This window comes from Parasteatoda tepidariorum, chromosome 3 (genome assembly GCF_982258835.1).
Source record: "Parasteatoda tepidariorum strain Cologne lab strain chromosome 3, Ptep-v5.0, whole genome shotgun sequence".
Classification (NCBI taxonomy): Eukaryota; Metazoa; Arthropoda; class Arachnida; order Araneae; family Theridiidae; genus Parasteatoda; species Parasteatoda tepidariorum.
In genome coordinates this window covers 28,359,686-28,648,043 of record NC_141757.1, presented here as the reverse complement: position 1 = coordinate 28,648,043, position 288,358 = coordinate 28,359,686, and the positions used below count along the sequence as shown (strand labels likewise).

At 28.8% G+C, this 288,358-nt stretch overlaps 1 protein-coding gene across 2 annotated transcripts; it reads left to right on the top strand.

Moving 5' to 3' along the window:
- Nucleotides 1–73,935: 73,935 nt before the first annotated feature.
- LOC107449454 (cell adhesion molecule Dscam1) lies at nucleotides 73,936–242,152 on the top strand. 2 transcript variants are annotated; one of them, XM_087159004.1, is made up of 26 exons: nucleotides 73,936–75,055; nucleotides 145,944–146,270; nucleotides 172,838–172,999; nucleotides 179,258–179,407; nucleotides 183,524–183,641; nucleotides 190,864–191,039; nucleotides 193,935–194,204; nucleotides 197,512–197,919; nucleotides 203,650–203,811; nucleotides 205,468–205,755; nucleotides 207,909–208,034; nucleotides 208,914–209,087; nucleotides 210,876–211,023; nucleotides 212,998–213,146; nucleotides 214,417–214,548; nucleotides 216,061–216,231; nucleotides 217,450–217,520; nucleotides 218,021–218,258; nucleotides 219,285–219,383; nucleotides 228,945–229,130; nucleotides 232,319–232,615; nucleotides 234,295–234,462; nucleotides 236,448–236,549; nucleotides 237,335–237,387; nucleotides 238,328–238,400; nucleotides 239,800–242,152. In XM_087159004.1, the coding sequence occupies exons 1-26, from the start codon at nucleotides 75,007–75,009 to the stop codon at nucleotides 239,913–239,915; spliced, it is 4,413 nt and encodes a 1,470-aa protein (XP_087015130.1). In that variant the 5' UTR covers nucleotides 73,936–75,006; the 3' UTR covers nucleotides 239,916–242,152. The 2 variants fall into 2 exon arrangements, with proteins under 2 accessions (XP_087015130.1, XP_087015131.1); XM_087159005.1 differs by lacking the exons at nucleotides 219,285–219,383; nucleotides 228,945–229,130; nucleotides 232,319–232,615.
- Nucleotides 242,153–288,358: the final 46,206 nt, after the last annotated feature.

Here is a 288,358-nt window from a genome sequence, read left to right as displayed (position 1 = left end):
CTCTTTTATAAATTTTATTCTAACGTTTCAAATCAAAAAAAAATATATATATTGGTATTTTTCAAGAATAAAAATCAGTCTAATAGTTATTAAAGAAAATCTGATAAATTATGGGAATTATATATTCGTACTAAAATATAAAATCAAAAGAAAATTGCAAGAATTTTTTGTCATGCATATTCGAAAATGTATCAAATTAAAGAAACTTCAACGATGAATAACTGTTTCCTTTAGATCTAAATAACTGCAAATAAGTGCTTATTAATTAAAATTGTTAAATTATGAATAAAAATTTTACCTTTAAGACGCCGCTGTTTCATGCTGCTTTTCTTAACTGTAAATTGTTGAAATACTAATTATAATATTTTCGACTTACTTTGACATAAACTAATACAAAATAGGAGGAAAAAGTATGAAAAATATATTTAATAAAAATTCTGCAGTCATAGTTTTAAGATGCCAAATGTGTCAGAAAGCAGTTTAGTAAAGAAAAAAATCTAGCGTGATTTAGTGACAGAATTAGTATGAAACGTTAGAAAAAAATACCTAAATCAACAAAAATGAAAGATTTATTATTTGGCAATGTTCTTCATAGTGGTTACATCTTTTATTACTTTAATGTTTGATATGATACTAGAAACCCATAGATACCTTTAAAGAACAACAAAAAAAATCTTCCAAAAAGTGTTCATCTGAATGAAAAATGCAATCATGGTCTAAAAATCACTTTCCACTTTTTAAAGAATTTTAATACACTTTTAATTTATTTATTTTCTTTAATATTTTCACGCAAAGGAACAAATTGCTTTATCAACCTTTTTTTTATTTTTAATATTAACAAAACGCGACACAGAAAGCGAAGATTTACTGTTAGCGGTTTGATTAATGTTAGAAAATTGAAAAGTAAAACTTTGAGTTTTTTTAGAAGGAGAAAAAAAAATATTTAAAACCACATTTTTCTTCCCATCTTTTCATAAAAAGGGAAATTTATGTTCACCACAAACAGTTTTTCTTTTTAAATTAATAGCAATGCTTGGAGGCGTTAAGAACAAAATTTATCAAATAAATTAGAATATATGCGGCGCATGCGACGAGCCATCTCTCATACAAAACACGCAAAATGTGGCAGGAAATTGAATTTTAGAACAAAGTTTGCAGATATAATTTATGCTTTACAATTGATTATAATGCAACGCTAAGCTTTTGAAATTTCGGTAATATTTCTTCTTTCTGAAAAGAAATATGACAGCGGGCGTGATACAAAATAGGTTAAAGCTACCTAAATCAAATTTGCAAACAAAATTCAACTTATTTCTCTTTAAGTTTCCAAACAATTTTCAAATCTGTTTTTTTAAAAGAATATAGAAAAAAATATAGCGCTCCTTTATAAGTTGTAATTCAGATTTATTCAAACAAAAACTTCAAATTGTTTTAAAATAAACGCTAAAGTTAGTTGTAGTACTTTATTAAAATTGTATATTATTCTTCGACGCTGCAAGAACTTAAGTTTTAACAATTTAATCCTTTGATCATAGCAAAGTAATGGAAAGTATTAACTCTGCGTATCTATAAAAATAAAATATATTTTCTCCCGTTTATTCAGTTAAGAATATATTTAAATCTATTTAACTCACACGGAGAAATTAAATCTAGTAAAAATACCGTAGAAAAAAATAATTCTGGTAAATAAAATCTATATATACGGTATTTAAACTATTCGATTGATAAAATTTCGGTTCTTATGGTAACTGTTCACTGAAAATTCTGATTTTCAAAATTATAGTTCTTATTACCACACGTTTGATAAAAAATACAAAAATAAATTTAACCGAATAAACAGTGTTTTAAGCCATGCTCTAAGGTATCATGCTTAAATTACCAAAATTTTCAGAATTATAAAAACCTATTTTATTGCTAATTTTACCAAAATAATTGCCTTAGCACTTCGACAGAAGTTACCGAGAATTTTGGTGCTCCCAGGAGTTAGAAGCACCGTACAATTTACCATATTCTGGTAGTTTTGACCATACTTTTTTTTCAATGCAATTAGAAGAATATCTCCAAAATGAATGAAATCACAATTCAATAATAAAGAGTGACCATTAAGAAATTTGAATAAGCTCAGATGACTAAAAATACAAATATATTGATATAAGAATGACAGAGATATTTTTCCTGGCATTTTGAAAGTTTCACGTATAAAGTATAGTATATATAGTATAATTCTATGCTGCACGATTACTTCAAAACATTCTCCAAAGAGCTCCAGTACAATCTACTGAAGTGAAAATGAAAAGTATCTCTATTAAAATAAATTGTTAGTTTTCAAATACAAAATAATGAACGCTGCCGTTATTTCTCGATCTGGGTCAATTAAATTCAAATATTACAAATATTTAAAAATAAATAACTTTAAATGCCCTCTACCACTTGCTTAGAAGCTGCCTCAGTGTTGTTTCACGTATAAAGTATAGTATATATAGTTTAATTCTATGCTGCTCGATTACATCAAAATAATCACCATAGAGCTCCAGTACAACATACTGAAGTGAAAATGAAAAGTATCTCTATTAAAAAAAAATTGTTAGTCACCAAATACAAAATAATGAACGTTACCGTTATTTCTCGATCTGGGTCAATTAACTTCAAATATTACAATTATTTAAAATAAATAACTTTAAATGCCCCCTACCACTTGCTTAGAAACTGCTGCGGAGACTTACAATCCCGCAAGGACTATAGTTTATATATGGAAAGAACTCCCCTCACCACGAAATCTAAACAAAGACTATAGAAAGAAGAAGTCCAGTTCTTAGAATACGAAACTAAAACGGGGAATTGCCCAGTTCGGTAGGCTATATCAGAAAAACAACATACAGGGTGAGCAACATATTCAGATTTAACAGAACATTATATGAACTAAACATTAAAGTTTAACTTATTTTTTTGCAAACAATGTTGTTTTTTAAATAATAATAATAAAAAATTGAATTATAGCATATTGAAATCATTTAAAATTTTGTGAAAAATTGCAACAACAACAAAAATTGAGTAAGGGAAAAAAAATTTCATAATACTTATTAAGATTAGAAGAAAATAATGAATATGCCAAAAACCAAGTACAACATTAGATGTCTAAAACTTTCAATCAGATTTAGAATCATATTTGAATTCGGAACCATTAATTTTCCCGGTTGCAGACACGCCACATTTTCTTTGTATGTATGTGTGTGATTAGAAATCTGGATTTGTCAAAATTAATTTTGTTAAATTAATTTTTTATTTTATTTTTTTTTAAACAGAAATTTTTATTACCATGCAGTTGGCTAATTTTACCAGAATTTTTTTCTCCGTTCAATATGAATACTGTGTCGACTTCACTTGCGACAAGGATTCTGTATTAAGATTAGTAAGTATGGAACACTATGCATATGTCTACTGAACGAAAAAGAAGAGTTAAAAAGTGCATATAAATTTTATTTATCAGTGATAGGAAACTGCATATACAAGTACTTGTAATTAGAAAGTATAGTTGAAATATTAATCTGTCAATTTATATTTTATCATATTAATTTTACAAAAATTTATTTTCCATTCACACAGATAATGGATATAAATTAACTTTTCAGAGTTTCATATAATACTTGGTTTATAAAAGGAATTCTCCATTTTAAATATCAATTAGATAACATTAGTGTGGAATTAATAACAGGTGCAAGTTTATACTTGTTTCTAATTTATTGAAGCAGTTATTCGACGCAAAACTATCCAATAGTTCCTCGAAGCAGTTTGTGTACGTTTCATTTTTAATATTTAAAGTACATCCCTTAAAATGTCTCTAATGTTTCAGCTCTAATGGTTCCTTAATTTCAAGAGTGCCATAATTCAGTTTTATTAGTGTAATTAATTATCTTCTGTGATGCATATGAAATGTTCTTTGCTTTTGGAATCTCAGTTATGCATCAGAAGATCATTTAATAACCTATTGGGTTAAAATGTGCTCAAGCAGTTTGTTTTCCTATTAGGCTTTCAAGCTATGGATATATTTTATTTTATTACTGGAGTCGGACAGCCGATTCCTTTCTGGATTTATTACTTTTTTATTTTCTATTACCAGGCTCTTTAAGGAACTAACCTGTATTTGCGTTAAGTGGCAAGGAAAATCACAGCATTTTTAATTTAGCCTGGTGGCAAAGCTCGGAAAGTCTATACCATGATCTCTCTACAACTGAAAATATTATTCGTTACCACTGTTATCAGTGGAACCAGAAGCAGATTTTTTTTCGATCAGTCATCTCTGGAATTCAAACTTAGGTCACCTCATTGCGAGGTGAGGGTTTTATGTCCTGAGCCACCAGGACTCAAACTGTAAATATAGTGCCAGAGCTGTAGAGTTGGTAGCTTAAATGTTCCAAGGGTATATTAGAGTTTCTTCGACTCCAACTCTGGAATTTCTACTGAGAACAACTCCGTCTCTAATTCATGCTCAATTAAAATTTCCTCGAAATCGCATGAATCGCCAGCTTTTAAATTGTGTTTGTATAACGTTAATCTTAAAATTAACTTCATTTTCTATTCTTAGGGACATTGCGATGTCTAGAAATTTTTTTGCACCTGCACATGAAAGCTTAAATAGCTTTAACGTTCAAGTTGGTTAGAGGAAGCAGTAAAATTATGCAAAATCTCTTTAATTTTAAGAAATAATCGGTTTTAAATAATACATTTCTATTTTTAATGTACATTTAAAATTTTTATTGAAAAATTACGGTAAAATAACTGGCAGCAGACTGACCATCCAAAGTTTACGATTAAGTGAAAAAGAAATGCAGAACATTGCAAAATCTTCATGTTTTAAAGGAACTGAAGGAATATTATTCTGCCAACTCAGGTATTCGAACCCCCGTTTGGTTCGTCGCAAAATTAACAAATTATCTCTCTCGGATAAAGTATGTACCCAGATACATGGAACTAAGTGGTTTCTTAAGGTTAGTTTGGTTGACACGGAAAAAATTCCGGTTGTTTAACCGTATTCAGATGTAAAGTGCAAATAAACGATTTTCCTCAAAAACCGCAGTTTAAATACCTTCTTTTTAAGGTTATTTTATTGGTTTGGTTGGTTTCTGCTCCATTAAACGGGCCATTTCCATTTCTTCTGAAAATTTTCTAAGAGTATGTGCATAATAAAGACGAAAATGACTATATTTAAATTTACATTTTGAATAATAACATAACAGTTAAATAAATAAATTTTAAAAAATAAAGTTTTGAGTGCTTCAAGTTTTTAAATTTAAGTAATTTTACGAATCAATCATTGAATAAAATAGAAATAAAATAGAAATGAATAAAATAAAATAGAAATGCTTTTATGTTTTATATAATACTAGGGGGCTGCGCACCCTGCTCGCTAACGCTCGCCAACCCCCGAAAATTGCTAAGCAATCTTAGATGGTTTGCTTCGCAAAACAGACTCACTTCGCTCGCTACTAGCTTAGGTACATTGCAAATGCACAAAATTCTAAGAATTCAAAACAATCATTCAAGTCCATATAACAACTTTTTTTTAAAAACAAATTACATCTTTTTAGTAAATACTAAGTCATTAAAATAAATTTGAATTCAAATAAATGACATGTAAATCTATTAGAAATGTGCTATAGTATAATTCGTGATATAAATCAAAAATCGTCAAATAAATTCGCAATATATAAATTCGTGAAAAAAAGCGCTTTCGACAAAATACTAAAATATAGATCGATCGACAAAGACTACTCACTTCTGTCCAGCTTAATAGTATGAGATTGCCGCAGCTGATACTCTCTGGTTATATCAGTTTCTGTTTTTAAAAGCGCTATATGTTGAGCCACCTCAACTAGATTTGGCATGTGACATTTTTAGCGGCAATCATTGGTCGATTCACCGTGTAAGAGAAATAGTAACGTAAACAAAACAAAGGAAACGTTGCCACTGGCGGAAAAGAAATACAGCCAAAATTTGGAAGCGAGAATTATATATATTAGATAATGTCTGATATACTATAACTATTTAATTTTCTATTATATTTCTAGAGTAGTATTTCTTAATACTACAACTTTTTAACCATACAAAATTTAGGAATTGTTTCATTTATAATAAATTAATAATCTTATTTATTCCGTAGTCACTAATGATGTAGATAAAGTAGAAAAGATATTTTATTCTCGTTGATGCTCTATTAAAAGAATTTCACTCGACGGTAAATTCATTAGTTATACTAAAATGACGCGGGATGAAAAAGTGCTTTAAGCCTCTTGGGGGTTAAAGAAAATGAGAAAGTAATACAGGTTTCCAGACACTGGAATAAAGAAGCAAGTTGGATAACTTGGATTTATATAAATTCTGATAGAATAGCTATTTTCCAGAAAGATAATAGGAAATGCGTCGCAAAAAATCCAAAAGTTTCTACAAAGAAGACCAAAATAAATGGGAATAGTTAAGTAATGCTTTTTTTCTTAAATTCGTCAGTATTCCGCCTATTCAGATTGAAATTTAATTCCAGCTCAGATTTTTAGATGATGGCGAAGAAAGAAAATATTTGTCAATCGCATTCTTAAACTTAATCACATTTAAGCTTTACTATTTTTTTACTGTGTTACATTTTAGAATCATATAATTAATTTGGGAATTCTATTTTTAGCTTTCCTGTGTTAAATCCAATTTGTATAATGCTTGAGTTTCTTGAATAATAATATAAAAATTTAAAGTATTATGAAGTTTAATTATTTTTGCATTTATGCAATTTTAAGTCACGTGAGAGAAAGAGTTAGGATTTTAATTGGTTATACACCTTACGGTTTTTTCTTATAAGTGAATAATTTTGCTTTCATTTATAAAAAACTAATTCAACAATATTTCAGAGATTGTAACGTCTTCATATGACATAAAAGATAACTTAAATAAAAAAATTTAATTTTTCTTGAGAGAATATTTTTGAAAATTTACGGTATGTTCATACAGTGCACTGATAATATTAAATATTACAGTAATACAATAAATATATAATATAAATCATACTACGATAATATATGGTGGTTCTTGGATTTGACATAATCTATTTTTTTTTAAAATTAGCTCACTTGATTACTTGCCTTAAACATTTTCTAAAAAAAATAAAATATGTTCCTTCTAATAAACAAGCTTTTATAGAAGATACTTATTATTTTCGTTTAGTTTTGTTTTTTATTGTTGCAATTTTTTTAATTTTTCTTCAAAAAAGAACGAAAAAGAAAATAAAAATAATTTTTATTAATCAATTTTGGCTGCAGACTCAGTGATAAAATTAATCCACTGAATAACTATCAGCAAGTTAAGTAAACTTCTACCTTTCAAACATAGATCCGTAAGAGGTATAAATAAATGAAAGATAAATAAGTAAAATGAATGCAAAAATAAATATTAACTGAAATACGATATCTAATAAATTAATAAATTTAACCAAAATAAGATGTTATTGGAAAATATAACTATATGTGTAAGTTAAATACTCAGCTATCAACGAAAAAGATAAATCGAAATTATGGAAGTAAGATTTATTGGTAAATAAAAGAAATTAAGTAAAAATAAATGAGTAAAATAAAAGTTAAAAAAATATTAACTAAAATAAGAGTTTTAAAAAAATATCTAAAATAAAGAGTAATTAGCAAAATGTAATTATATGGGTAAGTTTAATAAGCAACTATCAACTAAAGAGATAAATTATAGACATAATAGTAAGATATAAATGTAAAAAATTGATAAATATGTAAATTAAAATTAAACACAAATTAAATAATTGAAAAAAAGTAAAAAAATATAACTAAACCAAGAGTTCTAAAAAATTAACAAAAGCAAAAAGGAATTAGCAAAATATATTTAAACTAAGTAGGTAACTATCAACTAAAGAGATGAATCAAAGATATAAAGATGAGATATAAAGGTAAATAAAAAAATAAGTAAAAAAAATTAAGAAAGTAAAATTAAAACAAAAAGTAACTAAAATATAAGAGTTCTAATATGCTAACTAAATAGGAAAACAATGAGAAAAATACAACTACATGTGTAAGTTAAGTTTGTAACCATAAACTAGAGAAATAAATCGAAGATATAAAAGTAAGATATAAAGGTTAATAAAAAAACGAATAAGTAAAAAAAAATTAAATATGTGAGATGAAAGTTTAAAAAAAATATTAACTAAAAAGAGAGTTCTAAAAAAATTAACAAAAATAAAATAATGATTTGAGTAGGTTAAATATATATAACGATCTGAGAGATAAATGAAATTATTTTATCCTTTAAAATATTCTTCTCTGAGGATGAATTACGAAGGACAAATAAATCGAAAAATGGATGGAAAAAGGAATGATCAGATTAAAAAAAGAAACAACTCTAATTGGACTTCATACAAATACAATGAACATAAATGGATGTATACCACCAGAGTAAGCATAATGATTGGAAGAGTTCATTCAGCTGGAAATCATTTATGTCTTTTCATTCGAATAGATATCTATATCTTTCTTCCGACAATGACATTTATTTATTTCTTCCTAACAATGATATGTGAATGATACAGAAAGCAGAAAAACTTTTTTTATACATCTATATACTAGGAGACTTTTGCTACCTGATCGCTCCACTCTTCAACTCCCAAAAATGCTACCCCTTTGCCATTGCATTTTTCTTAAAAGTCCATTTTTTTCAAATATAAAAATCTTTTTTTTTTTAAAATTGAATCTGTAATTGTTTTAAGTTTATGCAAAAATAATTTTCAAATATGTTAATCGCAATGAAATGAAAATTTCATGGATTTGAAAAATAATCAAATGTGGTTGAAAATTAATTAAAGATAGAAATACATAATATAAGGCACAGCAAGAACAAATAAATAAAAGTACTTTTACTCGTTAAAAGTACACGTATACTATTATAACAACTCAAACTTTCAGAATTTTTATTCTAAAATTACTATAAAATAACTGGAAGAAGTCTATCCATCTATTTAAACCATTTATTACTAGCATATTTTCAAGTATTGGGAGAAATTTGTATTCGTGGAGGACTTTTTTGACGGAAATAACTCGTACTTGCGTTACATCTGAAGGAAAGCCGTGAAAACCTCCCACGTTTAGCCTGACTGCAAGGGGATTCTAACCCATGCTCTGTCTACCACTGAGGATATCTTATGTCATCATTGTGGTCGGTACGAACCAGGAAGAAAATTCATATCAACCAGCCATTTCTGGGATTCGAACTTGGGACACCTCATTGGAAAGCGAATGCCCTTATTGGAAGGCTTTGAGCCACCACGACTCTACTTATGCTATTTGCCAATACCAGCAAGCCTGCTTGAAATGAAGCGAATTAAGGCAGGGGGTGAGTTTCGCGGTTTTTTAATGGCGCCATCTATGGCCAGGAATACGACTTCATCCGCCACTCATATGTCATGGCCCATTTTACAGGGAGGACAAAAACATACTTCATACATTCATAGATAAATCTTAATTTTGACCTGAATCAGAGAATGATCAATAACCAATTCAATGCCCCTAGAGGTACTGATTTGTTATGAGAATTTGGAGAACTTTGTGACCTTAACAGATTTAACGTTCACGTGTCACCATTTTTAATACACGCAGATGTATTGAAAATGGTGTATATATATATATATATATATATATATATATATATATATATATATATATATATATATATATATATATATATATATATATATATATATATATATATATATATATATATATATATATATATATATATATATATATATATACAGTTGGTCACGTGTTTACGTGACCAACATCCTGCTATCAGGCTATCCTGGTTCAAGAATAAGTTTCAATATCCATAGAAGGAAAAAAAAATACGCGTTGCACGTTTCTTATTCTGCTAATTATCAAACTGAATAGCTGATTAATAGAAGGATTAAGTTTATTATCAAAGTTAATTACGTGACTAATTGATAGCCTTTTGTCTGAAACCAAAAATTGTACTTAAATTTTTTATAATTATAATTTTATATACCTACATATGTTTAAAAATTTTACTTTTTACAAATATAAAAATAAATTTTGGACTCAATTAATAGATGATGCCAATGACATTTCCATTTTATATACATTTTTTGCTTAAAAATTTTAGAAAATTATTCGGTTGGACAACTTGAAGTCTGATCAGAACTAAATCGGAAAAACATTTTCTTTCCCGACAAATGACTTTAGTTTTCGAAGTAATTTCTGTCCAAATCATTTGATGGTGACAAATCGATTCCGAAACGATTGGTGTTCCCAATCAATTTAACTGTAGGCTACCGGTCGGTAATTTGTCAAGTAAATGCTCAGAAATTCCTTCCTCTCGTTCTTAAATGAGAGAAACTGAAGATATTTAGTCTCGCTGTGATAGTTTCCACGCTATAGAACTCATCGAAGAAAATAATGTCCATGTCGAAAAGTAATTCGATGCGGTATTTTCGATGTCAGTCGTAAATACGAAAGATTAGATTGAATTGAAGGTGAACGACTGGTATTTCATCACATTCAAAACCCAATTTTCTCATCTTGATTAACAAATTTTATCACTGTGTTCATTAATATCGTGAATTTTTCTTTCTTGCTAACTTTTTTTTTAATTCAGTGCTGTCGTGTACACTTACTAGTCAGTGAGATTGTTTCAATAATGTTCCAAAGCGAGATTACAAGCTTTAAACGCGTCAGTAGAAAATTAGTGTCTTGTAATGATGATTTCGTAAACGTTTTTTGGAGCAGGGAAATTCTTTATAGATCATCATTATTACATAATTATAGTATCACATAATTATAGTATTCCATATTAAGTACCCGTGTGTGTGTTTGTGTGTATCTCTTATAATATTTCCATAATTTATTATAGAACATTTTATGCTGTCCTCTTGAAATTCGAAACGCGGATGCAAGAGAGAATTTTAGCCATCGATCCCAAAATTGCTTCAAAATTTCATTGAATTTGTTAGCGACCGATTTCCAATTTTCATCATCAAAATGTAAATATCGATTGACTAAATAATGATTCATCAATGCTCGAAATACTGCTAAATAAAACTTGATTAATGCCTCCTCATGAAATTATGCCTATGTGGACAAAAAAATCATCATCGCATCAGGGGGCCACCAGCTTTTAAGAACCAAACAATGTGGATCCTAAGACACAAGACCTCGAGTCACGCTAGAGTTAGATGTCAGACTCAAACTCTACTGACAAAGAAATGCCTGTGAATAAACAAAAATGGAGGAGTCAGGGCTTACAGAGCAGAGGCGTGTCATAGCTGAAACCGAAATCATTTTGCTGAGCCCACAAATGTATTCTAATGGAATGAAAATATTGTTAAATAATGACTATACAGTACTCTCTTTTTTTTGCAATCTTAAACATTAAGTTGTTTTGCTGATTTCGCCTTTTCGTTTATGAAATTTTATTGCACACACGAGGCAAAACTTAAATTTTGTGAGACTTTTTGAAACATTCTTTCAAATTTCATACCATAATCTAGTAAATGAAATACTGTTCAGTGTAAACAAAATTATTTACTTTTAATTTTTTATGACCCATTACTTGAAATTTGTCGCTATAGATTAAAAGAAAATTACATTCTACATGGAATATGGATGTTTCTCAATATTCCCAACTGTTCCTTTTGAATAGTTCGAAACACATTGAACATTAATAACCAGTTGGCTGCAGCACGAGATATTTGTTTATAGCACTCAAGAGTAATCTTCGAAATTGGTAACTGAATCGAAAACATAATTTATTCTAAGAATAAATTAAACAAGTTTAACACATCCTCTGAATTTTGTTTCAAGAAATTCAAAAATTAATGGAATATACAGAATCGTGTATATGATCAAATCATCAGGTATGCTTTTAAATGTACAGAAGCAATTTAGCCACATATTTTAAACTCTATTTTCAGAGACAAATTATCGCGTGGAGAATTTCAAACCATGCAGCATGAATTGGATTTTAATTTAAATATATTTTCCAATTACATAAATAGGTGTAAAGGGAGTTTTGAAATGCAATAGATATCTGCATATAATATCAGTTGTAGCTCATTAAACTTACAGATTTATTAGAAAAGCTAATGCAAACAACGTTATGTGCGCTAGGGAAGTAGTCGGCAAACTGTGGTTTGTGAAGCAACTCTCTTTGGCTTCTTGAGTTTGGTTGTACTTCAAAATAACAAATTCATTCAAATTAGAAAATTCTAAGAAGTGGAAGCTCCAATATTTTGACGCATGCATCATATATGGCATATGTTCAGATTTGTGCTCTTGACATCATCAAGACAATAATTCTAATATTTTCATTTTTGTTATAAACAAACAACCGTTTAAAGTAGGAGAATAGAACAACAAAGGATGGGAGAAACGACAAAGTGATGTTAGCCTTTACTTAGAAAAAATAAATAAAGATTTAAAAAAAACTTCACAACACTACTCCATACACATCTTTTTCTGTATTTCTCTATTTTTTTCAGGAAAGCAAACATATATTGAAAGTTTCACCCTTACTTCTACTTTGTAAAGATTCATTATTAAAATTTTTCGTTTTTTTTTACCTTGATTGAAAATAATTCCTCTATATGCTTTGTTTACTTCATTTGCACAGATTTTCTAAAAATCTGTATGAAGGATGGAATTATATAAAAATCTTAGATTAAGAACAGTATCTGATATATGTGAATTATTTTTTGGTACGCCTTTTGAGTTAATTCTTAAAATTGCTCAGTTAATACCTCAAAGTATGCTAAAAACATCTGTTAGATTTCTTTACTGTTAAGAATGATTATCCTTAGGTTATCACACACTGGAAAAAAAGTATGGCCAAAACTATCAGAATATGGTAAAGTTTACCATGTTTCTGCCTCCATGAGAACATCAAAAGGCTTAGTAATTTTTACCGAAGAGCTATGTTAAAATGGTAAAATTACCAACTGAATATTATTATGTAATGTGTGATAGAATTCGGCAAAATAAGAATTTGGTAATTTTAAAATGATACGTTACAGAATGGTATTTAAAGCATTCATTCGGTTAAATTTAATTTTCAGTTTTGAATTCTTAACTAAATGTGAGATATTAAGAATTATAATTTTGAATACCGGAATTTCCGAGAAACCGTTTCTATTAAAACGGAAAAAAATTTCAAATGAATGATTGAAATACCGTATATTTTGGTTTTATTAACCAAATTTACGTCTTTCATTTACCATGTCATTACCATAGAGTACGGTATTTTCACCAGAATTTTTTTCCCGAGTAGTTTAAACTGAAATTTACATTATTCCATTAATGTACGTTGTTGTTTCTATTATAGAAAATGTAAAATCTGATTTAGATGGTATTTTGCGTAATGAAGCTAGGCTTTATCACTTTCAGAGAATAATAACTATTTTGAAGGCTGTTTGTACAGAGTGGGCGAGAGGTTGGCTCAAAATTTTCTATATAAATAGTTGATAAAGTTACCTTGCAAAGTCTGTCATGAGTCACAGGAAATATATCAATATATATATGTATGTATGTATCTATATATACATACATACACACATACAAAAAAATCTATCCAAGAAACAAATTTCGAAAAAAATTTAATGCATTTTAAAATCTGTTATTTGCCCGTTCTAAGGCCCTGCTAAATTTTTAAGACAAAATTTACATAATAAAAAGTTTCTTTAATTTACTTTCGCATTATTTGAATGCATAAAAAATTAAGAAATATTAAGTAATATTATTTTATTCAATATACGAAAGTTTTTTCTTATTTTTACTTGAGTTTGTGTAATTAAAAGACAAATTGTTAATGAAAGACTGAATTGTAATTCAGTTGCTTAATGCTTCACATACTGAAACGAATGTAAAGGTAATTGTTGTTCCTGCACAATTTTACATTTAAAAAATAGTTTTTCTTTAGTTTAAAATAATAGCTTTTCTATAAATGTAAGGCACTTAAATTGTGTGTGTATGTTTATTTTAATGGGGCTTTTTTTTTCATAAAATTTTCGGTAATCGGTAATTTCTACAAAAATGTAATAACTTTTAAAATCTATCAATTGTTTGCCCCTTCTCCACAATTAGTAACCAAGCCATTGATAGCTTGGCAAGAAGGCTGATTTACAATCCAGCTGCTTTTAACGATTAGTTTTCTCTCTGTCAATCTCTCTCTCTCTCTCTCTCTCTTTTTTTTTTTTTTTTTTTTTTTTGAGAATTTTTTTTTATATTTTTTACTTGGTTGTAGTTGGTAACAGTTACAACGCAAGCATTTATTTTTTTCAAATTTTTTTTTAACTGAACTAAAAATTTATAATATCCCTTTTTATTTAAGAAAATGCCAAACATGAGAAAGGGTCGTTAAACGCCGCTGAATTAGAAAATCACGAAGAAAGTGATCCCGTAAGTATAGAAATGGTTTTTTACCCTTGTACCAGGGATGAGACAAGGAGTAGGGAGAACGAATCGTTTTTATTTTGGAATTTTCCCGAAGAAATAGTTCGAAGTAAAGAAGGAATGAAGAAGGGATTGGATGACTGACTGCATCCAAACTTTTAAAGATTGTTTGCAAATTCGCTCAAAGATCTGCATGAGATAGAATAAATTGAAGATGAATTCATTAATACCTTGAATGATTACTGTACTTTTATATTGTATCATTAATGCTCTCCAAAAAAATTAAACAGTAATGAAGAAATTATTTTCTGAGATCACCATGACAAAATATTTAAAAGTAAAGGCAACAAAGTGGATTTCTAAAAAAAATTAAAACATACAGACAAATTTGAGATACTTAGCAATTTATGGCAATTTTTTTTAAATAATTTAAGCAAAAGTATTGCATTCAAATAAATTTAAAATTATCCTATTTCAATCGGTAAAACGAAATTTAAAACTGCCTCTTTTAATAAATTCAAAATAGACCATGATTATATGCATTTTCAAAGCAATAAAATATAAATAGACAATAATTATCTTATTTTAGATTTAATTCGACGTCATTCATAAAAGCCTACAAACACCAAACAGTTTTAATTAAGTAATTGATTAATAGGAATAGTTAAATAACTATTATTATTACTTTTTATTACTATTATTAATATCCATTTCTTATGCATTTACTTATTTATTTAAATGTATTCAATATGTAAATACAAAGCAAAAATAACAATTTATATGATCTCAATTTAAACTTACTTTTAAATTGTGTTTCATGAAGTTTTCATGTACATCATTCTCGTGTATTTGTTAACATTCAATATAACTTTCAATGAATATATAGATCTTTATTTAAAAGGAGAACTATCAGAATATGTAATGACAAATGTATTTCAAAATTTATGCCTCTCTCAATTCATACAAGTGTTTCAATATTTAAGGATAGCATACAAAATTCAGAATAAATCTACGAGCAATCCGAACGTGCAGAAAAGAAAAAGAAAATGCAATTCAGCAGAATTTGATTATTTTGAAGAACTTTCGCTTTTCTCAGAAGTTTCAATTTTTTAAAGTAAACAGTAGGAATATACATTTTTAATGTATCCAACGTGCTTTTAAGACATTATTTTCAGAATTTGAATGGTAACAAAATTAAGTCACTGTATTAAGAAATTATTTTCTTACATCATAGCACAAAAATTTATTTTTTCTTTAATATGTGTATACTGTACTGGCCAAAGTATTATGATAATTTGATATTTTTCTCTAATTTCAAGTATGCAATTAAGTTTTAAGAAAATAAGATGGGTTTTTTTGCTGATGTTTTCTGAATATTATTAAAGGGTCCTCTAATATAAAGAATATCTGTATTTTAAATACAGTATCGGAATATTTGTACAGGAATTTAATAATATGTAGTGACAATATGAATCTAAAACAAAATTTCCAGTTGTGTAATTAATGTACTGGATGCTTTGTTAAAAATGAATATTATCTTGAACTAATTTTCTGCTTATATAAGAAATAAAGACAGAAAAAATAAAAAATATATTGATTCCTTAACGCGTCGAATCATATCTAGGCAAGATTCTTATTATTCTGATTCCTTTCATTAGTGAGATAAGAGAAAAAAAATTAAGTAAATTTCCGCAACATTATATATTTTTATTTTATTTCCCTATGAAATTATACGAATATGCATTCAATAAAAAATGATGCATTTAGTTTGTGTTATTACATATTTATAATATAACCACTCAATAAATAAAAATATAGTGAATCGATGTTGCCTCGAATCAAAGTCATAAAATCATTAACATACTCTTTAGGGAGTTGAGAAAAGAGCACTGCTGTAAAGAATTTTAGTGTGTTTGTGGGGCTTATTCCTTAAAGTCTTATTGCAAGCTACACCATGCCCAGCTGGCCATGAATCCTCACAAAGTCATATACAATAAGAAGTGTAGTTATGAGGTCCTTATGGAAAAAGCCCCACGCAATGGAGGAGACGCTCTGGGGAGGCCAGTGTTGACGTACGCTTGGTACACACACGATAAGATTTCTGTCCAGCAATATATGCAAGGCTCCCTATATGTCCACTCATAAGCCTGCTGATGGCACTCTGAACAGCTCTATCACACCCAATGGCATTACCAGGAGTTTTTCAGAATATCAGAAGTGGGTCGGAGGAGTCTGCCATAGGTTTTTAGTAACCCTCCACGACTTGGTATAGTTCTATTTCTTCGCTTTATTAAATTATACGAAAAGACAATAAATGAAAAGATAAAATTATTAATTGAAGAACTTAAGTTTTTAAGAGATATACAGATTAGGCTTACATTAAATTTGTGTTAGAGTAATATGGACAATCTATAAATAAAAATTCAGAGAATCATTGCCATGTCGAACCAAATTCTCAATCCTTTACAAACTCTTACTTACTATGTTGCTAGCTGAGAAATGAGCATTGAGGCAAAGGTTTTAAGTAAACATCTGCGTCGTCTTATAGTTCTCTTTCTTCGTCTTATTAAATTAAACGAAAAAGCGTTCAATGGAAAACTAATGTTATTAAAGGGTAAATGTTTCAGGCATGCATCTAATTTGTCTTATGGCATAATAATTATAAGAAACTTGATTAATAAAAATATAAAGAATCAAAGGCTTGTGCTGTTGCTGTCGTTGCTGGTGCTGGCGCTATGACGACTAAACATCCATCAGCATGGGCTTTATGAGCTTGATTCAAAAACATAACAATTCTTAAGCCCAGCTATGAAGTTGATAATTGAAAAATTTGACTCCAATACAGGCTTTCCAGAGAACTTGACCCAGTCTTATACTAAATTAAAATGTATTCCAAATAACCGGAAAGTATTAATATTATCATTAAATAATACTTAATTTCATATTTAATACCTCTACTTCATAGAGCACTCGATTTCCAATGAGAAGACCAGGATTCGAATCCCAGAAATGGCTATTTGATACGAAATTCGCTCACGGCTCGTATTAACCACAATGCTGACTAATATATAATCGAAAACGTGGAAGTTTTCACAGTGGTCCTCTCCGTGTAACACAACTGCAGATTAGATCCATCAAAAAGTCCTTTAAGAAGACAGATTTCACCCAATATTTGATCCAGGAGTCATCTCGCTTTCTGGATTGGATTCAAAATTACAAATAATTTGAGGCTAGGTGGCTCAGGAGATACAGTGCTCGTCTACCAATAAACTGATCCACGTTCAAGTCCTAGCGTTGTCTTGTCGATATGAAAACTGCTATAGGCTTGCACCAACCACAGTGCTGATAAAAAATATCTTCTGTGGTAGATGGATCATGGGTTAAAATCCTCGAGCCGTACTACGGAACGTTTACGATTCTATTACATACAACACAAATGCAGGTTTTTTCCATCAAATAAAGTCATCCACAAAGGTGGTTTGTCTCAGTGCTTCATCCAAGAGTGCCCTTGTCTTCTGGTTTGGGTTAAAAATTACAAGGCTTTGAAATTCAACATTGATTGTCATAAATTGAGAATTGTGTTGGCTATTCACAGCTCCGGTTATACAGTAAAATAAAATATACAAACTATTTAAAATGCATTAGGCCACTATATAAAAAAAGAACCGGTTATCAATATCTCAATTGCACATTTGTGACGAAAAAAGAAAAGAAAAATCACTCATAAGCTGGAAAACACTTACATATGATACATTCAATTCGTTCGTGTATCGTTTTAATTATTTTAGTAACTTATATAAATTTGGCTTTTTAATTAATAAATTAAATTTAGCCACAATGTATTTGTTATTTTAGCTTTTTTAGTAGTTTCAATAATTTTCTGCGCTCTTTTTCAATAATTTGGTTAAATATTTACTCTATGACGTCCAAACTTTATTTATTAAGCCTTAGACATGCAACTATTATAAATAATTGTCACTATATTGATTAAATAGTTATTTGTTTTCATAATTATTGAAATATTTTGTTTACATAATCATATTTGTCTAAATAATTTTCGTAATGTTAAGATCTGTTTTTCTGTTTTAACTAACCTGAGTCGGAGTCACGCAATTTTTTCGTCTTTAACTTCGACTCCTGCAAAATTTTCATTGACTCCGATTCCACTGCTTTTTTTGAGCAAAAGGAGAGGAATCCGATTATTTGATAGACATTATTCTTATTAAGTATTAATTATTCGTTTTCTTTCATAATCATATTTGTTCCTTATCATTTACTACTGTATTATATTTTTCAAGTATTAAATAACTTTGTTTGGATACAAAAATAGCAGATTCATAAAATAAGTTGTTTGTTTTGGGTTGTTCAAACTTTCTAATACAGTAAAAGTCAAGCATGAAATTTTTTGATCGTTTATTCTCCGCAGAAAAATTAGAATAAATAAGTACTAATCAAGGTTATTCAGCTCCCTGGAGGGATACATTTTCTCCTAAAAAAAGCAAGGAATTAATAAGTAAGTGAACGTAAATCCCGATATGATTTGATGATGATATAGAATATTTAACTAGTACATCTAACTTTTATTTTCTTCTTTACACTCTAATAAATTTATCGGAAAATCGGATTAGTTTCAAATATAGTACTACATTAGCTGTATTAACTATTCTGAAGAAATAAATATTTTAATGGTTATTAATTAATTGTATTATAATAGTTTAATTGTTATAATGAGTTTTTAAATAATATATTTTTATAAGTACTTATAAGCTTTTATAATACTTTTTCTTAAAGATAAATTTTTAATATAATTTCTCTATATATTGCATTCTACCTTTGTGATTTAAACAATCCTACTATTTAATGCTGAAATTTTATATTCAATATGGAATAGGATATTATAAATCAAAGTTTTCCAATACATTTTCATTTGAAGGTACAAAGTTGTATACTTCCGCATTGGGATATAGTCATTGATTTAGAGTAAACAGGTTCCCCTCATAGGAATAATGGATATTTCTTAACTCTCCACAGAGTAATAAGTTCAGGACTTTCTACTAAATACTAAAACGGTCATATAACATATAGATAATAATCCCCTCAAACATATTCTATTTATAGAGCACATCAATGTAAGGTTTACAGCAGTTAATTCTGAAATCTTATAATATTTATGTTATATGTACTAAATATTCACTTTTTATGCAATATACTGTTCTATTTAAATTGAATTAACACTATAATGTTTTTTTAATCAAATTATGAAAAATCAAATTATCTTAAAACAATTAATTTATTCGAAAAACTATCGGCTTTGCCGGCGTTACATGATTTGGACAATCCTATATAACACGTGTCAGCAAATGGAATTTTGTTGCATAAATATTTTATAAAAACATAAGAAAATATTTAAATTCTTGAAAAGTTTTTCGAGGATGGATAAATAAGCTTAAAATGATTCCTTTAACATATTTTCTGTTAAAATACTATCGTGGTATCCTGCTTTACTTTTTTGGAAAAGCACTAAATTGCTTTTTCTAAAAATGTTTCACACAGAAATATAACGCATCTATTGTTGTCATTTTTTATGGTAATTTTCAAGTAACCATCTTATTAAAACTTTATATTCTATTATTTTTATTTGTAAACATCTGATCACTATTTTTAAAAAAAATATTGGTGTTGCAGTGGCCCAGTTAGCATGATTAATGTCCAAAAAGATTCTAATTTTATTCTTTTAGTTTTTTTTTATAAACGTCTAGTCACTATTACAAAAAAAAACGGTTTTGGTGTTACATTGACTCAGTTAACATAATAAATGTCTAAAAGTATTTTAATGGGATACTTTAGCTTTCATTTATAAACGTCTAGTCACTGATACAAAAAAAATAAACACTGATTTGTTGTTACATTGAATCAGTTAACGTATTAAATGTCTAAAAATATTTTAATTTAATACTTTTGTTCTTATTTATAAACGTTTAGTAACTACTGTAAAATAAGAGAAAAAAATGTATTTGTGTTACATTAACTCAGTTAATATTACGAACGTCCAAAATGATTTTAACTTAATTTTCTAGTTTTTATTTACAAAAGTCTAGACACTATTACAAAACAAATACTTTGGTGTTACAGTGACTCATTTAACATCATGAATCTTTATAATTGACCATTTGGCTTAAAAAAATACTTTACTGAGGTATTCCACAGTAGTGTCTTAAGGGATAGAGAGTTCCAATTACAATATGGTGAACTGAGCGATAAGTTCAGTGCTGGCCATTAAAAAATTTGAATCAACCAATGGTTTCGTTATTTTTCTGTTAAGGTCAATTTGTGCTCCTTGAGCAGTGAAGGATTAGGGGATAGAGCGTCTGCATTCCAATGAGGTGGACCGGGTTCCAATCTCCGAGTTGACTGGTCGATACGAATTTCGCACCCGGCTCGCACTGACCACAGTGCTGACGTAAAATACCTTTAGTGGCAGACGGATAATGAGTAAGAGTCCTTTAGTCGTCCTGCTAATCGTGAAAGGTTGTCTTGGTTTTCCCGTCCATGGTAAGCAAATGTGAATTTGCTTCCTCAAAATCACCTCTGAGGAAGAACATTTCTCCCAATACTTGATTCAAGCGTTTCCAAGCCTTCTGGATTGGATTCAAAAATACATGGCTACTGAGCTGAAAACTGGCAGACATAAATTCAAAAATCTGGCTCGGCTGTTCAACGACGGTGATAAAATAAAAGTAAAATACTTTACTTATTCCATGTTAGCTCAAGGGATAGAACACTCGCCTCCCAATAAGGTGGCCCACGATCGAATGCCTGTAATAGCTGCTTAATACAAATTCTGTTACAGACTCGAACCGATTATAATGTCATTACTGGTAGATGGATGGATCATGTGTTGGAATCCTAATGCTCTCGGTTAGCAATGGAAGGTTTTCGATTTTTTTTCTCTATATTTAACGCAAAGTGAACTTCCTTAGTAAGTTCCTTAGAACAAGGCTAGTTTATCGCTATGCTATCAAGAGTTCCCTTGCCTTCTGCTTTGGGTTTAAAATTACAAGGCTACGGAGTTAAGCAGTATATAGTAGTATATCCAAAGCGTAAAAACAATAGCTGTTCAATACTGGTTATAAATTAATTAAGGTATCAGGTTACCTGAAATCAATCTAAAATTTTACATTTGAAAATAGCGTTTTTCTGTAAAAAAAATTTTTACATGTTGTTTTCAAAAACGGCCTATTTCAATAAATGCGATTTCCCACATGTAGTAAATAGGATATGCTTTGGGAAGATTAAAACTGTTTTTCAAACAGTGGAGCATTTCATGCGATATGGATGTGCTTATATTTTTTTCTGAGTAGAAAGAAAACGGAACTGATGCGAATACATTTTAAGTAGAAGACAATTCTGGAAACTTTTCATTCTTGATTTCCAAAAAAAGATATCCTTTCCGGACCGATTCCAAACAAAATGATTACTCGGCCTGGAAACTGGTTGTATAGAGGGAAGAAAATCCCTTCTTTTCCTAAAAATCTTCAAGAGAGACCAAGGAGTACAAAAGGATATTCCTTTCAATTTTTCTGCTGCATATATTTTGTACGTTGATTTCGAAAAATTTTACCCAGCCCATTGGTTTTTCACTACCATCAAAAGCCCTTGAGACGTTTGTTTTATAAAATTGATCCCTTGAATTGCATGACTTCTTTCTGAATCGTTATTATAACTTATACTAACAAGGAAGGGGATTCTAAGCATCAACTGTTCAATCGTAGCGTGAAAAATAAATTTAGGAAACAATATTTGAAATGGTTTCTTTTTTTATATGTAGAAGCATTTCTTATTGAAATTCGCTTCCTTTGAAATGAAAAAAAGTCGCCAGCTTTGCATTCTACTATAATATTTAGGTATGCTTGTTGTCTCTAAGTCTTTTGAACGAAAATGAAAATCTTAGATGAAGAAAGATTTGTTTTTCAAATCCCTAAAACAGTGGCATTTTTGTGAAATTTTGAAGTGAATAAGGAATTTAATGTTAGATACAAAGCTATCATTTTTGAAATATATTTTCTTACATATTTTTACTCATGGAACTCCGTTGCAAATGTAAAATAATTCCATTGTATTAAGTGGATATGATGTACTCTGTATTCAAATGGCCTAGGCATTTGATCGATTTATATGCCATTTGCTTGCATTATTAACAATCATAAAATGCGTTGATGTGTATTGCAGCTTCACTTCTGGGAATTTTCTTTTATAACCAGCGTTGAACACCCAAACCCAATTTTGAGTTTAAGACTATCAATGTTCAACTCCGTAGCCTTGTAGTTTTGTACCCAACCCAGCAACAAGGGATCATCTGGATTAATCACAGGGGCAAACTAGCCTTCGTGAAAAATTTTTCCAGACATTAACTTGCATTTGCGTTACATGGAGAGGGAAATCACCCACAATTAGTCCGACGGTAAGGGAATTCTATCCCATAATCCGTCTACTATTTAGGATATTTTACGTCAGCGCTATGTTCGGTGCCAGTCAGAAGCAAAATTCGTATCAACCTACCACTCCTACGATTCGAACCTGATTTATCTCATTAAGTGGTGGACGCTCTAAAGTTTTATGTTCAAAAGTATATTTTTCTATATTTTTATGGGTCCCGTAGTGGACTGATTAACAAGACACGGTTCCCAGAAGAACAAAGAAGTCAAGCATCATTGGCTGCGGTCAGTAAGCCGGTGCGTGGCCATTTTGATCAGTCAGCGTTGGGAACGAGGGTGTGCGGTATCAGTCCCCGTTAAATTGTATTACCTTAAACTGCTCGACTTTGCCTGCAGGTCGTCCGGGAGCCACCCCTTCTGTGGAGGATCAAAATTGTGATGGCATGTCTTCTGATCATCCTCAGGGATGCCTCCCAGACCGTCGCCAATAGCCCATTGTGCAGCTCTAGTGTAACGTAAATGAAGTACCTACCTACCTATATTTTTCGTATAAGTGGGCATAAGTATAAATGTCGTATAAGTACATTGGGGACTAATGTCTCGACGTGTCCTACGCGTACTGAGAAATGTAAATAGTATTTTTCCTACATTATTTAACACTAGAACGGCCGACATTTTCACCCACCTAGAACAACCATAGCGGTTTTATTTCGCCGTAACAGGAAAGCGAGAATAAACAATTGATTTTGAAATAAATTATCATTAAAGTTATACAAAAAATAATTTTTAATAATTTTAACATTCTGCTGTATTTTAATGGTATTATTTTTGTGACATAAAAAGGTTATTTTTATTTTCAGGGAAAAATAATATAATCATAAAGCAGTTATATAACATTGTAGATTAAAATAGCAGTTGTATAAAAATAATAGATAAAAATAATTAAAATAAAACAGTTATATAACATTGTAGATTAAAATAACTGTTTCATAATTGGATTTGAAATAATTTAAATAAAAGTTAGTAACGAAACTTCCTCACCATTTTTTCGGAAATAAGTTTTAGTTATGATGGAAAGTTTTCAGCTGTCCAGGCATAAGAAAATTGCAGTCTCTGAAAATTATCTGAAAAACAATCTGTAGTATCAATTATTTCTCAATGCTCAATGCACTTTCAAGAAATTTCTGAAGGGTTATATGCTTTAAAATATTAATGAATTTACAGCTGCAATATCTAAGTCGTTGGATAAATTATAACTGGCTATATTCTAGAAATCGCATAGGTCGTATACAATTGATTTATTTGACAGAACTCATCCACGCTACAATTGTCAAAATTGGAAACACTTTTTCTGAGATATTTTGAGTGTTAAAAACTATGTTAACACTTCCATAGCTTAAAAATGCACTCTAGATATGGACTTTTATTTATTTTTGTGTTCACATCGATTTACAATAAAAATATTTTGATCTTGTAATCCGCTAGTTTTTTAAGTGCAATTTAATTGTAACTTTTCAAAAAAAAAAAAAAGAGAAATAAATAAGAAAAAGAGTGCAATGCAAAAGTAATACATTCAAATTTCTATAGTTTTATAATCTGTGGTTTTTATTTGCAAAACTTCATTTTATGCCCTTATTGGGCATACTATAGCCTACGTCACAGGTCGTGTTATTCCTACTAAATTTGACTAGTAAACAGCATTTTCTGCGAACCTGATTTCTAGCAACAAGTAAACATTAAACGAAGTGTGTTGTTATAAGTCGTTACTCGTCAGGTTCGAAATGTATTAGTCTAGTTCCTTTTGAAATAACTTATTTTGTTGTTTTATCTAAGTTTATGAATTTAATAAACATATTTAAAACTCAGCTTATTAATTAAACTAAAAGGTAAATATTATTTCTAGTAAAATTTTCGGAGTGGAAGTAGTTGTGTTTTTTTCATATTATACCCAATTACGTAACCCAATAAAAAAATTTTATGCTTTTGAGGACCTCAAAAAGTTATATCTATCAAAGTTTATTTTTTTCAAAAACGACTGTTCCGGTTGACCTAGTGCTAATACTTATAAAATGTGTATATATGTATGGCAGAGTCATGTTTTGGAGAATGTTGATACCAATTATACTCTCGCTTTATTTCCTTTGTTTACTCTCCTTTTATCCTCTTTTCATTTATTCCACTAATTCTCTTTTCAGTTTTCTTCTGCGTATGTTTTGTATAGAAATTTCTAAAATTTTTGTTCAGTCCAAAGTTTTTCTTTTACTACAATATTTACACGCTTCTTTTACAAAACTGATCCATTCAATTTCATGAATTCTTCTCAAATTGTTACAAAAATTTTGCATCTAACCATACGATTTTACAAATAATAACTAAAAATTTGCAACAATTTGCCCCATGAATTCGCATTTAACCCTATTATTTATGTTTGTTGTCTCCTTCTCTCTTTAACAAAAATGAAAATCTTGGATAAAGCAAGATTTGTTTTTCTAAAAACTATTATTTTCTGTTTTAAAAACTCGTTCATTTCCCCGTACACTACTAAATTTATTTATTAAAAAATACTAGAAATAATGTTTTGAACAAATGTCTTAAAGATATCTCTACATTTGGTAAATATATCTTTGAAGAGTTCTGTTACCAGCCACTAATCATATAAGACTGGATTTTTTTTTCACTGAAAGAATCTTTGACAGTTGACCACGTAAGTAACGCAGAAAATATAAATAAAAAAAGTTTAAAAAAATCGGGTAGGAAATATTTTTAAGAAATGGGCTTTTTTTATGTAAAGTGACATGCTCTCAACAGGGGCAAACTGCGATGAAATCTCAAGAAAAATGTACGTGCCAAACTCACCCCAAAAACATCGTTTTTCATAAAAAAAGGGAAGGTAAAGTTTTGAAAGGTGCTTTTCTGGACTTTTAAATGCATAGACTAGTACTTTTATCTATTTATGTATTGTTTATTCATTTATTTGAAGACATGAAAAAGTAGAAGAAGGAGGAGAAAAACTAGAAAAAAGAGATGATACATAAAGCAAATATTTGAAGTTCGTAAATTAAAAACAGTAGTTCTTTATTCTAATTATGAGTTTACTGAATGTAAATTAAAAATTAGTTTTTCTTTTGATAAATAACAATTTTCATATTATATATCAATTTTAAGAATTGAAATAATTAAAATTAACACAAATTTAATTATAAAAACATGGTTTTTTAAAGTAAAAGTCAAGGCTGTTTTTTGTAAGCTCAGCCTTCACATGAATTTAAAAAATTTTTTTTTGCAAATAATATGTCCTTCCATAACTACTAGTATTTTGCAATAGTTATTAATGACTGTTGGCCGTTTTTAATAAGATTTGCAAGCAGTACAATCTATGCTAATTCTTGAAACGGACAAAATGTAGAGAATCGCAGTTTTGTCAAAATGAATTTTGATGTAATTTCTTAATGTTTAAATTTTATTTTTTAATATTTAAATTTTATTTTTAATTATTTAAATTTTATTTTTCAATATTGAAATTTTTTTTCTTAATATTTAAATTTTATTTTTTAATATTTAAATTTTATTTTTCAATATTTAAATTTTATTTTTTAATATTTAAATTTTATTTTTTAACATTTAAATTTTATTTTTTAATATTTAAATTTTTAACACTGAATTATTCGAGTAATTAAAAATTCGTGAAATGTGAGATTTATCAAATTAATTTGATAATTTTCATCTAAGTGGAAAAATTCTTTTCAAATTGGCAAGTTCTTCTCAATAGATTCTTTTCTGCAAAGTGTCCCGGAACGGATACATTTAATTCTTATTTTTAGAATCCCTACTAAACACTAACACTCAAAACTATACACATTAGGAGTAGCAAATTAATATTTAAGAGAAGAAAGAATCAAAACACCATTGAAATCAAATAAATCACTTGTTTGGATGACGTAACTGAAAACGTAAAAAGCAGTTGGAGTGTCGGAAGAAACGTAGAGGAATTAAGAGGCATAATTGTGAGATACACCTGCAAGTTTAATCTAAAAGGATTTGATGGTTTCAGTTCTAGTTTTTTCAGAAGTGGTTCGTTAGATTTCGATAACCTTGCATTTTTTTTTTGGTGCATATTTTTCACTTAACTTTTGTGAAGAATTCTAATCAATAATAACAAGAGAAATATATTGCGTCTGTTCTGATCCAGAATCTTATGTCGTAGAGTTCTATAATTCAGACCTTCAAAGGGAAATATTAATCCCTGAATTAATTAAAATTATCAACTAGCATGTTTGTAAGGGAGGTGTGAAAAACTTTCTCATAGGTTACTTTTTGTCACATATTTAAACGAACATTTTAGGGAGCAGAAATTTTGAGACGATATGTTTTCATTTTTTTTTATTTTCCCTTTTTCTATGAACAAACTTTATTAAAGATGCAAATTAGTAATTTGTAGCTTTAGTCATACTTCCTGGATCGTAAGCTTGAAAATTTTTAACAAGAACCAAACGAGTATGGGAAAAATTGAAGTCAAAAGTTTCGAGATAATTCAGTTTTTCTAAACTTTTACTGAAATAAATGATCTTTTAAGAAAATATGGCAGATTTTAAATACTTTGTTGCATTTAACTTTGGTTTGGAGACTAGACTTTCAAGAGTGGACTTATGGATTTTCGTTCTTTCCGACTGAAAATTCCGAAGGAATTCTGCCTATGAAGAATCATCCCATGTGTCAACTTTTCTACCCATGATGTTTTATCGAATTCACATTGGGTGATTGTTTAAAGTTTTTACTTTTTAAGCTGTGAACCAATTTGTCACAATTTGAGAGTTATGCTTAGGATCATTATTTTTCTGAAACATTCATCAACGAAACATCTTTTTACGAGCATATGGTTGTATGTGTGCTCTTAAAATGTTTTTATAAGCATATTGATCTATTGTTCCATCGATGAGGGCAGCATCATTATATTCAAAAGCTCCCCAAATTATTATTGATCCATTTACTTCTTTCTTTCACTCAACTCGAAACTTTTGATTTCTATTTTTTCAATTCTCGTTTAGTTTTTGTTAAATTAAAAAATTTCAAGTTTATTATTAATTTCTCCTTAGGCAGGATGACTAAAGCTTTAATATCCAGAGTTAAGAATGTTTCCTTACAGAAAATGTTAGAACGCAAACTCCCTATTTTAACTTTTGCTGCCTATTGTAAATATTGTAATCTTTTTTAGAAAGGAAAACAAAATTGCACGAACCTTTTTGACTTAACAAGTTATAGGATTAAAATAAACAAGCAAACGAAATGGAAAATATTGGTAGCCTGAAGTTTTATCCGAATTTACTATACTTATTTGGATTGCACTAAATAAATTTCTAACATATTTTAAACGGCAAGAGGTGTATATTTATTATTTGAGGTTTTCTTTCTGTAAAACGTTAATACGAATTTCTTTCAAACTTTTGCTATCACTTGAAGCGTAGGGTAAAATTATCGCTTCGATTTTCGAACTCATGCTGGTAAGCGAATTACCGTTCTGGGGTTGGCGAAAGGCGGACATCTTTATCGAAAAAACTCGCACAATACCAAGCTAATCAGGTGCGTGTGCCAATATAATATAAGTGACTAGTGGGTTGCGCCTCCTGCTCGCTAACGCTCTCCAACCCCCGAAAATTGCTACGCAATCTTATATGATTTGCTACGCAAACCAGGCTCGCTTCGCTCGCTACTAACTTAGGTATATTGCAAATGCACAAAATTCTAAGAATTCAAAACAATCATTCAAATTCATATAACAACTTTTTTTAAAAAAATTTTTTACATCTTTTTAGTAAATATTAAGTCATTAAAATAAATTTGAATTCAAATATATGACACGTAATTCATTAAACCTATTGGAAATGTGCTATATTATAAAATCTTATAGCTTAACAGCATGACTGAGACTCATTTTTCAATGAATAACTAATAAAAATAATAAAACAAATAAATTCGTGATATAAATCAAAAATCGTCAAATAAATTCGTAATATGTAAATTCGTGAAAAAAAGCGCTTTCGACAAAATACTAAAATAGAGATCTACCGACAAAGACTACTCACTTCTGCCTAGCTTAATATTATGAGATTGCCGCAGCTGATAGTGAGATAGCTGACATTTCGTGAGAATGCTCTCTCTGGTTATTTCAGTTTTTGTTTTTAAAAGCGCTATATGTTGAGCCACCTCAGCTAGATTTGGCATGTGACATTTTTTGTGGCAATCATTGGTCGATTTTCCAGCGTTGCCATTCGGGGAGTTGTAATGAGGCTTTTTTTTGTCGCCGTGTAAGAGAAATATATAGATAGTGGAGAAGGAATATAATGTTTTAAAGTAATGTACTCAAATCTATATTACCATGTATGGTCCATCTAGGTAAAACTTCATTTTATGTGTTTGTTACAAAAATGAATGAAAAATTTCTTCCTTGCTTTTGAAAGATATCAAAAAGTTGGAAAAGTCAAGTAATCTGACTTAATTATTTTAGTAATTAACTGTTTCCATAAAGAATTTGTTGTCAAAATGATCACCCCTGTCGTTTTACTGTTAAGGGAACATTTTCAACTTCATAGATCCTCGTCTACAAACCAATAGAACTCAGGACACAATTCAGTATGATCAAAAACAATAAATAAAAATTTAAATAAAGATTAATGAGATAAATATTAAAATTTGGGTCTTTAATAATTTGATTACGGAAATCATTCAGCATAAATTAAAAAATAATATTATTCGTTTGAAAAATACACCTGATTAAGTACTTTTCAAAATATATTTCATCCCATGATATGTTTGAAGAACACTTTTTATAAGATGCGTAGTATTTCAGAGAAGTAGTTGAATATTTTCCTGCAGAAACAACCAATTTAAAGGGATAAGAAAAAAAAACTCAATGAAAACATGACGAACTAATATTGTCTAAACTAACTTTCTACATATTTTTTTTACAAGTAGACGTTTCTTCAAGAATATTTTCCAATTTATTTCTTACTCCATACCGAAATTCGTTTTTTTTTATCCTGGCAAATAATATTACTTTATTGCATTTTTTAACATCGAAAAAACATCAGTATGGTGAAGGGAGTTTGTTTTTACTCTAAGGATCATAAAACAGGCTTTTAAGCAAATGATCATCTGAAGAAAAACATTTTCGCTTTCAATTTTTTCCCTCTGACACCGTGACTGATAGTTTTTTTATATTTTATTTATTTTTTTTAACAATCATCGCCTTCTTCTTCACTTATATAAAAAAAAATAATTAATTCCAATTTTTTTTCTGGAGCAGGAAATATGTTTTTTTTTTACGCATACTTCAATTTAAATTTAGAATGTTTTAGTTTGCATGTTTCTCAAACTTACACAATTAATTCAGTTTTTTAGCAATATTTTTACTTTGAAGTTTTTGTTTTCAACTACGCCTTCTAAATTTAGAACGCTTTTAAAAGCATAATGCTGAGAAGAAAAAAATTCACCGATTTCATCATTTAAAATAGGAAAAAAAAAAAATTAATTGGCTATTTAAGGTCCAGTTTTTGCTCATAATATATTTAAACTGAACATGCTTAGATGTTACATAATGTCCAATTCATTCATTTTTAATCCTAAAAAAAATTGGGTTCTTTTCTTTGTTTGTTACAGAATTTGATATATTTTCAAATTACTTAGTTTGTGGTTCAAGCAATTAGTCCCATGTTGTAAAAGTGTTTCGAATTTCCTTCCAAAGCATTTTAAAATTGTCAAAAAAATTTTTAAAACTAAAAAAAAGTTCTTTTGTTAAACTTAATTTTTATTTTGAGTTCCTTTGTTTATAGGGGCTTATCATAATAAAGGAACCTAATGACACGAAAACTCAATAAAAAAACATGCTGTACGTCATTTCATATTTAACAATTGATCTACTTATATTAATAAAAAAAGAAAAACACGTAATAAATGGCAATAAATGACTTTCTCAAAGAATTCAAAAGTTATTGTAGATTTAGAAAAGTTATTCTAGCTTTCAAGATTTTTTTTACTTTAAAATAAATTTTGAAAAAAAATGAAAGTTTCTTTAAATGAAATGAATTTTCTTTCTTGGCCAGCATTTCTCAACAATTTTTTTCACCGAGGACCGATACAATTTGTTGCATTTTTGCTATAGCGATTAGTGGTTTAAAATAACTGTAATTCAATTTAATAATTTTAAAAGATACGTTAAGTACTTAATAATAAATTTATTCTTAAAAACTTGTATAATATCATGTTTTTCATCATCTAAGTACACCAAGAAAAAAATTACAAACTTTGTATGACTAACTTGAAAAATATTCCTCTGAAATGAATAAGCTTACTCACTGGATCGCTTGCATACAAACCTTCATTTCTTTAAACGCTTAGAACAGTTTTTATATGCTAAAATAATAAAAATGAAGACAGTATGAAATACTTCATATCAGATATTATTAATTTTGAAGACAAGAACTTCTTGAAAACAGGCATCTATGCGATAAAATCTTATTAGGAAAAGTGCATTGAAGCAAATTGAGCATATTTAGGTTCAATAAACAGGTATTGAGAAAAAAAGATGTAAAGTTTTATATATTCTCTGAAACGTCCAATATTTCATATACAATCGAATATTATTCCATTTACCAAAGTTAACTTACTGTTTAAAAAATATATAAAATAAATTCATTACAGGATATTACAATTACGACAAAGCTAATCTTCTTCTTTCTATCAAGGCTAAGATAGTCTATTTACACCGTTTTACACAGGAAGGAAAAAGTTCTGGTGAAACTACAGTACTCTATGGCACTGATATTTTTGGTTTAAAAAAAACCATAGTGCTTGTAATAAATTAAAAATTTATGGTTTTTAAACTATTCATTTGATTATTTTTCCGTATACATGGTAGCAGTTTGCAGGAAATTCTTGTTTTCGAAATTATAGTTCTGTTACTGCAAATTTATTTTTAAAAAAAAAAATCAAAAAATAAATTAAACTGACTAAATGACTTTTATGCTATATCCTAAGACATCATGCTAAATTTTACCTCATTTGTCAATTTATAACACACATTATAAATCCATTCTTCATTATTAACATTACAAAAATCATTACCAAAGCACTTTGATAAAAATTACCGTGCCTTTTGCGGTTAACACTGAGGCAGAACACGGTAAATTTCATAACATTCCGGTTGTTTTGAACATATTTTTGTCTCAGAGTAATGGTTTGAACAAATTACGCTTTTTATCGCTAAATTTGGCGACTTTTTGAAATTAAAACTGATTTCTTTTGAATTTACTTAGACAATGTAACACCTTTACTAAGTAATAATCAAACATAAATTAATATACAATAGTAAAAGTCAAACATAAATCAATAGGAATAACCATTATTTATTCCTATTTACTAGAAGTTGATCTTTTCATAACATTTTTCCAGATGAAAGATAAGTATATTTATATAGTTAAGAAAAAGTTTAATTTTTTTGAAATTAATTTGCGAATAGGAGATATTAAACAGCTATGAAATCATTCTCAGATTTCAACGGGATATCTGCAAGCGAGGTGATGTGGGTATCTCGATCCTGATTGGATGTTGAAACGTGGCATTTGTATACGTTAGCAACAGTTCTTTCCATTCTATTTCGAATAAGCCAAGCCTGTTATGCATCGATTCTCTTAAATGATACATTTTACATTCTTACACAAAGATTCTTGTACAAAGATTTAAATTTATTCACGATATATTTCTCACTTAACAAAAAGACAAGCATGAATCCACGTGGAACATAAACACACTGATTAGGCATCGAAGTTGCCAGTTACACAAAACAAAAACCTATTACTGCTGTAATAAAATATAAAACAAAATAAAAATAAATGTTAAGCAAAAGAAGTAGAAGAAAAAAAATTATGCTTCAACATATTCGATGTGTTATAAGGCCCTGTATTTAATTAACTTCACGTTAATTAGCATCCTAAGTTACGTGGAGAAACTTAGCTCAACTCTGATATGCCATTTCCCTTATAAGCGATCAGCTGACACAGACGTCATTGACCACATGCGTGGGTATCTGTCACCTCCTTCTTCTTTTTGAAGAGCAAGTACCCAATTATACGTTTTTAAAATGCAGCAGTTTTGTTTTTATTTTCACAGCGTGCAGCTTTAATATTTTTTAATACAAATTTTAATAATTGGCATGTTCTTTGCGATTAAATTCATCATAACTACTACTATTCTTATAAATATAATCCGCCTTTGCTTACTGCTTCTGCTTTTTACAAGAGGCTAAACGTTATTATAATGACGGAACGTTACATATCAGACTAAAAGCAAAGCTTAAAGGTTTAATATTCCGCGAGAATAGTTTGACATTATTTAAAAGGCTTCAATAAGTACTTTTCGGATAATATTGTAACCTGTGTCGCTTCCGTTTCTATTAACTATTTTATTACGTCGCAAACTATTATACTAACTATTCTTCTTAAATGCCATTAACTACGCTGTAAACTATTCTTCTGAAATATTATGCTCTTTATGAAAGAAGACTTACAACTTAAAAATATATCAAACAAATCCATGACTGGATTTTACGTTCTTTAAGAGGTTTCTTCGAAAATCAAAGAAAGCTCTTTGATAATACCAGCGCTCTGTATTCTTAACGTTTTTCAGATTTAATTTACGGTTTCGAACCGTGAATCTTTATCTTTTATTGATTACTATTTACGTTTCACCTTCAATAAATCAGAAAACTACTGAGGCCTCTCGGCTTTATATATTTATTAATCACATACTAATTAATGCTCATTTTAGCCTATAATTATGTAATTAACAGTGGATAATTTTCGGGAAATAAATTTGCAGTTTACCTGTATATTTCTTCTTTATTTTTTGAAGCAATAACATTCTGAAGAAATTTCTTCGCAGACGTTTCGTTAAGATATTTGTTAAACCATTAGTTCTTTTGAAATTTTTAACTCAAAACAAATAATATTTTATTAATAACAGTGCCCATTGTAATTTAGACAATCTTTTAAATAAATAAATTATTCATATTAGCAGCAAAAGTCCGTTTGTGTTTAAAACAACGTTTGAAAACAGGAATAAATTGTTGACTAGAATTTTGATAACAATCTAAACAAACAAATTTATAGTGCAGTTTTCAAGTAAACATTCATAGTTCTTCTTCAACAATCTTCAAAGAGGTTGCTCATTTCAGAAAATTTGCTTATGATTAAATAATAATAATAATAATACTTTTGTCAATAAAAAAGCATAATTTAAATGCTGAATCGAATTTTATAATTCGTATTCTCAAAAGTAAAAGATTTGATACAAGATAAGGTTTAAACCCAAAATTTTTATTATGTTTCTTGCAAAAAAATATTAATTTTAATAAAAACGGTTATTTTATCATAGTTTTCTTTAATTTTATAATTTTCTTGAAGGAAAGCTTTTCGAATTCGCCGTACTTTCTGATTTGATACTTGTTAAATGTGACAGATAGTGGGGTTGATAAACGAGTAAAAAAATAAATAAATGAAAAAAACTATAAATAATTTGTTGAACTAATGTGCAAACATTGTTGCAAAAAATTATTAAGTTTAATAAAAACGGTTATTTTATTATAGTTTCCTTTAATTTTATAATTTTCTTGAAGGAAAGCTTTTCGAATCGTCGCATTTTTTGATCTGATACTTGTAAAAGGTATCACAAAGTGGGGTTGATAATCGAGTAAAAAAAAAGAAAGAAAGAAATAAAAACTTTAAATAAGTTGGACTAATTTGCAAACATTCTTGACACATTAATTGCTAATCAATGTTATAATAAACTAAATCACATTGGTTTTTTGAATTACATCACTAAACAGTGCAAAATATATAAATGTATACACGCTGCTTTATCGAATATATTAAAAATAATAGTTTTTCTACGTGCTACTCTCTTATAACGAATATGACCTTCGAAGATTAAAATGTCAGGGCTCATATGAAATGAAAAAAAAAATACTTTGTTGCTAAAATTACTTGGCCTTACTTACATAGATCAGCAACTTAGCTGCAAAATCAGTAAAATCTTGGCATATTTGATACAGTTTCCAACAATCAATAGAAAAAATTACATTAGCTTGACTTACTTCATTATACATTATACTTATACATTAGCTTGACTCACTTCATAAATAAATAAGTTCTGATCAAAAGGTTGAATCCCTTAATGTGAATTTTACTTTCTGCGTTTTTTGCCATATGTCTGATATTTTTCATATGAAACGAAAAATTCATTTCCAAAGATAATGCCATACAGAAAATAATTTTAATAATTTTTTTTAAGGGTTGAAAAAAATTAGACTTGTAAATTAAACACATTTTTACACCTCTTTGAACAAGACGATATTAACTTGTAAAATACAAAATTTGAGTTAAATCAGTCGAATAGTTTCTGAGTACTTGGAAAGCTGTATTTTTTGAGACATCAATTTTTACCTATTCAACCTATTTCGCTCAAAAACAGCATTCAAAAGGGCATGAACAAGCAGTTCATAAAGGAAAAGCGCTTCTGTCAGAGTACAATGGCATTTACGGCTGTGAGTTGATATGCAGTTTTTTTCATTACTCCAAGTTTCCACTATGCTGAACACCCTGCTAAACAATCAAGTTTTGCGAAACTTATTACATATACTATCGTTCATCCTTAACGGAAACATCAATATCAATTTAATAATTTAAACTTTCAATTTAATACCTAATTATGGTTGCAAGCAATTTGCTTCGTATTATGGTTCGACTTTTAACAAGTTTTATTGCACAGGCTACTAAATTGACATCGTTTCTTTTTGTAGTATTTAACAATTTATTTCTTGTGAACGATACATTTTCTCTGACAGCCCCTTAGTCGTTCGATAAGAATTTTAAGGCAAAAGTTGACTTAATCGCCCTACAACAAACTCAACTGGATGGCCAGAACGAGGTGCATTTTCGAAGTCGAAATTTCCATTTTTAAAACTTGACACACTAAAGATGAGCGCTTTTTTTCAGTTATAACACATCTTACACAGCACTTATGTCACTAACAGCATTTTAGCAGCCTTGGAAATCTGATTTAAAGGAAAAAGTAGAAGGTGTTGAAAAATGTGAGTTTTTCTCGACTTGACATTCCATTTTAATAATCAGAAAATTAACAAGAATTAACTCGAACAAAAACGAAATGCTTAAGTTTCGGAAGAACAAAAGAACCTCTTTGGATAGTTCTAAAACATTATCCCGAAAACTTTCATCCTGCAGAATATAAAAGTTTAAAATTACGGCTGCAACTTAGTTGCCCACTCAATACAATAATCTTTAGTATAATTAACGTTGTTGGAAAAAAAATGTGTTAATAGTACGAAATCTGTCAAAATTTATTCTTTTGTTATTCAATAAATAATTAATAGAAATAAATTTAAATTTAGAATTAGTTTTCTAGCTTTGAACTCTGAATTTCAGAAGCTTTGCTTACAATACTTCAATCAGAAATAATCCATCATTTTTGTAACTTTAAAATTACTAACAATTCTCACGTCACGTTTATCGTACGAATATCAAATTCAAAATTTTCAAATATTTAATATTAATGTTATTATTTTTATTCAAAATGGAAATTTCCGTTGTCTTACAAAATTATTCTAGAATAAATGTAAATGAGTTTATTAAAACCAGAATTCTAAACGTATTCCATTAAAGTTCCTCAATCGGAACTTGCTGGAGCATTTGAAGTCATCATGACAACTAATCTGAGAACTAATTTTAAATGTTTATTCTTTATTGATTGCTTGTGTCTCGCACTGAATAAATTTCGAACATGAATTCTTTCATTTAAAATGACTTAAAGAGAAATATCATTTCAACTGTTTTGAGAAATAATGCTTTAAACTTAAGGCTTTTTTTTGGTAGCTTTACCTTTATCTGAAATAAAGTTTTTAATGGATAACACAGAAGGACAATTTTTTAAAACTGATCTTACGTAATTTCATATAGCTGATTTTAAATTTTAAATCAGTTTTTTCTCTCCGAACTATCATTTTAGTTTATTTTTCGTAGAATTATATAAGTTTAAAACCGTAATAGATAACAGGAGTCGCATAAATGTTTGCGAAAAACCTCCAAGGGAGTTAAGATACATCATCAGAATTCAAATTGCATGTCCGGAAATATCGTCGTACGCCATTGAGGACGCGTCCATATCATGAACTCTTTCCGTGTAAACTGACTCCTGCAACGTACGAAGGCATCTTCGGGCAAGAGTTCTAATGCAATTTTAATTCTGATGATATGTCTCGACTCCCCTAAATGATTGACGCAACATTTACACGATCTCTACTTATTAATAATGTTTTCAATCTTGTCGTTTAAAAAAATCCGTAGCTTCAGGAGCAAAACTACTTTACATCAGCAGGAACTTTACATCATCAGAAATATATATATATATATATATATATATATATATATATATATATATATATATATATATATATATATATATATATATATATATATATATATATGTATATATATATATATATATATATATATATATACATCATCCATATAACTACTATTGTTCAGACATATTTCTCATAACGGGTAACAGTCTTTTTTATATCCCTTTCAAAGAACTGTGGGATGTTTTCGTGGTTTTTCTCACCATGTAGTGCAAATACGGTAGTTCATGTAGTTCAAAATTACAAGTCTACGGAGTTGAACATTAGTAGTTGTAAACCCAAAAATTGGGTCGGGTGTCCAACGACGGTTATAAAAAAAATATTAAAGTCAGAGTGCTTCCTTACAAAAATCACTCTTCAAGTTCAGGAACAAGGGGTAGTCTTAAGGTGTGATGTTGGTGTCATACGGCAGGTGTTCAAACTGCCTTCAATCAGATTGTTGACTGAAGTTGTGACTGTCACCAGTTGAATGAACGTGAGCCGTTATGAAGCAGTGTAATAACATGACTAAGCAATACACGAATTTTGTTTTGAACAGCGCGTTGCCATTTTTGTAATGTTTCACGGTATCGTACCACACTGTTAAACCGATTAAAGAAAGCACTTTATAGTCGGTGAGATCGGTAATTATCTAAACATGTCAAACATTCACAAGCACTAGTAAACGCAACACAACCCGGGTTTAAAGGCGTCAATGAACAGACTATCAATGATAAGGCACGCGTGTGCATGCAAGAAACTGCAATACTACCACTGCAAAAGTTTTTGTTTCTAATGCTACTTGATGAATATCAGACAGCTTGGTTGGAGAAACAAAGCGAATTTAAGGCTGATGATGCTTTTTTTTTGTTTTTCGGGGTTGCTATCTAAGACCAAGAGTACGACTTCGGCCACATCCACGTCACAGCTCACAGTCCATTTAAGAGGAGGACCTATTCATACTTCCATTTATTCATTCACATATCTTAATTTTGACCTGAGAAAGAGAATGACCAATTCAGTTCCCCCAGAGGTACTGATTTGTTATGGGAACATGGAGAAATTCATAGCTGCAGAAGTGATAGCACGAAATGATATTTAGTTCCCAGACACGCCTCGTGATATAGATAACAAGGTAAAATGTAGGAAATGAGTTTTCACTTGTGTTGCAATCCAATTAAAATATATTAAAAAATATATTTTAGTATATGATAAAATGTGTATGCTATTTTTAATTCCGCACCTCCCATGATGTGTTGCAGCAACATCCTTTAAGTCGCTTCCATTTTTTTAAGAAACAGTATCTCAACTTTAAAATTTGACGAAAAACCGTGTTAAATAATTGTAGCAGAAAACAAGTTTTTTCCTTATTTCATAGTATGAAAAAAAAATACTTGCACTTAACGAGTTTTGTAACTAGTTGACTGACTTATTGTAAAAATAGTTTTTTTAACAACGAACTTTAATTTTCGTGGCTTTTTCACGGATTTTGATATTGGCTCTAAACTTTTTAGGTAGCCCTTATATGCATCAAAACAGTATCAGTTTAAATATCACTCTGTAAAAAATGGATGCTCAAATCTCACGAAACTTCTCATGAATTTGACGAAACCGTTTCCTGGTATAGGCTCCGAGCGAACATTTTGTCAAGGTGATGACAATAACTATCACCACTTCATCGAGGAAAAGGATTTCGTCAAAAGAAAAGAAATCTTTCACCATTAGGTTTTATTTTTTAAATAATAATAATAACGTAAGGGTGGCATTGTTAATCACTTTTGTTGATGACTTTTTTATGGAATCCATATAGGCAAATCAACGTCACGTCAACAACAAAAGGATGACGGAATTACATCCATGCTCCAAGCGGAGTATGAGGCTAACATGGCCATCATGCAGACGGTCGGCTTATGCCATTACTATAGTTTTGATCGTCTAGTCTTGATTCTAGTTTGTCATTATAGTTAATAGTCTCGATCAATGCACTGCAATGAAGTTTCGAGTGATGGAAAAATTTTCACCATATATTTGAAAGTTCGCGTTTCAACACAAATCACGTGATTTCGTGACAAAATAATTTTTAAAGTTAACGACATACATTCTGAATGATTTCAGAATCGTCAAAAGTGTGAGTTTTATTTTTGTAAGTGCATACATACTTAATATAGTTTATTAAAAACCATCACATCTCTTTAGTTTTTAACTTTCAGTAATTTTATACACTGTTAAAAGTCCGGATCAAATTACGATATTAAGTATCAGCACTCGGGGTTCCCGGTATTAGGTACTTGATAACGTAGAATCTATTTTTATCCGCGCTTGCTAAGGAAAAAAAATCTGAAATACCTTAATGCTTACAGTTATAACTACCGGAAAATCACTAAATCAGTCTAATTAAATAAACGTTACTGCAAAATCACAGTATAATATTTCATGGTCAAAATAGATTAAACGGTAAAATGGATTTTACGAACTCAAAGTGACGGAACTTTATATCCTAATTTTTTACAGTTGAATGCGCTAATAGTATAGGACATATACGTTATATCAAGTTATTTATAAAAAAAAATGAACGAGTTCTAATTTCCCTAGGGAAATTTCTGCCTCCTTTTTTTTATTCTAAACTATTCATGAATAGTATTAACATTTTACGATTTTTCCCTTTATGATAAATCGGAAGTTGCATTTTTTGTGACAGCAAGAAATATTTTAAATAATAAAGCTTTTATTAAAACAGAAATTTTTTTAATTTAGTTTAAAATAAATTTCTGTTTATTTTAAATTAGCTTAAAAATAAAAAGAAACTTCCGTTACAACGGAAGTATTATTTATTTTAGCTTAGTTTAAACTAAACTGCATATTAATTTTTAAGCTAAATAAAACATTTCTGTTTTAATAAAAGTTTATTATATTAAAACTATTTCTGCTGTCACAAAATGCAACTTACGTTTATCATAATCGGGAAAAATGCGTTTTATGACAGGCATCCTGTCATATACTTATGGATTTAGGGAATAATAAAAATAGAAATTCTCCTGAATTTCTAAATATCGATAGTTAATTGAAAATTAAAGCATCAAGTTTGTAATAATTTTTTTTCTGTTTTATTATTTCAATATCGCCTTTGCAGATAATTCCTCTAAAACAAGGTAGTTTTGAATATTTTTAGCTAACAAGTAAACAAATTTAATTTAAAAGAAACTAAATTTTAAGATAAAGAAATAGGTAAACGATAACTGATAATATTTTAGACATATAACTTAAATTATTTTTTTTATCCTAAAAAAATTGATTTTATTACATACATTTTCAAAATAAAACAAATTAAAAAATGCTAACTTTTCTAATAATAATTTTGACGTTTGCACCATATAAGTGAAACAACACAAAAGAGACAGACACCCATGCCCGAAACGGGATTCGAACCCATATGGTTAAATCCTTAATCACCATATAAACAAATCGGCTTAATTGGCAACATTATTTTCGGTTGTATAGTATTTATGATAATTTCGTCATACTAGTTAACAATCTCCTATGCATTATGATGAGATTTCGAATTGAGGAAATATTTTCGTCATACGCTTGAAAGTTCGCTTTTCGTCACAAATCCCGTGAATTCGTGACGAAATGATTCACAAAATGAACGAAATACTGCTCAAGGATTGATGAAACGTCGAAATTGAGAGTTTTATTTCTGAGAAAAAATAATTGTCTAAAACAGACCATATTTTTAACGCTGATTTATTATAAGGGAACTGATTATTTAAGGGAACACGGATTTATTTAAAGGGAATTTAATTCATAAAGCAAGAGTATTATTTTTTTTAATCATGTGCTTTAGAATTAAATCGTATTAAATTAAGTGTAATTTTTATTTTCTTAATTATCTCTTTTTTTTTCAATGAAAAATACCAACATACTGTGCATTGAGAGGGATTTGCATTTATATTATAAATATTAACGCTTGATTAAAATTGCGAACTGGTGCTGAAGTTTTCAAGATGTGCGTGAAATTAATCAGGTATCGTTGACATCAAACGGCTTTGATGATAGTTGGTTAGAAGCGATAAAAATAAACACTCTTCAGAGAACTTTGATCTTTAGATTAGAAATCACTCCCATGCACTTCTTGTTAATGGAAACATCATTTATTTAGACGAGTATTACTTTAAGCATCGGACATATAGTATTTTAATTCAAAGTTTGCAGCACATTATAATTTATTTAAGCTTAGTATTTGAAAGGAAAACCCTTAAAATTTGTATAATTTTGAAGTTAAAAACTTCAAAAAGTTCTGCTGGTTGAAGTTATTTTGTGATATAAAATTATCATAAATAAATTTTATGAGTTTTATCTCTTACGTTTATTGAGTTGCAAAACAAATGATAAAATAAAGGAAATACAACGAAATAAAAGCAATACAATAAAATTAAGGCAATACAATAAAATAATAGTAATACAATTTTAATAATTTAACGCTTGTAGCACATTAAAAATTATTAAAACTTATTATTTTCAATGAAAACTCTTAAATATTGCAAAATTTTAAAGTTAAAAATTTCTAAAAGTTTTGTTGATAGGAGTTATTTTTTGGTATGGAAATATTATAAATTAGTTTTAAATGCTAGTTTCTTTTATATTTTATAAGTTCCAATACAAATAATTGATACAAATAACGCAATACAATACAATAAAGGCAATACAATTTTTATAACCCTAAGTTTGTTGAATATTATAATTTATTAGAACATTTTATTTGAAATTAAGACACTTAAAAGTGCAGTACTGATCAGATGTTTGATTAATAACTTCAGTTTTTTTTTTATTCTCAAGCCCTATACATAAGATATAAAATTATTTTACATTACTTTTCAAATCCATCTTCGTTTATGTTTTGTAAATTTCAGTAAAAATCCAGTGTTTAATTAATTATGTTAGCCTTTTTTTTTTCAAGTTTTGTCCGAAATGTGCATATTTTTAGTCGTCAAAGAGGGTTAAGATTATTTAATTATTATTATTTTTCCGTCAGTTTTAATATAATTAGTATTCAAGAAATTTATTTAGATGTGCATTAATTTAAATATCGGACATGTCATAGTATATTTCTATGCAATTTCAGAATTTCTGGCACATTATAATTTGTTTTGCAAAATATTCCATGAAAATGCACATCCTTAAAATTTGCATACTTTTGAAATTGAAAAATTAAAAAAAAATTCCTAACAGGAGTAATTCTCTCTTGTTTCCTATGAATACGATGCGAAATTATTATAAATTATTTTGAAGTACTATATTCTTTTATGTTTGATTAAAATCATTACAAGTCAAGTGTTTGCTTAATGATGTTAGCCTTTTTTTGTTTTATTTCTTCTTAACAAGATATAAGACGGTCATGAATTAATTTTAAAAGCTGTTTACTTTGACGTTTTATAAATTGTAGAATGATTAAAATGCTTGGTTAGTAAAGCTAGTTTTTTGTTTTCAGGTCCTATGAAAATAAGATTTAATGCTATCACACATTACTTAGAATGCTATAAATTATAAATTGCTGTACATATCAGTCTTATAAATTGCAGTACATATCTGGTGTTTGGTAAAAAAAGTCCTAAAATTAAGATTTAAAACTGTCACAAAATTTCTTTTAAATGTTATTATCTTTTACCTTTTTTTTGAATTTTAAGTCAAGTGTTTGGTTAATAATATTATCCTTTCTTTTTTCGAACTCTATCAAATGGTTGTGTTAATTATTTATTAATTAAATAATTTTTACTCAAATAATTTAATTAGTAAACAATGTTCCATGGCGTCATTACATGCGTTGCTATGACGACTGCAGTTGTTTAATAACTTTGAGAATTTCATTTATTTATTTATTTTTTTCTTTGCAATAAGTTCATTGTTCAAACAATTTGCATAAAATGAGGAATATTCCATGAAATTTTAACACTTTCAAAGCTGTTTTTTTACACTCTTAAAAATGTGCCTAAAATTTTTGAAACCAGGGCACACTGGACTTATTATTTCGCTGTAAAATATTTTCAAAAACTTTTTTTCTTTTTAATTTTATCTATAGCAACCCATAAAAGGCGCTCGATTAATAACGCTAATTATTAATAAGCTTCAAGTTACAACTTGTGAGAGTATTAATTAGTCTCCTAACGAAAATATGTTTTACTAACTATTTTCTTAGTAGTTAATTTGTATTCAGAAAATTAATTTAGATTAGCATTATTTCACGCATTGTATATAATGTTCTTTAATTAAAGTCAAAACTTCAAAACTGTTCCAAAAAAAAAAAATCATTTTCCTTGAAAATAACCTTAAAATTTGCGTTTTTTTAAATTAAAAATTTCAGAATTTTCACCGATATAAATTTGACAAAATAAGCTGCTATTTGTTAATGATGCCATTTTCTTAGTAAATTATTATATTTTTATTAAATTATCCGTTAATATTATAGAATTTTATTATAAACATCACTTTTCAAGCAATTAGCTAATAATGCTATGCTTTTTTGTATTCAAGTTTTACTTGAAAGTAAAGTATCCAAATTAGTTAAGTAAAAATGTTATTGAATACTGTTATACATATACTTTTATTTATGTACTTTTTTAAAAACAACGCTCGTGAAAGTAAAATTTTCTAATTTTTTTCTTAAGAAAATTCACTATTTTTACTCTTTTCAATATTCTATTTATGAAATTTGCAAGTTAATTCAAATATTTTAAATATTTAACAATTTAATTTTATTGATTTTCTTAATGAAATGCTTATTCATATTTATTTTCATATTTTGGTACACTCGAACACAATTCTATTTATTCAAAATTAGTGAAATTTTGTTTGTTGATATACATCGTTTTTTGTGATTTCATTAAAGTAGTGATGGTTTTTTATTATATATTTTTAGGCTGAAAGTTACTGTCAGAACAGCTCAATATTTTCAAGATTTTCATAAATATCTGAATTTTTTTAAAAACTTTATAATATTGAATATTATTTATAGATTATAAAGCAACCACTACATTTGAGTTTTCAAATGTAATTTCATAAGTTTATGTTGACTGCTTTTTTTTGTTTCACCACAAGAAATAGTGTACCGAAAATTAGATGTTTTCTAATAAACAATAAGTTTAAGAAAAATATAGCTAAATATTTAAAATAAAATCTGACTTTCATTGATTATCGTTAGTATGCTAATCAATGATCAGTTACTCATGGGTGCAATAATGAAATATATTCAAAAAAATATTTTTCGCTAGTATTAAAGCAATTTTTCTTCTTCATGGACGTTAAAATGAATTGCGCTTTTAGAGTAGAATGTTTAAGAATATAAAATGAATGTCGTGAAGAAAAGGAATCTAAACTTTTTACGGAAATGTTAAAAATCGTTTTTTATTTATTTGTATGTACTATTCACAAGTGAAATAATAAAATATATTATTTATTTGTATGTACTTTTTACATGTAAAATAATGAATTTTATTCATTTCTGAGAAACAAAATATTTTTTTTGCTGTCAAAGCAAATTTTCTTTTTATGAACGTTAAAATGAATTGCGTTTTTAGAGTAGAATGTTTAAGAATATAAAACGAATGTCGTGGGGAAAGAAATCTAAACTTATTACAGAAATATTAAAGAATCAATTTTTATTTATTTTTATGTACTATTTATAGTTACAATTATGAAATATATTCCTTACTGAACATAAATTGCGTTTTGCTCGTTATAAAGAAAATTTTCTTCTTTATAAACGTTAAAAGGAATTGCGTTTTTAGCTTAGAATGTTTAAGAATATAAAACGAATGTCGCGGGGAAAGGAATCTAAACTTATTACAGAAATGTTAAAGAATCGATTTTTATTTATTTGTCTAAAGCAGGAGAGCTCACTGTTTCTGACAACATACAATTATAAGAGACGTTACAGGAGAGTAGTCAAGCAAAGTTGAAATGTGAAGGAAAAAATAACTATCTGCCAAACTTCTCACAAACTTAGTTTTCGCTTTCAGTCTTTTTAAGATCTCTTTTCATTGATCTAACTAATGACTTCAAAGTTAAAAGCAATCTGACTTCTTCATGGTTGAACTCACAACACTGCGATTGGTTTTTAAAGTTTTTTTTCTGCTTCACATTTTTGAGCTTTTTATACACAAACATATTATACCATTTTCTTTGTTTACATCGCTTTTAAATATTCAGGAACTTTGCAAAAAATGGGAACTATAACATTAACAGCAATTATTTTGTAAGCAATGTCATAAATCTGACTTCGGCTGATATTAATGTTGTGCGCATTAAATATATTCTACTTTTTTTCCACTACTAAAGGGTTAAGTTAACGAGTCAAATATTGCTGATCATAATTTTTAACTAATATACCCTTTCTTCAGACGTATTTGAATATCTGACTTTCACAATGTGGTAGGGGGAGTACTCATTATATTTTGCAGCATGGTGAATATCCCTATGGTGAGTTATAAGTACATCCGGTCATTGGTCAGAGCATTGGTCCAAATCAGAAACGAGCTCTGATCTAGAGGGCAGGGGTTCGATCTTAAACTCAGTACGTGAGATACACGTGCTCGTAAAATTTGTGGAATTGAAAGTTCTGCGGTCGGTCCTGTACCATGGACCACCTGTACCATCTTTCTCCTTCAGATTTATATCTAAATTGAGGAAGTGGCCTCACGAATGAGGGGAGCTGCCATCTATCCATAGGCTTCTGAGTCGGAGCGTACTTTCACTTTTTCGGTGTTCTCTCGTGAAACGAAAGGCACACCTTCCTGACTTAATTTACGAAAATCTGATGCATGACCAGCTTGGCCTATACAAGTGTCATTGGAAACCAAAATGCAACAACATGAATACATCTTTCCCTCTAATGTATTTCGATCTTTGATCTTTCAAGATATTCTGAGGTACTCTCAAATGGAAGATACTTGAATTAACTAAAAAAATGATTAAAATTTTCTTCTGATTTACGAATAAAATATTTATAATTTATGAGTTTTTCGCTTTTTTCAAAAAATAATAGCAGAAATTTATGAGAAAAGTCGGTTATGAAACTAGTTTACCTTTGAATAAAATGATTTAATTGAAAAATAAGTTTTATTAGGGGAAATCAATATAACGTAAAAGGCAACGAAAAAGCTATAAAATAATTTAAAATTATTATTTTAACACTACATTTAATCTATCCCACTTCTATGCATTTCATTTATTTTCTGCCTGTCTAGTCAACGACAGATTTAATTAACATCTAAACGTTATGTAAATATTACCGAAGAATGTGTAATTTAAGAATACACATTTATAATAAGATGCAACAAATATATAAACAAAATGTACAATTATCAATTATCATTGTCTTAAAATTATTTTAACAGATCAAACCATCAGAAATACTCTTTATAATAAGCAATACTTAAAGTTTTAGCAAACAAAGGGATCGACAATTATCTCTTAAGAATGAATTTATTAAATAAAAAATGAAACACATAAAATTCTTTAAAGATGCCATTTATATTCTGGTAATGATGGTTGTTTATATAAGTTTGGTCGTTATCTTTTAAAAGAAATAATTAGGACCTTTCCCGGAATAAACTTATTCTTCAAAGTATGTCGTATGATTTACGCTTAATCCCGAAAGAATTGTTTTCCAGAAGAAGCAAACTGCTAATTTTGGAAATTTTTATTTGAAATGAAGTTATTTAAAACGCAGGATGTTCTAGAATTTAAATTTCTATGTCAAAATCCGCTTTTGTCTTTTGTCCCATTATTCTGCATTGTTGCTCTTTGTTATTCTTTCCCTAATAAGCTTGTTATTTGAAATGAAGTATTCTCTTTCTCGATACAGAAATGTATGTAAGTAAATCTTTTCTAAAGCTCTTTTAATATGCAGATTAACTTTTCCGACAGCTCTTATTCCAAAATGGAACGTAATTTTGACAGCGAATAGAATATGAACCGATAGTTAGGTTTCTTAACAAATGATTTTGGTGACTAGTTCCGAAAATATTGTCATTGAAATATTCATCATGCAGTTAAAGTAAATTAATTGCATCCTTATTCTTACATATAATCCGAGGATATTTATTGAGATTATTCGATTTTGTATTTTATTGTATTGACTACTTTGCATTTTAGGGCAGCAATTTTAATATATTTTTAAATGTTGTTCTATATATATATGTTACGGTGAAACACCGAAATCAGGAGAATATCGACATTCCCTGGTGAATGTCAACATTCACGTAGTCACTTGGTGTATGTCCGAAATATTTGCTAAATACCCTTATTTCTGACTCTCACCGGTGAATGTCAACAATCACATAGTCGCTTTGGTGAATGTCCGAAATATTTGTTATATCCAATTTTATATTAATTTATTCGCTAATATTATTATATTTATTTGATATATTTATATTTATTCCATATTTTAGTACTTACTGACGATAGATTTGAAGAAACATCAGTGTTTGGAGTATCGGCCAAATATATACCGGGCAATAGTACTTGAACTAAAAAAAACATCAGTGTAGGGTATACCGGTCAAATGTTTACCGGGCAGTGGCACTTAACCTTAAAAAAACATCAGTGTAGGGTATACCGGGCAAATGTATACCGGGCAGTGGCACTTAACCTTAAAAAACATCAGTGTAGGGTATACCGGGCAGTGGCACTTAACCTTAAAAAAACATCAGTGTAGGGTTAAAATATCGAATAAATGTAATTATATTCACGAATAAATTCATATCAAATCGAATGTGATAAATATTTCGGACATTCACCAAAGCATATCTGTCATTGTCGACATACACCGGCGAGGGTCTGAATGTACAAGAATGTAATGAAATATTCGATCTTTCATCGACGTATTTGGTGTTTTATAGGTCTGTGTCTTAAAAAAATTGCTTGTTTGCATCATTTTTAGATTCGTAAAGAGTTAGCAAAAAAATAAGAAAATTGGAGAACTTAATAGCTATGGAAGTAATGGATGGATTTTCACATTATCATTTGCAAATAGTTTGCAATGTGGAGGCGTTAGATCTAATAGTCAACCTACGGCATAGAACTATAAAAAAGAAAATTACTTGATTTTTATAATTGACTTTAAAAAAATGTAGATTGGTTTGTTGCTAAAAATATTGCGTTATTCAGAAACTAAGATTACATTATTCGATTTGGACGAAACGAAAATTAGATCACGCATGCATTAAATGCATACAATGACATGATGAAACATTTAAAATACACCGATCTTTGAGTTAGTTTATTGAGTCAGTTTTCTTTGAAAAATGGTGGCTTTGGAATGTATCAGACAGATAAATAATTTATGGTAAAATTATCGTATATTAATGTCACTTCTGGTAAAAAATAAAACATAATTTTAGCAGTATAAACCAAAATATACGGTATTTATACCATTCATTCAGTAATTTTTCCATTTATATGGTAATGGGTTACCAAAACATCTGGATTTCACATTTATTATTCTTATTAACATACATTTAGTAAAAAATACAGAACAGAAAATGTATATTTAAAATAAATGGTTTCTGTGCCATCCCCTAAGATATCATGACAAATTTACCGCATTTAACAAATTTTAAAACATACTATAAAAACATATTCTACGGTTCTTTTTACTAAAGCGCTTTAAGAAATACCAAACTTTTTGGCCTTCCCATGGAGCCAGAAAGATGGTAAATTTTACCAAAGCAATAAAATTAATTAAATAATTAATAAAATTAAATAAATTAAAATAAAATAAATAATAATACCAAATAATTACCAAACAATTTTAAATTGTACCAAATTCTAGTAGTTTTTCTCTGTGTGAAACCCATATTTCTCACATGCGATAGAGGGTTTAGGAAATTTCAATTTCTTATTTAAGCATTTAAATATGTGAAGCAGCTTAAAAAAATTTGAGTGATTGAAAATTATTACCAAACAATTTTGAATATGTATATTTATTTATTTGAAATACGAATGAATTAAATTTTTCTCATCTCTATTCATAAACAAAAAACGAAAGAAAAAAAAGAGACGAAAAGAAAGAAAAAAAAGACAACAAGAAGTTGAAGTTATATGGCCCAAAAGCTGCTTAGCCCCCATCATCGCTTTTTAGCTCTTTATCATTACTCATGATAGATCTGCCATGCAATTTTTAACCAGATTGGAGGACGTGTTCAAACTTTTGAGCCGCATCCAACGAGTGGACTTTCAGCTACAAGAGATTCAACATGCACCTTCGTAGATATACAGGTCGGTGGTTTAACCCTTTTTACAGCCATTTTTTACTAGTAATGCTGTGTCAATCAATTTTATTATAATTAAAATTGATTTACAATGGAGTGAATTGATACCTTTCGGGATTGCAATTGTTACTTATCATAGTCATTTTCTGATTCATATAGTATAACACATTTTTTTTTCATGTGTAGTATATATATATATATATATATATATAAATATATATATATATATATATATATATATATATATATATATATATATATATATATATATATATATATATATATATATATATATATATATATATATATATATATATATATATATATATATATATATATATATATATATAAGTTCAAAATGAAGAATAAAACAAAGAAAAATTATAGACACATGAAAAAAAGGGGGGTGGGAAATAATAAGTAAAAAAATAACAAACAACATTTTATTTAAAAAAAAATGAAATGTTAATTAAAAAACCGGAAAAAAAAGATATGATACTTATTGTTTTTCTTAACTTTCTTAGTGTTTTCTTGTATTTATTTATTTATATACATTTATATATATATATATATATATATATATATATATATATATATATATATATATATATATATATATATATATATATATATATATATATATATATATATATATATATATATATATATATATATATATATATATATATATATATATATATATATATATATATATATATATATTATATATATATATATATATATATATATGTGTGTGTGTGTGTGTGTGTGTGTGTACAGGGCTCGAAAAACAGCCTGTCCTAAGGCCTAAACGGCCATTTTCCACTCTTGAGACCTTTGTCATTTAAATTATTTCATAAAAGAAATGGATTATTTCATACAAGAAATACTAGGTTACTATTAGTAACCTAGTATTTCTTTTATTACTGTATAATGTAAACCTAGTATTTGTTATCCAATAACTACTAATTCATTGTGCAATTTATATAAAGGTTTGTAATAAATAAGATAAAATTATATTTTTTATTTATTTGGAAGCTACGGGTTAGTTTCAAAGGAGGACGGGTACATTGCTGGACAAGCTGTCCTCGGGGACGGTTAAAATTTCTGAGTTTTATCGACCCCTGTATATATATATATATATATATATATATATATATATATATATATATATATATATATATATATATCCGAACAGCATCCTCCGAATGCTATCGATCACTTTATTAATTCTTGATTTTTCTAACAAACTTTTCCAAACTAAATTATACATTTAGTCTTAATCTTTACTACTTAAGTCTTTTACCGATAATATAAAAAAATCGTTTCTATAAAAATCGTCTGTTTAAAAACCTAAATAAATGAAGTTAGTTATAATAGTAAATAGAGTCATTTAAAATAATGCTTATCTTTTATTTTCTCCAGTGGAACGAATAAAATTAATGCTTTGATTACAGAGTCCCAATTTATCAAATGGTGTATTCTTTGATGAGATAGAACATAGAAATATATTTCTTCCCAACAAAAGTCTGCAGAAGGTTCATTGCACTCATTTACTATTAATTGTATGAAATGTGAGGAATAAATCAAACAATGTTCATTACACAAATATAAATATATTCACGTTGAACACGGATAAAAAGTTCTTTTTGTATTACCCTATTGTACTGTACTGTATAGTACTGTATGTGCATACATAATTCCGTAATTCTGTTCAATAATGCCAAATTATATATATATATATATATATATATATATATATATATATATATATATATATATATATATATATATATATATATATATATATATATATATATATATATATATATATATATATATATATATATACTAGCTGACCCGGCAAACGTTGTTTTGCCATATGAATTATTTCTAGAGTATGAAAATATATCTTACTTATTGTAAGTGTACGCGTATGTGGTATATGAGTGGAAGAGGCATGGAGCTCTGTGAACGATGACGGAATGTGAAAATAACAACACACCAAATAAAATTTTTTTTAATTTATTGTAACTTTTTTAAAAAAATTATATATACAATGAATTCTGATAATATTAGTCAACAATATTAATCTCTTAGTGCAATGGAGTGTACAATATTTTTTGCCATTCCATCTTTAGCTAATACAAATAAACTGGATGGTTTGCCCACTCGAGAGCATGCCGTGTGAAAAACATGGTGTGCTCAAATCTAAGACTCAAACAGACTTTTTTTGGTCTTGTCATTGCAAATGCCTATCTAATGGGGAACTGAATGCGTTTAAATTGAATTGGCACATCTGTGGGTATAATAGAGATTCGTGGAAGTAATATACTTTCACCCCGGATTTTGCCATTTGAAATAATGACTTCGATAACGTTCATTAATTTTTTAACGACTAATGACGTGCCGTTGCACAGCCATGGTGGGTTCAAATTACGAAGCAAAATAACCGGAGATCCAACTTTGAGTACTAATTTATGCGGTGGTATGCCTGGTAAATCCAATGAGTTTAAAAACTCTGTTGGAAAATTTGCAGCTTCAATGGGATTGCAAACTGCATCAACGAATTTATATGCCACCAAGTTACCTGGCAATAACTGTTGTATCTTCAGATTCAATTCGTTGACGTCCACAATTTTTGCTGCTAAAATCGCAGATGGATCTTGAAGCATTTGGAAGCGCATATTTACTTTTTCAACATTACGCCACAGTGGAGATGATTTTAAGCAAGCATTGATCTCATCAGCGTAAGTTGAAAGCGGAATGACGAGAAGTGTTTGTCTGAAATCTCATGAAAGGAGTAACAGAGTGCCGCCAAATAATTTGTCATTGTTTTTTTTAATGTTTTTTTTTCAATATCCTGTTCAACGTCTCAAGCGAAGGTTTGTGTGCCATAGTGCATTCATCCCAGATGATACTTTTACAGTGTTTCAACACTGTGGCTATAGACGATTGCTTTTTTATGTTGCACACTGCATCTGGGTTGTTTTGAATATTTAGTGGCAGCTTAAATACTGAATGAGCTGTTCTGCCTCCATCCAATAAAGTTTCCGCAATGCCAGATTATGCAACGGCCAACTCGATGCCATTATTTGATCGTATTTCAGCGAGAATTAGCGAAATAATAAATGTTTTGCCAGTTCCACCTGGTGCACCCAAAAAAAAAATCCACCTTGTCCTGCCGAAACTGCGAGCATAATGTGGTCATAAATGTTCTTTTGTTCCTCATTCATTAGTGGAACATTGCGAGTAACAATCGATGCCATTTCTATCGTATTGTACTGAAGTTCACGATTCGAGTCAGTGTTTAATAAATCAGATGCACTTCGATTAGGCGAAGGCATACCGAAATGACTGAGTGGCAAGTTGGCAATAATAATGCAAAGATTCTCAATAGCAATCAGTGCTTCATTGTACATAGCATCGCTGAATGCTATCGTTAGATCGTTGCAACGTGTGCGATGTTTATACCGTAAATCATCAGTCATCGAATCTTTGTGATTATTCCATTACGTTTCTATACGGGCCGGGAAACATGTAGTTAATACTATACGAAATAGTAGACGAATTTGCTTTGCAGTACAGTTCAATGGTGCTTCAGCAAGCATACATTCCCACTGGTTGTCGTCTTCCAGCAAGTCGAGTGCAAGGCATGCATCTTTATACGTTTCATGCTGATGTCCATCGACTTTGCGTATAGCTTGAAATGACAATGAGCCGGTAACATTAACCAACAACAGTCGAAAATAAAAGCACTCAGTCTGCCTTGGATTGACTGTAAATAATCTCCCCAAGGCATTTGATTTGAATAAATTGGAACATGCATCAACCGGTGTGCCTTGCTTGCGAGGTGTCCATTTTTCTGTTTGAGCCCATGTGAAATAGTGTGGTACTGAGTTGAGTAATGTCCGTGCAAAGGCACAATTGCACAATTCAAAAAATTCGGTGAGTGTAGTTTTTGGGGGATTTATAGCTCGGTCAATTGCTGTCTCGTTCGTGATATATACCCTCTGACCGTTTTTAAGATGGACGGCTAAATGAAAAACGGTTGGATCCCGTTCATGAATTGGGAAACCAAAGATACACCAAACTGTACCGGCCAATTTGGGACTGCGTTATTTCATCGTTGTTATTCACTGAAAGAGCAGTCACATTGGTATTTTCAACTCGAAATACTGCCATATAACTGCCTTTATTCATATACTTGCAAATATAATTGATGCTCTTCTTTTAAGGGCGAGCATAAGTATTAGAGTTTAAAGTGAATTGTTGCAACGTGCGTGAATATTACTTTTTGATTTATCAGGTTTCTATGTCTAGTTTGGATTGGAATATGATTAAATAAAGATATATTTAAAATATACGTTAAATCTGTCCAAAAAATGAAAAAAAAATTAGTTATAAACCTATTCTCATACCTACTGAATATACATATAAAATTTCATCAAAATCGATCCAGCCGTTTAGGAGGAGTTTAACTACTAAAACTGTGACAAGAGATTTTTATATATATAGATATATATATATATATATATATATATATATATATATATATATATATATATATATATATATATATATATATATATATATATATATTGCATATGCTTTCAAAAATGTTTAAAGTTTCTTTGCAAACAATATGTACCTAATATGAATTGAAAAATGGCAAAATTTTTGGACATTCATATTTTATTTATTTTTTCTTTCTGAAAAATCGTTTAATGGGTTAAACAAGCCAAGAGCTAATAATATGCATGCACATGAAGAAAGGAAAGCATTATTTTTGTATTATATAACTATACTAAAGAAATATTAAGTATATATAGATATATATATGTTACCGGCAAAGTATGAAACGTCGGCATTGTATAGAATGACTAGGCATTGTATAGAATGCCTAGGCATTCTATACAATGCCGGATGCTATTTAGGCAAAGTATGAAATAAACGTCCTGATGAGGTCATTATGTAAATGATGTGCATGTTACTGTGAATAAGCGAAATCTCTGGTTGTTGGTTGTACAGTGCGCAAAAGGGACCATCCTGAATAACTTTTGGTCGTAATGATCGGATATTCATGTTCTAGGATCCAATCTTAATAGTTCAAGGGGATGACAGCAAATTGCCCAATTAATTAGTGCAGACAACATTTTAAGCTACAAAATCAATCACAAAAAGTGCTTTCTCGAAAGTAACACTAATTTTTTTTCCAGTCGGATTTTAATTTCTAACCCCTAAAATATTGGGAGTATCCACAGTTTGGGAAATATGGTCTTAATAGTTTGGGCAAGAGAGAGCTCCGAAGTTTAGATCCCTTAATATTATCTTACTTTTTGTGTATTTCGCTATATGTCAAGAAAGTTTTAATCAAATTTAAAAAAATTTTACCTATTTCGGTCATTCACAGTAACATACATTTCTCAAAAATAAAAATATTATTCTGAAAAAATACTGAGAGTGCCATTGAAAAACATTTATTCAAAATATGGAAGGAAAATTAAAAAGCAATGCAAAAAAAAATTTAAGATCTTTCTTATTAAGGAAAGCAAAATTTTCATATTAAAAATATGAAATTAACCTACTTGTTGCAACATGGCAGGCTTGAATGACATTTTGAATTACATTTCATTAAATTTTTCCATGTGAATTTCATTAAATTTCTTCATTTCCATGTAGCACAGTAAAAAAATAATTTTTGTTATTAGTCAAAAGTCACGAGTCACGCGTTAAAAGTCACGAGCCTCGCCAAGTGATATTTGAAAAGAATCGGAGATGTACTTTGCCGGTAACATATATATATATATATATATATATATATATATATATATATATATATATATATATATATATATATATATATATATATATATATATATATATATATATATATATATATATATATATATATATATATATATATATATATATATATATACAGTCAAACCCCGCTATAGTGAACTCCCGGATATAGTGAACGAAATGTTCGGTCCCGTGCCTTGCTATACGCGGATAATGTTATTCTTTGCGGATATAGTGAATCAAAAAAGTGAGGAAGTTGGATATAATGAACTTTTTTCTGTCTTCAACTGATTTTTTTTGTAATAAGTTTGAAATTTCTACTTTAAAAAAAAAATACATATACCAATTTTCAAAACCACCTATAGATGGGAATGTAGCGATAAGCATTTTTTCTTGTTTGCTTCTTTTATCACACTTTCCCATCCCTAAACAAACAAAGCAGATGCTTCCAACCCAGGCAGACGATGCCCCTGTAAGGTGTCAGATCAATATGCATTTTATGTTAGAGGGAATGAGCAATTCTTCATTATTGGTGAAAGGGTTGGACACTAATATGTGTTGATAAGGCCCTCATTTCAATTCCTTTTTACCCTCAGTTTAGTTTAAAAAATCCTGCAGACAAGTGTCTCAAATTTAACTATGGCGAGCAGTAAACGTAAAAAGTTCTCCATTGATGATAAAATGGGCATAATCAGAAAAAAAATTGAAAATGGATGCAATCAAGCTGATATTTGCACGGAATAAAAACTATCCATATCTGCAGTTTGTAACATATGAAAAAATAAGCAATTAATAATTTCTGCTCATGAAAAAAATTTAGATGGCAGAAAAAAGTTGAGAAAAGCAGATCACAAGGATGTTGAAGGGGCATTACTGAAGTGGTTCACTAATCGAAGTATCTGGACAACACAAATGTCGATGAATTTGCTAAGCGATTTTATGAGACTATTTTTATGTGCTCGAATGGAGGGTTTGACAGGTTTAAAAAGCGGAATAACAGAAATTCAGGAAAAAATATCTGAGAGTCGGGAAGTTTTTCCATATCTGATACTGAGGATTGCTCATCAGTTAAAGATTACTAATTTTTTTTGTACGCAAGACAAAGAGTAATGGAACATAACACATTTTTTGCTACTACATAATATTTGAACAATGTGTAATAAAAGGGAGGAGTTAGGGAACCATTAGTTAAATTGCCTGCGTAACGGATATAGTGAACTCCCGGTTACAGTGAACAGAAATTTGGTCCCTTGAAGGTTCACTATAGCGGGGTTTGACTATATATATATATATATATTATATATATATATATATATATATATATATATATATATATATATATATATATATATATATATATATATACATGTGGTCATCAAAATAATGGAAATACCTTAGATTGTGAAGGAATCCTTTATTAATATGGCGTAGGACCGCCTTTGGCATGTAAAACAGCTTGGATTCGCCTAGGAATCGAATCATACAAATTCTGAATAGTGTTCAGAGGAATATTGTACCATTCTTCATGGAGATATTGTGAAAGTTCCGTGAGAGATGCCGGTGGAGGATATCGATTCCGGATTAAAAGCTCTAAAATAGACCACAACGGCTCGATTATATTGAGTTTGGGGACTGTGCGGACCTAGGTAGATGTTCCACTTCATCCTCATGTTCATCAAACCATGATTGGACAACTCTGACTGCATGAATAGGGGCATTAACATCCTGGAAAATTCCATCTCTCGCAGGAAACAAAATTTGCACCATAGGATGGCCCTGGTCAGCCGAAACTTTTCTATAATTCTCCCCAGTGATCCTTCCTTTCAGGGTTACCATTGGACCAGCAGAAAACCATAACACGGCTGCCCATACCATGACCGATCCACCTCCATGCTTGACAGTTGGACGGAGGCAATCAGGATCATAAGCCTGTGCAGGTGTTCTCCAGACATGTACCCGTCCTGTTGTGGGGAAAAGTGTGAAAGATGATTCGTCTGACCATAAACAGTCTTCCACTTATCAATCGACCAGGTTTTGCGGTTGTGGCACCACTCTACACGACGTTTGGCATTAGCATCTGTGACAAGTGGCTTGGGAATTTGCTGTTCTGCCGTAAATGTTCTCTTTATGAAGGTATCTCCCAACTTAATTGTTGACACTGGAGAATCCAGATGCTGATAGAGCTCTGCGGTCACTTTGGCTGCAGTTGTTTTCTTTTTAGACATTACAATCCGCTTCAATACCTGTCGGTCTCTTTCACTCAGCTTCACTTTCCGTCCACTATTTTGCTTTGCTGAGCTTGTCTTTCCGCGCTGTGTGTATGCTATCATGACTTTAGACTCCGTACCTCTAGAAACGCCTAAAACACGACGGATAATTCGATTAAGTTTTGCGTAAACATTAGAGTGTAATAAGTACCGTATTGAACCTATTTTCCAGCACGTAGAAAACATTTCTTATAAAATATAAAGCAATGACATTTATCGTAAAAAAAATTTAAAGTACTTGTATTAACACCAATTTATACGGTATTTAAACCATTCTTTGGTAATTTTTCCGTTCATATGGTAATGTTTTTCCGGAAATTAGAGTATTCAAATTAGGGTATCGTTATACATTTAGTAAAAATACAATTCTGAAAAATAGAAAACTGAATTATTACCACACATTTCGCAAAAAAATACTGTACTGAAAAGTAAATTTAACCGAATAAATAGTTTTCATTCCATGCTCTATTTGTACCATAATAACTAAAGCGATTTGGTAAAAAATATAAAATATTTTGGTGTTCTGATAGAGCAAGAGCACGGTAAATTTTATCATATTCTGTTAATTTTGACCATACTTTTTTCACAGCGTTGCATGGAAACTTGTCTTTAATCTGACAGTACGTCTTTTTTGCTTTGCTGTCTCAAACATCGATTTAATGCATGTTAGTTATGAGTCACTGCACTTTTGGAAAAATAAATCATCAACCAGCAGCGACAACCACTAATTTCTTAAAAGATTCAATAGTTTCTGAGTGCCTAAATATTAATTATTTCCAAGCCCTTTTTGTGTGGAATTTAAAATTTTTCCTCAATGGCTACGAAAATTGGACGCTGAGTAGACATATCCGAAATGAACAGTCTACTGATTTTTGAAAGAAAAATACCACGCATTATTTTCGGTGCTGTCCAAGAAAATAACTTATGGAGAATTCTTACAATCATGAAATATATAACTGATAAAATCAACTAGACACAGTAAAAGTCATCTGATCAATCCGGATACGGTAAATAGCTCACTTATTTACATCAGATTCTTACAAACTCACGAAACTATTAACCTCCTGTGAATCGGAAAAACCTCCACTCAGATGGCTTGGTGACATTGCCAAGCAAAAGAAGATTTTAGTATCCTATTCTGCATATCATGAAGTTTCATAAAAGGAAAGTGTAAGAAAATTTACAAGAATGGATTATACACGAAAAAAATTATTGCTATAATGTGGTGATTATTTTAGAACATCCTGAATTTTGAGTATTATTTATTGTTTATACTATAGTTGACATATTGCGTAGGTTTAGCATACGTGCACTGTAATATTCAAGAAGTTTTTTCATGAATTAAGGTTATATTTCAGTACTGCCATACTTAGTTTTTTATTGATAATTTAACCGCTAACTGTGCACTCGTATTTTGTATATTGAAGGAGAAGACGGCAAATTCCTTTTCTCAAAATTTCCGCAAATTCTTGTCATTTTGCCTCGCACCTGCTACTCTCGTTCTTCTCCCTTTTTTCCTCTTCTCTTGAGTTCCTTTGTTTGAACACCTGTTGCCAACTTTCCTTTCCAATAAGCATACGTGTCTCCATTTTAAGCAATGCAAGAAAAAGCTTCCTAAACTTAACTAATTAAAGAAAAAAAACTAAATAAATTTGAAAAAGTAAATTGAAACTAAATCTGTACTATGTTGCATTATACAAAATACGAAAACCTAAGCATCAATTCAAAACAGAGATAAGTGAATGAGTGTCTTTTAATTATTGAAAAGCTTGAAAACAAAAATGCACTTAAGTATCATTTTAAAAAAATACACATGTTTTGTTCAAATTTTTGTACTCAAAAATTTTAAATATTTGTAAATTATTCTTTAAAGTTAAGCAGATAAATTTGCAAGCAACTTATAATCTACCTTTAAAAAATTAATAAATTAATATTAGGTTGTATCTGTATGATTGAATGTTTTTTCAATTTTTATTAAAAACGTGTGCTATCACTTATATAAGTGATTTAAATTTGTAAATGTTTATGTAATTCAACTCTTAAAAGTATTTTGTCTGCGTCAAAACATATAACTTAGAAGTCGAAAATCTCTATTTATTTAGTTTGCATAAGCTTATGAAATGTATTTTATAAATACTCATTTTTTTTAAAATTATTAAATAGCTTTTAAAATAGGAAAACTGATTGCAAGAAGTTCAATTAATTGAATTCTTTTTCAGAATGTGAAGTTATATAAAATTTATAAAACGTTAAAAAGGAAAAAAAATCTCATTATATTCTCTGATTTTTTTAAAGTTTATTTAAATTTCTTAGCTTTTTAAAGGCATATTAAATAGTAAAAATTTAATTAAAGAGAGACTTTATTATAAAGCATAGTTTTGCTAAAGAAACTATTTTTACTACATACAAAGACATTATAAACCAATATTTTATTTAAAAAAGGTCTTTTTATATTAATTACAATTTAAATAAAAGTTTTTTCAATAGCTAAACAGAGAATCTGAGTTAGCATAATAGTAATTTGTAAGCAATGCTTTGTGAAATATAAATGTCATTGTCTGCGAAACTAAAAGACAATATTTTCTTGACTTTCAAAAACTTATTTAAAGTATAACTATAGTTAGAAATTGAAAAAAAAAAATAGTGAAAGCTATTTTAAGAGTATATTGCAATATTTTAGGCAGATGTATATCGTTATTTCGACCAATTTTGCTAGAAATTATTATCTCAGATTAAATGTTTAAGTTTCAATTTTTTTATAGCATGAATGAAAATATTTAAAATAAGTTAATTTCATTTTACTTTCTGCAAAGAACATTTGAGAAAGATGATATTAATTTTTAAGATATTCATTAAATATTTCTAAGATTCATGATTGTTTTAGGCCACTAAACGGGCAATTTCTTTTATTATTTTCAAAAAGCTTTATTTTTTTACGTTTTTAATACTTTATGATATTTATTCTACTGTTTTGTTTTATTCCAATAAACTTTTAAATGATGAACACATGCTTTGAATGCGTATAAATTATATTTATTACGCATGTATCTTAAGCGACAGATATTTTATAATTGCTGCACAATGTGCATGTTGGTGATTTAAATTTGTTTCCGTACTCTTAACCAAAGAAGGGCTTCATTTAAATCAAATAGATGTTTAAGTATAGTAAACTGGCTATGCGGTTACTAAAGGATAGTGGTTTGGCATAAATTATAAAAATGAATTGCATAATAGAAGTGAACTATCAATTTATTATGAATAAACACTTAGTAAATTTTGAAAGAATTTTTTTCGTATCCAATCAAAACAATCAAAAATCCATAAAAGAGACGCTATTCAAACTGTTAACAGCGAGGCAATTATTTATTAACTGTTTTCTCCTATTATGATTGAACAAATAAGAATTTTATCCGAGCTAACTGGGCTCACCTTATGAAACCATTTAATTTAACTATTAAACGGGATGAAATTAAGCAGGCAAATCGGCCGATTTCACGCCCTATGGAATAGAAGTTCGAATCCCAGCGAAGACACCTCAATATTTCTTACATTCCTGCAACATATGTAGAGTCCCTAGCTTCCCTCACTCTCGATTTTATGTCCCTTATTATTATAATGAAAACAAAAAGCCTCTTCCCTTACAAACTTTTAAGGTATTTTTGAGGTTTACATGTGGTTGTTTTGAAGCATCAAGGTTGATTTGAGTTTTACTCGAAGTTAATTTAAAAAACAACCTTAAAAGATTAACCTCCCAAAGTGTATAATCAAGATATATGAAGTTGTTTTATTCACTCTTGAAGTTGTTTTGAGGATGATGGAAATCTACTTTAGAGTAGCCAACTGAGGCAGGTTATTTTTGAGGTGTACTGATTATTTTTTCTACACTTCAAGCAATTACGTATATTTGAGGTGTGAATAATTTAACGTGATCAAAACTAGAATTATTTCTGAATTATAAGTGAGGTTGATTTTGTGATGTTTAAATGGGGCAGAAAGTGAGGTTTATTAATGAGGTTATTTTCGGTGCAAAATATAACCCTATTTTCTACCTCTGGTGTATTTTTTAAATCTGTCAACCTCAAAACAACCTGAAAAGCACCTTATTTTTTTGTATGGGTTAAAACAGAAGGTCTATTATTTCCCATCGCTCACAATAGATAGCCCCACTATATAATACAATAGCTCTTCATATTTACTCTCATATTTCTTCATATTTTTTCATTTGTTTTATTTCTTCGTGCATGCAGTTTACAAACTGCAGTAATTTTGCAGTTTCAACCTCAAAACTTCTGTAGCGAATTGGCCGAATCTCCACAGTTTTCAAACTGCGTTTTTTAATTCATTTTGTGCTATTAAATTTTAGCTAAGACCCTCGTTTTTCTGTCCTTATGATATGAAGGAGGGATCTTAAAAGTAAAAATAATAATTAAATTAATACTCAATACAGAGAAGAAAAGTATGATCAAACTATCAGAATAAGTTTAAGCATATAAGTAATGGCATATAAGTAATTTATTCGGTTTTCAACCTTGTATTTTTTTACTAAATATGTGGCAATAATAATAACAATAATTTTTGAAACAAGAACTACTATACCGTTTTCATCTGAAAAGAAAAATGGTTCAATGATCAATGGTTGATGAATTAAATGAATGGTTTAAATATCGTATAGATTGGTTTCATTGACCAGAATTAATTTTTCTTTTCTTTTCACCAAAAATGTTTGTCTATTTCAAGATAATTCTTTTTTTAAATGCTTGTGTGATAACTCATTGTATTTTTTTCTACTATTATGTTTGTATCATATTGTAGGAATGATTGAAGAAATTAATTCGTTTTAAGCATTCTTTTTCTCTTATTAGCATTAATATTCACAATATACTTATTTGTTCTAAACTGTTGAAGTTTTACTACATTTGCTAAAGAGAAAAGAACATGAAAACTCTTGTTTTCTCCCAGGTGATGTAATAGGAAACTGGTTTTGTAGTCCCTAGCCAGTTTATCGCAACGATTAACCTCTTTTTTCAAATATAGCTGAAATCATTTTAAAATTAAAATTCAAGATATTGACTACATATAAAAAATATATTGGCTTAAATTTCTACTTTGAAAAATGCTGAGAAATTTTTTTACTAAGGACAAATGCTTACAGATATATAGTAGATTACTTTCATTTATCTAGCACATTTATTAATGACAAATATATTCCTTAAAATAAAACAGTTTTAACCATTATATTTGATTTCTATGAGCTGAACATAATATATAATCATAGTAATTAATAACACGGAGAGAAGTGGTTTAAGATAATGTTGATAGAATTTATCTCTTTTCTTTTTATTCATTTACAAATTAAATGGTAAAAAATTTACTTTTCGTTCGTCACATTACTACTACTTTTATCCCATTTTTAATATCTTAATCACTCATTTAATATATATATATATATATATATATATATATATATATATATATATATATATATATATATATATATATATATATATATATATATATATATATATATATATATATACACAAATTAACATGAAAAACATGAATAAAATAAAAATAAAAAACTAAATGGTAGAGAAACAAGAATGGTATAAGCAAATAGTCGTTGTCAAGACACATCTAATTGCCATAAATAATGCGATATTTCTGAATAAAGAATAATTATCCTAACATAAAAATTATTCTTTATATGTGTCGATATCGCAAAAAACCTTACTTTGAAAAAAATCATGAAATAAAAGCAAAATGTAAAAGGAAATCAAACTTACCGGCGTGAATTAAAACGCGGTTTAGGTTTAAAAGTACAATAATAAAACAGTTAACAAAAATCGCGAAGATGTAAAATATTGCTTATAGCTTGAATCGAATATAATAAAATTAAAAAAACATTTGATCGAAGAAGAAGAAAAAAAATTTTTAGGTAAAATATTAGTGCTGCCATCTATGAGAAACAATTAGTAAAAAGGTAATAAAATTGAAATAATAATAAAAATGTTTAACGGATTGAATAAATTAGCAGTCTTAAAAAAAAAAAAAAAAAAAAAAAAAAAAAAAAAAAAATTTATAAATAAATAAAAAAAAATAAAAAAATAAAAAAAAAATATAAAAAATAAAAAAAAAAATAAAAAAATCATTAATAGGGAAATTAATTTAAAAGTCAGTCTGTCAGGATAGAAAGTCGCTTATAGATTTATCCTTCATTCATAAAATCTAACATAATTTTACAGAATACACATATCCATCTTTCATAGGGTGACTTATTTAAAAATCAGAGCCTGCATACAGGAATAGAAAACCGTTTATAGGTTTTATTCTTCATTCATACAACCTTACATAATTTTAAAGTATACACGTATCACCTGCATTTATTTGGGGTGGTTCTTTACGAACCAGAGCCCATTCCACTTATACAAAAATAAAAATAATTAAATAAATAAATAAATAAATAAACTGTTTATTATACTGGACAATTAAAATTAAATTAATTTTAAGAGGCTACAAATATTAAAAAGTAACTAAAAAATATTTAACTAATCCAGTATAAAAGGTCATACATCCAAACTATTCCGTCCAGTGGCTTTAGGAATAGTTTATCATAGTTAGTTCCTACCTTGAAAAAATCAGAGCTTATTCTTAAAACAGAAAAATTAAATAAAAATTAAAAATTAATGTACCAAGTTTTTTAAGATTTTTTTAAAATAGAAATTAAGAAATGAACTAGGAAAATGGCTATTAATTAAATCGTTTTTATATATATCAGTATCTAATAAAAACTCGTTATAGTTAGAATTATTCCTGTAAAATCTATGAATTTGATTGGCAATAATATTAGAAAAAACCTTATTGGCTAAGTTAGAGTTGAAATCTATGCATTTTTTAACTGGAAATTTAAATTCATTTCTTTTGTCAAAAAGTTTAAATGTAATATTTTTATCTGCATTAATATTAAGAGTCAATCTAAAAAATTTTTGCTGAAGAATTACTATTATTTGTTTTATTAAGAATTAATTCATTTGGATAAATATGTTTTGCTAGAATATCGAAATCATTAAAATTAATAACTAATAGATCATCAATGAATCTGAGAAAGAGCAGTCCTGTTGGTGTATGAAGAGAAAGCTGGCAAAGGTGCTACTTACTCATTTTTAGCAAATTTTTTTAGTGTATTTTCTTCTTTCTTTGATAATAACACATTTCATAATTAAAGAAAATATTTAATATTAGCTAATTATTTCTTTTGAAAGCTTGAAATGTGTAGTTCCGTCATGTGTACTAAAATGAAAAAAATATTTATTGAAGGAATTTTAATGAAAAATTGATTTCCAGAGGGTACTCGATTTCCGCTATTTCACCTCCATTGGAAATTTATAACTTATTGCAAAGAAAAAAGTGCGTTGACAGAAGGTTAGAGTAAACTATGAATTTTCAAATGCTAAGAGAATTTTTTCAAAGTATCAAAATTTAAACAATTTAATGAGAGGAAAACTCTCTTATAGAAAAAGCATTAGCTTCTGTCATGGAGAGGAGAAGTATAGCGTTCTCTTAAAAAAATTTAATTAATTATTTAAATTTAAAATTTTTTTCCCCTTAAAATTTTTTAATTCATTAAGTTTTTGCTTGAAATATCATAACATACAACTATTCATATGAAGCAATGGATTCATATAAAACAAATTTCAAAACAGAAAGAAAACTTTGAAAATTGACTCTGTCGCTCCTTAGAAAATCTATGCAAGAGTTTTAGTACATGGTTGAGTAATATCTCATTTATTTTCGTCTATAATCTTTACTCGATTTTTACCGTTACTAAGTCAACAGCATAAAATAAATTCGTTATTCCCAAAACAAAATTTTGAATGATTAAACTTAATATTACACACTGTGAAGTAAAATAAATTCAATAAGTTTGACAAGTCAGGTGTTTTAATTAACTTTAGAAATGTTTATATCTATTTGTTAGGATCAAGCCATGAGTTTAATAACTTATTTTTAAAAATTGGTGTCAAAAATCATATTGGTTTCAAAACTGTACTTTATAACAGGACTATATATTTAAGCGGGGGACTTTAATAAATTTTCAATGTAAATTAATTAATTGTAAGAAATAGATTTAATGTACTCAATGCAAGAAAAAGAAGAAAAAAAGCAATAATAAATTCAGTATTACACTCTATCTAGATCAATAGCTAGATGTATTTAACAAATCAGAAGTCTCAACTAGCTTCAGGCTTCTTACGTCTTCTTTAAGATCAAGCTTTAAATTTCAATTATTTATTCATTAAAATTACTTTTAACATTGTTATTTTTCTCCTTTTATAATAATGTATTTAATTACTAAAACTGTAACCTAAACTTTAAATGCAATTAAGTCAACAGTACAAAATAGATTTAATGTATTCAATGTGAAATTTTTAATTGTTGAACCAGTTTTTTTAAGAGTTTGGCACAGTTGGATAAGTGAAATTTTTGGTTTCGTTAAAATTTTCTAGAAATTAGTGAACTACGACACTGACCACTATTTTGAGTTCTACTACGCATAAACTAACTATTAAGGTATCAATACTTCCAGTGGCTCTTTGCATCAAAGGCTATTTTCTTCAAAATCTAGCTGTGCTAACTGTGAAGCGGAAAATTTTTTGTTTTTGTGGACACATACTGTGGACACATACTGATGATGACACCTAAAAGAACAAGAATCTATGCCGTATATTTGACTTGACCTTTATATTGACCTTAACGTAGCAGGAAACTGACCTTATGCGCAAATTTCAAGGTCATTCGCTGCCTTAGCCAAAACTAGACACGTATGAAATTTGTTGGAAAAGAAGTCCTTGATATAATTGAAACAAAACCAAATCTCAGTTCTATGGCTATTGTTTCAACTTTTATAAAACGAGGCCCTGAACTTTGAGGATCGTACACATATAACCTACCTTTACATCTACAGTTTGTAAAGAGTAATTTTGAGCGCGATGATTGGATTTCTCAGCAACACCTTCTGTGACGTTTGGCTGTTTTATTCTACTATGCTACATTCTACCAGCTTTTCTTTTTCGTTCTTGAAATGTCAATTTGTTCATCTGAGAAACTGTTTTCTTCATTTAAAAATGAAATAGAAACTATTTAATATAACATTATTACCCCTAGAAGCATTGTTCTATAGTTAGAAGATTGCAAAAAATTGATAAAGCAATTAGAGGAACTGACAATTACGAAATGGAATTCATAAACTTCGAAACCTGAAGGACAAAGATTCTCACGTAATGAATCTCTAAATTGCATGGTTTTTAAATAAACATATTTGTTCCTAGCTTGCACGTATATTAAATTTAATTTTGAAATTCAAAAGCATGATGTGCTTCAAAAATCGATAATTCTTTGTAGTAACTTAATATTACTATTCCTTTAAAAACTCTTGGTTTAATTCTTAAATTTTCTTTTGGTTTGTTTTGAAATTTTTATTAGTTATTAATTATATTTATATAATAGCAAAAGTTTCATTTCTTTACTCAAAGAAAGAGTTTGTATAACTTTTTGTATCGGTCTTATTCATTTTAAGCAGATTTATTCAGAACATATCGCCCTCTTTTATTTCCGAATTAAATGAGAAATTCTGCATAAATAAAACATGCAAATCTTAGAACTTATAATTTATTTCAAATGTTTCCTCTTGTCAGTTAAATATTGTTTGTCATTTCAAAAACTATTTTAATGAAGCAATAGAAATAAAAATATGCTTTATCTCTTAAATCCATTTCTATACTTTCTTTTTAGATATTTATCTATTTTACTAAACGCTGATATTCAAACATCTAACTTCGATTTTTTGACAAAAGATAGAAATGCGCTGAGGAGTGAAAATAGAAATTCTATAAAATAATAATAATAATCTCTAACTTTAGTACATACTTTTATTTTCCTGTAACGTGTTATACTCATTGTAACATGTAAATTTTTTATATGCTGCTCCCTATAAAATACATTTTATTAATTATGAATGTTCTATAATTTTTTTGCTGAATTATAACATTTTGGAATATTTTCCTCTAAGATATTATAAAATCTTTTTTAAAATAATCAAAAATAATTTTACAATAATATGTATATACATTTTAAAATCTCATATAATGAACTTAATATGAACCTGCATAGTTTTTACTTGTATGGTTCTGCAATCATACTTTATAAATTTAAGATATAGATTTTAATTTCTATGGACATAATGAGATTCAGAATGCTATTTAATTTGAATATTTATTAATTCTCATATTTACTATATAAAATCTAGCAAAAAATACTTTTTAAAAATAAACTCACAATTTATGTTTAATAATTATTATTGCACTAATTTGATGTTTTACCAAACCATTGTTGCTAACTTTGGATTTACCTGAAATCTATAACAATAATATTAAAAAATATTATACTAAACGTAAAAAAATATTTTAAACAATAAAAAAATATATAAACATAAAATTTAAAGTAAACAAGATTTCAATAAATGTGTTATTATTAAAAGACCATGGATAACGCTAGTTTATTTTCGTTACAAAATTTTAACATTTGTATCAAAATTAGTATAAGAAATATACTAGAACAGATTAATTGATTATAATTTTGTGACCAAATTACGGGGAAATGATATTGAGGAGGAGCTACAAAAAAGCGTAACAGAAGGCTTTGCCGAAAAATTTAATCAGTGCGCTGAAATTCTCTCTTAGCAAACTGTAGATGTAAGGGTAGTTAACATGAGTAATTGAATAGTGAAATAAATTTGAAAAGCTGTAATATAATTTCAAAAATATGATTTAAGCTCAATAAGAATTTATTAAATTAATCATAGCCACCGAGGGTCAAGGCTTCTTAGTATCTTTATGACGTCATCTTCGAATCACCGTGATCAGATTTGTATTAAGAAAAAATGATAATAAATAATCTTTTATGAGTGAAGTAAAATGTTTTTGCTCCATCTAAATTACTGGCACTTAATTTTAAGCTTTTTTTCAAGCACTTATTTTTTTGCGGGGATTTTTTAGTTCTTATTAGAATAACTCAATATTATGTATCACGTTATAACTCAATAAAATGAATATTTAGAACTATTTGATGTTATGAAACAGTATTACTTGCATTTCATAATAGAAAAGATTTTATAAGAAAAATTTTTCTTTCCCTTTTAAATCATGATTCATCAAAACTATTTTTAGTATCAAAAGATTGAGCCTCGTTCAAAAATATCATTTATTACTTTCTAATATGTAATAAAATATTGGATTTAATCATATTTTAGAAAATAAAAAAATGATACATTTCAATGTGAAAACGATTATGAGACAAAGAAATATACATTATACGATGTTAGAAAGGAGACAAAGAATTTTCGGCACATATAAAATTGCTATTTTAAAATAAGCTCTAGGGAACACGAAAATTATTTGAATTCCAAGAAGATATAATGTAAACATAATTACAAAAATTATTTACAGATAAATTACCCATTTAATTTAAAAATTAGGCAAAATAATATAGCTAAGTATTGTAACGCTAAGATTGCAAAAGATTAAAGAAGCATAATTTTTTTTTTTTAGAAAAAGAAGCTTTTTTTATTTTTTTCAGTCCTCAACTGGTATGAAATGTAAGTTCGCAGCAAAACATGATTTTTTTAAAACTTTTTATTGAAAATTAAAACAAAAAAGTATACTTATTTGAAGCTGCAAAGAATTCTTAAGAGAGGAAAAAACAAAAATGTTTACTAAATCTGACAAATTACATTAAAAAAACGTGTGTACGTACATATAGATCAAAATCTGTTTGAAATATGAATGTGTTTCTAATAAACGTCTTTCATCCCCCTTTCCGTAATTATACAGGTTTAAGTGCTTCATTCAGTTGCTTTCCTCAACTGTGATTTGTTATAATACAATAGTTTTAGTACAATAGTTTATATACATCTGTTATAATACAATAGTTTATAATACAATAGTTTTTGTCTTTATTTGCTAAAGTATTAATTTGCAACCCATCATATATAAAATTTTTAATTTTCACATTTGGTAAGAAAAAAGAAGTAAAAAATATATGCTCGGTATTTATGGAATACACTGTATACAAAAATATGAGAAAAAATTCTTACAAATAAAATTCCAGAACTCATCCATATCTAAAAAACTAACTTCTCAATGAATAAGGGGTGAAAGTACCCTCAGAATAATTTTAATCTTTTTTTAAGTGAAATTAAAGCAAAACCTTTTCAGTTGCATGACGTGCACATTTTAATAAAAATCAATTAATTTTCAAAAATTAGTAATATGGCTCAAATTTCTTCAGCTTTAGGGTTACTGCGATAACTTGGTGTATTTATTTGCTTGTATTTCAATTGTAACATTTTCTTCGGTTCTCTATATGCAAAAGTAAAAAGAAAAAAAGAAAAAAAAATATCGAATGCAGATATCAATAACGTGCTGTAAAATTTTAATTTTCATGACACTTATTCAACGCATAATTTGATATTAGGCTGAATGTGAAAAAAAAAATTAGGTTTTAACTTTTGGTTAAAAGACTTAAGATTATATCTTCAGCAGAAAAAAAAATGCCTAGTTATACAGATAACATGTGAACATCAAAAAAGCATGAATATGAAAAAGTTTCGTTTGTGCTGGAAAAACCACTGTCTTTTTTTACAAAAAAAATGCTCAAAACTTTATAAATAATACAGATAAAAAAATGAATTTCTTTCAGTGTGTTTGAAATTATTTGAAAATTTAATGTAAGTAATAAATTATTTTCCAATACTTTCGCCTATATTTGACGGCGTAAATCTAAATTTTGAAATCTAATAAATAATCTCAATGTCATCAATCTTAATGTCCTCTTTTATTATCATCGTTGAATGCACAGGTATGTTTCTACATTCAAGTAAAATATTTTTTAAAGTTATGTCAGATAATATTAGTAAACTATCATTAAAAATAAATAAGCTTGAATTGCCAATAGACATTGTTATTGATTTTTTTCTTTCTCTTAGAAATAAAGCTTTACTGTTTGTTTTACTTGCTTCTTAAATAATAAAAGTATCAGTTCCTTAATGCCATCAGAAATTTATTTTCGAGAATAGGTTTATATTTGATTTAAATATTCGCACAACACAAATTAAGTTAAAATTAGTTTATTTCACTACCAAAAGTTTTGCAAAAATATAAATAATTTTCTAATCTCATATTATAATATCCACTAATAAACAATAAACAGAACTCAAATCATTGTAATTTTCTTCTCTTCTTTTATTATTTAATTAAGAAGCTTATTTTAAACTGCAATGAATATTATGCAAAAGTGAATATTAAAAAATAAAAGATAAATAACACTAACTCGATTTTAGCTGCTACTTGATAAATGTAGCGTATTAGTTAATTTATTTGTTTTTGTATAAATTCATTTTCGGGGAATTCGCGAATTAAAAACTTAGGTCCATTTTGTAATCACCTTTACATTTACATCTAACAACGGCAAGCGAAGCTGTTGTTCACTGTTCACTGATAAATGTTTGAAATTGGCTCCTAACTACTAAATTTGAAATTGGCTCCAAATTAAAAACTACTGTTTGTGACTTCACTAAAAGACCTTGGTGAACTCAACGACCTTACTTCTCTGTAGCTATGAGTTTACACGCTAACCCGAGCCGCAATGACTCAGGGGATAGAGCGTTCGCCTTCCTATGAGGTGTAGGGTTCGAATTCCGGTGATGGTTGGACGATACGAATCCGCATCCGGCTTACGCTGACCACAGTGGTGATTTGAAGTATCCTCAGTAGTAGACGGATCATGGGTTAGAGTCCCTTTGGCGTCAGGCTAATCATGGGAGGTTCTCGTGGTCCTCCTCTCCATGTAACGCAAATGAGGGTTAGTTCCATCAAATAATCCTCCACGAAGGCAAAATTTCTCCCAATACTTGATCCAGGAGTTCCCTTGTCTTCTGGATTGGGTTCAAAATTACAAGGCTATGGATTTAAACATTAGAAGTCGTAAACCCAAATAATTGGGTTTACTGTTCAATGACTGTTATAAAATAAAATAAAAATAACACGCTACCCCGAGGTGAACTTTTGTGTCTACCTAGAATTAACTCAGGAGAAGGGTCAAACGGGCGAAACATACTCGTTGCCATCTAGGTAAGTAATATAAATAAATAATATAATGATTTCAGTGTATTTTTTACACTGAATCAAATATTACCACAGCCAAGAAGATATCTCTTCTCTTCACTCTATGCACTATTAAAACAAAAATCTGAATCTTAGTTCGCTGATAAATTGAGAACGGGAGCATCTATTTGAACAGTGTTTTTTCCTCTTCTAGCAAATTTTGACGTTTGTAAACAACCATTTCTTCCCGGCGGCGTGTAGTTCGAACGCAATATCGAAAACACAAATTTTTCTGATGAAAACCATTGTTATGGTTTAAAACAGTCGCTGTTATGGAAATAACATTCTTCAAAATATTAAAAGAATAAAAGCAGGCGAAAGAACGAGAAAAAAATTAAATATTGTTAAAGCTGTCTAAGTTTATAGTCTAAGTGCAGAACTAAAATTTCGTCAAGCATAACTTATCGAAAATCAAAGAAATGCTAATATTTAAACGACATTGGTGATTTAAAAAATAAATATGCTTATTTCCATTTGACCAAATGGCATTTTTAATTTCAAGGCATTTAAATTTATGAAATATTTGTGATGCCGAACATTAATAAATATACTAGTTAATTATTCACATGAATTTCAAATTCTCAAACTTAATATTATTATTCTTTAAAGGAAAATATCACGAATTTTATTTTTTTTTAAAAAATCAGTACTCATGGGATATATGGTTCAGAAATACGTTACCACGAATATCATGTAAAATGTTTGTCATCGCGTAAAACAATGCCAGGTTCTGAATTACACAAGTCGCCAGCTAACGATATATAGATGCATCGAATGTAACAATATCGTGAATATTATACACAGCGAAGATTATTGAATAAGATATTATCTTGAATGCAACTAAATTTTATTCGAGTAATGAAATATTGTTCAATGTAAAAATAATATAAATTAGCTGAATCGGGGAAATATTACGTACATTTTTTTGTCAATGCATCGCAATATCATAATGATAGTTTTAAATAAAAGGCATATTCAGAAAGTTTCAACGAAATCAAAAATGTCAAGAATCCAACTTTGCATGATTTGCTCAATTTTTAAAAATGAAAAAAAAACTGACTCTTAAAAAAACTGACTCTCAACATTCACTACTGAACTTCATCATTCAGTAATAAATGTTGAAGTCATTCTCTTTCAGATGTCTATCTGAAAAAAATGACTTCAACATTCACTACACACTATCCAGTTAAATATTTCAACAAATTTGAAGAAGTAGACATTTTAATTAGCTTAAGGATCTTTTATAGCTTTATTTTAAAATAAAGCTTTAGGATTAAAAATTTCTTTTTGAAAATCGATGTCCTAACTTGTTTCGTTTCTAAAACTATATCACACAATTTTAACCATAATTTTTACTAAATACTAAATGCAGTTGAAGTTACATTACAAAATAGTTTTAATGTACTCAAATCGAAATTTTTAGTGATTAAAATAAGTATTGCAAATTATCTAGTCAATTAGTTTAATAAATTTAGCAAAGTAAAAATTGTATTTAGCTATAAAATTTCATAGGTGTTCTTTGGGATCAAGTCATAAATTTATTAATTTGCTTTCGAAAATGTATTGCTTAATCTTTTTTTCATTTTGCTTATTAAACTATATCTAATTACTAAAACAATAATGTTGACTAACTTTCAAAAGTTGGTAAATTAATATTGCGTAATAGATTTACTATTGCAAATGCAAATTTAAAAAGAAAAAGAATATTCAACATGACATAAAATCAACTGAAATAGTACTGACAAAGCAGAAATCTTAATTAACTCCAGGAATTTTTATATCTTCATTAAGATGAAGCCTTAAGGTTTAATTAATTATTTCTCAAAATTGATTTCTCTATTGAATATTTTTTTTATCTTGAAATTGCAATCGATTTCTTTTTGAAACAAATAAAGTCATTTTAAGTATTAGCTTAAATGTTACAGCAAAGATTCCCCACAGTATCCTTCGAATTAGCGAGCGCAACTGCTGCATGTCGGCGCTGAGACTGCGCGCAATCGAATGCGCTGCCATCGGCCTTTCAGCGAAAGAACTCAAGTTTGTGGAAGGGTTGCTTCCAGTCGTAGAACAGTTTTGCTCTTGTTCGCGGAATGTTCGCTCCTAAACGGATAACAGCCGGCTTCTGACTTTCCAACACGTGATTACCGAAATTTTAATATCGCTTTATTTTTTTTTAAACTTCTTTCTATATTCACATCAGCTTTATTTATCTTAAATAAAATACATTAGTGACAACAGTTATCAATCAAAAATATTTTATATGAATGTTTTTAATTAAAAACGAAGCAGTGTCATTTGAGGAACAACCTAAATTTATATGACAAATATAACTGTTTAGTACTATATATTTTTCACTTACTTGCAATTTAAGTATAATTCCATAAATATAAATAATGCATTTATCGTTGTTTTGAACTTATGAATAAGTAATTACTCATTTGCAATTCTATTACTATTTATAACAGTTCTATTACTATTCTATTACAATTTTTTAATGGAAGAGTTGACCATGTTTTTAGCAAATTATGTGCATTCATTAAGATATTACAACAAATTAGATATTACTAAATAATTACTACAAATATTTTAGAGGTAGGAAATTTTAAATCTATAAATTTTGCAGGTTTTGCACATAAATTACCTTTATATTTTCGAAATAAAACCAAGTTTTAATATTTTCTGTTTGCATATTCTGTAAATAAATATCCCTTCCTTTACCGCAAATACATACATTGGTAAAAGTTCATTAAAAATGATAGCGTGCATTAAAACTGTATTATCATACGAAGCTAACAGATAAACTTAGGAAGTTCAGAAGTAAAAGATAAAATTATTGAACTTAAAATAAAGAATAAACGGAATTGGGGATTATTAGAATATTAAGTATTCTACAAAAATAGAAAGTGAGTTGCAAGTGAAGTGCAACGAAATGAGTTTCGTGTGATCAACCCATCATTTTTGTGGTGCAAATCAACGGAAGGGAATGAACTGGTAAATATTTGAAATGGACAAGCAATTACCCAAGTACTGGGGATCGATATGCTTATCATAAGTGTTCCTGCTTCCAGTTCGATTTACTGACAGTTCTACAACTACAAATATGCTGACTGTACACTTGTTGCTATTCCTAGGTTTCTTCCTTTATAAGGGTAAGTCAAATTCACTAACTGAAATTCGCTTTCAATTTCATTACTGTATATAAATAAATAAACGAGGGCTTTTTTAATCATTCGTTTAAAGTTAGATTACTTTTAAATGAATGATAAAAAAATAGATTTTAGACAAAATAAAGATGTCCAGCAACTAGTTTTAAGGAAATATTTGAATTGTTTTAGCCTAGCACTGGCTATCATGACGGTTAAAATAATTTTAAAATGATAATAATGTTATAATAATATAAATATTATAAATTTTAAAATTAGTTATATTATTATTTATATACCATAATTATAATAAATAATATTAATATTAATATCAAATGATCGATGTATGCATGGTTTTTAGAATAAATGCTAAGTAAATAACTAAAAGGAGTATTTGAATAGTGAAATGATGTGTATCATTACAATGGCTAATAAAACGGCTTAAACAATAATGATATTATAATAGTATATAATAACAAAAGTATTTTTTGGAGCTTAAATAAAAGATATAAAATGGTTTTCAAAAGTAAGATAAATACGAAAGTAAGTAACTAACTTTAAGAAAATATATGAATCATAAAAAAGGAATTTTAAAGATTACATTGGCCATTAATTAAATTAAAAATTTTAATGTTTTAAGAATATTTAATAATAAACATATTTTATAGAGATTCAAATGGTTTTTAGAATAAGATTTCAAGTAACTTATTTTATAGAAATAATGTGAATCATAAAAGAATTTTTAACATTTCATTGACTTAAAAAAAACGGTTTTAAAATGTGAAGAATATTTAATAATAGGAATATTATGTATGGATTCGAATAAAAATTTTTTAAATAATTATTAGAATAAAATTGATGTTAAGCGACTAACTTTAAGGAGACATGTGAATCATAAAAATACTTTTGAAGGTTACATTGCTGACGGCTTAAAAAAATTTAATGTTTGAATAATATTTAATTATATGAATGCTATATAGAGATTCAAATAAAAGATATAAATTCAGTTTTTTTAATAAGATGTACCTTATTTACTTTAAGGAAATATTGGCATCAAAAAAAAATTAACAATTCAGTGGCTACGATGACACGGTTTAAATAATGTAAACGGAGCTACATTAAAATGTAAAACAATCTTTCGTTTTTATTTTTAGTGAGATGTTTTTATTGTAATACATTTAAAAGTTGCATTCGCATAAGAATATAAAGCAAAATAAAAAAAGTTGTCACTGTTTTTTATTTTTTTTAAAAAAGGAGAAAATATCAAGTTTCTTAATATTTATCGTTTGCCTAGGTACCCATCAAACATCACTATAGCATCTAATCTAATCATTTAAATCTAATAATGTAATCATCTATCAAATTTATAATATTATTATAAAAACTTTTTTTCATACTGATATTTTTATTATATTTGCGTTCTGTATTGTAATACTATCCGCCTTTAGCGAGCAACTCGGTCACTTTTCAAAATTATCTTGTACACCATATAAACTTTAAAGGTAATCAAGCCGAATGCACAGCACAATCATCTTTAAATATTCTAATTCCTCACCTTCACCTCTAACCTTAATTAGTTTCAAAAACAATATATTAACCAACTGTATTTACGGTCTTGCTCTTGCTCAAGCAGAAGATTTCAATTTTAAATATATTCAAGAGATGTCAGTGATATTGTCAAGGTTCTTTTTCTATTGAGTTTTAAAAATAAGTCCAGTAGCTATTAAATCGTACAAACCACCGCGTAAGCATGAGTTCGGTATATTTCAGCACAGTTGGCAGGAGAAATATTAAAATCACTCTCATCTCTGCCGTGGGATAAGGTAGAAAGCGCACCTCATTACCGAATTATTACATGCTGTGCTACTTCCTCTCTCACTTTTCGAATCATAACCTCTGTATCGTAATAAATATATGCTATTGCTCGAAAAAGACACGCTATGATAGGCTAAGGCACCATAGCACTGTTTATGTTTAAAATTTGAACAGTCTGTATCAAAAAGGGTAAAAAATAAATCTAAATAACTGCTATTAACGAATAACTAACTATTCAACACTACTTAAATTATTACTTTAGATAACCTAACAAAATGAATAATAAATAAAAGTTTGCTAATAGATAGAAAAATACCCGAGTTCATAGGTTCATAGTGCAGCATAAGGGATTATCTATATCAATATATATAAATATGTATATATATATATATATATATATATATATATATATATATATATATATATATATATATATATATATATATATATATATATATATATATAATTTTGCTTCAAAAATGCTTTCAACGATCAAATTTTTTATTGGTATACACTATTCATCTTTTAATATTAAGACTCAGTGAAGAATGTTAATGCGAAGATTTAAATTAAATAGATTAATTTACTTTTAAATCAAAAACACACATTTAGAATTAAATACGAATACTTAATTATTCAAAAAAGCAAATTTTCATTAAAGTGTTCATAATATTTTTAGATAGATATTATTTTAAATGCAGTAATAAATGTCCTTAAAAAATGTCCAATGCAGTATTAATGTAAAATTCCAGTCCTGAAGACCAAAAAATGGTGCTAAATAAAGTGCAAAACTCCTCTGAGCATATTGAATTAACAGAATTAAATTTCAGTCGTAAGATGGCAACAGGTATATTTTTGCTTACTGATAACGAAAATGACATCATTCTGTTTGAATATGATTACTGGATTTGTATAAAAGACACGCATTTTTGAAAGTAGTTGTCCCTTTAATGTCACTTCGCTAAGATACGTGACAATGTCGTTGTGTCCGGTTGATGTACGATGTTACTCGTATATGTTTATGCTGTATTGTAAGCAATTATTTTTTTCAGTTGCTTGATGTATCTTGATGGAACTGTATTTCAAAAAAAAATATTTAAATCTAAACATTTCATCCTATGAGTTGCCACATTCACTCACCATCAACAGTGCGTGCTCTGCCCACACATGTTTGCAGAGCACGCACTATAGTGTGTGCACTACAGTAATATATCAAATAGGTAGTTGTTAATGTGTATTTAGTATATAGTTTCATGTTCAGTAACATATATTTCAAAATATATACTACATATATTCTGTAAATTATGTTGCAATATTTTTGTTAATTAGGTTTAGTACATCATATATTTTAACATTCTCCTTTAAAAATAATTAGCTTTTTGTTTCAATTCCCATTAAAACAAACAGTTTCCATTTCACTGGTTGTAATAGGAAATGAATTGGTGTTAATTTTGCAGAATTCTCCCCAATTTTCCTCATCAACGGGATGTTACATAATGAAACAGCTACATAATCTCGAATATCAAACAGTTAGATTTATTTGTCTGAATGTCAAATATTTCTCTGAATGATCACAATTTGTATGCGAATAACATATTATATTAATCAACTAGTTATCAATTTTTTATTACGAATATATCAGTTGACATTATTGCTGCTGCATAATCAATTGAAATATTGTGATTTATGAAAGACAGATAAAACACGTTTAGAAGTTTATATATATATTCACATATAATAATTCACATGCAAATACTTCACATAGATCAAATTTATTCACTTGAATATCAACCATACACATTCAAAAACTTATTTGCAAAAGTTTTCTGAATCGATTTCTTAATTTCAAATTTATAATGTAGGTACACTTAATTCTAAGTAGGATTGCTCCATAGACTAACGAACACAATGTCCATCATAAACTATTTGTTAGTATTTTTAAGTGTGCATTTATTAGATAAATTTTAGTTTTATTTTTCAATAGACTTGAATTGTCATAGTTTCATTTTGGTAGTTAAAATTGTATAAATGTTTAATTGCAGATGTCAAAATAATTTAATACAAGCTTATAAAAGTCTTATAATTTAACTGTTTCAGTTATAATATGTTAGGTAAACATAATACAATTTAAGAAATTTTGAATAACAATATAGATAAAGTATATTACTTACCCGGTAATTTAAAAATCCAGTTAATTTTAACTGTATGCATTTACCAGGTAAAAAAAATAAATATGAATAAATAAAACAGGTTTTGTGTCTAAGCTTTGAGCTTCAGTGTCACGAATCTGGGATTCCATCCTCCGACAAGGCAAATTAGACTCACTCTTTTATCCTTTCACAGTGGATCGATAAAATGAGTACCTAGCATGCTTGGGAACCAAACACAGAGGGTTCCGTGTTATACCGACCAATTAAATCGGAGCATCTGCTCCTGTTACCTCAGGGTTAAAGTCAAGAAAACTGGGATGAGCGCAGTAGACCTTCCATGGGCTGTCGTGCCGCTGTGTTTAGTTTTCATAGTTAAAAAAGTTTCTTATATTTTAAGAATTAAGGTTAAAAAGTACTTCATTTTGAAGTTTAAATGATATTACATTTTAATCTAGTTTACGATTTTAGGTTAGACGATTTTAACACTAGAAGCAGATAATTGTTTACACAATTGCAAAATCTGTTATGTACTGCGAATTTCAAAATTAGATGACTATTTTAGCAAATGCAATTGTTGTCTGGAGCAAAACAAATATTTTAATTTTAATGAAATTAACTAACAAATAACTAACGAGTAACTAACAAACTACAAGTTCAGGTGGGTTTCAGACATATAAGCTTATGTAAAGTCATGACTCTTTGCTTAATACATTATCTTAGACGAGCATTCGTTTTGATTCAATGTTTATGTTATAAAATACATTAATATGCCCTAACCATGGCATTTTTCTACGTGTCTGTTAGCTATACATTTATTTCTCTTGATCGTTCTCTGATTCAGGTCAAAATTACGATCTGTGGATGAATGAATGGATGTATGAATGGGTCCGCCTTATAAACAGGTGTGACGTATGATGTGGCAGAAGTCGAATTCTTGGCCATAGATGGCGCCACTGGAAAACAAGAATCACACACTCTGCCTTAAATTTGCTTGGTTTCACCAAGCAGGCCTGCCCGTGTGGCAAGTGGCATTAGAACCAACCAAAAAATTTCTCTTATTTGGCACAGAAAATGCGGGTATCTCTATATCTAAATTGGAACAATATTTACCTAAAGTAATTCATTTTGTTTCGTTGTCTTTTGTAATAATTTAAGAGTGTTAAGTAATTATTTATACATAAAGCATTTGTTTAGATTCATTTATTTACTGTGTTAAGTGATAGTTTAAGTATTGTTGAATAGTTAGTGGCACGTTAAGTATTTGTTTAAATTCATTCTGTTAGGTTGTCTTAAATTATCTCTTAAGTGCAGATAGTTAATTATCCGTTAAGTATTTATTTAGGTTGATTTGAAATTTTATAGAAATAAAAATTTAGGAAGTAATTATTTATATTTATTTTTGGAACTTTTTAATTGGATGTAGTACTATCCTCGTTGCACCAATTTTTGGTGACGGGGCGGCCTTTTTCGAGAAATAGCATATATATTATACGATACTCAAGCTAATATTATTATATAAACACTTTTTCTATTATTATTCAGCTATTATTATTACAGAATAATACGGCTACTATTATTATACTACTAATATAATACAACTACTATTATTTTAGAAATATCAAGCTACTATCAGTACTACCATTTTTATCGAAATAAAATCTTAGCGACTGGAATTTTCAAACGCTGTTGAATTCCACTGTGGAACTATGACTGAGATGTGTAATTTTTATCACGTAAAATATTGTCAAGATTTCTATGACGATCAACAAAAGCCAAGAACAAATTTTTAAAAGACTGTTCTGGAATTGACAAAACCTATATTTAGTCATGATCAACTGCTAGCAGAACTTTCTAAAGTGACGTCTCTTGAAGTGGTGACCATTGTGTCATCCACTTCAGAAATAAGAAACTTGCACCTATGGAGAGATATTAGATTAGTAGAACATTTCGCAGTGAATTTAGTGGTGCTTATTTTACATATATTTTTTATCTAATGTATATATTTGAACCACCCTATTTGGAATTTAAATGTTATGTATATATTTTAAATATATAATTTTTGCTCTAATGTTAGAATATTTATATACAGTTGTGCCGTGCATTCGGCTTGGTTACTATTAAAGTTTTTATGCAGTACAAGATAAATACGAAACAATGACCAAGTTGGTCACCGTCATTCTAGTATAGTAAAATTAACGATAGAAGTCACGCGGGGACTAAACATATAAAAAAATGGTGATAAGAATTTGCTTGCTGCTCACCATCTGATCCCCAATTTTTTAGACAAAATGCCCATATGTTCCAAAGCACGTCCTTCCTACCTCTCAAATTGCTTATTACACCGGAAAATTACACATACGTGCTCATAAAATCTGTGCAATTGAACCTGTGCTTGGTCGTTGAGCAGTACCTTCGGTCCTGGGATCTGTAAAAAATCTTCTTCCCCTTCAGATCTATGTCTAAATCGAGAAAGTAACCACACAAAATTGTGATGACATATCTTCAGATCAACCTTATTCGCTAGATCGTCGACAATAATTAATTGTACAGCTCTAGTGCGACGTAAATAAAGTACCTTCCCTACCTACAGCGAGAAGCTGTAATCATCCAACTCCCAGCAAATTTATTACATATTTACTTGAAAAGCTGTAAAAATCCAATAGAGTTATTTTACTCAAGTTCAAAGTTTCGTTGGGCCTGTTTATGGGTATCAAAAATTTTATTCCAGTTTTAATTTATACATTTGATTAATTCTGTACAGTTCGTTGTTAAGTTGTGATTGAAATTAAAAATAACAGATATAATGAATTGATAGCCTATTGCCCAGATATTTATAGTTCTTAAACCCCTTTATGCATCATTTCTTGATATTGAAATCATGTTTGATTGCACTGTAAACAATTCTTCACAACGGAATGTTGACAGAGATGCCAACTGCTTCGGACACGTCAAATTAATTATTAAAAAAAGGGTAAATAACTACAAATTAAGTTTTGCAAACATTTGACTACTTTTACCTGCTTTTTAAAAGGTATAGCTTGACATAACTACTGTAAAGCGGTGAATTATATAAGCCTACAACTTATTTAGAAATAGTAGTTTATAAAAATCTACTAAATTGAATTTATTAAACCAAGAATGACAATTGATAAACTACCATTTTATAATATTTATTTGCTGTACGGAACAAGTTGGCATCTTTGTGTTGAAGACGTCTGAGACACGTCAAATATTGTTTTGACATATGAAACAAATGACGTCTCTCAGACGTCATCGTGTGTCAAGGGGTTAAAGATGACATTTATTTGAATGAAAGTTCAGAATTTCCTGAATGCTGAAGAAAAGAAAGATTTGATAACACCGTAATCCTTCGTCCCAAAAGGATTAACTCCAGGTTAAACGAGTCGATACTTTTGTTGTTTAAACAAGTAAGTGTATGCCAGAAAAGTTTCTCAATATTTTATTTCCATATTCACTTGAGATTCAGACACGGGAAAGAGCTCTCTGAGATCATAGTTTCTACAAAGTGATGTTTAACACATATTTCGTGGATAACGAATCGGCAAACTAATTTTGTAGCTAAATGAGACAGGTCATCAAAAGTTCAGTAATGCTGTTACAAGCCCTATACATGTTTCTTTGGCGAGAAAAGACTATCGCCAAGTGGAAAAAAAAGAACCTGCGCCTTTTAGACTGTTTGCCGAAATATGCAGCATTTTTCTAGCTTGGAAAAAAAAAGAATGAGAGAACTATCAGTTGATTCCTACATTACATTTTTAAACTTTTACGTGAAGGTTTTCCAAAAAATATTCAGATAAAATATGTGCACGCAGTGGAAAACAGAGACTAAAAATGAAAACTTTAACTGTAGAAAATCATTTTCACAGGTAAAGCGTATTCATCAAGAGACGCTGAGAGAGTACGCGGAGGATTGGGAACACCTTAACGGTTACAGTTAAATAAGAAGTTCACACTAAAAAATCAATCAATCAATTTAAAGGTAGAAATGCCATCTTGGTTAAGAGAACCAAAACTAAAATAACTGAACTCGCACGTTTAAAAATTTTCATTGTGAACGATAAATAACAAAACTGAGTTAAGGTAATTGAAATAAAAAGCGATTCGGTGTAAGTGTGATGCAACTACATCACCCCCCTTGCAAAAAAACTTACCTACAAATACTTTTTTTTAAAAAAACTCATCAATACGTGAAGCTACAAAATAGAGAGCAAGGGACACTATGCGGAAAGACAACTAGAAGAATCACCAACTTATCTCAAATTACAAAAATAAAAGTACAAAACAGACAGTACTGTCAAAAGAACCTTGCAAAAATTTTCAATGCGAACGATAAATAAGAAAACTGAGTTAAAGCAGTTAAAATAGAAATAAATAAATAAACGATTTGGCGAAAGTGGGCAGCCGCACACTCAGTTTAGCAAATGGCCAGTAATATTTATAAGTGAACTGATTAAAGTGATTCCATCATTACAATTGCAATTATCACAGACTAATTTTGCAATAAATACATTTTATATCTGTAAATAAACATTAATTTTATGTTGCATTAATGGTTTAAATACTCAAACCCTATTTTTACAAGTTCCAAACGTTATATACAATACTTGAATTCTACATAAACCTATGTGGGGAGGTCAGGATATTTTTTTTTAAATTTTAGAATGAACCATGTAGTTTTTACCATATTATTACATTTAAAAATTGCTTTACATTAATGATATCAGTAGTTTTTAAATGCCGTAGAATCTTCAATTTTTGAAAAAGCGATTGCATTGTTTCAAAAGTTGTTCCTCCTTTAGAAAACAATTTGGTGTCTTTGAGGTTATTTTGAAGTTGGCAGACGTAAAGAAATACAACTGAGGTAAAAAATTAGGTTAGATTTCGCACCAAAAATAACCTCCTTAATAAACCTCAATTTCAATCTCATTTACACCACACAGAATCAACCTCATGTATAACTCAGAAATAATTTTAGTTTAGATCATGTGAAATTATTCACACCTCATACGTATGTGCTTGAAGTATAGAAAAAATAATCAACACATCTCAAAATCAACCTCCCTAATCTGTAGTTGCTCACCTTAAAAACAACCTCAATTGCAAATAAAAACAACTTCATACTACACCTTTGTTATACACCTTGGGAAGTTGATCTTATTAAGTAGTTTTTTGAAATATTTTCGAATTAACCTTAAATTAATCTTGTCAACTCATATAAACTTCAAAAATATGTTGAATTTTCTGTAAGGGCAATTAAAAATTGTCACTGATCACTAACAAAAGTTCTTAATTTTTCCCTATTTTGTCTATCTAACATACAACAACCTTATCATTTTTTTAGTTGGAATTTGTTTAGTTTTTTAGTTAGACAAGAATAAATATATAGCCAGAAATACCTCTGCAGTATAATAAAGGTCTCAGAATCAAAATTATTTAGAAACTCCTATACAATGTATTTGTTTCATTTAATCCTGGAATTTCTGAAATCCGAAATAATCGGGACTGTCGCCAATGCCATTACCGAATATGCCATTAGGTGGATTTTCGCATCATAAAAAATTGCATTCAAATAAATACGATTAGTCTCCTTATTTTGTCACGTTTATCGAAAAATAGTGAGAAAATTCGGTTTAATCAAAGATGCGCTATAACTTAATAATGAAACGGATAAGGTTTAAACTGATTGCTATAACATCATTACCTCTCATGAACCTTAAGTCACTTTTTATGCACCTTAAACCATTACTTTCAGCAAATATATCACAATTATTTGCAGCAAGTATATTTGAGAAATATATTTGATATAAATAATTATACTGAGGTTCATTTCTGATATTCCATTTACCACCTTTATCTTTTTATATTGTATTTCTTAGCACTATTTTTTCGAAGCTCTGTCACCAAGGAAAATAAAAAAAGTCATAATTTAAGTGTCCTACACTTGAAGCAATGCGGTGACTTTAAACTATATATATAGTGAAGATTTATCTGGGATTTAGAAAAGACAAATCACTTAAATGTTTTAAAAAATTATTAGAACTTTTTAAAAATCTCAAATTCGGCGAAATTTTTCCTCCTAGATGAAAATTATCAAAACCACTGCGTATTCTCAATTTTCAGCAAATTTTTAGGAATCTAGGTCATGCAGCATTGCAGTAAGTTTCTAAATGTTAAAAAATTAGATCACAAACGCTTTTCACTTTCCTAAAATTGTGAGTTTTCTACATATTAAAGTTTTGTGCCATTTTCAAAATAAGCGTAGCTAGCTTTAGATAGGATCAACTTGACTTAACAGTCATGAGTAACATTTGCAAACTCACGTCAGTTATAAAAATCGTACATTATTAGCAAAAAAAGCATTATTTCATATTACGACAGAGCCTTCGAAAAATAGCCTGAAACAATTGTTATATATGTTGCATTAAATCTAAAGCTTCTTATCCTATAAAATACGACTATTTATATCAATTTGGCGAAATCTGAAGAAAAATTCGCAAAATTTAATGTATTTATCCCCTAAGCTACTTAAAAAACCCAGTTCTTTGCGAACCACCGACGTCACATTGCAAGAAGTCTACAAGGCTCAATGCAGTTAGATTAACAAATGACGTCAATTCTTTGCAAAGAGACAGGATTTTTCAATACGTCTACAATAAATCTATTTTTAGTAAAGTGTGAGTTTTTAAAAAATATAATGAGTAGTTCTTGGGATTGAAAAGAACGGTTACTCAAAATATTCTTTTCTAATAAAGTTACTCAAAATATTCTGTTTTCTTTAAATTTAAGTTACTCAAAACATTTAGTTTCCTTTGAGTAAAGAGGAACAGTTGCATCTAGATATTATTGATTCTAGATATCTAGATATTATTATAAAATATTTAGTTTCCTTAGTTTGTTTTAATATGGCCTCATTCTCACAGCTTTCTGTGAGCAGTTTTCAAGCCGGTTTTCATCGTTTACTCATAATCCAATGAGTGAAACTGGATTAGATTGCCAGAACTATTACAAGCCTCCTTTAACGCAAAATATAAAATTACAAGAAAAACAATTTTCTACGCTCTCTCACGTGGTCCCAACAATTTCTCAACAACGGCACGCTTGCTTTTCAAAATTTGATTGATAGTGCTCTTGTCTTTCTTTCAATTGGTTAAAAATTTCAAATATATATTTTTTAAAAAGAACAAGAGAAGAGGAAACTAAACAGTTTTAAGTATTCACTCTTTAGCGCGATTAAAGAAAACGAAATAATCATTCTCATTAGAAAGAAAAAAACTAATAACTTCACCGTTAACGAGTGTTTTGTTTTCAAACAATTTTGTTCAAACAATTTTGGTGTTTTTGGTTTTATGCCGATTAGCTAAAACAATCAAAAGAATTTAAATCACTAGAATATTAACAGAAAGCATTTAATTGTAAAAAATATGAAATATATATAACTAAAATTTTACCAGAGAAAACGCCAACAATTGAATGAAGTGAATTGATACAATGCTCTGCAATTGTCAGCCATTGGAATCATGGATAGAAAGGAGAGTTAAGAATCAAGTAGTGAAAATGGATATTTCATCAACGCTGTTAGAATCATTCAATATACCGGACTCTTCCGAAATCGCGCTGAAACAAGTTTTGTGTGTAGCTAGGTATATAGTATGGTATATAGTATGCATATGTGCTTACCTATTTTACATACAAAAATGGACGATGAGCATGGTGTGTATTGAAGACCAGCTAATTATTCACATAAGTGACAAACTCAAAACATGTGTAAAATTCCTCCTTTTAGGAAAGATGGCAAAAATTGTTTCAAATTGACACAATATCGTTTCATATTTTAACCAGTGCTTAATCGGATATTGCCTGCATATTTTAAACAGTGTATAGTAAACAAATAGTTAATTTTAGAAAAATTGAAATTGATGTTTTAAAATATACGACTGTTTGTTGCTACTTTGGTTGTGCAGCACGCAAAATAAAAAACAAATTACCACCCTGACTAACATTTAATCTAATGATCGGATTTTGACGTTCTAGAACTCAATCTCAATAGTTTGCGGGGGTGGCCTCAAATTTTTTCTACCTAATTAATGCAAACAATATATTAAATTACGAAACTAAACACAAAAATGTATTTACTCTGAATCAACATACCGTTTTACGCCGGATTTGTATTTCTGATACCTAAGATATAAGAGGTAGCCGCAATCTGGGAAATATGATCCCAATAATTTGGTCAGGAAAACGGGCCAGAGTTTTGACCCCTTAATGCTAATTTTACTTTTTGCATATTTCAGTATAATTCGAAAACTTTTGGAACGAATCAAAAAAATGCGCACATGTATAAAGTTCGTTTATCGAAAGAAAATTCTATGCAAAATACAACATTTTATAAATATTTTTTTTATTATTTTATTTAATAATAGTCAAATATTTAATTTAATAATAGTTAATATTTTTGAATCTCGAGGTATACACACGAGGTATAATTTTAAAGAATGTATACTTGAATGGCAAAATACAAAATTTGAGCGTAATCAGCAAAATTCGATTCCTCAGGAACTGTGCGTCTGATTTCTCTCAAATTCTTCATTTTACCATTTAAAAAAAAAACACTTTTTAAAATGATGTAAAAAATCGTATACCTTCCAATTCAACATTTTTTTCGACTTTTATTAAATATAATAAAAATTAATATATATTTTTTAAAACTTACATTTTCCATTGAATTATCTTCGGATAAACAAATTTCATAATTGTGATCGAAATCTTTCAATTCGCCTAAAATGCTCTCGATTTTTGATCAAAATTATACCGATTATTAGATCAAAAGTTATTTAGGGTTTTCCGTTTGTTTATTTGTTTCAAAGTTGTTTGATGCTGACAAGATTAGTACTATGATAAGCCGTCAATTGCAAAATTCGAAATCAAAATAATTTAGTGTTGTTGTCAAAATAAGTGTTTAGTGTCAAAATAATTTAGTCCATTGTTGGCGAAATGGCGTCTTATTAGGAAGTATTTTTTGGTTTAAGGAATAATAGTCGCCAAGATGTTACACGTGTAGAAGTATACAAACAAATGAAGTATGTAAATATATATGTAAATAAAGTTCATGTAACCTTGACCCTCAACAAAAAATTCGGAGAACAATTATTGCAGATTGGTTCTTTGTTCCGCTTTTCTTCCTGTAGTCATGTAGATAGAAAGAGTCGGATATAGAATTTTTTCGGGACAAAACATAAATATCACTCAACTTCCTTTTAAGCCGCATATAGGATGAAAGATAAGTCCACAAATTTTTTATCTGTCAAGGCTTGTTACAGAAGTTCAAAGCACAGTTCACTAGCAGCTGCTTATTCATTCCAAACATTATAACCCTTTTCGGAAATTTTCTTTTTTTACAAGTCGAAGAAGTGGCATAAGAAAAAGACAACGCTGTCGTCAACAACTATTTTTGGTATTCGTTGAATCTGTGCATGGCATTGTCCAAAATCTTGACGACAATTTTCACTCAGACTAAAAAATAGTCCAATTTGTATTTTATATTGTTAAAATAAAATGAATTTAGCTTATTTTTACGTTTAGTTATTTTTGCAAGTAAACTGTGCCATGTTTGATTTAGTATTTTCGAAAACATTAATTTCAAAATTTTATTTAAAATATTTTTTTTTAAACCTTACTTAATGTGAAATGGTTTGCTGTTGCTACTGTCACAAGATCATGACTTACATACGCAAAACGCAAGATTCTTAATTTTTATCTAAACAGACATTTCTAGACTTCTTAGTCAAAAACTTTCTTAAAACCACAAAACACTCCTGTTGGTCCAAGTTCTTTGTTTTATACTCAATTTATATGAAGAGGATTCGACCATTTGCATTACAGCAATGTAGTAATTTCTATGGGAGAGACAAGCACTGGTTTTCCTAATCCAACACATCTCGTTCCATATCAGCCCTTTTTGCATGTTGCATCATACAGGGAAATATTGAATGTCTTGAAATATTTAATGTCTTGAAATCGATATTTAATGTCTTGTGTCCCTGAATTATCAGCAAATATGCAGGAGGTAATGAACAAAAAATAATTTTACGAGTTAACAACGTCTAACTCATATTAACTTATAATAAACTCATATTAAATAACAGTTCAAATTTAAAAAATTTTTTTATCTATATCTATTGAGCCAATTATAATTCGATATAAGCTAGATATAAATTTTAAAATTTATATCTGTCAGCATTCTATCTCTCTCACTCTCTTACTTTTTTATTTTATTTATTTAATTTTCTTAGTTCTGACATCAAATCAAGAGCAAGCTTTTAAAATGAAGATCTCCAAAGAAATAAATTGTTCTAAAAGAATCGATAAATATGCATTATTTAAAGAAAAAAGCAACAAAAAAAATGTGAGAAATCACGAGAAGTACTTAAAGTTGCAATGACTTTTGAACGAATCAAAATTTCGAAAACAACTCATGTTAAATTCATAAATAAAAAATTATTCTTTCAGCGCGATATGTCTTAACACTGTAATTGCATTTCTACGGCCTGGAGAGTAGCCCGTACTTTATTTTTTTACTTCAAGTAGCATAGTTGACAATTCTTGAACTAATTACTGAATTTCTTTTTTTATTTCCTTTTACTATCTGTACATTTTTTTACACTTTCGTAAGTTCTATTTTTTTAAGCCTTGTTTTCTGCTCAGCAAAACAAAGAATTGCGTTAAGTTCAGCACCCGAGACTGTAGTGACGTCGTCGATTGCGATTATTTTTTAATATGGAGAGGTAGAACAGGGAGTAAGTACTTAAGTGCCGGAAAACTACGTATTTCTTGTGTATAAAACTGCTTTAAAAAAATCTCAAAACATGCATAGATTACAACATATTTTCGCACATATATCGCTTCAAAAGCACTTAAAGAAAATTTTTAAGTGAAATCGTTTTCTTGTTGAGAGAAGTGCCAGCATAACATGAAGTTAAAATCAAAATTTTGAATTTTTGATGGATTGCCCGCATAAAATGTAAGAATGCAAAATAAGTAACTATTCAAAGCAAAATATAATAATATTTTATACTTATAAAACCCATTATAAAAATCTTTCACGACTAATAAGAAATAAATGTCTGCAACTCTTTTAATATAAAAGAAAAATGAATAAAATCTATATTTTATTTATTTATTAACATAGGAAACACATATTGTTTTAATACTTCATTGAAAATTAAAGTTTGTTGCTTCACGCGTTTCTTAATCAGTCTCAAATCAAAATAACACGTGATTTCAAATCTGATCGTTAAAATTTTTTTTTCACTGTTTGCCGGTCAGCGGTAATCTAGTGGTGAAATTGTTTGCATTCTAAGACCAATTCAAGAACTATTTTGATAATATGAAATTCGTATTTGCAAATAATCGAAATTATTTCTAATAATTTAGTATACTAGTATATTGTTCAGAAAAGTTAATAATCACAGCTGTAAACTTTTCTTATCAATATTCAAATTTATTATTTAGAATAGTTTTTATACAATTAAACGAAGTTTATCAATTTAATTTATTGTTAAGCAGGAATTATTAGCTACCGATGAAACGATCTATTCCTTAAGTGTTATTAAGACAAATGTTTTGTATTTCGTCAATTTATGTATTTTACATTCATTTAAAAATTTATCTTAATTATATAATTTAAAATTTTTTTAAATGTATTATTTCTGTATATGGATATTTGAATACATGCAGATTTGAGATAATTGCGAAATTAATTTCTAAAAATAAAATTAATAAAAGCAATTAAATTATTACCGTCATTACTAATGGTAATTTAATAACTAAAAAATTAAAACACTTTTGGAAATAAGTTTTTCAAATCTTGATGATTTCCTTTAATTTGTTAAGTAATTAAAATTACAAATTAATTGAAGTTAAATCTTTACGAAATTAAAACATTTTTTTTTTAAAACTAACTGCAGATAGTTTTAAATTTTCGAAAAAAGAGTGCTGGGAATTTTGAAAAACGAGATTAAACACCAAGCATTGCAGAGTAAAAATCAAGCATTAATGTGGATGTCTAATAAATTGTGCATAAATTTCATTTTGTAATACTGATTCAAAATACAGAAAACAAAGTTAAAAATATTAAAGAGTATATTTCGATTGATTTTGAAATTTTGAATATTTTCTGATCTTTATTCATTACGAATTTAATTATTTGTTTCATTTTATAAGTGTGCCTAACTTAATATTTAAAGTAACGTTCTTTTTAAAACTATTTAATTTATTTAGTAGGAAAACACTTTAAAATTATAACAATATTGCAAACAAAGCTTTAACTTAAAAATACACATTGCTTAAAGGACTAACTGACTTAGACTTATAACCTTATTAAATTCTCTCTAAAGAGGAAGTAAAATTATGTGGTACAGCTTTATAATGAAATACCAATGTTTTCTATTTCTTTCGAATACAAAAATTTCCTTTTTTAGAATTACTTCAAGTGCTTAAAAAATGGACTACCCTGAATAACCTTTGATCTAATGATCGGATGTTTGTGTTCTAGGACTCAATTTTAATGGTTTAAGGGGTGACCTTAAATATGCTAATTAATTAGTGCAGACGATATTTTATGTCACGAAATCAAACAAAAAACGTACTTCTCTTAGAAGACATAATTTTTTTTTCGAAGGATTCAAGATTTTGAAATATAATCCTCAAAATATGGGAGTCGCTGTAATAAGCAAAATATGGTCCCAATAATTTGGTTAAAAGATTGGTCCGAAGTGAGGAACCCTTAATGTTAATTTTATTTTTGTGCGTACTTCGTTACATCTTGAGAGCGTTTAACCCTTTCACGCCGACTGTCACAAATACGTGCCAGCATAAAACCCTGTCAACCAGGGTAAAAAGATAAAACTGGTAATTAAAATAATTCCTTAGCAGTTTATTTGTGGGTGGAGCTATAATTGTTTGATTTATTTAATTCACCATTACTTTGTAATAAAACTATTTAGTTATTATTTTTATTATTTTTAATAAAACTCTTTAGTTATACTTTGAACTAACATTGATTATATATACGATTAAACTAGCAATAATTAAAGTAAAAGCTAAGTAAGTCTGTCAAATTAGAAACGACTACATTTAAGTTACCGTTTTTTATTTAATTACATCCTGATTCTGATTTTGTACGAATCCTTTTCTGAATCACCCGTCCCCAAGGGGTTAAAGCGAATTGAAAAATTTTTGAACACAATTGTGAAATTCGTTTTTAGTTAATATTTATTAATTCTTATTGTTTTATTTAATATTATACGAAAAAAATTGAATGGTAAGGTATTCAATTTTTAAATCATTTTAAAAAATTTAGTTTTACATAACAAAATACAAAATGTGAGTGGAATCGGTCGAACAGTTCCTGAGAAACTGCATTTTAAAAATAAATTTTTTAACATATTTATCAATTCAATTTCAATTCAATATTTTTCCAAATACCTGTTTTATGTAATGGTAGGAATATTTCAGTAAAATAGTTTTCTCAAATTAATAGGTTACGATAACGGATAAAAATGTTTACAGTAAAGCAAAGCAAAAAGATGGTAAGTGCAGAAATAAAAAAACGAATTATTTGAAAGTATTCATGAGTTAGTCTATCAGTAATTTTTAGTTTATATTCAAAGTCATTAGCATGTCCAATTGACTTTAATAATGAAATACATTTGTAGCACTTCAAAATTTTCAAAAACAATTCTCAAAATGCAATTTTATTAAATAGTAAACTAGCAAATTTGAATGCATTATATTAAAGAAAAATTTGTAATTAAACCTTAATTTTAGTAATTTTAGTTTGAAAAATAAAATTTTGAAATTGACTTTTCAATGCATGGAGAAATATAAATAAAAAGCTTAGTAGAGGAACCGGATAAGGACATTTTTAAAAAAATTGAGATTTCTCGGACAAAGTTCTTATTTTAGATTTATTTAAACATATAGCATTCACTTATATTGTTAAATCTATTCATTTTAAATATATTCAGTGGAATATATTCATTTCAAATAATTCATGTCAAATACATTCAGAATCGGCTAAGTGACATTATTTGAGTATTGTTTGGATGGAAGAATCGGCTAAGTGACTTGGTGACAAATGGACAAGAACCCTTAAGAATCTTTTGCTTGGCAACTAACAGTAAGGGGCGGAGGAAAAAAAATGGTGAAAATGTAAAACTTGAAAGAGTAGCTTTCAAACATTAAGGAAGAAATTACGAATGAATAATTAAAGACGACAAGAAACAATGGCCCTCAGATAGCTCTATTATATAATTTTTTTTGTTTTTGATCGCTTATACAATTAGTTTTTGATTGTTAAAAGATTTAAATTACTTTTGAAGCAAATACACGTTAAAAGCAATATTATTTATTGCTAGGCAACTTTTTCAGTTTATTATTATTGTTGCATTGCTGAATACTCACTTTTCTTTTTTGAAATAAAACTTAATAATCAATACTAATGAACATTACAAAATTAGGCACAAAATTGAAAGAGATACGTGGACACAATTGACTTAATAACTTAAAAAGCCAGTTTTTTTACTTATTGTTGTTTGTTGCTCTTCTTCATGGCTTTACGTCATTAGATTAAGCGAAACATGTTTTTGGCAGTTCGTTCTCTCAAACTATAGATTAACAATGTTCAGTATCATTCGGCATAATTCTATTGCTCGAGATCAATCCTGATAATCCTGATAATCAAAAATTTCCATAATCAACAATTTTCTTTTGTACTTATTCTATTAGTTGGACTGTAAGAAGCCAATTTCCCCAGTAATCATATTAGGTATCTTGATACGTATATTAGTATACGTAGTACATGTTAAAACAGCAACAGTAAACATATCAGTCATACCTATTACCAACCATTTTTATATTTTTTGGATTATTATTTTTAAATTGTAAATCGGACGGGGCTCATCAAAATTTTTTAAGATGTCTGCACACGCTTAAAATGTTAAATATTAAATCTACTAAGTGGATTGATGTTCAACAGTGGAAATACTTTTTGCTTACGCAACGAAATTAAAGGCCAATTTAAAAGAATACTTTTTCAATATTAAAAATTACTGAATTCTAGCCAATTAAAGCAAAAAAAAAAATCGGTAAAACATCTACTACTCCTCGAAAGTTGAGCTCATGCTGCCTCTGAATTGTTTTTGATCGGTAACAAGGATAGATAAAATTTGCTATCAATTTGCTTCAAATTAAGGATGCTAAAAGTTTATTTTATGAATATAGGCCTAAATACAAGTATATATATTTATTATCTATTCAAGCGCAATTCTATTCGCTGAAAAACATTGAAAATCCTCCATAAAAACAAAGAAATGCTTCGCACAAAAATCATTAACTAATCTTGTTTTATAGATTTAGAATAAAATAAATAGAAACCCAAATGTTTTGTGAGTGACGCTTTCGTCTTCACAAACATACTAAAAATATAAAAATTAAACGAAAAACAACTCATTTACTTAAATTCACGAAAAAGTCAGTTTGCCGATTTTTCCACTAAACTCTTCAAATATATAATTAAATACAATGCTTAATAAATGCAAATAATTTATTTTTATTGGCTGATTTCTGCAAAATAATAAGATAATTTTTAGAATGCTTATCATTTAATAACAATTATTATTTCCAATTTAAATTTATAGAGAAGATCTAAGAACTTTCAGTTTAAATGTGCGGCCCAAACTCTTTACTGTTCCGATACCCCAATAATGAGTTTTGCAAACCCCTTCTAAAATACCCCCTTTAGCAACTAGCATTGCTTATTCAATTACCAGTGATCGTTAACGAGTTATACTACAGCCAGAGCTCCCTTAATAGTTTTCTCTTTTAAGCAGTTTAACGCTCTCCATTAAGTCCGCATTTGCACTAACTTCACGTTTCGAAAGATAAACTTCGAAACTGCATCACAAACATGGTTTGTATCGATCTCTGTGAGGCTACTTTGGCGATAGGGTAACTTCGAGTCCAGAGAAAGGGAAAAGGTAGACGAAATAACAATGAATCAAATCAATCCTTCCAGAACAAAATACGGAACAAGTGCATCATCAGGAAAATAGTTACTGAGCAGGCGGCGTGCGGATGTTTGGTTTTCTGGTTCGCATGTGTCTTGGGTTAATTAGTACTTTTCTCGCCGCCTTTTGAATCTGAATTTCAAATTGCACTCGAAATATCTAGTTAGGAAGAGAGTTAATGATCTATGAACCAGCAATCGCCCCGTACTTAAATGAAGTATATTAAAGTTTGACAACTTGCGAGGGTTCAATGAATAATTCACGAATATATTTCGTTAATTCAATTCTTTGCTATTTTAAAATACATTCATTTTAAAATTAACGAAAAATTTAGAAAAAACAACTTTTAAATTTGCTACACCTTACATTAGTTATCTTAAATTTTGCATTACCTGTATTTTTTTCAAGGCTTGATTTTCTACAAAAATAATATTAATAATAATAATCATATAATAATAATATTAGATTTTAAATTTAATTTTTCATTGTATTCAAAATATATTGTTAGAAATTGAATTACTATCAGCCAGCAATCACCCCGTTCTGAAATAAAACATGATTAAGTTTTCAATGTATAACTCCAGAGAACTTTTTTACTGCTGCATGAGATTTTTAATAGATCTTAGATACTTTCGTTTCTCTCAAATCAAATGACATTTTTAGTCTATTTATTTTTGTCAAAATGTACAAGTTTAAAAACGATATTTATAACAGCTGGGAACACGTAAATATTGCTACAAACTTCCAGATGAGTTAGGGCACATCATCAGAATTAAAAGTGCATAGAAACTCACCCCCGGAAATATCATCTGACTCCGCTAGAGGCATTTCCTTTTTCGAACTGCTTCTTTGTGTACTTCTGAATAGGTCATAATATAAAAACCTTCCCCAAGCGCGTACAACGACATTTCCGAACAGGGGCTACTGTGCAATTTTATTCCTATTGATGTGCGCAACTCCCCTGAAAATTTGATGTAACATTTGCGCAACCCCTGTTATCCACAACATTTTTAAAATTAAACATTTCGACATAAAAGTAGACTAAAATTGCCTTTTAAAAAAATGCGCAGCTTTAGGAGCAGAACTAATTTCAAATTTGAAATCTCCACAACTGAAACTGGCAAGATCAAGTATTCCATGCAAGTACAACAAATTTCTTGTCCCAGTATAATTCACGAACATATTTCTTAAAGTATAATTCTTTAAATTAATAAGAAAATTGAAAATTAAGTTTAAAATTTGCTGTAGCTCGTAATAAAGTAACTTTTAAGTTTCGCAATACTTATGTACTATTCAAAATTTGATCATGTTAGCAAGAATTTAAAAAAACGTGATATTTTTTATTTCAATCTTAATTTTTCATTGTATTTAATGATTTAATGATCCATGATATAGTAATCGCTATATTTGAATGAAGTACGTTAAAATTTCATCAAACGAATATCACTCATTTCCTCAGTGGACGACTTAGAGCTTCGACTTACAATAAAAAACTTTTCCAGACATTTTCTTTGTGTTGGCTTGTCAGGCTTCTCTGCGTAATTACTTCATTGCCTTACAAAACAGTATCTTTATGAACACTCAATGATGGTTCCTGTATACGACATCATGAACTTAGTTCACCTCGGCTAGACAAGGGGTTTGGAAAGAACAACATTAAAGTTTCGCAATGTATGAGAATTTTTTAGTAATTTAGAGAAAACAATTTTTTTAATTCAGCTCATTCATATTATAATATATATATATATATATCAGATATATATATATATATATATATATATATATATATATATATATATATATATATATATATATATATATATATATATATATCAGATATATATATATATATATATATATATATATATATACAGGTATATATCAGATATATATATACCTAGTATCAGAAGATCCGATTATTACTTAAAAAGTTGTTTAAGGTGGTTCATTTTATTTATTTATGTATTTATTTATTTTTGTCTATTCTACATTAAAGTTTGGCAACTTGTGAGGATTTGTTAGATAATTGTTGTTTTTGTTGTCGCAGACCATTAAGGCAAGAGGGGCGATTGTTTTCCTTTTCCAGTGGTGCCATCTAGGGTCAAGAAATTGAATTCTGTCACACCTGTTTGTCACATCCGTTTATAGGGCGGACCCATTCATGCATCCAATCATTCAAAAGCAGATCGTAATTTTAACAAGAACCAGAGAATGGTGAATAATTAAGGAACATAATACGTTATTCAGTTTCTAAGAATATTAAAGAACTTCTTTTAAGACTACAGAAATAAATTAGAACTAACATTCAAATTTATCACAACTTTCAATAAATCATATTTAAAGTTTTGTACAATTTATGTTCTGTTTAATTTTTTCCTAAATTGACTAACATAAAATAAAGTGTTAGTGATATTTTAACTAATTTTGACTATAGTGCTGACTTCACATTCTAAATCAACTCTCCTGAATCAATTCTATTTTAGAGATTCATTCATAAATCTGCATGTTCCTAAAGAAAGCAATTGTGACAAAGCAAAATTTATTATAAGCGAATTTAAGATTATATTTGTAACCTAAAAGATATTTTGTATTATTTTTATTTCAAAAATCTTCGTTATATTTTGAATTTTCGAATAAAAACTTTTTCCTTTGGTTAGAAATACATGATCCCCAAAAAAAGCCTTTATTATTTTTATGAAAAGGGTGTATCATTTTTATTTCTATTCTTTAACAAGCTTTGGTAAATTAGAATGGATAGATACCGTTTGTGAGTGAAACAGATAAACCCTTATAAAGCTTGACCTGAGGCAGGAAGGAAAACTCTTCGAATAGGAACAAAAAAAAATATGTATAAGTATTCTGTACGTTTCCTGGAGAGATAGGTATAGTATTGGATGAAAGAGAGTAAATCATATATTTTTTCAGAGCGTTTTCTACTTAAGTAGAAGAAAGAGTTTTTCTGGATTCTTTATATTGCTATATGTTTTATTTTATTTTTATGAACTAAACATATTAAATTAAATAAATTTTTCTTCTTTATACATCGAAACAGAAAAATCAAAATGATCGCAACATTAACATAACATCCATCATTGCTAATTTTTGAAATTTGAAAATGTATATTGCATTTAATTAGGATTTAGTGCTTAATTAGACAAATCAAGAGCCAACAAGTAGAACTGTATTGAGTACAACTCTATGTCTTCCAGTTAATTGAGTATTTTAAAACCGGCTTAGAATAACCGATCCAATTCATAGCTTGCGGCTATTGATATTCAACTCCGTAGCCTAGTAATTTTGAACCCAATCCAGAAGACAAGGGAACTCCAAGATCAAGCATTAGGACAAACTAGTCTTTGTGGAGGATTTTTTGATGGAATTAACTCGTATGTACTTTACATGGAGAGGAAAACCACGAAAATGTTCCTCTGTTAGCCCGATGGCAAAGGGATACTAACCCATGATTCATCTACCACTGAGGATATTTTCTATGAGCACTGTGGTAGGGACTATAATTTGTATCAACCAGTTACAGCTGGGATCCGAACCTGGGTCATCTCATTTGGAGACGAGCACTCTATCATCTGAGCCTCTGCGTCTAAAATTTCCAGTAGTTGTAAAATACCTGTATGATACAAATACTGTTTTGTATTCAATAAAAGTCTACAAATAAATAGCTAAGTAAATATAAATTCAATTTAAGAAAATGCATATATTGCACCTAGCCTTTCATATACTGGGGACAGTGTTTTGCACCAACTTTATTTTTCTATTTGTTTTTCGAATGAAGGAAAATCATGGAAAAACGCAAAATAATGTAGTGTAGAAACCTATAGAAGTGAGTTGCATGCTCGTAGCCCGTATCATAATTGTAAGTAGAGTGTGCAATCAATGCTTTTTTGTCTTGGTTAGGATCGAACACGGGACCTTTCTGTCCACAGCCTGATATTGTAAACATCACGAAAAAGAGAAGCGTTTTATTGTAGCTTCCGAAATAGGAAGTTGTTTGAAACCCAACCAGCATCAAAAGTAATTTAGAAGTAATATATATATATATATATATATATATATATATATATATATATATATGTTATGGCCACTTAACGAATTGGACGGCCAAATCGCTAAGAACGCTGTAAATTGGTTGGTCAATGTCCGATCTTTTCTTGATTTCGGGAATTGACCGGCCAGATCGCGAAGTGGCATGGGAGTCGAAGTCGGAAAAAAATCATTGGCACGTATTATTGGCTCTGTATAACCATAACTTCATTCTTTAAAAATTAGTAGCTGCTGTACCCGCAGCTAACTGCGGTGGGATGTGGCCATTTGAGACAAGGTAAAAAATTAAATTTTTTAAATTTAAATTTAAAAACTTGTCTACTTTTTTATATTTTTAAATTAGAAGGTTTGCATTTTTAAATTAAAAAAGAAAACAAAAGGGGCAATACTAGCAAATTAACTTTTTAATAAAACAAATATTAAAAAATTTGAAATTTATATATCTTGAATGAACACATCGCGTTTCGGCCGGAACATCGTGGCCACTTCGCGAAATGACCGGATGAAGTAGAATATTCACTGATCCCTTCAATTACATTGCACTTTAGCCGAGAGGTATGGACAAAATGCGAAATGGCCGGTCAATACTTTTTTGAACACTGAAGTTCCGAAAACTTTTCACTGTAGAAAATTTTAAACCTGTGCATTTCAATATTAATTTAAAATTGCAAACAGTTCTCATATTTTTCTTAATCACACTATTCTAAATTTCAGTTGTTGAGAGAAGTAACTGTTGTAATTTTTGTTTTAAAGTCTTTCCCACCAGAGGGCTAAAACCATGTGTTGTAAAACAATATGAAATAGTAGGTACTGAACGCCGGATGTAAAGCATCGCCTTCGATGAAGATAATTTTGTGAGAATTTTTTTGATAGTTTGGTGAGAATTCACCCGATTAGACATATGATGCTCACTACGTGCTCTTGCGAGCCGAAACCTATCAGTTAAAACGTATTGGCGTTTTGCATAACATGGATTAGCCATATGATGCTCAATACGTGCGCTTGCGCGCCGAATCCTATCAATTAAAAATGAAAACTGTTGCCAACTTCGAGAAAAGAAATATCATCGGTTTTATTGATACATACGTACGTATTAGCGTTTTATATAATATAGATTCTTACAATTTTCTTCCATTTTTCGCTTTATAAATATATGGGAAAGTAATGTTTATTAAAGAAAAAGTAAAACATAATTATTAAAAGTTTATTTATTTGCTGGAAATGAAGCTGGCTGCATTAATTAACGGCCAGCTATACTTTTTCTAAAGTTAGTTACAATTATGGGTGTTAGACTTTTTTTCAGACAAAGGAACCATATAACCGTATACTAATATCCTTATCAACAGCCAACTCTCCAAATTTTACGGACATTTCTTAAAATGATATTTCAAATTATCAGAGAAAAGATTACGTATTGAATTTGTCTCTTTTTCGAAATGCTTTCAGTTATAGTCTTTGTAATTATAATAAGCGTTTCAAGGTTATATATAGTTCCATCTCTCCCTACTTTATTCATCTCCCTTACCATTGCATTTGCAAATCTCACGTTTTCTCTACGCCAGTACGTTTCACCAAGAAGTCGGAAAAAGAAAAAAGAAGTTGGCTCACTACAGCTTGAAAGCTTATACTGGTATTCTATGACATATACTTGCATCATGATGATATTTTATGATGTTAAATAAGAGCCTTATAACATCATAAAATAATAGCATAGTTATAAAATCACTTCATTTAAAATAGTATTCGGTTCTAGGACACCAACTCTTTTAAATTGAAGTAGGCATTGAAGATAGCCATCTTTGATTGTTTCCTGTTATAAGGGCTATTCTCGATAGCACAGTTTAGAATATAAACAATTTAGCCCTGTTTTGGGGGAGCAAATCAACATTTAAACCGCGATCAGAATGGTCTATAACATACGGAAGTAAGAAAACAAACTTTAATGATTAAAAGAAACTGCAATGAGCTATAGATGATGCTTAACTGCAGTGTGAATAAAAAATGTTGTTATTCCGTATATCATGTAGTCGCCAAGGGGATGAAGGTAGAAAATGTGACCTTGATAAGATAAGATTTTATTCACAAGGAGTATAATAGAGTCACAAATACCTCAAACTCATTTTTATTGTTAGCTTCTTAAAAATTACATCTTGAGAGCTATAATATATTGTGAAACCGGAGCTTTTCTGAGGTTGTCGTCGACTGTTTGCCAAATGCACTTTGATTCTTCCTCCACGCTAAAAACACTCAAAATGTCAAATAATACTTCTCTCAACTAAAACCGCAAAATTTTAATTCTTGGCAGAATAAAGGATAGTAGAGACTTTTAAATAAATCTAAAATAACATTTTTCACCGAAAAATCTTAATTGTTTTTTTCGAGAATTTTTTCAAGTTCTTCAATGGATACTGAAATGAATTTGAATAAATAACAGTTATTACTTACAAAAATCTGTCACTAATAAAAAAAAATTCATAAAAAGTTATTTGAAATACTTTTTTTAATATTTTGTAATGATTTTTTTGGAATTGACGAGAGTTTTTTTAACATCATTAAAAGAATTGAATTGCTTGAAATAAATATATATTTTACTGAAATGAAAGTATTATTCGCAATAAAATTTATCACTAGTTATTAAAAATGCAATTAATACTACTGGGAATTATTAAAAATTATTTGCTTGCAAAAATCCTTTCTCCAGTAATAAGAGAATGTCTAATTTATAATGTAATTGAAGAAAAGCGTGTTTAGGTACACGAGAGATTATAAATAACAAATTTGAAAATATTAGACTCATGTTTTGTTATATTCAAATTATTTAAATTTGCCGTTTATATTGTCAACTAAAATTAATATTTGAGTCGCAAAAATGAACAGAACACGCTTGCAAATCATTACTCATTTAATTTTATTCCAAAGAATATCAATTTAAAATAGATTACGAGCTAAAACGTAAAACTTTTCTAATAAACAATATATTCCCTAGAAAGATAAATTGAATATAATCACGAAAATATAACTTTCACCGAATACTTGATTAAAAATGAATCAAAAAATAAATTATTTTTTTATTAAAACGTGTTACTTGGAAATAGGATTTATATAGTCTTTAATAGTGTCACGTTGAAAATTATTCCTAAATATATTCAATGTATTAAGATTTTGAAATGTATTAAAGGTTGGAGAAGAAACTGAACGGATATTTGCGTGCAAAAAATAATAAATTTCATTTTATGGGTTAAATTCTATGCTTGCGTGAATTCAGAAATGAAATCTATTTTCGCTTTCGATAAAGTTTTTATTTTTTTTATAATACCTTATCTATTTTGCAGGCATTATTATTATTACTTTATTAAAAAAAATTTTGATGTTTGTTGTCTGCAATGCAGTCGTAATATTTCCGTGTAAATGCAATTTGTGAAAGTTAATACAAAATTATTAAAAACATGTTTAAGTGAAATTCTTAAATCAGTTTTTCTCGATATGGGAAAGTAATAGGTACAAAATATAATTTTCGCAAAAATTTTAAAAACTTTTGTTAAAATCGAAATAAATAATGCAACTGGAAGTTTCTTTAAACTACAATTGAATGTTTTCATAAATTTCATAAATTTTCAGAACGGTAGCATATTACTCACATTAAATTTAAAATACTTTTTTATATTGTTTTTATACTCTTAAGAACCCCAACCAAATTAAATAAGTAAAGAAATATGAACATTTTTAGCCTCTAATTTTTATTAAAATGTGGAAGAAATTTTTTTTTATCGTTATTGATAAAAATAAGAGCAATTGAGGTAATAAAATTGTTTAAAGCCTGAGGATTCATGCCTGATTTATGTTAGTATTAAAATCATTTCAGAATAAAACTTAAAGGTAGATTTCAGTAAAAAAGGAATGCGCTCTACTCCTTCTAGATAAATAAATTTGTTTTTTGAAGATTTAAACCCTTTTCGCAATTCTAAGTCTAAATACCGATTGGTCGCAAAGAGCATTTTTACACTAAGATATATGGCTTTGCGATCCTAATACGGAATGTACATTACAGCGATGAAATGAGAAACTCTAGAAGGTTACAAAAACGTTCAATCTTAACTAAACTTTACTGAAATGGGGAACAAAATGTGTAACACAATTTAAGAAGGCTTAATTGTCTTTCAACATTCTAAGACAACCATGGTGATGCGGAGGAGAGAGTGTTCGCCACTAACAGAGCCGTGGTGCATAGAGGATGAGGTGAATAGGGTTCGAATCCCAGCGATGACTGGTCGACTCGAATTTCGCACTCAGCTTGCTCTGACCACAGTGCTGACGTAAAATATCCTCAATGGTAGACGGATCATGGGTAAGAGGTTTAACTGAGGGAGGTTTTCGCTGTTTACCTCTCCATGTAACGCAAATGAGGGTTAGTTCCTTCAAAAAGTCCTCCACGAAGACAAATTTCTTCCAATACTTGACCCAGGAGTTCCTTTTTCTTCTGGGACTGGTTCAAATATACAAGGCTACAGAGTTAATCATTAGTAAACCCAATAATGGGTCGGCTGCTTAACGATTGTTATAATATGTCTTAACGGAGTAGAGCGTAAATAATTGTGAATATTAATCCAATAGCTCTTTTTAAGAGTGCACAAGTTTTAGTTAGAAGAAAATAATAATAACAATTATTTTATTAAGACATTATATGAATTCAACCCCGTTAAAAGTTCGTGAGTTGTTAATGCATGGAAAGACAGATGCAGGTTTTTGATCCTTTGTTAAAAGAATCGAATAAATAAATTTTTTGTTTTTTCTCCCTATGCAATCAATTTTGGTTTATTCGCACAGCTCTTTTATGGAGATCTACACTGTAAAAAAAGGATGCTCAATTATCCCAAAACTGTCTTCGTTTTTGAGAAACTGTTTTCTTTCATATGCTCCGAGCAAAAAATTCGTCTAAGTGACGAAAAAAATTTTTCTCATCTTCGCTGAAAAAATTTCGTCAAAATTAAAGAAATATTTCGTCATTCTAATAACTCTTTCAAAAAGAAAAAGAAAAAAAAAACTCGTCGAGCCTGATGTATCTAACCTCTTTAATAATCAGTTTAACATGGATACCTTAAAAATGGCACAACACAACAAGGACAGATAGATAAATTATACCCATTTCCAAAACTGGATACGAACTCCGGATCTTCTTAGACCAAGGCGAACTTCTGAGAGCGTAACTACAAGATATTCATTTTATTCTTGTATTCATTTCTATTATACGTTTATGTTTAGATTATTCATTTCGCTGTTTCCTGGAGAATATCTCCCATAAGCAAATTCTATTAAGGTCTAAGTTCGATAACTCAAGAAGAAACAATGCAACCGCAAATGCTATAAGGGCAAATACAAGATCATGGAAGTTAAAATGGCACATGTAGCACAAACCCACACATAACACACGCAAAATTAATAATTGCTTAAGTCAACCGAAACAGATTTTAGTAATGACTATTACCCGAAATAATTTTTTATTTATTGTGAAGGGAAAATAATAGTTTTATTCATATTTATAAAAAAAAAATCATTTACCAACTCTAGAGGAATTTAAAAAGTTTTGCTGCTCTTTACATCACAGTGGATTTGCCTACATAAATATTTTATGGTATTTAAATTTTGTGTTACATGGGTTATTTTGTTCCGTAATATTTTGCCTGTGTAAAATTCTCTCCCGCAATATTTTCTTATAACTCTTCCGTTATATTTTGGCCACAGAAGATTCTATCTCGCTATATTTGGTTCACATGGTATTCATTTGTGCTATATTTCAATAACAATTGATTATCTTAGGTTACATTTTGTTAAAGCTTGATTCTTTTTTTCTACATTTATATGTTGTTTTATAACTGTCGTTAAACAGCCGAACCAATTTTGGCTTGTAATTTTGAACCCAATCCAGAAGACAAGGGAACTCCTAGATCAGGCAATGGGAGAAATTTTGCCTTCATGGAGGACTTTTTAACGGAACTAACCCGAATTTGCGTTACAAGGAGAGGAAAACGACGAAAACCACCTTGCCGTCAGAATAACGTTCTGACGGCAAGGAAGCTCTAACTCATGATCCGTCTATTACTGAGGATATTTCACGTCAGCGCTGTGCTTGGTGCGAGCAGAGCGAGAAATTTGTATCGACAAACCCAATCCAGAAGACAGGGGAACTCCTATATCAAGTATTGGGAGAAATCTTGCCTTCGTGAAGGTCTTATTGATGCAACTACCCCACATTAGCGTTGCATAGAGAGGAAAATCATGAAAACCTTCCATGGTTAGCCGGACTGCAATGGAACTCTAACTCATAATCCGTCTACCACTGACACACAAATATCACAAATTTAACCTTTACCTCATTTGGATATCATTGTCTCTCTTTTATATTTTTTGCAAATCAATTTTTTAATGGCAAAATATTGTTGCAAAGGCTAATTTTATATAAAGAAGAGATGTTTAACATAAACAACGTAACCAGGTGGGTTTTTCCCGTAAAATTATCAGATTTGGTGCATGACTCACTTTTTTGTATTTTCTTATTAACCTCATTCTGTGGCGAGGCAAGACGCATTTTTTCCCTAATAATTGTTCAATTTCAAGAGTAATAAAGGTAAAATCATGCAATTCAAAGAAGAGAAAGAAAACTACTTGTACTTCATAATTATAAGGTTATAATTGAATTTTATAATTCGCAACTAAAATCATTAGCTCATGAAAAATATTCATTAATATTTTATTTAAATTTTCATTATTGTTGTAGTTATTGATTGAAAACAGTACTGTACGTAAATTTTAAACTTTGCAACGAATGCTAACAAAATCAGTTACTTTGAAACTTTGTATAAAAATTTCCCCTTTCGCTTATTTGAAATAAAAATACATGCAAATGAATGTTACTTTGTCTTTCAATTCCATTATTTAAGGTAATAAACAGCTTCCTTTTTTTTCCAATTCATTGTGCATCCGATAAACTTTTAAATAAGGTCGTGATGTATAGATTTTTAGAAACATCAATTTATAAAACTTCATTTTTGCACTACACTCTTTTACATAAACTTTAAATATTTGTGATGAAAAATACAACAAAGTCTGCTTCCGCCATTTTGATTTGTTTTGAAGAACCATCAAAAATATCTCCGAAGAGAAAAATTCGTTTTACGACGTCCATCAGAGAAGGTAAATTGTTCCATAAACCCTGCTTTTCTTACCAGACGTTCGAAAGGCTTGTCGACAAGGTTTGAAACATGGACCAAAAATGTGGTCATTATTCCTCCGCCGCGGAAAAGAAGTATAAAATGGAATATTTAATAGTTTACATCACGCGATGGTCAAAATCAATGATGAAGATTCACTTCAACCATTCTGATTTGAAAATGTCTGAAACATAAAATTCAAATGAGCAGATCATTTGTGAGTCAATTTGAGTAAGACAATCAGTTAGTCAATGATTCGTGAGTACGTTCTTTATTAACCCTTTGCGTCCATTTTAAGTTTAAACATTGTTTCAATAATATGACAAAATCAACGATCGCAAGCTGCCACAGGAGGACTAAATGCAAGAAATGGCGATTAAAAAATTTTTTACCAATCGTCTGCTTTAACGTCTGTCTTATTTCTATGTCTATCTAATTTTTATTTTTTTAATAATATGAGATTTTTATGAATATTTCATAATCCGAAAATTACTTTATTTCGCGTTGCTTCTGAACATTTTTCTTCATTATACAAATGAACTTTGCAATGTTTATCATGTTTTGGTAAATAATAAGATAAGTCAAATAAGATAATTCAAGTATGAAATTATTATGAGTAATTCGTAAACCCAAAATTACTTTTTTTCACGCTTTTTTTAATATTTTTCTTCATTATACAAATGAACTTTGGAATGTTTATCATGTTTTGAAAAATAATATGATAATTCAAGTATGAGATTATTATGTATATTTTGTAATCCAAAAATCCGCGTTGTTTCTTAATGTTTTTCTTCGTTATGTAAAGAATTTGTAATTTTTATCATTTTTGATAAATAATAAGATAATTCAAATAATTAGATAATTCAAGTATAAGATTATTATTTCACGCTGTTTCTTAATGTTTTTCTTAATTATTTAAATGAACTTCGAAATGTTTATCATGTTTTGATAAATAATAAGATAATTCAAAATAATTACATTATTAATATCTACAATTTTTATAACACTTCAAACTGTTTAAATTTTTAAAAATTGGCAACATGCTTCAAAAAGTGGCCACTTTTAAAAAGCAACTGGAACAGTAGAAAAATTTCTAAATTTTGTCCTATAACTGTAATTTCGGTATTTGTTGGACGAATATGGTATGCAGGATGACTGAAAATATGATTAATTCTTTAAACATAATTTGTGAAACATTTTTGGAAAAAATCTATCGACCAAGTGAACAAGGTTGCTCAAGTGGTGTAAAACCAAGGACAGTTTCCGGTGTAGTTAAATACCTAGAATGGCTTTCACACTACTCGATGTAAAACAGTTGCCATTATTTTAGGTATCCAGTAACACAAATGCATGCAATCAGAGTAACATAAGATACACGTATCAGTCAGTAAAGTTATTATAACGAGACAATGAAGTAAGAACCATTAACTTATGATAGCTGAATATTCGTTCTTCGCCTGATGTGAATAAAAAAGGGTGAAAAATCAATAAATCAGTACTGAGTAATACTACGAAATTATGTTCTAATCCTTATTAAGTTCTTACAAATTTTTTTTTATTTATTTATTTTTTTTAAAAAATTGCCCCGTTTAAACATCCGGGACAATTTCACAAAAAACTTAAACGTTGAAGGGTTACGTCATTACGTCATACGTACCAAATATAATAATATATGAATAATGTATTATATTGATAATTTTGCGTCTCGAAATGGATATGCATCGGAGAAAATTGATAGTGGTAAATCTTGACTATTATGAGTTGACCGCGAGCAATAACATCATGCCAAGTGATGCTAAATACAGTTGATGTCTATTCTGATGAGATGAGCTATAATAGACAAGTTTTTCTTAGTTTAATAATGTTAAGTCATCGGTAGGGCGAAAAATAATAATAAATAAATTATTATTTGAAGAACTTAGTGAAAGAACCAGGTAAGTGAGATTTTCAGAGAGGCTGTAATCAGAATGCGTTAAAAATTGGTATCCTAGCTATTTTATTACCACTTCATTAGAAAGTGGAACTAATAATTCGCTGCCTTATTATATTTACCACTTCCTAATTTGAAATAAAAACTATGGAATCATACTAAAAACTAATGTGGGAATGTGTTAAGATCAAAATGAGAGCAAAAATAAATTTGTTTCATTAAGCATACCCATATTGATGCTACCGATTTATGCTATTTTCTCTTTTTCATTAAATTTCCTAAAAAATATCACTTACCTAGTTCTTCCACTAAACTCTGCAGTTGTGCCGGTATATGTCTTTCAGTTTTGAACACGATTTTGCAACGTTTCTCAGTACTGACAAATTGATTATTTATTTTCTTCACATCGTGCGAAGAAGGGGTATCCAGCTAGTCTATATATACACCAATTCTTGCAATGAAAAATTAGTTTGCAAATTAAACATAAGCGTTACAAAGAGAATATAAAGACTAATTCAAGCTAGTCAGAAAAAATCCTATCTCAAAACCGAAGTGAATGGAAATTAAGCGTAATAAAATTATTTAACACTGAGAATAAGAATTTAAATTTTAAATATCTTTATTACATAATTAAAACTGCACATACATATATTTACAGCAAAATTTCGTTTTAGTAAATGTATACCACCAACTCTCATCATCTTGTATTGAAATGTGAAAAATTTAGAGACGATATCTAAATTGCGCCAACGTTGGTGTTTTCCGAAGCAAAAATGTTTTACGTATGATGTGAAAGCGCGTGATCTTGGTGTGAACTTTTTCCATTATAGCAGTTTTAAATTCATTTAAACAATTTTAATTGTATATCAAAGCTTAATTTGAAGTTAACTGGAAATAAAGTGTTTCTTCACGCAATTTTATTTATTGTTTAAACTTTAAATTCGGAGAAATAGTACACTATAATTTTTATAGAGCAGTTTCTCGCATCATGCTTTAGAATTTATATAATATTAGGTTTCAAAAAATTTCTCAAACGAACATGCTTAAAAAATAATCCTTGCAATTAAATATCAACAGGGGCAAAAATTTCAAATATTGTACTGTAGTTATTACCAAAGATATAAAATTTGTCAGATTTGTCAAAGATAATATTTGTCAAAATCTATGAGCAAATATTAGCCTCCTGTGCATTTTATAAATATGGTTTCAAAGTTCTATGAATGATACGATTTTTTGATATCGCACAAGTAAGAAATTGAACAACTAGTTAGAATTTTTAAAACGGATGTTTTAATTTCTAGTTAAGAGATGTAGCCATATGAAATATTTATGCGATGTAAAAATATCAGCTTGTGCATAAATAGAAGCTGATATTTAAAATATATATTCTCTTTTTCATTTGTCAGTTTTCGCTAAAATAAAATATTTCTCAAAAAACATTTCTATTTTGCGAAATTCAAAGCTCGCATTATAGTGAACATTTTAATAACGAACTAAATTATTGCACGTCTCAAAATCGAAACATCATTATTTTGTTCTAAAAGGTTAAAGAAAACCGTATTTTATTCTCTTATAATCCTATATTTATAGTGAATAAAATTCGATACACGGTTCGTATAAGATTTTAAATATTTACATGAAGCTTCTGTAATACCACCTACTCTTTTCATGAATAAAGAGACATTATTTAAGCATTTGTTCTGTCTTCACCGTTTTTCAGAAATGGCTAACAGTAATATACTTCTAGCTTCCTGTTAATAAATATTAAGCAGTGATTTTGTGCATAATAAAAAATAAAAGAATAAATAATAAAATATTAAATAATGAAAAATAAATAATAACAGAGCGTTTTGTAGGACGGTACTGAAGGCTCAGGATACAAAATATTTTTTTTATGAAAAATAAATGAAGGAAATTGTAAATTTTTTGATATTAAAAATTTGTTCAAAACGCAAGCATTTTTATAGGTTTATATAGAATAATAAGGGGAGGGACAGTTTTAATTTTATCTACTATCATATAATATTTTCTATAAGTATTAAAGCAGTTCATTTTCTTATATTTATTATTTTATTTTCCGTTTTTAAACGTATCTAGGTCTTCCTATGCTTAATTATTTCATTTTAAACTGATTACTTTTAAAAAAAATTGTCGCTTTTAACATTAAAAGTTAATTACGATTTCAATGCGTTGCTATGCCAACCGTGACTAAGAATCATTTTTAATATAGTAAGTGAATAACGGCTGATGAAAACTAGGTTTAAGAATGGAAGTGAATAAATAATTTATTAAATCACTGAATCTACGATTGCTTAAAAGGTGAAGGGTTAAGTCAATATAATATTGAGAATTAATTCATAGGTGAATAAGTTCTTAAAAAAAATTTGCAAATCAATACTTCGGGACAGAGGCGTTGGTAATTTTTTTAAAAATTGATCTAAATATTTTTTCCGATTAAAGTGTTACATTGAAGTTAAAAACACAAAGGAAAACAGAACTTTAATAATCATTATTAATTAATATTTATATAACAAAATGAATATTATTTAATATAATCTTTCACATTTCATTAAAAATGTGATTATTATTGTCGTCAGTAATCTTTCATTTAATGTGGTATTAAATACTTCTGGTATTGCCGTTATAAGTACTGTAGTAATGAGAACCTATTACACTTAGGTGCATAATATAAATACTGTGGTAATAGACTTTTTACCATCCTCCAAAAGGGATCAGTATCTTAATATCAACATTCATGGCAACTAATATACAACTTTTATATTTTATTACTTGCTATACAGCATACATTCTGGGACGGTTTCATGATATTGGATTTACTATAGACTGAATTGGAACTTCTCACTAATATATAAATTCACTAGACATATATAGTATTACTTTTGTTATGATATCCAGAATTTACTCTAATTTTTTAAGGGTAATAGATTATTGTTAATTTTATTTTGTTAGTTAATGTTACGTTTCCACTAATTAAATTTGTAAAAATATGCTTTAAGAGCGTAAGTATCAATATAAGAAATACGGGGATTCATGTATTTGTCAAAATACGAATTTGATGACATCATCGTCGAATTTGAATTAGAACTTCATTTAAGTAAAAAAATATTTTTAGACATTGTAGTATTACTTAAAATTTAATATTCAGAATTTGGTCTAATTTTTTCTTCATGGCGGACTAGATTATTGAAAATTTTATTTCGTTAGTTAATGCTATATTTCCACTAATTAAATTTATAAAAACATGCTTTAAAAGAGTGAGCATCAATATAAGAAACATGAGGATTCATATATTTGTTAAGATACGAATTTGGTGACGTCATCGCAATACTTCGTCTAATTATTAATGCTTATAGTAAACTAAAGGTAACTAAATCATTAAAACATGCATAAAACTAATTTTTAGTTGATTAGTACTGCAAGCTAGCTATTTGGTTGCATTATTAATTAAATCCTATGGAAAACTCTTTTCTTTAACATGTAGCGCGAGAATCCGTTATCGGAGTAAATTTTAAACCCACCAGCCAATTAAGATCTCCGTGATTCCAAAAGAATTCCATGGTGGTAATTGGTTAACTTATGACTCACTTTCTTTCTTTATTTTTCATTAATTTAGATAAAAATACTATATTAAGCATTTTAATAATTTATGGTATTAATTATTAAATTAAATAATAATATAGCATGTTTGTAATGATAAAAGACGAAACACCTGTGCCTTTTTCTGCATTAAGGAAAAAAAAAATTCAAGCATTGCTCTGAACGAAACAGTAAGTAATCATTAAAACGTTTTTGATAAGTTTTAAACCATTGAACCATTTATTGATAAGTTTTTTAATATGAATGGAGAAAAGTTCTATTTCTTTATGATTTTAAATTTTTAGTGCAAATATAATTCCGATAATGTAACAAATATTTTTAGTAACTATTAGACTGTCTTCATAATTAAAAATTACCAAAATATATTTTTGCTCGCAATTAGAGAGCCATAAAAAATATATAAACGGGACATCTGTATCCTGTCTGAGTCAAATGGTTAAGAACTGAGGAGTTTGTGCACATAGACGCATACATATAAACATTCTGCTTCATTTATATAGATGTTAAATATTATGTAAAAAATTTTTACATATTATACAAGATTTTAGATTCAATAAAAATTGGTCTAAACAATTTGTTAATAATAGCTATCTAAGTCAGTCGTGCATGCAAAATGAATAATTGTGTTATTATTGTTAAGTTAAATTATGTAAGTTAAGTACCAATCTCGACTGAATGATTGCCAACCAAGCTCTGTAGGGGTCGGGGAACTGGCCTTGTATCAGAAAGGTTCTGGGTTCCAATTCCGGAAGAGGCATGGACGTTCTTTCATTCTCTGTAGTATCTATCCTTATTGTGGGAGCAACGTTGGCCCACCTAATATGGTGCCCCTGAAAGAGTGCCCAACAAATATGACCTTATATACGATTGAATTGACGAATGTCAACCCAGGTGGGCATTGAAAAAGAATACCAATCCATAATATCAACTTAATAATTTAAAGACCAACTTTTAACTTATATTTTTGCTGTATCATTGAGCTTTAGAGAGCTTTAGGTTTACGTTACATAAACGTTAACGTTTACCTTATTTTCCACTCCTTAGCGGTACTGCGCATGCTCAGAATTAGCGTATTGTATCTCATGAATAGCAGAGGTGCCTTAATTTTAACGTAAGTATTTTAAAAATGGAGACCAAATATTCCGACGTTAGTACATAACTGACAAAATATTTCTTCTCTGAAAGGAATTAGCTTCGAATCCTTATGAAGATCAGAAGGATAAAAATTAGTCAATGCTACTGAAAAGAAATCTTCAATGTGGGAATATATATAGAGCTGCAGCAGAAGCATTTTAGGAGAAGAGCAAGTGGAATTTTAGAAAGTAATTTCCTAACTCTTTATTACTTCTCAATTTTATTGAAAAAGTAAATATAAATCTTAAATGAAGCTTTTTCTATTGGCAACATGCATGTATACTAATGTACCCATATTTTAAAAAGCATGATGTTAATAAAATCTACTTAAAATGAAGAAAAAAATGAAATAAGTAAAAATAAAGAAGAAGAAAAACTTTCAGAAAATCAAACAAGTGGCACACACCCACCAAAATTTGCAGATTTTGAAAGAAAAAAAAAGCGCTAACGTTAAGAATTTGCAAAACTTAATTCAAAAGCTTTTTTTAAAGGCAAACGTTAATGTTTTACTTTTATTTCAGCACATGCGTAGTAAAGCTTAATTAGCGTTTACATTAGTGTTAGCGGGGAACTGTAACGTAACGCAAAAGCTCTCTATTATCAACACCCATTACTATTACAAACTTAATCATTATATAACATATTATATTTTATAAAAACTGCATGAAGCACTTCCTCTATTTACCCCTCTTGAATACCATTGTACTTCGCAAATTCCAACAAATATATCATATTTTAAGAAAAATAGTTGAAAATAAAATTTAATGGAAATTAAGAAAATGTTATATAAATGAAAATTTAAAAAAAAAAGCTTTCTGAAAATCGAACAAGCGGCACACAGCGCAATCAAATTAACACCCATTAAAATTTGTGGGTTTTGATAAATATAACGTTAACGTTAAAGTTTTGCCAAACATAATGCAAAAGCTGTATTTATGGGCAAACATTATTTTTTCACGTTAATTTCCACTCAGGCGTTGTAAAGCGTAATTAGCATTTACGTTGTCGTTAGCGAAAAACCGTAATGTAACGCAAAGGCTCTCTATTATCTATTATATTTTTACACATTATATTAGATAGTATCTTTTATAAAAATTGCTCTAAGCATTTTTTTTCTCTGATGGAAACTGTTACAAGTCAGTCGCTTTTGAAGTTTAAAATGAGTAAGAAAGCCGATCACTTCAAAGAAATACAAACCTCTAAAAAACTTTTTTCTTCTTTTCGGTCCGAAAATTTAATTCCATTTGTAGGAAGCATTTTTGGATTCCGCAGTTTCTGTAGAGAGTGATAAAAGGAAAAAGCCAAAGAAGAGGAAGAAACGAAACAAAGCCACCGAAATGAGGTATTCCACCATTTCTTCCCAGAAATTTAATCTTCACTCTAACTATAAAAGAACTGGAATTTCCCCTGGAAAGAAAAGAAAAAAAATTATGGGAAGTGATTTTAAAAAGGATTTTCTAAAGTTAAACAGGCCTTTCGTTCCATTGGGAATGGAGAATGCCTTTCTTCACAGGCCTGTGCTAAAGGTATATGCCCTCTGTTCTTTTCCCCAAGAAGATATTATCTGTTGTGCAAAAAACAGAAAGATTAGATAGAATGAAAGAAATTTTAACTCTAATATTTAGCTTTGTTTTAAAGCAATTCAGGCAGAAAAGAAAGTAAAATTAAAATATTTTAATTCCCTTTGAGATTTTTAAATGGATAAGAGCATAGTTAAAGAATGGATTTAAAAATATAATTTTTTTGGAAGCATAGGAAATCAATTTTTAGTCTTTGAAATTGCTTTTTAATGAGAAAAAAGTTTCAATTATCAGTAAACTATGGAAATTTTATTCCTAAATTTGTAGAAAGCATTGCATGGTTTACCAATTTTAACGCACAGTTTTAATGTCCATTATCTTTTTTAAGTTCTATTTTTTTTCTTTTAAATATTCCTACATTTTAGTATACTCTGTTTAAATCTGAGAAAAATTGCATCGATATGTTTCTGTTACAATGAAAGTGGCACAGTGCTCTGTTAAAACAGAGCACCTCAATAACTTTTGATCTAGGAATCAGCTTCTTACGTACTAAAGAAATAGATTACGATCAGTGACTGGAATAAATTTTCTGGTACACAAATGCTAACGTGGCCTTAAAAATGAAACAGGTACACCTCGAACTTTTCCTAGTAAATTAAATGACCACTAACCGGAATTTAAGATTTTGTTCGTAAAAAATTTATCAGTTTATGCTAGGTTTGAGACCCAGGGGATTTATTTTTTGAATCAAAGCTAACCATGAAATCAGTTGAAATAGTATAGTGCTGACATCTGTCGAGGAATGAGAGAAATGTATGTCCCTTGACCGTGGTCACCAATGTAAAGAGAGTGCAAGAACAATGTTTATTGGCATCGGTTGGGTTCAAATCCGGATCTTTATGCCCGTAGCATCATGTCAGTGAAAAGGGTGTACATCCCAGATGTGACTAGGAATTTTCATATATTAAATATTAATTAAATTTATATATTAAGCATAAATTAACGGTTAACTCTATTAATTTTACTGAAATTCATTACAATTATAGGCACTGTGCTTTTTTTTCAATAAAGGGAGCTGGCTATGCAGATTAACTGTTAATATTACTGATTTTGCTTTTTTTAGTTTCAAATACGATTGTTGTTTTTTGCCAAGGAGCTGGTAGCATAAATTAGCTGCTAAATCTCTTCGAAATTTTTACGTTTGTTCAATTTTTATGCTTCGATGAGCTAATTAAAAATATGCATATAAATGTGTGCAGACGTATTATAAGTTACAAAATATGCATCAAAATTGCATTCTTTCAATAAACACGACTTTTTCTCAGATGATATATAATTTCTTCCCTCACAATTTGAGGGATTGCAACAATCTAAAATTCATGTCCCCAGTAGTATAGTCGGGAAAGAGGTTGTATGTATTAGCTTCCTAATTGATATTTGCACTTATTGCGCTTCTTGACATATTTCAGACAGTCAGTTCAGAAAGTTTAAATTAATCCAAACAAAAAAATATTTGAACATATTTATTAAATTGCTTATACAAAGATAGTTCAACATGAATACGAATGCAATGTTTAATTATTAGTTTATTAAAAGGAATAAAAAATTTTTTATATACAAGTGTATATATATATATATATATATATATATATATATATATATATATATATATATATATATATATATATATATATATATATATATATATATATATATATATATATATATATATATATATATATATATATATATATATATATATATATATATATATATATACATATATATATATATATATATATATATATATATATATATATATACATATATATATATATATATATATACATATATATATATATATATATATATATATATATATATATATATATATATATATATATATATATATATATATATATATATATATATATATATATATATATATATATATATATATATATATATATATATATATATATATATATATATATATATATATATATATATATATATTATATAAATTCAAAAAATGTGGTGTTATGAAGCATGCAGCACATGCGAAACTTTAAAGTTAAATTATAATTTTTAATACTTCCCTTCAATTTCTTAAGGAGTAGTTAGCCAATTCCCTTTTAATTACTGACCATAATCAAGTAAATTTCTTTCAATATAGAGTAAAATTCAATTATGTTTAGCAAAGATGTATTGGTAATCATACATAACGAAATTTTAAGCTTCTAAGAAATTGAAAGAAACAACGGTGTCAAAAAATCTACAATAAATCCCTGAAATTATCTATTATCTCATAACAAAGCACAAATAAGATGGAAAATAGTTATGAGTACTTTGAAAAATGTGTTTCATCGAGAAAAACTACTTCAGTTTGAAAGTTGATGAGCTGTGCACAGATTGTTGCTGCAACTCTGTAAAAGCTTCTAATGACAGAAAATATACATATACATAAACAAATTACTTCTTTCAGGTTACAAAAAATACAACAAAAGTTAAATTTTAGAGAAGTTTATGGAAGACTCGTTTTAAAAAAGGCAATTTTTTTAAATAATATGAAATAAAGAATATCATAGCAAAAATAAATAATCAAAACTTTAAAAATACCATCAAAGGACAAAAGAAAGATATTTCTCAATTTAGTTTTTAAGAAAAAAGGTAACTTTGCAATTAAACATTATGATTTTGATATTAAAAATCCGCATAATATTGAACAGCCTTAAATTTTATTCCCTTAAAAACTCTTTAATTCTTCAAATACCTTTAATAATTTACATATAAGATATACATATATTATGAGTATATATATGAGTATATATATATATATATATATATATATATATATATATATATATATATATATATATATATATATATATATATATATATATATATATATATATACTCATAATATATATATATATATATATATATATACTCATAATATATATATATATATATATATCCATTCCTTATATAGCCCTTTCCTTAAGGCGTATTTCGTATTTAAGGCGTACTCGAAATTTTTTACCTTACCTTTAGTAGCAGAGTGTTTTTGGAAATATAACTACGAAACGATATGTAATGCTTGGTATACAGGTGTTTGTAGTTTTATTCAACACCAGAGACACTAGGAAAGAAGGTGCTTAACAAAAATATAATTCTGAGAATTAAATAACAATTCTTTGTTTAAAAAAAAATAGTTTCATTATATCAAACAATACTTACGCATTAACTCTATTTTTTAATTCCAAAAAGTTATCAGTTGTTTAAAAAATTTTCATTTAAGCAAATCGCTGATTTACAGAAATATTTTTTAAACCATATGCTGAAAAAAAAATAACTATTTATTTTAAACTTTCTCAAATCCAATGGTGATGCGTTTTTACGGATGACAAACTACTCGTAAAAACAAACAAAACCCACAGAATTCGAAAATTTTAAAGCTCAACAGTAAAGAAAGGGTTTTGGTGTAAGACTTAAGAATCCATGTAAATAATATTTTATTCAGGAACTTCTACAAAGTCGTCTGCAAAGTCATGAATAACGCTTTCCTTTTTATGGTTAGGGGGGAGAACTTCAAAAGAAAGCAACACAAGGACTACAAAAACTTCTCTTTCGTAAAGAAAGGTCATCTCACTTCTTGCAAAGCTCTCCTACTTTTTATGACTGAATAAAGCTTTCAGCCACTCTGAAATCCTTTTGACCCTTTCTTTTACATACGCAGTCTTCGTAAAAACGTTGCTTTCTTTCTTTTTTTTTCTTCTTTTTTTTGATACCAATGGTTCATAAACCAGAAAACTTTTCATTTATATATCTTCCTTTGTTCAAACTATTTTAATAGCTTTAATTTTGAGTTTAGAGTAAAATATTTTCTTAAAGTTTTGCAATTATACTTTATGCACAGCTTAGGATTTCAAATTTTTTTTCTTTATTTAAAAACTATATGATTGTTTTAATTTAAAATTTACACGGTGATGTTAAACTAGTTCGGCTGCATCTATCCTTTTGAAATATAAGTCAGTTTTTAAGTTTTCCAATGGTGATGTAATCGGATTCTCCTTTCTTCCTTTCCTTTTCTTTTTTTTTTTGATACCAATGTTTCATAAACTAGGAAACTTTTTATTTATATATCTTCCTTTGTTCAAACTATTTTAATAGCTTTAATTTTAAATTTAGAGTAAAATATTTTCTTAAAGTTTTGCAATTATATTTTATGCACAGCTTTGGATTACAAGTTTTTTTTTCTTTACTTAAAAGCTACATGATTGTTTTAATTTAAAATTTACACGGTGATATTAAACTAGTTCGGCTTCAGCTATCCTTCTGAAATACAAGTCAGTTTTTAAGTTTTAAACAAAAATATGCTTAGATTTAAAGTATATATTTAAAAATAGATAGATACAACTTCTTTTATGAGAGAAATAATTTTATTTTAAATCAGAAATGTATCGTGAGGAGGATTAATTAAATCTAAACTATTTTTTAACTAAACTGATGAATATATTATTTATACTTACGTTAAGCATACCTTTATCAATTCAGTGCCCAACTCTGACTTTATTAATAGTTCTAGGTTGTTACTACAACACAGAGAAAAAAATTTAAAATTACCGTATGGTAATTATACTTTTTATTAGAAAAATCCATAATTAAGGTTAATAAAACAAAACAGTATTTAAGTCATTCATTTGGTAGGTTAATTATATGGTCATGGTTAACCAGAAATTACTGGTTTTCAAAATAATAGATTAATTGATAAAAAAGTTATCACGCATCTAGTAAGAAATACAAAACTGAATAAATAAATTTAACTGGATAAATGGCTATGTGCCGTGCTCAAAGAAATCATGATAAATTACCAAATTTTATCATGACATATTATAAAATCTTATTTTATTTTTAATTTTACCAATAACATTACCAAAGTACTTTATGCAGATTAAAAGCAGATTATGCACAAATCAGATTATGTAGGAATTAACTCAAGTCACATTATCCGGTAGCATTGATGATGTCTCCAAAGTGTTTCAAAAGAAAAATGCCATTTTTCTAATTATAAAGGAGAACAGAAGTTTCAGAAATCTCTAAGTTTTCTGGCAAAATCTCAATTTTTTTCTTTATTTTATAAGAAACATTTATTCCATTTTTTAGTTTGCACTATTTTTTTTAATAATAATTTAAAATTTATCATGCTGCTTTTTTTTCATTTTTCTTTCAAAATAGCCAATAAATGGTAGACTGTGGGGGTTTTCTAGTAATTATTAAATTAAAATAAATTGTTGTAATGCAGATATTGATGAGTAGGAATGAAATTGTAGTTTCAAGGCAGTATAAAATGTGAGCATTTCCTTTCGATTGTTATACTTTTCCTTTTAGTCACTGTTTTTTTTTTCTTTCATATTTCATATTTGATGCTTTATTGTTTCTTTAATACAGAATAACAAATATTAAGACTCCTAAAAAACGCAAAACGAATAACTTATTTGTATTCTGTACTTCAAAATAGAAGTTTTAATACACTTAAGATTATTTTTATGAAAACTAAACTGACAGCTTGTAGTTAAGTTTTTTGACTGCTAAGGGACTCAGCTCCTACTTGCTTCTTTCACCAAATCCCTTAATATCTTCTCAATCACCCTATGCTATACTCTTAAAAATGCTATTTTCAATAAGATCATTTGTGATCATTCAATCATTTTGTGAGTAAAATGTATAATTAAAATTTTATGTGCGAACATTTTGTTAATAAGTCAATCATAATGAAATTATGATTGGCTGGAATTAAAAAACAATCAACTGCCTTTGAAAAAAAATTTGTTAAAAGCTATACTGATTATACGACTCTACAAGAAGAAATAAATAAGATTTAATTTCACACATTAACAAAATATAGCAGTTAAAAGAGGAAATTGTTTATCATTTCTCATGAGGTAAGTTCTTTGCATTTTTAAAAACTTAAATTTAGCATTTTTAAATTCTAACTTAAATTTAAAATTTTTAAATTCAATATAGCCGCCTTGCCATCAAGCTATCCAAGGTAGGTTTTCTCGCCTTTTTCTCGCCTTGTAATTCAAATGAGGGTTAGTTCCCTCAATAAGACCTCCACGAAGACAAATTTCTCCTAATTCTAGGTCCAGGAGTTCCTTTGTCTTCTGGATTAGGTTCAAAATTACAAGGCTCCGGGAATGAACACTGGTAGCCGGAAACTCAAATTTGGGTTGGCTGTTTAGTGACAGTTATAAAATATAGAAATATAAGAATATAAAATAATTTTAATTTAATGATTAAGTTAATTAATTATTTTAATAATAAGAGAAACAAGAAATTTGCTTCATCATTTACATCTCTTTTTATTTTAAAGTAGTACTCTTGGGTTTTCGTGGAGTTTGTGTATTAAAGAAATCTCTATGTGAAATACACAAAATAATAAACGGACCACTCTGAATTAATTTGGATCTAATGATTTGATCTTCACGATATAGAACTCAATCTTAAAGACTCGCAGGGGTGACTTCATTTATGCTACGAAATAAATATATTAATTAGTACAGACGATATTCTAAGTTACGAAATCAGATAACAAAAATGTACTAATCTGAATGACCACGCATAAAATTACGGCATGAAATCAGTAAAAAAAAATTTTTTTTTTTCAAAACTCGATTTGTCAGGAGAAATCGACAGGTTCATTTGACAGATTTCTCTCAAATTTGTATATGCGATTTAAAATTAAATTCTTTAAAATTATGTAAAAAATCGTATACCTTACCATTCAAAAGTTTTTCAATTATTATTAAATAAAATAATAAATATTTACAAAAAGGCATTTTTTGAAGGTATATTACCTCTGGATAAACCATTTTCATAATTGTGCTCAAAAGTTTTTAATTTCGCTTAGAAATTTCTTGAAAAAAGGCAAAATACTCAAAAATAAAATTAAGGTGTCCATATTTTGGACCACTCTCCTGCTCAAAGTACTGGGATCCTATTTCCTGGATTGAGACTACCTCCTCGATTTTGGAGGATCAGAAATCCGAATCCGTCAAGAAAAAGGCAAGTTTAATTCAGATAATGTGCGTTTTTGTGTCCGGTTACGTAACTTATAATACACACTATCTACTTATAAGTATTTGGACACTTATGCAAATGACTATATCTGCGGTCCTGAGATCGTCACGCCCTCCTCCGGTATACATCGTGTAGGGAACAACATTTTCATTAGTCCCATGCAAGATGCCTACGGCACTATTTTTTATGACAATGTGCTTCTTACGTTGTGGCAGTTTTACGGGGTGGACACCCGTTACTTCCAGGACGACAACGCCAGCTGTCGTGTTGCGAAGGTCATCAAGGCTTCGTATGGTGCCAATGGGGTTCATCGAATGAACTGGCCTGCCCTGAGACCAGACCTGAACCCTATCGAGAACCACTGGGACGAGTTGAATCGCCGAATTAAGGGGTGTACTGCCCGTCCAAAATCGGTGAAGGAACTTACACGTCTTCTCCAAGCAGAGGGGACAAGCCGTCACACAAGGACTAGTGGAAAGTCCACGCGATAATTGCCTCTCGTGGAGGTTCTACCAAGTATTGATTATGAATAAAGTTTGTTTTTCTTTTCAATCACATATGTTCAAATAGTTATTGGTAGATAGTGTAATCTGTACTAATTAATTTGCATATTTGAGGTCCCCCCTTGAACCAATGAAATTGAGACCCAGTATGCGAAGATCCGATCATTAGATCAAAAGTTATTCATGTTGTTCCACTTATTTATTTGTTTATCTCTGAGCACGGTTCATTATTAAGCATATTTTAGGTATAATGTATGTGTAATGTACACTTGGCATTGTGTATAACCCAATGCTTCGAATAGGTTTAGGGCATTAAAAACCCTAGACAATAAAATTAACTATTATAATAACTGACATTTGTATACATTCTACTATTCTAAGCTTCTTAACATAGATTTTGAGGCTTTCACGCTATTTTGTCCAGGGTTTCAGTTAGAGCTGTTTATTTTAATGGAATGGCAGGCAACTCCCTCATCGTCAGATTATTACATTCGTAGGTCGTAAGTACTTGTTTAGAAACATGAATAAGCATTATCCGAAATTTTAAGGGAATTTGCATTTCATCACATAAACTTGATGCCCTCCATTGTAACATCCAATGCTCTTTTGTAATATTTTATCCCTTTCGTATTCATATAATCCTCTTCCTTTACAACTTGATTGTTTCAGCGGACATCTGCTTCAAAATGAAATAGAGTTTACCTTAGTTTAAGCGTGATTTAAATTAATTTACCCGTTATGTTAATAAGTTAAGGCAAAATATTTTCAATACAATCACTGCTATAGATTTAGAACAATCAGAGCGTGAAATTAAAGGGGTGTCTGTAAATGATGCCATTTTTATTTTTATAGTTTTGATCTCATAGTCTTTGTCACAAAATACTACACTTCATAATACATTTTACATCCCTTATAAAAAAAACTAGTTTAAATCACGTATTATCATTAGTTAATTATTATTATTAATATTCATAAATTTTCATTATTCATACATTATTATTATTCATATATTATTATCATTATCCATATATTATTATTATTATTCATATAATATTTTTCATATATTATTATTATTCGTAAATTAGCCATAGTAAGCCTGCATAGTAGCCTGTCTTTTTATTATTCATAAATAAGCCAGTTTATTTGCATATTAAATTTATTCATTTTGCCACAAAATGGCACACTTCACAATTTACTAGGGTCAATTTTAGAGTAAGAACCGATTGTGTATTGTGTCTGCGCGTCCTGTTAAGTTACGTCAGTTCAAGGTCGACAACTTTTGCCAAATCTCTCACTGCGCACTCATTACGTTTAACGTCTCTGCCGGTGTTGGTTGTATGGTTATACTGTTTCATTTGGCACCATGTCAATCAGTAATCTCGCAGACTGTAAAGTATGTTCAGTTATTAAGTTTTTAAATGCAAAAAAAAAATTTTCGCCCTGTTGAAATTCACCAGCAGCTTGCTTATAGTGAAGGTGTAAAGAATGATGGAAAAGTGCGAAAACGAAGGAAGGACAAATGTTCACGATGAAGAACGATCTTCACGGCCTACTTTCATGTATGGGAAGAACTGGATCATCCACCATACAGCCCTGATTAGCGTTTCTAAATTTTAACCACTTCCATTATAATTTTTTATTTGAAATAATACAAAAAATCAACATACTTTTTTAAAAATTTTATTAATAAATACAAGGAACTAAAACAAAGCATAATACAAAAGTTTTAAGTTGAAATTTTATTTTTTTTACACGCAAAAAATATTTATTTTACCATCAGTTTACTATCCCGAGTTGTCTCGGGCAAATAAAAAAAGTTAGATATTAGTCTTTGTATGAAAGTTTTTAAAACAAGGGACAACACAAAGTGAACGCCAGTGAATTGATACACCATTTATTTTATTTATTTTACTCTTTTTCTCTATGTAAATTCTTCAACCAACGTATACACAATCGCACCAAACACGTGTGCAGTGCCACAATCCACCACCAAAACCACCAATCAAAACTTGGCAAACTTCCAATCACAGCAGATTACTTGTTTATTTATTTATTTACTTTTCATTTTTGCTTCCAACCGAGTACAAATAACCGAGTACAAACGTGATAAAACGAAACATACTGACATATTCCGCTACGTCCGAATTTTCGCTGGATAATATATATTTGCAATACATACCCGAGTTAATTCGGGATAATTCGGGAAGCGGTTAAGGAACTTCTGGGTGGATAACATTTGGAAAACGATGGCATGTTGAAAGAAACTTACTAACTGGTTTAATGGTCAGCTGACAGCGTTCTTTAAGGATGGGATCCAAAAGCTGGTACCACTAATTGAAAAATGTTTCAATTCTTAAAAGTGACTACGCTGAAAAGTCAATAAATGTTCATATTTTAGTTTGATACAATTTACGTTCTTAAATAAAGTCTTTCTTATTCAATTACAAAACGGTTCTTACTTAAAAAATGATCCTCACACCTCTTTTCACATTTGATCATAAAGAGTACCTACTGTATTTTTGGTATTTCACATTTTTATTTTTCCAACATTATTGTCTAATTACGTATTTATAATCCCCCATTTTGTTTCACAGAGAAACTAAAAAAATGTGGTTTCAATCATAAAAAGCATATAAGAAACAATATGGTCTAGTTAAATTTTGTATTATTATTCATATTTTATTATTAACCATCCTACATTATTTATATTCGAATACTACTTTTATTATCTATTTTTTTATTATTATTCATTACCGTATATTCGTATTATTCCTATATCACTACTAATTATTATATTATATTATACTATTATTATTCCTAGATTATTATCATCCTAAATTATAATAACTTCAATATTTTTAATCATTGTCCTACATTTTTGTTACTCCTATATTATTATTTTTTTACATTAATATGTAATATCCTACATTTTCATTTTTCCTATATAATTATTAATTATCGTATATTTTTATTATTCCTGTATTACATTTACATTTCCCAATATCTTATACGATTATTATTTCTGGATTATTATCACTCTATATTGTTATAAATTCTATATTGTTATTATGTTGAAAAATATTAATGTGCAGGGCAATTCCACGGTAACTTACGTTACATTCACAGAAATTTTATTGCACTGAGAGCTTAGAAACAAACAAATAATACTAATACACATATTGAAATAAAGTGATTTCTTAAAATTACAATCAAAACCAAAGGGAACCTAATTAAAATAGTTAATATTTTTCATTTTAAACAGTGTTAAAACCTAAAATTAGTGTGGTAACTTACGTTACCAAAAAAGGAATTGCAAAAATTTGCAATATGCTTGAAGGCAAAATTCTGTTCTTATACAAATGTTAATTGATTAAGATTATATGTATCATTTTTCTGACATGTTTAAATATTTCTTATGCCTAGATTTAAAATTTTATTTCAAAAGTTAAATTAAATATGATTTTTTAAATGGGTAACTTACGTTACAGTAACTTACGTTACGAAATTCACTTTGTATCAAACTTTTATTCCAATAATGTACAAATGCAAATTAGGATATTTAAACAGTATAGTGCAAGGGAGAAAAAGTGTACATGAAGAAATTTTTGATTTACACACTTGATTCGCGCATTACTGTGCAAACTTATAATGTCCTCTGTTATTAACTAGTACAGGGAGCTCAATTCTTTTCACCATGTTTTCTTTCTGGCAGAATATTCCATCTCTTTTTTCTAGCTATTTCCAATAGATTCCCACTGCAGCCATTACATAGACTTCAAATTCTTGCTCTTCAACAGACATTACCACACCAGGATACAACATGTCCTCGTATCTAATCGTATACCAATCCCCAGATTTTATTTTGCATTCCTCATTTTTGTTTCTCAACATCTTTCACTAAGAAACCCTTCTGATATGCTTTCTTGTACTTTTAAGAGGTGGATCTGCTTAATGCTTTTAATCAGTGGAGCTTTTGAGAATAGACTGGAAAGATGTAACTTTTGCTGACGCTTCTTAATATCTTCTGGTGTGATTTCTACCACATTTATTTTTGTTAAATGCTCTTGTGTTGCTACCGCAAACTCAGAGGCATTGGTGACAATATGTTTTCTTCTCAATACGACATTTCTCACACTCCTTTCAATAGATCCACTTGTCCCATCAACAGGACCTTTGCCGTGTGACGTGGCAAAATAATTCCACATCAATTTTTTCCCATGATGAAGCTCTAGAACATGTAAGACCGAAACTTTATATCGATTCTTGAACGGGCTGCTTGGCCCATCTGGCCAGATGTAAGCATTTTTGATATCCAGTGGCAAATTTTCCGAAATGTAATCCATATATGGCACTACCGTTTCTTTAGTGTGATCTAAATCATTACTTATGAAGGCCATAGAATGATGCTTTCTGGAGTACCATGCTGATATGGTGAAAATACAGACTTGCTTCTTCGTCCAATGAGCGGTCCAGCGCCTTGGTATTCACACGAATAATTTTCTTCGAAATCTATTTGAATGATTGAAGTGTCCTTATCGAATGATGATAACGTTGCAGCTTGGACTTGCCATCTGTTAGCAAGCGATTGTTCACGCTTGGTTTTAACATGGTTTCGAAACTGTGGCTTCATGTTCTTTATGTGTTCAGACAAATATTCTGAATTTCCTTCTTCTAAAATTTCTTTCAGTTGGCCAGCATCATCTTCCTTCCATACATAACAATTCAAATCATTTAGGTTTTCTTCTTGGGTTATTTTGTTTAGCGAATCTTCAAGTTGATGAGAACAAGTTTCATATTCTCTGGACCAGCACTCATCTGTTTTTTTCTGAGCATAAAAATAAATATCTGAAGAATTTCGAAAGATGGAACATTATAGAATTTGCTGAAGGCTTCAGTAGCCAATCTGAAGTTTTCGTGATACTTACAAAGACTAACATTTCTTGGGAGTTTGATACTAAGCAAGACATGCTTTGGACGGAGATCAAAGAACTTAGTTTTTCCAATTTTGGATTCTGAATTTTTTCGATAAACATTTAGTGCATTTCTCGAACTGAATGAAGAAGATGCCGCGCTTGTACTTACTTTTCACCACCATTAGCATTTCGAATTATAATCACATCCTTAACTCCTGGTGCTTGTCGAGAGATTTCGTCCAATTTTGAAAACATATGAATGCCAATATCCAATTAAATAAGTTAATGCAAGTATTTTCAATAAAATTAATATCTTAAGGCAGTGTTTATTTATTTAAACTTTGGTATTGTAACTGGATACATCTTATTTAGTTTATATACCAATTTTCAAGAGAAATAGACTCATTTCAGATTGGTAACTTACATTACATGCATGTCAGTAACTTACGTTACACATATTGAATAGTGCACAAAACAATAAATAAGTAATATTTGAAAAGAAAACTATTGCTGCTTATTTAGTGTTAGCCTCTAAAAAAGAAAAAATATTATTCTTACTTTTGTATCACTTGATCTTTCTTACACATACAAACTTTTCCAAGTTTTTGGTAACTTACGTTACATGCAATAATGCTTATTTGAAATTTATATAAGTAAGTGAATTTAACAACAAAAGCTTATTTTTACACTGCACAATATTTCTATTAAGTGTAATAAACAATATTTATTCTTTGGAACATTTTGAAATGAAAATAATGTTAAATTACTGATTTTCAAAATCTGACCATGTTCTTCACCCAAATCAGAACAAGCAAATGCCAATGTTCAATGGGTTGCCAATACTAAAAAACTAAATTCTCAAAAAAAATTATGATAAATTATCAAACTTCAAACATTTCTAATTCATAAAACATCCAAAATAATAACATTATTCTTATTTGAATTTTAAAATGCTTTTCCCCCTTTTCATGGAATTGCCCTGCTGCGTGTATTGATATTTTTTCCTATATTACTGTTAATTGTGATACTATATTATACTATTATTATTCCAAGATTTATCCGACAATATTAATTAATACCCTACATTATAATAATTTGTAGATAATTGCATGGAAATAATATAAATGTTTTACAAATTTGAAAGTCTGTGAAAAAATCCAATCTATATTTTTTAAACCAAAGATTTCTTATTTACTTTTATCTCATGTTTTCCTGCAAAATAAGTATATAACTTTTTTGTGTTATGTTTTAATATTGCTTCGGGAAAACGTCCAATTCCTGTCGGAGACTTCAGATGGTGCCGTCATGATTCTCGATATATTAGTTCCATTTCAAAAAAACTATAAAGGAAAATTATAAGAAATTCAGGAAAAAAATGAGAACTCAAAACGAAAAGGAACGATCTGAAGAAATCGAAATAAAAAAGTAGAACGTGAGCGGGTTTCCTGAAATCGGAAATGGAAGATTAAGCAAAGAAATATATGCGAATAAAAAAAAGAACGATTCCATAGAAAGAACAGAACTTACTTTTATTATCTAAAATAGAAATATAATTTCTAGAACAATAGTAAAAGTACGAATCGATGTTTACATATTTTCGAAGATTTTTGAATATCAAAACTGATATTTAAATTTTTTTTAATTTCTGAAAAATGGTGGATTTATCGGCAAAACACTAATGTTAAAAAATGTTAGACTTTACGAAATTTCCGTAAAATTAGTGAAGTTCAATGCTAAATTATACAGCCAGTTTCTTCCTATGATAAAACAAAAATAAAATGTCCTTAATTGTCACAATTTTTTTTATAACCATTGTTTAACAGCCGATCCAATTTTAAGTTTACGACAACCAATGTTCAACTCCGGAGCATTGTAATTTTGAACGCAATCCAGAAGACTAGAGAACTCCTGGATCAAGTATTAGAAGAAATTTGCCTTCGTGGAGGACTTATTGATTAAACTAACCCATATTTGCGTTACATGGCAAAGAAAAACACGAAAATCTTCCATAGTTAGCCCGACGGCGACGGAACTCTTGCCCATGATCCGTCTACCGCTGATGATATTTTTACGTCATTAATGTGGTGGGTGTGAGATGGGTGCGAGATTCGTATTGACCAGCCATTGCAGGGAATCGAACCCGGTTCACATCATTTGAAGACGATCGCTCTATCCAATCAGCCATCACTGTCAGTTCCGTCTCGAAAAATTTCTGACGTTAGATGTTAATTTATATGATTAGCAAATAAATCTTCTTAACTCAATTTTGGAATCTATAGTGCGCAAAATGAGAAATTGAAAAGCGCAAAACCCTAAATATCTTTGTATCTACCTCAATTATGCTAATTAATTAGTGCGAATGATATTTTAAGTTACGTAATTAGACACAAAATGTACCTTCTCTGTATAAACATGCCTTTTTTTTAACGGATTAGAATTTCTCACCTCCGAATTATAGGGGTTGCAGCAATCTGGGAAATATGCCCCCGATAGTTTTGTCGGGTGAGTGGTCCAAAGTTTGAACCTCTTAATGTTAAGTTTACTTTTTGCACATTTCCCCATACCTCTGAAACAGTTTTATAGAATTTAAAATTCTTTGAACATAATAATAAAATTTGTTTATCCACAGGTAATTCAATTCAAAATATAACTTTTAATAATTGTTTATTATTTTAATTATTTCATTCAGTAATAGTCAAAAAATTTGAATGGTAAAGTTTGCAATTTCTATATAATTTGAATGAATATAATTTTGAATGACAAAATTCATAACGTGACCGAAATTCGTCAAATAGTCTGAAGAAATCAAATTTTTTAAGAAAATCATCATATTTTTAAAATTTAATTTCTCAACTTATCGACCGATAATGCTCGAATTTTATGTTATATGTAAAATTACATTCTCTATAATGATGTAAAAAATTTTATATCTTGCAATTCAAAATTTTTTCGACTATTATCAAATATAATATTAAAACTTAATACGTATTTACAAATTTCGTTTTAGTGTGATTATTTTTTGATAAATGAATTTTATTACTGTTTGTTAGAAATGTTCAATTCGCTTAAAAAAATGACGAGATAAAGCGAAATACGCGAAAAATAAATTTAACTTTATGAGGTGCAAACTTCGGACTGCTCTCCTAATCGAACTATTGGGGCCATATTTCTCAAATTGCTGCTATTACCTATACTATGGGTATCTGAATCTGTCGGGAAAAAGGTATGTTTATTCTGAGAAAATACGTTTTTTTGCTTTACTTTGTAACCTACACTAATTATAAAGCAATTTTAAGGCCACCCCTTGAGCCATTAAGATTGGGTACTATTTCTCCTGATCAAAATGGAGTAAGTCAGTGCTTTTATTTAATATATATTTTTTTACAAAAAAAATCAACTTTATATAAAAAAAAAACAATACATCAATAGAAAATACTCATTTTAAAAATAAGCCATGAGAGGGTGGTTGAAAGAACTACTACCGACTTGTAAGAAATTTACAAAGGATATTAGTAATTGGTTATTATAAACCATTCATGCGTTATGATTTGCTTGTAGTAACAATAAATTATCACCAAAGTAGATTCTTCAGATTTTTGGCAGTTTAAAGTTCGTAACAATTATTTCATAAAGTCAAAGTAGTACGGCAAACATTTAACGCTTTTGGATATTAACGTTAGTCACTAGGAAAAGGATATCCATTTGCAGAATTAAATTTCCTCTATACATGTTTCTCAAATCAAATATATAATAAATATTATATTTTTAAAAAAATTCTTAAAAAAAAATTTAAAACAATACGAAATATGTAATGCGTATTTTGGTACGGCAGGTTTAAGCTTTCCTTTCAATAATTTTTAGTCATTAACTATCTTTTGTTTTCGGTGAGTAGAATTTTCAGGGAAATATACAATAAGTTTCATTTATTGCGCATAAGCTGCAAGTAAATAGAACTCATAAGATAAGTTCAAAATGAAGATAAAACAAAGGAAAACTACAGACATATGAAAAAAGAGGGAAAAGGAAAAATAATCATGAAAAAAATAACAAACAACTGGAGAGAAAAAAAAAGGATAAAAAAATTTTAAAAATCCGGAAAATAAGAGATAAAATCTTTTCATCAACCCACACGATTATATCCGCAAAAAAGAGTGCTTTCTAAGCGACATATATAAATACAATAGTGTGAGGAGCACTCAAAACTTCATTTTGAACTTAGCCTATATATATATATATATATATATATATATATATATATATATATATATATATATATATATATATATATATATATATATATATATATATATATATATATATATATATATATATATATATATATATATATATATATATATATATATATATATATATATATATATATATATATATATATATATATATACATATATATATACATATATATATATATATATATATATATATATATATACATATATATATACATATATATATATATATATATATATATATATATATACATATATATATACATATATATATATATATATATATATATATATATATATATATATATATATATATACATATAAGTTCATAATAAAATTATTTACAAAGCAGGCAATTTATGTTTCTCTTTTCTATTTTATATTTTTTCTTAAATAAACATCTATCTTCTAAAACTATTTATGATCAATTTTTAAAATTATCCAGTATAATATTACCTTGTGCACATCCATTTCGGGCCCATCCTTGGTAACTAACAAATCAAAACTCAGAATAACAAATCACTTCAGCAGTGCAGTAAGAACGACACTTTAGAACCCTTTTGTTACACTCAATTTGCGCTTTTGTTTTCATCTTTTGTTTTTGTTGTCATTCCCTGGGAAGGATAGCTACGAAGTCTTTTTCTTTTAATACCGCCAGATGGCGTTCTTTTTAAATTTGTATGTGTTTGTTTGCTTTTTGTTAATAAACTTTTACTTTCTGTCTGAATCTCGATCCACGGACTACAGTTGGCAGCATGGCTGTGGTTTTGAAAATTATGACGCAGTAAAAAGTTTCACTTAGTTTCGCCGTGATTTACATCGTTTGGATTCCAAAATCAAAATGAACAGGGATCTGCCGAGTATCCCACTGCTGAACAGTGATAACTTCTATCAGTGGAGTATTAAAGTCAAGGCTTTACTGACACTTAAGAAAATAGCTAATGTGCTAACTGAAGAAGCCCCCGTTGATCCAAAGTTGCGGGAACAATGGACATTAAACAATGATGACGCAGTTGCATACATACAACTATCGCTTTCTGATGACCAAAGTCTTCAGTTCGCAAACGAAACTAACGCTAAAATTCTATGGGAAAAAATTCAAAGCACATTTACTGGTAAAACCGAAGATCGAAAAATCGATGCAAGTAACGAAATAAAAAATCTTGAAATGAAAGAAAATGAAAATGTGTCAGACTATATTGCAAGATCACGTGGACTTAAAACGAAATGTTCATCACTTGGACTGCAAATTTCTGAAAGGGAACTTGTTTATTATACTGTTAGAGGATTAAGAGGAAAATTTGCAAAAATAAGGGAAATCCTGAAAACCCAACGTGAAAAACAAATGGACGAAATTTTAGAAATACTGCGTGAAGAAGAAAACATCTTATCAAAATTAAAAAATGAAATTCCTAAACGAACCGAATCATTCGGAGTAAAATATAAATATGAAAATAGAAGCAGGAAGAAATGTTTCATCTGCCATAAAACGAATCACCTAGCTAAAGACTGCTATTTCCGAAACAAGAACGAGGGAAATCAAAACCAAACATCTCAAGAAAAAAGAACATTTTCGAACTATAAATCGGGCATGAACAAAATCAAAAACAATAACGCTCATTGTGCATTTGAAAATCAAGATAAACATTCTAGTGAAAATTTTGCACTTACCGCAGAACAAGAACAACACCAAATAAATTCAAGTGCTACCGGTAAAAACAAAACTGTTTTCATTTTGGATTCTGGTGCTACTTCACACATGGTAAAAGATTTAAACTTTTTTGAAAACTTAAATCATGTTAATGGGATAATACAATTAGCAGGTAAGAAGTCAAATTTAATTTCAAAAGGAATCGGTATTGTAAAAGCTACAACAACAGTTGATAATTGCAGTAAAAATCTAACAATATACGATGTAATATATGTACCAGATTTAAGAAACAATTTAATTTCAGTATCTAAATTAATTGATAAAGGTTATAAAATAGAATCTAAAGGTAATAATATTTTGATTTTAACTAATGATAATCGCAGTGTTTTAAAAGCTGTAAAAGTAGACAATCGTTTTGAAATTTTAATGGAACCGTGTAGTAACGTTTCACCTAAATTTTTTGATTATAAAGATGTAGATGATTCTGAGATAGAATGTAATGAAGTAAGTAATTTGGATACTTATAATATTTGGCATAAAAGACTATGTCATTTAAATCCACAATACATGGTTAAAATGCAAAATGTTCTAGGCATAAATTTTAAAGATTTTGAAAATTATCATTGTGAATCTTGTGATATAAGTAAAGTAACTCATAAGAGTCATCCATCAGTTAATATTGCACAAAGTAATTCTATATTAGAGTTAATTCATGCGGACCTAGCAGGCCCAATAAATTGTGATTCATTAGGGAATTCAAGATATTTTTTAGTACTAGTGGATGATTTTTCTGGGATGTACTTTTCTTATTTTTTGAAGCATAAAAATGATGTATTTGAAATGTTTTGTATGTTTAAAGAAAGGTATGAAAATTTAATGAATAAGAAAATCAAAAGATTCAGAACAGATAATGGTCTAGAATTTGTGAATAACGAGATAGATAGTTTTCTAGAAAAATACGGGATCATACATGAAAAAACAGTACCGTATAATCCTTCGTCAAATGGGCGTGCTGAACGAGCCATAAGAGTATTAGTAGAAAGGGCTAGAACATTATTATATGAAAGTGAATTACCATTAAAATTCTGGGCTGAAGCGATAAATTTTAGCACTCACATTTCTAATCTAACACCGCGTAAAAATAAACAAAATCTTCCGATTGAAATATGGTCAGGAAAAGAACCGAAACTTAACTACTTAAAAGTATTTGGATGCGTCGTTTATTTTCATATACCTAAACAATTCCGTAATAAATTTGATGTTCCGGGAAAACGTGGGATTTTCGTCGGTTATTCTAGAGAAAGGCGCGCTTATAGAATATATGATGTTGATAAAAATATTGTAATTGAAGAGCGATCTGTTAAATTTAACGAATCATTAAGTGGAAGTAAATTTCTAACAAACAAAAATGAATGTAGCATATGGAACATTGAGGATTTGACCCAGTTTAATATAACTCTACCACAGATCGAAACTGAAACCCAAAACTCCCCTCCAACTGAATCAAGCAGTGAACATTCTTTTTCTCATAAATCTTCTCAAGAAAGTGCTGATTCACAAAATGAAAATAATCAAAATACTCCGGCATTAAGACGTTCTGAAAGAATTAAAAATAAAATATCAGCTAACGCGAACTTAGCCTTGAAAGGATCATCTATTCCTCAAAATTATGACCAGGCGATAAAGAGTAATAAATATTCCGAGTGGAAAACCGCAATGGAAAATGAACTTATTTCGATGGAGAAACATAAGGTTTTTGAATTAATTGAGAGGCCTAAGAAGGAAAAAATAATAAAAAGTAAATGGGTGTACACAATTAAAAATGACGATAATAAACAAAATAATAACAAAATTTACAAAGCGCGACTGGTTGCAGCAGGGTTTAATCAAATAAAAAATGTTGATTATTCTGAATCATATTCACCTGTGGTAAATATTGAATCATTCAGGTTATTAATTGCTTTAGCAGCAAAATTGGATTTATTTGTTAAATTTTTTGACATTAAAACTGCATATTTATATGGTGATATTGATGAAACTCTGTATATGGAAATACCTCCAGGTTTTGAAGATAAATATGGTAAAAATAAAGTGTGTAAATTAAATAAAAGTATTTATGGTCTACCTCAATCTGGTAGAAATTGGCATATAAAGTTAAAAAATGAACTTAAAAAGATTGGTCTCTCTCAACTTGCATCTGACAATTGCGTATTTACTAAAATTAATGATAATGATTTTTTCGCAATTTGTGTATACGTAGATGATTTGGCAATATTTTCTAATAATTCGAAATTATACAAGGAAATTATGACAAAACTTAATCAAACATTTGAATTAAAAGAAACAACTAATGATTCAAAATTTTTAGGCATTGAGATTTCACAAAAAGAAAACGGAATTGGTTTATCTCAAACTCATTACATTGAAACTTTAATGAAAAAATATGGTTTAGAAAAATGTAAGAAAACAAATATTCCCATAACTAAAGGTGAAGATAGATGTTTTAATCCTACTGATGATTTAGTAGATCAAACTGATTATCAGGAAATCGTCGGTGAACTTTTATATTTAGCAAATAGAACCCGACCTGATATTGCTTTTGTAACTAGTTATTTATCACAATTTAATAAACGTCCTGAAAAAAGGCATTATGTTTTGGCTAAAAGAGTTTTGAAATATTTGAACGGTTCAAAAGATAGAGTCTTGTTTTATAGTAAAGAATTTGGTTTTTTAAGCTGTAGTGCAAGTTGGGGCAATGCAGAAGGAGGAAAATCTTTTTCAGGTTGTGTAATTATGATAGGTAATTCTCTTATAACATGGAAAAGTAGAAAGCAAAGATGTGTAGGACTTTCAACATGTGAAGCTGAATTATTTGCTGCAGCTGACACAGCTCGAGAACTTACGTGGATAATAAATATGTTAAATGAACTGAACTGTAAAAAATTTATTAATGCTCCTGTTACTATATTTTCTGACAGCCAAGCAGCTATTGACTGGTTGAATAATGGTAAATCTTCTAACAAAACCAGGCATGTAAACCTTAAATTTCATTTTGTGAGAGATATGATTGAAGATAAAATATTGAAAACTGTTTATAAGAATACTAATGATAATATTTCTGATTTTTCAACTAAAGCTGTAACTTCTGAGAAGTTAATTTTTTCTTTGGAAAAAAATAAGTTTAATTTGAAATTTATGTTAAGAGAATTAATATTTTTTATGTGTATATTGTTATATGTGTTAAAAAGTAAAATCCTTCTCGCAGGGGGAGATTGTTGTCATTCCCTGGGAAGGATAGCTACGAAGTCTTTTTCTTTTAATACCGCCAGATGGCGTTCTTTTTAAATTTGTATGTGTTTGTTTGCTTTTTGTTAATAAACTTTTACTTTCTGTCTGAATCTCGATCCACGGACTACAGTTTTCATATTTTGTAATCTGGCAATCTTTCTGCGAAAACATTTTTAAATCATTCTTGAAAAATAACTGTCCATGTAAGTTGTTATGATTTTGCTACTCGCTTTATAGTCCCCCCTTTTTAATGATTTTTATTTTTATTTTATTTTTTCTTTTTATTTTATTTTATTATCTGTTTTTACATGTTATATTTACTTTTTATGATCTATTTTTACGTAGTTATTTTATAAAAAAAAAAAAAAATTTTTTTTGAGTGCTCCTCACACTATTGTATTAATATATTTTGCTTTGGCTTTATTGATACAATATCAGAAAGCACTCTGTTTTGCGGATATAATCGTGTGGGCTGAAGAAAAGATTATATCTTTTTTTTTCCGGCTTTTTTTCCGGTTTTTTAATTAACATTTCACATTTTTTTTTTTTTTTTAAATAAAATATTGTTTGTTGTTTTTTTTTTTTTTTTGCTTATTATTTCCCACCCCCTTTTTTTCATATGTCTATAATTTTTCTTTGTTTTATTCTTCATTTTGAACTTATCTAATGAGTGCTGTTTACTTGCAGCTTAAGCGCAATAAATGTTACTTATTGTTTTTCTTAACTTTCTTAGTGTTTTCCTGTATTTATATATATATATATATATATATATATATATATATATATATATATATATATATATATATATATATATATATATATATACAGTCAAACCCCACGATAGTGAACCTTCATGGGACCGAAATTTCGGTTCACTATAACCGGGAGTTCATTATATCCGTTCCGCAAACAATTTTAACTAATGTTTCCGAGCTCCTTCTTTTCATTATACATTATTTAAATAAATGACTAATAAAATGAAATACAAAAACGACTGAAAAATAATACGTAGTAACAAAAAATGTGTTAACTTGCTTTCATTTTTTATTACTCTTCGTCTTGTGTACAAAACAAAAAAAAATTATTAATCTTTAGCTGATACGGGGAAAAATTTGTCCATATATCTGTCTGGATAGGCCTTTATTTAGGGATGGAAAAGTGTGATAAAAGGAGCAAAAAAAAATGCTTATTGCTACATTCCACTCTATAGATGGTTTTAAAAATCAGTATACGTGTTTATTCTGAAGTAGACATTTCAAAATTATTTTTTGAAAAAATCAGTCGAATACAGAAAAAGTTCATAATATCCAACTTCCTCTCTTTTTTAGTTCACTATATCCACGAAAAATATCATTATCCATCTATAGCAGGACACCGGACGGAACATTTCGTTCACTATATCCGGGAGTTCACTATAAACCGTGTTCACTATAGCAGGGCTTGAATGTATATATATTGCATTGTTTTTCTCAGTTCAATTTTATAATTAAAAATATCTTTTTTTAACCTCTTATTTCTCGAATTCCAAACTTTACAAAACATTTTCTCATTAAAAGACTCCTTTAGAATAGTTTATTGATTCATTTTTTTTATCTTTTCCAAAAGAAGTTGTTTTTAAAAATTTCCATGAGCCTGTCATGTATTATTTTTGACATTCTGAAAGCAAGCTGTGTATACGCAACATATTCCAAACCTTTTGTTCGTTTTCAATAGCTCGCGTTGGCAAACTCCACTCCGCTCTTTTCGGGAGCAATTACATATCACGCAACATCTATTATACCAATAATACTTTATACGCTCCTTTTCAAAAAAAATAAATAAATAAATTACCATGTTGATGTTTCATGTTCCTTTAAAACATTAATGACTATAATTTCTTTGAAGCAGAAAATAGTGAATTTGCTATTCAAAGAAAACACAAATTTTTGGGCTCCTAGAAAAGGGAAACAAGTTCCGTTGATTAATGACGAAACATTATCTTTAAAAAAAAACACAGCTGATATTTTTACATTGCCGAATAATTTTCCCACGAAAATTATAGTTTATTCCCTCACGTCTCATTTTTGAATTGCATGAAGAACCATTACTAGATGATATAATGATATTCGCTTCGATCATTGATTCAACGTTGTGTGTGACTTAAATTATCCCACGGAATGTTTTTTTTTAGATAACAAGTACGAAGAAACTCACTTTTTTGCGAAATGTTTCCTGGAAGGCTACTGAAATGCAAATTGCTCCGTTGTTGGTATTTGTAATTATTAGTATTGTTTATTTTCACGTCAATATTATTTTTTTTAGGACAAGTAAATAAATATTTAAGATAATTTGCAAGATAATGCCAAGGAAATGTATATTTTATTCTTTGTTCGTCCTTTTAAAGAAGACACTTTGCATGTAGAAAAAAGTAGAGAAAAAAATGAAAGAATATTCTGCAGAAAGTATACGAATGGTTAAATACCATTTGCTCAATGTCACAAAAATGATTAATGAGTTGAAAAATAATTTAAGTATCGGAACGACATAAAAATGCTTGATTTGTTGAATTCTGCTTAGGGAACCAGAAATTTTCCCTAATTAATTTTTAAAATTATTTACCAAATTAATCAATAGATGAAAGTGACCACCCTTTGCTGCAATAGCGTGAGTCACCCTGAGAATAAAATTAAAAGATTTATGTGCAACCATTTCACATCAAATGGTTAAAAAGGCAGCAGAGAACATTAATTTATTTCCAATAAGTAGGTAGCGCTATATATTTACAAACCTTGTAACTAATTTTTGAACCTAGAAATAACAGATAGCTAGTTTCCTAAACCGAATGAAGCAGACCTTAATATTTTTACGGAACACCAGGTATTATTTTAATTGCTTGATTAAATTTGATAACTTTGATTTTAACTGTCCTGCAGCAAATAATAGTATAATTTATTTTATAATTATTATAATTTATTTTCAGAGATGAGGAGAGTTTTCTTTTGTCATTACTCGTTTTTGTAGAGGTCATCTGACAAACAAAAGCAATGTTAAGGTTTTCCCTACATGTTCTAAAAGTACTACCTATCTGGTTACACTCGACAATATTCTCAACTACCTTGGTCTTTCTAAAGGAGATCTCTTCGTAAATCCGCTCTACGTGCTTGATATGCCCAGAGGTGCTTGTGCCATGGACTTAATTTACTTACTAACTTACTCTTCGGCCCTACAGTTCATGAAGGGCCTAGGCCTTGTTTACCATCAAGCCATCTTTTTTTAGGGAGTCTGACCTTTCTCTTTCCCTTTAGGTTCTCTTTATATATTTTCTTTGTTCTTTTTCCTCCCTTATTCAATCCAGATGTCCGAGCCATTGTATTCTTTTTTATTTTCATTAAATTTGCTATGTTTTTTTTCTTTATAACGTTTACTTCTCTCTAAATTACTCCTAATTTTCCAAAAATCTCTATCTTTGATTGGTCCATGTATTTTCCTGACAATCTTTCTCTCTAAAGTCATAAGTATATTTTCTTCATCCTGAGTGGTAGTTCCTGTACTTCATAGTATTTGATGTCGCTGTGCTAACAATTGAGTGCCAACAAAAACACAAATTCTTCGTAGTCAGCGTATACGATAAATTCACAAATTGAAAAATTTGCTATTGGTCTGATTACATACTCCAGCGCAAAAGTGGACTCAACATGACATTTCCTTAACTGTAAACCTGACCGAAAGCGTTACGAACGACCCTGTTTCGGTTAGAGTCAGCACTCAAAACGTTGATTTATTCTTTAGAAGATGAAGCACAGTTTGTCCAGTTTTTGAAACATTGAATCGGTTTATAAACTTACACAAGTCTTAACTATATTATTCTCTTGATAAAATCAATAATTTTTATAATTCTTTTGATAAAAAAAATTAAATTCAAGAATTGAACAACAACAAGGTCAGAGTACAGTTTTTTTTTTGTTATGACTTATATATTAGGTGGACTGGATCGGAAAGCAATGCCGTTTTGGTGCATTTGATATTTGTTATCGAAAACTTTTATTTTTAATCAATAATGTATTCACCCTCGCTAGCAACAACCTTTCAATGCCGGATTGAAAAAGAATCGAAATGAATTGAAAAAAATTAATTAGTTTCTAAGAGTAACAAATATTTAATGATGCGCCGAAGCAACATTACTTTCCGTTCCACCTGATATATATATATATATATATATCAGGTGGTATCAGGTGGTATATATATATATATATATATATATATATATATATATATATATATATATATATATATACATATATATATATATATATATATATATATATATATATATATATATATATACATATATATATATATATATATATATATATATATATATATATATATATATATATATATATATATATATATATATATATATATATATATATATATATATATATATATATATATATATATATATATATATTTTGGTGCATTTATATTTGTTATCGAAAACTTTTATTTTTAATCAATAATGTATTCACCCTCGCTAGCAACAACCTTTCAATGCCGGATTGAAAAAGAATCGAAATGAATTGAAAAAAATTAATTAGTTTCTAAGAGTAACAAATATTTAATGATGCGCCGAAGCAACATTACTTTCCGTTCCACCTGATATATATATATATATATATATCAGGTGGTATCAGGTGGTATATATATATATATATATATATATATATATATATATATATATATATATATATATATATATATATATATATATATATATATATATATATACATATATATATATATATATATATATATATATATATATATATATATATATATATATATATATATATATATATATATATATATATATATATATATATATATATATATATATATATATATATATATATATATATATATATATATATATATATATATATATATATATATATATATATATATAAAATTAACATGCACGGGTTCAGACTTTGAACCGCTCTTCTAATTAAATTATTGGGACCATCATACTGCTCAGATAACGCTTTTAACTATATTTTAGGGGATTGGGCTCAGAATCCAACGGGAAAAAATATGTTTATTCAGCGAAATTATGTTTTTTGTATCCGATTTTTCGGAACTTACAGCGCACTATTTAATTGGCATGTTTGAAATCATCTCCTTGAACCGTTAAGATTGAGTCGTAGAACATTAGATCGTGAGAGAATTAGATCATAATTTATTCAGGGTAATCCGCCTTTTTTTCTGAGCTTTGTATATAATATTTCTAAAGCCAGTATTGTAAAAATCAGTCCCAAATTAAATAAAAAAATAAATAAATGAGTTTTCAAAAGATGCTTTCAAAAGATGCTTTTCTATATGAATCTTGCAATAAATATGAAAATATCACTTCAAAAAAATACATTTGGTTTTTTTGTTATAATTTGATATTTAATATATATTAGCAATATGAGAAAACATTTGAGGAAAGCTAAATACATCAGATTTTTATAGTATATACGATAGATATTTGGAAATTTGTGGTTTGAAGACAATAGATTCTGAGCACGCATTGAAACGAATATCGAAAAAAGTTAATGCTGCTTCCTTATTAATATTATTTTATAAAAGGCTTTGGGCTATTGGATTTCTTTAGGTTATTAAATATCTTTCTTAGATTGTCTACTGACATATCCTATACAAATATTTACCCACATGCAAAGCGTTTCAATGAAGCGATGTGGAAGTGAAAACCGTTGCCATCCTCTACCTAAATATCAAAATCTCATTCATGATCTTCTTCCGTCATCTTAATTGCCTGAGGGGTGTATCCACAGAAAGTATTCTATAAGAATAGTTGAGTGCAAGCTAAGACAAGTCGAGACAAGTCTGTAAGCGACCTAAAAGATAACGTTAAATTTAAAAGCTATGTCTCAAGAATATTTCTGCAATTCTAAGTGCAGATAAGAGTTCAAGCATTATTTAAAGGCATCAAACAACACTCTGCAGCTGAAATTAAGAAAACTCTGGTTTTGTCTTCAGCTATCAGTCTCATTCAGTTTAGTCCATCACTTCAGACTTGTTTTCTCTAAATACAAACACTTGTGTTGCTAATATTTTGAAAAACTAAAATTTTTGAACTCTGTGAAATTGGTTCAAAGTTCACTCAGAATATAAGAATCTTGAACCAAAGTTGCATTCAAAGTTACTGCAATCTCAATAAGTTTTTAAGATGATATGTGTTTTCGTTCAAACTGAACCATAATATCATGTATTAAAATTCAAAAAGGATAAGCTTAAGGATTAGCAAAAAAAATCACGATCGTTAATATTTATCGTGATTATCTACCACTGAAGATTATTGATAATTGATAATTAATTGATTAATTGCTAATTAGTTAGTCAATTATTTGAAAAAATCGAATTGGTTCCCGCATTTAATTATTATTTAAAGATATGATTAATTATTTAGATAAAACATTAGCAATTAATTAAAGAAAAAATATTTATTAAATAAATAAAAATTTATTAAAGAAAAATAATTGCTTAAAGAAAATTTATCAATTAATTAAATTGAAGAATTAGTTTAAATTTACGAATTAGTTATCACAATGCGTTATTGTGGTTAAAAAACGTGATGCACAATAAGTGTACATAATAGTGATACACCAGAATGAAAATGCTGGAAAATATAATTATTGGCATCATCAATTTTTTAAGACGTATAAAGCTTCATCTATCGCTTAAATCTGGCACAGAATCAAATATAAAAATGAACTAAAATACTAATTATTAACTAAAGAAAAATCTATTAATTAAAGATTGATTAAAGAAAAATGTAATTAAAGAATTTGAATTAGATTAAAATTACAAATTAGTTCTCACGATATGTAATTAGGGTTAAATAACGTGATGAACAAGTGTACATAATAGTGGTGCTCAACTATAAAAACACTAGAAAATTTAATTATTCGCATTATCAATTAATTATTGGCACAATCAATATAAAACTAGATCTGGTACATAAAACTCTATTGAACACAAAAATTAAAGCTAACTGAAACATTAATAATAAATTTAAATAAATAAAAATGAATTACTTAAAAAATAATTGAGAAAAACGTAATTAATTAAAGATATTAAAGAACAAGTTAAAATTTCCGATTTAGTTATCACAATATGTTATTGCAATTAAGTAACATGATGCATAAGTGAAGATAATAGCGATGTACAGCTATGAAAATGCTCGAAAATATAATTATTGACATTATAACTTTTAAGACACATAAAACTAGATCTGGCACATAAAACTCTATCTTACTAAACCATACATTCTTTTTATTAGACGCTGTGTAGTTGTATCCGGTGATATGACAAAAAATGTCAGGTCATATCAGTTAGGTGATATGATAGCCTCCATCCTTACTCAGCAATCAGTGTCATAATTCTTTTTAAATATTTTCCAGCTTTCTTTTACGCCACCACTTTTATGAGGTTTATGGATGGATTGCAAGTTTGTGTCTTAGTTTTTTGTTCATAACGCATTACTCAAGAAGAAAAAGAATATAAACTTAACTAAGCACAGAGTATGCATCAAAAACTTAACTTATATTAAACATTTTTCTCTTATTGCATATATAATATGTTAATAAAGAAAAATTTCTATATTTAATCGTCCACACTTTAATAAATTCTTATGATAACTTTAAGTGGATGCAAAAATTAAAACTACTAGCATATATATATTTAAAATAAACTTTAAAAAACATATTTGTGAATTCTAAACTTATCATTGGAGAACGAGAGTGTATTTTTTTCACTTGCTATAAATAAAATATTTGTTTTACCAACATTTAAAATTAATAAACCTTTTACATTCTATAGAACTAGTTCAAAGTTGCAATTAGTTCCTTGAACAACAATACCATGCAAATTTATAACAGCTTTAATAAATTGCCCACTGAGAAAAAAAGTAAGGTCAAAATTACCAGAACAGGGTAAAATTTACCGTGTTTCTGGCTCTATGGGAATACCAAAAAGCACTGAAGTTTTTACCGTAACGATTTTGTAATGAATTTGGTAAAATTAAAAATAAAGCATTGTCTTATACTATGCGTTAAAAGTTGATAAATGTAGTAAAATTAGGTAATTTAATCATGATACTTTAAAGCATGACATAAAAATTATTTATTCTGTTAAATTTACTTTTCAGTTTTGCATTTTGATTAAATGTGAAGTAATAAAGATTATTATTTGGAAAAATCAGGATTTTCGGTAAACCGTTACTATATGAACGGGAACTGTTACAATATGAATCGTTCAAATTTTGCACATTTTGTTTTTATTACTTAAATGTCTTTAACATACAGTAAGGTAGTTTTCTCCGTGCTGCAATGAAATGCGTTTTCTTTCACACTAAATCTCAAAATCTGGCATCAAAAGCCAAGTAGTTTTAGTTTTTTTCAGAAAGAATAGTAGCTCTACCTTTCGTTTTCGTTCAATTAATTTTAATTATAGAGACTTTTTGTAAAAAAAAAATATTTAATCTTTTTATTTGCGCATCTTAAAAGCATTAAATTGGTTATACATTAAAAGTTATGACTTACAACTCAATTTGAATGTGTAAAATATCATTTTTGCCACCAGCACCTAACATTATAGCTGAATACAAAAGGTTAATTTTTAATGTAATTAAAAGCGTGTTAAATACGTAGTGCATATAAATGTTGCCAAATATGAAGGTAACTTGAATTACGAACTATATCTTGTCATTAATCTTTTCTTATTTTCACAATTTATCACAAAAATTAGTTTACTTGTCCCTAATAAACCCACACCAACTTCGTAAGCTACAATTAAGCCCTAGTAAACCCCCCCATACTATGAACGTTAATGAAATGACCAATGATTATCCACATATTGCTTAAAAAAATAGAATCTATAACTCCTTCCCCTTCATATACTAGTGAAATATATTAAGTATTAAGACTAATAACTTTAAAATAAAATAATTTTTGTGAGGAATGAAACAAACGGCATGGCTATTGTAAAAGCTATAAAATTTTTATGCTGAAATTTTGAAGTTTAGTTACAAAAAATGCTCAGAGATGTCACTGTACTCAATGCAGAATTCTGAACAAACATTTACTGTATTTGAAATAAACATATGGTTATTCTTTTCATTCCTCTATCACCCTTTACTAAGATTTTTAGTTTCGAAATAAGTCAATCTTCCACTGGACAATTGGAATGTCATGTGTACTATCAAAGTATGTTTAGTAGTTTGTGTAAATACTGTGAAGATTAATTTCATTAATATTACCCATTTAGTATTGTTTAAACTTGATTGCGCTTAAAAATTTCTGAAAAATGATTTATAATATAATTTTACTTGGTTCTACACTATAGTAGTAGTAGTAGTTCATTTACGTCGCACTAGAGCTGCACAAGCTGTTATTGGCGACGGTCTGGGAAGCATCCCTGAGGATGATCCGAAGACATGCCATCACAATTTTGATCCTCTGCAGAGGGGATCTGCACAATAGTTGAAGTAAATTAGAAAGTAGTATGTTTTGAAAGAGAAAACTGAAAAAAAGCTTTCTTCAAAAAATAAATGTTTCATTTATTTGTTCGCGTCAATGGTTGTTACTCTTAGTAAATATTGTTAACTTTTGAAAAAAATGATGTTCGAATGTATATCATTATTTTCAGGTGACTGCGAAACACACCGGAAAGAACAAAAAGGACCCGTCTTCAGAACGGAACCTCTATCAAGAGTAGAATTTTCAAACAGCAGCGGTACTGAGCTTCGATGCAGTGCCGATGGAGCACCCTTCCCTCGCCTTATCTGGCAAACTAAGAATGGTGAGAGTGCCCGAGATGTTACTGGTCTGAGATTCACAAGGTCTGATGGCACTCTGGTATTTCCGCCATTTTCGAGAAATGACTATCGTCAAGATGTTCACGATTCTGTTTACCAGTGTGTAGCAATGAACAACGTCGGTTCCATACTAAGCAGAGAGGTTCATGTCAAAGGAGGTGAGATTTTTAATATGTTATGTAGTTACCTAAAACACCTCTCTTTACGTAAAAAATTATGTGAAACGTATTCGCTTTTCCTTACAACAGCTTGATATAAATTTTAAAACCGAAACATTTACGAACGAGAAAGAAAAGGAAGAGTTACTGTAGTATGGTATTTAAAATTTAACTGAGGGTACTGAGAGGTTGGTAACTCCACACCTACAGAATGGATTCAAAAGAATTTTCAAATTTATATTTTGCGAAAAATATTTAGACTGTAAAATTATTTGACCCTTCTCCAATCAATAAAATAACAATACAAACTAGCGTAAATTAAATTTTCAAATCTGCACAATTCATAATAATTTTATAATTTTTTTATGATTAAAATTTTTTATACAGTCAGAATTTATTATAGTATTTCCAGAAATTCTCAAACAGCTAGTTATTTCAAAAGAATTTTTTAGTCAGCCTGCTTTGTGTATTTCAGCAAATATTCGCTATTTATATATTTTTATATTTTTTTCTAATATTTATATCTAATATTTTTTTTAAATATACATTTATATAAATCAGAATATTTAATTAGCATTTCTTGAGATAAAAAGATATTCAAAAATAAAATTAATTGAGCTTACACAGAGTAATCAATTGTAATAATTCACACAGAATAGTATGAGTAATTATTAAATCTGCGTATTTTTTATTCAGTCTGTATTTCAATATCGCGTTTCAGAGCAAAGATAATCATTTAAATAAGAAAAAATAATTTCACCTTTGCCTGTTTGGGTTATCGAATTCAGACACAAAAAGTAATCAAGTTTACAAGGTATAGATACTGACAATATTAATTTAAATAGAATATTACGAGCAATTATTAGATATGCATATTTTTATTTATTCTGTCAGAATTTCACTAATTCATTTCGAAGCATTCATTAAAAGGTAATTAATTTGAAAAAAATAATTCACTCATAATAATCCACTGATACAAATGCAAATCCAGACAAAAAAAATGACTCAGACAAAAATGACTATATTTACTGAGCTGACTTAGTAAATATACTGATACTAGTAATTCGTACAAAATAATTTGGGTAATTATCAACTGTGAATAGTTTTTATTCATTTAAAATTTCATGATCGCATTACAGAGCATTCATTAAAAAGCTAATACTAGAAAAAGTAATTAAGAAATAATCAATTAGAAAATAACTAATTTCTACTAAGGCTGTTTTGAGTGTCTTATTGAATTCCGAGAAAAAGTAGTTGAGTTTACCCAGCGAAGATACTGATAATAATAATTCACGGAGAATATTCTGAGTAATTATAAAATAGGAATATTTTTTACACATTTGGAATTTCACTGTCGCATTTCAGAGCATTCATTAAAAGCTAATACTAAAAAAAGTAATTAAAAGATAATCAATTAGAAAATAACTAATTTCTACTAAGGCTGCTTTGAGTGCCTTATTGAATTCCGAAAAAAGTAGTTGAGCTTACCCAGCGAAGATACTGATAATAATAATTCACGGAGAATATTCTGAGTAATTATAAAATGCGCATATTTTTTACACATTTGGAATTTCACTGTCGCATTTCACAGCATTCATTAAAAGCTAATATTAAAAAAAGTAATTAAAAGATAATCAATTAGAAAATAACTAATTTCTACTAAGGCTGCTTTGAGTGCCTTATTGAATTCCGAAAAAAGTAGTTGAGTTTACCCAGTGAAGATACTGATAATAATAATTCACGGAGAATATTCTGAGTAATTATAAAATGCGCATATTTTTTACACATTTGGAATTTCACTGTCGCATTTCAGAGCATTCATTAAAAGCTAATACTAAAAAAAGTAATTAAAAGATAATCATTTAGAAAATAACTAATTTCTACTAAGGCTGTTTTGAGTGCCTTATTGAATTCCGAAAAAAGTAGTTGAGTTTACCCAGCGAAGATACTGATAATAATAATTCACGGAGAATATTCTGAGTAATTATAAAATGCGCATATTTTTTACACATTTGAAATTTCACTGTCGCATTTCAGAGCATTCATTAAAAGCTAATACTAAAAAAAGTAATTAAAAGATAATCATTTAGAAAATAACTAATTTCTACTAAGGCTGTTTTGAGTGCCTTATTGAATTCCGAAAAAAGTAGTTGTGTTTACCCAGCGAAGATACTGATAATAATAATTCACGGAGAATATTCTGAGTAATTATAAAATGCGCATATTTTTTACACATTTGAAATTTCACTGTCGCATTTCAGAGCATTCATTAAAAGCTAATACTAAAAAAAGTAATTAAAAGATAATCATTTAGAAAATAACTAATTTCTACTAAGGCTGTTTTGAGTGCCTTATCGAATTTAAACAAAAGTTAATTGTTGAGTTTACCCAGTGCAAGTACTGATAATAATAATTCGCACAGAATATTCAGAGTTATTATCAAATGTGCATATTTTTTATAAATTTAGAATTTAGTTATAGCATTTCAGAACATTCACTAATAAGTAATTTAGATAAGAAAAAGTAATTATATTAACGATGAACGGAATTTAGAAAAAAATTGAGCTTACCTACCGCAAATACTAATAATAATAATTCGCACAAAATTTTATAAGCTATTACTAAAAGCTTGAATAGTTGCTTACACAGCCTGAAATTCATTATCATATAACTAATGACTCATTATTTGGTAATTATTTAGTTAAGAACAATTAATTAATAGTTGATATTCACATTCAGTTTAAAAATCCTTGTTAAATATTCACTATAAAATTCAAAATCCCTGTTAAATATTCACAATATTGATGTTTTTGGAATCAAAATTTAATCATAATGATAATATATTATTTGAATGTATTTAGCTTAAAAAAGGCAATAATTCTGACAACAACAACAAAAAAAACCCTCTCCAGTCAAATGATATTAATCTCGAATAACTGTTCAAATGTTCAAATGGAACTTAAAAATTGTTCAAATGTTCATATCTTTCATATAAATTTAAAATTCCATTAATAAATTTCAGTGTTTTCATTAAATAATAATTATATAGTTAAGGAAGTTATTAAAATTTAATTTCCAGTTAGATTGTTGTACACTTTAGCAAATATTTACATTTTCTGAAATATTAGAAGCAATATTTCATTGTCGTGTTTCTTAGATTAAGAGATAGAGAAAATGTTCAGAACTAGAAAGTTAATTAACTTTTTCCATTCAAGATATTAATAATAAAAGGAACCCACGTAGCTTAAGATTGTTAAGTCTTACATAAACTTATCACAAAAACAAATATAATAATAAGAAAATTCTCTCTCTAGAAATAATAATTAATTCTGCTTAAAAAAGTTCTTAAAATATTTAGTTCAAAGCCTGTATTTATCAGAACGTATTGGAATTTATCAGCTAATATTTCATTTATTGTAACGAATAAATACGATTAATGTCTTTTTCATATATCTTTTCGCTAGCGTAGCAGAATAAATCTCATTTTCATGATTTTAAAGAAATAACAATATCTTCCCATTAATATCTCCCACAATTCACAAAATTCAATCTCTATTTCTTAATATGCATGTAACAGAATTCTTTTATAATTCCAAATGATCTTTAAAATATTCATATACAGGAAAAACAAATTAAATTATTCTAAAGAAAATGTTTTAAAGAAAAAAAAATATCGAAGGTTATATTAATAAGATCTAGCAAACTTTCTTTTTAAAGCATGCAATACAACGATTCATCTTCCATCGCAAACAAAAGTACGGTTATTTCTAAGGGTTATTTCGAAAATGAGGTAAAGAAAATTGGAAATAATAAATCATTTTTAGAAAGAAAAATCCTTTTCTCCCAGCTCTGAAAGAAAATTGTGTTATATTTTCAATATTTAAGCAAGCGATTTACGCCCGAGAATCAATTATACAGTTAATTAAATATTTTCAAAAAGTAAAACAATCTCGTTTCAAATTTCCATGAGCATGAATTTCGAATCTGCTTTCTACTAATCTTCGTAAGAATTAATAGTAAAAATATAAATTACTTCTGATGAATATTATAATCATTTTCACTCATGCAAGTGTTATTAATATAGAATCTGATGTGAAATTAATTCGAGAGTTATAAAGATTCGATTTAAGAAATAGTTAGTATTCAGTATAACTAGAACTGCATTCAAAGTTTAATATTCAGTTCTGCTTGATTTTTATCGCTTTGGAATCAAACTCATTCTATTTTCACTAACTTTACTTCTAATTTTAATTTGATATAAACAATGCATTTTTAAATAAGTTTATGTCACGCTTATTATTTCTAATTTATATTAGTTAATGCGGTTATAAACTGTTTTTCGAACTTTAATTAGATGATCCTTGTATGTGATCAGCATTCAATTGAGATTCTATTGATTTTCATTATGGAATATCTGAGAATTATGTAGAATATAACAGAATAGAACTGCATATGAATGAATTTTAATTAGATTATTCTTGTATGTGATCAATATACAATTTAGATTCGATTACTTTTTATAGTGACATAAATTTTATTTCATTGTACAAGTGATGAAATATAGAATAATTACAACTTATCTAAAGTAGTCTTTAATACGATGAGACAAAGAAACTACTTGTTATAAACACAGGCCATTTTAAAAACACTTTTTAATGTATAGTTCAGAAATATTATTTCTAAAGAAGAAATTGTTTCCACTTTGGGTGCCGTAAATGAATATTTTAGTTAGGAAGAGATATCGATATCGATACTATTCCGATATCGAAGTATGACAAATCACATTACAGGAAATTCGGATGTAATAAAAAGCAAAACAAGTCTGATTGAAGATTAAAATTGTCTCGATGATCGTCTTGCAACTAATATTAGTTTCTTCTAGAAATCCAGCTGGTTCTCATGTTTCGTACTGCAACGTTCTTCAGTAGTAATTTTTGAAATATCGAGCACGTTTTTTTTCGTAGTTATTGATTTGTGACTCCTAATGTCTCACGTTGCTTCTTTTTCTCCCTTTTTTAACAAAAGAGATTAAAAAACATAGGTTTAAGACTGCTTTTACGAAACACTTTCTACACGGTTTAGTTACAGTTTTCATTTTATTCGTATGCAAAACTTCTATTTTAAATGTATTGTTTAAGTACGTATTTTATAAAGCCACTATGACAAAATTCGATTTCATTTAATTCTATCAAAATATCTGTCAGCGGATATCGAAAAAAAGATTTATTTCAACAATAATTGTATATTTTAATTGCATTAATATAAAATTTTAAAAGTGGATTTAAATTGCAAACCTTAAAAAAATTTATCTACAGAAACTCTTTTTTTAAACTTAAAAGCAGTCAAATTTCAAATATTTTTTTTTTATTTAAATTTAAATATGTCATAAAAATAGTTTTTTTGATCAATGAATTATTATTATATATTATTATTATTATTGCACAAATTATAATTATTATATTATATTATTATAGTATTGCGTTTTCATAATATTATTTTATTGTCATTACATAAATTATAATAATAATATTACATTTTTATAATATTATATTATTAGTATTATATTATTATTATTATTATTATTATGTTACATTTTCATATTATTATTGTTGTTGTTATTATTATTATCTCCAATAAGGTTCGAATTATAATTTCAACAAGTTTTTACTAACTCTAACTGATTAGATTTAAATGAAAAAAATATGTAATTTTAAGGGAATCAATTAAATGCTCTTGAGAAAATAAAATTTAAAAATACGAATACTAAAGGATGGCAAAATGCACAATAAGCTAAATTAATACTTAAAATTTAAAAATACAAACTCTAAAGGATGGCAAAATACACAATAAGCTAAATTTATGCTTAAAATTTAAAAATACGAATTCTAAAAGATGGCAAAATACACAATAAGCTAATTAACACCTTAATTTTGATCTGTCCTTCCTACATTATTGTTACCATATTTCCCTAATTTCGATTTTTTCTCATACATTGAGTGTTAAGAATACAATTCCATCGAAAGAAAGTATGTTTATTTAAAGAAAAAGTACGTTTTAGTGTGCAATTTAACTTAAAATAGCATATGCATAAACTATTTAAGCATATTTCAGGTTATTAGCCTCTCTAACGATTAAGATTGCGTGTCTTTGTGATTATTAGATCAAAATTCATTAAAGATTTCTTTATCTTGCTAGGGGCGTTGTGCCTTTAATAGTATTTTTCACTCATTTCATTTCTTCATTTTAAATTTAAGTCAGTCTTCTCGTAAATCAATATTGTAAAAATTCACTTTATTTTCATATTTACATTAAATATAAGACGTTTCTAGAAATAACAATCTAAAAATAGCACATTTCCTGAAAAATGGGAGCAATCCCGCATGCGCTGCCAATAACAACTCACAGTCTGAAATAACGATTCCGAGAAAATTTCGAGTAATATCAAAACATTTAAATCGAAACTGTATACCAATAAACTATATGCAAGCACATACTTTCAAGGAATAAAAATGGTGATTTTTTGAAATATTTTTCCCTTTTGTGTTTTTTTTTTCCTATAAGAAGTAGGTTCTATAAAATGACCCCAAACATTTCTCATGTTGTTTCGTTTTATTTGAAAAGATTTTCTTCAAACGTTTTCCCTGCAAAAGCTTTCACGTTCTTTTTTCCCTTTGACGGAATTATATTTTTCCACGAAAAGTTTTTAAAGTATGCTACTTTTTTTTTCCTATCGGTCAACATCATTTAGTTTGACATATGATCAAATTCCCAGTCGAAAACCCCTCTGCGACTAAAGGTTTTTTTTTTCCTTGTTTGAATTTCGGTTTTTTAAGTAATTCAATATTATTTTATTTTGATATTTGAGATAGCATGCAAGGGTGTTTTCTTTATTAAACATAGATGAGATTGCGAGTTTGTTGCAAAACAAATTCCCGCGAATTCTTCCTGAAATTTCTACCCTGAGAAAAAAATGTGGCAAAAATTACCAGAATATAGAAAAATCAATATTATTTCTGACTCTATCGGAACAACAAAACAGCTCGGTAAATTTTTACCGAAGCATTTTGGTAATGATTTTAGTAATATTAACAAAAAAATGATTTTATAATATATGATAAAATTTGCTAATTTTGTTATAATTTGGTAATTTTATCATGATTTCTTTTAGCATGGTATAAAAATCGTTTATTCGGTTAAACTTATTTTTCAGTTTTGTATTACTTACTGGATGAGGGGTAATAAGAACTACAAATTTGAAAGTCACAATTTACGGTTAACCGTTAACATACGAACAAAAAATTTACCAAATGAATTATTTAAATATCATATATATTTTAGTTTTATTAACCAGAATTTTGTTGATTGCTTATAAATGAAACATTTTAATTTTATGCAGAACAATAATTTTACCAGGTTTTGTTGCTCCTAGTACTATTGCATCAAATTAAAAAAAACAAATGCTTTTAACTCCTTTAAATGATTTTATTTTATTACCTGTACTTCGTCCATTTTTTTAGAACGTGCATTTTTTGTATTCATGGTCACGCAAGCCTTTTAAGATTTTTTGTGAAACTTCCGTGCATTTTGACCCTTTTTTTCACAATAAACTTGACTATTAACACTCTATAACTAATCTTTAAAATGTTTTAAAATATAGTTCATTACTCGACTTATATACCAACAGAACTGGCATTAAATATTTCATAAAATAAATACAAGTGATAAAATTTGACATCTACGAAAATGTCAAAGTGTTGAGGAATGTCTGGATTTCAAACAACTAGAAAAATTTTGTAGTCTATTAGACTATTGGAAGCTAGGAAACGCAGTACTCACAGGTGAAAACATTGCATTACACTTGAAACTGAATGAAAGAATAATGCTGTGCATGTTTAATATTCGAAAACAATTTATAAACTTTCACATTTCTGTCACTTTACATCAGATATTTAAAGTTTTTAAAAATTATTTTATACTCCATTTGTTATAATTTTGTGCAGAAAATTTCAATTCAAAATAACTGTCTATTATTATTAGAATATTGTGTAACATGCGGCTAATTTATGTACTTAATACTTAAGTTTAAAATTTTGTAGACTATTCAAAATGTTTTAGACTTTTTCTCCATTTTCTCAAAAAAACTAATATTTCTTTTTACAAAATTTTTATATTTACTTTTCCTGTTTTTAGGCATAAATTTTTGTTAGAAAAATCAATTTAATCAAATTATCAGATGATTTTTATATAGCAGAGATTAAGACAATGGGTAACTGATTACATTGATCTTTTACCCTTGTTGGTCAGAGTTTTTAACCACAATTTAAAAGAAAAATAAGGGATTCAATTCAAGTCACTTTATGGAATATTTTATGGCATATAAATATAATATTGTTAGAATCTAGTGGATTTCATTTCAAGACCAAACTATAAAGAAATGCTCTATAAAAACACCCTACAATATTTAAAAGAAGCTAAATGAATAAAATTTCTCCTTTATCATATAATTAATAAATATGACTAAAACATTTATATAAGCTTAGTAAACTAAATTTGGGTCAAAAGACATTTTATTTGCATTTTTTATTTACTTTATTCAAACTACATATTTCCAAATGAAAATCAAATTTCCTGTCATTATTTAATGCTCAGTTTTCAAAGGGGTAATACTTCTATTCCTAAAGTTTAAAAGTTTTTTCAGTTATGTAATATTGCTGTTTTCAATAAAAAATGGATTCGGAAGAATACTTCAGTTCTGATTTCTATTTCGTTTGTTTCACTTAAAGTTATATCTAAGTTAAGTTAAAAAGTTTACCTCAAATAATATTTTATTTTATAACCGTCGTTGAACAACTGACCCAATTTACGACCATTAACAAACAGCTCACCCATTTTACAACTCCGTAGCCTTGTAATTTTGAACCCAATCTAGAAGCCAGAGGAATTCCTAAATCAAGTATTGGAAAAATTTACCTTCATGGAGGACTTTTTGATGGAACTAACTTGTATTTGTGTTGCATGGAGAGGAAAACCCCGAAAACTTTTCACTGATAGCCTTACGACAAGATCACTCTAACCAATGATCCGTCTACCACTGAGGATATTTTACGCCGGCACTGAGATCGGTGCGAGCGGAATTCGTATCGACCAGATATCGGTGGGATTCGAACCCGGTTACCTCATTGGGAAGCAAGTTCTTTATCCCCTGAGCCACCACGCCATCTTAATAAAATTGTAGTATTTGTGTAAGATGTAAACTTAATTCCATTTACTAAATTCTGATCACTAAATTTGTGCAATGTCTTTTGGAATTTTGTCTAAATCCTAAGGATTGATAGGAATTGTATCGATCGAAACATAAAATATTATGTGTATAAAAAGAATTTTGATTTCACGTTCATGTTTAAATTAAGATGTTCCCAGTTGAAACGGTGGATGAAAGTTGTTTCATTGCAGATGTCTGAGTTGAAAGTAATTGAGGCGGTGATTTTGGAGCAGGCGATACAAGCTATTTTATCTTAAAAATAAATTTCAAATACACTTTTTACTCCAACAAAATATTTTATGTCATATTATTCCGATTTTTAAAATTGCGTCAACGTTTTTTTTCTTCTTTCTTTTTTTAAAAAAAAATATTCTGAGATGGTACGATAAAATTGTGATTTTTCAAACAGTATATGGTTAAAGCAGTTAAAAATGATAATTTACAAGGTTAACAGTTTAAATACCATCTTATTTATGCTTTTTTGACTGATTTGCTTGAATGTCTAAAAATAACAAGTAAATAAATTGTTATTTAGCATTTTTTTCTCGAGAAACAGTATGTACTTATTTGTGACGTAGTTATTATAATTAATCATAGTGTAGTATTAAGTATTAATAATAATTTGATTAATCGAGATTGCAATTTTCCCCTTATTATCGCGATATATCGTTCAATGAGATGTTTACTCCATTGCTTAGTTAAAATTCGCAAAGTATTCTTGATGTTATTTGCAACAAACCCTAATCGGGTATTGTTATATTAAAACTCATTAATAAAAAATAGTGCGTGGAGTCCCTCCGTGCGAAAGAAGTTAAACTTCGCAACCTGCGACATTAATTGTAGAAGAATCAGCAGTCGTAGAAGGATCACTACTTCTATTCAACGACTCTTTTTCCTGCTCCGTTCGCTTCCGTGCTCTGTAATCAAGGTAATATTGTGCATTTTTCCCTCGTGGACCTCTTGAACCAGTGGAAGTGCTTGTGGTTGCCTCATCGTCTCACTCTGGAAAATGTATTTGTATTAATAATGTATGTGAATGCGTCATAATGAAATTTCAGAAGAGAAAACCTAACAATCAATTGATATTCACAAGAGACGTACCTTGACATAACCTTAAATCCGTCGCATTGTTAGTGGGATTGTTTTCACTCATTTTTTACAATTGTTATCCACTAAATTTGAAAATAAAAAATACTACCCTATTAAATTATATGTGTATCAAAACAAACTAAAAAATATTCATAGAAAAACAATACTTTTATGACTTTTATTATTTCTATGCTAGTGAGAACCAAAACAATATGGAAATGAATGAGGGAAAACTGGATCCTACCACGTGATTTCCCGGCCAATAAAAATGTTGCGTTAAACGTTTAACGCAACCTTGTTGGAAGTCGCATAAGAAGTATAACTTCAATAACCAAATAAACTTGTAAAAAGGAAATTTTAATTTAACAAACAAAATTTTTTTTCTTTATAGATCATCAATTTCATAATTGTTTGAAGGAAATTATTGCGCATTAATAAGCCAAGTAAGAGGATCAAAAGACTAATTGCCGAAAACGGACAAATAAAAAACCATTTTATTCTCACTGCCAGAAATGGGACAGTTTTCCGTTATCCTTTTAAATGTTGCAAAATCATTATGAATAATAATTGTGCAATTAATGAAAATAGCCATGTGTTTGAAACAAGTCAGAATTATAAAGATATCAGTGGCAGCATTAGAAATTTTAAAGGATACGTTTTTTGAAAACTAAACGTATCAATCTTAGATGCGGGAAATGCAACAATTTTCCAAAATAGTTGATGTCAAGAATTTGAAATACTTCAGAAATATCTCATATTTCAAACCTCTCAGGAGAACCGAAAAAGAGTGAAAACCGATGTCGCGATATTTCTTCGCTTTTTTTTGGAATTATTTTTCTTGCTTCGAAAACTGTGTGACACAAAATATCTATCTGTATTTTTCTTCAAATACAGTTTCTCTACATTTCAATCTGAAAAAAAAGGCTTTTGATTTGTTGCAATTTAAATTTTTGATGAAAAGTAATTGAACTTTGAGTTACAGTTAAGTTTGAAAAATTACTATTATTCGTTAAAAATTCTTATTATTCAGGCAGATTGCAAATAAAAATAGTTACATCCCAAATCAGCTTTAATTCTTGTTCATGTTAATATAGATTTTTCAGAAAAGAATTTTTGTGATAGATTATCTTTAGTTTGAACTATACTTGAGCAAGTTTAAATGTTTTTTTAATTATATGAGTTTGTGAACATATTAAAAAATATTTCATTTAAAGTAGTATACTTTACAAAAAACATTACTTAGCAAAGTCAGAATTAGTTTTTACTAAAAAAGCAATTACAAATAAAACATATACGCTTACCAACAATTAAAAAGAAAATAGAATTTCATTCAAGATCAAAAACAAACACACAAAAAATTCTGCAGATTCAACTTAGTATCATATTGAGGTTAAAGAAAATTTTTGCGTCACAACATTTCAACATGATCCGAAACTTCTAACAGTGTGGACATTTTTTCTCGACCAACGGTTTAACAACTAATGCTTAAAGCACAGTAGATAAATATAATACTAATATGTGCTAATATGCACCTTTTGCAACCATCTGGTCTGCCTTCATAAACTCGAGGCTCCAAGCTTGTTTCTGTTGCCTTCGACAGCATCGCTCTAAATCCTCAGCATTACTATCTCCAATGCAAATCGGAGTGTGAGAAATCTTTCCTGTACTCTTTTGAGGTGGCCAGTTAGTCCGCTGAAACAAAATCACTGCTTCGCGGTACCACAAATTCGTCACATGAATTCACCTCTTCGTGGTTTAATGGTACAAAAGCTGAAATCAGATATACTGTACCAAGCACATGGTGGTACTTACTGGGCTAATATTACTTAGCTATCAATTAGTCTATATACAATAGTCACAAAATACCCGAAAGAAGCTGCCACCATATTACTTCTCCAAGCTACATTATCATGCAAATTAAACATTTCAAAAGCTTGATTAAACTTTCCAAAGCGATACGTATTTACTTAAACCTTATTGCTAAGCATTTCAAACTTATTATTGACAAATATTAAATCATCTTTTGACACTAAAAATAAAATATTTTAGGTATAAATATTTGAAAAGTGTTGATGATTAAGACATGAGACAGAAGCGCCTCCAAATGATCTCTACTGTTTTAATACTAACTTCAGACAAGTTAATCTCTTCACTATTAACTGTTGAATGTTTTCAAGCGGATCATGTCTCCGGTATCAATTTCCGATATCGGTGCGTGTTCTCAGCTCATTTATAGTTTCCTCACTTCTACTTCCCTTTCTATCGGGCAGTAATTCAAAATAGAGGTTGTTCTAGGGACTCTGGTTTTTGTGTCGGTTTTTTATCCTCACTAAAAAATTTTGGAGCAAGTTAATTTAAAATATCAGACGAATTCGCTGAACCACATTATCGTGAATATTAAACATTATAACACTTGATTACACTACTCAATGGATTACGTCTTTATTTTCTAATCTTATTTTCTTATAATCTTATTTATATATTCTTTATATTAAACAAATTATTGACAAATATTAAATCACTCAAAATAAAATATTTCATGTATAAATAAATAAGAAGTGTCATTGAAGATTAAGATACGAAACAGAAACGCCTATAAATGATCTCATTGTTTTCGCCCGAATATCTGAATCTCGGGCAAATTCGCTGAATCAAATCACTGTTCCAAGCTAAAGCACATTCAGGCAAATTAAACATTTTAAAACTTCATTACACTATTTAATGCAGTACGTATTTTTTTTTAAATCTTATTACCCTTCATATCAAAATTATTGATAAATATTAAATCCCTCTCCCACACTAAAAATAAATTATTTTAGGTATTGATAATTGAGAAATGTTGTTGAAGGTTAAGACATGAGACAGAAACGCCTCCAACTGATCTCTATTGTTTTCGTCCGAATATAACACAAGAATTCGTTGAATCCATACCGTTGCAAGCAGAACCATATTTTCGTAAAAATTAAACATTTTCAAACTTGACAGCGTCATCAATGCTTTAAGCACTTTTTTTTCAAATATGTTTGCCATTTATATCAAAGATAGTGTCAAATATTAAATCACCCTCTTACACTAAAATTATTTCTTTTGTATAAATAATTGAGAAGTCCTGTTGAAGGTTAAGATATAAGACGGAAACGCCTCTAATTGATACCTATTGTGTTTACCCGAATATCGGACTAATTCGCTGAACCATATTATCCGGAAAATTAAACATTTTAATTTTAATTACACTATTCAAGGTGATACGTATTTTTTTTCAAACTTATTACCACTTTTGCAAAAGAAAAAATTTGACAGATATTAAATCACCTTCTCACACTAAAAATAAATTATTTTGGGATAGACAATTGAGAAATGTTGTTGAAGGTTAAGACATGAAACAGAAACGCCTCCAACTGATCTCTATCGTTTTCGTCCGAATATATGAACAACGCACAAATTCGTTGAATCCATACCGTTCCAAGAAGAACCCATACTTTCGTAAAAATTAAACATTTTCAAACTTGATAGCGTCATCAATGCTTTAAGTACTTTTCAAATATTTTTGCTACTTATATCAAAGATATTGTTAAATATTAAATCACCCTCTTACACTAAAACTATTTAGTTTGTATAAATAATTAAGAAGTGTTGTTGAAGGTTAAGATATAAGACGGAAACGCCTCCAATTGATCTCTATTGTGTTTAACCGAATATCGGACGAATTCGCTGAACGATATTATCCGGAAAATTAAACTATTTTAATTTCAATTACACTATTAAATGCAATACGTATTTTATTTCAAACTTATTGCCATTTTCATTAAAAAAAATATTTTTGACAAATATTAAATCACCTTCACACACTAAAAATAAATTATTTTGAGATGGACAATTGAGAAATGTTGCTGAAGACATGAGACAGAAACGCCTCCAAATGATCTCTATTGTTTTAACATTGACTTCATTCAAGTTAATCTCCTTGCTATTAACTGTTGAATGTTTTCGAGTGGATCCTGTTTCCGGTATCAATTTCCGATATCGGTGCGTGTTCTAAGCTCATTTATAGTTCCCAGGAAGGAAACTTCTCTTTTGTTCGAGCAGTAATTCAAAATGGAGGTTGTTCCAGAGGTGGTTACAAAGTGAGGAAATTAATTTTCGCTTATGTGTTCGTAAGCTAGAGGGGCGTGAACGGAAGCATTTCCTCTCTAGAGAGAATTAACTAACGCTTCTGGAGCTTAATTAACACCCTTCGAAAACAACTCTTTTCAGATAAATGTTCGAAAATTAGCACTTCAGTTTCAAATTAAAATAAACGGAGGAACTAAACCTTTACTTTGACTAGGTTACTGGTGCATGCTGAAAAATAATCCTTATGATTACATGGGTGAATGAAAATACTGTTACTTAGTCAAAAGCGCAGGCATCTATATACTACCAGAATTATGCATAAAATTTAACTTGCAAATTCAGATTTCCACAATATAACAGAATTTGTTTTGACTTGAATTTCATAGATGGCGCTTCGATTGCATTACTAATGGTATTTATGCAAATATAAATTTGGCAATAATGAATTTAGATAGATTTTAAAATAAAAATATATGTTGCCGTCGTTTCAAATTGTATTATATTTCATTAACATTGTTGTTTCATTTTTCTAACGGTTGGTCTTCTTGTTTATGTACTTTGTTATGTAATGAGCTTATCAGCTAGAAACATTGAATAACACTAAGCGATTTTTTATATCTGGGGTTTTTTACGTTATAAAATCGATCTGACTTTTGGGCTTTTATGTCAAAATTGAGCTTATGCATGTTATGCCGTCCCGCAACGGACTGATCGTTAAAACACAATTCTCAGTAGTTCCTCGAAGTCAAGCATCATGGGCAATGGTCAGTGAGTGACTGGGTGAATTCCTTGATCTGTCTGATCGAGGGTGTGCGGTACTGTTCCTCTTTAAACTGTTCCACCGAAAAGGGCTCTAATTTGAGAGCATGTAGTTGGGGTACCAAAGTGAGGGAGTCATCCACTCCGCAGAGGATCAAAATTGTGATGGCATACCTTCGATCATCCTCAACGATATTTCCCAGACCGTTACCAACCACCGACCGTCACCACTGACCATTGGGTAGCTCTAGAGTGACGTGAATAAAGTACTACTAATAGTACTACATGTTATGCGCTACATCTACATACTACATCTTATTAAAATACAATGAGATAGCAAGAGTTCCTCAGAAGAAGAAAAAAAATTTTTTGCAACAAATTTAAAGCAATGAAGGTCCTAAGTAACCGAGGGGTAATAGCTTTCCCTTTAATGATCAGAGTAATTGCAATAGTGAGTTTGAATCCCGCCGTAAATCACAATTCCTCTTTGTGTTATACTGAGTTATCATTTATTCAATTTCTTAATATGTTAAATTTGCTTATAAGCTCAGTTTGTGAATATAAGGGTTTATTAACTACTTTTTACTGAGAAATTAAGTCTGCAATTTGCAAATTATTAAATTGTTAAAAATAATGATTCCAAAGCATCAGTTTAGCATTATATGGGTTCTTGTAATGGCAAATTCAAAATGAACTCTAAATCCCAATTGCTTCCGATTTTTTTTCCTAAATTCATTTAAAGAATTTATTAAAATGAGTTAAATGTTACTGCAAGATAAATTCAAAAATCAGAGGAAAATATTCCAAAATTTATTTCAGAGGGAAAAAAAATATTTTATAACAGTCGTTGAGCAGCCGACCCAATTTTGAGTTGTCGACTTCCAATATTCAACTCCGTAGCTCTGTAATTTTGAACCCAATCCTGAAGACAAGGGAATTCCTGGATCAAGCATTGGGGGTAAATTCGCCCTCAATAATACAAAATTCACTTTATTTTTATGAAATTAACTAAAAATAATTTTAATGGATCGAACTCTCATTACTTCTTCATAGAAAGGAAAGTTACGAAAACCTCCACGGTTAGCTTTACGATAAGGGGACTCAAACCCGTGATCCGTCTACCACTGAGGATATTTTACGTCAGCACTGCGGTCAGTACGAGCCGGGTGTGATATTCGATCTCGACCAGCCATCCCTGGAATTCGAACCCGAGACTGGGAGGCGAGTGCTGTATCCTCTGAGTCATCACTGTACTGAGAAAAATAAATTATAAGTGGGTCTGATTATGCTTTCATTGCTGTGTTATTGCATTTCTTAAAAAGCATCTTGACAACACATTATAGTACTTATAAGCATTGAGCTATACATATGAGCTATAAAATATTACGCAGTGTTAACAACTTAAACAACCCAATTCTTTATGGTACTTTTCACAAATTTAGGCACGTTTCAATATCATTCAATGAATTTTAAAACACTCTAAATTATAAAAACACATTCACAGTATGATTATCGACAATATACAAAATTGTGTAGGGACTTAGTACGTTATTTTATACTACAATACATTTATCTTGGTTTCATCTATCATAAGTGAAAGCTCAACTAGATCAAAAATAAAATCATTAAATCAAAATTTTATTATTGGTAATTCCATTTGCCAAACAGAGTTACTATTGCTGTTTTTACAAATTAAAATAAATCGTTTCGAAAGAACTTCTTTTTTATGATTTAAAGCAAAAATAATTTTCAAAAAAAAGTATTGACTCTTTCAAATATTTCACTAAAATTATGATAAGATTTAGAAACAAAGAGTATTAGAATGTAATTAAATGTATGTAAATATCAGTTTATCTATCCAAACAGTAAGAATATTCGACACAAAAAATGTCTTGCTAATCTCTATAAGTTTTGTTTAAACAATTTATTTCTTAATGTTGTCATGTAAAAATAATTTCTCGACGTACAAACAAATTGCTTAATTATCTAAAACATGTATTTACCACAAGAAACTTAAAACGATATTTAATTATTCAAACTCTACACAAATTTCAAGCTGAACCAAATATTCATTTTTTCTATAAAAAAAATGCAATATTTTTTTAGCGGGCTCAAATTTTCAAGCATTTAATTATAAATTATCGTTTTAAGCTTCTACAACAATATATTTTAAAATAAAGAAATCCCATTAAGAAATTCAAACTAATGTAAATTTCCCTCAGTATGTTTACTGAGTTCAAATATTCATGGAGTTGCTTTTCTTCATAGCTTTTTTATCCGAGCACACTTCAACTGCCTACTTTGAAATCATTGAAACCCTATAAAATATTTGTCATTCATATTTTGAATCGTATCTTTTGTTAATATTGAATCCAATATGGAATATTAAATGATAAAGATGAAGAAAAAAATACATCGCTTGCGGCAATCCATTTCTTCCATCATTCCTAAGTATGTTTCAAATCTGAATAAACAGTGTTTTAAGTGACTTTTGAAAGGGGGAATGTATCAGAAATTCAATTTCAAAGAATTATTATTTTTTTTTTTAAAATCGAAGAAAAGTCCCTCCGGAAAAATTTTCTCGAAAGATCCTCTTTTTTTTTCTTTACTAGCTAAATAAAAATATTTTTTGGAAAACTGTTTTTTAATGATAATTATTCTTTTTTACTCATTAACATGGAATGTTTGTTTATATGGAGTGTATGGTAAGATATTGGTGACCTACTGAAAGACATAATTTATATTTTTTCGTCAATTATATTTCATATACTAATTGAATACCCAAAATGTGTGCGGAATAATTAATAATTTAGTACTGATTAACTCTATGAAATCATTCACAGAACTAAAAGGAGTATACCGATGTATTATGCAGCAAATATATATAAATCCAAGCTTACACTGAGAATAAAGGGCTGGTCATAACTACCAGAATAGGGTAAAATTTACCGTGTTCTGGCTATAAGGAACACCATAAAATTCGTTAATTTTTATGGAAGCATTTTGGCAATGATTTTGATAAAATTGACATTAAAATATGGTTTTATAATTTGTGATGAAATTTGTTGAATGTGGTAAAATTCAGTAATTTTACCATGCCATAGAGAATGGTATAAACAACATTTGTTTGTTTAATTTATGTTTCAAATGCGTACTTCTTATTAAATGTGTGACAATAAGAACTGTAATTTTAAAAACCGGAATTTTTCCGGTAGACCGTTACCTTATGAACTACCAAAAAGAAAAAATGGTTTAAATACAGTATATTTTGGTTTTTATCTGTCAGAACTATGTTTGATTTTACCAAAAATGTTATTACCATGCATTACAGTAATTTTACTAGAATTTCTTTCCCCGTATGTTTTTATTTATTATAATTTTTTATTCTTCCCGCTAACTAAACGTTACAAGAATCGTTATCGTTGAACAGCAGACATATTTTTGAGTTTATGACTACTAATATTCAACTCCGTACCTTTGTAATTTTGAACCCAATAAAGAAGACAAGGGAACTCCTGTATCAAGTATTGGGAGAAATTTTCCCTCGTGGAGTACTTTTAGATTTAACTAACCAGCATTTGCATTACATGTAGTGGAAAGCCATGAAAACCTCCTTCGGTTAGCCTGATTTTAAAGGGACTCTAACCTATGATCCGTTTACAACTTTAGATACTTTGCGTCAGCACTGTGGACAGGGCTAGCCGGTTGCATAATTCGCTGCAACCAGTCATCGCTGAGATTGGTTCACCTCATTGGAAGGCGTACTTTAAAAGCTTCATCCCTTTAACGTTATTAGATTAAGCAAAACGCGTTTATGGAAGTTTATTGCATCGAGAAAAATTAACTTCAATCAGTTTCTTTTGGCATGACGCTATTGCTCAAGGGCAACTCATGATAATCAAAACTTACCATAAGCAAGCAATTTTTTTGGTACTCATCACTATTGGGGGAACGTCAAAAACTATAGTCACAATACCTTTGTTGAATACATATATTGGTATATTTTCAACCTATTAAAAACACTCTTATTAGAAAGAAATACCAAAAAAAAAATAATAATAATTGATTTCCTTCATACTTAGATATAAAAAGTGCATTTATGAAACAAATTAAAATACTCTACCAAGGACGAGCTTAAATCTGTAAGTGACCTCATATTACTAAAAAATTTTTTTTTATTACATATAGTTATAGTTATGTTGGAAAGAAGGAATTTTGTGAAAAAAACATTTCTCCATAAAATTTTTAATGGAAGTGATAACATTAAATATCGGTTCGTAGCTAAAAAATCTAGTTTTAAATTTTTTACTAATATAAATAAGATTAGCTAAAATTCATTAATTTTCACTTTATCATTAATAACTAAGTCATAATTCTATCAGGATATTCTTCTCTGATCTTTGATATCAGCAGCGTTCCCATATGGAATCATTGTCATCAATATTAGTATGGCGATACTTTACTGTCCCCCTATTCCTATCTTTTATTGATTTCATTTCCCTGTACAAATGCTATGTTTCTTTCAATTCAATTTCTGTTGATTTTACATTATTTAGCTTTATAGAAAATCGTTTCAAAATTAAATTTCCTACGAAATAAACACACGGTTCTAGCTAATTTTCGAAATAACAATTCAGTAGCCTATCCTTCATATGCCATCCACATTGATAAATTGTCTCACCTGGTATAACAGATAAAAGCAGTTAAAAATTAATTAACGTACAACAAATTCCTTTCTTGGTTACATAGAGCTATGATGGCGCAATTCAACTAAAAAAATAAGAGTTGGTACAAAGCAGAAAACTAATTTCTATTGATTGGATACTTGTTTTTATTACACAGTTTGTAGCAGAACAGCTGATAAAAGTTAGCGTCTAGATATTTCTTTGGAGACGCGGTGGCTTAGCGGATAGAGAATTCATTTTCCAATGAGGTAAATCAGGTTCGAATCCCAATGACGGCTGGTCAAAACGAATTCCGCACCTGGATCGCTCCACAATGCTGACGTAAATTATCCTCATCCTCAGTGAGAGACGGAAAATGTGATAGAGTCCCCTTTCTATCAGGTTAACCGTGAGAGGTTTTAGTGGCTTTTCTAACCATCAAAAAGTCTTCCATGAAATTTTCCCCAATGCTTGATCTAGGAGTTCCCTTGTCTTCTGGATTGAGTTCATAATTACAAAGCTACTGAGTTGAACATTAGTAGTCGCAAGCTATAAAAAATTGGGTCTGCTGTTCAACGACTGTAATAAAATAAATATTTCTTTGAAAAGTCATTTACCTCAGAAAAATAAATATTGAATTTAATTAAGTAGATTGTTTTATATAACTGAAATTGTACTTTTAAGAACCCCTATTTTTTTAATTATTTAACGGGGAAAAAAATAAACTGTATTCTCATTTGTCTATATTTTTCTTCAAAAAACGTCAAATCCATATACATAAATGGCGTACGCTTCTCTTGATATCATTTTTTTATATATATCTGCCTGTAAGAAGTATTCTTATGGCATTCGAAGTTTGTTCCGTAAGTCACAAATAAGTGGACCTATCCAGCTTTATCAAAGAGTCCCACCTGCAACGTTGCTTATTACTTTTCCTTATTAAGTCGCCTCTTTTATATTTATTCCGAAATGCTGAGTATCGTGTCTGCAGAATTCCTACGAGAGACAGAAAAGCTCTCGCAGATTTCTTTTCTTTCTTTCTAGATATAAAGGGGGATTGCTGAAAGGATATCATTCGGTACAGGCATTCGATAATATTGGCGAACCAACAATGAACTTCGTCTCTGATTAGCAAATTGTTTCTTTTTTTTCTCCTGCAAAATGTACCTTATAAAAGGGATTCCACATAATTCTATTATAATAATGCATAGAGATGGAATTGTCTAGATTTATTTTTAAGACACTTGCCCCATCAGTAAAAGTTATGATTCTGCATTTTTTTTCAAATTTGTTTGATTCACTATTCCTCTAACTCTGATTAATTATTTTTCGGTCCTTTAAGGTTCTTGCCGCATTAATAAAACTTATGACACTGTATTTTTGTTTTATCTGTTTTACTGCATTTTCTGATTTATTATAAATTGTCTGATTAAGTATTCCTCGAACTCTAACAATTTTTCTGTTTTTTAAGGTACTTGTCGCATTAATAAATCTTATGATACTGTATTTTTGTTTTATCTGTTTTACTGCATTTTCTGATTTATTATAATTTGTCAGATTGAGTACTCCTCGAACCTAATTATTTTTCTGTGTTTTAAGGTACTTGCCACATTATACTAATTTTTAATATCTTATGAAACTGTATTTTTGCTATTTCTGTGTTCCTGTATTTTCTGATTTATTATAATTTATCTGATTGATTATTTCTCAAACTCTAATTATTTTTTTCTGTCGTTTAAGACACTTGCCGAATTAGTAAAACTTAGGATAATGCATTTTTTTTTAATTTGTCTGACTAATTATTTTTCTATCTCTTAACTGGCATTTCCAGGACTCTAAATGATTGACGCGAATTTTTTATGACTAATTTATTATTTTCTATTCAACTTTCATATTTTTCATTATTAAATAATGTGAATAAGCTTCCTATTTTTGGCAAACTATAGACAATTTAATAATAATGGTTTCGAACTTAAAATATGACTTTTTATGTTACATTTTCTTTACGACAGTTATTTCTAAGTAGAGAATGCGAGACAATAAAAAAATGATTGACGCTAATTTTTTATGACTGATTTATTATTTTCTATTCAACTTTCATATTTTTCATTATTAAATAATCTGAATAAGCTTTCTATTTTAGGCAAACTATAGACAATTTAATATAATGGTTTGGAACTTAAAATATGACTTTACATGTTACATTTTCTTTACAACAATTATTTCTAAGTAGAGAATGCGAGACAATACAAAAAAAATGATTTCTAGACTTGAAAAAAGTAAACAACCTTCATTCGGCATTATTGTACATTAGAAAGAGGAGTAAATTTTAATTATGTACTGCGATATCTCTATGATCTTTATTTTCTTCTCATGATTAGGACGTTTCTGATCGGTTTCACTGTTTTTAACGGATATATCTGATCTCGTCACATAGCACACCTGTTTTACCAATTTATTTTGACTAAATGCAAATCAATTTTCGATTTAATTTTCGTTGTCCTTCTCAATCAGATATCCTGGATTAGTTTGATTTTTTACAAAAAAAGTGCTAGCTACATTATACCTATTAAGTTCAAGAATTTTTTTATTATATGTATAGGTGAAAAAATCAGTAGCATGTATTTTATTGTGCGTAAAAGATATTTCGGTTTTTGTAGTTTAAGAATTATAAATTATTTTTCCATACCAATTTAGTAATAAGCCCTTTAATAATATTTTAATGCGCTTCATTTTTATTAAGTATTAAATAAATAAGCAATTACTATTTGGATCTTACAAAAAACAAATAAAAATATCTATTTGCATCTTACTATTTATTTTCATGGTCTGGTTTGAAATTTGAAATAAAGTGTTATCGTGAATTTAAATAAAAAGCTTTGAATATATTTTTGAAACTATGTCACAATTTTTTGAAGATAATTTTGATTGACTACTTATCTATTGTATATGATTCTGAATTAACAATTAGCACTTTTACACTCCAATGCATAAGTATTTAAACGAAACAAAAGAAAAACATATTTATTTGTCAAATAACAGATTATGTCTTTTGAAAAGAAGCTAAATAGCTAACAAGCTAATAATAAACTTTTCAAAGAAAATTTGCTTAACTCGAAATTAGAACTATTGTGCTTTAATTATAGATTTTTTTTTAATGTTTATACTACTGTTTTTTTCTTACTAATTATTTTCTCTGTAATAAGCACATTTACTATTAAATACCATTTCATTGAATATAATTTTAAATTGCTATTTCTTAACTACTGTCATTTGGAAATAATTATAAATTAACAAATCGTACTTCTTTAATCTAATGCATAAGCAGTCAAAAAGATAAAACTGTTTATTTGCCAGTTAAAAGATTATATATTTGCAAAAAAGGAAAATACTTTTATTTAACTTAATTGTTAACTTATATTTTCAATGACTAAGAAATATATTAATACTCGAAAATGCCTCTGTAGAATATAATTCAAGTTTAGAATTATTATTCTTTTCACTTGAATTTTAAATCTTTTGTACGTTACGGTTAATTTTTATTCTGATACTTTGCGTGTAATAGGCACATTTTAGGGCTTTGTTGATTGAAATATATTCAAGTATGCTGAAAACCTTCTTAGGAAACTTTTGAAATAAATATCGGTTACTTTTAGTTCATTGTTTAAAAAAAAGTTCAAAATAGCGTAGCAATACGTCATTTTTAATCATAGAAAAATATTTTTTTAAATACAGAAACCTCACTCAAACGAAACATATAGAATGATAACCTATGCAACGTTCAAATTATTCAAATAAAAAAGTATAAGTTTTTTTTCATTTTAAGTAATTATATTGTTTAAAATATGAGCGTATAGTTTATTAGTCATAGCCAACAGAAAAAGAAAATCGTAATGAGATTTTCACTTTTTTATCCTTTTAAACCAGTGAAGAATCATAATTATCTAATATATCCAATCTTTCGTGAAATTTCTCAGCCCAGATATTTTAGTGAATAATATATTATCTTATTTCTGAAAGAAATTCAAACCATTAAGCTTCAAAGATAGAAGATACATGTGCGAACAAAGTTCAAGGGAGAATAAGAGAATATCTGTAATTCTACTAACTTTAATGGGAATTTTTCTTAGCTGTAATTACTTTGTTATTTATAAATCACCTTTTGGAATAAAGAGCAACGAAAGAATAACAGCAGCTGTGTAGAGATGGTTAGTATTTTATGTAATAAAAGCTTGTGCTACAAAATCATTACGGTTAAATATAATGTGTTACACAACTTTCAGGATCTTTAAGGTAATGTGTATGTAGAAGTGACTTAACTATTTTTATAATAAAAAGATATTTAAGTTTTCATGCAGATTTTTAAGCATTCTTTTTATACGATAAGCAAAATATGAATTCTCATGGCTACTCTATAAACATAAATTCCAACAGTACTCAGCAATAATTAGAATAATCAGTAGTGTTCAATAATTATAAATTTTAATAGTACTCAATAATAATTATTACTGTCAATAGAATTCAATATTCATTATAAATCTTAGAAGGTTTTAATATAAATTAGAAATTATCCAATAGATCTTAATAATAAATAGAAAATTATAATAGTATTCTATCCCGGTCAGCTATATATATAGAAATATATATATATATATATATATATATATATATATATATATATATATATATATATATATATATATATATATATATATATATATATATATATATATATATATATATATATATATATATATATATATATATATATATATATACCGAAGAGCCTTAACATTATGACCACCCTCCATCTGTAACAATGGGCTCGCCCAGGTTTTCATGGTTTCTCGCCCAGGAACATAGTTTCTGACTAGGTTCACCCATTCATGGCAATTTCCTGTTAGGGATGGTGTTTACTAACAGAATAATGCACCATGTCATAAGAATCGAATCGTCATGGATTGGTTCGCAGAACATTCCAGTGACTTTCAAGTCATGTCTTGGCCCCCAAATTCACCTGACCTAAATTCAATAGAGCATTTGTGGCCTTACTTGGCAAACCGAATTTGTGCTGCCACGCTACCCCCTCGCAATGTGAGGGAATTGCAGGAAAAGCTGGTGAGCGCTTGGTACCAGGTACCTCAGACTATCTATCAGCACCTTGTGGAATCAATGCCACGGTGGGTACTAGCAGTTTTGAAGGCTAAAGGTGGTCCTGTATGTTATTAGCAGGGTGGTCATAATGTAATGGCTCTTCGGTGTACATATATAAATTAAGGAATTGACCTCACAAATTGTGAAGGCATGCCTTCGGATCATTCTGAGGGGTGTTTTCCAGACAGCCGCCTATGGCCCATTGTGCATTGTGCTATGTAAATAAAGAACCTATCAACCTAATAGTACTCTATAATCATAATAATTTTCTACGTATTTAATAATCATTATAAATCCAAATAATACTAAAAAATAAAAGTATTTTTCAATAATTGCACAAGTAAACTTAAGGAACCATAAAATATGAACAAATCACTCCTTACATTGAATTCAAGTTGAAAGTTCTTGAAAATCAAAACTTAGTCATAGATATATTTTATAAGTCGTTCTATTGCGGTTAAGTCTATTAACGGTTAAGTAAATGTTGTTAAAGTATTTCTTGTACAGTTTATTTTTTAATGTGATTTAAAGTTTTTGATGAATAACACAAGAAAGAGAACATTTTTAGAGATATAGACTAAATAAAATTAATTTTAGGACATTTTGATACTTCTTCTGTATAATTTGCTAAATGCACGACAACAGTTTTTAAGCAGTTATGTCACTTAAAGAAGGAAATTATCAAAAATTACTGAGTACAAGCACTTCAGTTAAAATTTAAAATTAACTTTAGGTATTCAAATTTTGTTCACAATATTCTCTATGTATTTGCTATAATAAAAGACAATCTATATGATTTTGATGGGGGGTAAATGAATAGCAAAATAATTCTGTAAAACTCGTTCAAGATCAATGATCTCCTAATTTGCAGTTTATGTTTTGGTGATGGTTTTGCGAAATCTTGCCTAAACTTTGCTTTCAGTATTACCCTATCAAAATGAGTAATGAGAGTTGAGATATAGAGAATTGGATGGCTTTAATGTTTGATATACGCTGAAAAACACTGTATTTAAAAAAAAATTTTTGATTTTATAACCATCATTGAACAGCTGACTCATCTTTGGGTTTACGACTACCAATGTTCATCTTTGTAGCCTTGTAATTTTGAACCCAATCCAGAAGACAAGGAAACTTCTTTATCGATACCTCCTGAGATATGATTTGTTATGGGAACATGGAGGACTTTATGAGCAGATAGATTTAACATGCATGAATCACCATTTACTACACGGGGAGACTTGGACAGGCGGGGATTGAACGCACGACTTCTTGGTCATGGACTCAATGTCCTACCAACCAGGCTATCCCGGCCTTGTATTTCAACATTTGTGCCGAAAAGTGATGAACAACAAAATGTAAGAATGACATGCTGAAAAAGAATTCGAGCATGTTCTCAAATTTTACATTGAATCTCGTCAACAATCTCGAGATGGTTTTATTTCTTCTTAAGTAACACCCTGTATACTGTATTGATATGTGAGATTAAAGAAAATTAAATAATTAAATTATTTGTTTGTTTTTTGCAGTCATTAATCAAAGATTCAGTCCTCAAGTATACGATGACTTTGTGGTGCGGGGAAATACAGCTGTTCTCAAGTGTCATTTGCCGACATTCGTCAAAGAATACGTTTCTGTAGACTCATGGATCAGAAATGATGACTACGTTCTCAAAATGGCCGACACAAGAAGTAAGTTCTGTTTATTTTAGAACGAAACTTTATTAACTATGAGTCATTATCCAAACTGGAGTTACATAGTTATGCTACAAATTAAGCTACAGTTATTTAGCCATATGCTATGATATTAAACTATTATACATAATAAGGTACAGTATTCTACGAGAAAACTTAGTATTACTGTATTTTTATTATTACTGTAGTATTACTGTATTTTTATTCTTATTATAGTATTACTGTATCATTATACAAGGTGTTTATAAAGTCATGGACCCATTTTGATGTTTAATAACTCATAAAATAATAAAGATAGATTAAAATTAATAACATAAATGATTAGATAGACTCAAAAAGTTTCATGACCTTTGTCAATGAACTTCCACGTGTGCCCCCTTCGTCGCACGAAGAATATCATGTCAATAGTCAATTTCACGCCAGGGAGCGGCAAGCATGTCGGCATCCACAGAGGCTATTGCGGTTGTAATTCCGGCTTTTAGGTCATCAATGTTCGACGCGATCCTCCTATAAACATTGTCCTTTATAAATCCCCAAAGAAAGAAGTCCAGCGGCGTTATATCAGGCGATCTGGGAGGCCAAGGAATTGGACCTCCTCGCTCAATCCATCTTTCTGGAAAATGATCATTCAAAGAACTACGAACGATGATACTCCAATGAGGTGGTGCACCATCTTGTTGCAAAAAAACATGTGGCAGAAACTCTTCTAGCTGTGGAAATACGAAGTTTTCCAACATATCTAAGTACATGACTGATGAGGCCGTCTTTTCTGTAAAAAAGAAACTCCCAATGACTCGGTCATACATTAGTCCACACCACACATTAACCTTTGGGGAATCCCTTTGTGTCTCACGGTATTGAACCTTTTTGAGTCTATCTAACCATTTACGTTATTAAGTTTAATCTATCTTTATTATTTCATGAGTTATTAAACATCAAAATGGGTCCGGGACTTTATAAACACCCTGTATATATTAAATTTGTATTACTGTAAAGTAATTTCAGTAGAACTTTTTCGAGCAAAACTTCTCGTTTGTTTATACAATTCGGCATTAAATTTCAACAAAATTAAAAATAATATAAAATTTTAAAATGAAATGTTAACATTTTCTAATAAAATTTTAACATTTCAATATCGAAGATTAGCCGTTTATTCATAAAAACTTAGTATTTCCGCAAATATTGTTTGTACAAAATAAAATGGAATTCGTTCGTTTTTTTTTCTCCAAACGCTGCACAGATTTTTTTTCTATTTATTCATTTAAACTTAATATGAATTTAAATTTCTGTAATTTATCGCTATTTTTATTGCTGTTAAAGTGTCGAAATTTAAATTAGAATCTACTTCATATGATTTAGTTTTACTGAAAAAATAATGGCTAACGAAAAATATCTAAATATTAAGGGTGTGGGGTCAGAGGCGTGATCTCAAAGCTCGAGTTGGAGTCAGAAAAACGTTAGATCCTATGAAATTCTTCTCAGAAATAAAACTTTTTCATTTGACGATCCAGTAATCCTTAAGTTACATTTTTTTGTTAATCTGGAGAATAATTTCGTCATGAATTTCTCGAGATTTGAGACGAAACTTAAACTCTCAAATATATGGTGAAATTGTTTACTCAACTCGAACACTCATCGTTGTGCATTGTGGGAGATTGTTAGCGAGAATGACGACACTCGATTGAAGACTAGACGGCCGAAAATATATTCTTTGATAAAGTGACGAAAAAAGCCGATTAGTCTGTATTGAGGTTAAGAAGTTGTCTTCGCACCATGAAGATCCCAGGTTCAAATCCCCCATCTGGAATGGATGTAATTTATGACGAAGCAGAATGAAGAAATATTTCTTTAATTTTAACGAAATTGGTTTAATTGATGAAGAGACGAAAGTTATTTCGTTACTTTGACGAAAAATTCACTCGGAGCATTCAACAGGAAACAGTATTGTCAAAAAAGTTGAAAACGTTAGTAAACGTTAAAAAAGAAAGTTACGTGATATTTGTGTATCCATTTGTTACAGTGATATAGAAAATTTGGGAAAGATTTCATGGCCAATCTAAATTTCAATCCTTTTTCTACAGTAACAAAGCGAAATTTAATTTGGTTAAAAGAGAAATCCAAAAAACTGCGTCTTTTTAACCGAATTAAAAGGGAAGAAAAATTATTTTATTTCTTCCAGATTGAAACAAAAAATGTAAAATGTATCACTTTAGTAGAAAACTTATATCATCACCGAAAATTCCCACTGCATCTTTTAAAAACTAAAAGGCCCTACCTTTGTTGTCTTAAAAGTGACAATATTTTTTTTTCTTCCTTCAATTCCCTTAAACATAGTTTTTAAATATTTTATTTGTTCTATTATTTACAAGCACAGAGACCAAATTTTATTCATCTTGAAAATAATATATTTTCGCAAAGAATGTATATTGTGAAAGAACGCTGAATATTTTGGCAAAAGTCTTTAAAAAAACCTTGATCTTACACACAGTTCATTGAATTTTGAAAGATATAGAAGAAAAAATATGATTTTTTTATTTCGTTTTTTTCATCGTGCAAACGTTGTTCAAGAGAAGTTCTTTCTAAACTATAGTTCAGAGTTTTTCTCCATTTAAGAAGAAACAAACAACCCAAACGAAAGACTGTTATCAATCTTTAAAGACCTTTTACTAGTAATTTAGATAATGGCCTTACAGGGACGAAGGAGATTCTGACATTATACATCTTTAAGGTTGAGTAAAAAATTCCTCTGCAGTTTAGTTTCATCGATCCGTAGAAGATTTCATTTAATTAAGAGAAAAGATTGTAGCTTTAGCGACATCCAAATCAGCTTTTACATCTTAACAATGATAAATTTTATCCCAGCTAATGCAAATGTTACGTCGCCTGTAAGCAAGAACCATTAAAAAACGTTGGCAGGAAAAAGACTTTTTTATATGAAACTATTTGAAACAAGATTTCGGAATTTTAGCGACAAATTGGATGAATTAAATACAATGGAAAGTGGATTAGAGACATTAAAACGAAGATAATTTTTTCGTTGTATGGAAAGAACAGATTTTTTGAAGAGCATAATTTCTTTTCGGAATGAAAAAAGGGTTACTTATTTCTCTTGACTGAATCTTTTAAGGGTTTTATTAAAAATCACTTACTCATCTACGTTTTAAAAAGCATAAAAAAGGATATTTTTAAAATATATCCATAGTAAGATGAGTGTATTCCTTACGCATTGATAAATTAAATAAATTTGAAATATGAATTACAAATTAAATTAGTTAAATGCATTAATTATTTATAATTTTAAGTTCGTAAAATTTAAACAAGCTTGAAACATGAATTACAAATAAAATGCTTGCAAATATATAAAATATCTTTACGTGTTGAGAGCAAATAATTAAATATTAATTAGAAGTAAAATGGATTAACATAAAATGAGCGTTTCATTCCTACTGTGAATATAAGCTGCATTAAATTTATAATTTGAACTCATTAAATAAATTATGTGTTACGACGTTTTTGGAGGAAGTCATATATATATTGTTTACAAATGAAATGCAATTAAATACATTGAATGGTGTATTATTTATGACAAATTGTCTAATTTATATAGCTTAATTAAAGCTCTACTTACATATAAAATACAATATAAATAATCTTCATTGAATTATTCTTTATTTGCAAATACATTAATTAAAATTTAAAATATGAACTACAAATAACATTTTTTATATCTTTATGCTCGATCAAATTAAACAAATTTATATCATCAATTACAAATAAAATGCTTGAAAATGTATGAGGATAATTAAGAATTTAGAGTAAATAATAAAATATAAATTAGAAGTGAAATGAAATTGAGTATCTAGATGGGGTAAACTGACTGAGACGGTCTTGGCCGGTAACCAGCTGTAGTGCCTAAGAAAAAGAAGAAATGGATTAACATAAAATGAGCTTTTTTTTACCTATTGTGAAAATACCTATTTTGCATTAAATGAAAATATTATTTATAATTTGAACTCACAAAAATTAATTACATTATACGACAATTTGGAGGAATTAAGTTTACAAATGAAATGCAATTAAATATATTGGATGATATAAATTTTATGACGAATTATCTAATTTTTATACATTAATTAAATATTAGCTTACATATAAAATGCAATATAAATTATCTCAATATAAATATCCTTTGTTTTTAAATGCATTAATTAAAAATTAAAACACAAATTAAAAAATATTGAAGTTTATATTACGTATAGGTAGAATAAATCAACATTCTTAAGAAAAAACGATTTTTCTTGCATAACATTAAATATAAACTTAGTCAATTTTATACACCACTATAAATTTAAATTGCTTTCCTTAGTGTTATCCGTTACTGTTTAAGACCATCTTGAGCTCTGTACTTGAGTTCAAGTCTCTAATTTGACGTTCAACTCATCTTTTAAAAATTTTGTTCGAAATTAATTGCATAGTTCTCGAATAGCAAAGAATACTTATTTTCTTCAATAACTGCACCTATAACTTTAGATTAATGAGAGTTTTCATTCAAGAGCTACTTCGCTTTCTAAAACATGCTTGAAACCGAAACTTTGTAGTCAAGTGTAATTATAATTCTTATTCTGTATCAAAAACTTTTATTCTCTCCAGTTACTCAGCAGTTAAAGTTGAAAATCTTTAACTGCTTGTGGAAATCGCTTGGTTTTGAAAATAAATTTCTGAGTGTTAATTATTTCCAGGCGAGAAATAAAATGGAATTGTGAAAGTTTTATTTTATCGTTTGGTGTTAATGGGTGTTTAAGAGACTGGAAAGCATAATCTGTAAATCTTTTGTTTAAGCTATGTATAAGATTTATTTTTATAGAGGTTAAAATAATTATTTTGAGAAAAGTTCGTAAACGGTTGAAATAATAACATTTTAAGATTAACTAATAATAATCAACGATTGAGCTACATTGCTCTGTGAAACATACTCGAGACGAAAACTTAGAAGTAAAAGTTTGAAAACATTAAAGTCATATTATTTAACGAGAAATGATGAATGAATATTATATAACGATTGAGTTACTTAACGTTGTTAAATAAACTAACCATGAAACTATCTTGTAGTAAAAAGTATAAAGCATTTAAATTAATAATTAGGAAACAATTAACTTCACAATTAACAAGCCAACTTCAATTATTTTAAATGAAAATTTAATTAAGCGAAATTTGCTGGAAACTTAATTTCGAAATCAAAATTTGAAAATGATTCATTAAATAGTAATTAATAATTGAGCTACTTTATCTTCTGAAACATACTTAAAAGAGAAACTAAGAGGACAAGAGTGTCATTGGTGCAAGGCTGATCAGGCCTCCCCCCCCCCAACCATATTCTCAAATGCTATAGTTTTACTGTTCTCGAGATTTCAAGGGGATCCGTATTTGTTTTTCGACTTTTTAGACATTTTTTTTGTTTTGTGGCAATGGTGTAGCTAAGCAACACCATCTGGGATTAGAAACAACAACAGAAGTATATGACAGTCAGACGTCAAGACAACAGAAGTCAATGACAACAGAAAGTCAATGACAACGGAAGTCAATGACGATAGAAGTCAATGACCACAGAAGTAATGTTTGAAAATAAATTTCCAAACATTTTTTCCCATGCAAGAAAAAAATGAATTGCGGGTACAGAATCTTAATTTTAGTCATAAGTCAATTCATTAAAAAATGATTAAAATAATCTCCAAACGTACTGTCATTAACACAAAAGAGAAAGCAGTTAAGAGCAATTCAAACATTGCTGAAGTGTTCTCGAGTTATGGAAATTCAAGTTGGTTGCAAACCAAATGGTTGTAAAGAAGGCATGTATCTTAGTCTACCCTTCACATTCTCTACAGAGTACTTTTCAGCGCGTGTTTTTTTCTGATTTCAGTTTCTTCTCACGCTGTCTTGAAGTTTCTTTTTCTGTTTTCAATTCGTTCTCATACTGTTCTGAACTTTTTCTGCTTTCCATTCGTTCTCACACTGTTCTGAAGCTTTTTTTCTCTGCTTTCAGTTCGTACTCACACTGTTCTGAAGTTATTTTTCCCTGCTTTCAGTTCGTTCTCACACTATTCTGAAGCTTTTTTTCTATGCTTTCAGTTCGTACTCACACTGTTCTGAAGTTATTTTTCTCTGCTTTCAGTTCGTTCTCACACTGTTCTGAAGTTTTTTTTCTCTGCTTTCAGTTCGTACTCACACTGTTCTGAACTTTTTTCTCTCTGCTTTCAGTTCGTTCTCACACTGTACTGTTTTCTGGTGAGTTATTGATCCATGAAACGCAGGAGAAAGACGCAGAGTGGAGTTACCGATGTCAGACCCGACACCGACTGACGGGTGAAATGGTCGTCAGTATCAGTGCTGGAAAAATAACTGTGACCGGTAAGTACGCCAATTATTAAAAACAAAATCAGACAAATTTATGTAACAATAAAATTTAGCACATATTTGCTTTTACGGTTGTATAGTACTTTTTAAAACTTTAACTTTCTCAAAATTAAAACTTTTTCAATCTTTCTGTAGCTTAAAATATTTCCATTTTATTTTAAATTTTGAGTGTTGCAAAATTTTCCGAAATGTAACTATACTCCGTTTCAAGTCAAAGAAAAAAGTCTATTACTGGATTGAATTTAAGTAATCATCCACGACTGCATGAAGTTTTATTTAGCTATCAAATTATATAATTATGCCTTCAAAACAATCTAAACAATTTTAAAAGTTAAACTCGTAAGACAAAAATTTAATTCATGCTATTTTTCGTAAGCAAATAAAAACTTGTGCTACATCTTTTCAAGAGTTGGCGATGTTAATATTCATTCGCGCTTGAAGCTTAGCATCCATTTAGCTTGCACTTAGATGCAAACAGGCGCTCTCCATAAACTTTGTTTGAAAAATTAAAAAAAATTAAATTTTCATTAGCTTATCATATTTAAAACATCTATTTCCAATTTTTGAAAATATTTATGAATGTTTTAAAGCTTTTTGAAAAGTAACTTAATCCTTCTGGCAACCCGGACAATGGTCATTGCACTTAAGAAAGCATTAGTATAAGAAATATCGGGTAATTATATTGAGGACAACAAAAAAACATCATTCTTGGGAATAAATAACAATTGCTTTTGGAACTTCATAACTAAGAAATCAGTGGCGTAGATGCAGAAACAGTGTTGGAAATACCGGACAAAGCCGTTGCACTTAAAAAAAGCATCCGAAAAGCTCACCAAAATCTAAAATATGCGAATTTGATTTCAACTTCTCAATAATTACTGGGTAAAAGTACCCTCAGAACAATTATTTTATTTTATTTTTAAAATTAATCTAAGACACACACCTTTTCATTTGCACTAAGCGCATAGTCAAAGGAAAATCATTTAATTTTCACAAATTAATAATATTGCATAAATTTTTATAAAGGAAAAAAAAGAAAAAATTTCCCAATTTTTAAATCTTGAAAACTGCAAGTTTCAGTAATATTTTTTTAAAGATATTAGCACAGTATTTACTGCCGTAAATATTTGCATTTATTTGCTTATTTATCTATTAGAACAATATCTACGCTTATTTGCAAAACTGAAAAGAAATATATACATATATATCGAGCTCATGTAACATGCTTTAAAAGGCTTAATAATTTTTAAAGCGCTTATACAACGAATATTTTTGATCTCAATGGCCTTATTTCTCAGTGACTACGGGTGAAAGCGGTAAAAAAATTTATGCAAAACATAAGAAATGATTAGAAATGACGTAAAAACAAAATAGAATAACACAAAAGCAACAATATAATACTCGGTCTCTTATGTGTGATTTCTACAATTTGTATTTAATTATTTAAATTTAGTTCCCTTCTGTACAGCTCTTAGTTCATCATTAATTGAAGTTTTTCCAGATAGATATATGCATGAATTGTATTTATAAATAAGTTACAAAAATAATAAATAAATTTAAAAGCATTGCATATTAAATTTAAATAAAATTTCCTGTATGAGTGAAAAAATACGAATAATAATAATAAATTTCATGTCATTTGTATATTTAAACATGCGTAAACTTAATGAACTATATGTATTACGTCAATAGTTAATACTACTGGCATAAAATCACGCTTTCTTATTTATTTAACTCATATTAATATTATGTAAAAAATTTATTTTCTTCAATATTATGTAGTTAAACACTGCATGTAATAGAGCAGAAACTCAGCAGGATTAGACAAATATTTAAATTCCACAAACTATAACAACGGTTAATACTACAATTTATTAATGTTAAGCTCTGTGATGAATATTTAATTTTGAAAACAATTGGATTGTATGCTAAAATTGTATGTTATAAGCACTATAATTTCAACAAAATATTCCTTTGTCGAAAGATTGCAAAATTTCAGAAAGCGAATATTTCATGAATATGTATGTATACAAGATAATTTTCATCAACATTTAATCTTCTGCAAAGCATCTTTGTTTACTAAATGATCACAATAAACTTCCACTATGGTTCAATCAACATGATTACTATTTGGAAATCATATCTAATATTTCGTAACAACTAATCAATTCATGTAAAAGGTAGAAATTATAAAGCATTTATTGTTTAATATTCATGTTATTTAAATTTGTGTGCTTATTGTTTTAAATATATGCGACCTTTTCGAACTCAGAATCTCATTTTAACTTAGCAAACGTTTGTAAATATTATTTTAAAATTAAACTCACGCATAATAAGAGTTTTAAATGTTTACTTTTTAATACGTTTTTCAATCGATTTTCTTGAAATATGCAGGGTAAGGGAAAATGAATGCCTCAATTTCAAGGATGATTATAATTCTTGGATTATAAGCAATATTTATTAAATATATTTATTAAAAGTGTATGTTCAGAGCTCCAAAAAAACGGACCATCCAGAATAACGTTTGATATAATGATCGGATCTTCACGTTCTAGCACTCAATCTTTAAGGCTCAAGGGAGTGACCTCAAGTATGCTAATTAATTAGCGCACACGATATTTTAAGTTACGAAATAAGACACAAAAACGTACCTTCTCTGAATAAACATAAATTTTTTTTTCAATGGATTCGGAATTCTGACCCCCAAAATATAGGGGATATGGTCTGAGAAATATGGTCCCATAGTTTGGTCAGGAGAGCGATCCAAAGTTTGGACCTCAAAATTTTAATTTTATTTTTACGTATTTCTCCATAACTCGAGAACTTTTAAAATGAATTGAAAAGATTTTGCACACAATTATAAAGTTCCTTTATTCAAACAGAATTCTATGCAAAATATTAATTTTAGTAAATGTTTATTATTTTTAATTATTTTCTTTAATAAGAGTCGAAAATTGAAAAAGTCGTTCTGAGTTGTAAAGTTTAAAACTTTTTACTTCATCTTAAAGTAAGCAATTTCGCATGGCAAAATACAAAATTAGAATAAATTGGTCGAATACTTCCTATGAAATCGAATTTTAATTGTAAGATTTTGTTTTAGATTAGATTTCTCAAGAACTATTCAACTTATTTCATTGAAATTATGTAGTTTACCATGTAAAATTACGCATTTTAAAATTACATAAAAAAAATTTGTACCTTACAATTCAAAATATTTTCAACTATTGATAAATAAACTAATAAAAATGTACTTAAATTTGTTTTTTAATTTGTTTGTAGGAATTATATTTGGATAAATGAATTTCATAATTATTTTCAAAAATTTTTTTAATTGGTTTCAAATGTTATCGGTATGTGGTGAAATGGCAATAAATAAAGTTCACATTAGAAGGTCGAAACTTAGGACTGCTCTCTTGATCAAACTATGGGGAACAAATTTTCCAGATTGCCTGCGACCCGCTATATTTTGGGAGTCAGAAATTATCCAGAGAAAATGCGCTATTGCGTCTGATTTCGTAACTTAAAATATTGTCTACTCCAATTAATTAGCATATTTGAAGTCACCCTCTCGAACCATTAAGATTAAATCCTAGAACGTAAAGTTCAAAAGTTTTTTTTTTCCAATTTACAAAGACTTTATATTTCAGCTCAATTTCACAGAAAATCTGATAATAAATGCATTTCTAGCTCCATTTATTAACGACTATTCAAAACTCGATTATATTAGTCATGCTTGCTTGTCCAGTTTTAATGTCTATTTTCTAGCCAATAAGAATGCGCCGGCAACAATGAACAATATCAAAAGTCCATACTTTTTTATTAAAGAAAAACAGAATGTGAAATTATTTGTTTCACCCAGAAATTTCTCTCAAATAATACTAATAAATTGTAATAACTCTGGGTAATACTGTTAAAATATTAATATTTTTTGCTTTGCCATTCGGTGTTGTATAATGCTTAGGCTATGTGTGAATTGTTTAATCATTTCTTGTTTTGCCGGTCAACTCTTGATATTATAGGAATTCATGTAACTTTGTAAATCAATTTGTAAATTTGATTAAAAATTCATTTTACTTCAAATAACTTTCTTATTTTCATATTCTACCTCAGAGCCTCATGCATCCACTTTGCCTCGTGTGACATTCAGTCGATTGCAGGTAAGGACGGATGAAGGATCATCAGCCCAATTACCTTGCGTCGCTCAAGGAAACCCACCTCCTCTTTACAGGTGTGCTCATGACTTACGTATTAAAATTTAAATATTTTTTTGGTACTTTGGGATTATCCCGTCGACCATTTTCGTATTTTGGGATTATCCTGTTGACCATTTTCGTACTTTGGGAATATCCAGTCAACGATTTTCGTACTTCGGGATTATCCTGTCTACCATTTTTGCCAAACTCGATATTATCGCTAAAAGATAGATCCTGCTCCAATAACGGCAAATTTTATCTTATTTTTTCTGTCTAATCCTTTACTACGCGAGTTAGTTTTCCATAGCCTATTAAAACGGTGACAGAGCGAGTATAAGGACTTTTTTGTTTGCGCTTTAAAAGCTATCAAGGATTTATGGCCGCCGAAATGATTCATAATAATATATAGCGCTGGATTAAAGAATAATTCAATGTGTAGTTATTAAAAGTATTACTTTGTTTTGATCTCTTTATTACGTACTTTTACACTTTCATTATTTTGTTATTATTATTTTATTACAATGATTTAATAAATTTAATGTGTTTGGAATGTTTGTTGAGGAAATTGCTTTTCCTTATGATGGCCTCAAAGGATTTGCATATTTTCGCGAGCGTTGACAGGCCGCCCCAACCAGGAAAATCCCAAAGTACAGTTCGACAGCATAATCCTTAAGTACCTATTTTTAATGCAATTAATTTCTTCATTACATACTATGAAAAACTATTCAAAAGTATCGAGGCAACCCGGTCTGGTTTCAGTGTAACAGACTCAATGAGTCCTGAGGCATCCAGTACTACGATGATGGTACCGTTTTTGCGTGCCCTCCATCTTATCATCCCAACGAGCAGTTAGAAACATGGGAAGAGATCTATGGTTGGCGATTTACCGAAAGATAACACACCAAAAAATAAAGCCAACCCCCTAAATCAATATTAAATTTGAAAATAATTTGACGAGAGCTAATCGCCAAAAACTGTGAGAATATTATAATCATGTACCTAAAACATGTCTGTAGTTAGAAATAAAGAATAATGAGTTATAAATAGATTCTGTTTTCGATCTAGTCACGACAGTGAATTAATGAGTTTCACATTTGTATTAAAATAAAAAGTTAGCTATTACTCTGATTGTCGAGAAAGGAATGAAATATTTGTATTCGCTTTTAAGAAAATGAAATAACTAGATTAATTTAATTAAAATTCGATTAAAATGATTAAAAAATAAAATTTATGAAATTAACGAAATTTTAAAAGCTAGGAAAATTCATAATACCTATTGTGGCATCATAGGTGACCATAGGAATTGTATGCCACAAACATATTAAAACTGAAATGAGTTCTAGCAGTGAGGGTAATTGATTTAGCTAGTTACGTAATTTTTTATTATTCTAATTCGTCCCAGAAATCTTCTACAGGCTTTGATTCAAAGCTCTGTAAAGGCCAGTAATACCAATTTCGCCATAATGGTGTCCGAATGTGCGAAGGATGGCGAATGTGAGAATGTGCATGGAAGTTCTATGTGAGAATGGAGACGTTATTCGGCTAGAAGAAAAATTTTTCTTTCCCGAAATATTGGTGTATAAGCTGAGTGAGCAGCAGATATCCAGAATGGCAAGATATATCAAAGAAGTCATGTTTCCTACTACAGGAATCAACGGAACTCAGATCAAACTTTGAAAAACACCCTTACATCATGATACTGCTTGTTTATATACTCTCTTCCAGAGAGTGCATCTGTTAGAGATTAAGTAGTTTTCAATTTCCGTAACTAGAAAAATAAAAATTAGTTTTCAATTTTAATAAACAGTTCTCATTTAGAAACGTTATTAACGAGCACAAATAAATATAGATAATAATAATAATAATAGAAGACTTGTTAAGTCTCTTTCTTTACAAGTTCGTCTATTTTTCATTAGTTATAGAAAATGAAAAAAAAAATATTAAAAAAAAAAGCAATAGTGGTGAATCCTAGTACATTTTCATTTGTAGTGAAAGATGGATAGCTGCAGAAATATGGCAAACAAACATGCTTTATTTAGAGAGCATTTCTTAAGGGAACAAATATGGCCATATCAACAAAACAAAATAATAAGTGGCATCTCCCTTTACGGAGATGAAGAAATCCTTTTTTATACGACATTTTTTTGCAATTTTTAACGGTCTGACTAAGAAGCCATTGGGCATCCGACCACCCTGTCTGAACGCCAAGAATTTTAAATAAACAGTGTATGAATAGTTCCTAAGTGATTCTTAGGATCATAGAAAAGTATCCAAAGTTGGCAAGTTATCGATAGATACAGCCAAAAATAAAGTCAAACCGGCATTAACAATAATAAATTTTAAATAATCTGGCTACAGGTTAATCACCAAAAAGATAGGTAGAATTTAATATGACCTTGTGACCGAAACATTTTTGTGGTTGGAAAAATTAATCAGCTTATAGAATAATAAAGTTAAAAATAGATTTTGATATTCAATGAATTAATGAGTGACAATGAATAATGAGTGTTGAACTGATTAATATGTTAGCAATTAAGAAAATAATAAAAGCATCTGTATTCGTTTAGTATGAAATACGATAAAAATTATATAATTGCTTTAATGTAATTATAATAAAATTAAAAATAATTAAAAAAATAATATGAAATTAAAAAATTTTATGAAATTAAAGAAATTTCAAAAGCTAGGAAATATAGAATGCCTATAATAGCATCAAGTTATTATTGACTGCTTTTTAAAAAGACTAAGCAATAAAAAATTTATTTTCCACATTTGTAAACAGTTCTGCTTTAGAATTTTCATTAGTGAGTATAGAAGAATTTAAAAAAATATTGAAATCAGAAGGAATTCTCATGTACAAATTTCAATAATGACTGCTGATATTAAAAGACTCAAGTAAATATTGTTGAAAGCAAATAAAAACATCTTTTAACTTTCCAGAATTAATCCCCTCTTTATAAATGTAAGATATAAATCTTATTTCTCATCTAGAATTAATTTTCATTTTAAAATGTCACCCATGAATATCACCTTGGCTCAAGTAAATTATCGAAATATATTTTAGATAAAAGCTAATTCAAATTTTCCTCAATATTTAAAATTACTATTATCTCAAATATAAAATAGTTTTCTTCATACAGTTAGCTTTAAAACTAGAAAACCTTGGCTCTCTGCCTGAAGTAGTTCTCAACTAAAAATTCCAGTAATAGTTACTAGTGAGTAAAATAAGTTAGATAAAAAATAAACAATATGAAACATTATTTGACATTGCGGAAATATAGTCTTTTTTTTAAAATCACTATAATGAATAATAAATTCACAATTGAATGAAGGTAATTCAAATAAAATATAAAATAAAAGTTAGATAAAAGCAATTTGCTTTTCGATGAAGATATTTTTACTTAATTTTTTCAGCCAAATAAATCTCATTTCCGTTGTGAATATACATTGAAACCTGCATATATCGAACTTAAAAGAAGAGAAAGACAAATCTGAAAAATCGAATATTTGAGTTATAAAAAATTGCATAGAATAGAATTAAAAAAAGATTTTTTATTTAACCTTCTTAAAACGTTATCTAATTTTATTAAACTAAGCATTGTGCACAAATAAATTGGTTTCTTTTTAAAGTTTCCATTGTTTTTTTTATCAAGATAAGAATATTATAATTTATTAATTTCACTTTCTAAGTGACACTTCTAAATAAGTCTCATTTTTTAAAAAAAGTTTCCATTGTCTTTTGCTTAAGATAAGAGGGTGATATTTTAATAATTGCACTTTCTAAGTGGCCCTCTCTAAGTAAGTATAATTTTTTTTAATTTTTAATTGTCGTTTGCTTAAGTACTAGTGGGATTATTTATTAATTGCACTTTCTAGATAAGAATCATTTTTTAAAAATAATTTTCATTATCGTTTGCTTAAGATAAGGGTATGATATTTTATTAATTGCACTTTTTAAGTAGCACTTTGTAATTGCACTTTAAAAATTAGTATCACTGCTTTTGTTTTACTAAAAAGTTTCCATTGCCTTATGCTAAAGATAAGAGTGCGGTATTTTATCAATCGCATTTTCTAAGAGTATGAGCTATATGATAGTAATAATCTTTATAGCTTTAAGAGTGTTTCCTTTATGCATTAAGATCAATAAAAAGTGTATTCAATTTTCATTTGCTACGAGTTTCAAACAACTGACTCTCTGAAAATCTCTCCTTCTTTAATTGTTGTTTTAGAATGATTTCTAAATTTTCCTGAAGCAACACCAAATAACTTCAATGTGAGTTAGAGCTTACACTTCATGTTTCATTCACCTCATGTTGAAATAAATGAGGATATTAACAAATTCAACATTCCTTTTCCAATACATTTAGGATCAACCCATTTAATCCGAACATTTACCTATCATACTAAAACTACATTCCCCATTTTAATTTTTTTGTTCTTTTACTTTTCTAGAACGTTTGGGCATTATCATTTAATAAAGTCATTACTGCGTACCGTAAACTAATTAAATATTGTTAAATAATTAAGTTAAAACTAATAATTAAGTAAAATAACCAATAATAATAATTATCAAAACTAATTACATAATAAATAATGTAGCTTAAGGGAAAAAAACATTTATTCCATTACGGAATCACGTTTTATTCTAAAATGTGACACATGAATAAAAATGACTCAAATAAGATATCGAAAAAATACTTGAGAAAGAAAAAGCAATTTTAAATAACTAACTTTTACCACAACTGTTTTTGCTTATTATCCAGAAATAGTTCTCACTTAAAATATTTAATTAATCACATAAAGAATAAATAAGATTCAAAAAATTTATTTACTGCCAAGGAATAGTTTTCACTCTAAAATGTCACCAGGAAATGCAGGTGCATTTCAAGCAAATAAAAAAATAAAAAGAACCAATAGATAAAAGCATTTTTTAACTTCCAGAAATAGTTCTTTTTATTTAATTATTTTTAGAGCAATACATCTTATCTATCGTCCTTTTGACATCGTCTTTCGGTATTTTGAATTTCCCTTTTAAACAAATTTGATCTCTAAGAATTCTTGCAATCTGACAGAAACAAAACAAAAATCGTGACTTTTATTCATTTCTATTTATTTTGCTGTTAAAAAGAACTGTGAGATGCATAAAAGGAGCGCTTTTAGTGCTCTTAACACATCGATATTTTCACTTTACTTTATTTTTTGAAAGTTTCTTTCAAGGTGTAAAAAATTTTTTTTCTAAGAAAGAAGAACGATGTTCTTTAGTTTATTTGTCACAAAATGTATCATTTATCATTTTTACGATCTGATTTTGTTTCATTTTTCCGTTTCAACTTATTATTTGAAGTAAAGAAAGTAGAAAAGATTGAAAAAGATCTTCAAAATGAATTGTTTGGCTCCTGTTTCGAGAGATTTATATTTCAAAGTTAAACAAAATGTGCTAATTTTTTTTTAAAAATTTCTTTTTATCCTAATAAGAGTAAATAAAATCTCAAGATTGGATAAGGGATAGTAATGTGAATATGTCTATTCATATTACTACTGTAACAATATATATATTTATATATATTTTCAGGAAATAGAATAAATTTCTTAAGTTTTTGTTTAATAATAAATGAATTTTATCACTTAAAACGCAGCAAAATGAATGCAACCTTTGTTACTTAAATATCACATCATAACTCTTCACATCACAATTTTTTTTAAAAGCAAATGATAAATTTTAATATCTTATATTATCTATTATTAGCAGTTTTTTTTCACTTTTTCTTCTGTTAAATTTTTTTTGTTGTATGAAAAAGTCTATCAAATGCTTTTGTTTCTTGATGATGGAAGGGCAGGAAGCTAAAATAAAACAGGCACAAGTCGACTTTTAACTCAGGAGTTGATACATTGTTGATAAAAAAATGCACAAAACAATGTTCGAAACACGTGAATTAGTTCTAATAAAGAGTTACTGTGCGTGCACGATTTTTAAATTTGCGTGCACGGTTTGCGCAACAAAACTAAAAATAAACAATCCTGAAGTCATGCCTATAAATTATGCAAACCCCAGATTCATTATTTTTCTTTCGGGGTTTTAAGTGTTTCAGGGGTTGTGTGGGGACCATATTAATTTGTGAATTTTTAATTTTACTAGCTGGCAGCTCTAGCCGACAGTACTAGTCAACAGTACTAGCCGAATTAGACGATGATTTCTTTTTTTATTTATTTTTATATTATTCCTTGTTTTTTGGTTTTTGTTTACTTGTTACATTTTATCAAGCTCTCTGTCATTGGAAATTTTTAAAAAAAAGTTAACAAATTACTACTTTCCATCAATTCATGACGGAGTTTGATAATACCTGTTTCACTATTCTGAAATCTTTCTTCTTTTTCGATTAGTTATGAGACTCGGAACAAATTGAATATAATTTGGAATTTTATTCTTCAAAAATAATCATAGTATAATACATTCTGTGTAGTTATAGCACAAAAAAAAGCTGGGGATTCATTTTATTTATTCTTCGGTCTGGATTTTATTAATTTTCAGATGGATGAAGGAAATTTCCGGTATCTTCAATTAATTATGAGGCTCGGAACAAATTGATTATAATTTAGAATTTTATTCTTCAAAATTAATCATAGTATAATACATTCTGTGTAGTTATAGACAAAAAAAAAGTTTGGGATTCATTTTATTTATTCTTCGGTCTGGATTTTATTAATTTTCAGATGGATGAAGGAAATTTCCGGTATCTTCAATTAATTATGAAACTCGGAACTGACTGATTATAATTTAGAATTTTATTCTTCAAAATTAATCATAGTATAATACATTCTGTGTAGTTATAGACAAAAAAAAAGTTTGGGATTCATTTTATTTATTCTTCGGTCTGGATTTTATTAATTTTCAGATGGATGAAGGAAATTTCCGGCATCTTCAATTAATTATGAGACTCGGAACAAATTGATTATAATTTAGAATTTTATTCTTCAAAATTAATCATAATATAATATATTCTGTGCAGTTATAGACAAAAAAAAGCTTGGGATTCATTTTATTTATTCTTCGGTCTGGATTTTATTAATTTTCAGATGGATGAAGGAAATTTCCGCTATCTTCAATTAATTATGAGACTCGGAACAATTTGATTATAATTTAGAATTTTATTCTTCAAAATTAATCATAGTATAATACATTCTGTGTAGTTATAGACAGAAAAAAAAGCTTGGGATTCATTTTATTTATTCTTCGGTCTGGATTTTATTAATTTTCAGATGGATGAAGGAAATTTCCGGTGTCTTAAGTCCCGTCAAAGAAGACGGACGAGTGTGGCTGGTGAAGGGAACGCTCAATTTCCGGAAAGTGTTACGAACAGACGCTGGTAAATATCAGTGCATCGTCCGAAACAGTATTGGCGAGAGGAGGATAGAAACATCACTCATTATCTCAGGTATCTCTCTACTTACTCTTTATCCAACTACATGACACTAAAAATATATCTACTTTACTTCCATTACATAGATACTTCCTGGCGAAAATTCATGAACTGTATACTTTGCAACGTTTATAAATATATCAATTTATCACAAATCATTTTTTTGTGCACTGTAAGAAATGGATACTCAAAATTTGTCTCTGATGAAGCATTTTTCTGAGAAATTCTCCGAGTAAACCTCCCTATCCAGGAATAATTTTGGTTCGAAGAAGATGAATTTACCATTCATTGAAAATGTTGATTGATGTATTAACCATTCGTTGAAGAAGAATTTGATTGATGTATTTTCAGTTGTCCATACATTGTTCCAAAGAGTGTAGATATTAAAAAATTTGAACTGCTTTAATGAAAAATTGAATTCGATAAATAATAAAAATATTTTATTTCAAAAATATGAAATCATATGAAGCTTCAAGTAAAAAATTCATTTATTTCATAAATTCATTTATTTATATTCATAGAGATTAATAAATTTAGAAAATGGTATGGAGGGTGTGGCTACAGTGCTAGGCCATACGGGTCACTTCCATTCACCAGGAAATCAAAAATGCGATTGTCATGTGTACGTTAGCGTAGTTTTCGCGAAGGAAAGTTGAGAAATCCCTGTATTGGCTGTTAATTGATTCAATTTAATGCCAAGGCTTCTTTTCTTAGCCTTACGCATTGAAATGTGTAGGCGGAAATGAAAGCGTGCGAATAATTGCGAATTTTAATGAAATCAAGACATTTTTGACTATATAACGATTTTTGGGTTCTATGGTAATGTGTTAGGCAAATGTAGGGGGAATATCTAAAAATAGATTTTATTCTGCACTCAATTCTAGATTGTGCTATAAAAAGATTGCAGATTATATTAATGATTTTTATTTATTGAAAAAAGATTAAATAGGAAAATAATTTCGTTTTTAAAATGTTAGGAAATATGTTATGCATATTTCATGACACTCCTGTCAAATAGAGAAAACTTTTTATTTAACTTTCTCAAGTATACGAATTTCGTCCATATTATAAGGCTTGATACTACATATTGATCAGGCCTTGCAACATAAACTAAAAAAAAAGATTATGATTGAATGAGTACTCAATAACAGCTATCAAAATCAAATGATTTTATGACAAAATGATCGTCAAATCTAAGAAATATAGCCCAAGGGTTGTTGAGTCACCTTAATATTAGGCTAAATTTGTACATTAATTGGGGCAGAATAATATAAAACAAAAAGAATTATGACTGAATAAGTAAGTAGTCACTGGAAATAGAACCTAAAAAATCTGCTTACCTTATGATTGTTCATGTTTTGTCAGAAATCATGTGATTTCATGACAAATGATAGTCATATCTAAGGAACTACAACCCTAGGTTTAATGAATTACCATAGTATTAGATTTAATTCTGCATAATAATTAGGCAGAACAACATGAAATAAAAAGTGTATGGCTTAATGAATACTCAGTCACAGCTGGAAATAAAATCTAGAAAATCTGCTTGCCCAGTAAGTGTTTGTGTTTTGTCAAAAAGTATGTAGTTTTGTGACAAATTACAGTGAAATATAATGAAATACTGCCCATGGTTTGTTGAACCACCGTAGTATTAAATTTAATTCCATACATTGATTAGGCAGAAGAATATTAAAAAAAGGATTATGGTTGAATAAGTACGCAGTTACTGGATATAAGTACGCAGTCACTAGAAATTCTGCTTGCCTAATGATTATTTTTGTTTTGTCTGAAGGCGTGTCATTTCCTGAAGCTCATGACAGCTCATGATTTTTAGAACCAACATAGTATTAATTTTTATTCTGTATATTGATTTTGAAGAGCAACGTAAAATGAAAAGAGTATGAGGGAATAAGTTCTAAGTCAGAACGGAAATAGAACCCAGAAAATATGCTTGCCTAGTGATCGTTTGCTTTTCGACAAAAATCACGTCATTTCGTGACAAAATGATCGTCAAATACAGTGATACAGGCTAAAGATTGTTGAACCGTCAAAAATTAGAGTTTCTTTTCTTTAAAGAAAATTAAAAGTTTCTTCAAACACGCAAAGCATCAAATGTAAATTTTTTGGTCATAAAACTCAGCAAAATAGTCTAAATAGTCTAAAAAAAATTTTTTTTTTTTAATTTCTTAAACAACGGTAGCATTCGTTGTTGCTCACTAGAGCAATATGTTTTCACGTTGTGGAAAATTTTAAGAAGATTCTTACTTTTTTGAGAGAATTTTATTAAGATTCATACAAAATTCATACTGTAAAATATACATTTCTGTCATACAAAATTCAGGACACTAAATATTTCTCAAAATGTGAACTGGAAAGATGTTTTTTGCGAAGCGAATATACAAATACAAATATCATAATACATAGTTAAAAATAAATTAAAATAAAACTTTAGAATGTGATTTATGACATGGGTTTTGTTACAGAACTACTGAGATATGTTTACTTAATATAGCGTAAAGGAGGGGAAGTGTTATGAGAAAGTGACGCTTTGTGACAGAGGGTCAAAAGTGTGGAAAAAATGAGTGACATCAATTTATGGACGGCTTCTGAATAAAAAGTAATTTTCTTGAATCTTGTAGAAGAGCTTTATTAATTTTTGTTAATGAGTCATTGAGTGACTTTATATTTATTTTTGCTTATGAGTTATTCAGTGACAAAATATTCATTTTTTATTATGAGTATTGAGTGATATAATATTTTTTTCTTTATGAGTCATTGAGTGACATAATATATTTTTCTTTGCTTATTTTTCATAAAGTGACATATTAATTATTTTTGTTATAAGTTTTGAGTGACATAACATTTATTTTTGCTTATGAGTTATTAAGTGACATAATATGTACTTTTCAGCACCTTTACAAGTATCATTGCTGCTTCCAAACGCTTTATTAAATACTGGTCAGGAAGCAACGTTTACCTGCAATGTCTCTGGATACCCAGTGCATACAATAGCTTGGATGAAAGACCAGAAAATTATAGTTCCAACGAATAGAATACAGCTGGTATCAAGAAAAGTCTTGCTGATTACTTCTCTCCGTCGGGATGACAGAGGAATGTATCAGTGTTTTGCTTACAATGATAACGACAGTGCTCAGGGCACAGTGGAGCTGAAAATTTCAGGTAGAACATACGCTTTACTTACTGCATATATCATTTTTTTGTATAAAAACTACCATTATAGTATTGTAAATTGTTTAATTTGGTAATTGTATATTTGGATTAAGGGAGAACTATTTTTTTCTTAATTGCATAAATAAAAACGCATTTATTTCAAAGATATTTTAGTTTGAATTCTTGTCTATTCCAAAAAATGCTACAATGATATTAATGACTAATCGCAACAGAAATGTCAACGTCATAAAAAATTCATGCTATAATATATGGTTACGAAATAATTAATAAATATATATATATATATATATATATATATATATATATATATATATATATATATATATATATATATATAATATCATATATACTGATATATATATATATATATATATATATATATATATAAATATCATATATACTGATATATATATATATATATATATATATATATATATATATATAAATATCATATATACTGATATATATATATATATATATATATATATCAGTTCATAAAATCCCAAAAAAGTAAAGTGAATAAAAAGCTCTGAAACTTTTTATATTAATAGAAATATGTAATAGCATTATAAAGAAAGTACATATCCTATAAATTATACTTAATATTTAAATTAATTAATTTTTAAATAATTAATTTATAATAATTAATAATTAATTAATTAATTTAGTAAATAAATAAATTAATTAATTATTTTTTTTTAATTAATTAATTAATTTCACTATTTAAAAAGTGAGGGAATGACACTAAAAGTGAGGGTATGATATTTTATTTTAATACATGTTTTTATCTAAGTTACATCTAGAAAGTTTGAAAATGATAACATACTAATTATATCTAATATTTTTTATAATTTAGTTTTATATATTTAATAGTTTTTGCAGGTTTGGGAAATAAAATTGGCTGGCACGATTGAACAAAAAAAAATTTAATAATATACTCATCTTGAATCATTCCCTCACTTCAGCATCATTCCCTCACTTTATACACTAGTGAGGGAATGACAAATTTAATAAAATTTAAAATTAACAGTTAGGCCTAATTAATTTCTGAAGTCAATCACATACAATTAAATTCATATAAGAAAGCAACATATAATTATCCACTTTCTCGATGAAGTTGTATTTTATTTTACTCTAAAAAATGACTTGAGGGAATGACAAATATAAAACATTTTACCTGGTTTGATTCATTCAAATTTATTCCACAGCAAAGCTTCTTTAAGTTGAAGAAGGAAACATACTGCAATTTTGTTCTATGATGCCAATTGTTAACTGCTAAAGTTTTTATTGAAATATTTTTATTCTAAGAAGATTGCAGGTGATAAGAACATTGTTGTGAGGGAATGATGCGAAACACGAGGGACAAAGTTTAAAATAGTGTTGTGTTAATATTTTTATCAGAAATTAAATTTAAAATTGATTTTCTGAATTCAATATTTCAATATCTGAAATAAAAAACACGAATTTGTAAAAAAAAGAAAATTTTCAGAAACAGTTTTTTTCTTTTTTTAAATCAGCAGTGGGGACAAGTGAGGGAATGACATATTGGTATACTTTAATTACCTAAAATAAATAAAAAATAAAATTTAATAATTTTATTTTTATTCTTTTGTTATCCTGCATTCTGAAAGACACTTTCCCTGAAATTTTTTTTTCGTAAGTTGTAAAACAAACATGAAATATACTGGGGACATGAAAATGACTGTTTTTGTGATATATATATATATATATATATATATATATATATATATATATATATATATATATATATATATATAATTAATATATAATTATATAATTATAATAGAATAGAAGAATAATATATAATTTCGTCATCAGCTCTCACAATAATATAATCAAGAAGGAGTGCTTTCTAATATTGTACTACTATAGCCAGAGAGCAATAAATATATATATATATATATATATATATATATATATATATATATATATATATATATATATATATATATATATATATATATATATATATATATATATATATATATATATATACATATATATATAAACCGAAACCAAAGGTTTGATCTAAAATAAGCGGAGTTCATATTAAATCGTAAATCCTTTACTAGTAAGTAAGGAATTCTTGTTTATCTCTATATGTTGAGTGTAAGATTAACAGGGTATGCATTGAATAAAATTCACTAGTCCCCCGTTACTGCATTTATATTAAACATCTGTTTTGGACAAAAATCAAACCTGAATAGGTTTTCTTAAAATCATCGATAACAATATATCCGGAGAACGTTAGAGGAAGAATAAAAATAGATTATAGGTCAGTAGCATTTTTTAGCTTGGAATTCATAAAATGGAAATGCAAATCTTTTCATTTAAATATCTATGTTGGAGTTGTACTTAGAAAATAATTCTTGTCTGAAATATAGTTAATTCCTCTAGTTGTTTTTTTTTTCTAAAAATTAAATATCGTAGGAAAATAAATATGAAGATTTATCAGGGAAATTTGTTTCTTTATTTTTGAATCTTACTTAACTACATAGCATTCATTTTTTTTTTGATTCTTTCAATTCGAAGATTTCAGTAGATGTAGGATATAAATAACAACCCCATAGTGATTTTGAAGTGGGAAAGGATCCAAATCCATTTGGTCCCAAACATTACATAAACAACCCTTCAAACTTTATACTAAGATGCCAACAATACAAACACCAAAACAAATCAGTCAATAATAAAATAATACAATCATTTGCTTATTCTGTTTATTGATTTTATGAATGAATTAAAGCATAAATTCTGTTTCTGGAAGACAGACAAAGCTTTCAAAGTGCATTTTAATTTTGATTCGTTAAATAGGGACTTTAGAAAATGATTCCATATAGATTGAGTGATTGTTTGAACGTTAATCGCATAATAATATATTGCAAAACATATTTGTCTATTCCAGTATCTTTGTTTCAATGACAGAAGAAAAAAATATTATTTATAACTCTCAGAAACAATCCTTAAACTACACAAAAATGTATAAAGTATGAGTGTACAGCATGTAACGTGGATTTCTCCAAAAAATTAAATGTCTGAATAGCTTTTCTCCATATCTGTAATTTTGTTTTAAATTTTTAGCATAAGTTTATTTACTATTCAAATAATTGAACAAGCCTAGTCAATCAAATTTTTGTAAGCAATGCATATTTAATTAATTTATTGAAATATGTCTAATTAGTAGAAGTAACGTTATTTGTCTAATTAAGACATGATAAATATAAATGATCATTATTCAGTAGTATTTTTAATAAGCACTTAATAATTCTATTTTCAGATGTCCCACCCACACTAGTGTCGATGTTTCCAGAACAATCTGTCCACCCTGGCTCCCCAATATCGTTGAAATGTGTAACCACTGGCAATCCTCCTCCTAAGGTTACATGGTACGTGGATGGTGGGGCAGTGTCGAGAACAGGACGCGTCACATTTGGCGATCACATCACAGAACACGCCAACGTGGTCAGTTTTCTTAACATAAGTGATACGAGGGTAGAGGATGGAGGGGAATACAAATGCCAAGTGAGCAACGACGTTGGCAGTACCTTCCATTCTTCGAGACTAAATGTCTATGGACTAACTTTCGTCAGAGCTCTGCCAAATATTACTGCCATAGCAGGTGAAGAGTTGCTTATACGTTGCCCTTATGGAGGTTACCCAATAAAAAGTATCAGGTGGTTCAAAAGTAAGTGCTAATCATTTTATATAATTTTTTGGGGAGAAGATTTCGGTATCGTGGTCTGTGGCAGAATAATCGCCAAGTCTTGGAAACTTTCGGGCAGAGGCCAGAGAGAAACAAAAAAAAAAAATAATAATCTTATTAAAATAAAAAAAAATTTACGAAAACATCACCTAATCAGAACCAGTATAACCAATTAAATTGGATTCCTAATCAGAACCAGTATAACCAAATAAAGGGTGATTTTTTTCGAATGAATGTTAAACTATAGTTTCGAATTTCTTTTAAATATCTTATCGCACGTTTTTCAACAATGCAGCGTTTTCTTCCACGCGTATTATTCCCCCCAAAAATGAGGAAAATTAAATTAATTTAATTGAAATTTTTAACGATATATTTCATTTTCAAATATTCCATATATAATTAAAAACTAAAAAAAATAAGTATCTATTAATTTGATTTGTCCATAAAAATTTAATTAAAAACATAACTTAAATTAAAAATTAATACTTTATAAATTGAATAAAACATATAAATTTTTTATGAACTATTTTAGAAAAGAAAATTAGGAATGCAATTCAATCGGCCAAGCTGGGATTTGACTGGTAGATACGAATTCCGCACCCGGCTCGCACCGACCACAGTGCTGTTGCAAAATATCCTCCGTAGTAGACGGATCATGAGTTAAATTCCCCTTGCAGTCAGATTAACAGTGGGAAGTTTACAATGGTTTTCCTCTCCATGTAATGCAAATGTGGGTTAGTTTCATCAAAAAGTCCCCCATGAAAGCAAATTACTCTCAATACTTAATCCGAGAATTTCCTTGTCTTCTGGATTGGGTTCAAAATTACAAGTCTACGGAGTTGAACATTAATAGTCGTAAGCCCAAAAATGGGTCAGCTGTTCAACGATGGTTATAAAAATGGTGCAAATTTTTATTGCGAATGTAAAACAAACAAAACAGAACTACCTGAAAATGACAAGCTTCAATAAAAGAATGTTTTAATTATCTTAAAAATTACTCCTTTACTTTTTTTTGGAAAAGTTTGCCAAGGTTATGAATTGTTCGTTGATTTTAATAATTTTCAGATCAGAGGAGAAATCTTGTTCGAAAAAGATTAATAACTTTTTTTCAATATCTAATTTATTTGTCCTTTTTATAACCTATTATGCTCTTTTTATTAAGATATGATTGATATAGTTTAAAACTGAAACCGTGCAGCGAGTTGAAGCACTCCCACAGCGGATTTTTTTTTCTTGGCGAAAAATATTCGAAAAATGACCATGTTGTTTTCTTTAAAGCAATTGTAGAAAATATTCCGAAACTGAAAGATACAGAAAGACAAAAATCTATTCCTATATTGCAAAAATTGAAAGATTCAGCAATACAGAAATCTATATCTGAGAGCCGTGGTGCCTTAGGATATAAAGCGCTCGCCCCCCCCCCTGAGCTGAACCGGGTTCGAATCCCAGCTATGGTTAGTTGATACGAATTTCGCACCCGGCTCGTACCGACCACAGTGCTGACGTAAGACATCCTTTATGGTACACGGATCATGGGTTAGAGTCCCCTTGCCAACAGGCTAACCGTGGAAGGTTTTCGTGGTTTTCTTATCCGTGTAAAGCAAATGCGAGTTAGTTTTCTCAAAAAGTCCTCCACGAGAGTCCCACCCATTACTTGATCCTGAAGTTCCCTTGTCTCCTTGATTGGATTCAAAATTACATTTCTACGAAGGTGAACATTAGCAGTCTTAATCCCAAAAATTGGGTCGTCTGTTCAACAACGGTTAAAAAATAAAATCTATTTCTAAATTAAGGAAGTGGGCCTTACGAATGAGATTCCCTTTGCAGAGGATCAAGACTGTGATGGTATGTCTTCGGATTACCCTCAGGAATGTTTCCTAGACTGCCGCCAATAGCCCATTGTACATCAGTAGTGCGGCATAAATGAAGTACACTCCTACATGCATCAGAAATGATATTCAAATTATTCGTATTCTCCTAAAAGAGAAAAAAAACTCAAAACGTGTGATTACAAATGACAAAAGAAATTATATAAAAAAAACATCTTTAAAAAAATGCCATACTCAAATTTAAAAAACGTTTGTTATTTTGAAGATAAATTTGAAGAAAACAAAAGAAGCACAATGGCAGGAAAAGTTTCCGAATGATTCTAAATACAGTCACTGATCATAATAATAAATGCACGGCCGTCAAGCTATCATAGCTGTAAAACTTCCGGTCTGCCAGTAACTTTTTTTCATAAAATATATGACCACGGACCACAAATTAACACTGAGTTCAAAAAAATGTCTTTAATTCTGTCCAAGTTCTAGTTGAAATTCAGGTGATTTGTTTGTGTACGTGCTCATTGTCGGTTTGAACCTAGGATCGCTGTGTCCACGCTTAGCACTTCGAAACCCATGTGAAAAAAATTTCGCCTTTAGATAGAATTAGGAATCTTTATGCCGTAAAAATTAACAAACAAATCTACTAATTTATCCGAAGTCCTTTAGAATTGCAGACACTGGGTCCTTTTGTTAAAGAAGGGTGCTTGCCATATAAATTAATCGCTAACTCATGACAACTCTGAATTTTACGAAAACATCTTAAGAGTGTATTTTAAAAGTAACAATTATCTTCTAGTTCACCATAACTGTTACATTCTTTTGTATCATATTTCTTGACAAAAAAACTTTCGGAAATACTTTCAAACAATGTTCTTTTCAGAAACGCAATTGTTAGAGACATTCGAAAACTGTGAGATTCAGAAATGCAATTAGAATGATTCGAAACCCTTCAAAGAATAAAGAAATCAAAATGTGTGAATATGAATGATAAAAACTGTACAAAAAATATGGAATAGTGCCAAGATCAAATTTAAAAAAAAGCTTTATATGCTCTGAAGATAAATTCGAAAACAAAAGAAGCAAAAGCAGAGAAAATTTTCGAATGAATCTAAAACTAAATTTTTTTTTGAAACAGTAAGAAAAAACAACAAAACTGAGAAGAACCCATATGTTCAAAAACAGGCTACACTAAAAACATTCGTAAACTGTGAATGGAACAAAAGTTCTATTGTGTTTCGGTAGAGAAATATTTTTCCAGGAAGAATATCAAAAGCAAACAAGCACACTATTGGAATGAAATTTTATTTTTGTTTTCAAGAATTGTTGTTGAAGTGAAAGCGAATAGCGTTTAAAAAAGAAATTATAACAGAGCTTTTTTCCGGCAATATATTCTAAGATTTTTTCCCCTTTCTATTTGTCAGACATATAAATTTTATATACTTTTTTAAGCTAGCTTATTATTATTCAAAACAGTAAACATTTTTAAATAAAATAAAATAGTGTAATATTTTAAAACATAAAAATTGCTTTAAAAGGTAGTAAAACACTTTGATTTATTCCCTTGAAATATCTGTCTTTATACACAAAATAATAAAAATTGGCGCATACTTCTTGTATTTGTAAACAGTCATTGAAACAGTTATAGTTTTGCTTCTGATATTTTATGAATCAAATATAAATGAAGTCACTTTTTTCCAGAAATCAACAATGACAAAACGTTTTTATTTTATCTGACACTTAATCAAATATATGTTTTTTCAAGGATATAACTTTGTATGAAACCATATTTTATAAATCATGAATAAATCTAAAGAATTCTACTGTCTTACATTGATTTACAATTTGAAATTAAGGAGGGATGATAGTCATATTTCGGAGCAGAATTTCTACGTTTATTATAAGTATTTTTTGTTTTGTATCTATATACAAACGGCATGCGCTATAAAAATCTAAATTATACTTACTTTTTATTTTAAACGTTTCTTCATCAAAACTTAAAACGCAAACTGAAAAATAAATAAACTCGGATAAATCTTTATTTTCTATTCTTCTTTTCTTATATATTTGTTTTGCACAATTTTCGATAAATATATTTTTCCCTAGGGAAAATAAATAAAAATATTCAAATTATATTTTATAGCTGTTATGCACTTAAAATTATTTATAAACATTATCAGAGCCAGCACTAAGCATTCGCCGAATCACTAAATACGATTATATCGTAAATATGGCGAATAAAATTGTTTTGGTGAAAGTATTTGCGAACGATTTTTTCCACTGGAAAGAAAAATATGTATTTTACTCGATTCTCAAAATTACGTGAAAATGAATTTTTCTAAACAAAACAGTATTTTTTATTCAATTGCAGTAATTTTCGTTAGATGCGCCGCATTACCAATTAGAATTGGGTTTAAATAATACAAGCCTGAAATAAAATACCGCAAAATAGTTTCTTTGGGAAAAATCATTAAAATAATTTAAAGATTTGCATTTGGTGACGAGTTTCGAAAATTGGCCATTAGTTTTGATACTTGGATAATTTACTAGCTAATAATTTGAAATCCTTAGCGTTGGCTTCTGATTATATATATTTTTAACTCTAACATCTAATATTTTTATCATCGCTAAAATTTGTTCAGATATAGATGCACTTACTTACGTCTGATAAAAATGTATTAAAATGTTCTTACAAACACTAGTAACACTCTTTCATAAATTATTCTAAAATTGACAAATAGTCCTATTGCTATCTTTGTAAAAAATTATAACTCAAAAGCTATGTGTAATGAAGCCAATTTGAATAAGAGCACAGTTAAAATACAATGTTATGTGTTGCAAATTTAAGAAATCAATGTTCAAAGTGTTTATTGATATCATCATAACAAATTTAATCACTTTTTCATCAAAATTCACGACATTCTATTGCCTCCCCTTTTTATTCTTCGTAACATGAAACTTTGAATGAAACTTAGAATAAACTTTGAGTGCAAAGTGTGTGGCACACTGAGAAAAAATGTATGGTGAAAACTACCAGAAAATGGTAAAATTTGCTATGTTTCTGGCTCTATATAAAACCAAAAATCTCAATAATTTTTACTGAAGCACTCTGGTAATGATTTTGATAAAATTAACTATAAAATATGGTTTTTAATGAGCGATAAAGTTTGGTAAATGTGTTGAAATTGGTTAAATTTGCTTATCAGTTTTGTAAGTTTTACTAAATGTGTGGTAATTACAACCATAATTTAGAAACCCAGAATTCCCGGTAAATCATTACCATACGAACGGAGAAATTACCAAATAAATTGCTTAAACACGGAATCGTTTGGTTTTTAATACCAGAATCATTGTTTTATTCTTACCTGAAATAACATTACCATGCATTACGGTAATTTTACCAGTTTTTTTTTCTCCGTTCACCAATTTTAAACGTTTGAGTCATTAAAAATATTATTTACGTCCTGAAACTCTAGATTTTATGTTGTGAATTTGTGAAATAAATTTCAAATATGTTCATTGTATGCCACGATTTTAAACTTTTATTCTTAATTAAAAGTCGATTCGATTGCCATTTTCAGGAAGAGCTGAAGCTCGAAAAAAAAAACAATTCTGCTCTTTTACGAAATGAAATACTTAAAATATTTATATTAAAAAAAAGCTCTTATGATGTAAATTTGTTTTATTGAAAAGGCACTTTAATTTTTATTTGGATTTACCATGACATACCATGCTTTATCTCTCTGATAATCATTATTGCTACTATTTATAAAATTGCATGTCAAGAGTACTATTACTTGAACACCCTGTACATTGAAACAATAAACTTATGGTTTGACCTGGATATGTGGTTCGTTGTTTGATTTTTAATGATCTTGGTCTTTTTCAGGTGGTATGTTATTACCTCTTAACCATCGACAAAAGGTCACACACGGCGGTTCATTGTCTATTCAAAATGTTCAGAGATCAGCTGATCAAGGTTCATACAGTTGTACTGTTCAAGGTGCAAATGGAGAAACAGCTTCAGGAACAACTTCTGTTTCCGTTGTAGGTCAGTCATCTTTGTCTAGTTTCTCTTTAGTTTAGTTAGAAATTTAACTTCAACTTTTTATGAAGTAGTACAGATATAATACCTGCTAGTTGTACTTTTGGAGATAAAAAATAAATATACCATCCCATAAGAGACTTTCCTGGTTTCAATATAAACTTTATCTTGTTTCAGTTTTAATTAGCATAATAGATTAAATTTTTTTTAAAAAGAAATACAATAAAAATATTTTGAGATAGGAATTTTTGTCATTTTTTTTCACGATTCCCCTGTTGAAACTCGCTAAATATAAGCAGATTTCGCAACAAGGTTTATTTATTGTTTTTCTTCCCGTAGAATATTTGTAAAATATATCTATATATATATTTCTCTTACACGGCGACAAAAAAAACCTCATTACAACTCTCCGAATGGCAACGCTAGAAAATCGACCAATGACTGCCGCTAAAAATGTCACATGCCAAATCTAGCTGAGATGGCTCAACATATAGCGCTTTTAACAACGGAAACTGAAATAACCAGAGAGAGCATAAGCTAGGCAGAAGTGAGTAGTCTTTGTCGACAGATCTCCATTTTAGTATTTTGTCGAAAGCACTTTTTTTCACGAAATTATATATTACGAATTTATTTGACGATTTTTGTTTATATCACGAATTTATTTGTTTTACTAGAATTTATTTGTTTATGCAGGTTTTTCCATTGCAATTCACTTATTTCAATTTTTAATAGACTTAATTATAGCCAAAATTTTAACCTTTTTAAAGAGATATCAATTTTTGAAATTTTATCCTAAGATTTTATACTATAGCACATTTCTAATAGGTTTAACGAATTACATGTCATTTATTTGAATTCAAATTTGTTTTAATGACTTAGTATTTACTAAAACAATGTAATTTTTTTTTTTAAAAAGTTGTTATATGGATTTGAATGATTGTTTTGAATTCTAGAATTTTGTGCGTTTGCAATGCACCTAAGTTAGTAGCGAGCGAAGCGAGCTTGGTTTGCGAAGCAAACCATATAAGACCGTAACAATTTTCGGGGATGATATAACCGTAGCAATTTTCGTTAATATAGCCGTAGCAATTTTCGGGGATTGGTGAGCGTTAGCGAGCAGGGGGCGCAGCCCACTAGTTTATTTTAAATTCCTTTTTAAAAACTACCAGTTCTCATTCACAATCTGAATTTAACTACAGATTGTGTACATTTTTAAAGAAAAATTATTATTTTTTATCCTTTTTTTCATATACGCATAACATAATAAGAACGTTTAAATTTTTTTGATGTAATACCATTAAGGTTTTTTGGTTTGGTTTTTTGCAGTATTCATTAAAAATTAGTTAATGTTCAAAAAATTTCAATCCCGGTAACACTTTTGGTGAATTAGTTAAAAATAAATTTCACGAAATGTGTAACTTATTCTTAATCAAGTACATAAAAATCGGCCACCAGCTCTACATTCATTGCATTACATTGTGTTGAACTGGTATTTGAGTGAGTAATTATGAAAAAGTTGTTAAATTCAATGATAAAAACCGTTATTTGGCAAAAGCAATAAAAAATCATATAAAAATTATATCACAGCCTTGATTAAACTTGAAAGGTACCTTTGCCATGAGTACAGACACAAAATTTTAAATTCAATATCTCATATTTCAGTATCACCAGTCATCGACCAGCATTTTTTTCGTGAGAGCAGCACAGTAGATGAGGAAGCGAGAACAAAATTAGTGTGCATAGTGTCTAAAGGGGACCCACCACTACGTTTTCATTGGCTGAAAAATGGACTACCTTTTGTCGCTCATGGTGACATCACAATCCAAACTACCGAAGATTCATCCATTATGGCATTCAAGAGAATCACATCTGCAGACAGAGGGCATTATAGTTGCGTCGCTTCTAATGTCGCATCCTCCACAAACGCGACAATGCAAATGATAGTTAACGGTAGGTTTAAGTGTTACTCTAAATTATATTCTTATTCCTTTTAATAACAGTTCCTATTTTTTAAAAAAACATTTAATGATATTAATAAACTATTTTAACGTCTTTAAAACGTTCTAGAACATGTACTACTTGTGTAATTTAAATTCTGCTTACATGCTAAAAAAAATTTTTTTTAATCCGAATTTAGCGTAGTTAGCATAAAACATAGGATTTGAACTGGTTCGTAAAATTGAGAATTCGCTTCCCGAAACAGAGCACCCAATCGACGAAGTACAATCGAAACATCCATTGTTGATTCATTTGGAGGAAAACTCAATATTAACAATAACGAGGTACTAAAATCGGTGCGGATTAGTGAAAACTTCCGGTGTATAGCTCCGCGTTTACTGAAATAAGGTACCCTAATACCTTCAGAGGCAAAATTTGAAATTTTTTAATTTAGAAATTTTATATTTTGACTTATGTGTGAATTATCCACTAAAACATGGTAGGAATACAAAAGAAATACGAAATTTTTTTATAGGAAATATAGGATTGTCAAAAAAGATCAAAAATCGACCTCTTGTCAAAATTACAGAGCTTTGTTGAAATTTATTATTTTTGCACTATACTGATCGCTTTATAAATTACTCTTAAAGATTCAACTTGGGGAATAGTCAATGTATTAGACATTATATTGATACTTAGATATTCCACAGGAACTTTTTTGGCTGGAAAATACCGAAAATTGCATTCAGTTACTTTTATTTTAGCTATAAAAGAAATTAAATAACAGTCCGTGATCTATTCATCTAGACATATGCTTTAAAAAATATTTTTGCAAATTTTCGACTTACTCAAACTAAAATATTTTTAAAAATTTTATTTAAAATGAAAGAAAATAACCGAAAAATTAATTTTGTGAAAAAGGACGATAAAAAGCCATAATTATCAATGTCATAACCAAAATGAATGATTTTTAAATCGTCATAACTTCTGTTCGATTTGACGTAAATACAAAACTCAAACGGTTTTAGAAAAAGTAAAGGTCTAAGTTTCCTTTTATATCGAAACAGGGGAAAAAATTTTATTTTAGTCTTGCTTCAAAAGAGAGGTCGCGTATCTTAACAAGACGATATATGATCAGGCTGGATATTGTAAAAAATTTTAATCGAAATTACTGAAACTTTTTTGTATTTTATAATTTCTAACGTGCCTCGAGACTTAAAATGATTGAGGGAAATTAAAATCATGACATATATAAAATGTAATATTTATCTTGTTTTGATTGTTATCTTTCGTTTTTACGTCTTTACTAGAGAAGCACAAAAGCCATATTCCATGGCTCATTTTTTAAGCGTAGGAGTAAAAATAAATGGAAATTAGACTAGCGGGGGTCTTATTAGGAATTTTAACCGCAAGTAAGTTTTAACAGTCTGCAGGGTTAATCTTTATAAAGTTCTCCATTTATAATTGGCTTCTGGCTTCCCCCAAACACACAGCTGACGTGCTCACCCTCCGGTGAAAAAATATCATAGGTCAGAGACCCACTGCCATCAATTAGACTAACTATGATAATGTACATGTTATTCTCTCACATGGAAAGTAATGGTGAAAAGTGCTCCGATATGATATAGAAATACTTTCTATTCTACACAGGATTCACAACAGCCAGGTTACAGGCTTGTAGAGTTATAAATTCACATCTGTATATTATGTAGAAAAAATGCAGATTAACTAAGATGATTCGTTTAAGTGCAAGAAAATTGTTTCGCTTCTCAAATTGCATAGGTAATCTTCAAACTAGCTAGATGATCTACATATTACCTATAGGGCACTCGTTAAAGTATAAAGATCTTTGCTGGAACAATAGTGTCGTTTCTGTATGCTTAAACTAATATGATGTTATTTATTTATTTCTTATTTTCTGGAGAATCAAGTCAATAAATACAATCAAACAATCAACAAGTTACTTAATCGAATGACAGAAACAGTTTTTCAAACTTTAACGACACTGAAGGTAAAACTTGACTTAAAAAAGGTAAATTTCAGAAGAGTCTTGATTTCGTACTTGAGCTGATTACTCTAGTTAATCTGCAAATTAGCTAAGTACGGTGTATCTTAAGAGATTTAGTTGGTACCATATTGTTTTATTTGTAAATAAACTATTTCAGTGCCTCCTCGTTGGACAGTAGAGCCCACGAATGCGAGTGTTGTTCTAGGAAACACAGTGTGGATGGATTGTTCGGCAGTTGGATTCCCTTCTCCCAGCGTCTTGTGGAAGAAACTGGTATTCACAGGTGAGGAATCTTACATTTTACGAAATTTATGCGCATTTCGTTCTAATGAGAACAACCACACATTTTTAAAAAAGATGTTAGAAAGAGCTTTAAAATACTTAATAATTATTGAGCATCTGAATTATTTGTATTTAAATTGTTACCATCAGTATTCATTCACGTTTTCAAATATATTTCTTCAAACCAATTTTAAATACTAAATTTAAATAAGAATGTAAGAAAGATTTAAGCAATTATCTAAAATGCTAAGTAAAAAAGTTTTTTAATTGAAATCGAGGACAGTGGATAAAAAAAAATTTTTATTAAAACCTGGAAGAAAAAAATTATTTAAAAATCAGATCTAGATGATTAGAAAATTAAAGGCAATATAAAAATTTCTTTCTCCCTTTACAAATTGACAGTCGAATGTATATTTTAAATTCCTCTATAAATCTTCAAGAAATAAATCGTTTTGTTATTTCTTTTCTTATACAAATTTTTATTAAATATTTTAATTCATCCTGACATATTAACACATTTTAATGACGATTATTAAAATTAAACTTTCATACCTGGTTATTTATAATGATAAATCTATAACGCCAGTAAGATTCCTCGTTAAAAAATGTTGTTAGTTTAAAGTGCCCTTTGATTTTAATAGCACATACTATTTTATTAAAAATTAAATAAATGAAAAATTTCTTCAAATAATTTAGTATTTAACCAGTTACGAACTAACCTTAACTAATTAGCGTTAACGCTAATTCACACTTCACAACCCAAACGCAAAATTCTCCCCAAATTTCAATGTCGCTAAGACTTAGAAAATATAGCTAGCGTTACTATAAGACAGACTCCATCCAATACTTCTATTGTTGAGCCATTATTTTTGTATTGCAGAAAACACTGCTGGTGATTTTACGTATGTCCACTCTAGTCCAAGAGCTCACCGTTACAACAACGGTTCATTGGTCATCTCAGATGCTGAAGAAAGCGATGCTGGTAATTATCTTTGTCAGGCAAACAACGGAATCGGTGCTGGGTTGAGCAAAATTGTTACGCTTCAGGTTTTAGGTGAGTTAAATTTGGCATTTTATTTTAAACAAATACTTCGAAATTCGAGTGATATTTCTAACATGCACTTTATTTACTACTTGAACATATAAACAAACCACGTATAGTAAATGAAATAGTAACCAAAAGATTGTGGTTCTCAGCATTGTGTTAGTATGTATTGGAATTAAAAAAAAATTAAAATTTTTAAATTGAATAGTAAGAAGAAATCTACAAAAATGAAGAAAAAAATGAGGAGAAAAAAAGAAGAGTGAATAAGGTTTGCAAAATTTAAGACTTGTTCAAAAATTATTATTCCAAAAATGATTCAAATGGAAATGCGACGCAAGATTGACCTTCAGTTCCCTCGTCTTTGTTTTTAAATGTATTAAATAAGCATTCAATGTAAGAACTGCATCCAATAATTATTCCAAATTTAATTTTTATAGAGTCTTACAAAAATTTAGTACTATATCGTATTTTAATACTACTCCAAAATCTCAGTGGACCAAATGTCTAAACTTAACAGTTTTTTTTTCTGGATACAGAATTGCAATTTTTCAATTTAACAGTTTTAAAATTCTTCTGGATTATTTTTTTTAATATTAGGTGCTTGCTAGTGCAGATTCATTTGAAATTACGTCTGTAAATATGTCATTCCGTCACTAAAGGTAACATTTTCTGAACCTTGTACGAGAGTCATTTGAAAACTGTTTAGATAATAGATAGCTCCTATTCAACATAGTCCTATTCTTAATTTTTTTTTCTTACTGCACTTTAAGTATGTTTTTTTTTCTTTTTAATTTGAAATCTCCTTTAACGTATGGTGTAAAAAGTCTTATGAAAAATAACCTTTCCTTTCGACTGTAGCCAACGCCCTTTTTTTTGTCGTACTTGGAGTACAGAGGAATGCGATGGTGACAGTTACGAATGAAAGAAACATTCAATGAATGAGCAGGATACATATCATCATACCTCTTTTGTTTTTAAAAAAGTATAATTAATGCTTTGTCTCTGCAAATTTTTAAGTTACATGCTTTTTTGGATTTAATTTTTTTTCAATAACTCATCATTGACTAAAAATTTAAATTTTATAATGAGGAATTAATTTGAAAGATTTTAATTATTGATTCGCAAGATTTTGCGCTAGAACACTTCAAACAGGCTTAACTTAGTTGGGAGGAAGAGGTGCATATTTTGCAAAGCAAGCCATGTAAGTTTTTTATTTTATTTCCAATGGCAGATCAGAAGACAACTGTAGTTAAAAAACAGACAATAACAAGAGAAACAGAAGGAAAGATGAACAATATAATGCAACAAAAGCAAAACTACAGTGAGTCTATAGATCGTTCATATTGTGGCGGGCTCTCCAATACTCCTCCCACAAGTGTCCCGAGTTTAGTGCGGGGCAGTGCCTAATGTGGTTTATGTCCATTTCTTCTTGGATATTACACGGTGTGCAAATAGGACTTAGTAATATATTTATACGGAATAGATGTTTGGAAAGGCAGTCGTGGCCAGTAGCGAGGTCTTTGAGAGCTGCACATAATGCACCATGTAAGTATGTATAGCTATATTCGAGAATTTGAGAACGTCACCGGACAAGGGGTGAAGCCCACTAAAAATATATATAATTCAAGTATTATACTTTTAAATACGATTTATTTTAAAAATATTTCTGTAAAATATATTACACTTAATTAAAATATTTAAGGGAATGGGAATGAAAGGGCTTACACTTGTTTAAGGAATAATTCTATTTTTACATTCAATGAAATTGTAAAGAACTATTTGCATTTCATTGTATAGTTCCTCCAAGATTCAAAGATTCCTTCCAGAGTCGGTCCACAAGAGAGGGAACGAATGCCACCCTGAAATGTGATTCATCCGGGCATTCACCCATCACCATCACCTGGCGGAAAGATAAAAGAGTTTTAGACGAAAAGTCAAACAAAAGGTGAGTTCAAAGACAATAAAAATGCATTATAATTGCAAAAGCTTTCAGCTTTTGGGCTTATTCAAATAGGATTAATCAGAATTAGAAGTCAGGTTTTCGAAATAGTATATTTACTTACATTGAAGTTCTATCTGAAGATAAAGTGTCGAAATCTGATCATTTGTTCCAAATAAATTAGATTTTAGGTTTTAAAAACGAGTGCTTGCTTTAATTAAAATATATTTAAATAAAACTAGTTTATTTAATAATGTTACATTATGTTAGTAATCTACGCCATTTATTTAATTCACCACCTACGCCAAGTGATTTAAATGCAATAAAAAATATTTAGGTTAATTTAAAGGAATAAGTGAAGTGCAATTGCCACAAAACTAAAAAATTAACAATCTTTTTTTAAAAAATAATTACATTAAATTTATTCTTTACAAATAAACAGTATTATTTTTAAATAATTACATCAAATTTATTATTTAAAAATCAACATTCTTTTTTTTTAGATTATAACATTAAAGTTATTATTTGAAAATTGATATTCTTTCTTTAAATTCATCAAATTCATTATTTTAAAATTAACATTCCTTCTTTAAAATAATTACATTAAATTCATTACATAGAAAATAACATTTTTTTCTATAATTACATTAAATTCATGTTGATTGACATTCTGCAACACTTTTTCATCATATTATTACATAATAAACAGTTTTCTTGAGATTTATCGGGGACAGTAGTTAAGAAGTTAACATATTTTCATATCATTAAAAACGAATATCCCCTCTTTAAAATGAGGCAACCCCAAACATTAAAGTGAGAATACTGCAACGTAATACAGCAACGTAGTATCTTCATAAAACCACGGACAATTTAGCTGTTTTTAGAAGTTTACACTGTTCATTTTTTCGATTCAAAATTACGTTCACAAAAAGAATGCAAAACAGTCACAAAAGGAATTCTACGAAACAGCCACGTGGTGCATTTCAGAAAAGCACACACTATTTGGGCTGTTTATAAAAGTGTGTACTTTATTATTATTATTATTATTTAATATAGTATCCAAATTTGAACCAATAATGAAAAACTTAATGGTGGTGCATAACACTGTAGAGAACAAAAAAGTGTATAAAATTAATACTCAAATTTCAATAAACTTCCTACGTTTTTGAGAAAAATAGTTTCCTGGCATATGCTCCCAGCGAACATTTAGTCTAAGTGACGAAATAACTATACGAGTATTCATCACCACTTCGTCGATGATTCGAATTTCGTCAAAATAAAAGAAATATTTCGTATTTAGTCATCACAGTTTCATCAAATTAAGAATTACGAAGACTTTGAGGTGGGGAGATAGCGATGGTTTCAAGCAGAAAAAGCATTTTCGTCATATATTTGAGAGCTTGCGTTTTGTCAAAAATCACGTGTTTTTGTGACGAAATGGAGCTCATAATTAACAAAATATAACTCTGTGGTTGCTAAATTGTAAAAGTTTTATTTCGGAGAGTAAAATTTTAACTGTTTTAATAAAGAATGCTTTATTAATTTTGATGATGCGCGAATTTATTTCCAAACACAGGGTAGTGTTAGCCTGGCTGGTAGGACCTTGTGCTCGTGTTTGTTAGAACGTGAGTTCTAATCCCGCCTTTCGAAGAATCCCCAAGTAAAATTGGTGACTAGTACACACGTTAACTCCGTCGGGATCATTAAGTGCTCCAAGTTCCTATAAGAAATCAAAATCTCTTGTGAATATCTCTCAACTAAATTATGTTGACACTTGGCTTCAATTATCGAAAATAACTAATAAGACTAGCTCAATTACGGTATATGGTGCATTAAAATTAGTTATTTAAATATTTCTTACAATTTTCTAGTGAATGTTCTAGTTGTGTAGTTTTATTTTTAATTTTATTTTTAAACAAATAGTCTAAACATTTCATTAAACAATTCTCAATTGTTTCTTAATAAGTATAATTTTTTCAGATATATTGTTCGCATCATATCCAAAACTCATCAAACAATTTCAGAGCTGCACATAGTGAACGCAACACGAAAAGATTCTGGAAAATACAGCTGTACAGCAGTCAGCGAAATAGGGATGGACGAATCAATCATCCAGTTCATTGTTCAAGGTATTTACATAGTTACTTTAAATGTAAAACTTACAAATTATTGTTTTTTACTGTATACCGAAGTTTATATTATGATTCCAGATCTAGTTATCGTATCGGGCGTGGCTTTAATAGATTCTTTTTCCAGCTCATTGCAATATTTTCTTATTAAGAAACATTTAAGGTATATGACCTCTAATCATAGAGAAAAGAAAAACAATGTACTGATATCATGAAAATTTTATTACTCAACGTCTGAATTTGTTTGCTTCTATGAAACAAGAACAAACTTATTTCAAGCGAGGAAAATTGGAAAGATTTTTCAGTTAATATCTTCAGCCACTACATGGGATTGCATATTAATTGGTTTTAGGCACTATTATAAAGCTTATCACAGAAACCTATTTAAATTTATTTCCCCCACTGACTGAAAAAATACGACAAACCCCAATTCTTTTTTTGAAATGATTTACTTTTATTGCCATAGTAATCGCCAGCGTGCAAATCTTAAGTCCAAAACAGTTCTCATGATTATAAGACAATACCTCGTACGATTTTTGATTGTTGTTTGTATCATTGTTTTATGGATTCGTTACGAAAAATGATTTTTGTATCAGTGCTTACTTGAAAAAACCACATAAAAATGAATTTAGAGGCTTTTAAAAAGGAAAATATTCCGAGGTCGATTCCACAGGCATATTTTTAATAATTTTGGATTTCTCCTCCCCCTTTGTCTTTAAAAAAAAGCCAATCAAAAAGCCCTTACGCTTGCGTAAGGAAGTTTCAAGACCAGTCCCCTGGTTGTTTGCTCTAACTCTGACTTATACTGTAGTAATCTTATTTCAGGATTAAATTCTAATAAAATATGTAACTTTGCATAAAACAAAAAATTATGGTTTAAATCATTTTGAGAAATTTCGGACAGAATAACCTTCTGGAATCTTTTGCGTATAAAACGGTTGATCCTCTGACGCCGTTTGAAAAAAAATTTCAAATTTTTTTTCCCCAGAATTCAACTTTTTCTTCCAGATATGAAATAATTCCATGCGTAATTAAAATAAGAGGTTTTCAATGCCATGCATAAGCATTGCACTTATCCCTTCTCTCCCATTGTCAGTGAAAATAAATAAATGACATACCACCACCTGCCGTTATGTGTTTACGTAATGTTTGAGTAGTCCCTAAAAACAAACATTTAATAAAACTATTTTTTTTTCTATTTGTATTCATTTTTAAAGGATTAAAAATATTTTACTCTCTGTATATTTTCTTTTTTTCCTCTATTTTGCAGGTTTTCCGGATGCTCCATCTAATGTTTCAGTTTTGAATACTACTAGCAGATCAGTTAGTTTATTTTGGGAAATAACACACAATGGCAACAGTCACATTACAGGCAGCATTGTACAATATCAGACAATATCTGGTAATCTTTTTTCGTCTTTTTTCAGTTTTCATTATATATTTTTGCTTTGTAACAAAAATGATCGTAATACCCTTAATAACATCAGCTTAAGTAGTTTTTGTCTTTCTGAAAAATATTCAGACTTACTAAAAGCCCAAAAATAGAACCTATGCACTGAAGTGATGAAGAAAATTTTTAAAACTTATCTGCAAAGTGGGAGGTAAAATATGTTTCATTTGGTAGGTTCCCTAGTTTCAAAAGACAAGAGAATGTCTAAAATTACAAAGCAAGATAAATTAGCAGCACAGCTAAAAGAAAATACTGAAAGTTAATGAACTAAGACTTATTTGGGGAAGATGAAAACCTGAGAAGATAAAAGATAAGCTGATAATACAAGGAAATTCAATTTCGCTAAATTTAAATTTTTTTTAATGCTTGGTTAAGCTTTAGTTTGATGCAGCAGATTTAATCAGCAAAGACAAATTTAATCTGCATGGAGAAAATAATTCCGATAAAATTACTGTACCATATGGTAGTGACAGTTTTGGTAAAAAACATAATAAATAATGAATAAATAAAAATAAATAAATAAAAATGAAAACATAATTCTCGTTAATAAAACAATGGTTATTGAACCATTCATCTGGTAATTTTTCTGTTTATATGGCAACGGTGTACCAATGAAACTACAGTTCTTATACCATAAATTTATTAAGAAATACATTAATTTTGGTTATCATGATAAAATTACAAAGCTTTACAACTTATTATAAAACCATATATCATTATCAAACTTATTACTGAAGCACTTCCGTAAAAATTACTGATCTTCTTGGTGTTTCCATAGAGAAAGGAACACGGTAAATTTCAGCATATTCTAGTAGTTTTGAATAATCAATGAATAAATCACAATTTGCTTTTTTTAAATTGAGAAAAAAATTAGTTCAAAGATGTTTTTGCTTTTATTTTATCAAAGAATTTTCTTTTTATTTTGCCTATTTTTCTCTCAACATAAAAAAATACTGAATAGAAATCGAGCAGTTGAGCACCAACCCGGCATTACATCTAAAATCTTCATATATTAGTAATATTAACTTTACTAATTTTGTTGAAATCCATTACTTTCACGGGCACTAAGCTTTTTTTTCAAAGTAGAGAGCTGGTTAAAATTACGAGTACTGGACTATTTTCTCAAAGAAGGAAGGTATGTAAAATTACGGGAACTGGACTATTTTCTCAAAGTAGGGAGCAGGTTAAAATTACGGGTACTGGACTATTTTCTCAAAGTAGGAAGCTGGTTAAAATTACGGGTACTTTGCTATTTTCTCAAAGTAGGGAGCTGGTTAAAATTACCGGTACTGGACTATTTTCTCAAAGTAGGGAGCTGGCTGTTTGGCCGTGTAACTTAACGTCCAACTCTCCTAATTTTCAGGAGAATTTCTAAGAGTTTAACATATTATTGAGTACGTAGGCATAATGCTATACGCTTATTATTTTGTCAATTTGTATTGTTTCTAATGTTCTTTTAAATAGATTCAAACTGGAATGGACAGACATCCCAACTGATAGTATCGGGTTCAGAGAACAGCGCCACTCTGAGGGCACTCAACCCTATAACACTGTATTTTGTGAGAGTAATCGCCGAAAACTCAGTGGGGCAAAGTTTGCCAAGTTCGGTCATAAATGTTACAACTGAAGAAGAAGGTAAGAAATAATTTCCATGAAATCCATTTAAGACGTAAAGCTGGTCAAACATTTATTGCAAGAATTTAAATTACCATTAAACCAGAAAATACATATAGTAATACCACAAAAAAGGATAATTAATGTAAAATTTAAAAAAAAGTGATAATAATTTAAATCATTAATGATAAGTTTTTAGTAATGTTTTTAGTAATGCACAATGCGCACTGGCAAGCAGATTACTTTCCATGTACTAATATTTAATCTTAACAGCTCGAAAGCATAACGTTAAATAATCTAATTGATTAGACCGATCTAGAAAATGTGCTCAACATAGTGTAAGCAAAAAAAAGGTCAAAATGTAGGCCCGTTAACGTTTTATATATGTATACTTTTATTTATTTTTAAAATTTTCCCCACATAACTGAGACAATTTTAGCTATTCTAAAAAATTTTGCACATAATTATAAAATCTTTTATTCAAAGATTGCATGAAAGATCCGCTGGATCTCGTCCACGATTTGAGCTCGGGCACATTTTCTATAAAGAGTTTTCGGGCTCGCAAACTCAAACTCATGATAAAATTTCCATAAATGTTTACTACTTTAAGCAAACGCTTGATTCAGATAAGCTTAAAATTTATGAGGCATAAAATATTGCATCTATCTACTACTTCTGTTCTCTGCTTTTGCTTTGTGAGGCTAATACTAATTGTCAGAGAACTTCATTTAACTTAAGATTTCAATTTTCTATTTTAATTTTGTTTTTGTCATCTTCGAGTTTCAGTCAGTTCAGTTTTTCTCTTCGTTTTGTTTTCTACCGATTATGGATTAAAAAAAAGTTTTAATGACTCCCCTTGTTTAGACATCCTTGTTTGTCCGACGGGCAAGGACTGGGCCATTTCCGATGCATATTTTGAGTGGCTCGGACCACTAAGTAATACTATGTATCTCGAGCTGGGATAGACTCAGACCTCAAAAACTGAGTCATTACTCATCGCTAATAGATAAATAAAATAACTCTCTTAATTTTGTAACAAATTGCTTTAAGTTTTATACATACAATTTGTTTAAAATTTTCAAAATTAATAAATTATAATTTAAACTCAGCTTTCGGTTTACACTACTGTTATTGAATGTATATTTCATTCCTCTCAATTATAAGAGCGATGTTTATATACATTTTATTTGTTAAATTTTATTTGTTTATTTAATTTGGAAATTTTTGATTATGTTACAGCTCCTTCTGGTTCTCCCAAAGATGTGCAGGTCCAATCGACAGGAGCTCAGTCCATTAAAGTCACGTGGAAAGTAAGTACAACACCTCTTCCGAAATATATTTCTTAATAATTAATAAAAAAGTCCCTTTAATTTGTCCCACAAGACTTTTCTAATACTGGACGGAGAAAAATGTTCAGATAAATTTACCATACTCTATAATAAAAATATTTCTGGCTAAAAGGACTTAATTCCTGTAAAAAAAATAAAAGACCAAAATATATGGTATTTGCACCATTTGGTAATCTTTCGGTTTACATGGATGATTTCACTGATTTTCATAGTTATGTTTATTATCTTATGGTATCTTCGTTGCAGACAAATCCTACATATTTAGTTAGCTAAAAATTTGTAGACAAAGTTGTGTACTATTGCAATCACTAATTCAATACTACTCCAATATGTTAAAAAATATTTTTGCTAAGATTTCTGCTATAGTGAAAAATTGTTTATAGTGAGGTCGAGCTGCACTATTTTTGAGAAAAAATAAATTATTTAAACTTTTTTAGCAAGCAGAATATCTCTATTTGCAGCCACCGCCCGAAGAATTTCAGCATGGCCGTATAAGAGGTTATTATGTAGGATACAGACTACCTGAATCACTTGAGAGCTATACACTTAAACAAGTGGAGAACAATGAAAAGGAACATCATTCTACCTACATTACAGGTCTACAACCATTCACTAAGTACGAAATTATTGTCAAAGCCTACAACTCTGCTGGAACTGGTCCAAAATCTGACAAGATAATAGGACAAACCCTAGAAACAGGTATCTTTTCTTTTATACCTCAAACTCTCATAAAAGAAAATTATCATTCTCTTTCCTACAAAGGGGAAAAGTGTTATTATATTTTTACTGATTTTAATCAGATATCTAATATAATTCCTTCTAATCTTTATAGCATTTTTTAAATTTTGCTTATATGCATGTAATTTGTATGACAGCATGTAAAAACAGTATTTTTTTCATACTGATATAAACATATACGTTCAATAATGGTTATTATGAAACTGTTTGCTATATCTATAGGGAGAAAATTGTCCATATAAATGCCTTATTTTGTGTGTTGTTTGTGTGATTATTATAAATGGCAGAGAGCTACATGGTATCTAAAAAAGTCCTTCAGTAGTTACATTGGTTTCGCAACGTATGCATTTAATATTTTTTATTTATTTATTTATTATTTTTTTAAGAAAAAAAATTATAATTGATTTTCTTGGTGCAATAAACGTGATGCAAATTACGAAACGAGTATTTTTTTCCAAAATTCGAAATCTCAGGGGTGCTAATATGCTCCTGATAAAGAGGTTCAATTAAAGTTAATGCCATCATATTACAATTGTCTTGTACTTCGTTTCGCCCCCAAAAAGTATGACTTTGAGAACCTGATTTCTAAAGTGAAATCTAGACAACTTTTATTACGTTGAATAAACCTTTTGCTAAACGAGAAACGTTTGAATCAAGTTTTTAGAATTGTATATTATATGTTTGTAAATTGTATTTGAACACGCATACGTGTTTTTCTTTAAAAAAAAAACATGCAATGCTTATAAATAAGCTTATGACGTTTTATAATTACATAGCTATAAATGCTGATTTTATCTGTTATCAAATTGCAGAATTAATTTCAGTGATTAATTTTTTAGGATTATTTGATAAATCTTCTTCTTTTTTAACTTTATGCTCGTGTTCATTACAAAGTTTCGAAAAAACTAAAATCATTATGTATGTAGAATGAGGTACAATGTCAAATAAAAGAATCTTGATACCTAATGTTTTGCTGTCGTTTCTTAGCACCTCCGACTTCCCCTACAGTACAGATTGATGGGACAACCTCATCATCCATAACGGTCCATTGGAAAAAAGATTCAAAAGAAAAGTCTGCAACTCCAGGTAACATTCTTTTATACCTGATTGTACAATTCTTTTTTCATAATAATTAAAAATATATGTTCCTTATTTTCGATAATAATTCTAAAAGTAGGATAGTCAAAGTCGACATATAATGAAGCAAAAGCCGTTAAATTAAAACACTGTCATTTTGCGAAAGGTCGATGGTTCTAGTGTGAAGAAAAGCATTCGTAAATTTTTTATTCTCCAAGTAGTACTTGATGATGGAACAAAAAAGATAAAGATGTAATGACTGAGCAACTGTAAGTCTTCCCTCAGTGTTTACTCACTGGTCCAGTTAATCTCCCATCTACGAAATATATCTTAAAAATACAGCATCTTGCTGACATCTTAAGACAATTGACCTAGATCAATCGATAAGCGGCATTTGAAAAAGTTAACTAAGTTCAGAAATATGATCAAATCAAAACGTCTTACTAAATTTCTCACTTAGTCATAATGTTGCACTACAGAGCTAGACCACTAGCAAATAAAACAATGAAACAACTTTCAAAATTTAAAAAAAACATTAAATAACTTTTAAAAGGAGATCAAATAGTAAGTTCTGAGTCACCCATTATATTGTATTTTATAACAGTCGTTGACAAGAGAAGCAATTTTGAGTTTACGAATACCAATGTCTAACTCAGTAACCTTGTGTTCAAAAGATAAGGAAGCTCCTGAATCCAGTATTGAGAGAAATTTGTCTTCGCGGAGGACTTTTTTCATGGAATTAACCAGCATTTGCGTTGCAGGGAGAGAAATACCACGAAAATTCCCCGTGGTTAGCTTGACGGCAAGGGGACTCTAACTCATGATCCGTCAGAAGCTGAGAATATTTTTTAGCACTGTGGTCGGTGCTAGCTGGGTGAGGAGTTCGTAACGACCAGCCGTTGCTCGGATTTGAACCAGGGTCACCTCATTGGGAAGCGAGTGCTCTATCCTGAAAGAGCCACTGCTGCTGCCACTCATTCCATTGCATCATGCGACTCCTAGTAGTTCGGTCTCATTCTTAGAGGTCTGAACCAGACGAATTGTTATTCTATATTCCTTGATATATCTATTAAATATAAGTTTGGGATTAATTTTCGAAGTCTGAGCGCACCCGAGTCCAAAGAATTTTTATCCAAGCACACCCGAGCTTAAGATACATCGGATAAGATAGTCTGGATCCGGCCGAGCTCGAGATATACGTCGTGTAAAGACACAATTTGCTGGTCTTGTCACACTTCAGTTTAAAAACGAAATTTGCAGTCGATAAATTAATTTCTCTTTAACGAAAGAACTCGCTTCCTACTTTAAAGTCAGGGGTTACCTCATTTAAAAGAGGATACTTGTTTTTAATGATATGGAAATATTTTAACCTTGTAACTATTTGAAGTCTAAACAAGGCAATTAGGCATTAAAACCTTTTTTATCACTAACATTTGAAAGAAAAAGCGAGATAAACTCAAACAACGGAAACTCTAAGATGGCAGAAAAGAAAATTGGGAATTAAAATTGAAATCTAGGCAAAGTGTTAGTACTAGCCCCTCAAAGCTAGCCCCAAAGCTGCGTCATGCACACCACGTCTTCATAGTCCAGGTTATAAATGATGTAAGAAGACGAGGTGTGGATAAACAAATAATCCAAACAGTAGGCAATGTTTTTTAATGTTAACCGATGTAAGAAACGTCTTAATCTCTGTTGACAATATTTTTTAGTTTCCTTAAGCAACTTCTATGAAATAGCATCATACTCCTTTTTTTTATTGACGGTACATGATATATTAATTCTAGTTGTTTTAAAAATCTGGTATGAAGAAAGCATATTTAAGAATCTTAATAAGCATTTTTGGAAAATCAAATCGTTCCAATGGAATAAATTATAAGAATTGTCTGTACTCAAGTCGAGCAGTGCAAAGTGCATTGTCCCACGGGGGCTTTCAAATTTTACTTTAGCTTCCAAGATTGCCTATACGTTTCTAAGCCTAGCTCACAAGGGACACGAAGAATTCGTTAGGCAGTAAATGGTACTTATCCATTTCACCGGAGCAGGTAAATTCAGCAGTTTATTTATTTTAATTTTTATTTATTTTTATTTTTAATTTAGTGCTTTTTTATCAATTCAAATAAAAAATTAAAAAATAAATTAAAAAAACTGATGAATTTACCGTTTTTTTAACGGTGAGTTTACCATCTTTGCAGCAGTAAAATGGATAAATACCCCATAAATTTCTCATATCGAGAAAATATTTCTCTGAAAAGAGCAAAATCAGTTAAAACTAAATGAAAAGAAAAACTAACATACTTTGAAATGTCTTATAACTAAGGAGGCTGTGATTTCGTATTTCTTACTGGGAAAGTAATTTGGTCAAAATAACTTTCGAAGCATTCGAAAAGCCCAATAAAGAAAATATTTTAAATTATCAATTCTCCAAATGTATGTGGAATTTAAATTTACCGCACTTGTAACTTGCAAGTTTTGAATCAAACTAAGAATACTCGGTTGTTCTGGACCTCAGATTTGTGAGATTAACCCTCGAAGAAGTCCTGCAGGCGATAGATCTTCGCAATTATGATACAATAGTGGGAAACCGCAATAAACTATTAATTTATTGTGGTGCATGTACTGTACTATAAGTTTGTTCGATGTCTCTATGATTAACACATTCGTTATGCATACAAATTTACTGTCTGAAATATGAGAGGAATTTATTTGATAAACATAAGAATCATAATTGCTCACAATTGAGCTAACAATCAAAGGTAAATACAGGCTGTTTTGGATAATTTATGCTAATTTAAATATTTTAGAAACATTTATCTACCTAAATAATAAGATATAATAAAGGTTAAAGATGTGCAATTGTATTTCGTGCTTACTTTCAAAATAATAGTCTGCTTCGCAACCAATAATAACTTTGGGTCATGTTTTGAAGTATACAGTCTGTTATCTATATTGCATTAAATCGTATACATCATTTGTAAATTAAATGCAAACAAATCACCCAAACTTGCAGCAAAAAATATTTGATCAAAACTAATTTCCGATTACAATTTAATCTATGGAGAGAAAAAGTAGCTTACACCTCATTAAAAAAAATAGCACATTTTTTAAATATTATAATTCGTCGGAGAGTTTTTCATCCATCGTTCAGTTTTTCATGTTTAATAAAAATGAGACAGTTCAAATTTCGTGTTAACGAAAACGACACACCAGAAAATGCACCTGTTTAATATTCAAGCCAAATGTAACAGCTAAACGATGAATTTATTGCACTTTTCCTTACTTTTTTAACACACTAACCATAATTACTGCAGTGCAAACTTCCGTGTTTTGGATTTGGGATGGCTGGATATATTACAAATGTAACTTTAAGGTATGTCTTAAAATTCAGCTTCGTATTCAACACTAAACGATAAAACTATTTCAAAAATATATATTCATGCAGCGTCACTCTAATATCACTATTATAAATTTATAGGACTCGTGACAATCTTATAAAAGGAACTGATGATTTTGAATATCGTTTCAACTAATTTGAGAAAAATATACTAAGTGATTTAGGCAAATACAATAGATCGACATGACATTATGAATTTATTAGAATCCATCAGTTTATTTTATAGACATACCATATTATAATTATTTATCACATGTTAACGTAGTTATTAAGTAATTTTCGTAAGAGAAAAACGAAATCCTATACTTAGACCATTTTTTTAAATAACTACGTACAATATTTGGATCACACATTTCGAGGTTTGATAATTTTTTTCATCACGCATTTTGAGCAGCTTAGCACATATTTTGAGCTAAACATTTAATACTGTTTCCAGAGTAAAACGATCAACGACGAGCTTTCACTTCGTTAAAAGTTAACACTTATGGTATAAAAACGGGTCGCCTCTTCAGTTCTTTAAAAAGCTAATAATTGCCGGTATCTTTACGGATTTTGGAATACTTTCAACATTTCTTTTTATTACAATATTAGTTTATGTAGAGTAATGCCAAGTAATGTAATCTCGTTTATTGATAATATTATTTACATTTGTAACGAAACTCAAACATTTTAGCTACTCATAAAATGTGCTTACAGTTTAGAATTTGAGTTTTTGTTCAGTTCAAAAAAAATACTGCTTATGCAGTTGGGAAAGAATCGCGCTTAAAATAATTACTTGCGTGATAGAATAATTTAAGTTTTATGAATATTGAGTCATTAAATATAATACTTTTTCTCCTCGGTAAAATAAGAATATATAATTATATGAAAGACATCATAAATAGCGCAACTTGATTCTGCATATAAAAAAACGAAGCCCTATTTTTTGTGGTATTTAGTATATTCAAATATATTTTTCAATCGAAATTGAAAGGTTCATTCAAACATTGAGAAACATTATCCTTTAGAAATAGAACTTTTACAGCTATTTCACGGATAGCTGTCATAATGATTAATCCAGACGCACTACAGGCTTGAGACGCCCATTTCAGACAAGTCGTGGAACATCCCATCTAGTCGCAGCTCTAAGCTCCGAGTCGCGCGTGAGAAGAGCACCACAAATGGAAGCGATGGACGAAGGAGACCAGGGAGCACTCAAGCACCGAATTCAGGACCTTATTCAGCACCGAATTCAGGAATTCAGGATGGCAATGCCAAACTGGATGCAAACGAGAAAAATTCAGGCCCGACATCAACCACATGTCGATCTACCGGACTGACACCAGACATGAAGGCCGCAAGTAACGTTATCTCCGAAAACATTTATTAAAACCGTACATAACAAAGTGGTATAATCAAAATTGGAAAAAAATTGGAATGATAAAAAACGCTCAAGCAAAAGAACAGTAAAAATAAATAAATAATTAATGTGCATCGAAATTTTCTTCGCTGGAAACATCACAATAGTAGCTCAAAGTAGAATAGTATCTGATAAGTAAACTGTTCTCTAGTGGTGTTGTTTCAGAATTCTTCTTACTGAATAGCATCAGTCGTTCGTTGCTTATCAATCGGTCTTCATTTTTGTTCTGTACCTTTCATTAGTTTTCTTGCATTTGATACAAGCACTCTTTTTTTTGAAATTCTCAGATCCTAGAACATCCGAAATTGACCCAAAATCTGGATTTTTACATTCATACCTCTTATGGTAGAGTCCACAGAACTTAAAGGTCGCGTAGCCTTTTTAAATAATCTTGTACTTTAAGTCTTTTGCCATCCGCTTTTTAATCTAACCAATGGGAGTATCAAATAAATATGGTAGGGATCCATTGAGACCACCCAATGGGTACCAACTTTCAATGGTATTGGAAAGCAACTTTCCTTTATGCTCTCTTAAAGTTTTTCCTTCGACTTATTCTTCAACTTATTAGAGAAGGCTAGCCTGGTCGGTAAGGAGCTGGGCCCATGTTCAAGAGTTCGTGGGTTCAAACCCCGCCGGTCGAAGATGATGACTGATTCTGGCCAAAATTACGATCTGCGGATGAATGATTGGATGTATGAATGGGTTCGTCCTATAAACGGGTGTGACGTATGTGTGTATCAGAAGTCGAATTCTTGGCCGTAGATATCGCTATTAGAAATCAAGAACAATTTCACCCCTCTGCCTTAAAAGGCATTCGTCAACAACAACATTAGAGAAGACTGAGCTTTCTCAATACTGGTCATGTGCAGGTAAATTTGTCTTCGAGGTCCTCTTTTAATCCAGCATTAAGTCTTTTCAATTCGAGTTCGTTTTGAACTTGAATAAGTACGCTTCTAGTTTTGTCCTTTTTTACTTGCTTTATTATAAGATTGGCAGGATCAATCTTAGTGAAGCTGTGTCATTGCAGTTCTTTTGACTTGTTCAGGCTTTATTCTGATAAAAGGCGCTTTATTGAACTGTGTTCTCTTGCCGAATTAAGAATCTTTACATTCTTTGAAGTGTATTTGTGGATATCGTTTCTCCCCCGTAGACGACTGTTAATCATGTTTTGTTTATTGTCCTTACAGTTCATGCCAGCAGCTATTGCCATGAGCCCATATCTATCTCTACTCAGATTTTTCATGTGTTTTAAGTTTATTCGAATCAATTTTAGGTTCAGCTCCTTCGCTTCCAACATCCGGTTTTTCTGAACCTACTCCAAGAGTTGGTAAAATTCTTCATTGTATTAAAGGAAAAAATGCAGTAGTTCTTCGTCATGGTTCACTGCCGGCTGCTCGATTACTTTATTTTACTTTATAACCATCGTTGAATTGCAGACCCAATTTTTGGGTTTACGGCTTCCAGTGCCCAACTTCGTAGCCTTCTAATTTTAAACCCAATCCAGCAGACAAGGGAACTTCTCGATCAAGAGTCGGGAGAAATTTGCTATCGTGGAGGACTTTTTGATGGTACTAACCCGAATTTGTGCAACTCGGAGAAGAAAGCAACGAAAACCTTCCACAGTTATCCTGACGGCAAGGAGACTCTAACCCATAATCAGTCTACCACTGACATGAGCACTGTGATTGGTGAAAGCCGGGTACAGTATAAGTATCGACCAACCATCGCTGGGATTCGAACCCGGTTCATCTCATTTGAAGCCGAACACTCTATCCCCTGAGCCACCACATTTGGCTAATTGCTTACTTTATTTTATTTTTTTTAATAAGAAAAAATTCAAAATTCTGTAAAATTGTGAAGCTTTGGCGTTTACTCTACACTACCTCGTTACACGTTACTCACTAAAAAGAGTGTTCGATAGTACAGTATATGTTATTCCTTATCTGATGAAAATTGAAAGCGTTTTTAACTGTGCCTTAGTGAGTGATGGCCTCTAGGTCACTGTCCTCATACCAGCTTTCACTTTTTAATTTACACGATTCTCTTTAAGTCTAACCTGGAGTTTCCATAATAAGAATATATCTAAGAATCTCTTGTAGTCATCACCTCAACACCGTGACTTTAAAGGCAGCTCTGCTATGAAAAAAAATATAGATACAGGGTGTGATAAAATAAATTGTCACAACTGTATTAGGAAAGTAAGCACAGTACACAATGAGCAGAAATATCGTCCCGTGGCTGGGAGTGCCTCATTACGATGGAAAGTCTATTCTCGCACAATTGAACTGGTATCTTTATTTTATGTTTTCTGACAATAATTATGAAATATTGCATTTAAATAAATTCAGATATAGAAGTTTTATCGTGATTTGGCGACTAACTTGGCACCGAAGTTATTTCCAATAGTTGTATATTTTGATAAAACATCTATTTACTTTTAAACTTAAATTTAAAAAAAAAAACTGACGAGGTTTCGAATTACTATTTTGAAATACTTATCCTTTTTCCAAAATTTACCTATTCTGAGCAAATTATTTTCAAAGCTACTGTTCTTAAATTGATTGAAAGTATTTTTCCTGAAAATGATCAATGGAGAAAAAAATTTTTCTAGCGCCTGTTTGTGTTTTAATCTCTAAATATAACTTGTTTGTTTATTAATATACAATGCATAAAACATTTCTTTTATCCTTCTCTTTTACATCCACGTGTCTTTTTAAAGCTTGAATAAGAGTAATATCAAAAACCATTTTGTTTGTAAAAATCCTTATCTTTTTACAAATATAAAAAAAAAAGTTAATTAATTTTTAGCAAATATTGGTGTCATATTTTGCAGACATCTGAGTAACATTGCTTTCTCTCCCAACTCTTTTGTGTAAATTTACATATCATTAAAGTGTCTCATGCTCTTGGGTGTCGTTAAGGAAAATTGTAATATTTAAATTAAGCTAGACTGAAAACTTCTTTCCTTGGAGTCTCCCATCTCTTTCAACTAAACGCGAAAATAATAAAGGAACTTTTTTTCAAGAAAAATTATATGTTTAGAAGATTTAATAATTGGGAAAAACTTTCTAAATATTTCAAAACCTTTCATTCGAAAAAATATTTCTGTTTTTTAATTCCTTAATGTTTCAAACTCGATTAATTTAGTATATTGGGATTAGAGATTGCTTTTTATCTATTGAGTTAAGCTTGAGTTACGCTTTATTTAGTTGCATAAACGTATGAAACATATTTATTACAATGATACAATGATAATCCACAAAAATTAAAATTGGATAAATAAAAGCGTGGTATTAATTTAAGATATTGTGAAATTGAAATTTTATAGTTATCCCATTTTTCATTTATAAAATAATACAACGCATAGTTTGATGTTTCAAAATTTATTAATTTTAAACTTCAGATTAAAAGTGAGTTATGATTTATTTAATTATATCAGTACATTGATTATCACTTATGATACAGTGTACACTTATGATACAGTGATAAGCAATGAAATTTGAGATTGAATAAGTAAAATGTATACAACTTTAGTGAATATACGAGGGTTGTAAATTAAATAGTGGCAACTTAACCTTGAAACTCACAGATGGGCGGGCATGCGTAAATAGGGTATGGGTGCGGTGAGGTGGCGCTGTTGTCGATGTGTAGAGTGCAAAAAACAGTTGATTTGCTTAGAAGGGTAGTTGTTGCGTGGCGTTAACGTGAGGAGTTTCGTTTCCATCGCTCTAAAGCATGTTGTGAAAAGGCTTAATGACGAAAAAAGACGAGATGCTTGAACCCATCGTGTTACTGTCCTATACGGTAAAACATTTGCTCCACAGGCTTCCACTAATCCTCAATAGCGTTCTGTTGCATTTTTGCCATGGGCAACCTCGATTGTAAGCCACGACCGCTGATCATCTTTTGAAAACATGCTTTAGAGCGATGGAAACGAAACTCCTCAATTTAACGCCACACAACAACTACCCTGCTAAGCAAATCGACTGTTTTTTGCACTCTACACATCGACAACAGCGCCACCTCACCGCTCTCGTATCGAATTTGCGCATGCCCGCACTTCTGTGAGTTTCAAGGTATAGTGAGTATTTCATTATTTAATAACGCAAAATATAGTGAGTATTTCATTATTTGTAAGTAATACATAGTTAATTAATTAAGTAATATTTTGCTTTTTTTGATATTGAAACATTGTTATTTTAATATAGTTTGCTTATAGCTTACAAATTTAGCTCGAGTAATACTGAATTCAGTTATGCAAGCGCATAAAATTTTACTACAATCTTGATTAAAAAATAAACATTGAATCATTTATTTTTTTTAATTAATGAAATAATTTAACTTTTTTTTTACGAATCATGATTTAATTGCTATTTTCTTCATTTAAATTTCGTATTAATTTGTTCTAGTTTTCCATATGAAAATGTTTTAGGAAAACTATAGAGCGATATTTTGATCAAAATGAAACTGATTAAAAAGGAAAATAACTAAAGATCATTATCAAAATGTTTTACTTTAGCAGGCATTTGGTTAAGTTTTGTAATACGTATTAATTTTGAACTTGAGACTATGATTTTCCTAATTTTTCAGGATTAATAGTTTGATTCGTAGGAATAGAAAGAATAATAACGCTTTAAGCCTCACTTGAATTTTTATAAAGTGAAATACTACTATTAGCTTAAAATATTTAATTAGAATTTCCCAGAAGGGATTTATAAAGTTAAAATTGATTCTTCGGAACCTAAAGCTATTGTATGTGATTAGTAACATTGAATTTTAGAATACAGCCTTCACTACAAAAGTGAAAATGAAGATTGGAGAATTGAAATTCTTAATAATAGCATCGATTACCACACATTGAAAGGTCTGAGATGTGGCACACGGTATCAACTCTATATGACAGCTTCAAACAGTCTGGGAACTGGTGAACCAAGCACGCCTGTTTTCATCAGAACAAAAGGAGCAGGTAAGACCATATTGGTCACACATTAAACTGTTTTATTTGTATGCTTCATTAATTCAGTTTTCTCTGCAATAGGAAATAAAAATTAAGAATTATAGACATGAACCGATTAACTTAAGAAAACGAAGTGAATTTCCGTAAAGTAAATATATTGATAATTCATTACAATTAAAAAACTCATTTTATAATAAACTATAAGTATTTTAATTCATTTGTCTAAAGTATTCGAAGATATTTTAAAAAGTAATAAACGAATACGTAATTATTAAAACTACTATATTTTTAAAATTTTAAATTTTAAAGTTGTACACGATCCTCTAGAAAAGCACTGACATAAACATTTTTTTAATAATTTTAATAAATTTTTTTTTCCTTACTTATTTTTATTTATATTACGAAAGGTAGCTCTTTAATGTAGGGTGTCAAGTGATTCGTGTTTGAGGATTGATGCTGGTGTTATTAGTACTTGAGACCTATGGCTATTTATTTTCAAATAGCTAACCAAACATCGATATCCACATTTAACAATTAGGGAATAGTTTAATCTGCCATTTCTTTGAACAAAAATTGAATTAATACAATGCAGTTGTCGGTTTAAATTACACATTGTTTACTCGAAATATTTTAGCTTGTAATAATTACATAATTTATCATTAATTGTATTTGCATTACTATAAAATGTGTGCACGGTGCTTTTATGAGTTTTCAAAAGAACTTGAATAGTGCGTAAATTATTAAAAAAAAAAGAAATATTATTCCAGTTGTTTTAATATTTTCCACTTTTAAACTATAGATACAAATCGGGAAAAGTCATAAAAATATTGAACATATAGTTAACGTCTGGTAAAAAGATCTTGCGCTTAATTTTTTTAAATATTTTTATCATTATTATAAAATCTATTACAGACAAAGGGGTACTGAAGATCTTGGGGAATGCGCAGACAATAAAATAATAAAGTTATTTTTTTAATTTAATTTGATTCTCTTATTCTAATTTAAAAAATTAGAATATCTTATCCTTAGGTATCTATCACCTGATAATTAAGATTTTACATAGAATCTTATAGGGCGTCTAATAATTTAGCCAGAGACTGTAAGTGTTTCACAACACCATGAACTATCCTTACTTCTTGGTATAGCGAAAAACTTTGTGAAGCCCCATTTTGGTGCTCTGACGCACGAACAGTATTTACTGTGCATGAGAAATATAATATTTTTGTTTGTTTGAAAAACAGACTATATAGTATTATACGTGCTGTCGCGAATTTATGGTAACTATCTCCTTTTTTTGCATTTTGTAATACGTGGCAGAAATATTTTTTGGTGATAATAGAAGTTTGTTACGAAAGTAATACGATTTTGTTTCACGTCTGACAAAAAATAAAATAATTTTTTTCCATTCTTTAATCTTTTTGGAAAGTGCAGTTTCAAAAATTTTTTTTCTTTTTCTTTTTTTCGTTTTGTTAGTTTCTTTGCTTCGTAAAGGGGTAGAAATTTCCGTTAGAGATAAAAGCGTTTTGGCCATGTAATATCGTTATAGATTCGATTGAAACTTGTATTGTCATCCAGCACTGTTTAGTTTTGACCTTTCTCATTTGCTTAAAATGATTGACAATAAATTTATTTTAGACTAATAGGATAATAAGTTTGTAGTTTTTCAGATTACAATTAAAACATGATTTGCCAATTGAAATTTAAAATTTTGAGATCGCTAGCTAATCAGAAATCGGTCAATATTTGTATTGGTGATACTTTCTTTTTAGAAGAAAAATGGGGTGCGAAGTTCTATTTGTTTCTGCTTACTTTTAAAAAAAGTAACATTACTTTGTCTCCCATATTTAGTGTATGATATAATACTATTCATTATATATTAATTATTCATTACATATTAATTGTTCATTATATATTAATTGTTCATTATATATACACATGTATTGATAATCGAATTTTAAATATGAAATTATAATACTTATTATAAAATAGCGATCAATGCATACTAGGTTTTATTAATGAGGACACTGTAAGGCATCAAAACATGTTAAAGTATAAAAGTTGGTCTTTTTAATAAATTGTTATAATTATTTTGTTATTCTTACAATTTTTATTTCATTATTTTTCATTTCTGCCTCAATATCTCAGACGTCTCTAATTTGCTCAAAATGATATACAGTAAATTCATTTTAGGTTTACATAGGATCATAAGTTTAAATTGTAGTTTTTCAGATTACAATTAAAACATGTATTGCCATTAGAAATTTAAAATTTGAGCTCACTAGGTAATCAGTAACTAACCTATATAATTAATATTAACAGATTCTTTTTAGCAAAAATGCGGAGCAAAGCTCTGTTTGTTTCTGTTTAGTTTTAGAAAAATAATTTTTTTGTCTCGTATATTTGGTCTATGATACGATTTGAATATGAAATTATAAATACTTACTATCAGGGGTCTTTCCAGACATTTTGTGAAGGGTCCGGTTTTCGTGAGATTGTGAAAAAATTACTCACATTCTTTCAACCAGGGTCCGCTTTTATGAATTTGTGCAAATAGGGTCCGGTTATTGCGAAAAACTTTTTCATGGAGTTTTTAAACTGTAAATAGATACAAGATTATGCTCGGCACTGCAAAATTATAATTCAAAAATAAATAAATTTCCAAAAATAAACAGCAATTGCTGCTTCTAAATTAGAAATGCAACATACAAATATTTGGTATTCAGTCTATGCTGCTGAACGCAGAATATTCATTTCGGACGAATAATGGAAGAATCGTCTGCCGAAGACAAAACTTAATTCGTTTACATCCATCTTTCTTGTTTTCTGCCCTGGGAAGGGTTTATTCGATTAACAAAACAATAGTGAAGATAAACAAATTTGTGAAGGGTCCGATTAAAAGGAAAAATCATTTTGTGAAGGGTCCGTTTTTTTGTTAAAATATTTTGTGAAGGGTCCGTTTTTGTGAAAAGATATTTAGTGAAGGGTCCGTTAACGGACCCAAATTTCTTCTAAACAGACCCCTGATTATAATCTCTAAAACTTGCATATTTGATCAATGCATCTTGATTTTATTAATGAATACACTGTAAGGCATCAAAACATGTTAAAGTGTAGAAGATCGTCTTTTTTATAAATTATTCTTACTATTTTTAGACTCCTGCTATTTTTTTTTTATTATTTACTATTTTCTATTTCAGCCCCTATGTCTCCGCAAGAAACAGCCTTCATCCATGCCAATGTAACTTCATCGAATCTTATTCTGTCAGCGTGGAAGACGAGTGGTTGTCCAATAAAACATTTCATAGTGCAATATCGACCTAAGTACCAAAGCCAATGGATCTCGTCATCCAAAAAAGTTCAAATGCCTCCAGATATTTATGTTCTGCAGAACTTGGTGGCGGAAAAAGAATACGACATAATGGTCACAGCTGTTAGTGACGCCGGATTGACACAAGGGGAGTACACTGTGCGGACGCTATCGCAACAACCTCTTGGTAAAATGTTCAAAATCTAGTTGAAGATATTAAGACCAAAAAAAAACAGTTTTAATTAAAATTTTGCTTGTTCAAGTGATCTGAATTGATGCCAAAATCATGTCGACAAATCATAACTTTATTTTCTTCGTCCTTTTTCAGGGTTTTCGAATGAATATATTTTAATATCGACAGTGTTGAGTAAATTTATATTGTAATTTAATTTTTGAAGTTTATCGGCAGAAAAGTTGCTGAAAAAAAATTCTGTTTTTAAAAAGGGAGAAGGAAAAGAATTTTTGGGAATGTATCATCAGCTGAAACAAATTGTTTTTAAAGAAACATTTGTTACTTTATACATGCTACATTTAAGTCTTTATTTTAAAACTAATCGTTTTTTTTAATCAATAACAATACCATAAATTTAAAAGACATCCTAAAGCACAAATTTTTGACTCTTATCGAAAAGATCTTTCTTCTCTTTTGTTTGTGAAACTTGTTAAATATCACTCCAGGTAGATATAATGAATCATTAACAAAATTAAAAACAGTTAGGAAATATCAAATTATATTGAACGTGAGGAATTAATCAAATTTGGGCTTTTATTTTTATTTTTTTCGCTGATAGTATATAATGATGTAAAATATGTAGATTCGTATAAAAGATTTCATTCGTCTGTCTTCAGAATTTTACCTAAAAACGTGAAACAAATATGAAAATTAAAAGAAGAGAAGTCTAAAGTGTAATAATCTATTGTCTGAATTTTTTGTGAAACTTTTAACTTTATTGTCCACGCTTGTTTTCTATCAACAAAAAAAGCTTTATTATTTAGAAAATATTTATTTTCTGCTTCTGGCATTATTTTTTTTCGGAATTTAAGGAAAAGTGCAAAGTTACAACAGAAATTTTTAAAAAAAAGTAATATTGATATGGAATATATAGGCTAAAAAGATAAACAACCTTACTTGGGAGTTTGTGATGAAAATCATAAAATGATTCTAGAATGTAAAAAGGAATTAAAATTTATTTTTATAACGTTAAAACACTGCTTCCAAAAAGCGATTAAATAAAATTTTTAACAAATTTTATTACACGAAAAACTAGATCCTCATTTAATATAATCATATAAAAAAATTTAAACGAAGGCAGTTATTGTTAAATTAACATGTATTTCAATAATTTTGATTTATTTTTAGAATAATGTCATCTTCTAATGATTCAAGTTATGTGTATTGAGTATGTATAGAAACATAGTATGTGTTCATGCATATATTTTAAACTATATTTCACGCTTGCTTTTTTCCATATGCTTTTTTCTGTTCAAATACTTTTTTCAACCTTGAAAAAAAAATTTAGAATAAATAAATAAAACTGATGGACTTTTTGATACCATAAGCACTCTGTTGTTTACAAATCTTTAATTGCTGTACTAATATAATTCTTTAAATAAAGAATGTATTTTATGATCATTACCTTATTTTTCAGTTCTGACAATGAATCTAATGATTATGATTATTGCCTTACTTTTCAGCTCACACAATGTTTCTGACAATTATTGTCTTACTTTTCCGCTCCGATAATGAATCAAATTATTCTGATAATTATTGCCTTAATTTTCAGCTCCGGCATTGGAGCCGATGATTATGATGCGTTACTTTTCAGAGCCGACAATGATTCTGACAATTATTGCCTTACTTTTCAGCTCCAACGATGAATCCAGCATTTGGTAAAAGGGAAACAGACTTGCCCTTCTACAAAAATTTGGCACTGGTTGTACCAGTTGTGGTTTCTTCTCTCATCACGATACTTCTTCTGTTCGCTATTATTGTTTGTTTTCGGAAGCATTTGAAGGACAGAAGAAGAAGGCACGGTAAGGAATGAAATGTATACTCCTTCTTAAAACTAATTGGAATTTCTGATTAAACATTGAAGTATTTTCACCATAAAACTGTATGAATTTAATATTTAAAGACTTATTGGCATCCTGGGTATCGACATTTTTCACTAGATTTTTAAAGGGGATTTTTTTTTTCTAGGAGACCAAAACGCTGAGCTAAATTTGGGTATATTTAATTTTTTTATAACCGTCGTCGAACAGCCGACCCAATAGTGGTTTCACGACTACTAATGTCAATTCTGTAGCCTTGTAATTTTGAGCCAATCCGGAAGACAAGGAAACTCCTGGATCAATACCCCAAGAAGTATGATTTGTTATGGGAACATGGAGGACTCTGTGACTCTACCGTACATCTGCCACCATATACTACACGGGGAGTCTTCGGCCGGAGGGGTTCAAACCCACGATTTCTTGTATATGGGCCCAGCGCCCTCCCAACCAGGCTATCTCAACAATAAATTTAGATATATTTCTTTATAACCGTCGTTGAGCAGCCGACCCAATTTTATGGGTTCACGACTACTGATGTTCAACTCCGTAGCCTTGTAACTTTGAACCCAATCCAGAAGACAAGGGAACTCCTGGATCGAGTATTGGGAGAAATTTGCCTTCATTGAGGACTTTTTGATGGAGCTAACCCGCATTTCCGTGACATGGAGAGGAAGACCACGAAAATGTCCCACGATTAGCCTGACGGCAAAGGGGACTCTAACCCATGATCCGTCTACCACTGAGGATATGTCACGTCAGCACTGTGATCGGTGCAAGCCGGGGGTGGAATTCGTATCGACTGGGATTCGAACCCAGTTTGCCTCATTGGAAGGCTAACGCTCTATCCCTTGAGCCATCGCCGCTCTAAATTTGGGTATAAGAAACTTTTAACTGGACATCCTGAGTATGGGTATTTTTCACTATATATTTAATGCGGACTCCTTTTTTTCAGTGAAGGCAAAATACCAAGCTAAATTTAGGTATGAAAAAACTTGTAACTTAATTCATCCTTCGAGTCCGAATTTGACATTAAAAGAGAAGTTCAGTTGGAAAAAAAATATTTTTAATCAATTTTATTCAATTTTCTCGAGTTACTGAATAAATTATATTTAATTTATTTGACTGAAATTTTGAATAATGTAAGATTTGTAATAGCCGCCCAATAAGTTTCTGAGGAAATTTAGAGAACGTTATTGTGGAATATCCAAAAAAAAATTTCTAGTGAAACAATTCCAATAGAAATTTATTATCAAAATCTTTAGAAAAATTATTTGATGTACTGTAAATTGCTTTATTTATTTGTAAATTTTCTTTTGAAAACTATCACTGTTTTTAAGTAACTAACATTAGTTTTTTTTTTAAGAAAAAGGTCACTTTCTAAGTCAGTTTCTATTAATTGGAATAGCATTGCTAGTAAATTTTCAAGCATATAAGAACAGACAAATTTATTGCACAGTATTAAATTTCCTTTTTTCTAATAACATAATTTTATTGCTTGAAATATTTAAAAAAAACTGTGTCCCTTTTGAATTAAGAGAAGCATTCTCACTTTTTTAAAACGTAGAATGCTGTCGAATGGCAATTTATCATTAAAAGCTTGATACGAACAAACAATATCGCGAACAACAATGTACAAACATTTTGATCTAAAATCCAACCAAATTTCATTAGTTGCTAAATGCTAAATACATTTTTTTAATTCGATGCTTGTTTAAAAAAGCTGAGGATTCATTAGAAAAGCTTAAAACTGAAATATTATTATAAATTAAGTGTAAGAGATTTCTAAAAAGCTTTTTTTTAATCAATTTTCTAATTTTTTTTTATTTCTTCACGTTGACATTCTTCTTATTTGATTTATAAGCATTTAATTAAGACTGCAATAAAATAGAAAAAAAATTAATAATATAATTGATAAATAAAATGATTTCTTAAAAGCTTTTAGTCATTTAAATTTATTGACTTTTCAGAGTGTGACAATAGAAAATCATATCCTGATTCTTTGATGATGAGTGATATGTCTAAAGAAGTAAAGACGAAACCAACAGATTTTTCCCACTATACTTGTCCTGGTATGTAGATAATTTCTTTAGCTTCATTGAATAAAAATTTTAAAAAATTAAATAAATAAATTTTTAACTAAATGTTGTCAAAAACAATTCCGAAATCACACAATATTTCATGTTCAAAAGAAATGTTGTATTGAATCCGATTTCAAAACTTAATAATTTATGAGCAATAATTAATTACGATGATTTCAGTTCTACGAAAATATGTACACGGCTAACTTTAAGAAAAGCTTCTTAAAAATTTTTGATTTAAGAATGTTCTTTGAAGGCTTTATCATCAAAAAAAAAATAATTCTTGTATCATTTCTAGTAAATGATATACCTTTTTTTCTTTTCGCAACTGTTATAAAATTGCACCAGCTGCTTTTTGCCTGTCAGCTGAATATTTTTTGACTGCTAGTTATCTCCTTCTATGTTAGTTTTGGAAAGAGAGAAACATGTTTTTAGAAGAACGCCCCCCCCCCCTAAATTTGCAGGAAAAAGTGCATATGTCTTTTTATTTAAAAAAAATACCTGCCAAGAGAAAATTTTCTCCAAATCAGTAATTTTTTTATTTTATTTAAAGTACTTGTTAGTTCGAAAAACTAAATATTATTTTGGCAAGAGAGTATGCTTTCTTCAAAATAAAAACTTTTCTTTGACTTTAGTCAACTTAAACATGTCATTATTTAATCTTCTTGAGATAAATAACTTTAAAGAATAATTTTAATGCAATTGCTATACCGTATTACCTGTAGGATTAATGTTTGTTCGGTTGTTTTGAAGTGTGGTATTTTTTATTGTTACAGGAAAAACAGATTATGCTGAGCCGTATGCTTGCGAGGAACTTTTGTCAAAACAAGTAAGTTTTGAATTATCAGAAACTTAGTTTCTGAATTTGTCGCTTTAAAAATATTGGTTATTAATTAATATTTGAAGTACACCAAATGGTACATTTTCCCTCAGTGTTCGGATTTAAGTTTTATTCTGCCGTAAATACAACAATTTTTAGTTTATGAAAAAATATTTCATTATAATAAGAGATATTAATATTTTATATTGATATAATAATATTGTTGCTTTTCAAGAAAAAATTGGTTGTCTAGGAAATCATACTTGTATTATCATTTTAACTGTTTAGGCAGAGCCCAATGAAGATTGAATTTCGTCACTTGCTTGCACAGAAATTTATTTTATAGTATTCTCTAGAAATATGTAAATTTGCTGGGAAATTTAGCGATCTAATTTTAAGAATTTCTATATTTTTTGAAAGACTTCTGAAATTGTGTACTCTGGTAAAACCCAATCAATAAAATTATAATTTGCAAAATTACTTTCCACAAAATGTACTTTTTAAAAAATATCGTGTAGAGAAAAACAAGTTGAAGGTCATTGTAGGTACAAGCAGGCGTAATTTGTTCCAAATTAAAAATAACAATAATTAAATATATAAAATCGATTGAAATAAAATAGGATCAGTTTTAAAAACTTTCTAAACTGTATGATCTACATATGTATGATGATCTATTCTCTTTAATGCTTTATTAGTTATACCCACGGAAAATTTTGACTCCTCAAAAAAAATAATTGCTGTTAAAATGCAAGTAATAAGTGTAAAAACCATTAAAAAATGTTCGAATAAATCTTAGCCTTTTGAAAAATATAGAGGATTTTAAAAAATAATAATTATTCGAGGAAAGTTTTGCAATTGCAACCATAACTCATGGGATACTTTTGGCAGAATTTAACAATTATCTAAATTGAGTAGAATGTTAAATCATTCATAAGGCAATATTTTTTAGGGTTCAGATGGATTATTTGCAACAATTAAACGATGTCCGACAAGACCAATTTATATGTCATCTTATAAACCGGGTAAGTAATAAAAACAGATAATTATTAAATTATTATTACTAATATATATATATATATATATATATATATATATATATATATATATATATATATATATATATATATATATATATATATATATATATATATATATCGTCTTTGAGCTTTTAATTTTTGACCAGCTCAAAATACGCACTTAAAGAAATGAACACTGCTCAAATTGTGTCTTTAAAAAAATGAACACTTTTTGAAAAAGGAAGAAATTGGACTTATCACTAGATTCCGATTTTCAAATCTCTCGCACGAAAATCGTTCTTTTTTTAATGAATCCAAATTAATTCGTAATGGAATGTCGTGCATTAGCTTTGCTTATTACTTTTTTAAAAAAAATTATTCTGTCTTGAAAAACATATCAAAGGAGAAGAAGATTTACTTTCACAAGGTCATCACGATCCTATAAATTTATAGCAGTGGTATTAAATTGACATTGCAAGAATGTAGATTTTTTAAAACTATTTTATCAGCTAGTGATTCGAATGCGGAGAGATACGTGAAAAATTACTTTAGTAGTATATCCAGTAATCTGAACTCCAATGTCTGGACTCTTCTTCATTAAAATTATTCTCAGTGTTTAAAAAATATGAAAAAGTAAATACAAAGCTTCTTAGTTAGTTGTTGAATTTGAGATGAAGTTATGTTCATTCTCTCAAACATGCATTTCGAGCTATTTCCAATTTTCTCAAAGTCGTATTTTAAGCAGTTTCCATTTTTTCAATCACGCATTTTGAGGTGTTTCCGTTTTCTCAAACACGCATTTTGAGGTCTCACCATTTTCTCAAACACTCATTTTGAGGTGTTTTCACTTTCTAAACAAGCATTTTGAGATGTTTAAATTTTTTTAAACATGCATTTTGAGCTGTTTCTGTTTTCTTTAACACGCATTTTGAGCAGTATCCATTTTTTCAAACGCTCATTTTGAACTGTATCCGTTTTCTCAAGCATGCAATATAATCCGTTTCCCTTTTTCTCAAACACGCGTGTGTTTAATGTGATTTCATTTCTTCAAAAGCTATTTTTTTTTCCTTTTTTTTCTTCTTTTTACAAACGCGCCTTTAAGCTATTTCGATTTTTTACAAAAACGCATTTTGACCTGTCTCTATTTTCTCAAGAGCACAATTTAATCCATTTTTATTTTCTCAAACATGCAATTTAATCTGTTTCAATTTTCTCGAACAAGCATTTTATGCTGTTTCTATTTTATTAAACACATTATTTTGGGCTGTTTCCTTTTTTCGAAACATGCATTTTGAGTTGATTCAATTTTTTTATATCTTAAACACACATTTTGAGCTGTGTCCAGAACAAATCTCTAACTGACAATATGCCGTTGTAATATTATAAATATCTCTTTTTCTTATAGGCAATGAATCATTTTGTTCATCGCATGTTTCTTCCCACGAATGCAACCCCCTTCCCGATCCGAACAAGAAAGAAAAATGGAATAATCCACCGAATCATTCGAAACCAGTTCGGTGATAGTGTCAAACCCTGCTTGTATACAGACCACTACCGTCCGAATTCTTTCGCAAGATTTATTCCCAATTGGTTTTGCGATTGATCTACAATTTCGAACTACCATTAAGTAGGTACTGTACTGTTGAAAGACAAATGATCAGTATTGAATTATGGAAAAATATGTGCATCAATGCTTTTTTTTCTCGGTTATTTATGAAATAAATATTTGTGATATACCGATAATTTGTCCAATAACCGAAATTCCGAATGTCATTTGGCTGTTGAATTATGAAGATTCTTTGGTGATCAAAGAGTGTAAGATATAAATTGTATCTCATACACAAAAAGAGCTTTGGATGATATCATTTGTAAGTAAGACGTTTATCGTTGGATTTGACAAATTTTTATTAAGTGAATAAATGTTATAGATTGACATAAAGCGAATTAATTTAAACTATATCATAAATCAATTCTTATAAAAGTATTTCGTCGTGCCAAAGTATAAATTTTTACTATAAAATTAATGCCACATGCAGTTATTTAATCTCCAGCTTGACACAGTTTATGTTTTTCCTGGAAGACTGATTTAAGCACTGTTTACACGCCTTTCAATAGAAATGACCAGAAAATATTACTACACGAAATGAGCTTTTTAAGATCATAATAAGTATAGAAAATTTCAATTTCATAATCATAGTGACGTTTTTTTTCTGAGTTTTTGTAGTTCTTCTTCAGATTGACGTTTTGCTTAAATACTAATGTCTCTGAACTACTTTTTATCTGAGCTTATGAGATTATTTTTTGCTTTATTTCTACACAAACATGAATTTCCTTTCTGTATAAGAAACAAACAAAGGAATCTCAGGAGTAAAAAGTGATAACCCACATTTTTCTTGAGAAGCTCTAACAACGTGGAAAAAGAGAACCAAACACAATTAATAACCTAAACCGAGATCGTTTCGAAACTATAATAAAGCATTATATTTAGCTTCATGAAAGAAGGAGAGAGAGAACCACAGAGAGACAGAAGAAATTACAAACAAGTTACAGGAAGAAAAATAAAATTGAACCCTTAGGATCGATTCTATTCTATAGAATAAGATCGAACAAGAAAGTCAACTAAAGGTGTGATGTATTAAAAAAGGTATCAAAAATTGCACAATGCTTACAAGATAGCAATTATACAACACATAGTTACACCCTCTCTTTTATTGGCCATAATTTTATTGTTTTTTTTTATAATACTTCACGGGGAGAAGGGAATGGGAGGTGTGGAACTATTAATGATAGTTAACCAGTATTGTGTTGCCCTTGCTTAAGAGATTTCTATTACTTCAAGATAAGATTGAAATCTTATGCTGTGTAGAATTATTATCAGCAGTGAAGAGTAGTTTTTAAAATGTGGGTTATAACTTTTCTGCCCCCTCAAGGACTAAAGTAAATTACGTTAACTAGTTATTGATAACAAAGGAAAAATATTCCAAATTCTCATCACTTTAACTGTTACAATTTTACATACTTTAAATAAATTTTAATTTCTGTTAGATTATAATTGTTCACGAGACAATTGTTATAACTGTTCACCAGATTATAATTGTTTTTTTAAAAGAAAAATGTTTTTTATGTTTTTTTTCTAAATTCGATAAATGAAACTTCGCATTAAATCAATTATAATAAAAGCCCTAAGCATGTTCAAACATTGCATATTCAAATTCTATAAGACCATGAGAGTTTTAGCATATTCTAAAAAGTCTATTTTCTATAAAAGTCCGTAAAAAATTGCCATTGAAGAGCCATATCATATTCATTCTAACAAGAAAAATAGGGTTTGCTTTAAAATGCAAAGCCAAACTGATAAATTGAAATTAATTTCAAAGCTAAATGGAGAATACCGGGACATTTAATTTTAGATTCAAAATAGTTATTGATGTAAATCATTATTTTGATTTCTGTCAAATAATGAACAAATAATAAGTTTTTGAAAGCTTCAACTTCAATACAATAGATTGTATAAATGTAAAATCACGTGACTTTTTAAATGTGCTTCACTACAATGAATTATGTTTGAATCCCTTTTCTCAAGTCTGTTTCTCACAAACACCTTTAACATGAGTATTTTACAACTGAACTGGATTGCATAAATTTAACTATTGTATTCCTTCCTCTTTATACAGTGTTGTTGAATTTTACTATTTTATATGTGTTTCGTCACTTCATGTCTTTCTTGATGTAAATAATTAAAAAAAATTGAAAGATAAGAGTTTCTGTTTTTTTATAAATTAAATTCATAAATACAAATAATAAATAGGGCACTACACATCAGGCTCTCAAAAATTATAATGCCCGAAATGCGCAGAGGCTAGTTTACAATCCAGCGAGCTTTAACGACTCGCTTTCTTTCTTTGGAGATTATCTTTTCGGCTGTGGTTGGTTCCAATTATACTGCAAGCTTTTATTTCTTTTAAAATTTGTACCATGAACTGAAAAAAATAAAGAAATAATAGTTTCTTTTTATTTTATTTATTTAAGGAACTATTAAACATAAAAACGGGTCGCTAAAAGCCACTGTATTGGAAGCTCGTAACCGATTATTCAAATATTCACACAGAGACAACAAATCGATTATTCGCTAACGTATCGATGACTATCGCATTTATCGCCGGGGTGGTGTGAATAAATGGCACCGAAAAGCGCGTAGAAGAAAAACGATTATATGTAAGACACAAATATCATTGAATTTATTAGACAGAGTTAGCTTATTCTTTATTTATTCCCAGAGTTCTTCTTATTTTTATTTAAAAAAGTTTACTCCAAATGATGTGTTTAACAAAGTAATTAATAGAAAAGTTTATGACATTAACAAGCTGAAAAACATGTATTTGCCAATAGAAATTAATAGTTGTGATAACATCTTTTCTTTCTTAATAAAAATGCTCTGCATTTACCTCATTAATGCTTAGTCGCTCTTACATAATAATACATAAAACTTCTGATTTAAAACTTAACATTTATAGATATTGCCATCGGTTTTTCGCCCAATTAAAAAGTAGGTGCATTCATATTTGTTCATTAATATGCAATCGAAATAAAATTTTAGTATGCAAAAGTATCATTTGGACACGTATTTCGTAAATAGATCCATCGAGTAAAACTTCAATATTTTTTGAGTCTTGCTAAAAATCTTATCGAAACTAGGGCAAAGCATAAAAACCTTTTTTTTTCTTTGTTTCTTTTTCACCATAAAGGAAAGCAAAGAATATGGAGGTGAGAAAATTGTGAATCTCAGGGGAACAGTAATTTCCAGTCAGGAATTTTCGTGTCTTGCAGAAAGGCAATGAAAGCAACCACAACAGTTGCACATGCGCATTTCTTTTTTTTTTTATTTACTTTTTTTGTTTTAATTATCCAGCTTGCATGAGAAAGATAAGGTTGGCTATAAGGCCCTAGAATTCTTTTTCGCTGATAACTTGTTCAAAAAGGAACTTTACGTTCTTATAAATGCTATAATTTAAACTTCTTTCTTTGAGTTTGTTAATTTTGTGATAAATATTGAATCGATGGCATTTTAATTTACACAAGTTTAAGAAAAATGAGAAATGTCTGATGCTTAACGTCATCTGATTTAGTGAAGGAAAATTGAAAATTATTAAGCAAACATTATGCACCAAATATGAAGTAAACTCATGTCTAACTATCCATCAACTTTGCCATCTTTCACTTTGTAAGTATAGCTCCCACTCCATTTTTCTCAGCACTCGTTTTACACCAATTATTCTGCAGGGAGATTTACTTCTTTTCCTTTCATACCCTTCAAGACAATTGCAGAAATTGCAACACGTAGATTTCATTCTGCTGAAATCCTGCACTTCGAAGTTAGGAAGAATTTATATATTCCTGATGGATTACCGATCTTGAGCCTTGTTTATTTATTTATATTTTTTATAACTGTCGATGAACAGCTGACCCAATTTTCAGGTTTACGACCTGCAGAGTTCCGTAGCCTTGTAAGTTTGAACCCAATCCAGAAGATAAGGGAACTCTTGGCTAAAGTATTGAGAGAAATTTGCTTTTGTCGAGGATTTTTGTATGGAGCTAACCCACATTTGCGTTACATGGAGAGGAAAATCAAGAAAGAAGCATCCACAGTTAGCCAGGCAACAAGAGGACTCCAACCATCTACCACTGGGGATATTTTACGTCAGAACTGTGGTCGGTGCGAAACGGGTGTAGAATTCGTATCCATCAGTCATTGCTGGGATTCGAACCAGGGGCAACTCATTGGGAGGTGATTGCTCTATCACTTGAGCCATCACTGCTCCTGGCAGTTTTATTTTTTATAAAACCGTCGTTGAACAGTCGACCCAATTTTTGGGGCTTACGGCTACTAATGTTCAACTACTTAGCCTTGTAATTTAGAACCCAATCCAGGACAAAAGAACTCCTGGATCAAGTATTGGGAGAAATTTGCCTTCGTGGAGGACTTTTTAATGGAATTAACCCGCATTTGTGTTACATGGAAAGGAAGACCACGAAAACTTCCCACGGTTAGCCTAACGGTAAGGGGACCTTAACCCAATGATCCGTCTACCACTGAGATACTTCACGTCAGCACTGCTGTCGGTGAAAGCCGGATGCGGAATTCGAATCGACCAGCCATCGTTGGGATCAAACCCTGGTTCACCTCATTGGAAGGCGAACGCTCTATCCCCTGAGCCATCGCGGCTCAATAGAATGGAAGCTGGTTTGACACATTTAAGCTATTTCAAATCACTTTTGCTTCTTCTCATTCACGTATGGCAAGTCTTGAAAATAGGCGCTTATTTTTGAAGTGCTTGAAACAAGTCAACTATTATTTTCTTTTTGCATATATTCTTGAAACAAATGAAGTTTTTAATCAGGTAGTATGTGTCTGCTCATGTTATTTAGGCTGGTGTGGAGCTGGACCAGTGGCCAAGTCCTGGGCTATATGGTTAAGGGTTTTCAAAACCTAGGTACATGCTCAGGGATTGGAGGAAAGAAAGAAAAAAAAGTATGTGTCTGCCTCAGTTTCTTGTTATAATTTATTTAACATTTAAGGTAGTTTTTCAACTGCTCTTGCATCGCAGAAATTGACTACATTTGTGTAATTTTATGCCATTTTCATAATTTTTGTGAGTTTTCAATAATTATTCATGACTTATTATAGGTTAGTTAAATATATCTATAGTCAAGCTTCCTTATGCTGATTCTAAAAATCGTGCAAAATGTCACTATTAATAAATTTTGCTGCTAGATAGTAGAAAAATTCTGTGCGATCTCAGCTTTTAATATTTACAAAGTTATCCAACACTGCATTATCCAGGCTCATAAAAATTAATAAAAAATGTCAAATATTCATTAATTTTGATAATTTGCCTCAAGATGAAATAATTTCTTCAAACGGGTAAATTTTTAAAGAAAATTAATAGCTCTTAGAATATTTAAATTATTTTACCACTCCTAGTCATATTTCAACTCCCAGATAATTATTTACGACAACATGATCTACATGGTTTAAAATTGTAGATTTGTCTCTTTCTTAAGTTTAAGGCATTTAAACTTTAGCTGTTTTAATAGTTCTTTTTTTTACACAAAAGCTTTGAAAATTAACTTTCTTTTAAATTTCTGAATGTGGTAATTAAGTACCAGTATAACTCAAAAGTATTTTTTCAGATATAATATTGAAATAAATAACTACTTGGCCTGAAAACTTTGTATTAGTTGAAACGCTTAAAAGATAGACAGCAAAATTCAATTTTAGATAAACGTATATTCCTGTCATATATTTTTCTTACTCGGAAAAAAAAATTTTGTAAAATTACTGTATTGTATGGTAATGACATTTCTAGTAATAAGAAATTAAATTCTAGTTAATAAAATCAAAATATACGGTATTTAAACCATTTTTTTTTAATTTTCTTCCGTTTATATGGTAAAGGCTTAACGGAAATTCTGATTTTTTTTAAATTATAGTTTTTATTACCCAACTTTTTGTGAGAAATATAAATGTTAAAAGTAAATTTAACGAATAAATGGTTTTTATGCTGTACTCTAAAACATCATGATAAAACTATCGAATTTTACCACACTTAACAAATTTTATCACACGTTATAAAAATCTAATTTTATTGTTAATTTTACAAAAACAATTACGAAAGTGCTTCGGTAAAAATTATTGTGTTTTAAGTGCTTCATAGAGCCTAAACCAAGGTAAATCTGGTACTGGATTTTTTAGATGAATTAGGAATGTCGGGCAGTATAATTTGAAAACATGATATAATTATGATATGGCTTCTTATTCTGCATCCAACATAGTTCTTTATTTTATATTTTTCAATTATTTAATTTTTTCATAGTTTGATATCTTATTTAAATTAACCATAATTCTTTTCAAGTTTACGAAGAAAGTATTATCTGATTTTCTCAAAATTTATTATTAAACCATGATTCACCATTAAGCTATTTATATCTAAACTAAATATGTCAAAACTGATAATAAAAATTGAGTTGTGTGCAGCATATTCCGTGATTTTTTCAAAAAGTTTTAAAAACTCCAACTGGCTCTGAACAAATCTAAAGAAATTTATTTACATTTTGTAAAATTGTTTCCCCTGCCAATACTTATTCGATTGAATTGAAAGAAAACAACTTGCAAAAATATCTGGTTAAGAAAACTACAACAATAGCATCCCTTTTACTCATTTAACTTTCTCCTTGTGATTAACTTTCAGACAACTTATTTAATAGATTAAAAAAGAAATAAAAACATGTTATTGGAAACTGTCTGAAAAATATGGGCTTTCCAAACCACTGGACAAAAATAACTATTTCTGTTATATATTCTTTTCAGATACTTGAAAATGTCGAGAAAATCATTTTTTATCGCAGTCTCATACATCGATTTTTCAGTAAATACATAATCGATGGTAAAAATAACTATCTTTATTGACTTTACTTTCATGTCATGTTTTAACTTTTTTTCACGTCTTCTTGAAGCTGTTGGGAAAAAGATTACTGTTAATGAAGATAAGATGTCTTTTCGTATCAAATAAATAGTTCAATAAAAAAAAATTGTAGCTGTCTGTAAGAAAATGTTCTAATCTAAAAATAATTGTTAGTCTCATACTTTAAAAGAGGGAAATTATTCTTAAAAAATATTAATGAAACTATTAAGTTTATTGAGTTTAACTTTTGGTAAGAAACAAAACTGATAAAATGTTTTAACGTTGTAATGGAATGTTATGAATTTTTGGGGAATAGAGTGTTCTATTATCAATTAAGTGCTTGAATCTTACATATCATACTGGAAATGGTTTACGTATCATACTGGAAATGGTTTACGTATCATACTGGAAATGGTTTACGTATCATACTGGAAATGGTTTTAATCTTACGTATCATACTGGAAATAGTTTACGTATCATACTGGAAATGGTTTAAGTATCATACTGGAAATTGTTTAAGTATCATACTGGAAATGGTTTTAATCTTACGTATCATACTGGAAATGGTTTACATATCATACTGGAATGGTTTTAACCGTAACTAATTTCTTAAGAAAGAAAAAACTGAATCATATCTAACATATTAATTAAGATGAACTTCAATTTCTACACTATTATTTACTTTCTTTAAAAAAATCTCAAACTTTAAAAAAAAAATTGCGTTTTGGATCACATTTTGCCTAGGATTTTCAGTCAAACCAGTTTTTTTTTTTTTTTTTTGGGTGGGGACTTGCTGCAACCTATTATTCTGTAACAGTGACTGATACATTCAGTTATACTTGCGAAATCTTCCAAAGCGTTAGATTCAGATTCTACCCAGCAGGTGGCAGAGTGGTCATCGTGACTGATTACGAAGTCAATTGTTGAAGGTTTGAATCCCGCTCAGGACAAGGATGTTTCTCTCTGTCGATTGAAGGACAGTCATTAGATTAACCTCCTGATTTATCAGGCAATCTCACTTGTTAGATATTTTTATATACTGCCTCAATGGCGTTTTAGTTTGTTCATAGCTTAACAATAAAAACTAAACATTCGTCCTATAAAATACCAATTCCTATCAGTTATGCGAATTCAAGATGTTCCTGTTGCGCTCACAGTATTCACTCACAGTACCTTCATAACTAGCAGTGGACTGATCGTTAAGACACGGTTCCCAGAAGATCACCGAAGTCAAGCATCACTGGCTGCGGTCAGTGTGCGGGAGGCTGACCACTTGGATTAGTCTGCGAAGGGTGTGCGGTATTGGTCCTCGTTAAACTGTTCTACCGTAAAGTGCTCGACTTCGCGTGCAGGTCGTCGGGCTACCGAAGCAGGGGTGTCATCCCCTCTGCAGAGGATCAAAATTGTGATGACATGTCTTCGGATCATCCTCAGGGATGTTTCCCAGACGGTCGCCAATAGCCCATTGTGCAGCTTTAGTGTGACGTAAATGAACTACAACAATGTCTCATAACTAGCAAAATAAGTTACGCGATAATGAAAACATGGCTGTTCAGTACTTTTCAAGATTTTCAGCATTCGCTGTCAAATAGTCGAATGTTTAGTGAAATCAAAATTGAAATTTTGAAAATTGAAATTTTGAAAATTGAAATGGAAAAGTTCGCAGAAAACAGGACTGAAAAACGCCGCGCGAACAAACACAGAGTTTGTATTTTCTGTCCATCTACCCCGAATGACAAACTACATATACAATTAGTGAAAACCTACTTTTAACATTTGCCAAGAGTACAAAACGAGAATTATGGCCTTACTTCGATTTTTTACTTAAAATATTATAATAGTTTCAAGCTCGAAATTTAAAATCTTGTTCGAAATTTAAAAATTATCTTGTTCGAAATTTAAAAAAAAAAGAAATTATAAAAATATACTTGTTTTTAATGTGTAGTTATTGATTTTAATTCATAGTTAATGATTAGTAATAGATTAGCACTGATTTAAATGTAGTTGTCTAAGATTATATATGAATTTTCAAGTTCTAATATACATACTTTAATATAATATTCCCAATATACTCGCATTTTAGAGATGACTCTTATGATTTATCTCAAAAGAGATGGTCATAGAAGTATACCAGCCTCTGCATGACTGGATTTTTAGCACGCTGTTAGAATTTTCGTTCTAAACCTGCTGTAAAATTACCGGAAATTGAATAAAATATTAAGCAAATTTCAAGCATAGCTGTTGCTAATATATCTATTAAACTTACTTCACAGTAATTGTTTAAAAAATATTTCTATTAATAACTGTTCTCAGAATCAGTTAATACATTCTTTATCATAATTGGTGGTTTCTGATCATACATTTACAAAATTTCATACATTTTGGAAAAATGTGTTTACTAAAATGTATGAAAGACGTTTGGAAACATTGTCGCCACATTGTCAACAATATGATGCTCAGATAAATAATATTCACGAGTAAATTAAATCTCTTAAATCTTAATTTCTCGATTTAAATCAAATTTAGTTTATACAGAATTAAAATTTAAACATAAACAGAATTCATTCAATTTAAGCATAACAGAACGTCTTAAGGTCTGGTTTCTCAGAGGTTAGCGCTGATTGGCCCATTTGTGAGTTTAATAGTATACGTCATCGAACGCTTATCTTGAACTACAATTGCCGTCCAACTCAACTGCAGTTGGATTACAGCGTGACGTTAACCACAGAAACAATGGCGGACAACATCCAACAGTACATTGAAATCAGCCAAGACTTTGATTTTGACATTAAACATAGCTTCTTCATTAAACATAGCACTCTTCATTTAGCTCAGCTATAATGTGTTTTTTCTTGGACAAAGTCATTATTTGTTCTCTAAAACACTGGTCGACAATAACAAAATCAATACAAATTCAAAATAAATATTTGTTTACGTTATTAACGCATGCGCAATGAGAGATAATGTCTGCGTTGAACCGACTGCTCACGCTGATCTAACAAAAAAGTATTTTTTCGGCGTCAGCTCTACGTCAACTTTCCGCTGACGCCCAGATAAGGCGCTAGTTCTAAGAAACCAGGCCTTGAGCTAACAAACCAGTATTTTGTTGGCGTCAGCGAGACGTTGACGTCCCGCTGACACCCAGATAAGGCGCTTGTCCTAAGAAACCAGACCTTAAGAAACCAGGCTTTTAGTAAGGTTGCAACAGAGTTGCATCGCATTAAGGTGCAACATATAGACATTATTTTAAAAGTTTAACTGAGTTTTCTAGGAGTACGTGTGCGTATAGAGTATGTATTTCTTTATATAATGTAGGAAGAGAGTGAAATGATAACACATAGCCAATCACGGAAGACTTGCGGTTAGTAACACTCAAAACGACCAATCAAAATTGAGAACGCATGAGTGTGAAAAAGTAATAATTTTTAATAATGCTGTCTGCTGAATTGTTACAACTAAACTTACTAGCTAAAGTTTGTTGAAATTTTTATTTTATTTTGAGTATGTCATATGATGGTGTACCAGTTTTACATTGTTGTCCATGCATTTTTATTGCCCGAAAAATTACGTTTTCATTTTCATTTTGTTTTGGCTGTCATCAGCATAAAACTAATACAAGTCATAAAGATATATTTTCCTGTACAGCTATTATTACGCTTTTAACTCAATTTTCGAGTTTAAAACTAAGAGAATAGTTATATTTTTTATTATTTTTATAATGTAATTCTGCGCTACATTTTTAGATTAAGTTATTTAGAAAGGTCGTCAAATCTTATTAATCGTCTTACAATTATTATTGTTGTGCAAATAACGATAATATACTGTAACAAGTTACAGTTAAAGAGATCTGTTAAATGATTTATAACTTAATGATCACCTTCATGCTCAATGGGATGCTAGCAAAAGTAATATTTAATATATCCTCCCATTTAGTAAGTGAAAATTTTAAATTACGGCTGTGAACTCATCAAATTTGTTTGAACAGTATGTCGTTAAAACTATATAATGTTAAAACAATTGTTATTTAAAAAAATTATCACTTAGAAAAATTACTTCTGCTTACCAATAGATCTAAATATTTATAATACTAATGGATAATAATATTTGGATGTGGGAAGTAGAAGCACAAGCGTAAGCAAACAGAATTTCCTTTACTACATATATGTTAAGAGAATAATTTTAACTTTAGTGGAAAAATTGTGTTCTGACAAGAAACGACAATAATTGCGAAGCAATTATCGGGGTTGATGAGTGGCAGCGAACAGGGGGGTTTGCCCCCTAGTATATACATATACATCGTACTAATAATGCATTTTTGCTACTTTTACTCTTAAAGTACTTTAAAAATTTATTGTTTCTAACTTTTCTTATCACTATTGAACAAAATTTTATCACCATTCAGCGAAATAAAGCAACTAACCAAATATATATCTATATGTATTTCAATCCGCAAAGTATTGGACTGGTATCTATAAAATGAAACTTTGATACCCTTCTCAGTTTTAACATTTTCAATTCAAAATTCGCAGGGTAAAATTGCAGCTTTTTATTACATCTAAAACCTTTGTTGTCGCTATAGAAATTTAGTTTCGTCAACTTTACTCCGTGAAAGTGAAGAATAAAAAGACGTCATAAAATGACATTTTTATTCTCTGGTATTAAATTTCTCGTAAAATCTAACAAACAGAACAAGTATAAATGAATTCAGTACAAGAAAATAAATGTTTAAAGCATATTCAGCTGTAGATTTAATGCAGTAAGAGAAAAAAACTATGTTTCTATTTCATTTTATTAACAAAAGCATTTTAATTGATTTCAAAATTCAAAAATCTTTAAAGTTTGAGTATTGTTTTGTTATCAATATTTATATAATTACAAAAATTTAATACTCTTATTCTCTTTCAAATTGTGAGTTAAAATATAACTTTTCTATTAGGGCTAATTTAATTGAATAATTTAAGCAAATTTATCACATTAACCGGTTATTATTAATGATAACCAATAAAGATCTGTAAATGTCATTCGTTCGTGCTTTTATTGGAGATATTTCCGTATCTACATGAGGATATTTCCGTATCCTGCCACGCCAAATACAATCACCAAGGCCTCAAATTGATTTTAAACAGCAATTTCAAAAATAAGAAAAACATGTAGATGCTTGCCCGGGGTTGGCAACGAGTTATACCCTTCAAAGTAGCCCCTTGCTGTGATTTTTTTTTTTTTTTTTTTTTTAAAGTTTAGTTTCTCGCGTACCACTGCTCGGAAGTTGCCAAGACTGCGATTATTCTACCCACAAATCACAAAGTGGAAATCTTTCCTTTTTATTTCACACTTTGATTCAAAATTTTAAAGATCTCACTGTTTCTTCCTAGATGATGTAGATGAAATTATTTTCATTACATATTTTCAAGTTTGAATAAAAACTATTCTTCAATAATATGTTATCGGACAATGTATATTTTTGTACGTAGATGGACCTTGAGAATATTTGTTTAAAAAAATGCAACTCATGTTTATGAAAAAAAAATAGCTGTTTTCTAATAATTGAAATTGATAGTATATTAAAGAAATATTATAATTTCTAATGAAACTTTAATTTGATTTTAATTAATAACCACATAAATTAAACCCAACATAACTAGCCTTTCTGTTTTATACATTTCAAAATAATCACGATATTGATTTATTGTTCATGGTATTCCGGGTGGGTAATTAATATAATAGAAGTTATAATAAAAGATCTTAAACTACTTTTAATTCAGCAAATAATTATCAATATCGAAAGTTTGAATATCATAAATAAAATGTGAGCTAAAAATAATTGTATAGTAATCAATTACATATTTTGTCAGGTCTATAATTTTCATTCTATTACTTTACGTTCTTCACCACTGAGAATGGTGAGAGCAGAGAGCACCTTCTTACCTGGAGAGCACCTGATAGCCTGAGGCACGGAGGAGCTTAACATTGCCCCCGATGGGTGCTTAACATCACACCTAACATTGCCACCGATGCCCTTTCATAGAATGGGTTCCATTTCCACAAAAGAAGGCAATACACTGAGAGAAATATTCATGCTCTGAGCGGGATTCGAACCAGCGATCATTGACCTCTCACCCTTACAGCTCGGCCACTCAGTATTTTTGTCTGTCCGCCATGTCGGAACGATGTGTTGAATTGCTTATGACTCTAAAACGACTTGTGCTAAGGTCACTAAAATTGGGCAACGACTGAAAGGTACAATTTTAACCTCCAAACCTTAATTGTTCAGAAGAGATTAATTTTTGAATTGGCTAATCATTAGCCATTGTTATAAATAAAGCTGCAGACGATTCTGTTTGTAGTTTTATTGCGCGTTTTTTAATGCGTAATTATTTTTTCAAGCTCAGTAATCAACACGGATTACATGTGAATCTGCACTACGTCACCGAATTAGTATTCGTAAAGTTATCGAAACCTCATGTTTATTTTGTTTATAGTTGGTCTTTTAAAAATGTTTCAAGAAAAGTAAATGATTTACAATAAATGGTAATTGAAATAAAGAAAAATGAATCATGTATTTAAAAAAAAATTTTATAAGTACTGCTTCATTTAAGGCAACCATAGAAAACTTCCAAATATTATTGGCGTCTATCTTTTTTTATTAGTTTTGATATTTAGAGCAACACGAAACTGGTATTATGGAAATTAGAGTGGTTTTAAAAAGTTCCCAAACATACCTACTACTGCGGGTACTTTAGTAATAGATTTTTCACGATCCACCGATCCACCAGTATCACGTAAAAACGTAAGAAAATTGCATAAACTAGTATAAATGTAAGAAAATTATCTAATTTCGGTAAGTGTTGAGAATAAGTCGGCCTCGAACAACTACATAATGCTCTTTGATACTGATTACAGTTAAAATAAAATGTTTAAGTATAAATCAATACAATTATTTATAAATGATTATAAGAAAAATTACGAATTTTCGCTGAGCTGTGAAACCGAAATCACACCTGTTACTAGTGGTTATGATTTGTAATTTAAATGAAAGCACTCAAATAAAAAGTACGTAAATAAAAGTATTTAGGAATTAAAATTCAACTATTTAAGTACTTGAATATAAGTATTCAATTTTAAATGACATTAAATTTCATAATAAGTATTTTCTAATACTTATAAAATGACAATTATTATTAGCTTGCTTACCTAAAGTGTATGAGAATTATTTATAAGTGACTATAAGATAAATCAGTAATATTCGTGTAATTGTGAAACTCAAATCATCTGCTATTAGTGGCTACGATTTGAAATTAAATTAAAAATATTTTAATAAGAAGTATTCAAATTAAAGTTTTTGAGTATTTAAATGAAAGTATTTAAGTATTTAAATGAAAGTATTTAATTTTGAATAAGTGTATATTTAAGAAGGGGTTTTTTTTTTTGAAATACTTATTGTAAAATGACAACAATATATAACTTCCTTACCTAAACTGAGTATAAATGTATACAATTATTTATAAGTCACTCTAAGATAAATTAGTAATATTCGCGGAATTGTGAAACTTAAATCACACCTGTTACTAGTAGTTACGATTTGAAATTTCAGCATTTACTATACATATGGTGAAGTTTGCAATCTGTGAGAGGGGCTTAATGACTCGGAACGGTTCAGGCATTTCTGTAAACCTGTCTTTCCTGCATCTCCAGGAAACGAGGCCGCGCGGGCCGCTTTCAGAATATTTTGGAGATATTCCGACCATATCATAGATTATAATGATGCTGGTACTTGCAATTTTGAATAGTTTAGAATAAATTCTGCGTCCGCACTATCATTAGGAATGGATTTTCATGCGTATTTGCGGTTGCAGTGAATGCATGCATTTTTAAGGAAATGATTTGAAAATATTATTATTTTATAATAATGCTAATGCACTATTTAATAAAAATAGAACACTTCACCAACATATTCAATATCATTAAAAATCTTTAAGCTTTACTGTACACAAATCATTCTTATTTTAATTTTTTATTTATTTATTTATTTATTTTGCTTCGTTGAAAAATATTTGAGGAAATATTGAATACCGTCTCGTTGTTTTAGGAGTTCAACTTATTGTTAGATTTTCTTTTGCTGATGCGCAAACACCACGAAATTTAGAAATTTGAAATCACTAGTGGGCTGCGCCACTGCTCGCTAACGCTCGCCAACCCCCGAAAATTACTACACAATCTTATATGGTTTGCTTCTCAAACCAAGCTTGCTTCGCTCGCTACTAACTTAGGTACATTGCAAATGCACAAAATTCTAAGAATTCAAAACAATCATTCAAATCCATATAAAAAAAAAATTTTTTTTAAATTACATCTTTTTAGTGAATACTAAGTGTTATTACATCTTTTTAGTGAATACTAAGTGTTATTACATCTTTTTAGTGAATACTATTTTAACTTGAATACTAGTGAATACTAATACTATACATTAAAATAAGTTTGAATTCAAATAAATGACATGTAATTCGTTAAACCTATTAGAAATGTGCTATAGTATAATCCGTGATATAAATCAAAAAATCGTCAAATAAATTCGTAATATATAAATTCGTGAAAAAAAGCGCTTTCGATAAAATACTAAAATAGAGATCTATCGACAAAGACTACTCACTTCTGCCTAGTTTCATAGTATGAGATTGCCGCAGCTGATGCTCTCTGGTTATTTCAGTTTCTGCTTTTAAAAGCGCTATATGTTGAGCCACCTAAGCTAGATTTGGCATGTGACATTTTTAGCGGCAATCATTGGTCGATTTTCTAGCGTTGCCATTCGGGGAGTTGTAATGAGGCTTTTTTTTGTCGCCGTGTAAGAGAAATAGTAACGTAAACAAAACAAAGCAAGCGTTGCCACCGACGGAAAAGAAATACAGCCAAAATTTGGGAGCCACGTAAGAGAATTATATATATTAGATAAACGTGTATAGAAAAATGTACAGGGACTACGGAAAAAATTAAAATTCAATCATTTGTACGAGAACAGTTGCATTTCTACTAAAAATACCATGGGAACCAAACTGCAGCCCCCAAAACTGCAATCATCGAGTTGAAATGTGACAGCAATTTTATTTTATGAACTCATCGCGAGGTTTTCTATTCTAAATACCTCTAATTCATTCTATTTGTTTGGAAGTTATTACGATTTTCTCATTTATGTGAAATTCACATTATTTATAACTATTTAATCATAACTATTTATGTTGCAGAAAAATTCTTGGTTTCTGTCTCAAAGTCATCATTTTATGTACTCAAGCTTGACTTGGTCAAAAGTGACGAAAAAGGAATACATTTAATAAAAAATAAGAGAATAAGAACTTATATAGTGCTAGATATAAATCTCAGCATTGGTATATAAATTTTTGTAAAAATCAAAAAATCAAAAGTGATAGAGAATATTTCTAATCAGGCCTATAAAATGATAAAATGTTATGATTTATTATGAAGTGTTAATTGGTTATGAGATTGTTGACACGTGAAATTGCTTCTCATTTAGTACTTTTATTGACGAATATTGTTTTTTTTCCGAAGTTTTAAAGATTTTTTTCACTTTTAATTATTTTTCAGATCCAGGTATGTGATCATTTCACTCCGATTAACATAACATATTAAAAAAAATGTGTTTACTTAAAATAATTATACATTTAATCAAAGGAATGATATTTCTAATCGATGAAAGAAAAGAGAAAATTTCAAATAAAAGTTGAACATTAAATATTTAACAAAACAATCCTCTATTTTAGCTTAAATTTCCTGTGTTCTAACTTAGCAACTAAGTTACGAAAATATTTCACTTTTTTTTTTGCGAGACATTAGTAAGTTCATGACATCCATTCTACTTTCTTGCTTTGGTTTCGTATCTAGAAACTTATCTTGATAAAACGTTATATTCGATCAGTTTCGTTTTTTTTCCTATGGTGCTCCTATGGTCCTACATCTCCTCTATACACATCTGATAATTCTTTTCCGGCTAGAAAAGTAATTTTTCCTTTTCGATATACTTCAAACAAAAGTAAAATACGCCAAAAGTTCTGCTTTTAACTTCCATATTTGAAAGGGCGCCAACTAAATACTATTGCCTAGAATCACTCTTACTTTTAAACATGCTAGCGTTGCTATATAAGCTGTTAAAATATACAATGATAATTAGGCTCAAGTGTGAAGTTGGCAGTGAAAAAATATAATTAAGTCATCTGTTGAGAAAAACTGAAATTACTTTCCGAACAACCCAGTATATATATATATATATATATATATATATATATATATATATATATATATATATATATATATATATATATATATATATATATATATATATATATATATATATATATATATATATATATATATATATATATATATATATATATATATATATATATATATATATATATATATATGTATATATATATAACTTGAAATAAAGAAGTAAATTACCTTTTCGAGTAGAAGAGTAGAAGATATTACTTTGCAAACAACCCAATATTACCCAATACATACAATTACTTTTCAACCCCATACAACCCAATACATATAATTTACGTTTCAGACAACCCAAAATATATACATCGTGAAATAAAGAAGCAAATTGCCTTTTGAGTACTTTTCAAACAACCCAATATTACCCAATACATAAAATTACTTTTCAACCAACCCAATATATATAATCTTAAAATAAAGAAATAAATTGCCTTTTCGAGTAGAAGATATTACTTTTCAAAGAACCCAATATTACTCAATACATAAAATTACTTTTCAACCCTCTACAACTCAATACTTGTAATTGGTTTTCAAACAACCCAATATATATACATCTTTAATTGCCTTTTCATAAATTACGTAAATTGCCTTTTCGAGTAGAAGATATATTTCCTTCGGGTAACTTTTGCCTGAGAGGCAAGAGACAGTAAAAACGCCAAATCTAAGCAAAATTTACAAAAATTCAAAATTAAATTAATTAAAATTCAAATTTATCAATCAGTCAACCGCATGTCTTCACGTTTTTCAACTGTCATGTAAGTATTGTGGTATATAAACTATAAAAAATATACTGCTAAAGAATGGCCATGGAACTTTGAAAACTGACATTGGAAACTTCAAATCCTTTTCGTAGTGTTAGCAATTTCACGTGTAACAAGGAATGCAAATCAAATTAACTATCGAAGAGGAAAACGTGTCCATTCAGACTGATCTAAATTTGAATTGCATTATTAAAGTAATTGCTCTAGGTCTAATGTGAGAATAATATCTTGAATAGTTGAAATTTCGGTGAACTTGTGGAGTGTTATAGGACTGCGGCGCGTGTTTGATAGCTTAAGAAAGGAATACATCGATGTAAATTTTGTTCATGAACTGTGAATGCTACAAGAAAATAGGATACATGGCCATAATCTAACCTAAATGTTAACATTTTATAGGTTATTTAAAATTGAAATATATGTGTTTAAATTTTTTATTATTTTTTACAGCTGAATATCTGTTCTCAGTACGGAAGAAAAATAAGGAAATGGTAAATTAATAGCATTGTTTGAATATCTTAAGAATTAAAAAATTTTCATGCAATTTTCTGAGTAGTTTTTGTACTTTTTAAAAGAAAGCTCAAACCATTCAGGGGTTTCCCAGAAATTTCAATTCGTACTATTAAACAAGTTTTATTTAAAATAAGATCGGTATTGTGAGGGATCATACCCCATAAAAGCATTATATTCCTCATAAAACTATTTCTTTCCTTATACCATCACATTTTATTTTCCGCTTAATTATTGTAAGGTGAAATAATTTGTTATTAAATTTTGCTTTGTGAAACAAAATAAAATTCACGTAAAACCCCTGATAGTTTTGAGCTTTCTTTTAAAAATTACTAAAACAACTTAGAAAATCACTTGAAATTTTCTAATTTTTAAGATATTCAAATCAAACTTTTATCATTAAATGCCAAATACGATTCACTACAAAATTAAGAAGAAATTTAAATTTTTTCAGCGCATACGCAGTAAGAAAGAACTAACTTAAATACTTATATCTTACAAAATTTCTAAACGAATTTTAATTTTTAAATTTTAAATAAATAATTTTAAAATTAATATTTAATTGCTACAAAATATTGTTTGGTTCTATTGAATCCTTAGGAAATTTAAAAAAAAACGCAAGGCAAAATAAGCTTTTTATAAAAATGCTCATATTTCCATAAATATTTACTCCAGGTTTATGGACATTTATGAAATTATTAAAAATGGCAACCAAAGTAATAAATACTAGTTACAAGCTTATTGCTTCATTTTCAGCCATAGAGAGTTCAAAAATGCTTGCTTCGTTCGTAATTTACTGGGGTTTTCCTGCCCAAAACTCTGAAAGCTTAAAATAATATTGCTAAGTATGAAAACTTGCATGAACTAAGCATCTATTACGTTATAAAATACTCCTTGAAGCACTTCTTGAAAAATTTAAAGAAAAATGTCAAAACTTCTAAGAAGTGTGTCTTCCATTATGATTTATATATATATATATATATATATATATATATATATATATATATATATATATATATATATATATATATATATATATATATATATATATATATATATATATATATATATATATATATATATATATATATATATATATATATATATATATATATATATATATATATATATATATATATTAAGGATGTCCAAGTACACGCACGGATTGCATACATGATTCTAAACTGAACATTGCATGCGGAATTTCTAGATGTGAATTTTAATCAATCAGCTTGTATTTATTCCTCTTTAAATAAAAAAATATTTCCTTTCTTTCCATTATTTTTTAAAAGAAATGCCAATAAAAGATTTTAGCTGTGTTGCAGATTTTCTTTATTCAATATTTACTACTGCAAATACTATAACACAATGAAAAATTAATAACATGTTACATTTTTCGTTGTGAAAAACATTTCAAACAAATTCAAACTCGTTTGTTCAATTAAAAGTGATAAAATAAACTTTAGTAATAAACAATAAATGAAAGGAATAAATACCAATATAAGTGATAAGCACTTTTTTCTTTACGAATACTAATTATTTGTATGAAAGAGTTTATTTCTGATCCAAAAATTGTAAATCTGAGTTTTCCACGCGGCATTTTTGGTCAAAAACTGTATATTTATTGAGTTTTATCCAATACAAAAATATTTCATCCTATTGTTTGAAAGCTCAAATAGTATTTTCTTCAGTTGATATTGATATTTCACCAATCCTTTCTTTATTTTTATGAAAGGGTTGTCAGGAAAAGAGAAGAACTTTATACCGAACATTTTGAAAAGGGAACAATGAAAACCATAATCCGGTCGTTTCCCATGAGATTGACAGTTATCTAACAACAATCGTATCTCTCACTCTCTATTTTTGTTCACCTTTCACAAAATACGCCAAGAGTAACAAAAAAAAAATAGGAATCAAGGATTTATTTGATAAGGTCTTTTTACAGAAAACCGATATAAGAACGGAGGGGAAAAAAATCTAGTTTGTTTTTTGGAGCAAAATCACTAAAACGTCTTATGCGATAATGATACAACAAACTCAGTTGGGGATAAACTAGACTAACATATATGTGTCTACTGTTACTTATAAAATAAATGAAATTCTGTAAATATATTTTTTTCTTCGAAAAAGAGATATAAACAGAGAAACATCTGACAAAACAGCAGTACAAAGCTTTTTTTTTTCCTTTTCGAAACCGTTATTTGAATGTTGGGAGTTACGGGAGGCCTTTTTCTACAAAATTAATTTTTTGTAATTTATTTATACTGATGGAAGATTGTAAATCTCAAAAAATATCTTAAGACATTGAAAGATTCTTAAAAAACTATATGGTTGAATAAGACACTGTAAAACCAGTGTAAGTTTATCACTTGCTTTACATTGCTTTAGTGATCAACCTAACCAGGTATTAAATTAACTTTTGACTGAATGAATTTGAAATTTTTACATATATATATATATATATATATATATATATATATATATATATATATATATATATATATGCATTGCATTGCATTGCATTATATATATATATAATGCAATGTAAGCAAATTCATGTTGTCCAAAATGTCTTATTACAGTAACTCTGAAGAATATTGAAATTTGAAATCCACAATCGAAAATATGGTAAATAAAAAGATCGTAAAAATATACATCTTTTTTACAATACATGAAATTAAAATGCTATGATTTAAAAAAACGGAAGTGGGATATAGGAACAAAAACAACTGCAATTATAAAACAGCAAGACCTTTGTCGCAAAGCATTTTGTTTATTTATAAAAAACAATATCCATATAATATTATTGTTAAAAATACACATCTAAGGTATAAAAGCGCAGTTTATATTGCAACATTTTTGGCATGCATATCTGTAATTAATTTCCTATTTTAAAGCTGATTAAATTTTTTGCTAACAAAAGCGGAATTTCTTAATTATTTTTACCTCTTATTTCTTACCATAATTACTTTTAAGATCTAAAGACTTTGATATCTGTAATTCAAAATATGAAAAATAATGAGAGCAATAAAGCGACAATAGCTTCTTTCATATAAGTAATTAACTTCTAATATACGATTTTTTTTTCATTTTAAATAATGAACTCACTTTTTAATCTCTCTGAAAATGTAGTTACTGCACTGTAAGCTAAGTGTAGGTTTTTTTTCTCCTTATTTGTCATAATTTTTACTGTATTTAATTATAATATTTTATTTAATTACCACCGTAGAAGGCGAAAAATGAAATAATTTTAAAAATATTTCCTCGCACATAAATGTTGGAAAGAAACTATTAAATATTAAATTCCTTTTTTTAATTTCTTGCTGCAAAGTTCCAGAGCTGAAAATTAACAATTAACCACTACCCTAGAAAAAGAATTTCATAAACTACGAGTGTAAGATTTATTTTTAACACAAAAAATTCCAAAGATATATTTTAGGAAAAATGAAGTCGAGTTAAATAAGAGTTAAAAATCCAGAATTCTTATTTTGAGAACATCATTTCCTGTTTTGTCTTTTTTAGAAAAAATAAGATTGCATTAATTGCTTCTAAAATTTATTATTGTTTGCTCTGCTAGATTTATTCAAATGTACTGAGTCAAAAAGGCAAAAAAGAGAGAGAGTTCAGATTGGATATTTTTCGTTGTTTTAATAATCGTATTTTCCCGTTTTAAGTGACAATCTTAATTGTTACCAAACTTTTTATTGAATTTGATAACTTATATAGTAAATTTTACAATACTCACTGAGCCGCTATTATTACATCAAAATATGTGAAAATCACAGCAATATATCAAAACTTGTCGAGGGGTTCATTTTCCTTGCCTTGTTTATTATGCATAAAAAGGGCAAATCTTTCTAAAGTATTAGTCACAAAAGAAAAAAAATTCATTTCGTTCAGTACAAAACTGTCTTCGACTTTTTATGGAAGAACACGTGTTGCACCACGAAAAATTCTGGCATTTGTGAGTTTGCTGTTAAATAAATTTGTAATTAAATATTTCAGCATAAAATATTAGACTGAAAAATATTTGAAATTTTCGAACCATTTTGTTAATTAATTAACGTAATTAAAGTGGCACACTTTATCTGGGTGTTGTTAGAGAGCATGGAACAACATTTTGCCCAAACGAAAAAAAGCATTATAAACAGTTAAATGACATGATTTCAGAATGGAATCGAAGTTCAAATCTCTAGTAAAAACTGTAGTAAGACAATAATGATTTTGAAGTCGAAAAAAAATGATAAAATCACCAAAGGATTTGAACTTATCCGATCAATTTATTTCTCTTCTTTTTATTTTCTTGCTGATGTACTACGTTGTTGTTACGTTTTCGATAAAATATGTAAAAAAAAGCACATAAATTGCCATTTCATACATAGGTAAACATTCACCCATTAATGCCGTTTTTTTTTTCAACTTAACATATAGCTTGATTATAGTAAAATGTGTCAAATGAAAACTATTAAGATAATTAAACTTTTAAAAATATTCATTTATTTTATAAAAATCAAACCGTCCCTTTTTGGGACGATTCTGTAAGTGTACAGTTTTTTTTTTCCTATTGAAGATAAATCCAACTTTGAAAAAAAAGAACTATAAAATGTAATATACTATTAAAAACTGATAAAATTAAGTCCATTTCAGTAAAATAGGAATTATAAGAATAAGATCTTCCAAATATAAATCAGGAAAGGTTTCTTATAAGCCATTGTTAATTCTTTTGTTATGGATGTTAGGTGCTAAAACCAAGCACAATTTGTAAAAGAAAAAAAAAAAAAAAACTTCGCACTTTTCTTTAACTCACTCGGTAGCAAAAAATTTATCATAGTAGAAAAATAAATCATAAGAATCAAAAAAGAAAAACTATCAATAGCAAGAAATTTCACACCATTATGGGGAACACATTGATAAACCACTTTGATCCTAAATTTTAACTCTATTTTTGTCAAATTACACAAAAATGTATTACAGCCTCCTGAAAGCCATCTCCTTATCAGAAAGAATTTCTTTTCAATAGTTTTCAATAGAAATCAAAAGAGAAAACCACTAAGTATGAAAAATTGCATATCTTGCTTTACTTACTAAATATGCTGCCCTTTATCATTCTGTTATCCGACACTTGCGATTTCACGTCAAAACAAGTTGAAAATAAACACATTTATCACTTTTTTTTCCTTTCAAATAACATTATTTACCTTGAATAAGTAGCGTAATATCAATTGAATTAAATACTCACAACATATTCTATGAATCACTTGAAATTTAAAAGTAGATATCTTAAACAGCAGTGTTCCAATTTAGTTTTAAACTAAACTTTTTCAAAATTAAATATTTTGAATTTGATGCTTAACAAAGGGTAGCATTTTCTCTTTAAAAGCTTGTAAATATTGTAATCGCACTATAAAAATTTGCAATTTTGGAAAAATATTTTACCAGCAGAATAAAAATTTGCAAATTATATCATATTTCTGAAATTCATAAAAAATCTAATATTTAATTTAATATTTAATTAAACTAAATGCAAAAAATAATGGATATTTATGGTACTTTGTAATGGTTAATTTACAAAGGTAAATTAACCGTTCTACGTATAACATCCTTATTTGAAAAATAATGTAATTTTCCTTTTGCAATCTGGTAATGTTGAACTTCGTAAAAAAATTCCAAAGTTTATTCTATAGATTATTATATGTGTATATTCTATGGATTGCATTTAAATTTGATATATTTTATAAAAAAAGTGCTGTGAGTTCATTCTGTGATGCTTAAGTTGTAATACATTTTCAAAGTCTTTGTAAAATATCGACTTAAAAAAACTGTGTAGACTGTTGTTAACAAATTAATATTTAACTCATTAATCATCGAAACATTCCTACTAATTTGCGTAATTTTTTATAAAACACAAAATACTGCACTGAAAGAAAAATTTTAGTAAAACTATCGTGGTGTACAGTAATAACATTTTTAATAAAAAACAACAACATGATATTGAGCAATGAAGCTAAAAATCATTATCAAAGGAAAAATTATCGAATCTTGGTGTTTCCATAGCGACCGAAACATGATAAATTTTACCATATTCTGGTGGCTTCGACCCTATTTTTTAAAGACATTCACTTAATTTTCCTTTTTTTTAAAAAAAAAGAAACAAATTATTTTGTGTGAACTTTTATATATTTACATATGAGTAATTTTATTTCATCCTCAAAATATGATTTTTTTTTAATTAAGTTGAAATTATATTATAAACTATTAAAGGTGCTTTTTAGAACATTGCACACTGTTGCGCAAATGCAACGTCAGTAGGAAATAGGTTTGGCGAGAAAAAACTTTTCTGAATTCTAGCTGATCATACATGTTCGAAAAAGCTAAGAGGGCATTAAAATCAGCCAAAAACAGCTTAGTTAGGAATTCAGGTAAAAGTCGTTCCTACAAAATCGTGGGTGCACCAGACAAAAACAAGTTGTCTTTCTCGAGAGTAAGAAGAATATTTCCCGCTTTTTTATTTATTATCATCCTCATTTTTGCGGGATATATATTTCCTTAAAGAGCATAAAAATAAACACATTATTCTGCATTGAAAAACTTAAATATATAATTTTAGAATCAGTACCAAAGTATAACAATTGAGATTAGCAAATAATTATCTGAGCGAGAGAAAAAACTATGAAAATCTTATCAACCACTACTGAGAACACCAAAATTGGTTAAATCACCCGATGAATCTTGAAGGGTTTTCTAACAATCATCTTACAACTCTTCTCCATATTTCTTAAGATTTCTTAAGATAATAAATCAGTTTTTCTGCCCCTCCTTTCTCATTAGTAATTCATTTAATTTCAAGAGTGTGTTTGTTTTTCCTTTCTTTGCATAAGATTTTTCTACCTCTAATTTCCCCAATTTTTCTACTTCATATTAGTCAAGGTTTATAAAAATTCATATCAAATGTACTCGTTCTATACAGATAAAAAATATGGTCAGAAGGAATGTGGTAAAATTTACCATGTTTCGGTTTCAATGGCAACACCAAAAAGCGCGGTATTTATTACGGAGGTAATTTGGTAAAGATTTTCGCAAAACTAATCATAAAATTTAATAATTTTCGTTCATAATATGTGATAAAAAATTTTTAAATATTGTAACATTTAGTAGTTTTAGCGTGATACCTTAGAGCATGGAATTTATTCCGCTAAGTTTTCTTTTTACTCATTGTATGGTAATAAAATCTATAATTTTGAAAACTATATGAACAGAAAAATTAGCAAATAAATAGCTTAAATTCCCTATAATATGGTTTTGTTAACCATAATAATGTTTTATTACCAGTTTTGCATTACCAATTAGTATGGTGATTTCACCAGAATTCCTTTTGCTATATAGAAGACCCTGACTGCCATTACCAAACGCCTCGATTTAATTTCTAAAACGGAACGAAAAAAATAGCTATTCAATTTTACAGCTTCTATCCAAATTGTGGACCAAAAATTGCAATATCGATTAAAAAAATCTATAATAAGATTTTTCACATCTTGGTAAACTTTTTCAATGCTAAACTAAAATTGTAAATATCTATAGTTTTTCTTTTCTTATTCAGTGCTCCAACCAAGGCCAAATTCAATCCATTTTCAGTTTATATTTTAAGCATGGCCTTTTTCAGAGAATAAAAATAAGAACTGGAGAAGAAGAAAAAAAATTCTGAAAAGAAGCAATCGAAAAAATGATATTTCGAGGTGGTTGCCAGAAATATGAAATCGAAGATTAAACTAAAAGAATATATGCATAGGAAATCGATTTCAAACCGATGAGGAAGAAAATTTCTTTCTTTTATTTTCATTTTTTCCCCTTGAATCGACAGGAGCAAATACACTCATCAAGCCTTAATTTTTCGTATACATTTTACCCTTATAAAATTTATTTCAGTACACAGTGTATACAAATGAATGATGATTTTTAAATCCTCTGTTAATTTTATTTCAGTTTTATCAGTGTGAGTAAAGGGATTCCACATTAAACGCAGTAAAAATTTAAAATGTCTTAAAATTTACGAAGGTTAAATCAAAATTGGCGAAACTTTTTCCTGGAAACTTTGTGAAAAAACAATTTATCAAATTGTTTGTTCACAAATTGCTCAATTTATTTCAGGACACAGTGTCTACAAATGAATGCTGATTTTTAAATCCTCTGTTTATTTTGTTCCAGTTTTATCAGTGTGAGTAAAGGGATTCCACCTTAAACGCAGTAAAAATTTAAAATGTCTTAAAATTTACGAAGGTTAATTCACAATTGGCGAAACTTTTTTCTAGGAAACTTTGTGAGCAAACAATTTATCAAATTGTTTGTTCACAAATTGCTCAATTTAGTTCAGGACGCAATGTCTACAAATGAATGCTGATTTTTAAATCCTCTGCTTATTTGATTCCATTTTTATCCGTGTAATTAAAGGGATTCCACCTTTAACGCAGTAAAAATTTAAATTGTCTTAAAATTTACGAAGGTTAATTCACAATTGGCGAAATTTTTTTCTGGGAAACTTTCCGAGCAAACAATTTATCAAATTGAAAATCTTATTGTATATTTACTTGTTTGATAAAATAAATGATCACCTAGATAAGAAATAGAATAACATTATAAATTTGAAAGGTTTATGTTTGATTGGATGCTCAGCCATTGCCAGAAATTGAATCCGTGGAACCTGTTAGACAAGTGATTACATTAACACGAGAACCACTCCATCATACTGTGATCATGGTGTTGAAATCAGTCTAAAAACTAATGGTGAATTCCCGTAATGCACTGACTGACCAGCTTGGAAGCAGTTCGTCAAATAGGTTGCAAGACTTCGTGATTCATTAGAAAAAACAGAGAGAATTCAGAATTGACGAAATGCAGCACAAGGATAGCTCAAATGCCCAAAATTAAAGCTCCATGTATAAAATTGAGTAAATAAAAAAATTTAAAAAAAAGATAATTTAGAAATTATTGGTAATCAAATTTCACGTACGAACAAAAAATAAAGCAATTTTTTTATTGTTCAAGTGTACATTTTCTAAACAATTATCAAAATGTTTAAATTCAGAAATATTTATTGAAATCATTATTTAGATCTACTGCGCTCTCCAAATTTAAGAAATTAACAGTTGGATATAATTTTTATTCACTATTCCAGCGATTGTTAGTATTTTTATGTAATAATGTACATTTTCGTTTAAACGATTATAACAATAGGTTATCAGAACAAATATTTTTTTTTCTCCTCGTCTCCTCAACTTGTTTTTGGGTTTGTAACTAAACTAAATATTGTCTTCCTATTTATTTTACATAGATAAATTATTCTCCTTTTTAATTTTTAAAATTCAATTTAAATTAGTAGTTTTTTATTACATAATTATCCTTAATTTTAACATAGAGACTAAAATCTTAAGTAGGTTAAAAAATTTAATTAAAACATTCTGCTCACACAAACACGAAGGCTATTTAAATTCATTGCAGTAAAATGTTACATTTATGTTAATTTGTAAAATAAATAGGCAACGAAACAATTATTTGGATAATTATAAAATAACAATTCTGTTATTAAACATGAATTTAAAAATTAATAATAAAATTTCTATTCACCAATGCAACACTTACTTAGTAGGAGGTTTTAAAAAATCAGAGAAAAATCTTTTAATAATTAACACCCGGCTGAATACAACTTCTTATTTAAAAAATGGTAACGCTTCTTCTTATTTTTTTTTTCGTGAACTATATTCACTTAAGATTCTTCTTAATATGACTAATTATGTCTCAAAGGATAACATTTAATTAAGTTATATTCCCTATATGAGCTCTGTTATAAATAATTTATTTCAATTTGCATGGCGTTATATTCATCAAAAAAACATTGTCAACAAAAAAAGCTTACGGATGATAAACTTCACTCTAAAGATTTAAAAATGAAAACAGAAAAATCCTTTTAGTTCTTAAAGTTTTAATATTCCCAAGTGAAGACTATTCCACCAGGGTGGTTAAAAGAGTTTAGTTGTTGTTTCTTTAGAGTTGAGAATTTTTTTCAAAGAATCTTCAAAACAAATACAAAGTTTCTAAATCTCAGTTTATTTTAAAGGGTGTATAGGAAAACGTATACATTCTTATCCAAAAAGAACAATTAAAAGAGATGAAATACTGCATGCTTCCTACTAATTATTTTAAAATTTATATTTATATAAATTAAAATATTCCATCAAGGGGAGTTTCATAACATTTCTATACATTATATTACAGATGCATGTATATTCACTTCACTATAAAGCATTAAAATCTAATGGTCTAAAGTCATTACTCATTGTTTAGGGTGTATTCTTAGTGGACTTAAAAATCATATGATGGGTTTATTTATTAACAAGGAAGATCTAAAAATGCGTTTGAGTTATCAACATAGAACTAATAAATTTATAATGAAATTCAACTGTAATTTTTTTATTTAACTGTAACACTCTTATTTAACACTAGATTGCCCAAGGAAGACATTTTGACAACTTTTTAATTTTAATTAGAAAAACAATGATGTATAAAATGACACAATTTCTTAGAATTTTGAGACTTTTTGTAAAACATATAATTTTTTTTATTGTTAATATTTACTAATAAGTTGTTATATAACTGTAAACAATATAAAAAATATTAAAAATTAATTTCAAATAAATTTCCTTACATATTAGTTATTCTTTCACAATCCAGTGCTTTTGGCAGCTTTTGAACAATATAGGTACATACAAAGTTTCAGTCTTTCTAGCGTCAAGAAGATTTTTTCATTCTATGCTAATAAAAGAGGTGATTAATAGAAATTTAAAGCAAACTTAAAATATTTTTAACTGTAATACTGTTTATATTTAACTTATTTTGTTATTCCATCTATTTTAATTATAGTTTTATTGAAATAGAAAGTTACAATTGTAATCAATTCAAGTAACAATTCTATTCAAAGTAACAATTTAGTTCAAACTTAAAATTTTGAAACTAAAACTTTATAATATTAAAAAATATCTACATAACATTACATGATTACAAAACATTTTATGATTAGATTACTGAATTACAGCTTTACAACTATTGTATGGTTAATAATAAATTATTAATTATATTAACCATATAATTGTAATTATTATGCTATTGGTAATATTTGTTTTTATAATAGATTTTGGGCAAAATTGTATGGTTTCAAAAAATTTTGAAATTATTGTATTTGTAATAACATTTCTGTTAAAAACATAAAGTTAGTTATCCCTTTAATTGGTTGTTAAACAAAAAATAAACATGCGAAATTCATTGCAATTACCACGTATCGGTCAAAAAAGCTCTATATTTATATTCAATAAATTCGAAAGTCCGAATGGGACATTTATTGCATCCAATAAAAGCGTTATTTCTTATATTTCTAATGGATTAGAAAAATATTTGTTATTAATTATTTTAAAATTAATTTTTATACAAAGAATAAATAAAAATAAGAAATCAGAAGCATCGCAAGCATCTTTTCGTCTACACGTACTTTTATTGTTTTAATTTCAATTACATATTTTAATGTAAATAGTAATAGTAACATGTAAATGGTAAAGGCATTATATTTTACCAAGAGAATGTTGGATCACATTTTTCTCTACAGTATTTTTTCGTCAAAATACTTTTTTTCCAATGCTTACCTGAGTTGATACTAGTCAATTCAGGTATATTAGGACAGAATTCTTGGCAACTATATTAGTTGGACCAACGCTGCTCCCACATAAAGGAAAGGTAGTACAGCGAATGAAGAAACATCCTTGCCTTGTCCGGGATTCGAACTCGAAACCTTCCTGATGCAAGGTCAGTTCCCTGACCACTACACTGTCCGGTCGGCTTGTTAAAGGGTTAATAGAATAAAACTAATAAACTATAAGGTTGAGTTTTGAAAAATAAAAATAAAAATGTCAGTAAATGCACACAAGAAAAATATTTTTAATATAAGATTATATTTTTAATATAATGAAAATTCCATCTGTTTAAAGACATTTTCGAAAACAAATTACGTTAAAATAGAGACATAGTCAACACCTTATCCTACAGTCTAAAAAGGAGATATGCTATTACAGTTTGCAATTTATAAATATCCAAAGATTCGACAAAATAAATAATTGCAAAATGCACCAATTAAGATATGAATGAAATAAAATAGCACTTTAGTGATATCTTTAAATAAGCTTTTGAATTTGATACCTGTAAATGAAGTCACGCTTGGGTAAATCAAGGCATTTGCTTATGCCTTAATTTAGCATTCAATCAAGCTCGACATGCACGCGTGGGATCGCTTGCAGGTACTCAATCAAATCTGATCCAAAAAAAATAATTCACTGTGATAATAAACCAAGCTTAATAGCTCTAACGTTAACACGCAAGTACATGTGACGTATCAAAATCAGAAAATGTGACAAATAAGAAACTGATTTCAAGTAAAAACTAAATTGCCACGGAAATAAGTCACATAAAGAGCAACTGTGCTGTGAACATCGTTATCGTAACATATGATTAACTTCATTATTCTATGTCTTCTCGCTACGTGAAATCATAGAAAAACATATTAAAATAATAAAATATAATAATGAAATTCGAAGAACAATGTGGGGATAGTGGTCTTTACACTGCTTCAATTAAGCGTATTACATTGTTAGACTTTTCAATCTAAATTTACAGTATAATAAATAGCAAAAGTCTGCCTACCCAATTACATGACTGTAAAAATTATGCTTATGTAATTTTCTTTAGTCTTACGGGTTTAAAAGAGTTTACGAAAATAATATGGTTAAAAAAACAGTGAATATTTTTGCGGTTTTGAAACCATTTAAAACTAGCATGGCTTCAAAACCGTAAGAATGAAATGAAATTGGAGTTATGTTATGTTAAACTTTTTGTTAGGTAGTGGTCATGAGAGATAAATTTTGCAGAGTTGTATTTTGTCATGTGTACTGTGGAATGATAATCCGATCATACTGGGCTACTGATATTTTTTTTCTCACTAAAACTTGCAGAGGATTTTTTTTGTCAAGAGAAATTCCCACATATTTCAAATTGTACTTTTGAATATGAAAAATATATATTTTTATCGCAACTCTTCCTCTTGACATTCATCTTTTGCACTTCTAAATGTAAACAAAGCATTCAATGTTCAAGTGCCAAAAAAGAATGTCATAATTCAGAATAAAATAATGAGAATGTGTTTGCAGGCAACATCATAGATTAGAAGCCAAGTACTGTCACTTATCACAATAGAACAAAACGTTAGCACACTAGATACTAAGAAATTACCCCTTTAAACTTTGAAAGGGACGTACTAAAATTTCTGGTAGTATTGAGAGATGCTAGAAATTAGTTCTTCGATATTTTCTTGTCGCTTTCATCTGACGCGGGTATACTGTACGCCAACGCTAATATTTAAATGATGAAATCACATGTTAAAACGTGTGCTAATACGTATTTTTTATATTCGTGTTTTACGTTCATTTTCATATGACTTTTGCTCCAGCCAAAGAATAATTTGTCATACTGTAATGCTATACTGTAATGCTATACTGTAATGCTATACTGTAATGTTATGGTGTCGTTTCGTAAATTAAAAATATTTAATCTCCAAAACCCTTTATATGTTATATTTCTAACAATATTCATTAATTAAAAAATTCATTTTCTTTGGAATAATATCCATTTCTCATAAGGGTCAAATCGTCCCCAAATGGTGGTTTCAATTAAGTTTATGACCCAGTTGTTAAAGTGTTAATATTTCGATAACACAATTAACAGTTTGATAACAGCGCGTTACTTAACCAAGTTTTCCGGGAAATTTCCAACAGTGTATATAATATCATACAGACAAAACATTGTACATATAAATTTTCATTTTTCATAACAATATTAATTTTTCATAACAATGTTTCAGTGAAAGAAAGTTTTCCAAACAATAAATTAAGCAAAAAGTTTAAAAAACTTAAAATTTATTTCAATAAAAAAAAACGTAAAACGAATTTAAAACATAAGGTCGCAATCAAAAACCAACTATACTTGTGCGTTTAGTTTAAAAGAAATATTAATTAGGTTTTTTTATCTTTTAAATATCAATTTAACATTTTTTCAAGAAAGTGCTGTACAATTAAAATCTGTAGCTTTCACCACCAAGTAAAAAAAAATTATTCGATAATAATAAGTACAAAACAAAAAGGAGAACAGATAGTTAACATAAAAACAAAAACAAAATCCAGTTTAGATTTCAACATCTTAATTTAAAAAGTAAAAATGTATGTTACTTTTTAATACTGTATCATAGCAAGTAAAAATTATTTTGAAAAAATATTGATAACTTATTTTTTTGTTTAGTAATGATAAAGTTTAGGAACGGCAAATGACATTAAATTTTTCTTCTAAAATCATTAGTAGAAAGAAAATTTTTTTTCTTAAATATATGCATTTTGATTTTTTGTTTAAAAAAACAACAACAGTAATTCCCAAAAGACAGGAAATTGTTGAAAAGTAAAAATAATTAACTTTGTGGTTACTAATTTAAAATTCGCTATTTTTTTTCAACTCCAGTAAATAAAAATGTTCACAGCAAACTTTTTTTATACACTAATTCACATTTCAAAGAGATAGCATAGAAATTTAACTTTTTTCTCATGCTTTAAAACTTCTTCTTTGCTGACGCATTATTTTTACGACAGCAATTTATGGTTTTTATAAATACTTTTAAATTTCTTTTGTTTTATAACCATTTATTGTTTATTTTTAACATTTCTTTTAAGATCTTATGCATACACTTTTATAATTAAAGCATTTTTTTGTATATGCAATATAACAATATATTTTTTTAAAGTTACTGCTGGATAAAAAATTAGCGCGTTTATAAATTAAAAATTAAAGCTCCCAACTAACATCGGTGCCAAAGAATGTTGAATGTATTTCTTTTTACTTTGTAAAGTGATGTTGTAAAATGATAGGAAAACATGTACCTTTTCCCTATATATTAAAAATTCGTAAGGGCCGCTCCTGCCTTTTAATCATACATTATTTCACATTATTAAGACATAGCATAGAAATTTTAACTTTTTTTATGCTTTAAAACTTTTTATTTGCTGACGCATTGTTTATACGACAGTAGTTTACGGTCTTTATAAATACTTTTAAAAAAATTTTAAAACCATTTATTGTTTATTTTTAACATTTCTATATATACGCATTTTTATAATTAAAACGCATTTTTTTTATATGAAATATAATAATGTACTTTTTTTCAAAGTTACTGCTGACTGAAAAAAATAATGTGTTTTTAAAATTAAAATCAAAGCTTGAAACTAACAAAAATGCATTGTGTCAAAGAATGTTGAATGTATTTCTCAGTAAAGTTATATTTTGAAATCATAAGACCACATGTACTTTTTCACCCTATATAAAAGGTTCTTAAAGACCGCTGCCACCGTCGCCGCTGTGTAGTGTATTGTGCTTAATGTTACAATTAGTTATGCTGTGAAAACATTATATAATTTTGAAATTTCGAAGGGGTATGTTGAACTATGTATATGGATACAATAGACTAAAAAAAAATTTACGTTCGATAAATCGATGGAATTAATTATCAAACTTGTATGAAAAATAACATACGGGTTGCTCTACAGGTGCTCTGAATGTAATTACAGGGTTGAAATTTGATATTCTGCATGGACCATATCTGTTAGTGAGAAATTTAGTGAGAGTCGTGAGTGAGAGTCGAAATTTAATTTTTTGAAATGTATTATCGTTTTAAGCGCTTTTTTGCAAATTTTTCTCACTTTTTGTGACATTATACTTTGATATGATATAAGAAATCTAATCGAGTAGGATTAAACTAATTAGGTTTCAACAATTAGTTTAATAATTATTTATTAACTGTTAAAAGTGTAAGAAAAAACATCCTGATTGGTCTAGCTGCTTCCCCGTAAATTGCAACTACGTATTAATAATTAGACGTCCTGCAAAATCCTTTTTTATTGGTGAACTTAACGGGAATTAAATTTCTTTCAAAATTCCGATTTTTTTCAAAACTATTGCAATTTTAAGTGCTTTTCAGTTATTTTTTTAGCTTTCTCACTTTATATATTGACTATTTATCATTTATTCATTGTTGCAGAAAATGTATTTTTTCCTAGCATGTAGATGTCAATAAAAAATTGGCGAAAGAAAAAGAAGTGCTGCCAAACCTTAACATTTAAACTGAAATTTTTAAAAATAATGAAATTTGACAAATAATTTGACTTGACGAATAATTAATCGTACTTAAAAAATTTAACCTAAGGAATGCTGATATTTTGCTTATTTATTCGCGCAATCAGCATTCCTCAGGATAAATTGTTTTAAGTACAATTAATTATTTGCCAAGTCAAATTAATAAATTATTTCATTTCGATTAACATGTTAACGGAATGTATATACATAGGGCTAAAATAAATGTATATTTTGAATTATTTGTGTTTTTGTGAAAATATTGATGCTTATGGAGAAAAAAAAATGATGAATGAGAAGCGATTACGGGAGTTGATAAGGAGAGTGAGCAGGGGGTTGAAGCCTAATATATGTTTATAAAAAGGAGCTTGAATGAAACTCTATGAGTGTATCATTCTTTAGAAAGAATCATAATAGTTTAATAATAATTATATATAACAAATATTATAATTATTTTAATTTGTCGAACAGGTTTTTTGTTTTAATATAACGTATATTAATTCTCATTCAATTATATTTTTGTTTTTACTATTAAATGATGGATGAGAAGATGTAAATATTTTATTGTTTTTATATTTTAAATATGATTCTTATAACAAGTTTTTTTTTGTAAATTATACGATAGAGAATATATACAAAAAGAAGCGAAAAAAATTCGCTTATATATTCAAAATGTCATTACACTAAATAGACTAAGAAATACTGTTTACGTAGAAGGTCTGAAGGAGGCCTTTACCAAATTTATTGCATGTAGATCAATTAAACATCCTGATTCCTAAAATATTATCATAATTAATTTAATAAGAAACATATTAGAGAGCATGACATTATAGTTCTATGATATTTCATTCGAATTAATTAACGAAAATACCTAACGGAAATATCTAAATCGAATATTAAACAGAACATTGACTTTTCAGTTATATTTATATGTTAGTTTAGATAATTTATTTTCCTTTTATCTGCCAATCTCAAGACTGGCTGAACGGAGGTTCAAATTTCAGTGTTGACAACGCAATGTTTTCTCCATGCCGTTAGCATAGGCCTCAACTTGTACTCTTAAATGGTAACACAACACAGCTTATCACAAAATAAGTGTAGTATTTCCCATTTCTCATAATCGATGGCATCACTACATAAACTACTTACGACTCATTTAAAGGTTCATTTAATAAAACACAACCCAACCACAATTTAATTCCAATGTGCATCAACGAAAAGCCTAACAGAACCTAAATCCAACGTCCAATTAAAATTCATTTTTGGGGTTTTGAAACCATGATAGTTGTAAATGGTTACAAAACCATGTAATTTTGCTTAACATGTTTTTAAACATAATAGTTGTAAACACTTTAACTTTTAAAGGTAAAGAAGTGTTTCCAACCATAAACTTAACAGTTAATTGGAATGTTACGGTAAAAAAAATCTGTTGATTTTTTACCGTAATTTCAGATTGATAAAATCTAACAATGCACATTCTTACAAGGATGTAGTTAATTCTAAGCACAAATAATTGAGAGCGCTCTACCAAGCTTTGATGCGTTTACTCAAGTCACGATTTATTTTTTCTAATTTTGGTGTACGTTTGAAATCCGTTAGATGACAAAGGTAGGTTGTTTACAATGTAACACAAGAAGCTGTAAGTTTGTATTCGTCTCGCACGCTGCTGAAAATTTCTGAGAAATAACAGTTCACAGTTAGGAAAAGCAAGCACGTATTTAATTATTCAATTTAGTTAAGTATATTCGCATATGAAGATTTACATAAACATATTATTCATATTAACTAAATTTAAAATATTTAATTTCTATTCGCTTCTATTCTATTAAGCATAATTCGACTTTATTATGTTATATTTTTAATGTTCTGTGATAGATGTAAAACTGATAAACAAACTAATTCCATTTCAAAAATCATTGAATGTATGCATTCTAAATTCTTTCTGTAAAACTTAACTTAGTTCTTATATGAATTCTATCGTAAAAATACTTCACTGACCTTTACGTGCACTAAGCATTGCAAACTGCTTTCATGTATCTTAACACCAACTTTACACGAAAATGGGGTTGTAAAATACCACAGATTACTTTTTGTTCCAAGTGTTTTTTTCTCACTCTTTATTAAGTTTTTTGTTTTATTTTAAAAATTTCAGTATAAATGTTAAGATTTGTAACTGGCAACATATCTGCAGTTCACTCTGTAATATAGGTTAGACTGACAAACTAATTTTATTTCTGGGATGCATAATAGTATATCAAATTCTATTTGAGAAATGCATGCATTCTACATTCTTACTGTAAAATTTGACGTAGTCCTAGCTGTGAATTCTATCAAAAAAATACTTCATTGTCTTTTACGTGTGTTATGTATTGTAAAATGTTTCCATGTATATTAGCTTTACCACCTTACTTTTACCAACTTTACCCGAAAATGGGGTAATAAAACACCACAGATAACTCTTGGTACTAGATGTTTTATTACACCAAAAACCAAATAAATTCCTGATGTAACACAAGATAGCTGTTTCATACAACATGGTATAAAGAAGCTACCACCATTTTTGTAATTCAATAACACAATAGTTTAGAATTGCAGTAAGATATGGTATACATAAGAGTCAGAAAAATTACTTATACGATGTTATAGAAAGTAAAAATCGTAAATCTAGAATGCATATATGCACTAATTCTTAAACCAAACATTAAATTGTTAATCAAACTAAAACACAGCTCAGAGCAAATATTATGATGAATTTGAACTAGATTTAACATAATATATGTGATAGAAATTACATATTATGAAATTATTTCATACCATTCACAGATATTTAAATCTTAAAATATAATTATTCTTTTTATTTTATTTTATTTTATGGTCGATGTTAAACAGCCGGCCAAATTATCGGTTTACGACTGCTAAAGTTTAACTCCGTAGCCTTGAAATTTTGAACCCAATCCGGAAGACAAGGGAACTCCTGGATCAAGTATTGGGAAAAAATTGCTTTCATGGAAAACCTTTTGATGGAACTAACCCGCATTTGCGTTACATAGGACGCATTTGCGTTACATAGAACGCATTTACGTTACATAGAAACCATGAAAACCTCCCATGGTTAGCCTGACGGCGAGTGGGCTCTAACACATAATCCATCTACCACTTAGGATATTTTACGTCAGCACTGTGGTCGGTGCGACCCGGATGCTGAATTCGTATCGACAAGCCAGAGCTGGCATTCGAGCCCGGTTCATCTTATTGCAAGGTGAACATTACTGTTCTATTAATCTTATTAGACAACTATAACGACTATATATTCTAACGACGAACTTTTGTTTCAATAGATCTTGTATAGTTGCATGGAAGGAAATAACAAACTCATGCCAACTCGTATTCAATTGCAAACAACCTACTGGCGATATCCTAAATGCACCAGCATTTGAGTTTTCCGAAGCGAAAATAAGATACGTACTATGTGAATGCGGATAAGCTTGACGTAAGCCTTTTCTAGTTTAAGATTTTAGATGAAACTGCACACTTTAAAGTGTATATAAAAGCTTAAATTGGTTCCCACTTAACGTGAATTAATTCATTTTACGTTACTAAATACTTATTTATTTGCCTTATTAACTATTAATTAATTCACTTCTAAATTTCGGAGAAAGATTACGCTACAGTTCTTACATTATCTCACATTGTCATGTTTTGTTATCACAAGTTTTGGTGTAACCAAGCAACAAATATAGCGGCAACTTCTTTACACCAAAATAAATGCAACCGTAGTGTTTCACTGATTGGTACGATGAAAATTGTCTAAAACGAAAATGTTTCGACATTGTTTGGTTCCACCTCTGAGAACTAGAATTAACCCTATTCTATTTCACCTATTTATTAGTTTTTAAAAGAAAAAATAATCCAAGTACTATACGTATGCGTATAAGCCTTGTGTAAGCTTTATTTTATTTTATAAGCATTTAGATTAAACTACACACATTAAATTGTATGTGAAGCTCGATTTGATATTAGTGAATTAATTGACTTTAAGTCATTCATTATTTATTAAATTACTTATTAATTAGACATTAATTTATGTCTGTAATAATTAATTAATTCACTTCTAAGAATTTGAAAGCAATATTTACACCACAATTTTTACAGTATATCACATATCCATGTTTTGTTATACCAAGTATAGGTGTAACCAAGCAACAAATATAGTGGCTACTACTTTACACCAAAACAAGTGTAATGAGAAAATTGTGGTGCTTCATTAAATGTTACAATGATTTCACAATTTTTGGTGTAAAGTAATCAGCCCCATTTTTAAAGGTAAGTTACTCTAAAATTTAAAACAAAAGTCAAAGGTAATAATTGAATCCTAAAGTTTCATTTCATAAAAAGGTGTGTTTATGTAATTTGGGAAAATGTCTAAAGCGAAACTTTTTTTAACACTGTTTGTCTCTGAGAGCTAAAATTTACTCTATTTCAAATAATCTATTTTTTTTAAAATAATTCTCAAACTCTGAGAATGAAAGCGTGTACACTTTTTTTTCCTTACTTCCAAGTAAGTACACAAATATTAAACAATGCCATTAAGAGTTTTTCACAAAGTCAGGACCAAAATAGCTGTTCACTTTGTGAAACTTAATCTTCAGTTATCTTGTCAAAAGTTCTTTGACTTGTTTCGTCATCAAGAAGTAAAGAGATGATTAATGGAAGATTTCTCTTTTTTTTTTCTTTTGTTACATGCTTCTCCAGGAAAAATTGATGGACTTACTTTTAAGGATAAAATGAAAGGAGAAAAGAAGAAACTGGAAGCAAGAAATATTAACACTATACCTTTCTTACTTACTTTTATATTTACTCTCCGTATCACGGATTATTTTTCATTGTTCATTCGGATTGTATTATGGTTGAAACTAAAATAAAAAAAAAAGAAATTATATTCTAATGCAATGTCCACCATTAACGGTTAATATTCTAATAAAGTTAATGTACTCAGTTGGCAACATAGTTTCATGTTTCATTTTACTGAAATTTTAATATTTCACATGTCATTAAATTTTTTGTCGCAATGTATGATATGATTTAAAAGAGGATATTCAATTATATCAAAATGTATGATAAATTGGGAGCTACGCTTCCTGTTCGCAGAAGCGTCTCCAACCCCGATGATTCCTGCGCAATAATTGTTTCTGGGCAGAAAACAATTTTTCTACTAAAGTTAAAACTATTCACTAATCATATATGTACTAAAAGGAATTTTGTTTGCTGGCGCTTGTTCCTCCATTTCTCACGTCCAAATATTATTGTCTATTAGCATTATAAATATTTAAATCTATTAGTGAACGAAAATAATTTTTCTAAGTAATCTTTCTTTAAAAGTAACATTTATATTGTTATAATATTATGTAACATTATATTATTCAAACAAATTTAAGGAGTTCACAATTCCAATTTAATAATTTTCGCTTACCAAACTGAAGGATATAATAAAGACTATTTTTGCTTGTACCTCAATGTACATGAAGGTGATCGTTAAGTTATAAATTATTCAACAAATCTCTTTAACTGTAACTTATAACAGTATATTAATGTTATTGGTACAAACATAATAATTTTAAAACAGTTAATAAGATTAGACCACCTTGCTAAATCACTTTATCTTAAGATGTAGCGCAGAATCGCACATTATAATAAAAATTGAAAAAAAAACAATTCTCTTAGTTTTAAACTTATAAATTATTAGGGTAAAAAAACAGTACAGGAAAATAACTTTAAATAAGGGATACAAAAATATTTATAGAAAAACAATTCGCGATCGCAACGAACTATAGGGGGCGTTGTTGTATGAGACTAATACCTGCGATTTCTATATGAACAGTCATTCAGTTACTCTGGAGACGTCGTTAATGTAGCACGTAGCATTGCAACGTTCCTTCTTTATTGTGGCTAATTAAATTTAAAAAAGAAAAAAGCTTGATATTCTTATGCAAACGAAAACAAAATGGTATCTCTTTTTATTAGAGAAGGAATATCCAAAACACATCGGAAAAATATTTGTACATTAACAGAAAAAAATATGTATATTCTTATAAGAGTTAAAACCTAATGCCCGAGAAATAGTTTTACTAAATTTAATGATATAACATGAAAGGCCCATTTAAACTTTACATTCTATAGTTTTAAGAATCATATTACTTCAAAAATTAAAATGAACAAAAAGTATACATAAGCCTCATAATTTTATGAAATTTAATTTTGTAAACAAAGTTTTTTGACAACAATTTTTATCAAGAAACTTCAAGCTTCAATAAAAATCATTATTTAGAAACTAAGAAACGTAAAATAAGGAATGCTGACGAAACAAAAACAAAAAAAAAACAATTCTTTTTTGTCGCCATTTTTAGTGCTACAAAAATTCGTCTTTGGGATTTGCCAAAAACAAAACAAGATGCAATTGTATTTTTTAGGAGGGAAATATTTTAGCGAAAATGTACCAATTCCCACAACATAAAACTTTGTCTTGGTAAACGTACGTTTTGGAAATGTTATTTCATTTGGAATCTTATTTATCAGAGTTCGTATGGCGATATGATTGTTTTGAATCTATGCTAAACTCTATATCGGCTCATTTTCCACCGAAATCCGATTGACTATTTTGATTTTAAATAAAGTGTTTTATTTTATGAATTGTCGCAAAAATTTTAAGTGTAGATTAGCGGCACTTAAAAACCGCCAAATCTGTAACGGCGGTGGCGTTAATACGTAAGTACCGAATTTTTATTCCATACTTTTCTGAATCATATTACTTCAAACATTGGAATATACAAGAAGTATACATAAACACATAATGTTATACCATTTAATTTTTCAAAAAAAAGTATTTTGAGAACAATTTTTATCAAAAAATTATAAACTAAAAAACGGAAAATAAAGAATTCTTAGGATAAAAAAACGATTTTAAGAATTCTTTACATTGAAATAAAAACTTTCATATTGTTTCTTTTTTTATTATTCTTATAGTTCTTAATCAGACGTAAAAAACCATTCTGTAGAGAACCATCATTAAATGAAAAAAAAATATTTACAGGCAAATTTTTTATTGTAAAAATCATTGCACTTACCTGATTTATAATTCCCGGAGAATTCCAAAATGATAAGTTCCTTGTTTGAAAACTTTATTCTCAAATAATAGATACATAGTTTATCCCTTCATTACTTTTAGATAACATACTACACAGCAAAATTTTATAATTGATATGAATTTGAATATGTAGCTAAAAACAGAATAGCTGAATTCTAGTTGAACTTATTCTTTCAAAACTGAAAAATACTTACCAAGAAAATGATTAAAATTAATTAAGAATCAGCACAAATGGCACTATTTCAAGTAACTTGGATAATTTTTTATTGTTGTTTTCCGAATTATATGGATACAGAAATATATACTATTCTATAACGAAGAAGAATATGTTATAACCATTACAATTCTGTATGTTCTGAATTCATATTTATTCACTGGAATGACGAAAGCAATGTTGACTTCACTTTAATTCGTAATGTATTGAATGATGCATTTTACCTTAATACACACATCTGTAACAGTATCCGAAATCAGAAGTCATCAGTTGCAAGTTTGTTGATAATAGAAATTAAAAATTATTGAGGAATTTTTCTTCAAATGTTTGGCGTGTTCTGTTCCTGAAAGATTTACTAATATTCTGGAGATTTTTTTCAAGTTCTTCGGCCTTTTCCTTAGGGAAATTTTGTTTCTTATTTGCTGCTAAAAAATGGCGTCTGATTCTGTCAATGATTTCGGTGGAACTAAATGAAAACGTGATAAATTAATGTCTGATATTTACAGGCTCCCGCTAGACGGCGTACTAGAGCGTTGCGATCGCGAATACCTAATATGACTTTTATTAATTTCATGCTGATGACAACCAAAACAATACGGACTTGAATGAGGAAAAGCTGGATCCTGTCACCTGATTTTTCCGACCAATAAAAAGGCACGGACAACAATCATTAGATTTTTATATATAGTTAGATTTTAAAATCAATAAAAAGAAACCTTAAATAAATAAAAATAAGCATTTTTGACGCTTTCTTCTTTGTTTTTTACTTAAGCTTCAAAGGCTACAAAAGCTGTTCAGGAAACTTATGCTGTGAATGGAGAGGTTTCTTTACCAGTCGTGATTAGTATACCAAATTTAAAAATATAAATTTTGACCTCAAGCCACCCTTCGTTCAGGCCGTTCAATTGAGTGGGATGAAAAGAAAACAAACCAGTTTTTACCACGAAAATTCATTTAAAATTATATAAGTATCATGTAAAATGGAATGCTCTCACACTTTAAACTTTAGAAATAGATGAGGGACTAACAAATAAAAAGTTACAAGATTTTTATGTACAACGGGTAAAAATTTTAACTTATACATATTTAGGCAAAATTCCTTGATATCTTCGAAGCTTTTCAGCGTCATTCGTATAATTAAACTTTAAATAAAACAGAGAGTAAAAAAATAGCTTACTCATCTTTGCTTATCTAGAGTACTATGCGTCACACGCATAAATAGTTGTAAGTCAAAAATATTGATTTTTATATTACGTATTATATGTAACTATATTATATGTAACTATATTATGTAACCTTATAGCTGTCTAAACTGCTAGTTGGGTCAAAATAGTGTTTCACTTAATTAATTAAATAAACAAAACTGCATAGAAACCAATAACTCACTTGTCTAGATAGCAAAGTTAGAAAGATAGTTTTTTCCCTTTGAACTTATATCCTTCAATTAATTCATGGTTTGTGACTAAAATTTGCTTAAAGGGAGGGATTTGAAGGAAATTTATCTATATTGGCCCTGAGTCACAAATAAAAGCAATTTTCTGAGTTCGATTAATAATTTTCGTCTACAACTATTTAAGGTGCATTATCACCTGTTAATTTACTCCTACACATTTCTCTTTGAAATACTTCGTAATTTGTGAATGTTTTTCAATCAAATCCATTAAATTACAAAAGATGTTTACTTTACATGCAATGCCTTATCGTGCATATCGTGTAATTACATTCCAGATTTTCAGAGATACTTTAAATTGCGCTCCCTCTGACAACGACAATTTTGCAGCAGCAGTTGGAAAATGCTGTATCAATAATTATAAGCATTGCAAATGGAAATATTGTGTTAAATGCTGCATTGATTCACTAAGACAAACATTCCTAAAATTATACACAACAGGGTTGATATATATTTACATATCATAGTTACCAATATAAGGGTAGTCATGACGAGTTGCATGCTTGTTGAATTAAATTCTTATATTTGATAACAAATTACTTTTAAACATTACAAAATAACTACTAAGATATATATATATATATATATACATATATATATATATATATATATATATATATATATATATATATATATATATATATATATATATATATATATATATATATATATATATATATATATATATATATATATATATATATATATATATATATATATATATATATATATATATATATATATATATATATATATATATATATATATATATATATATATATATATATATATATATATATACTTCTGAAAGAAAAGAAAATAGTGAATAAACCAAGATAGAGAAAAAAAAACTAATCCATCTTTATGCTAATAAAATTAAGGAATAATAATGCTTTTAAAACCTTTAATAGTGCATTAAAAATAAGATTTATTCCTTACATCAGAGAGGAAAAGTTCCACCCTACGCAAAACTGTAAACACCTCTTAGTTTACTGAAAAAAATTGCGCTACCTAAAGTGTCGAGTTTTCGCTGGAGGGAGAAAAAAAATTTAAATCGTGGCACTTAAATAATGCTATCTAGACAGATGAAGTATTGTTACCCATACATTAAGCTAAATCTAATGAAACCAAGTTGAAGGTGATCAGAATAACAGCTTTGAGATTACTCTAGTCAGAATGGTTTTAAGTATAAATTAAAATGTTCGACTTTAGGCTGTTTAAGAATAAGTTATGGCTATTTAAAAAATCGAATTCAAAGAATCGAGCAATTTATACACGAGACAAAGCAACTAGCAGTTTAGAAGTTGGAAAGGTTTTTATATATATGTTGCCTTAAGAGACCGAAATCAAGAGAATATCGCTTTTCACCGGTGAATGGCAACAATCACATAGCTTTGGTGAATGTCCAAAATATTTTTAATCTGTATGATTTGATATTAATTTATTCGCTAATATTATTATATTTATTCGATATTTTAACATCCAGGGAGGATAGATTAGGAGATATATCACATGCTAGAAATACCTGTTAAATGCATACCGGGCAGTAGCCCTTAGCTAGACCTAGTATAGTATATTTCGGACATTTGCCAAAATGTCAGTGGGATTGTCGAAATTTACCGGTCGAAGTCAACAATCACCAACTTCGGTTCATCACATTAACATAAAACCTTAAAAACTGCGGTATAATACCTACCCAAATTTGGTGTTTAAAAGCTCTACAAATCATTCAAAAACATCTAAATTTATTTCAAGTTAATACCAAGTTGAAAGTCCTTACACACTTCAATTGGTGTAGTTACATCTTAATACGAATTATTGATAAAGTTTATACTAATCTTCAGCTTGTTAGGGAAGAATGTTTTGTTTTTTAGAGCTCTATAAATTTGACGAGAAATTAGTATATATTTGAATTATTTAACTAAACACTTGTGAGAGATGATGTTAGGACATTTTTCAGTTTTATAACAAATGTTTCTGGATCATTATTAAAAATGTAACGGTGAATAGTTGTGCAATTACAAGATTGTAAAAATATGGCGGGCAACATGGTGGTTTGGTTACATCCTATATGCTTCTTGCTGAATTTAATTGACAAACTCCTCATAGTCCATTTAATACCAAGTAAGTTTCAATCCCATTCCCTGATTGGTAGAAATAATTATTCTGGTTGATTATTTACCATGTATTTAAATGCTTTTGTCAAATCGATTTGACAAACTAAACTAACTTGACTTGATTTGACGAATTGCTTTGACTCTTATTATCAGTTACAAAAATATAGCTATTTTTAGTTTTTGTCTCTTAAGATTTTAGTAAATCTATCAGTTGTAGAAACAATTGTGTCTTGTGCAACTTCGATTTGTTTCAGTTTTGATCAAAATTCATATTAATTTTCTGCCTGTGCTGTGTGGATATTTGATTAACAAAATTTTTTATTTTAAAAAGTATTTTATGTATACATTATAAATTTTTGATTCCTGCTTTAGACTGTATTATAGATGTGGACTGATTCTTACATAGATCATATTTTACTATAAATATAAATTTTATTGAGCAACAAGCACTCTGACGGCTACTTTACAGCAAGTAGTGCAAAAGAACATTCTAGGTATTTCACTTCACTGGGAACTATCCTTGATTTTGGTGTAGTTGAACTCTAAATAAAATTTAATAAAAGTAATATTTTTGACATGTTTGCACTTATGGCAATATTATATTGTGAGTACTTAAACAAGCATAGTATTGTGCATGTTCTTTTGTTAAATCAAGCAAGACAAAAGCCAGTATGAGAAGTATTATAGTTAAAAATCACAAATAAGTATAAATTTGAAACAGTTTATTAATAAATACCCTTGTAATTCGTAAACTAATAGTCTCATTGGCTCCTGTTTGTTTTCAATTAAAAATTACATGGAAAATAATAATGCTTCATTCATTTACACTCTGAATAATTTCTCCCCTAGAATAACGTCAGTGACTGGCAATAAGTCTTCCAGTCACTGACTGTTAAAATAAATCAACGCCTGTAAAGCTATCATGACTGTAAAAATAAAGGTCCACTCAAAGTTTTTTTAGTATATGCGAAGAGATGCTGACTCTAAATTAACATTATCTTTGGAAAAAGTAAGGTGTTTTCGAGGTTGACAGGAAAAAAAATACACTTGAGGAAGAAAATGAGGTTATGTTTTGCACGAAAAGTAACCTCATTAATAAACCTCAATTTTAACTTCATTTACATCTCGCAAAATCAACCTCTTGTGTAACTCAGAAATAATTTTAATTTAGATCGGGTGAAATTATTTTTTTTGTTTGAGGCTTTATATAATAATCGTCAATAAATTAATTGTTAACTTTAATAAATTTGAATTTCTTTACAATTACGGGCTTTTTATCTAAAAGAGGAAAACTAGTTGCATAAATAATTTTCCAACTTTCTGGACTATTCAGTAAAATCACTAAGATAACTTGTTAATAACAATTTTTTAACGTTATAGGTAAAAAGGAAAATTTGCTTATTGTACAAAGCTCATTGTACGTTATGTACAAAAAATTTTAAATTTTAAACTATTAGTCTATTTTCCATTTTTCAGCAACACAGCAATATATTAAGACCATAGCATTTACTAGGATGTGAACGTTTAAGACGTTGCCAATAATTAGCCCTTTTTAGAAGGACTGATTCTTGAAGATTTTTGAGACATTTTGTACAAAAAATAATAGATCTTAAAATATTTGTCTATAGTCTATTTGCATTTTGCAACAACACAACAATATGCTAAAACCTTTTAGCATTTACTAAGAGATGGATATTTAACACCTTGCGAAGAATTATCTTTTTTAGGCGATTCTTGAAAATTTTTGAGTTGTGCTATTAGCTATTAACTTTGCTATTAGCTTTATTTTTTTTAAAAATCACTGTTACAATTGAACATAAATACTTCTAAACTAATATATTTAAAAATATCATTGCATATTATATTACACTTTGCACGATACATTTCACACTATACAAATAATATCACCTCTAAAATATTGGCTATTTCCTTTTATAAAATCTATTTTAAACAAAATTTATTATTAAAGTTATTTAAGGAAAAGTAAATTCTTATTCCTGTTTTAAGATCAAATATATATTTACAATTATAACGTATTTTAATCATTTCAACTTATCACAAACATAAAAAATCTGACAGATAAATAAAAACAACCTTCATGCATATCAAGATAAAAATGCTTTTTAAAAAGAACTTTTAACGATAAATAATGATCTTCTTTAACCATTTTTTGAACCTTAATAATTGATGATTAAAGTTTCCAAGAGACGGTAGAAAAAAATTACTTTCTCATATAGTTCATTAATTATCTTGTAAATACGCAACAAAAGTTTACATTTTTAATTTGGTTTAACTTATTTTCTTTCAAATAAACAGCAATATAAGCTTTTGCGTTTATGAATACATTTTTTCTACAAAAGCTAATTGAACTCAAAAGGAAAAAAAATAAATTCAACTTTAAAACTTTCTGTTCAGAACATTTTTAATTAATCTGAAATATTTTTTTAACAAATATCTATTAATAATACTTTTAAAGCTAAATGAAGATTTATTTTTAATTAAATACTTGTATTACTATGTTCTAAAACAACTACAAAATTTGATTCATTATTTAAACTTAAGAAAATGTTTCATGGTTTTTAATTAAAAAAATCTATTTTTTTTAAAAAATCAGAAAACTATTTCGCAATTCATAAGCAATATTTGTTACGTTTAAATAATTTATAATTTTGAGATTTTTTAACAGAGGTATTAATTGAAAGGATGAGATAAAAAACAAGGTAGGAAAAAATCGTGAATTTTAAATCTAGACATTTTTATACAGA

Bases quoted from the DNA above. Each gene is read 5' to 3' on its own strand.
- LOC107449454 (XM_087159004.1), top strand. From the start codon at position 75,007: ATGCTGACTGTACACTTGTTGCTATTCCTAGGTTTCTTCCTTTATAAG. The intron at 203,812-205,467 runs GTCAGTCATCTT...CTCATATTTCAG, and splicing joins AACTTCTGTTTCCGTTGTAG to TATCACCAGTCATCGACCAG. The intron at 216,232-217,449 runs GTAAGAAATAAT...ATTATGTTACAG, and splicing joins TGTTACAACTGAAGAAGAAG to CTCCTTCTGGTTCTCCCAAA.